Source organism: Protomyctophum parallelum, assembly GCF_964188405.1.
Source record: "Protomyctophum parallelum genome assembly, chromosome: 1".
NCBI classification, from domain to species: Eukaryota; Metazoa; Chordata; class Actinopteri; order Myctophiformes; family Myctophidae; genus Protomyctophum; species Protomyctophum parallelum.
In genome coordinates, this window is record NC_139697.1 from 36,553,869 (window position 1) to 36,842,226 (window position 288,358).

Below are 288,358 nucleotides of genomic sequence, written 5' to 3' on the forward strand. Positions count from 1 at the left end.
AACGATGGGCTATAACCCATGTTTTTTTTTTTTTTTTTTTCAAATCCTCAAAAATGATGAAAAACGGCGTGCTATAGTATGCCGTACGGTATGGGCTATAGCCCATGTTCAAAAATGATGAAAAACAAGGTTATTTCTTTTTTTCAAAATTTCAAAAAACGATGGGCTATAACCCATGTTTTTTTTATTTTATTTTTTTTCAAATCCTCAAAAACGATGAAAAATGGCGTGCTATAGTATGCCGTATGGTATGGGCTATAGCCCATGTTCAAAAATGATGAAAAACAAGTTCTTTTTTTTTTTTCAAAATTTCAAAAAACGATGGGCTATAACCCATGTTTTTTTTTTTTTTTTTTTTTCAAATCCTCAAAAATGATGAAAAACGGCGTGCTATAGTATGCCGTACGGTATGGGCTATAGCCCATGTTCAAAAATGATGAAAAACGAGGTTAATTATTTTTTTCAAAATTTAAAAAAACGATGGGTTATAACCCATGTTTTTTTTTTTTTCATTTTTTTCAAATCCTCAAAAATGATGAAAAACGGCGTGCTATAGTATGCCGTACGGTATGGGCTATAGCCCATGTTCAAAAATGATGAAAAACAAGGTTATTTTTTTTTTCAAAATTTCAAAAAACGATGGGCTATAACCCATGTTTTTTTTTTTTTTTTTTTTTCAAATCCTCAAAAATTATGAAAAACGGCGTGCTATAGTATGCCGTACGGTATGGGCTATAGCCCATGTTCAAAAATGATGAAAAACGAGGTTAATTATTTTTTTCAAAATTTAAAAAAACGATGGGTTATAACCCATGTTTTTTTTTTTTTTCATTTTTTTCAAATCCTCAAAAATGATGAAAAACGGCGTGCTATAGTATGCCGTACGGTATGGGCTATAGCCCATGTTCAAAAATGATGAAAAACAAGGTTATTCTTTTTTTCAAAATTTCAAAAAACGATGGGCTATAACCCATGTTTTTTTTTTGTTTCTTTTTTTCAAATCCTCAAAAATGATGAAAAACGGCGTGCTATAGTATGCCGTACGATATGGGCTATAGCCCATGTTCAAAAATGATGAAAAACGAGTTCTTTTTTTTTTTTCAAAATTTCAAAAAACGATGGGCTATAACCCATGTTTTTTTTTTGTTTTTTTTTCAAATCCTCAAAAATGATGAAAAACGGCGTGCTATAGTATGCCGTACGGTATGGGCTATAGCCCATGTTCAAAAATGATGAAAAACAAGGTTATTTTTTTTTTTCAAAATTTCAAAAAACGATGGGCTATAACCCATGTTTTTTTTTTGTTTTTTTTTTCAAATCCTCAAAAATGATGAAAAACGGCGTGCTATAGTATGCCGTACGGTATGGGCTATAGCCCATGTTCAAAAATGATGAAAAACGAGGTTAATTATTTTTTTCAAAATTTAAAAAAACGATGGGTTATAACCCATGTTTTTTTTTTTTTCATTTTTTTCAAATCCTCAAAAATGATGAAAAACGGCGTGCTATAGTATGCCGTACGGTATGGGCTATAGCCCATGTTCAAAAATGATGAAAAACAAGGTTATTCTTTTTTTCAAAATTTCAAAAAACGATGGGCTATAACCCATGTTTTTTTTATTTATTTTTTTTTCAAATCCTCAAAAACGATGAAAAATGGCGTGCTATAGTATGCCGTATGGTATGGGCTATAGCCCATGTTCAAAAATGATGAAAAACGAGTTCTTTTTTTTTTTTCAAAATTTAAAAAAACGATGGGCTATAACCCATGTTTTTTTTTTTTTCTTTTTTTCAAATCCTCAAAAATGATGAAAAACGGCGTGCTATAGTATGCCGTACGGTATGGGCTATAGCCCATGTTCAAAAATGATGAAAAACAAGGTTATTTCTTTTTTTCAAAATTTCAAAAAACGATGGGCTATAACCCATGTTTTTTTTATTTTATTTTTTTTCAAATCCTCAAAAACGATGAAAAATGGCGTGCTATAGTATGCCGTATGGTATGGGCTATAGCCCATGTTCAAAAATGATGAAAAACAAGTTCTTTTTTTTTTTTCAAAATTTCAAAAAACGATGGGCTATAACCCATGTTTTTTTTTTTTTTTTTTTTTTCAAATCCTCAAAAATTATGAAAAACGGCGTGCTATAGTATGCCGTACGGTATGGGCTATAGCCCATGTTCAAAAATGATGAAAAACGAGGTTAATTATTTTTTTCAAAATTTAAAAAAACGATGGGTTATAACCCATGTTTTTTTTTTTTTCATTTTTTTCAAATCCTCAAAAATGATGAAAAACGGCGTGCTATAGTATGCCGTACGGTATGGGCTATAGCCCATGTTCAAAAATGATGAAAAACAAGGTTATTTTTTTTTTCAAAATTTCAAAAAACGATGGGCTATAACCCATGTTTTTTTTTGTTTTTTTTTTCAAATCCTCAAAAATGATGAAAAACGGCGTGCTATAGTATGCCGTACGGTATGGGCTATAGCCCATGTTCAAAAATGATGAAAAACGAGGTTAATTATTTTTTTCAAAATTAAAAAAAACGATGGGTTATAACCCATGTTTTTGTTTTTTTTCATTTTTTTCAAATCCTCAAAAATGATGAAAAACGGCGTGCTATAGTATGCCGTACGGTATGGGCTATAGCCCATGTTCAAAAATGATGAAAAACGAGGTAATTTTTATTTTTCAAATTTTCAAAAAACGATGGGCTATAACCCATGTTTTTTTTGTTTTTTTTTTTTTTTTCAAATCCTCAAAAATGATGAAAAATGGCGTGCTATAGTATGCCATACGGTATGGGCTATAGCCCATGTTCAAAAATGATGAAAAACGAGGTTAATTATTTTTTTCAAAATTTAAAAAAACGATGGGTTATAACCCATGTTTTTTTTTTTTTTTTTTTTTTTAATCCTCAAAAATGATGAAAAACGGCGTGCTATAGTATGCCGTACGGTATGGGCTATAGCCCATGTTCAAAAATGATGAAAAACAAGGTTATTTTTTTTTTCAAAATTTCAAAAGACGATGGGCTATAACCCATGTTTTTTTTATTTTATTTTTTTTCAAATCCTCAAAAACGATGAAAAATGGCGTGCTATAGTATGCCGTATGGTATGGGCTATAGCCCATGTTCAAAAATGATGAAAAACGAGTTCTTTTTTTTTTTTCAAAATTTCAAAAAACGATGGGCTATAACCCATGTTTTTTTTTTTTTCTTTTTTTTCAAATCCTCAAAAATGATGAAAAACGGCGTGCTATAGTATGCCGTACGATATGGGCTATAGCCCATGTTCAAAAATGATGAAAAACAAGGTTATTTTTTTTTTTCAAAATTTCAAAAAACGATGGGCTATAACCCATGTTTTTTTTTTTTTTTTTTTTTTCAAATCCTCAAAAATGATGAAAAACGGCGTGCTATAGTATGCCGTACGGTATGGGCTATAGCCCATGTTCAAAAATGATGAAAAACGAGGTTAATTATTTTTTTCAAAATTAAAAAAAACGATGGGCTATAACCCATGTTTTTTTTATTTTCTTTTTTTTCAAATCCTCAAAAACGATGAAAAATGGCGTGCTATAGTATGCCGTATGGTATGGGCTATAGCCCATGTTCAAAAATGATGAAAAACAAGTTCTTTTTTTTTTTTCAAAATTTCAAAAAACGATGGGCTATAACCCATGTTTTTTTTTTTTTTTTTTTTTTCAAATCCTCAAAAATTATGAAAAACGGCGTGCTATAGTATGCCGTACGGTATGGGCTATAGCCCATGTTCAAAAATGATGAAAAACGAGGTTAATTATTTTTTTCAAAATTTAAAAAAACGATGGGTTATAACCCATGTTTTTTTTTTTTTTCATTTTTTTCAAATCCTCAAAAATGATGAAAAACGGCGTGCTATAGTATGCCGTACGGTATGGGCTATAGCCCATGTTCAAAAATGATGAAAAACAAGGTTATTTTTTTTTTCAAAATTTCAAAAAACGATGGGCTATAACCCATGTTTTTTTTTGTTTTTTTTTTCAAATCCTCAAAAATGATGAAAAACGGCGTGCTATAGTATGCCGTACGGTATGGGCTATAGCCCATGTTCAAAAATGATGAAAAACTAGGTTAATTATTTTTTTCAAAATTAAAAAAAACGATGGGTTATAACCCATGTTTTTTTTTTTTTTTTTTTTTTTCAAATCCTCAAAAATGATGAAAAACGGCGTGCTATAGTATGCCGTACGGTATGGGCTATAGCCCATGTTCAAAAATGATGAAAAACAAGGTTATTTTTTTTTTCAAAATTTCAAAAAACGATGGGCTATAACCCATGTTTTTTTTTTTTTTTTTTTTTCAAATCCTCAAAAATGATGAAAAACGGCGTGCTATAGTATGCCGTACGGTATGGGCTATAGCCCATGTTCAAAAATGATGAAAAACGAGGTTAATTATTTTTTTCAAAATAAAAAAAAACGATGGGTTATAACCCATGTTTTTTTTTTTTTTCATTTTTTTCAAATCCTCAAAAATGATGAAAAACGGCGTGCTATAGTATGCCGTACGGTATGGGCTATAGCCCATGTTCAAAAATGATGAAAAACAAGGTTATTCTTTTTTTCAAAATTTCAAAAAACGATGGGCTATAACCCATGTTTTTTTTATTTTATTTTTTTTCAAATCCTCAAAAACGATGAAAAATGGCGTGCTATAGTATGCCGTATGGTATGGGCTATAGCCCATGTTCAAAAATGATGAAAAACGAGTTCTTTTTTTTTTCTTCAAAATTTCAAAAAACGATGGGCTATAACCCATGTTTTTTTTTTTTTCATTTTTTTCAAATCCTCAAAAATGATGAAAAACGGCGTGCTATAGTATGCCGTACGATATGGGCTATAGCCCATGTTCAAAAATGATGAAAAACGAGTTCTTTTTTTTTTCTTCAAAATTTCAAAAAACGATGGGCTATAACCCATGTTTTTTTTTTTTTTTTTTTTCAAATCCTCAAAAATGATGAAAAACGGCGTGCTATAGTATGCCGTACGGTATGGGCTATAGCCCATGTTCAAAAATGATGAAAAACGAGGTTAATTATTTTTTTCAAAATAAAAAAAAACGATGGGCTATAACCCATGTTTTTTTTATTTTCTTTTTTTTCAAATCCTCAAAAACGATGAAAAATGGCGTGCTATAGTATGCCGTATGGTATGGGCTATAGCCCATGTTCAAAAATGATGAAAAACAAGTTCTTTTTTTTTTTTCAAAATTTCAAAAAACGATGGGCTATAACCCATGTTTTTTTTTTTTTTTTTTTTTTCAAATCCTCAAAAATTATGAAAAACGGCGTGCTATAGTATGCCGTACGGTATGGGCTATAGCCCATGTTCAAAAATGATGAAAAACGAGGTTAATTATTTTTTTCAAAATTTAAAAAAACGATGGGTTATAACCCATGTTTTTTTTTTTTTCATTTTTTTCAAATCCTCAAAAATGATGAAAAACGGCGTGCTATAGTATGCCGTACGGTATGGGCTATAGCCCATGTTCAAAAATGATGAAAAACAAGGTTATTTTTTTTTTCAAAATTTCAAAAAACGATGGGCTATAACCCATGTTTTTTTTTGTTTTTTTTTTCAAATCCTCAAAAATGATGAAAAACGGCGTGCTATAGTATGCCGTACGGTATGGGCTATAGCCCATGTTCAAAAATGATGAAAAACTAGGTTAATTATTTTTTTCAAAATTAAAAAAAACGATGGGTTATAACCCATGTTTTTTTTTTTTTTTTTTTTTTTCAAATCCTCAAAAATGATGAAAAACGGCGTGCTATAGTATGCCGTACGGTATGGGCTATAGCCCATGTTCAAAAATGATGAAAAACAAGGTTATTTTTTTTTTCAAAATTTCAAAAAACGATGGGCTATAACCCATGTTTTTTTTTTTGTTTTTTTTTCAAATCCTCAAAAATGATGAAAAACGGCGTGCTATAGTATGCCGTACGGTATGGGCTATAGCCCATGTTCAAAAATGATGAAAAACGAGGTTAATTATTTTTTTCAAAATAAAAAAAAACGATGGGTTATAACCCATGTTTTTTTTTTTTTTCATTTTTTTCAAATCCTCAAAAATGATGAAAAACGGCGTGCTATAGTATGCCGTACGGTATGGGCTATAGCCCATGTTCAAAAATGATGAAAAACAAGGTTATTCTTTTTTTCAAAATTTCAAAAAACGATGGGCTATAACCCATGTTTTTTTTATTTTATTTTTTTTCAAATCCTCAAAAACGATGAAAAATGGCGTGCTATAGTATGCCGTATGGTATGGGCTATAGCCCATGTTCAAAAATGATGAAAAACGAGTTCTTTTTTTTTTCTTCAAAATTTCAAAAAACGATGGGCTATAACCCATGTTTTTTTTTTTTTCATTTTTTTCAAATCCTCAAAAATGATGAAAAACGGCGTGCTATAGTATGCCGTACGATATGGGCTATAGCCCATGTTCAAAAATGATGAAAAACGAGTTCTTTTTTTTTTTTCAAAATTTCAAAAAACGATGGGCTATAACCCATGTTTTTTTTTTTTTTTTTTTTCAAATCCTCAAAAATGATGAAAAACGGCGTGCTATAGTATGCCGTACGGTATGGGCTATAGCCCATGTTCAAAAATGATGAAAAACAAGGTTATTTTTTTTTTTCAAAATTTCAAAAAACGATGGGCTATAACCCATGTTTTTTTTTTGTTTTTTTTTTCAAATCCTCAAAAATGATGAAAAACGGCGTGCTATAGTATGCCGTACGGTATGGGCTATAGCCCATGTTCAAAAATGATGAAAAACGAGGTTAATTATTTTTTTCAAAATTTAAAAAAACGATGGGTTATAACCCATGTTTTTTTTTTTTTCATTTTTTTCAAATCCTCAAAAATGATGAAAAACGGCGTGCTATAGTATGCCGTACGGTATGGGCTATAGCCCATGTTCAAAAATGATGAAAAACAAGGTTATTCTTTTTTTCAAAATTTCAAAAAACGATGGGCTATAACCCATGTTTTTTTTTTTTTTTTTTTTTTTAAATCCTCAAAAACGATGAAAAATGGCGTGCTATAGTATGCCGTATGGTATGGGCTATAGCCCATGTTCAAAAATGATGAAAAACGAGTTTTTTTTTTTTTTTCAAAATTAAAAAAAACGATGGGCTATAACCCATGTTTTTTTTTTTTTTTTTTTCAAATCCTCAAAAATGATGAAAAACGGCGTGCTATAGTATGCCGTACGGTATGGGCTATAGCCCATGTTCAAAAATGATGAAAAACAAGGTTATTTCTTTTTTTCAAAATTTCAAAAAACGATGGGCTATAACCCATGTTTTTTTTATTTTATTTTTTTTCAAATCCTCAAAAACGATGAAAAATGGCGTGCTATAGTATGCCGTATGGTATGGGCTATAGCCCATGTTCAAAAATGATGAAAAACAAGTTCTTTTTTTTTTTTCAAAATTTCAAAAAACGATGGGCTATAACCCATGTTTTTTTTTTTTTTTTTTTTTCAAATCCTCAAAAATGATGAAAAACGGCGTGCTATAGTATGCCGTACGGTATGGGCTATAGCCCATGTTCAAAAATGATGAAAAACGAGGTTAATTATTTTTTTCAAAATTTAAAAAAACGATGGGTTATAACCCATGTTTTTTTTTTTTTCATTTTTTTCAAATCCTCAAAAATGATGAAAAACGGCGTGCTATAGTATGCCGTACGGTATGGGCTATAGCCCATGTTCAAAAATGATGAAAAACAAGGTTATTTTTTTTTTCAAAATTTCAAAAAACGATGGGCTATAACCCATGTTTTTTTTTTTTTTTTTTTTCAAATCCTCAAAAATTATGAAAAACGGCGTGCTATAGTATGCCGTACGGTATGGGCTATAGCCCATGTTCAAAAATGATGAAAAACGAGGTTAATTATTTTTTTCAAAATTTAAAAAAACGATGGGTTATAACCCATGTTTTTTTTTTTTTTCATTTTTTTCAAATCCTCAAAAATGATGAAAAACGGCGTGCTATAGTATGCCGTACGGTATGGGCTATAGCCCATGTTCAAAAATGATGAAAAACAAGGTTATTCTTTTTTTCAAAATTTCAAAAAACGATGGGCTATAACCCATGTTTTTTTTTTGTTTCTTTTTTTCAAATCCTCAAAAATGATGAAAAACGGCGTGCTATAGTATGCCGTACGATATGGGCTATAGCCCATGTTCAAAAATGATGAAAAACGAGTTCTTTTTTTTTTTTCAAAATTTCAAAAAACGATGGGCTATAACCCATGTTTTTTTTTTGTTTTTTTTTCAAATCCTCAAAAATGATGAAAAACGGCGTGCTATAGTATGCCGTACGGTATGGGCTATAGCCCATGTTCAAAAATGATGAAAAACAAGGTTATTTTTTTTTTTCAAAATTTCAAAAAACGATGGGCTATAACCCATGTTTTTTTTTTGTTTTTTTTTTCAAATCCTCAAAAATGATGAAAAACGGCGTGCTATAGTATGCCGTACGGTATGGGCTATAGCCCATGTTCAAAAATGATGAAAAACGAGGTTAATTATTTTTTTCAAAATTTAAAAAAACGATGGGTTATAACCCATGTTTTTTTTTTTTTCATTTTTTTCAAATCCTCAAAAATGATGAAAAACGGCGTGCTATAGTATGCCGTACGGTATGGGCTATAGCCCATGTTCAAAAATGATGAAAAACAAGGTTATTCTTTTTTTCAAAATTTCAAAAAACGATGGGCTATAACCCATGTTTTTTTTATTTATTTTTTTTTCAAATCCTCAAAAACGATGAAAAATGGCGTGCTATAGTATGCCGTATGGTATGGGCTATAGCCCATGTTCAAAAATGATGAAAAACGAGTTCTTTTTTTTTTTTCAAAATTTAAAAAAACGATGGGCTATAACCCATGTTTTTTTTTTTTTCTTTTTTTCAAATCCTCAAAAATGATGAAAAACGGCGTGCTATAGTATGCCGTACGGTATGGGCTATAGCCCATGTTCAAAAATGATGAAAAACAAGGTTATTTCTTTTTTTCAAAATTTCAAAAAACGATGGGCTATAACCCATGTTTTTTTTATTTTATTTTTTTTCAAATCCTCAAAAACGATGAAAAATGGCGTGCTATAGTATGCCGTATGGTATGGGCTATAGCCCATGTTCAAAAATGATGAAAAACAAGTTCTTTTTTTTTTTTCAAAATTTCAAAAAATGATGGGCTATAACCCATGTTTTTTTTTTTTTTTTTTTTTCAAATCCTCAAAAATGATGAAAAACGGCGTGCTATAGTATGCCGTACGGTATGGGCTATAGCCCATGTTCAAAAATGATGAAAAACGAGGTTAATTATTTTTTTCAAAATTTAAAAAAACGATGGGTTATAACCCATGTTTTTTTTTTTTTCATTTTTTTCAAATCCTCAAAAATGATGAAAAACGGCGTGCTATAGTATGCCGTACGGTATGGGCTATAGCCCATGTTCAAAAATGATGAAAAACAAGGTTATTTTTTTTTTCAAAATTTAAAAAAACCATGGGCTATAACCCATGTTTTTTTTTTTTTTTTTTTTTTAAATCCTCAAAAATTATGAAAAACGGCGTGCTATAGTATGCCGTACGGTATGGGCTATAGCCCATGTTCAAAAATGATGAAAAACGAGGTTAATTATTTTTTTCAAAATTTAAAAAAACGATGGGTTATAACCCATGCTTTTTTTTTTTTTCATTTTTTTCAAATCCTCAAAAATGATGAAAAACGGCGTGCTATAGTATGCCGTACGGTATGGGCTATAGCCCATGTTCAAAAATGATGAAAAACAAGGTTATTCTTTTTTTCAAAATTTCAAAAAACGATGGGCTATAACCCATGTTTTTTTCATTTAATTTTTTTTCAAATCCTCAAAAACGATGAAAAATGGCGTGCTATAGTATGCCGTATGGTATGGGCTATAGCCCATGTTCAAAAATGATGAAAAACGAGTTCTTTTTTTTTTCTTCAAAATTTCAAAAAACGATGGGCTATAACCCATGTTTTTTTTTTTTTCATTTTTTTCAAATCCTCAAAAATGATGAAAAACGGCGTGCTATAGTATGCCGTACGATATGGGCTATAGCCCATGTTCAAAAATGATGAAAAACGAGTTCTTTTTTTTTTCTTCAAAATTTCAAAAAACGATGGGCTATAACCCATGTTTTTTTTTTTTTTTTTTTTTCAAATCCTCAAAAATGATGAAAAACGGCGTGCTATATTATGCCGTACGGTATGGGCTATAGCCCATGTTCAAAAATGATGAAAAACAAGGTTATTTATTTTTTTCAAAATTTCAAAAAACGATGGGCTATAACCCATGTTTTTTTTTTTTTTTTTTTTTCAAATCCTCAAAAATGATGAAAAACGGCGTGCTATAGTATGCCGTACGGTATGGGCTATAGCCCATGTTCAAAAATGATGAAAAACGAGGTTAATTATTTTTTTCAAAATTTAAAAAAACGATGGGTTATAACCCATGCTTTTTTTTTTTTTCATTTTTTTCAAATCCTCAAAAATGATGAAAAACGGCGTGCTATAGTATGCCGTACGGTATGGGCTATAGCCCATGTTCAAAAATGATGAAAAACAAGGTTATTTCTTTTTTTCAAAATTTCAAAAAACGATGGGCTATAACCCATGTTTTTTTTATTTTATTTTTTTTCAAATCCTCAAAAACGATGAAAAATGGCGTGCTATAGTATGCCGTATGGTATGGGCTATAGCCCATGTTCAAAAATGATGAAAAACAAGTTCTTTTTTTTTTTTCAAAATTTCAAAAAACGATGGGCTATAACCCATGTTTTTTTTTTTTTTTTTTTTTCAAATCCTCAAAAATGATGAAAAACGGCGTGCTATAGTATGCCGTACGGTATGGGCTATAGCCCATGTTCAAAAATGATGAAAAACGAGGTTAATTATTTTTTTCAAATTTTAAAAAAACGATGGGTTATAACCCATGTTTTTTTTTTTTTCATTTTTTTCAAATCCTCAAAAATGATGAAAAACGGCGTGCTATAGTATGCCGTACGGTATGGGCTATAGCCCATGTTCAAAAATGATGAAAAACAAGGTTATTTTTTTTTTCAAAATTTCAAAAAACGATGGGCTATAACCCATGTTTTTTTTTTTGTTTTTTTTTCAAATCCTCAAAAATGATGAAAAACGGCGTGCTATAGTATGCCGTACGGTATGGGCTATAGCCCATGTTCAAAAATGATGAAAAACGAGGTTAATTATTTTTTTCAAAATTTAAAAAAACGATGGGTTATAACCCATGTTTTTTTTTTTTTTCATTTTTTTCAAATCCTCAAAAATGATGAAAAACGGCGTGCTATAGTATGCCGTACGGTATGGGCTATAGCCCATGTTCAAAAATGATGAAAAACAAGGTTATTCTTTTTTTCAAAATTTCAAAAAACGATGGGCTATAACCCATGTTTTTTTCATTTAATTTTTTTTCAAATCCTCAAAAACGATGAAAAATGGCGTGCTATAGTATGCCGTATGGTATGGGCTATAGCCCATGTTCAAAAATGATGAAAAACGAGTTCTTTTTTTTTTCTTCAAAATTTCAAAAAACGATGGGCTATAACCCATGTTTTTTTTTTCATTTTTTTCAAATCCTCAAAAATGATGAAAAACGGCGTGCTATAGTATGCCGTACGATATGGGCTATAGCCCATGTTCAAAAATGATGAAAAACGAGTTTTTTTTTTTTTTCAAAATTTCAAAAAACGATGGGCTATAACCCATGTTTTTTTTTTTTTTTTTTTTTCAAATCCTCAAAAATGATGAAAAACGGCGTGCTATAGTATGCCGTACGGTATGGGCTATAGCCCATGTTCAAAAATGATGAAAAACAAGGTTATTTTTTTTTTTCAAAATTTCAAAAAACGATGGGCTATAACCCATGTTTTTTTTATTTTTTTTTTTTCAAATCCTCAAAAATGATGAAAAACGGCGTGCTATAGTATGCCGTACGGTATGGGCTATAGCCCATGTTCAAAAATGATGAAAAACGAGGTTAATTATTTTTTTCAAAATTTAAAAAAACGATGGGTTATAACCCATGTTTTTTTTTTTTTCATTTTTTTCAAATCCTCAAAAATGATGAAAAACGGCGTGCTATAGTATGCCGTACGGTATGGGCTATAGCCCATGTTCAAAAATGATGAAAAACAAGGTTATTTTTTTTTTCAAAATTTCAAAAAACGATGGGCTATAACCCATGTTTTTTTTATTTTATTTTTTTTCAAATCCTCAAAAACGATGAAAAATGGCGTGCTATAGTATGCCGTATGGTATGGGCTATAGCCCATGTTCAAAAATGATGAAAAACGAGTTCTTTTTTTTTTTTCAAAATTTAAAAAAACGATGGGCTATAACCCATGTTTTTTTTTTTTTCATTTTTTCAAATCCTCAAAAATGATGAAAGACGGCGTGCTATAGTATGCCGTACGATATGGGCTATAGCCCATGTTCAAAAATGATGAAAAACAAGGTTATTTTTTTTTTCAAAATTTCAAAAAACGATGGGCTATAACCCATGTTTTTTTTTTTTTTTTTTTTTCAAATCCTCAAAAATGATGAAAAACGGCGTGCTATAGTATGCCGTACGGTATGGGCTATAGCCCATGTTCAAAAATGATGAAAAACGAGTTTCTTTTTTTTCTTTCAAAGTTTCAAAAAACGATGGGCTATAACCCATGTTTTTTTGTTTTTTTTTCATATCCTCAAAACAGACGTCTAAAACACGTCTATTTTTAGACTTGTTTTAGACGTTTATAAACAGAACTGTCCATCTAAATTCTAAACGGATGGTTAAATATAAGTTCCCGATTGTACCTCACATGCCAGTGTGGCACTGTAGATAAACCTGGGGTTTATAAGCAGAACATTCCGGGTTCAATTCTCCTGAAGAACATTTTCACTGTCCATCTAAATTCTAAACGGCTGGTTAAATATAAGTTCCCGATTGTACCTTACATGCCGATGTGGCTCAAAAGATAAATCTGAGGTTCATAATCCAAAGGTTACTGGTTCAAAACTAATACTCAACCAATGCTGCAGTAATTTGAACTTTTCAAGGCTAGAATAAAAAATAAAAACTCATAAGCACCAGGAGACATCTGCTGATTGCCCCAAGGTGCCTTAGCTCAATGGTGTGGTGTGCTTGATCGGTAGCCTCTGCTACCACCTGCCTGCAGGTTCAAGTCCCATGCAAGGTACTAGTGAGGACCATCGGGAGACGGTGCTCTCTCCCCCTGTTTCCTGAAAAGTAGCAGTTGGGGGTTATGTTTGAAAGAACCCTGTCCACCTAACATTTTACAGATAAGAATTAGGTCAAACGTTTACAAATAAAATTGCAATGCATTTTGGCCCATCTGACAGAATAGTCTGTGTATTTTGGGCCCCGATTATAATCGTCGACAATGGCAATGTCATTTTTCTTGACTTTTGACAATGAAAAAACTACACTATAGTATATTTGTTTAATAATCGTCACAAAAACCATGAACTATAGTTCATGATTTTCGCAACGATTTCAAAAACCAATATGAAAATGATGAAAAAACGACCCATCATCTGACAGAATAGGCTGCGTATTTGCATACTGGGCCCTGATTGGTGGCCCAAAACTTTGTTGGAAAGTCCCTCTTTTATGTCTGGCTTCCAGGCCAGTTGGAAAAGGGCACACTGAGAGGTGGTAAGAGTATGTTAAATCGGACATTTTCATGGTAAAAGGTTAGCTGGACAGGGTTCTTTCAGACATAAGCCCCAACCGTTACATCTCAGGAAACAGGGGGAGAGAGCACCGTCTCCCGATGGTCCTCCAGCACCTTGATGTCATGACATGGGACTTGAACCTGCCAACTGCCTGTAGCAGAGGCAACAGGTCAAGCGCTCCACACCATTACGCCAACGCACCTTTGGGCATTCAGCACATGTCTCCTGGTGCTTTTGAGTTTTTATTTTTTATTCAAGCCTTGAAAAGTTCAAATTACTGCAACATTGAGCTGTAGGAGGAACAGGACTTGAACATGGAATGTCTGTACTGAAAGCCTGATGATTAGACCACTGCACCATCAGTCAGACACTCTCAGGCAAAGTCTCCTGGTAATTTTGAAGTGATCTTTTGTTTGTTAGCCTTCAGTTAGTAAAGTTTAAATAACACAGAATCATATTAATCAGATGTTTCTTAGCGCTGTTGAGGTCTTCTTTTATATGATAGTGTAACAGCCGGGAATCGAACCCTGGTCTCCCATGTGGAAAGCCAACATCTTAACCACTGCGACAATTAGAGTTTTGAGGTAGTCAGGCTGAGGCTGTGAGCCACTGCTAGAATAGCAGTAAATGAAGCTCAATAAATAGCATTAAACTTTAGGAAGAGTGGGATTCTTAAATGAACTCTCTGTGCGGAATAACCCCTACTACACCATCACTCAGTAACATCTGCCTCTTTGTACTGTTAACCTTCAGATAGTAAAGTTGAAAGAATCAAGAGTTGAACATAGAATCACGTTCATCAGAGTGTAACACCCAGGAATCGAACACAGGTCACCTGCGCTGAAGGCCAACATCTTAACCACTAAGCCAAAGCAACTGCCTATGGCTCAGGGGAGATATGAGACTTTTGAGGTCATCAGGCTGAGGCTGTGAGCCACTGCTATACAATAAAAAAAATCAAAAAACGATGGGCTATAACCCATGTTAAACCCATGTTAAATCCTCAAAAATGATGAAAAACGGCGTGCTATAGTATGCCGTACGGTATGGGCTATAGCCCATGTTCAAAAATGATGAAAAACGAGTTTTTTTTTTTTTTCAAAGTTTCAAAAAACGATGGGCTATAACCCATGTTTTTTTTTTTTTTTTTTTTTTCAAATCCTCAAAAATGATGAAAAATGGCGTGCTATAGTATGCCATACGGTATGGGCTATAGCCCATGTTCAAAAATGAAGAAAAACTAGGTAAATTTTTTTTTTCAAAATTTTAAAAAACGATGGGCTATAACCCATGTTTTTTTGTTTTTTTTCATTTTTTTCAAATCCTCAAAAATGATGAAAAACGGCGTGCTATAGTATGCCGTACGGTATGGGCTATAGCCCATGTTCAGAAATGATGAAAAACAAGGTTATTTTTTTTTTCAAAATTTCAAAAAACGATGGGTTATAACCCATGTTTTTTTTTTTTTTTTTTTTTCAAATCCTCAAAAACGATGAAAAATGGCGTGCTATAGTATGCCGTATGGTATGGGCTATAGCCCATGTTCAAAAATGATGAAAAACGAGTTCTTTTTTTTTTCTTCAAAATTTCAAAAAACGATGGGCTATAACCCATGTTTTTTTTTTTTTCATTTTTTTCAAATCCTCAAAAATGATGAAAAACGGCGTGCTATAGTATGCCGTACGATATGGGCTATAGCCCATGTTCAAAAATGATGAAAAACAAGGTTATTTTTTTGTTTCAAAATTTCAAAAAACGATGGGCTATAACCCATGTTTTTTTTTTTTTTTTTTTTTCAAATCCTCAAAAATGATGAAAAACGGCGTGCTATAGTATGCCGTACGGTATGGGCTATAGCCCATGTTCAAAAATGATGAAAAACGATTTTTTTTTTTTTTTTTCAAAGTTTCAAAAAACGATGGGCTATAACCCATGTTTTTTTTTTTTTTTTTCCATATCCTCAAAACAGACGTCTAAAACACGTCTATTTTTAGACTTGTTTTAGACGTTTATAAACAGAACTGTCCATCTAAATTCTAAACGGATGGTTAAATATAAGTTCCCGATTGTACCTCACATGCCAGTGTGGCACAGTAGATAAACCTGGGGTTTATAAGCAGAACATTCCGGGTTCAATTCTCCTGAAGAACATTTTCAGTCCATCTAAATTCTAAACGGCTGGTTAAATATAAGTTCCCGATTGTACCTTACATGCCGATGTGGCTCAAAAGATAAATCTGAGGTTCATAATCCAAAGGTTACTGGTTCAAAACTAATACTCAACCAATGCTGCAGTAATTTGAACTTTTCAAGGCTAGAATAAAAAATAAAAACTCATAAGCACCAGGAGACATCTGCTGATTTCCCCAAGGTGCCTTAGCTCAATGGTGTGGTGTGCTTGATCGGTAGCCTCTGCTACCACCTGCCTGCAGGTTCAAGTCCCATGCAAGGTACTAGTGAGGACCATCGGGAGACGGTGCTCTCTCCCCCTGTTTCCTGAAAAGTAGCAGTTGGGGGTTATGTTTGAAAGAACCCTGTCCACCTAACATTTTACAGATAAGAATTAGGTCAAACGTTTACAAATAAAATTGCAATGCATTTTGGCCCATCTGACAGAATAGTCTGTGTATTTTGGGCCCCGATTATAATCGTCGACAATGGCAATGTCATTTTTCTTGACTTTTGACAATGAAAAAACTACACTATAGTATATTTGTTTAATAATCGTCACAAAAACCATGAACTATAGTTCATGATTTTCGCAACGATTTCAAAAACCAATATGAAAATGATGAAAAAACGACCCATCATCTGACAGAATAGGCTGTGTATTTGCATACTGGGCCCTGATTGGTGGCCCAAAACTTTGTTGGAAAGTCCCTCTTTTATGTCTGGCTTCCAGGCCAGTTGGAAAAGGGCACACTGAGAGGTGGTAAGAGTATGTTAAATCGGACATTTTCATGGTAAAAGGTTAGCTGGACAGGGTTCTTTCAGACATAAGCCCCAACCGTTACATCTCAGGAAACAGGGGGAGAGAGCACCGTCTCCCGATGGTCCTCCAGCACCTTGATGTCATGACATGGGACTTGAACCTGCCAACTGCCTGTAGCAGAGGCAACGGGTCAAGCGCTCCACACCATTACGCCAACGCACCTTTGGGCATTCAGCACATGTCTCCTGGTGCTTTTGAGTTTTTATTTTTTATTCAAGCCTTGAAAAGTTCAAATTACTGCAACATTGAGCTGTAGGAGGAACAGGACTTGAACATGGAATGTCTGTACTGAAAGCCTGATGATTAGACCACTGCACCATCAGTCAGACACTCTCAGGCAAAGTCTCCTGGTAATTTTGAAGTGATCTTTTGTTTGTTAGCCTTCAGTTAGTAAAGTTTAAATAACACAGAATCATATTAATCAGATGTTTCTTAGCGCTGTTGAGGTCTTCTTTTATATGATAGTGTAACAGCCGGGAATCGAACCCTGGTCTCCCACGTGGAAAGCCAACATCTTTTTTTTTCTTCTTTTTTTAGATATTTTTTTGCGGCTTACGCCTTTTATTGATTTTTTAAGGGACAGATAGTAGGCTGACAGGAAACGGGAGAGAGATGGGGGGATGACATGCGGTAAAGGCCGTGTCGGGTTCGGGAGTCGAACCCGCGGCACACCGCGACTGGATCACCAGTCCGGTGCCCAGACCGTTACGCTACGGCCTGGGCCGAAAGCCAACATCTTAACCACTGCGACAATTAGAGTTTTGAGGTAGTCAGGCTGAGGCTGTGAGCCACTGCTAGAATAGCAGTAAATGAAGCTCAATAAATAGCATTAAACTTTAGGAAGAGTGGGATTTGAAAATGAACTCTCTGTGCGGAATAACCCCTACTACACCATCACTCAGTAACATCTGCCTCTTTGTACTGTTAACCTTCAGATAGTAAAGTTGAAAGAATCAAGAGTTGAACATAGAATCACGTTCATCAGAGTGTAACACCCAGGAATCGAACACAGGTCACCTGCACTGAAGGACAACATCTTAACCACTAAGCCAAAGCAACTGCCTATGGCTCAGGGGAGGTCATCAGGCTGAGGCTGTGAGCCACTGCTATACAATAAAAAAAATCAAAAAACGATGGGCTATAACCCATGTTTTTTTTGTTTTTTTTTCGAATCCTCAAAAATGATGAAAAACTGCGTGCTATAGTATGCCGTACGGTATGGGCTATAGCCCATGGTAAAAAATGATGAAAAACGAGGATAACTTTTTTTTTCAAAAAATCAAAAAACGATGGGCTATAACCCATGTTTTTTTTTTTTTTTTTTTTTTCAAATCCTCAAAAATGATGAAAAACGGCGTGCTATAGTATGCCTTACGGTATGGGCTATAGCCCATGGTAAAAAATGATGAAAAACGAGGATAACTTTTTTTTTCAAAAATTCAAAAAACGATGGGCTATGACCCATGTTTTCTTTTTTTTTTTTCTTTTTTTTCAAATCCTAAAAAATGATGAAAAACGGCGTGCTATAGTATGCCGTACGATATGGGCTATAGCCCATGGTCCAGACGTTCTCTCTACCGCAACATACTTAAAAGTATAGCGGTGTATGAGAATGGGTGTTGCGGAGGATGAGAAACATGTTTCTCATCCTCCGCAACACCCATTCTCATGTATTTCATTGGTTTCGTGAGAATGACCCTACTAGTCCTACATACTTACACCTAGCAACCCCATTCTAGCCTACTTAGGTTCATCTTACGGTGGACATGTTTGCCTGAAAAGGAATATTTGAAATGTTTCATAGTTTTAGAAAAATAGTGCTTTCAAATTTACAATGGGGCTCAATGGCAGACATTGGCACGTCAAAAATCACTTTCACCTAAAAACTCCATTCACACTTTTTATTATTCAGCTTACTGTGGAGACACATGCTGGAACTTTTTAATTTGAAATGTTTTATAGTTTCTGAGTTATTTAACTTAAACGCCCAATGCATTCTCTATGGCAATAGCACAAACTTCGTTTTTTTCATTTTTTTCAAAACCTCAAAAATGATGAAAAACGGCGTGCTATAGTATGCCGTACGATATGGGCCATACATAGCCCATGGTCAAAAATGATGAAAAACGAGGTAATTCTTTTTTTTTTTTTTCCCATTTTTTTCAAATCCTCAAAAATGATGAAAAACGGCGTGCTATAGTATGCCGTACGGTATGGGCTATAGCCCATGGTCAAACATGATGAAAAACGAGGTTAGAAAAACATTCAAAAATTCAAAAAACGATGGGCTATAACCCATGTTTTATTTATTTTTTCATTTTTTTCAAATCCTCAAAAATGATGAAAAACGGCGTGCTATAGTATGCCGTACGGTATGGGCTATAGCCCATGGTCAAACATGATGAAAAACGAGGTTAGAAAAACATTCAAAAATTCAAAAAACGATGGGCTATAACCCATGTTTTATTTATTTTTTCATTTTTTTCAAATCCTCAAAAATGATGAAAAACGGCGTGCTATAGTATGCCGTACGATATGGGCCATACATAGCCCATGGTCAAAAATGATGAAAAACGAGGTAATTCTTTTTTTTTTTTTTCCCATTTTTTTCAAATCCTCAAAAATGATGAAAAACGGCGTGCTATAGTATGCCGTACGGTATGGGCTATAGCCCATGGTCAAACATGATGAAAAACGAGGTTAGAAAAACATTCAAAAATTCAAAAAACGATGGGCTATAACCCATGTTTTATTTATTTTTTCATTTTTTTCAAATCCTCAAAAATGATGAAAAACGGCGTGCTATAGTATGCCGTACGGTATGGGCTATAGCCCATGGTCAAACATGATGAAAAACGAGGTTAGAAAAACATTCAAAAATTCAAAAAACGATGGGCTATAACCCATGTTTTATTTATTTTTTCATTTTTTTCAAATCCTCAAAAATGATGAAAAACGGCGTGCTATAGTATGCCGTACGGTATGGGCTATAGCCCATGGTCAAACATGATGAAAAACGAGGTTAGAAAAACATTCAAAAATTCAAAAAACGATGGGCTATAACCCATGTTTTATTTATTTTTTCATTTTTTTCAAATCCTCAAAAATGATGAAAAACGGCGTGCTACAGTATGCCGTACGATATGGGCTATTAGACGAGCGTCTAAAAATGGGATAAAAAACTTCTAAAAATAGACGTCTAAAACACGTCTAAAAATAGACGTGTTTTAGACGTCTATTTTTAGACGTTTTTTAGACGTCTATTTTTAGACGTTTTTTAGACGTCTATTTTTAGACGTTTTTAATCCCATTTTTAGACGCACGTCTAATAGCCGGCTATTGCTCAGTGGGATGGTCAAAAATGATGAAAAACGAGGATAATTCTTTTTTCAAAAATTCAAAAAACGATGGGCTATAACCCATGTTTGTTTTGTTTTTTTCATTTTTTTCAAATCCTCAAAAATGATGAAAAACGGCGTGCTATAGTATGCCGTACGGTATGGGCTATAGCCCATGGTCAAACATGATGAAAAACGAGGTTAGAAAAACATAAAAAAATTCAAAAAACGATGGGCTATAACCCATGTTTTATTTATTTTTTCATTTTTTTAAAATCCTCAAAAATGATGAAAAACCGCGTGCTACAGTATGCCGTACGATATGGGCTATTAGACGAGCGTCTAAAAATGGGATAAAAAACGTCTAAAAATAGACGTTAAAACACGTCTATTTTTAGACGTTTTTTAGACGTCTATTTTTAGACGTTTTTAATCCCATTTTTAGACACACGTCTAATAGTAATAGTAAAACTGTAACTATTGCTCAGTGGGATGGTCAAAAATGATGAAAAACGAGGATCAAAAAAATATATTAAAAAATTCAAAAAACGATGGGCTATAACCCATGTTTTATTTTATTTTTCATTTTTTTTAAATCCTCAAAAATGATGAAAAACCGCGTGCTACAGTATGCCGTACGATATGGGCTATTAGACGAGCGTCTAAAAATGGGATAAAAAACGTCTAAAAATAGACGTTAAAACACGTCTATTTTTAGACGTTTTTTAGACGTCTATTTTTAGACGTTTTTAATCCCATTTTTAGACACACGTCTAATAGTAATAGTAAAACTGTAACTATTGCTCAGTGGGATGGTCAAAAATGATGAAAAACGAGGATCAAAAAAATATATTAAAAAATTCAAAAAACGATGGGCTATAACCCATGTTTTTTTTTTTTTTCATTTTTTTCAAATCCTCAAAAATGATGAAAAACCGCATGCTACAGTATGCCGTACGATATGGGCTATTAGACGTGCGTCTAAAAATGGGATAAAATGGTCAAAAAATACACGTCTAAAAATAGATGTGTTTTAGACGTCTATTATTATTATATATTTTTTTTTCAAAACCTCAAAAACGAGGATTAAAAACATTTCAAAAATTCAAAAAACCATGTTTTTTTTTTGTTTTTTTTTCAAAACCTAAAAAAAAACGGCGTGCTATAGTATGCCGTACGGTATGGGCTATAACCCATGGTCAAAAATGATGAAAAACGAGGTTAAACCTTTTTTTTCAAAAATTCAAAAAACGATGGGCTATAACCCATGTTTTTTTTTTGTTTTTTTTTTCAAATCCTCAAAAATTATGAAAAACAGCGTGCTATAGTATGCCGTACGATATGGGCTATAGCCCATGGTCCAGACGTTCTCTCTACCGCAACATACTTAAAAGTATAGCGGTGTATGAGAATGGGTGTTGGAGAAACATGTTTCTCATCCTCCGCAACACCCATTCTCATGTATTTCATTAGTTTCGTGAGAATTACCCTACTAGTCCTACATACTTACACCTAGCAACCCCATTCTAGCCTACTTAGGTTCATATCTTACGGTGGACATGTTTGCCTGAAAAGGAATATTTGAAATGTTTCATAGTTTTAGAAATATAGTGCTTTCAAATTTACAATGGGGCTCAATGGCAGACATTGGCACGTCAAAAATAACTTTCACCTAAAAACTCCATTCACACTTTTTATTATTCAGCTTACTGTGGAGACACATGCTGGAACTTTTTACTTTGAAATGTTTTATAGTTTCTGAGTTATTTAACTTAAACGCCCAATGCATTCTCTATGGCAATAGGACAAACTTTGGCATGCTACTAGTCCTATACATACTTACACCTAGCAACCCCATTCTAGCCTACTTAGGTTCATCTTACGGTGGACATGTTTGCCTGAAAGGAATCTTTGAAATGTTTCATAGTTTTAGAAATATAGTGCTTTCAAATGTACAATGGGGCTCAATGGCAGACATTGGCATGTCAAAAATCACTTTCACCTAAAAACTCCATTCACACTTTTTATTATTCAGCTTACTGTGACCATGGACTATAGCCTTTTGCTTTTCCTTGATTTTCACAATGATGAAGAATCGTGCACTATAGAGCGCCTCTCAATGACTTTAGCCAATATCAATGACCTTGAGCAGTATAAATGACCTTCATAAGACTAGTAAATTACATTGACCAGTATAAAGGACCTTGACAAGTATAAATGACCTTGACCAGTATAAATTACCTTGATAAGTATAAATGACCTTGACCAGTATAAATTACCTTCACCAGTATAAATAGTAAAAAACGACATACTATTGTCTGCCCTCCGAGACCTTGACAAGTATAAATGACCTTGACCAGTATAAATGACCTTCACCCGACCTTGACCAGTATAAATGACCTTGACCAGTATGAGGTCCGTGACCATGGACTACAGCCTTTCGCTTTTCCGCGATTTTCACCTTTTTTTAAATCCACAACAATGATGAAGAATCACGCACTATAGCGTGCCGCTCAATGACCTCTGAGACCATGGACCAATGAACCATGTAAATACAACACATTGAGCAGGGCACCGCAGGGAGTTGAACCCCATTCCGGTAAACCAGAAGTACGACACCAGTGCCTTAGTTTGTGTGTTCATTTACAGGTCCTTTCGTTGAAATGTAAATTTTACATTTCAACAGTAAAGTAATATAAAGAAGAGAAACACAAAAGCACAAAAATGACATTTTCGAATTACCGGTATTTGCTTTGATTTTTTAAACTTTTTCTTGCCGACCTCCCACATTTCATTCGATGATTAACAAAAAACAGTGTTGAATCAGTAGGGATCCATTTGGTTACGTGTGTGTGTGTGTGTGTGTGTGTGTGTGTGTGTGTGTGTGTGTGTGTGTGTGTGTGTGTGTGTGTACGCTTCGATAAGCAGTGTTGGACCAAATGGTCCATTTGGTTACATGTGTGTTACACTCTCAGAGTTACAGACCTGTAAGTGTCTTTCTTTCTTAGGACGGAGATCAAGGTAGACGCCATTGGAAGGCTCAACACAAGCCGATGCCCCTAGAGATCCATCTCAAAGCTTTCCTCAGGGAGCCCAGCAAGCCAGCTATCTAGCAAGCCCGCCCAGTCAGCCAACGCAGCCAGCCAGCTCCGCCAGTCAGCCAGTGTAGAAAGTCAGGCTGCCAAGCCAGCGCACATCAGCCCTTGCAGTCAGCCATTGCAGCCATACCAGCCTTGCTCAGTTAGCTCAGTCAGGCCTCTCTTGAGGCCTGGCTCTATGTCTGCCTGGCCCGGTCTGCCCCGCCCTGCCTTGCAGCAACAGAACCAGCCGGCCTAGCAAGCCAGCCAGCTCAGAATACGAGCTCTGAGCTGTGCGGTTGGCTTGTGCATGGCTACGTTCCTGCCTCTGATCTGCTCTGTCATAGCTATAGCCACTAGCTACAGGAGAATAAGCGGTATTTATAGGTACTTATAGTTCACACATTCAGAATAACTCAAACGAACAGAAGCCCTCAAACGGCGCAGAAGCGACGTATCCGACGTATTTATGTTTATTTCTGTTCGCGTACCAGGTGGCAGGGTAGAGGTGGAATAGGACCACATGGTAACTGGGTCTCAAAAATGTCAGAAACTTCAGTACCATTGGGTTCTGACTTGTGGGGCTAGGTGGACCCTATTGTAAACAAGTGTAATGCTGTCCACAGTAACAGTCTTTGTATTGAGTTGTGCTTTCATGTGAAATGTACCCATGCTGCAAAACTTCAATCAATCTTATCCAACAACAAAACAGTCTAATAGCCTATATAGTCTGAGTAATTATCATGATCTCATCAAACGGTGGTCCGTGGCTCAAATGGGTCTGAGAGGCTAAATGTCATCAAACGGTTGTCCGTGGCTCAAATGGGTTTGAGGGGCTAAATGTCATCAAATGGTGGTCCGTGGCTCAAATGGGTCTGAGGGGCTAAATGTCATCAACGGTGGTCCATACTTGGCTCAAATGGGTCTGAGGGGCTAAATGTCATCAAACGGTGGTCCATACTTGGCTCAAATGGGTCCGAGGGGCTAAATGTCATCAAACGGTGGTCCATACTTGGCTCAAATGGGTCTGAGGGGCTAAATGTCATCAAACGGTGGTCCATGGCTCAAATGGGTCTGAGGGGCTAAATGTCATCAAATGGTGGTCCGTGGCTCAAATGGGTCTGAGAGGCTAAATGTCATCAAACGGTCGTCCGTGGCTCAAATGGGTTTGAGGGGCTAAATGTCATCAAATGGTGGTCCGTGGCTCAAATGGGTCTGAGGGGCTAAATATCATCAAACGGTGGTCCATACTTGGCTCAAATGGGTCTGAGGGGCTAAATGTCATCGAACGGTGGTCCATACTTGGCTCAAATGGGTCTGAGAGGCTAAATGTCATCAAACGGTGGTCCGTGGCTCAAATGGGTCTGAGGGGCTAAATGTCATCAAATGGTGGTCCGTGGCTCGCCTCAAATGCTGAAATAATAGGCTAATGCATCGATATGAAAACGGTTGAAAACCACTGAGCTAAATATGCTAACAGTAGCCCAACACCTGCAAACACTGACTCACCTGAGTTTGATAGACTGCAGACTAGTGAGGACTTCGTTTCCACAGCTTCTTGTAGAAGCTTTTTTTGTTGTTTTTCACCAGCCTGGTAAAAACACTGACGACTCTACTCTAGGCCTACTCGATGTCCATGTCAATTAAATGTTATGTTACGAGTTATTCATTAAAACAAACGGCTTGTGCGCACATACAGTACACACACACAAACACATAGCCTACGCACAATTTATTTATGTATTTATTCATTCATTGATTTCATGACAGTAATACTGAATTGGCTGAATTGAAGTGTATATGATTCAACTTTTCATGGTTTATATTAAATTGTTTTAAAATGTTAATAATGTTATAGTAGGCCTATAGTAAAAAAGGCATGACGAAATATTAAAGAAGAGTAAAGATATAGCGCAGCCTGCGCAGGGCAGGCCTTCAGCACCTCTAAAGCAATTTTGTAATATCACAGCACCAAATAACACTTAAATAGAAAGAAAATCATATTATTGATCATTTCTATCTCCTTAAAGTATTTAAAGTTATTAAAACACACCTTGACCTTACAGGCTTACGCCAATGTTTTTGTTCCGTTTGTGTAATCTGATGAAATATTTTCAGTGGCCACATGGGGGCGACGTAGGCACGCATTAGAGCGCTCCTGCATGACGATATGATAGCAAGGGATACAGGTCGACTCTAAACATTGTGGGAATTGGGAACCTCAATTCTACATTTTCCTTACAAAGGAAGACTACATGTACAGTATGGTCTGGATGTATTATAATAAACTATATAATGATGTTGTGATTTGAACATTTGTGACAAGAGTCGGTTTTGTTTGTCTAGTGGCTCTGGTCCATAGCCTTACTGCTTATGATTCTAGAAGCAGTAAGGCTATGGACCAGAGCTAGATCAGTACAGACTACTCTGAGAGGGAGCTGTACGTGCCATGCCTTCACATTCAGTGCAACATTGTCATGTTGTTTGGAAAACATTAAACACACAATTATCTGGCCTATAGACATTTAGGGCCGCCTGGCAAATGGGTATATGAATATATGATTAGTTTATTTACAGAATTGTGTAGAAGCATGGTTTTTGACAATATTGTTGTGTTGATGTTTATCCTAGTGAATGTGGTCCTGAGCTTTTTACCTTAAGTAAATCCATTGCTATATTTGTATAGCGATGTGTAAACAACATGAGCAGAAGCTTGATTGTTGAACATCAATACACAAACTCACGCTGTAGTTGTGTGCCTTTAGGAACCGTCTGATCTGCCAGCACGGACAATATGGAGAGTAGGAATAACCTGAACGACCAGCAACAATGCCATCTGAAAGGACACACACACACACACACACACACACACACACACACACACACACACACACACACACACACACACACACACACACACACACACACACACACACACACACACACACACACACACACACACACACACACACACACACACACACACACACACACACACACACACACACACACACACACACACACACACACACACACACACACACACACACACACACGGGTAATACAGTGCTCTAGGTGCAGGTGCAAGTGTATTGTATTCTTGGATAACTTACATGGTAGATTGCCACAAAGGCAACAAATGCTGAGATGGACAGCTTGAGGGGAAAACGGAATACTAGAAGAAAAGTTGCATTTTTACTAACTATAAAAACTCAAATAGTTAGTTATTACATTACACAACACTACTACAACAACAAAAACAAAACAAATGTTTGTTCGGAAAGACTCACCTTTCTCTGGAGTGTAAATGTAACTCTTTAGTGTATCAGCTACTTTTTGAGACAGTGTTGGTTTGTCTGTGCTTGTAGAGCTGGACAGCACAGGAAAATCATATTTAAAGGGCAATACCACTAATTTTCAACATTGAACTATGTCATTAATATACCCTAGAGTTGTTTTGTGGAAATAATAATAAAAAGGTCGCCGTCCCCATCCCCCCTCTTCTGTTTAGTCTAGAACCGGAGGTCTCTATAACTTGGAGTCATGCGATCAGTGACTCTGCAGGCCAAGAGGTACACCATTGTGATGTCACTGATCACATGAGCCCATAGTTCTTGTAGTGCCTAAAGTCCTATACTTAATGTCACTACTGGTTGCCGACGGCCAGGTGGAAGCTCTTACGTGTGCCAGTACAAACTGATCTCCAAAACATGTCCGTTGAGTTTAACTTTGGTTTATTTTCCGCAGTCATTTTCCTATATAACATACAGATACAATAATCAGAAAGAAACACTAACAAACACAGGTGACCAGCCCTCCTGAACACAGTAGAAAACTGTTAGCCTCTGCCGTCTGCCACTGCAACACCTGTACCTGATCAGGAGCCTGGTTAAGTACCTGGGCTGGCCCAGACACTGACCAAGCTGCAGTGACACTGTCAATCAGCAAAACATTAGGTCATAATGGCACTTACAGTTATATACCTCCAGTTCTAGGCTAAACAGAAGTTGTTTTTTTCTTCCTTTCCTAATTTTTTCCTAACATTTCAATGTTGAAATGAGTGGTATTCCCCTTTAAAGTGAGCCATGTGATCCAGAAGTGCATTTCACAGTTCAGTTCACTATTACTGTTAGTAAAGTAATAGGCTTATATACTTTTTACTCATATGAAGAAAATCAACATAAGTACTATACGCAAATAACATGAGAGTAAATGTATCTTATATATTCACCTGGGGGTTGATGACTTTTTCTTTAGAAGGGATTTCACATATAGGCTGTGTAGTAGCTGCTGTCAAGGTCCTTGGAGCAAAACACAGAATAGTTCTTATTGTAAGTCAACTCTTTCTGCTTGGTACTCATACAGCTCCAGACATTCACTCACTGAGCAGCCCCACTACAGCAGATTTGCTATGTAATGGCCCTATCTTGGGTGCTGCCTTACCCCTTATTTATGACAAAACCTTTTTAGGCTTTTTCTTTGTATTTGGAAACATATTTTTTGTTCAAATAGCCAAAATCGACACATTGTGAGCTTGTAGATCGGATATTTTAAAATGTTTTTCAAAATAGGGCCAGCACAGCACTCAATACATTTTCACATACCCGTAGTTTTATTTTTCAACCTTAACGGCCTCCCTCAGCGTCCTCCTGTGACTGTAGTCTATATGCTGAGGAAGGCTGTTAAGGTTGAAACGCTCTGTCTGGTTGAGGCAAATAAAATGTGAAAAGGACATTTTTGTTGAGTGCTGGCTGTCTTCTACTATACTTTACCATAATTAAAGTTCATACTGTATATTATTGTCAGTAATCTTTATTTTTTATTTTTTAAACGCAACAATTTTATTTTATAATTCAAACATCAACAATTTACAAAATGTATAACAATATTTATAAAAGTAGTAAAACAGATTATATACATGTATTGACCTAGTCTGACCAGCATATTGTATGTGCGTCAGTAGAATCACATTCATATTTATAAAAGTTGGTGTAACACCTCTTCCTTATTAATGTATTCAAGTAAGTCACCATATAGTTCAGCCTTATTGTTATGATTCTCTAATATTAATGTTCATAGTTGCTCTGTGTGTCATACTCTGCATCTTTCTTTTGCATGCTGGATGTAGAAGTGGTTGCACCATTTAAAAACAAGTAGTTCCTTTCTAATATAGTCAGATAGAATAGCTCTGTTACACTGCCATCTATAGGTGCTTTTTGGGCTTTGCAGGCACACATTGAGAGAAATTGGTGCATGGTCTGATATATGGATTGAACCAATGCTACATTTTGTAACTGATGCTGCTAAAGTACGTGGTATTAGAGTCTTTACCTAGCGGATTTCTCAGCTGCCATATATCTACCCATCCCATTATTTTTATGATAGTTTTAGCACTCCTGCTTATGCCGTTGCCTTGGGGGGTTCTATCCAGTTTACAATTTAGAATATTATTCCAATCTCCAGCTATAATGGTATTCACAGATGCAAAAGGAGATATCAGTTCAGCCATTTTACTAAAGAAATTTGGTGGTGAATTAGGTGGGGCATATACATTCAATAGAACAGTATTTTCTCCATACAGGTGACCTTGAATCAGCACATAACACCCATTTGGGTCACATTGTACTGTCTTTATAGTGAATGGTAATTGTTTACTAATGAGGATTGCAACCCCTCTACTTCTCGTGGAGAAGGATGCTGAGTACACTTGTCCAACCCAGTCTTTTTTAAGTTTATCATGTTCAGCTTTACTTAGGTGTGTCTCCTGCAGTAGAGCGATATCGACTTTCTCTTTTTTAAGGAAGGTTAATATTTATGTCTTTTTAATTGGGTGGTTGACACCTTGGATGTTCCAGCTGTATATTTTCAGTTAATTAGGTCTTGCCATAATCTGTTATAAGTATAGAGTTGGGGCTGAAACTTGTTCTGTTCATGATTAGCTTTTCGTGTTTATTTATAGCTTTAATTAGCATCTAATACTTTTTTTAACACAGACTATTAATACTTTGCATCTAAACTAACCCAATAAGCCCTGGGAAACGTGCTAACCACGTGACTGTCAGTTTGCTAAATTATAATGATAAACCCTAAATTGTGTAACTAAGAATTGTATTTTTTGTGGACCTTTGCTCTCACACTTCCACTTCCAATGTCCAAAGAAAGTTTGCTCAAGGCACAAACATCTCTACAGAGTAGTGCATGTCTTGCCATTTTACTGACATGGAAGGATGAAAATAGAACATTGTAGAAAACCTCAATGTTAAATAAGCTATTTATTTGTAAATTATGTAATTTGAATGCATGGTACATAATTAGCAGACCTAAATGTATCCTTCAACTATGCCCCTAATGACTGGCTGATCACAGGTTTTGTAGCAATTTGTTGCAAGTGTATTTTTAGGCCTTAAATGTTAAATGTTCAAGTCTGTTCAGATCATCATATAATTTACATTACTTTACATATTCTTTTCAAATTCTTTATATTTTTACATTTAGCAAAATAATTGCCAATTTAACATTGAGGTGCCCACAATGGTTAGATGTTGCTTTTGAGTCAGTGCAGTCAGTGTAGAGACAGTGGACGTCTATGTGTCTACTGACTGAGCTCGCTGAACTCGAGTCTCTGGCTGTGGCATTAAGATGTTCTCAGAGGGTTTGATATGTTTCTCCAACAGTGGCCGTGGTGGTCCTGTGTGACAGCTCGCAGGTCACCGCCAGGTTCTGTCAAGGCCGTCTTGATCGGAGGTTAGATATAAGTGTTCGGTTTGAGGCGTTATGATTGGCCAGAAGCCTGATTTGTGTGTTTGTTTTGGACCTGCATGGAGGCATGAGGTGTACAGACAGTAGACTAGTAGGCTACTTGGTAAGAAAGAGTTTAGCAACTAAAGGGTGACTGCAGAAGCCTTAAGCTGCTACTGTGTGACTTTATGATTATGATGTTATTTAATGCAATAATCCCAATCCACTATAATAGTAGCCTAATATGCTAGTTTGGAAACAGAACTGTTTGGTTTCATGTGTTTTTCTTATTTCGTTTAAAACGAATTTGTGTTTATGTGATTTTATGTATTATCCTGTTTATGTCAAGTCACAGTATATCTGTCATCCTGTCAGTCAATGACAATGAGGAGGCCAATACATAGTAGTAGTGTGAAATGAATGCTGCAGTGCAGGCTGAACAGAAACGTGTCTATAATACTTTATTGTGTCTTTAACTGTCTTGTTGCAGTTCCGTGATGTCCAGTAAAATGGCAAAACTACACTGAAATGGAGCAACACTGGCTTTATAGTTTCCATGCACCATATGTGAGTGAGTCTTTGAGGAACTGAACTGTAAGCCAAGGTAACCATAAACAATCTACACACATACACGTGTTGTGCACCACTGAACCATATTGTGACAGGAGCTTGGGATATGCTCAATGAAAATACCTGATTGTCTGTTGGTGGGCCCCGATTTATGCATCATTCATTGGAGCTGTAAACAGCTGTTCCTTCTGTTTAGTATTACAGCATCTTGCATTTATCACTGTTTTGCTGCATATAATACTACAACAGTATCTTTCTTTATGGACATAGTGGGACATCTCTTTATAACCTAGTATAAAAACAAAACAAGATGGATGTTGTCCTAGCTTGTTTTGCATAACGAATATTATTCTCAAGTGAAGGCATTGGATTTTTTTTCTGGTGACTGTTCTGTCGCTCTGAGGCATAATGGAGGCGGTGGACAATGCCACTGGAAAATGAGCACGGAAAATGAGCACCACATTTGCATTATTGTCTCAGAAAGGTGGAGTTGTGGCGAGGCATGACCATCAGGTATTATGATTATACTAGGAAGATCTTTTTCAAAAAAGTGAACAGTGTTGAAATGATGTTTTTGTGGCCACACCCACCAGTATACCTTAGCACAGGGGTATTCAATTAGATTAGGCCGGGGGCCACAACTGTAGAATTATTGTGTGTGGGGGGCCGCACAGTGTGCGCGCGAAGCGCGGAAATTTGTGGGTTCTCAAAATGCTTTTTGTGCTCAAACACGAAGATTTATGTATATTTCCGCACAGTAATGAGCAGGATAATATGTCTATACAGGTATATGCCACCTTAGAATAGATGTAGGCCTAGACCTATTTGACAGTGCATAAACAGCATTGCTTTGACATTAACGACTGGACGGACACACACACACACACACACAAACACACACACACACACTCACTCTGCTGTGGGCAGTTCAGAAACCCGTCCACGACCACCAGTGACATCATCGTTAGGCAGATTGTTTTTTAAACAAGATTTATTTACGTGAGAATAGTTTATCAGACTATAAAGATCAGATTACATAGAGCAGTGATTCCCAAAGTGGGGTTCGGGGTCCGGGGACCCCCAGGGTCCTGGAGGCAGTTCCAGGGGGTCCCCAGGGAAATGATGGTTTGGAACCAAATGGACCCTTATGGGTCTGTAACTGTAACTGTGTACAAATGGAACCAAATGGACCCTAACAGGGTTTATTATTGTGAGAATGATGGCTTCCATTTTCGCATTGCAACTTTTCAGGACTAGAAAGCCTGCAGTTTCTATTAGCTTGGATTCTCCATTGATGTCACTGTTGGGTGGGTTTCTGAACTGCCCACAGCCCTCCTATGTGACACAGACCGAGTAGAAAAAAACGTGTCATTTTATCATGATTATTAGTGAGGACCTATTATATGAAGATAGGTTGAAAAGTGGTCCTTTAATGATTACCGTCATTATGGTAATCAAACAATTAATATCGCACACACCATACCTGTAACTTTTATTATCCCTCTTATTATTCTCAAAAAAAAAAAAAAAAAAAAAAAAAAAATTTTTTTTTTTTTTTTTTCAAAATTCTTCCAGGGGCCACAAGGGGGCGCTCCGCGGGCCGCATGTGGCCCGCGGGCCGCCAATTGAATATCCCTGCCTTAGCACCACCCGCCTGAACTTAAGCCACGCCCACATATGATAATAAGGGAAGGGGCTGATTTTAGTGTCACTAAAGCAGTGCATTTCGATTGGGCCTTTTGACTCAAAGGCTTTCAGCTTTCAGGAAGAAACCAAAAACACAGGGGAGACATATTTGCATATTACCACACCTGGGGGTCTATTAGAGTAATGTTAACTCAATAGACGCATACAAAACAGAAAAAGTACAAAACTATGGCAACAGGGACCCCATCTTAAAGGCTTCAAATGTCAGACGTTAATCTATAATCCTCTTCAGGCAGCTGGAAAACTTTTGATCCCCAAGGAGATGGCTGACTTTAGGCTTCTATCAGCCGAGCTCAGCTGTAAAGGAAAATGTTTCACATACCCTTCTAACCCACTCTGCCCCATTCTGACCTGCACAGGTTCAGGAGGGGCCAGATGGTCTTTGGAGGGTTTGGAAGGCGTCAAACATTATTATATGGGGTTCAGAACCCCAGTGGTGTAAAGTAACTAAGTACATTTACTCAAGTACTGTACTGTACTCAAGTACAATGTTGAGGCATTTTTACTTTTGTACTGGTATTTCCAATTTTCAGTACTTTTTCAGTAATGTTCTGTGCAATGCGACACATTGTGAGCTTTAAAAAATAAAAATAACATAATGAAAAGGCTACTTTGTACTTTTGGTACTTTAAGTTCATTTTGATAATACTTTTGTACATCTAGGCCTCACTCACAACTTCGCAACAGCAGCCGAAAGCCATACAACAGCTTGTAGTCCAAAATGTTGTATCAAACCATGTGACTTCCATTGGACATGCATTGGGGCGGCCATGACATTTACATCTTGCTTACATCTAGCATGCATCAATGTTGTATGCTAGATCGAAAGGTGTGAGTGAGGGCTTACATGCAACAGAGTGCAGTATTGATACTTTTACTTGAGTAAAAATGTGAGTACTTTTTCCACCACCTTTCAGAACCTTAACCCTCGGCCCCTCCTTCCCCCTTAACCCTTGGCCACCCTAGGGTTATGAACCGTTCTGAATCTGAACCCCGGCTGTTACAGTCGAAGCGGACAGAGGTGGACACTAGTACTTAATTTACTTAAGTACAGATTCTGAAGATTTGTACTTTACTTGAGTATTATATTTCTTTGATACTTATTACTCTTACTAGAGTACATTTCCAAGACAAGTATTTGTACTCTTACTCCGATACATTTTTAGGAAGGATGAAAAGTACTCGTTAGTTTTGGGTTTGGAAGCACTCGTTTTCAGTAAAGCAATGTCCTGCTGCCTCCTGCATTATGTGCAAATTCAAAACAGGTGGTACACAGGACAGTTGAGCGATATCTAACGAGCACTTCCAAACTGCAACGCTTAGAAAGATAATCACCTGTAAGGACAGAAAGTAGCTCATAACAGTGGAGTTTTACGAAACAAACACTTTGAGGATAGAAAGATAATAATTCAAGCTTTTCGTACAGCTGCAATGTTGGTGGGGTTGACGTTTTGTAGTACAATCAGATAGGACTTTTCTGTTTGGATGAATAAATGGGGCTGCCAATGGGAAGTTGCACTTTGTTAGCACCTTGCCATTATATGGTAAGATGGCCGCGGTCTGCATACAGTATGGTCCAAGTATTTGCATTAACGCAGGGAACAGAGCTGATCTACAAGCCTACACCACGTTGCATGAGCAACGTACTGTGGCTTGCAGATCGCCGGAGCAGGGCAGAGCTAGCTCTCTGCTAGTTGTCAATTGGTGCTGGGTAGAGAGAGACGTGCACAGTCCACAGTGCTGTGCTATGAGTCCTCACGCTGCTGAAGCAGAAGCAAGCTCGGACAATGTTACATACAAACTTTAGCTGTTTTGTCACAATTATTCCCACTGTGCCGTGCGTAACGCATCCAACCGCACGTTAAAAAAAAACATTGGCATTGTTTTAATAATAACGGATCTAAATATGGACGCATAATAGGCTTTGCCATATTCATACAGCTCCAATAGTGACAAAGCCATGACAGCAATGACAGCAAAAAATGATATAGGCTACATTATTATTATTAATAATAATAATAATCTATATATAAATATCTATATAGGAATCGTTAAGGGATTGAACTGAAACAATAGTTACAAGGTTGAAGGTCCTATAAATGAAAATAAGAGCAATTCATTGATATTACAAAGCGAGTACTTTTTTACTCTTACTTAAGTGACATTTTCTTGAGGTACTTTTTACTTGTAGTCGAGTAAATTTAACCAGGTTGTAGGCCTATTTGTACTCTTACTCAAGTACTGGAGTCGAGTACTCTGTCCGCCTCTGGAAGCGGATGCACCATAATAGTACTGTGAGGCTTATGGGCTTATCAGCACCAAGCAATTGCTATTACACAATGCCCCATGGTGGGTCTGCGCATGCATGTATGCGTGTGTGCGTGCGCGCGTGCGTACACACACACACACACACACACACACACACACACACACACACACACACACACACACACACACACACACACACACACACACTGTGAAGGTGCGTGCGCACACACACACACACACACACACACACACACACACACACAATGTGAAGGCTGTATGAAACGGAACTGGACCAGAATACAGAATAAAGCTCCCTGGATTCACAGAGAGACAGAAAGCTTTGTCAGTCCACTGACCTGTGAAAGGGGAATGTCTTCCGTTTATCAGCCAGACAGCCTGGGTGTTGAAGATAGTTTGGTAAGTTATAGGAGAAAATAATGATTCCAGCACCAATGTTATACATTCTCTAACTTGTAAAGTTATATAAAAAAACTTTTTTTATATAACTTTCCGTTACCCCCCCCCCCCCCCCCCCCCGCCACCCCTCCTTGTCACCTTGTCACAGCAATGATCTTATTATTGTCTCCACGGCATGGGGAGAGAGTATGTCCAAAAATCCCGCAAATCGTTACACACTATCTCTATAGTCATGTGTTCAAGACGGATCTGTCCCATATTTCATATTCCAACCTAATTGGCCAACATTGGCTTTCAAAGTTTGCAGGATTGTCCCGTTTTGAACAAAAAGCCTCAAATCATGAACGCAGCATGCAATTTATGTGAAATCTTTCACAGACTTTCCTACATAGGCTGAGGAATATATGCCTTTCCACATTGTTTGAAACACAACAAAAACGGTTTCCTTGTTTAGGGATAATTAGTTGCTGCGAGAGTGAGGTCTAGCCAACACCAACTCGGGATTCCTGGATCGCTGCCCTCCACAAATTCCTATCCAACATCAGGTTCTTGTGTTGTTAGCCAAGCTGTCGCGCCGCAGCACGTCTACACATAGGTGGTACGCTTAATTATTTCCCCTCCTGGCTTTGCCCTGGGTTGTCTCCCATAGAATCAATATATTTGCCTCAAGTTCTGGGTGCCTGATGCAGTGCTCTGCCAGCCTCATCCCCATAGAGGCCCACATTTCTGATGCATATAATCATTGTAAACCCAAAATGGTTGCTACGGTTGTGATTTGCAAGTGAAACGATGGAGACCTTCACAATCTGTTGTGCATATTGCTCATCAAAACTGGGTGTTTTAGAGTAATCAGACAATCACAACAGAAATGTGTTAGGTTCCTGATTACTCACAGTAAACCCGATGTGTGTGTGCGTATAAACCAATGTGTCAATAATAGGGTATCAGTGCTTAGTGGGAAGGTTTGTCCTTATGCATCCAATAAACTATTAAAGTGCTTGTGTGAAGAGTTTCTTTCAGGCATGCATGACTGAGTGCACTCTTTTGTATGAAAGCCTCTATTAGAGATATGGCACATCTATTTTCATTTCCTCTGTACCTCTTAGGTCTTGGCAATGAACATGGACTATGTAATCATAAATAATAATAGCACTTGGCCTTGCATAATGTGAAAGGTAATGTATATAGAAACTTAATGTAAAAGGGATGAGAGTCATGATGCATTGTGAGCTTGTATTGTACAGACTTTAGCTTGACAGTGTCACACGACAAAGTTGGGGATTCATTAACTAATGAAATGTGGAGATACAACACCCAGCGGTGACAATATATGCATCTATTCTGGGATTACAGTAAACAGCACAGCCTGAGTGATACCTGACAAGAGTGACAACCCTGTCACCAACCATGTCAACAGCTTTTCAATCTCTGGGGAGGTTTTCAAAGCCCTCCTATTCTCTGGCTGACGCTGGCACCCTGGTTGCTGTTCTATTTCCTTTCTACAGTACGTTTAGCACATGTCAAGGAAGTCATGAAGTCTATGGTCATGAAGTGTGGGTCATGACCGAAAGAATAAGGTCGCGAATACAAGCGGCCGAAATGAGTTTTCTCAGACGGGTGGCTGGCATCTCCCTTAGAGATAGGGTGAGAAGTTCAGTCACGCGAGGGAGACTCAGAATAGAGTGGCTGCTTCTTTGCCTGGAAAGGAGCCATCTTAGGTGGTTCGGGCATCTGGTTAGGATGCCTCTCGAGCGTCTCCCTAGGGAGATCCCCGATGCACGTCCCACAGGGAGGAGACCTTGGGGCAGACCAAGGCACAGATGGAGGGATTACATCGACTCACTGGCCTTGGAACGCCTCGGGATCCCCCAGGAGGAAGTTACTAATGTTGCTCTGGAGAGGAATGTCTGGAGCTCTCTGGTGGAGCTGTTGCCCCTGCGACCCGACTACGGATAAGCGGTTGAAGATGGATGGAAGGAAGCTTACAGAAGGTAAAGTCACGGTCACGTGACTGGGCTGCGCCATGACATGCTCGGTGGCAAATCTCATACGAGACGTTCAATACATGGCGGTGAATAGAGCAGGTTGGACCAGCTCATGATAAACAAACATTTTTACACACACACACACACACACACACACAATTCACTAAACCACTTGTATAATATTTTACACTTTAGATTTAAATAGCAAATCTACAAGCTCTATAAACGTGTCACATCACGACACATTCCGAGCTTCTAGATATTCTATCTTCGAAACATTTAGAATATTGCTGATTAATAATACGATTAGTTAATAATCTTAATCTGCAAAGTAACAAGTAACTAAAGCTGTCAAATGATTGTAGAGTAAAATTAGTAAAGTGAATTTGCGTCTCAGTCGATGTCGTCGAGTAGAAGTATAAAGTATAAAAAATGGAAATACTACAGTAAACGTACCTCAAAATTGTACTTAAGTACAGTACTTTCCACGACTGCAGCAGTTTATGGATGCAGATGAAATGTTCCTCTTCTTGCGGCCCCTATCTCCCATTCCAGCCCGGCAGCAAGACAAGTTTCCAGTGCATTCTGGTGGGGAAATACTGGCTTGACCATTACCAATTAAATTCCTTTTAATTTAATATAATTAAACACTTTACAAAAAATGTACAAGTACACAACAGGTCATTGTTGATGTTAGTCATAAACCAAACCATAAATTAATGGATGTTTTACTATGTTAGTACTGCATGGAGCACCGGAACAACAAAGCTTTTTTTATGGTATGGAGAAATACACACTAGCTCGCAAGTGCAAAATAAAAGTCTGTTACATCAAATAAATCACATCCCACTTTTGACACACTAACCTTTGATGCTTGGATGCAACAACAACAAAAAACCTTGACAATAAAGAACATTTCAAAGGGAAAATGTTCCCTTGCCAACAACAGTTTGCAAAAGTGAGGCCACAAACCATGAAATGAACAATCCTGGAACCAAAAGTACGAGCAAGGAGAATTAGTGAGTGTCGATTTCAATCTGTGTCCCTTTCGACTTCTTTAAGAACAGAGTGAAAGCAGCGTGCTGGTGGCACAGAAAATCTAGGCCAGGTCCTCAACATTAGCTGTGAGTACCTACGACCCCTTAAAGGCGTAGTGAAACGGAAATATAGGACATTTTATTTTTAAGTTTCAGACGGTTTCAAGTTGAAACACCGCTTTGAAGTTTCTGAACCAATCAGTAGCTAGGGACGGTAGCTATGCTACGCAGGACAGCATGGAGTGTGTTTGTTTACAAGTCAGATGGTCGGCCAGCTGTACCAGTTAACTGTTATGTGGCTTATTTCTACCGTATAATGTTTTCAGATACATATGTTAGCGTGATGATTAAGTTGAAACCGAGTAATACACTGGGAATAAAAACGGATGATTTCAGTAATCAGTAGCAGCTGTGCTGAACGGATGCGCACATATGGGGAATTAAACGGGCGAGCTTAATTTTTATTGGCTTTTATCGGCCTCGACACGTCATCACACAGCACGTTTTCGTTTTCAGGAAGTAATAAAAAAATGTTGGCATCCATTGTTAGGTACTGTATGCTCATATGATGACCACAGATATGGTCTAAAAGTGTGAATTTCACTTCACCTTAATTTCACTACACCTTTAAGGACATCACACCTTTTGTATGTGGGGTTCAGCACTAACAGACAATAACCTCAAGCAAGTGCAAATCTGTGTCCTGAAGCTTGTTTACTTTAATGATTGTCAATTGATTGTGTTCTGGCTTGGATCAATGGAAGTACCGTAGTATACTTTAAGTTCATATTGTCCTTTAATTTTTCTAAGTTTTTAAGAAAAAATGCCATGACATTGTTTATTTTCATCAAATATTATCATTAAAATCTTATTGTTTTGGCAATTATTTGGGGTCCTACTTGCAATATCCTCACGGCCCACCAATGGGTTGGGAACCACTGCTCTAGGGAGTGTGATCAACCCTGGAGGACTGACTGCAGCTTCGTATCGACTGGCACTACTCTGGCTGGGACAGTAAGCTGTGACCTGTGGTCTGTGTAAACTAAAGCCATACGTCAGTGAGACTTTAGTTTAAACAGTGACTTCTGACATGCTCACATCTACTTGCAGGAGTTTTCCTTTCAAAACTACAGTATGTACAAAATAAATAATAAAGGTGCAAGCAGCAATAGCGGGGGCCAAGCAACGAGTGCAACACTCCACAGCAACAGCATGTGGTCAAACGGGGGCGGGGGGCATGAGATATGTCTGTTCAAAGTTCCTGTCTTCAATCAATTGCTATATCGCCCGCTGCAGCGTTTGCCCTCTAATAAACATTTTACAGTATTCGTGGCCGCTGTGCCTCTTTGTTATAATACAAACGGCAACTAAATAGGAATGAAAAAGGCAAGCCTGCAAAAATAAAAAAAACAACATGGCTACTCTAAGACTTGAGGTCTGAGGCTAAGGCAGATCGTTGTGGATTGTGAATTTATGGTTTCGCAGTGGTTCTGTCTTCCTTCTGAGCACTTTCTTCGATCACAGTGATCTGCATGCCTGGCACATTTTGGCTGACGTCCAACTGCGGTACCATCAGTCCGACCCTCCTCGCGCGCCTGGCCACATGCCTGCTGCTTGCCGAAGGCAGTGGTACAGTGATTGAATTAGCTCTCTGGAGGCACGGGCGCTTGGTCTGCCGCTTGGCTGGAGGTGTTTATTTTCTTCTTTCTCTTAAAGATATTTTCTGGATAGTTCAGTGGAAGAGTGACAGGAAACAGGGAGAGAGATTCGGGGAGTGACACGCCGCAAAGGCCGCTGGGCTTGGGAATTGAACACGCAACTCTGGCAGGCTGCATTAGAGCCTATTATGTGGTATGTGCCTTAATCACTAGGCCACCGGCGCCCCAATATTGCCTGGAAATGTTTTTAAAACGGCCTGTGGGCTGGAGCAGCGTTTGCACCTGCTCTTCCAACTGCTCTTCCAGTTATGGGCGGGACAGAGATCACATCGTCCACAGTCCACATTGAGGTATATTCAATGTCCCCATCATGTTTATCAGGTCTGGCACCTTCCTCCAGGTGCCAGAGTCTTGGTTCAGCGATGCCCTTCCAGACGCTTAGCGTCTCCTCTACAACAAAACACGCAATTCACACCTGTCTCACTCAATGAGTGCGTGTAAGTAATACTCTGGTTATGGAAATGGTCATGGGACTTCCAAAGTGGAGGCAAGTATTATAACAAACACTTTACAATAAGACAACCATTGTTACAGTGTAACTACGCCATTAAGTACAGTGTCGAGGTCACAGGATGTTGTTGCCCTACTACGGGGTGGGAGCAGGCCACTCCTTTAACACATTTCCTGTCAAGTGTTCCTCTGGTTTGGCGGGTTTTAGTGGCACCAAATGGTACAGGTTATAAATAAAGGTATCATCGGTACAGAAGGGTGTCATCAGTGTAGCGTTTTACAGTCAGTGAACGTGTTGTTCTCAGCGTCATTAATGAAGAGGTCGTGTTTGATCCAGACATTGAAAAGACGACAACCAGAGCTGTGCAGAAGGACTGAGGAGCCGAGGGTTCAAGTCCCATAGAGTCGAGACGCGAAAACCAAGGTGTTAGAAACTGTAGCAACCTCTAGTGATGTGGATCAATGCTATCTGACCTCCAGACAGTCCAGGTACTCCTGGGCCAGTTCATAACAGAACCGATACTGCTCCTGAAACACAAACACACACAAAGCTTACAGGAGGTAAAGTCATGGTCACGTGACTGGGCTGCGCCATGATGCTCTCGGTGGCAAATACTCATACCAGACGTTCAATACATGGCAGTGAATAGAGCCAGTTGGACCAGCTCATGATAAACAAACATTCACACACAAACACACACACACGCACACTCACACTCACATTCACACACACACACACACACACACACCTAACTCAGTACACACGTTAAGGCTGTGACAAACACCAACAGAACAATAACCTTTTTTTCCCTGGCTGAGGCAGGGCTTCCCAGACCATGTTTTATACAATGTAACATAATGTTTGCGGTTTATTTACATCAACTTCTGATGTGCTTTACTATTAATAGCCTTAGATATTTAGCCGTTTCTGGCGATAGACACAGTGGTCAAATGGTGCACCATCTCTCTACATAGTGGTTTGTACCTCCTGAGATAACCGTTCATGGTACATTGCTGATTGCTGACAGAGTGCAGAAATGTAAACCACAAGCTCAGTGTCATTTGTGTCTGAGCAATCCCACATGATGTTCGGCTAGTTAGAAAATCTTGAATGTGCAAAAACTGCAGAACTGAACGTCAGCAAAGGCCTACATTGTGACTCAGTCAGTCATACTGAGAACACCTTGTCCAGGGGAGCTGTGAAGCTAAACCTGTATGAAAAGCATACACCAGGGTCTCTACAGGTGTGGAGCGCCCTGAGTGTTTATCTGTCTCGCTGCTTGATGTTACAAGTAATTATGCTTACGCTGATCTACGTGGTAAAGCATAATTCATAGGGAGTATGGGAGCTTGCTTTTTGTAACAGTCATTCGTTTGTTAGGCCAGTGTTTCTCAACCTATGTACCGCGGCACTTTACTGTGCCTTTGATATGTCCAGGTGTGCCGCCTGATTTGTCAGAAAGTAACACTAAGTGTGTTACTTAAGTAGTGTTACTTTCTGTCAAAATCAGGCGGCACACTAACCCTCCCCCGAAAGCAATATTATAGCTGCTGGGCTGCAGGCTTCCTATTGTTGCGTTGTCACACGTCTAACCATTAGACGTGCGATAACAACAACACGGAACAATAGACTAACAACGCTCGGCCATTGAAATGTTAATGCTTAGATGCATGCAGAAGACGCTACATTTCGCTCCCTCCCGAAAGACTGGAACGCGCAGAGCGCATATGCACGTAGACAGCAGACACATACAGTCCTACATGTCCCCCGACCCAAACACTGAGGAGGTAAAGTAAACGTGACGTTGTTGTGATTAAACATAATGTGCCACGAATGTGCCATAGATGTCCAAACATGATCGCCTCGTTCGGCCAACAAAATATATCTCCCTCCCTCGACAGAAGCGCAGTGATGCCTGATTTATTCTTCGTCGTACACGTGTTATGCTTGCATGCTGAAAATGGCTGATCGACAAGCTCACAACGCGTTGCCGACGCAACGCGTTGTGAGCTTGTCGATCAGCTATTTTTAGCACGTGGAAATATGCAGGCTGTGAGAACTGAGACCCTTCACAATAAAAGCATGCAGCTTTCACAAGATGGCCCATAATAAAGACAAGGAAAAGGATTAAGAATTAGGTGGCATTTCACATTGCATATGAGCTATTTTTGTCTCCAAAATGTATTTAAAAAAATATATATAATAAGGAATTAATTTGGATAATGGTAATGGAGATATTGTAAAAGTTGTCACTTTATTAATCCCAACACTGTATGTATATATATATATATATATATAGATAGGCCTATACACCGTATGGTGTGCCCCGAGATTTTTAGGCTATGAAAAGTGTGCCCTGGAGCAAAAAAGGTTGGGAAACACTGTGTTAGGCAGTAGTTAGAGTAGAGAGTTTATATAGTTTAATCCTTTGTAACCCTTCTTTTCCTTTTGTTGGTTAGGTTTAGATAGAGGGTTCATTTGGTTCCTAGAGTAGGTATAGTCTGTTTTGTTTGTTTCTCTGCCCCATACAGCCGGTTTTTCGCTATTGTATAATTTAAATAACATTGAACTTGACACTTGTAAACTTGAGTAGAGGGCTCAGCCCCTATATTTGATTTGGTTGGAAACCCAGAAACTATCGTTATTAGTCCGTACAGGTTGTCAAGAAGGGAATTCTTGACTAAATGGAATTATGTCATTTTGTTCTTATTGACCGCCCTAAACAGAGGGAAAAAAGTTATTGTTCAGTAGAGAGTATGCTACAGCATTGAGGCACTGACGCTAGAACTGTGCGAAGCCAGGCGGTAATATGAATCCGTTTGCTGGACAAGGTAGCTGAATAAACATACGGTAGCTGTTTCAGTAGAACCTCATGAATAAACATGTACCAATTACTCAGCCTACAAAGTGCTAAAGAGGGCCAGCCGACTCTCCTATAGAGAGAGCCAAGATAATTTCATAACGTGTGTGATGATGAAATAGGATGTAACAAGCCATGATACTGTGGTTATGTGGATGTGACACATCGCACCTGGCTGAACCTACAGTCAAGGGCAGGCCAGAAAAAGGCATACATTTATAGCAGGATAATAATAATAAAAACAGAAACTTTTAACTCACCATGGTCTCCACCATGTTTGGCTTTGAGTTGCGCAGCGTTTTGGCAGCGAAGAAAGAGTCGACCACTCTGTGATGGCGGATCATTTCCAGGATCATGGTGCAGGCACAGAAAGTACCACTTCTACCACCTCCGTTCCTGTTCCCAACAAAGACAAACACGCACATAGACTCACTGTTCACTTCAAAGGGAGTTGTAAGGATCACTGTATCACTGTGTGGATGATGTTAGTATCACTGTGTGTTTCATGTTGTATCAGAGTATGGACTCACAGGCAGTGGACGATGGTGCGTCCCTCTCCACATTCCTCCTGCCAGTTGTGCACCTGGGCCAGCAGGCTGAGGAAGGCCTTCTTGGAGTCGGGAATGTCACGGTACGGTGACCAGCGCAGGAACTGGAAGTGACGCACCACCAGCGGACCTTCCTGAATCTGGACACAGAGACAATGTGTGGTTTTGGGGGGTTACATTTCTTTCATTAAATTGTGGACACCCGTTCACCTTCTCCTACCAAACCACTCCGTTAGCACACATCTCTCCTTCTCCTACCAAACCACTCCGTTAGCACACATCTCTCCATTAGCACACATCTCTCCATGCACAAAACATCCTGCACACCACCCAAATCCATATGCACTACATCGCTTCCCCACAACTGCCATATTTACTGTACAAATATTACTTTGGCTGTGATGCAAATTACATCACAAATTTCCCACTCAGCGCCCCACACACACACACTTCCTATTTGCGACGCGTGACGGTAGGATGAGCGGGCCACAGGCCCGCAAAATTCTAGTTTATATATTTTATACCTCTTAAATCTTCTTTTAATTCATCTCTTGTCCAAGTCTTAATCTCTTGTATGGCATCTTATAAGTAGTTGTATTCTTTATCTACGTCTTGCTGCTTGTGCTTAATTTCACCCGGCTATACCCTGTAAAATGCAAATAAAATGTATTATTATAATTTATTTATTTGTTATTACTAGTCCATTCGGACTTACCCGTGTGATGTTCTGAATGTGGAACAGACGTATGATGACGTCATCGTCGGCCGTTCTGGACAGAAGCTCCACCGTCATCGGTCCATACTGCTGGAGTCCTGGTTCAGGCCAGTACTGAAGACATGGCTGAGAGAGAGAGAGAGAGAGAGAGAGAGAGAGAGAGAGAGAGTCAGATAAGGAGGACAAATCATGATGTCACAGCCCGCCATGAGGCACAGTAACAAGACACCCGAGTATTGACAACAGCGACAATATTAGCCTAAATGACAGTGATTACATTCAAAAGGAGTCATGAATTAAATGAACAAAACAACAACCAGTCACGTACTGTATGCCTCCCCTCCTTTTGACTAATTCAACAGCTTAATTCATTAGCATGAGCTCATTATAAATGAATGCGGTAGGGGAACCTTGGCTGTGGCTTGGAGCTGATGGAAATAGTCTAGAACGTAGTGCCACAAACACGTGGGAAGTCCTAGAGTTCCCAAGGAGAAAAGAAATCCAAGGTGACAATAGAGAAGACCATTGTATAATGCTAAAATAGTTTTAATGCCTTCAAACAGCTATCATCCTCGAAACGCGTTGCCGAGTAGTCTGTAGCTTTTAAGTAGTTTTAAGCCAAGTTTGTTCTTTTACGTAAACAAAACAGCTGAAAGGCGTTCAAACATTTTTTGCATTACACAGTGGTCTCCCTCCTCTTATGTTTTTGCCTTGGACAGTAACTAAGCACATTTAGAGAGTGGAAGAGTAGAGCACTTCCATCACTGGGAGTTTGTGTAGCTCCAATCGGAACTGCTGTATAATTATGTGACAACCCCCTGTCCCACTGGGAAATAACATCATGAGGAGACAGCTTTTATTATCTCTTTTTTCTTTTGAGAGAGATGAAATCCTTTCAGTTATTTTCTTTTTCAAATGAATAATGGCTTCAGGGTGTCAGTTTTACATTGAAGAAAACCTAAGTCTAACTAAGAAAATAAAAAGTACCCCTAACTAAAAGTCCCTAAACAAATGAAAACAAAGATACAATTATACTAACCTAACTAAGAAAAATACAATAAATTGGATCAAACAAAAACTACTAAACTACGGTATGGGAAAGTAGCGTTTTACAATAATAGAATAAATAACTTAGGATCTAGCCTGGTCTAGCCAGCCTGCTTTCTGGTCTAGAGGGGCGGGAAAGGAGCAACCGCTGTAGAAATGTCCATGCAATTTGATCAAAGATACGAGAGATCGATTTTAAATGTTTTTTCATATAATTCAAAATGGCGGGTGATCTAAAGGTCAGAGGTCAAAAGTAAGAATGAAACTTGTTTTGCATGAGGAGACGCATGTGTGTATCGAAGTTTCATTGCCGATGGTTAAAACTTAAACGGTTCATGAGCTATGCACGTTCAAAGTTTGCAGATTGTGACACCGGCTAATATTGGCCAATATTGTTGATTCCAAAAAAGTAAAGGTTGTCCCCTCTGCTCCCAGATGTTTGAAATTTTAGCAGTCAAGAAAATCGAATCGCTTTTTAATCAGCTGGTGCCATGTTTCCAATGGAACCTTAGCAGCACTGTGCATGCGGACGGGGGTCGACTGGCCACAGGCTGGCTAAAAAAGCAGGGGGGAACATCTTGGTACGATGTGTGGATAAAGAATCAAGAATAGTGGCCAATATTTGCCGATGTCGCAATCTGCCGGCACCCCTACGCTGTGGGACCTCATCTTGGCGCTATATAGCTGAGGCAGAGGTTCCAAATTGTGCTAGGGGTTTGTGCACAACAAGACCACGGACCCCATTAAATAAAACTGATAAGGGCTCTGTCCCCGGGCCAGGCGAGTGGGAGGAACTCACGGGGGAGCGATGGCGTTGACATGCTAATGATGTTAGCGGTGACAACAAGGAAAGGTGGAGAAGGGAGGAGGCCCCAGAGGAGTTGATAATGTATTGTCACAGTGATGGAATGGTATTAACAGGTGACATTGGGCAGGAGGACCTATAAATATTTATATGCAGAGACAGGAGACGAGCAATCCAGTCTGAGGGGATGATGGGGTCACGCGAGGGAGGTCCAGTTAATCCAGTGAATGAATGAGAGAGAGAGAGAGAGAGAGAGAGAGAGAGAGAGAGAGAGAGAGAGAGAGAGAGAGAGATGAGGAATTCAACATGACAAAGTGACAGAGCAGAAACAGGAAGACGTGCGAACAGAAGAGAAGACATGAACAAACACCAACCAAACGATAAGAATGTGAACACATTCGCATTTCAGCGCTGGGAAGAGGAATACACCACCATGTCTTTACCAAAAGCACTGGCAGCTAAAAAAAAGCCTTTCTGTCGACACACAGCCTTGTATTTGTATGTATGTAATTTATGTATGTAATGTAATAATAGTGGGGAACCCCTGTAACCCTGCATTATTATTGAAAGTCTTTTGTTAGGAAGGGCTGTCACGATTACAAATTTAAGTTGACGAACGCCTGGACGCCTGGGGTTATTTAATCCATTAAATCATAGCGCCGAGCGAATTATAGCAGCGGAGCACATTTAGCGACAGACCAGATGTTATCCCGGATGTGGCTGAAGTAGCTATATATGTATCTTGGCTATATGTAGCCAAAACACTCGATTGACAACAACGGGAGGTATGATAAATTCTAATTCCGTATAACACATAATCTTTTCTTAGAATTGCATGGAATGATTTAGATCAAGAGTTATTCACGTTTTAATATTTTCCATCTCGTCGGCTAAACAGGGGGGGAACATTAACATCGAATGTTGCACAACAGACGCTCCGTCTTGAGCGCTGGGCGTTACTAATTGATAGGGCGAAGAACTCCGTCCTGTGTGCTCAGGGTGTTAACGAATTAAATTGTGATTTTTGCATTGCTACATAAATGCTACAATTTGTATTTCTGTTTGCCTTTAAGGCTTCGTAATCACAAATTGCAGAATGCAGAAATGGTAGATATGACAAATAACTTAAATATACAAAGAAATCACTGACACATTTAATGTTTATATTATTTCCTTTGCAAAAACTTTAGTATCTGCTATTTCTGCTATTTTTAATTTTTGTTTTGTTTTTTGAAAATGTATTTTACATTCCATGTTTCAACATTGAAACGATTGACGGTTATGCAGAAATATTTGCGCTAATCTCAAATAATTGTGATAAGATTATGTACAGTATGTAGGTTAATAAATGTGACAGGCCTAATTAGAAAAAAAACCCTTGATATACAGGATCACGTTTTTACGAGGGGGTCCCACAGAGAAGAAGTGGTGTGCCGTGTCTCACCCAGGCAGAGTTGGACTGGTTGAGTTGGTTCAACATGACCACCGAGGTGCAGCCGTAGTCGAACACCAGCCTCCAGAAGTCCGTGGTGGTCCCTGGCAGGGGGTGGGGCGTCACCACGAAGGCGGCAGCTCGGTGGAAGCTGTCGGCGAGCGCGGCGTTGATGTAGTTGTTGCCCTCTTCGCCCTCAGGGGAGACCAGAAAGGCCAGCGAGCGGTCGGGTGGCAGAACGTCCATGCTGCGGTTCTTCTCACGGTTCCTGGGCATCAGAGAGACGCTGCACTCTTCCATGTCCAGGTGAGGAGTCACCGAGTTCAGTGTCTGACGCACGCAAACAGAGAGACCAAGGTTAGTACAGAAAGCTGCGTTGGTTATAATAGATTTGGATTTTTCATTATAGTTTAGTTTTAGATTATTATTATTTTTTTGTTCAGTCAAGTCAAGTAGTAGTAGTAGTAGTAGTAGTATTTTCGTAATTTTGTTAGCTTTCGTAAACTATAATAACCTTGATTTAAACTGGCAGCTATAAAAGCTGTATAACGACCATGCATCATGAGCTACTGCTACACTGTCGCCAAGTCACTGTTGAAATGTTGCAAATGACATTATCAAAGATGCAGCTGTTCGTTTAGATTGATGAACATCAAAAAAGAAAAGAAAAGAAAAGGGAACTTATTATTTTTTTCCCCACCATTTCAAGCAGGAATTGTGTGGGGAGAGAAGCAGAGTGGAAATTGTGAAACACAAATATATGACTGATTGACACTGCATAATTTGATTGCTGAAGAAAAAGAAAACTGTGTTGCTTTGTCACGGGCGTCAAAAGCTGCAAGCGCCAGCCGTCAATTTGTATCTGATGGCTTCCATTAAGAATAGATAGATTGAATGTCACTTTGTAGTTGCTAGTGTGAATGCCGCATTATACTTACAAACACGTTCTTTTCTCAGTCGAGCACCACAGTCGTGTGACAAAGAGTGACAATTTGTTGTGGACTTTATTGCTACGTCTCCACTTTTAACAGCGCATCCCTCAGTTCACTGGGAGGATACCATTAGTTAAAGGAACCAGGAATAAAGTAATCAATTATAATATAATTTATAACCCTAAACCTAACTTAAAAAATTGAGAATGCATTAGATGCCATCAGTCTGTCAGAAAGTGTGTGTGTGTGTGTGTGTGTGTGTGTGTGTGTGTGTGTGTGTGTGTGTGTGTGTGTGTGTGCGTGCATGCGTGCGTGCCAGCAGGTGTTGATTACAACTGAGGCAAACTGATAACTGGAGAGAGCGAGAAAATGTGAGGAGACTGAGAGATGCGATATCACAGAGAGATAAGGACAAAGGAAGTAACAAAGGATAAATGAAATAAAAATATATAAAACTATTGGATCTAAGTTCCCAGCTGTTTTATATTATTACAAAGATAAATATCTGTAGAAACTTTTAAATACAGTTATATCACTGAAGAACCCTTCAGGATGTTGATGGATAAAAACCCAATCTTATACATTATGAATAAGCATATTATGAGACTCTGGAAATTGAAATTGGCAAAATTGAAGTGATTATCGAACTTGCTTCATATTGTCAACGGCTCCCATTGGTTTAGAATAATTCAATAGAACACAGTGGCTGCTAGCTGCACTGCAATTATCAGGCCATTTAGTTGGAGCTGGCATGTGGACAGACCTAAAAGTTAATTACGCGTCCTGTGAAAATGAGAATTTGTAATTGTGCTCTCCAAAGGTCACCAATCATCAACGATATTAAAAATGCAAAACATACAGGCTACATCTAACCTGACGAGGCAGCACGTAAATAATAGAGCATAAATCTAAATTAACGGAAAGGTCAAACTGACAACAACATGGATCTTCTGCTCCGAGTGTAGAGGCACATAGGATGAACAGTTGTGGACGTTATTTGGAAGCGGTGGTGGTAGAAGTTCCACCATTTTTGACCGGTGCCTAACCACTCCATTACGTAGCAATGTTTGTCTGTATGTCCCTTTGTCTGTCCCCGTGTCTGTCTGTCCCTTTGTCTGTCCCCGTGTCTGTCTGTCCCTTTTCTGTCCCCGTGTCTGTCTGTCCCTTTGTCTGTCCCCGGGTCTGTCTGTCCCTTTGTCTGTCCCGTGTCTGTCTGTCCCTTTGTCCGAGCATGTACGTAAAGCTGCAACACAGTAACTCTGTCATTTCTCAACTGTTTCAGATGCGGGAAGGCTCGTCGAAACCGGGGACCCCCACACGGTACAGTTGCACCGCTCACTTTCACTTCACACAGGTGTGATTTTTTTTTACTTACGTAAAAGTATCAATACGGCAATGTAGAAATACTCTGTGACGAGTAAAAGTCCAGAATTCAAAATGAACTATTAAGTCGCATTTCGACACATTGTGAGCTTGTAGATCGTTTATTTTCGAATGGCTGAAATGTATATAGTTCAAGTGGGTAATGTATGTTTGTAATAATAATCAAAATCTACAAAGTAACTCAAAGTTTAAAATAATTGTTGCGAAGTAAAAGTACAATATTTGCCTCCAAGATATACAGTATTGGAAATTGGAAATACCCCAGTAAAGTAAAAGTACGTCAAAATTGTACTTGCGTATATGTACAGTACTTAGTTACTTTCCACCACTGGTTGGAAGTTTTAATGTGTGCATGAGAGAGAGAGAGAGAGAGAGAGAGGGGGGGGGGGGGCTGCTGGAAATGTGATTGTGCGTGTGAACGGTTGTTGTTCTGGGCCTGTCACATGTCAGACACGGTTGTGTGGCCGCCTCAAAAGCTCGGTGCTATTTTGGAGTGTCTCACAGACCAGAGAGAGAGAAGGAGACAGTGAATGGAATGACGGAGCACAGGCTGGACTCCCGGTTTGTGTGTGTGCGTATGTGTGTGTTTTGTGCCTAGTGAATTTCAGGTTGGTGCGATGCAGTTAAAATGACTAGAAAAAGTGCCCCTCGGGGCACAGGTCTCCACCAGGGCAGGTCATGTTGTGGCCTCCTGGTGGCGCTATAATAGGCCAATGTGAAAAGGGTGCCATTTGTTCTAAAGCAATTGGATGATTTGAGGCATTTTGTTCCAAAAATGTGTTTTGCTAAAATCCACCGCTATAACAGACGGGATATATTCCTCAGTCTAGTAGGAAAGTGAGTGAAGAATTCACGTAAATTGCACGCTGCATTCATGATTTGAGGCTTTTTGTTCAAAACAGGCCAATCCTGCAAACTTTGAAAGCCAATGTTAGCCAATTAGGATGAAATATGAAATATCGGACAGATCCGTTTTAAACACATGACTATAGAGATAGTGTGTAACGATTTGCTGTTTTTCAAAAGTCAGCCTACTGGTGGTGCTATAACAGGCCGCTCTGGAAAATGTGGAGCAGAGGTTCATCGTTGGCATCCAGGGAGTGTGTGTGCAAAATTTGGCATCGGCTGTGTTAACGGTGCCGGAGATTAGCTGTACACAGACGGACACACACACACTCACGGACTCACACACACACACACACACACCCTCACACACACACACACACACACACACACACACACACACACACACACACACACACACACACACACACACACACACACACACACACACACACACACACACACACACACACGGACGGAGTGTAAATCATACTCTCTCCCCATGCCTTCGGCCTGGTGGAGACAATAACTGTCGTACAGCCTGTAATATTTAGTTGCTATGAGACGCAGATGAGATGAGTGCTACAGTAGACTGTATATTTTATGACGTGTGGTGCAGAAGACAGCTAAAGGGAGCAATGACTAGGAACCTACAGACGGCGGGTACGGAGGATTAATGTCTCTAGTGACACCATTAGGCCACAATTTAAACTTAAACAGATCTCAAAATTTAAGAGGTGGATTAATATGAAACGTTACATTCAATCCCCATGGTATTGTCTGCAGCACCACCTTTCAAAATGTCAACCTCGCACACAAGATATCTCATAATCTAATAGGCAGGTTAGACTGATTGCTACCGTTTTTTAGTTTGTTTGTTTTTAACTTCGTTTCTCAGTCTGGTAATCCTTCTATTTTCAAGGGACGGAAATGCAGAAATGCCTTCTGATTGGTCTGGTGGGGGACCAGTGTTTTCCAATGTAAAACTCCAGTCACTTCCTACGAAATTGGTAACATTTGAAAATGCAAGTCCCTGGCCAGCCTGTGTAGCGAAATGAGAGAAAAACTAACGTAGCGAATCAGTCTGGAATCCAGGATAGATTGCATTAGTCTTGCCCAGATCATTAAGAATATGCTTGCTAATTATGTCTCCACAGGGATAGTCTTTGTGTGTGTGCGTACACATGTGTGCGTTACCTGGAACTCTTCTCTGAGCTGTGTGGTGTTGCTCTGTGAATCCACCTTCAGCATGTCTTTATAGGTCAGAGCAAAGTCATTAACAGGGATGGCCGTCTCTCCACACAGACACGCCTCCAGGATGGCATCGTGGATGAACACATACTGCTCCTAAAAGCACACAATCACAAACTTGTGAATATGACAGGAAGGTACAGAGCAAATTGTTCTTCCTGAGGAGGATCAATGTGTCCAACAGTAGGCTGCAGAGGTTACCAGCTAGACAGTGTCCTCTTCGCTATTGTGTGTGTGTGTGTGTGTGTGTGTGTGTGTGTGTGTGTGTGTGTGTGTGGGGGGGGGGGGGGGTCAAGGGGGAAACAACACAAGGGATGCCCACAAACTTAGAGAGGAAGACTAGCTCTGTAGTTGAACTTGACGTTTGAGCAACTCAATGTCAAAATGTGTAGAGTAAAGAATAACAGTATGCTTTGGAACATGGTCTGAACATTCATGGTACATCATTATCAGACCTCAATTTACCCTCCAGCTTATTGTTTGCCATAATGACTGGCTATCCACACGTCTCACGTTTTGTTTTATAATGCATTGCAATTTGAATGGGTCCTGGCTAGAATGGGTGTCCTGGCCAAATTGGCCATGAGGACATGGTAGGGAACACTTCTTAATTATTGATTTATATTGTGGAATTTTGGCAATTTAACAGACTTCTCAGGCAGGCCAGTCTTCCATTTACACCCAGGGTTAGTGTTGTACTGACGTAGTGTTCTTGAGAGCAAGCCCTAACTGCTCCCGATGATGCCTTGCATGTTTTTCTCCGCCTTCTGTGTGTGAATAGTTGTGAGAATGTGTGAATGTAATGCACATTGTAAAGCGCTTTACACCACACAGCCTTTCAGTTTCTACAAGCTCACAGAGTGAGATTTTTAAGACATGGCTCTCAAAACTAGAATTACTCTAAGTAAGAGAGGGATTTGAACACACTCACTATTTTTCCACATTTTTTATTTAAGGTACTTTGTTTAATATCACTTTAAAGTTTAAATTCGATCTCTGTGTAAATACACAGTATACAGCCTTATATGATAGTGGAAACTGACCTCTGTCTGGATCATGTTGATGCGTCGTGAACAGAGGGTTTTGACACAGTTGTAGATGTCCACCACGCCTTCACATTCAGCCATGTCCAGCATGACGTCCAGAACGATGTAGCAGCCTGTCCGTCCCGCCCCCATGCTGGAGAGAAGGCAAAACGTTGACACGGTTCAATCGAGTGCTGGTCACCTCTTAAGCCCAAACCACACCTTCACTTCGAGACGCAACAAAACGGTTTTAGGTTTAGTCCCAGCAGTGTATATGACACAAGTGATTCAATTGGTTCAATTCAATGGTTGCTTGCAACTACCGTACATGCGTCTACATGCAACCGTTTGGTTGCAAGGAGTTGCATGATGACCTATTGGTTTGGTTTGGGCTTTACACTCAGTCACACTACAATGGCTACGTTTTGGAATGACACAGCATGAGGCGATTTATCAACGAACCAGTGGTTCTCAAAGTGGGGGCCACTATGGGTCCTTGGAAGGGTTCCACGGGGTCCCAGCTAATTTTGTTAATATAGCGTAAGTTCAACCACTTGCCTATTCAAAAATAGTTGATCTACAAGATCACAACGGTGTGTGGGGTCAGGTACCTGCAGTGCACCACCACAGGTCCGGCGTCGGGGGGCATGGAGCTCTTAACGCGGCGCAGGAAGGCCAGCAGTCCCGTGGCGTGGTAGGGAACGCCGTGCTCCGGCCAGGACGTGAAATGGAACTGGCACACCTCGTGTTTGGCAGGGTATCCTCTCTGCACAAACAATTCGAGAGTCTCACTGAGATGCTATCATGAGGACGGCCCAACAAATTATACATCCAACAATACAATTATAAACCTAACAATGGTGTTTGCTGAAAGAAGGCCACAAACAGAAAATGACATTAAAGTCACCAAGTGAGATGTGCTGGAAAAGAGAGCACGTACTGTATAGTATAGAAGACTGACACAGAATTTACTCTCCATGTACATAAGGGATATATACAACCGTTGTTTGAGTCGTGCTGCTTTGGAGGTGCAACGTGATGTGGGCGTCATGCTGCCAGACTGTGTAACTATTTGTATTATAGCTGGCCTTGTGTCAATTCCTTTTGATATTGTATAGATTTGTGTGAAAGCACGATTTCATTTACTTCATTTTGAGTTTTGTGTGGTGTCTCCCAGTCATAGTCACTAAACTAGAAGTTTTGGCTCATTTACATGGCTCAGATACATGCCATTGGAACCGAGAGGTGGGTGGCATGGACAGAACAGGTTTAACAATAGAACATGTGTGAGTGGGTAGGTACCTGACAGAGGATGAGTAATAGCATGTCCACAGGATGTGTATGTGTGCGTATGTGTGTGTGTGTGCGTGCGTGCGTGCGTGTGTGTGTGTGTGTGTGTGTGCGTGTGTCTCACCCTCTCCAGAGCAAAGGTGCGGACGGTGTATTCTGCTAGAGTTTCAGTCTTCAGCAACGTTACATTGATGTCTCCATACAGTTCACTGTCATCAGGCCAGTACTTACAGCACTTTATCTGGACAAACAAACAGTATTTGTATTAAAGTGGGTTTTGTGTGTGTGTGTGTGTGTGTGTGTGTGTGTGTGTGTGTGTGTGCGTGTGTGTGTGTTAGGGATGTGCGCGGTCGACTAATCGGTTAAACGTGCTGCTGCCAATAGCTTACTAAATACTAGTCATTTGATTTTTTTTTTAAATAATTTCACTGCAGAGTGAAACAGCAGCTCAACGTACATTTCCTGAAGTGTCAAGGTATCTTACAGTACAGGAGTACAGAGTACAGGAGGTACAAATACCATCCCCAATATAAATACAACAACATGGAATGGTCCTCAGGATGTACTGTACGCCAGAGTTGTTAAGTGAACGGTTTTCCCCATTTGGATTTCACATGAGTTGTAATGGAATTTCTTAGATTTTTTTTTTCTTCACAGAATTACTTTTTTGAGAATATTTTATATTTTTAATTTTTTGTAATAATTAATTTATTAACAAAATGTATGAAACAAAACATGAAGGGAGTAAGGGACCCATACAAACTTTTCCGCGACCCACAAATGGGTCCCGACTCCCGACCCAGTGTTTGGGAACAAGTGGACTAGACGCTTTGTGGAATGTCGCTGTGGGCACAATCTGGCAGGCAGAGAAGTCTGAGGAGAGACTTCAGCACCACGGACAGTGCCTAGCTCTTGGCCAGCTGGTTGAAGCGACATAAGTGCCAATTCATCAGCTCAATTTGATGACATCTATTGCTTGTAGCGAGTGCTGTCAGCCTTGGGGTTTAAAAAAAAGCTGCGTGTTTCTCCTTGGAAAGAGCTCACTCTTTTCGTGGAGGACAGAAGCACTGCCAGGCGGTAAGCTACACACTCGTTTACGTTGGGATAATCAGAATTATGAAAGCTGTACATGACGAACTCTTGCTTGTTATGCAGGCAACTTAGGAACTCGCATATTGGACTAAACCCTGTAGGAAATGTTCTTCCCCAAATAAACTGTTCTGCTACAAACTGGAAAAAAACTCACTCTGTTGGTGTCGGTAAGCACTGCATAGTTCACATATTTATCCTTTAACCGCCAGTGAAATTAGTCGCTGCGCAAATCCCTAGTGTGTGAACCTGCCTGTGGCCCCTGTGTACGTAAAAGATGGCAAAGTGTGAAAGGTTTACATATCCTACATTCACAGACGCACAGCTTCATTCAGATCAGCTTAAAAACTCTTATCATGAAAGAATCCTATGAATAAAACAGTGGGAATCCATGACATCAATAAAGGGCTTTGTGTAAAACGTATCTCTGTACCACATGTTCTTCAGTGGCACAGGGTCAGGCGTATAGCAGACTGTAAGAAATAATAGGCTGTTATCAGGGGTGGCTGCTGCATTGCTGCAATCAGAACATCTTGGACCCTGCGTATAAGGAGGTGCGCGTCAGGGGTGTAAGGGGGTGTGCATCACAACATCCAGGACACCGCGAATAAGGGGGTGCGCATCCGGACTTTGACCTTGGAACACTGTCATCAATGTAGCTGGTGATTACTCATGACTCCCTACTTGGCCCCGCAAGAAGACACTACCTCCCACTGCTGCTCTGATACAACTACTGTATATAACAAATGATAAAGGGCAGCTCTGTAAAAGTGTTGCCTCCATCTATCCGGCTTGGTCGGAGGTACGTACCCTGCCCACCTCCACCAGCTTGGTGATCATGACGATGCTGAAGCAGTTCTCCTGCCAAACCATTCTCCAGAAGTCATAGATCATCTCCTGCTTGGGACCTGTGGAGGAGGAGGGCGGGTGCGCATCACACAAACGGGCAAGGGAGAAGGACAGAAAGAGATGGAGATGCAGAAAAGATAGAGGCAAAGAACGAGATGCAGATGAAGAAAAAGGTGGAGGCAAAGAAGGAGACAGAGGCACAGGTAGACATGGAGGTAAAGAAGTGGAGGTGCAGAAGGAGGTGGACGAACAGAAACCGGAGGAGAGACAGAAAGAGGTGCAAGAAAAGAAAGGGAAGGAGGCACCGACGGAGCCACAGAAGGAGACCGAGGTGCAGACAGAGAGGAGGATGCAGGGGGTGGAGAGATGAGCCATAAGTCAGGGCAAATAGTAGCAATAACCATCAACACAGACACGATGTAATCCATGCCAGAGAATAGAGTAACAGTGTGTCATTTGTGAACTATTACGCATTCTGTGTTCTTCACATACTGGGAGAAATTACATTTCAATATACCCACAAATCCTGAGATGTTGCGTAAACAAAGCCCTGCATTGGCTCACAGAGGCGTCGTTTGGTGACACAAATCACAGTCCTCAGGGCAGATGACACTTTCATTGATTTCATTACACTGTGCCTCTGATAATATCACAAGGCTCTATCTCATGCTGGCTGCAGAGCTGGTTATGCTGTGTGTTTTTAACGATCCCTTCATTTTTAACACTTCGACACCCACCCCTCCACACAGCTTCATAGGAACATTGTGTGACATCACAGTGAAGAAGGTCACACCATATAAGTCCTGTTACAATGATCGGATGGTGACACCATGACATCTTTTTTTATTGGTATATCTGTGCATTTTTCTTTCTTTTTGAGAGGCTCTAGTATGCACAGGTTTAATGTTTGTCTTTAGTTAAACGTTTTTTAATAAACGCATTGACAATGAAGGGAAAATTAATGTCATAATGTGTCGTTTACGTCATATTGTCTCTTTATTGTTAATGGCGTTGAATGTTTGTGTTGGCACAGTTTGTTTTACATCACCATTACACTATCACCTAATCAACATGAATTAGACTTTAATATATTAGCGCCCCTCACTTCACGCAGGTGTGATTTCTTCACAAAGGAATGCTCAATTTCAACAAACATTGTTCAGTTTCCAAGCTATTTAGGGATTATATTAGCATTATTCATGAGACCACTACACTGAGTCAACAATAGCTGCTCAGATTGACTTATTTTCATCATTCAAAGTTCACATTGGTTATGATAATTATAACAAAAGTCACACCCGTGTGAAGTGAGGGGCACTCTTATCATCGTACATCATGACGTAAATTCTCCATTCATTGTCAATGGGAATTTAATGTTTGTGTAAGACGGAAATCTACACTAATAGCTGAATATAGGGGGGCTAGCGCCTCTTAAAACAATAAATAATATTAATGGCATTTATACTGCTGAATCCTCACTGTTATGCTCAATTCTGAAAGGCTTTTTCAAACCGTGCTGTTGCATCACAAAAAACAAAGATGAAACAGTGAGGAGTAGCAGTGCCACACATGTACATCTTACACCCACAGAGGTCTTTGATCTCAACAGTCAAACACAATCAAATTAAAACAGCACTCCAGTATCATTATTTTTGGCAAACCTTACAATGCTCTGTGAAGGCTGAGAGACACAATCATAACTGCCTTTGTACAAGGAAATACTAATAATGATACCACATGACATCAGCAGCACCAGACCACAGTTTTGCCTTCAGAAGAGTGTAGTCTGTGGCAAACACTGAGGTGAGCAGGCAGCAGCCTTCAGCATGACTACAACCAGTTAATGAGAGTAAAGTAATAAAATATATATATGCTATTACTTCTTCAGAGTAACGAATAATATAACAAATTACTTTCACGTTTGGAGAAATAATATTACAATTAGTATTTTTGTAAAAGTAACTTATTACAATGTCCAGGAGCCTTGGTGGAAAAACGTGATTTCCGTGTTGTTTACTTTGATTCTGTGTGTTGTTGTTGGTCGGCAGACTCGGCACCCAGCTAGGTAGACTGGGATGAAGTTGCTTTGCAGGCTGCTGATCCGTTCTGGGTCTACAGCGGATACTGAAACGATGCATGTGTGCTTGCAAAATATCAGATACAGAAGGGTGGTTCTAAACCGGACAAAACCATTATAAATAGGACGCCCCCGCGGCCCCAGCTATTCATTTCATTGGAAGTTGCTCACTGGCGTATGAAGCACCCGCAAAGAACGCTCTACTTCCACATTCTTCTTGATTTGGGCACCAACATTAGGTGGATGTAGGCTGCAGAAAACACAGGAACACTTGAAAAGTCTGAATATTGAGTTGAAAAGATGCAATTACTAATGTGGGGTGTAACGGAAAAATAAAGTAATGAGTAGTGTAACAAATTACTTTTGTCAGGGAGTCTCTCTCTCTCTCTCTCTCTCTCTGTCGTGTCTGCCTCAGGGGGTTGTTTGTGGCTCACTCCTGAGTTTGGTGAATCAGTGCCAACCTCCGCATGCACCACTGATATCACGTTTATTTCTCCAGTGTCAGCTGTGCCGTAAACAGGGGGCGCTGGAGAAATAGACGCTGATTGATCCCATCGACTGAGTCAATCCATATGCATTGTACGCCGTGTTCTGCTTTCAGACACCACAGCACGTCGACTCTCGGGGGCGAACTTGGCCTCTCCGTCTCCCTTCCTCATCCAACTCCACCCACACCTTCATTCTGGACAGAATACAGATCCTGCTGCTCTCCTACACAGGAACATGTGGCTCCAGGCTCAACTCACTGGATCAGCTTCTATGGGCTTCTGCAGCAAGCAGCCCACAGAGAGGCAGACCATTCATATGCAAACACCCACCGTTGATGCTTTACAGTGAACAGTGTATGCAGCTTATGATGCGCAGCCTGCATAGCTAGTTCAGGCAGACAACTCGTGAGCGCACCTACCTGATCAGGTGACTAGTCACATGCACTCTTTGCCTGACCAGAGTGGCTATTTAAACTTCTGCCTACCTGCTCATTCCTGGCTTCCCTCCTGCTGTGCAGAAGTGCATCGTTGCTGCTTCCTCCCTGCCTCACCTGCTGCTCATGAGGTCTTTGCAAATCCCACCGCCGCAGCGTCCACATGCAGGCTCTTTTTCTAGATCCCCCTGCATGGGGTCTTAATTAATGCCCTGAAATACTATTTGCCTTATAACTTAAAGGGGAGTTTCACACAAGCTGTTTTCTTACCGTATATGAAAACACGTATCCATTCGTCATTGGAAAAAAAAAACATGCCGAGTGTTCCATAACAAATTAGCGGATTTACCGTCCATGTGGGTAAAACGCTAGAACTCTTAGGCCTCACTAACACCTTCACATCTAGCATACAACATTGTCGGATGCTAGATGTAAACAAAGTGTCATGGCCGCCCCAATGCATTTCCAATGGAAGTCACATGGTTTGACACAACATTTTTGTTGTACGGCTTTCGGCTGTGTTTCGACCCTCATACAACAAAAACGTTGTGTCAAACCATGTGACTTCCATTGGAAATGAATTGCGAGCTTGCATCAGTAAACAAGTCTAATTTACTAGAGTTGCATGTGTAGTGTACCATAGACTTCTCTGTGCGTGCGTGCGTGTGTGCATGCGTGCATGCGTGCGTGCAGACAGATGGTGTGAGGTGTGTGGGGGGAAGTGATGTGTGAAAGTGTGTGAGAGAAAAGGAGACAATATCATGACAACACGATTTGGGAAGCAGCAAGGTTGCAACCAAAGTCAGAAAATAGACAGAAATCAGAGGGGGATAGCGCACTGAAGACAGAATAAACAGAAGAAGAAAGAATGCTGTCTTCTAATTTGGTTGTTATTTGGGTTTGTGTGAATGTATGTTTGTGCCTGCGATGTGATAATTTGCAGGCGACGCGGTCATTTCTATAACGTACAGAATAATAATGCACCACTGCCTGTCCTCTACAGCAGAAAGACACAAAGTAACCATTTCACACAGAGACACAGTCGGTGGTGTGACAGTGTCAGACAGACTGACGGTTACAGTGAGTTATTATGGGAGCTTTTGATGGGGGATCGGAGAACATGACGCAGGAGACAGCCAGCTGTATCGTGATGAAACATCGGCTCCCCTGTTGTTTACACATTCATTATTCAAACAGCTCATTTCAATATCGACAGCCATTGTGTGGAGGAGGAAGAAGTGTCCAAACTAAGAACGTGTCCTCACAAACACATGAAAACAGACCATGCACCACCAGTCTTATGTGTTATACTGTATGGATTATGGAAGCATATACGGTACACTAGCTGCCCTAATTAAAATTAAATGGCAAATACAAAATGTCAATTGAAATAAGAGAAATGCTTTTTAATCTTCAGGTAATTCTGTGCGTGAGACTCACCCTGGGTGGCGATGAAGTGGTTGGATCGCTGGTAGCCCTGTATGAAGTTGACAGGAGGAGAGGAAAGAGGTTGGAGGAAACAGTGTGTCAATAATGATAAAAATCACAATACAAACACAGATTCTGGGACCTCTAACCCTCATTTGGCCATATTCAGCAACAAGTCATGTCTCATTGGTCTAAGAGCTTCGGGGGTCGGTAGCAGTAAAATGACTGCTGCACTTTTTAAATTAAAAATATTTCACAGGCCACAAAACCAATCCGTGCTCTGCCATCGACAATTTATTTTTATTGAGGCACCGCTTGCTTCTCTTTTGTTGTGATATCTCACCTAAACTCATGAAATGATGATCTTTGTTCCTGCCGGTGTCTGTGAGCCGGGTCATTATGAACAGAGTGAGAGTGCTGCATGCCAACAGTGGCTGGCTGCCAGCTCCCAGCATGCATCTGGGTCCCCTAGTCAACCATAAATAGACAGTGAGTGATCTTTTGACTTATTATACCCGAGTGACTGTCTCTGACTTTGATCTGGCTGAATGTCTCCTTTCTCCTCAGCTCTGCCATATAACAGCTATGATAGTGTGATTTGTCTGAAAAGTTATTTGTGGTGTCTAAACTCTCATAAGTTTAAAATAGCACATCACCCATGTTCAGCCTTATCCTCTTCATACAGCATAACTGAACATTACTAATGTTCATTGCGAGATGGCCCAATAATGCCAGGACTGTGGACAGTTCAGAAGCCTGCCTACCAGTGACATTAATGGTACACAGGTTTGGTAATTTCATCATTTCAAACAAGATTTTCAAAAGAAAACAATCAATTTGTCTTAATGCAAGCAAATTGGCCTCCATTTCAGCATTCTAATGTTCCAGGAACAGAAAGGCTCTAGTTTCTATCAGCTTAGAATCCTTGTCAATGATGTCATTGGTAGGCAGGTCAGATCAACATATACTGTATGGTGATCTAAGGGTGGCAGTCGGGGGCAGTGTCTTGAATGTACAGGGTTTGATGAGGTCTGGCCATATTTGAGCGTGTCTTATGTACAGGGTTTGATGAGTTCAGATCAACATATGGAATGTCAGAACAGGTCAGATATGGAGATGTAAGGGTTTGAGGTCTAATGTAGAGTTGCTGGCCGGCTCCATATATGCAGTTCTAGGTGATGATCCAGTCTTCTCCATGTATGGTTATCCAAGGTTTGATGAGGTCAGTGTCGTGATCTTCATATATGGAGCGTGTCACAAAACATGATGGACTGACGACCATATCTGGTGATGTGACATGTCACGAGACGTGACATACTGATGGCCATATATGGTGGCGTGACGGAGTCACTGACAGTTTTTTTCATAGTACGGTAATCTGCGACATATGGTCGCAACAAGGTTGAAAATGGGTGAAGTCCTCCTTTAAGCCTGGTATTGATTGCCGGTGTAGAGTGATTCCAACTCCTGTTTACACATATAATGCACACATGCACATACACAGTCAAATTGTCCCACTTACTGTACTTAATCCCATTCAGCCAGGCAGCTAACCAGAATTACATTCTGTAACTGTTATCACTGTCAGACTCAGAATACAGTTTCGAAAATGGCAATATGGCATAGCATTCCATTGCTATGGAAAAGTGCAGTGAAATGATTCCCATCAGCCTTTTGGTACCAAACTCCCACAGACCAACTGGTTTCATGTACAGTATGTTACCGTGGCAACCACACAGCCCAACAAGAGGCAAGCAAGGACACGAAACAACTTCACCAGACAGATGGAAAGCTGTCAGGTATAAAGAAGCAACTTGGACACTCAAGCATGAAGGAAGCATGAGTTAAGTCCGCTGCTCTCCCCAGGTTGGCGGAGGGTGCGTGTAGAGCCCAGGATCACATTAGATGATTGACACAGGGGTGAAAAATGGGTTACAAAATCGTGGGATAAAAAATATATTTAGAAAATGACAGATGGAAAGAAAACAAAACATAACATGCACAGTAGGCTAATCAAAATCAATTAACTCCAAAAGTAAGAAAGAAACCTTTGCGTTTTTTATTTATTTTGATCTGCCAACACCCCGAGAATAGAATCAAAGCAGATCTAAATTCAGTGTGTGCACTAAAGAATACCGGTAGTCTCCCAAATCTCCCAAAGAACAAAGAGGTACAGTACATTTCTTGTAGTCCTTCTTGGTATAGTAGGAGGAAGTTTGATTGGACCAAACAAACACTACAATAGCCAGAATACTCTAGAATTACGACAATCTGACATAATACGTAGGTCAGATTCTTCCCGATTGGTTGTCTCTCGCTTGGCCACGGGGGACGTTAAGAGAGCTACCTCGTTTCCGCATTTTGGGGGGTAAATGTATTCTAGTTTATACGAGTTGACAAAGTCAGACTCTGTAGTTCACCTTACACGCCAGTGACATCACTGGGACACTGTAACATGGGACTTTGTAAAGCCAGTGGTGGAGTCACGGGGCGAACTTGTAGACACCATCAAATACAGACATGATGTGACCTAGTGGATCCTTCTATATACATTATACAGTAATGCACAATGTGACCTAAATGGAGTCTCTCAGCCAGGTCTGTGTCAGGATGCATCAAACTCCAGGTGAGGATCTGATTACACATTCAAGAAGGGAGGTGGAGAGCAGGCAGTTTGTCTCAATTAAACTCGGAGGAATAGCAATGGTCAGGAAGGACCATCAGAGGAAAGGATGGTTGCTGGGCGGGGGGACGAGGCATGGAGAGCTGGCAGTGACACAGAGAAGGCAATAGATGGGGGGGGATAGATGGAAAGAGAAGAGAAGCCAAGTACTTACTTCCCTGTTTATCCGAATCTAAGAGATGCCAAAGGTTGTGGAGGGGGGAGTGGAAATAAAAGAGAGAGAGAAGAGAAGAGGGAAGGCAGGGAGGAAACAAGAGCTAGTTATTGTGTTCACAGAACAGTGGGAGGGAGAGGGAGATTAAATGCTAGTGCAAAACGCACTGCTGGCGATCGGCGCATCAACACAGCATTGTCTCCGGTAGCAGATTCCCAACCTGCAGACTAGTCCAAAAATGTTGTCAATGCACAGTGGACGAGGTGAGACTGATCGTTGAGAAACACAGAGAGTTGTATGACACACAATCCCTTCATTATTTAAAAAAAAAACCTTGCCAAAAGAGAATGCCTGGTGAGCCAAAGCTCTGGAGATTGGTTATTCAGGTGAGGAATCACGTTGCCTGGAATACTCAGCAACCACAAATGTCCCACACTGCATGTGTTCTCGATGCAACATGCGACATTGTGGCACTTCAGTTGATGTTCATGCAATCCATGTGTGTCTGTGCACTGACAGTGTGCTTTGCACTTCAAACATGCAGTAATCCTGGTGTCTAAACCCAGGGATACACATAGCTGTGTAATGGAGTGGTTGCACCACTCATCACATAGCTGTGTAACTATTGACTTATTTATAGCCTACTATGGGAGGACCGCTTGAGTTCTCCAATAGATGTGTGTATTCATTATTGCTGAATACGGTCTACCCCCGATCCTCACATTGTCCTTTTGCCTGCATCCTGTAAATAAAGGCTTTGATTGTCCGAGATGGTCAGCAGTGAGGTTAAATAGCTCCTCTTCAAAACATCTCTGTCCACATAACGCTGCTGCGTCAGGCATCTGCAACAAATCCAGTCCTCATTGTCCTCCTTATATCTGCTTTTGTCAAAGACACAATGGTGAAACTAAAGGCCCTAATACAGTATTCAGAGTAGAGTAGAACAAGCCCTATCGAACCGCTTCACTTTCACATCTATTATAAGCACTTAACGTATCCTGTGCTAAAACGGAGCCCGAGTTCTTAAAGAGAGGCTTTTCAGTGCCAGCTCTGAATGACCTTTACTTTATGAGCTAACAGCAGAATAAAAAGGTGTTCGTTCCTCAGAACCTGTAGGTCCATGTGGTACGAAGCTGCTGTGATGTGATGTGACAGGTGCTACGCTCTGCCGCTGGGATTGGAGAGGCTTGCTGAGATCTTCACCGCAGTTGAACCGCTGGTGTGATCAAAACCAACAACAGATGAGAGGATCAAACCTGTTTTATTGGAGTTGACTCTGTGGCGCCGTGTTGCCTAAGACGAGCGTTTCTGTGAGTCACCACCAGTCATAGTTCTCCACGCTTTATTATTTTTAGTTAAGAAAAACATTACAGCTCTATATTCTGACAGGAATTGCTGTAGACAGCACTCCAGCTGTTTAGTAAACAGAAATTAGTAATCAGGAGAGAGAATCCCGCAACGATAATTTATAAGCTTCATTTGTACAGTGTTCCAGTTCCAACTGTGTTTTCTCACCTTCTTTGTTCCATCACTTCCAATTTGTGCTTGTTTATCCTGTCTCCAGTAGGAGTTCTCTCTATGCCGATTGGATTAAATTGGTATCACGACCTTTTTTGTTTGCTACAGAGCTGGAGAGGCCCCTGTTGCTGAACAAATACGCTCTGAGCCTTGCAATGGTGAAATAACCCAGTGTGAGACAGCAGACACGTTCTCAGACACACAGGAAAAGTCCAGAGCATCATGGGTCAATCCCAGCTCTAATGGGGGTCCAGTAGTGGACCATTGTTTGTTTTGGACACGGCAGACACATGGATAAAGAACAAACTGAAGTGAAGGAGGTGGCGGTTAAAGAGACTTACATCGATGTAGTTGGCGTTGACATAATCAGAGTTGGGGTCTGCCAGCAAAGAGTGCAGTTTGACTCGATGGCGGTCATCTGCATGAAGAAAGAACACGTTAGCACTCTAACTTACTGGTTCCCAAATACTGGGCTAATTATTATTTCAAAACATTTTTTTTTTAATCCAAAAAAGCTAAACTTTTCATGAATTAAAAACAAAATTCAATGATTCTCTCAGTAATTTCATGAAGAAATTAAAGAAATTCCATGAATTAGAACAAATATTTAAGTAGTCAAAATATCCGATCTACAAGCTCACAAGGTGGCACGAAGCAACACGTTGTGAGCTTGTAGATCGGCTATTTTCGCTAGCTTGGGTCCCGGGAGAATGTCTAACTTCTGTTTTGGATCACGTGGGGTCAAGTTTGGGAACCACTGCTCTAACTGTATTATCTGGATTTTAACAGACTTAAAGGAATGCACCACTATGACATGTATGGATGTGTAGTCAATTAACTTGTCGATCATTAAGTGAAATTGATCATTGATAACTAAATGGAATAATTATTCAATATAGTGAATTAATAAGTTAAAATGACGACTTCATTGCATTTTAACTTAAAGGATGCCTACTCTCAATTGTGTGTATGTTTAGTCAATTTATGACATTAGTGTCGATCAAAACAATGTATTATTACATGCAATAATGTCTGAGAAAAATATGTTTTTGTCCCATGACACTTTGCTGTCTAGTCCTATAATACCCAGAATCCAGTGTTAACCCATTCTGACCGGGCACCCATTTTGGTGTCAGCATCATGTTATGCTTTAGCTATTGAAAAATAGCAGATAAAATCGAAGAGCGACTGACATTTTTAGAATCTGATCTCAGGTCAGAATGGGTTCATCAGACCAGTGTGTGTCCGGCGGAAACCTTGTATGAATCTGATCTCAGGTCAGAATGGGTTAAGTCTTGGTTCTCAATCTGTTCTGCAGACCACTGCCTCTATTGGCAAAGGGGAGAATGGCTATAGTTTATGTGCACATCTCACTGGACCATCTTTTGATCTGTTTTGACTGATAAAGACATGTACATATTCATTGTTAATAAAGGAATGTGCTGCTTTTTTCAACCATAACAGTTGAATGGTCAATGGTATATGTCATTATTATTATGACATATACAACAAATTTGTTTTCCATGGGGGCGTCTTCTTTCTGAAATGTGTCCAATGCCTACTGTACTGTATGTTGCTAATTGTGACTTACGGTTGAGTAAACTATCATGTCTTCCTTTATTCTTGTCCTTTTTCTTTGTCGCATCCCAGCCATCGAAAAAACTCTGCAAAGTAAAAGCATTTTTTTTTTTTTATAAGCATAATTAGGCAAAGATGTATCCTGCCATTGAAGTACAGTAACCAGGGGCCAGATTCACTGAGGCAATATACACCCAGGTGTAGATAAAGTGATTAAAGGAGTGTGTATTTTCGGTATGCTCGATCTTGTCCTTCACCAAAGGTGGCACAATGGCTTAATTTGTACGTATTGCGGCTGTAGCTCATTTCTGCCTCACAGTCACGAGGACTCGCTATTTCCCAAGCGTTTCACTGTGTGTAGTACTTTGAGAGGAAAAGGCCGTATAGAAAAAGAAGTAAAACTCCTTAGACTGAGACTCCTTAGACTTATTTTATCATGCTTTTATGGTGCTCTGTGCTCATGGTGCAATTAAAAAGCAAACGTTTCGGACCGAAACGTTAGGACCGAAACGTGAGCAACTGTGTGTGCGTTTGTGTGTGCGTGTCGGCACCCGTGCCCACTCTGTTTCTTTCAATCGCATTCATCTCCAATTCCTTGTCCCAGGTGCCATTTCTGGTCAAAACAAGGTTTATTCGACGGCCGATAGCCAATGCTGAAATCGTCGAGATCAGGCTTTCTTATCGTCGAGCGGTAGACCGGAAGGAGATGCAACAGCAATAAAGTAAATTTACTTCACTGTACTTGAGTACATTTTGTGAGTATGTACTTAAGCTTATGACTCAAGTAATTGGGTACTTATATACTCAAGTATTTGGGTACTTTGTCCACCACCCACTAAATGTGGGTGTGCAAAACTAAAAAGGCGAGATCAATGATACCAGCACTGACCCGGTGGGAAATAAGCATTATGAAGTGTGAAGCAGTGTGCACGCTGATTCTATTCATACTGTTTATTCCTCCAGGCGAGGAGGATGAGGAGCCAGACTGAAAAAAGTCACCCACGTATTGATTCTTGGGAGGTGAATTTGTTGGGCCCCCAGGGAATCATTTAATGAATCTAAAAATGTGTATTTGGATTCCTGCAGGTGTATGTGCATAAGAAGAAGAAAAGGACAAAAAAATAAAGGCTTATCGCCACCGGCAGAAGTGAGAAAGTTCAAAGGGAAATAACGGGGACTTTATTTGTAAAAGGCCTAATTACAGTGCCAGCAATACTATCTTATCTCAGCCATGAGAAATGAAACTCAAAGGCATTGAAGACAGAACCATTGCTACCGCCAGCAGGAAGGTGTGCGAGGGAGTGAAAGACTTCATGTGGGATGAGGAATAGTGTGGAAATCTGAGCTGGGACATGACCACGGAATGGAGTCAGTACGCTACCGCAGAGACATGGATGTAAAATAGGAGGAAAAGGCATCTACACAAGAATGCTATCAATGGCTCTGGGTGTCACTTGGGAGGACCACATCAGAAACATAGACCTCTGCAGAGACCTCCCGTAGGCCACTGTGTCAGGCACTTGGAACCGATGGCGATCTGACTGACACTGTGGGAGATAACCCAAGGCTAATCTAGGAGGCAGTGTTGCCATGACCGCTTATTATAAGCGATTTAGGGCTTGTTTTTCAGTAAAGTTGCTTGAAAATATGTTTTTTTGGGTCTTGTTTCTAAAGTGTAGTTGAATTACTTTTCATTAATCAATGATCAAAAAACTTATATTATAAAAAAGGAAAAACTGCCAGGGACCCCCCCCCCCCTCCACTACCAAACCAGATTTGTCTTAAATAAAACCTTTTCCCAAGATTGTTTGTAAAATAGCAGATGCTCATTTGTGGAGTGGCTACATTTGGGGTTGTTTTCATAGACCCGGTTGCTTGATTCTCTTGCACAACCTGGCAACAACAGCTAGGAGGGGAAACGGGTGCACCACCTGAACGGAGACACACTGCAGCGTGACAGCAGAGCCAGAACACTGCAGAGCTCCAGACCCTGATGCTGCATAGGACTGGAGGGTGACTGAGGCATCCTAAGTTGGTGTCGGCTAGTCCGCACAACCTTCATTGCATTGTGTAAGCAACGCCTCCCCCCCCCCTCACCTCATACTCCTGCTTGAAGCCGTATCCCTCGCCAGTCTTCATCTGGTTGATGTGTTGGAGGAGGTCAGCCACGCGTACCGCTGGGTGGAGCTGACCCGTGTGATAGGGAGAGCTCTTCCTCCGACAGAGGCGGCGAGGGGAGGAGCCTCCCAGGAGGCTGCTTGACTCGTTCACAGAGGAACGCTGTTCATCTGGGCACACGGTGAAGTCTGTGTTAGCAAACATTTCAAACTCAATGAATGCACACATGATATATGTATATATTTCTGCCATCTTTTCGCCCAGGTGGACGAGGTTAGGTTTAAGCATAGTGTTTGTGAGGTTAGGGTTAAAGTTAGGCATAGTGTTATAAGATAGATATAAAGATATATATAGATACAGATATATATCTACACCAACACGTTGACCAACTGGCATTAAGGCATAATAGATTTTTCTGTGTCATAATTTATTATGCAAGTTAACTCCAGTTGAGTTAGAAGAAGAAAAAGTGATGATGTTTTATGTGGCCACACCCACCAGTTAATTAAGTACACCTGGCTTTCACCTTAGCACCACCCACCTGAAGTTAAGCCTCATATCACGCAAAGTGTGTGTTGTATGATAATGGAGGAGGGGTTAGGGGAGGGATTAGGGTTATGATGTCACAAAAATTTTTTATTTTCGATTGGTGCCTTTTGACCATAGACTGTAAAAAATATGGACAAAGCGTTCCCCGGGTCTAACATGAACGTAAAATGAAGCCTGAAATCCCTTGCATTCTAATGCACTGTAAGTCGCCATCTTTCTAGATCCGTTTTAGCCCAGCTGGCCATTGGCTGGCCCAGACAACGAGGCGGGACTTCCCCCCTTCTTCTCTGTTGGTTTTTATTTTGACTCGAGTGGGAGGGGAATCCCGATCATAGACTGTAACGGTAGCCACGCCCCTCAGAACATGCGCGACTTTATGGTCATTTTTTTAATAAATGGGACCATAATTTTCCAAAAAGAATATTATGACATTAGAAATGAGACTTTAAACTAGTGACTGGAAGCAGAAAGTATTCATGACCATGTTTATTAAGGTAATACAGTCTAGGTGAAGTTGGTCCAAAATACATGGGCCTCTATGGAGCTATGGGGCTTTTTGGGTCCAGTCCAGCACCACAACAGGCCATTATATGAACTACCGATTTCAAATGAGGCTTCACGAAATATCTGGCTGACTGCCCCCCTGCTTTTGACTCAAAGGCTTTCAGCTTTCAGGAATATATTGTAATATTCTAACCACACCTGGGGGTCTATTAGAGCAGGGGTTCTCAACCCTGTCGCTAAAGTATTGGCGAGACATGGCCGAGGCATTTCCGGGGGTCCCCAGCCAAAAACATTGAGAACCCCTGTATTAGAGCAATGTTAACTCCATAGACACATACAAAACCGTAAAAAAATTCCATCTTTAAAATGTTTGACACATGGTTTTCAGAGAGAAGTCACAAAGTTGTGTCTCTCTTACTTCGAGTGTTGCAGCCGTGGGCGTCCATGAAAGAGTGCGCCATCTTCTCATCTTGCTGCAGCGTACTCTGGTCCGTCATGCTGCAATCCAGAGAGCTCAGCTTACGACCTTTCTCCTGACGATACGACATGGCCGCCTTGTTGATGCTCACCTTCTTCCTACTGAACAGGAGACAGGGGCAGGGCAGGGCAGCGAGAGAGAGAGAGAGAGAGAGAGAGAGAGAGAGAGAGAGAGAGAGAGAGAGAGATAGAGGAGAAAGTGGAGGGGGCATGCGGGAGGGAGTGAGTTGGAGGGAGTCAGTAGGGGGTAGGGAGAGAGTGATTGAGGAGATGAGAAATTGGATGGAATGGAGAAAATAACAGGAAAGAGATTGAAAACGGGTGAGGGATGGAAAGTGAGATTTGGTGATACCAAGAGAGGTGTTAAGCGAGAGCGACGGGGTAGTCAGGAAGAAAAGAAAGAAAGAAAGAAAGAAAGAAGTGAGTAAAGAGATGAGGTGGATTTGTTCTTTGACAAGCAACGTCAGTATGACAGAGAAGTCACTTACGGGTAGTAAGGGTAAGTATAGAAGTCCCTTCTGATTAGCATGAAGGAGAGAGAGAGAGAGAGAGAGAGAGAGAGAGGAGAGGAGAGGAGAGGAGAGGAGAGGAGAGGAGAGGAGAGGAGAGGAGAGGAGAGGAGAGGAGAGGAGAGGAGAGGAGAGGAGAGGAGAGGAGAGGAGAGGAGAGGAGAGGAGAGGAGAGGAGAGGAGAGGAGAGGAGAGGAGAGGAGAGGAGAGGAGAGGAAAAAATGTGATCATGGTTTATCAAGATGGCCGTCAGGAAGACAAATGAAGATGCCCAGTATAAATGCATCTGCTCTCTATCTATGCTAGCTAGCTAGCATTGTGCCCCTATAGAGTCTCCCGGTCAGTCTTATCAATTCCTTTCCTCTTCCATGAAATCTCATTCCTTCGCCTCTATTCTATTGGAGAGATTGGGGGAAGGGGGGGGGGGGGGTCTAAAGAAAAAGAGAAAACATCCTTCCTAACCAATTACCAGCTCATCGAGTGGCACCCACAGCGGCTGGCCTCATGTAATTGAGTGGCCGATGGAATAACACGCCCCTTGATGAAATATTTCACACTCGGATGAGTGTCAAGACATTGCCTAGTGAGAGGAGGTAGAATACATTGCAGGTATAGTTGACGGCGGAGGTAATTTGCTGGTGTAAAGCAGCCAATGATTCAAATGCTACTGGAGTGCATTTCGTATTTGGGGGGGGGGGGGGGGGGGGTTGCTCATGGGTGGAATGTGGTTGCTCAGCCAGCATACAGACCTTACAATTAAAAGATGAGATGGAACACAAAAAGTTGACCGAAGCGTCAGAGAATAGAATGTAGGATTAATGCTCCACTTGTAAACTCATTCTCAAATGTATTTCTCAGTAGAGCACAGCTGCCAAAGTGGAATAGACTATTCCACTTTGGCAGCTGTGCTCTACTGAGAAATACAATAGAGATCTTATACTCCTGGATGTACAACTTAAGAGAACCACCAACTCCACACTGTAGATGTTGAACCAGCAGTACATGGATCATGGCTCTGACGTCAAATATGGAGTATAAATCACTTCAGAATGACTACCAAGACTTCAGACTGACCATCAACACTTTCACATGTACAGTACATACCCCTTCTTGACAACGATGACAATGGCCCCCAGAAGCAGGATGAGGACCACCAGACCTCCAGCACAGGCTCCCAGGATCAAGCCCATGTCCTCTGCATGCTGGGATACCTCCAGAGCCCGCTTGGAGTCCTTGCATGCAGCTGCACAGAGTTTTGATTGATTGATTTATTGAAATATTTATTAACAGTTTGCAGAATTACAGTACATTTCAAGCACAAACTCAATACAAAGACTGTTAACTGTGAGTGGATGACCCAATTAAGCATTACACTTGTTTACAACAGGGTGAACCATGTTCAATTCATCAAAACATTTAGAGACGTACAAATATAGGCACTTCTATAGTTAAAGAACAGAACAGGAACAAAGACATAGTGCATTTAATTAATTCTGCGTTTAATACAAGATAATAGTTTAATGTTCTGATTGTTCTATGTAAAGTATAACTTTAAAATGTAACTTCAATGTGTTAGCTATTGAAGGTGTTTGGAGGTGTCTCTGTATCGTTTACGATAGTCAGTCACAAAGTTACAGTATGTATCATATTTGATACATAACAGTACATAACACTATGTTACTGTTACAGTGACAAATGAACATGAAAAACACAACATACAGGATCTTAGTGCCGACGACACAGTGAAAATAAAATAAACTCCTTCCTTTTATCTAATTTATGAAGCATGTGATCAGTGATGGATACAGTGATGGAGAAGTGCTAGGAGAAGTTACAGATGGCACTGGAGTATTTTAATCCTACCGAGTTTCTTTTACCACTGCAAGAGCGCAGAGGGAAGGTTTATCTGTGTAAATGAGCCTATTATCCTCCTCAACCTACAATATAACATTATATCCACCTGAGAGAGAGAGAGAGAGAGAGAGAGAGAGAGAGAGAGAGATAGGAGACCAAGAGACAGACAGAGAACAAGGTAGGGATAGTATGGTGCAGGATTTGTGACAATAGACCATTGATCCCGAGTGTGTTTAGCCCGGAGGAGCAGAACATGTCTCTCCATTAATGGATGCTTTCTCTAATTCAGGAAGGCAATTTTCCACAGCAGACTCTGCACCATATGTCACCATCTTTACGCATCACTTGTCCCCACATTTCCATCACACCCAGCCAGGAGCTTCAAATCCCTCTCACAATGAATCATCATTTGGGCTTCCCTGGTGTTTCACCAAAGACAGAGCAGTGGTACTTGGTTGCTCATATTGGATGGAGCTGCCAACTGAGTTGGAGTCAGTAGCCAAGTATATTACCACACACGCTCCGCTCCACTTATTCCCTTATTCCACTTATTCATACTCTCACTTCCTCGCTGCAATGACGAGCTACTCCACACATCGTCTGAAAACGCTGTGAAATGATATTTCCCAGGGAGAGGAGAGAGAAGTATGTTTGGCCTGGAAGAGGACAACATGTCTCTCTGTTTATCTCAGTTAATGGATGCCCTCTCCCATTCAGGGAGGCTATTTTCCACGGCAGACTCTCGACCATGTTATGTCACCATATGTCATCGTCTCTACGCATCGCTTGTCCCCATATTGTTATCACACGCGCAGCCAGGAGCTTGAAACCCCTCTCTCAATGAATCATCATTTGGGCTTCCCTGGTTTTTCCCCCAAAGACTAAATGAATTGACAAAGGTTATAAGAATGAATGATACAGATCAGTGTTATTTGGTTGCACTAATGAGCAAAACAATAAACGCTAAAAATGAAACGACACGCATTGAGGAAGTGTTGGAAAGCGTCTGTTGCCGGAAATCTGCTGTTAAATGGGTAGTGGGTAGACTTTTGCGTCGTGTCGCAAGTTGTACTGAAGCGTGGGATAGCAGCGGGGGCTTGTTGTTGAAAAAGACAGCAAGCCATAGGCTTTTTAGCACTGTCAGTGTCGGCTCTCAGGTGCATTCAGCAACTTTTTTTCACACCATCTCCCGAGTTCATTTGACTGACCTAATCTGCCATAGTCCTTTTGGTGGAGAGCTACCTTTAAAGGCAAACACATTTGAAGGATTTCACATCGCATAATTGAACAACATATGTTCTCACGTGCCCGTTTGATGAGGGAAGGCAGACACCAAAAACACTTTACAGTAAACTAGAATAGAGTTTGGCTTGCCAAATACTAAATACTATAGCTATCCCAACAACACGCTCATTCATTCTGCCCCAGATAAAATGTACTGCCTCAACTCCTACATGACACTCATTTGAAAAGTCACAGACCCTACATTTAGGGTTCGTGACTGTAGACCAAAGACCTTGGTTTGGCCTGCCTGGGCTGAGGACTGGAGAGTTCAGGGAGAGGAATCCAATTTAACACGGCCCTTTCTCAAGAGCACTAAGAGATTTGGACATAATTCGATAGGGAGGGGAAGAGAGGGGGCTATATATATATACAGTATATAATACACCACCTTCCCTTCATCCGCTTACTCTCGCTCTGCCTCCCCGCTACCGTTTGAAATATAGGCTACTATCTCTCTCACCCTCTGCTCTGTCTCAAGGCGTCTCTCTTTCTTCCCTTCTCATGAAGCAGAATATGCCGCTGCATTCTCTGCATTTCAAAGCCACCGTAACCTCACGGGGCAGCGCTAATATGTCAATGTCCATAATTGAAGAGTGAAAACAAAAAGTCGATGTCAGAGTGAAGCTGCATGATTGTTCAGCTGTCTTGCGTATGCTGTGCAGAGCAGCTCAGCAGACACACGTCTGACAGACAAAGCAGTATGCAAGACAACTCCAATGTCAAAACCCTGGAGAATCAACTTGATCTGAGGACAGCTCTGTCACACACTGGAACATGCAGCCTTATACACAAATACTTTAAAGCACTTCAATAAGAAACTGTCACATCAAACGTGTAACAGTCAGATCTGCAGTACGCAGTAAAATGAGTTGGCGTTAAATTAATGGTTTGTATTGTCTGTCCTTAGAATAGAATAGAATAGAATAGAGACAAAGCTACCTTTGCGAGCAATCCGGATGCAGTTGATTCTCATCTCCTGTGGGGGAAAAAAGAAACAAGTTTGAATAAAAGGAACCTTTATCAGAATCAGAATCATTTTTATTTTAACACCACAGTTAAACCACAAGTGAAATTCGTTTTTGTGCACACAGAGAACGTAACGACACGATAAAGCAACACAATCATTTTTCAAAACGAGATTGCCTTTCGAAAAAAAGCACCAATCTCTATGAATAAGGCACCACATTAAATAGTTTTATGTGAAGTATTTGCGATGCATGTTTTGGATGGTGTATTCCTCAATCAATGGATTGTGCAGAGTAGATTGGGGTCCCAGAGATAAATATTTGTGTCAAACTGGGGGTCCTTGAAAATAAACAAGTTGATAATCAATGGTACAGTATATTGCTGTACTGAGCCTCAATGTGATGGGACAGATAACCACGCACTCTTTCCCATGATATGAGGTCCACAATTTAAATTCATATTTAAAGATGCTAAATCACACTTTATGTGCAATTACGCTAATCTGCGCTCCTAGAGTGGAGTCAGAACCGCTACGCCTAAAATGGCACCAAACTGTCTTTTTTAATTGAAAAATAATCTAAAATCGACTTTAATCTCATCCTGTCTCTGGAGGTGGCAGATAAGTCAAATTTACTGTACCTCCACCGAGAGATTATTAAAGCAGCTGCTGCTAATATGTCATCACATGTCATCTCCTGTCCTTTGTGTCCTCCTGGTCTAAACACTGTCAGCCTGCATGAGACGATATGAATCCAGCTGCCTCCCATCTAGAATTAGAAACGCCTCCCTTTACCCCGCCAATAAATCCAGCCTTAACTGACAGAAAGCTACAGCTGAAGAATTCTGATGAACACAAACTGAAAAAGAGGTTTTTCAGGGGACAGTGTTTCATGGATAAAATGAGTGTCACTAATAACGTGTCTTTCAGGCTCCACTGGAGTGGAAGCGTGCCACTGACACCAATTAGTTACACTTTTAATCCAGTGACAGCTCATGTCCACAGTAACCTACGTTAACCTATGTCATTTATCCAACACAATGGTCACCATCATTTGTTCCCCCTCTCACTGCTAAACTGCCCACATCCCATTGACGAAAAGATTGCGCTGTCATTCAGAAAACCTGATCTGGGATTAAAGATCATAATTAAAGCCATAATAATAATTCAGAGGCTGTTTTGTCATTTGAATGGCAGCAAGAGTGCTTCGACAAAGCACTGGTTCCAACAACGCCCTTCATTCGAATCTCATTTGGGATGAGAGCTCTTGATGTGAGGCTTACTGGTGGTACTCTGGATCAATAGCGAGAGATTTTAATCACATTTCACAGCACAGAGACACAGGGAGGCCTTGACCTTCAGCAGTTCTATCCAAGGCCATCTCCATTAAACACACAAGAGGGAGATGGCTCTTCATTCCGTGCAAGACACAATATATTGTTCTGTACATGTCCTGCATATGAATGTGACAGTGTAAACTACTTTTAATTTAACTGTACTGTATAGGAATCTAACTATTTAAAAATAATTACATTTTATTGTACCTGTGCATGCTGGCAAGGACAATCCTTATGGTGCGTTCACACGGGCAGATGAATCGATGCAAAGACACGTTTTGAGTGGATTTGGAGCAGCCTTTGCAACGTCATGTCGCTGGCTTCCATTGACAATGAATGGTAGACTGCATCGTTTAATCTGCCCTGTGTGAACGCAACATTATTCATGCTTGAGCCCCCACCCTCCCTCTCTGTCATCTGTCTCCTCTAGCAGTTTCTTTATAGACTTAAAAAAAATCACTTATTTTAAAGCTTAAAATCAATATACCCTCCATCATAGAGGACTACAGCATGATGTAAGAAATTGTTAATACGAGCAACACCTTAACACCGACGTACAAGGCCGCTAATAAACGATAAAAAAAGTATAAAAAAATAAATAATAAAAGACCAGGCACTGGCTTCAACTCATTTGGGTCAGGTCAGGTTTCAATTGGAAGACCCACTGAGAGCTCTAAAGCGAACTAACTTCTCTACAGTACAATCTGATGGTATCAGTTTGACAATTCTGCTTGCAAACTACTCCGCTTGTGCACCATATTTAATTTAGTCCTCACTCTTTTGGGGTATTTTTGTCACTGTATGTCGGCACATACATTACGTGAAATGTGTCCACTGCATTTACCCATCCTATCTATTAGGAGCAGCGCATGCCATTTATACAGTGCCCGGGAAGCAGTTCATGTCTTGCTCATCAACACTTCGACACAGACCAGGGCAGGAGGGTGAACCAGGGACCTTCTGCTTTCCAGACGGCATCTCTACCTACTTTGTATTTCGTACCTTCAAAACAGATGACCTCTGAATGTGTTTCTGACAAGCAGTGAACAATTCTAAATCGACGGTCAAGGTTGCTAAAGCATAAAGATGATGTGTCTACACACGACAGCAGAAGTCCTGTCAGGTTGTCTACATGCTTCTTACTCACCCCTCTGAAGTAGCTGGTAGCCTGAAAGTACACCAGATAGTTGTTGGTGGGATCTAAGGGAGCGTTCCAGTAGCCGTTGTAGGTGTGGTTGTCCCCCACGGTGAAGGGTGTGGCCTCCGGCAGACTGCTGGGCGCCAGCTCGGCTGAGTAGTAATGGGGGACTCCTTTAGCCTGGGCCTCGTTGTGGGAGTTGGGAGTAGGAAAACAATCAACGGTGCCCAGCTCTCTCTTCTTCACCTGCCTGGACCCATCCTCTTCCACCACCACCACCTGGTACGCACTGAAGGCAAGCAGTCACACGTTATTAATTCCAGTCCTCAGGGACTACATGTACTCCTGGTTTTCCAGTCTACCACGTAGTTATAAAGAAAATCACACCCGTGTGAAGCGAGACTGAGGAGCACTAATATATTAAAGTCTAACTCATGTTGCTATGATTAGGTGATGTAATGGTGATGTAAAACAATTAAACAAACGGTGACAAAACAAACAAATTAAACTCTCTTTATTGTTAATGGCATTTAATGTTTGTGTTAGGTACAAGATGACGTAAATTTTCCCTTCATTGTCAATTGGCGTTTTTAAAACAAACATTGAACTAAAAACAAACATTAAACCTGTGTATAGGAGCCCCTCAAAAACGCCACACATTATGAATGCCTGATCCAATCATCCAAACAACCGTCAACCGTGCATGAAATTCTGCTCATAGAGGGTGCCACAAATATGAAGAGTAACCGTACAGTATGTTGTAGAAAAGCTATTCTCCCCCGCAGGTTCCTCAGATCCTGATGGCTGCAAACCATGACTTAGCCAGTCAAAAGTTTTGTTTTATTTACGTACGTTTTTGTGTTATTGTACGTACCGGTAGGTCATTAAAGGTTTTATGACATTCATTTTCATTTCTTTTTCTTTTTTCTTTTAGGTTTTATGACCTCAATTACACCCAAAAAACCTGAACTTTGAACATTCAGTGGATTTTCTGTGGTCTGAAGTTTTCTTTGGGGTTTTTTGGGCCTTTTGAGCTACAATGAAAACAGGCAACACAGTGAAACAGTGACATCTGCTGGCAACTCCCATTGACATATATGGGATTTGCAGTAAGTGATGTCACTTACTGCCGGCAAATCAGAGCACCTGTTTGAGCCAGAAAAGCCCAGATCACAGAAAATCTACTGAATGTTAAAAGTTCATGTTTTTTGGGTGCAATTGAGATTAGAAAACCTAAAAAAAAACAAGAACAATTCCAAAACAAATTTTTTAATGTCACAATCCCTTTAAGCTTTGTCATGTTCTCATCAAGGGTGCCGGCGTGATTTCGGCGAGCCGCCCCGCGGCCGAAACGATTGAGAAATGACAGAGTTACAGTGTGAGGATCCACCTACTGTACTGTACTGTACTGTACTGTACTGTACTGTACTGTACTGTACTGTACTGTACTGTACTGTACTGTACTGTACTGTACTGTACTGTACTGTACTGTACTGGCAGTCTGGCACACCCAAAATCATATATATACAGTTAATATGTGTGTGTGTGTGTGTGTGTGTGTGGGTGTGTTAGGTTGTGCACAGGTGGTGAAAAACAACCATGCTGTTTTAGTGCTCAGACGCACCCACCCGGCCACCCACCCACCCACACAGCTCCGTAAGGGAGTGGTTGCACCACTCAAAAATGAAGCTCACCCGTTTGCTTCCCATTGCTGCATCATCCTCCAAGCAAAGCTGGTTTTGATTACAAACTAATCCCATTCAAGATGACATCCATACAGTGTATGACTTGTTTTAAACTTAATCATCACGCTAAAATATGTATATAGGTTGTGTATAGGTTAGAAATAATCCCCTGGCTTTGCTCCATGTCTCTCTGTCACTTTGTTTACAAACGACACTGCACGTGAGAGGAAGTCACTAACTTAACTTCCCATAGCCTGGAGGGATGTGATGCTCTGATTGGTTCAGAAACTGAGCTCCTAGCGTTTGAAAAAAAAGCCCACCGTTTCCGTTTCACCACGTCTTTAAATCTACAAAGCTGCAGGACAAGCTGTAAAGGATGCAGTGTGTTGGTTGGTGGGTGTTTGAACGTGCTGCAGCTTGCACAATACATCAGTAAGAAGGTGTACCTGACAGGAGCTCCTCTGCCCACCGCAGGGCGAAGCACAACTGTGATGGTGCTCTCTGACTCGCTCAGCGGAGAGGGGATTTCTCCATAGTCAAACACAGGAGCTGCAGAGAGAGAGAGAGAGAGAGAGAGAGAGAGAGAGAGAGAGAGAGAGAGAGAGAGAGAGACCGACCGACCGACCAAAAGACGGAGAAAGACAAAGACAAAGAGAGACAGGATGAGGGAAAGAAACTTGCAGAAAGTCGAGACACACTTACAGCGTAGTATACTGTAGTTCAAGGGGCTGTCAAAACAAAGTGGCATAAAGAAAAAACTAAAATATATGGTAGGCACATTTATGCAAAACGCTGTGAGAAATGAAACCATCCAAGCCTCTTTGTTTACACTATCCTTATTCATTACTGTATGTCCCTACATCCACAGCCACCCACACAACGCCACTGATTGATGAGGTGACCAACCACATGGAAAACAAGTGGCCCTTATAATTAGGGTTCATTTTACAGCACAACAAGCTCAGCACAGCTCTAGAGAACAATAAGGTGGAGAGAGTTCCCACATCTGTTTTCTATAGGGACAGAATTAACTGCAGCGCTGTACCGCTTCCTATAGGGGCAGAATTAACTGCAGTGTTGTACCATTTTCTATAGGGGCAGAATTAACTGCAGTGTTGTACCATTTTCTATAGGGGCAGAATTAACTGCAGTGTTGTACCATTTTCTATAGGGGCAGAATTAACTGCAGTGTTGTACCATTTTCTATAGGGGCAGAATTAACTGCAGTGTTGTACCATTTTCTATAGGGGCAGAATTAACTGCAGTGTTGTACCATTTTCTATAGGGGCAGAATTAACTGCAGTGTTGAACCATTGTCTATAGGGGCAGAATTAATTGCAGTGTTGTAACATTGTCTATAGGGACAGTGATGAAAATAGAGATTATATAAGGAAGGAATAATAATAATAATAGAGAGGAAGGAACAGGAGAATGGCTTGTTTACTTTTTTGTTTTTCTTTACTTCTGACAAAGGACATTGATGCTACCTTGGGGATTTCTAAGCCAGCAGTACTAACACTTTCACTTTGACAGTGTGGGCACATTCACTACCTTGACAGTCGGGCTGCCATCTAACTTGCTCCATAAAGCAGATGGAACAGTGCAGTTTATGACGCTGGGTCTCATACAGTTCATGCACTGACATCTGGTAGATTCAATTAAGATGTTTTCCATAGAACTGTCCAAGTTAAACATTTACTGTTTACTCCAATTCATGCCTGCTGTTGTTTTCTTGTGTAAAACGTAAAACGTAGAATATGAAAAGTATCCAAACTGCACAGTCAAAAATGTTTTTCAACGAGTGAATCACAAGCAATGTATTTTTTCTGCTTCTATTTCTTTCTTACAATTGACAGTTTTGTGAATCAGCAAACTTCTGTTTAGATTGGCCCCTCGTTCTTTTAAAGAAAGAGATGGAAAACAGAGACCTCAAGATCAAACCACAAAATGCTCGACACTCATCAACACTTCTATTAAAAAGTACATGCAATGAATGAATGACCGATCAAGGCCGATTCAGCGTTTCTACAAAATATCGTATTCAAATCAGTTTTCTCAAAAAGCTCATGTACCTGTAACCAGTTAAAACATTATTTTCATTTTCTCCGATAGAAAAAAGCTGATCTACAAGCTCGTAGTTTGAGCTATGAGCTTGTATATGTGCTATTTTTCCAATAGCCAAAGTATAAATAAATGCTTTATTAGCTAAACTATAACATGACACAGATGCTTGTCCACTAGTCAAGCAAACCAGCTCACCAGAAATGTTGGTGGTGATCTCTGTGAGGGCTGTCTGGCCGAAGCCCTTGGCGGTGCGGGCGCGGACAGACACCAGGTAGGTGGTTCCTGGGTGCAGGCCTGAGAACATGTGGTAGGTCTCGTTCCTCAGTTTGGAGATGGTGCGTCTGGGCCCCGGCACGTTGATGCTCGGGTCAGACGACTCGATGCTCTGGTAGGAGATCTGACAACAGGAAACAAATAAAAACACAGCCTGGGGATTAACACCGTTATGTGTCGTTTCTTTGTTGCCATGGCAGTTTGATGCGGAGTTGAGAAGAATGTTAACACAGCAAGGATGCAATACCCGTTTACCGTTGTTATATGAGAACAGGCTGTTGCAAATTCATCTTTAGTGCAGTGTTAATATTGACAGCAAATTCTGATTTAGTCTTACTCTTATAGTCTTTTGAATAGCACACCATTTAGTTTTAGCCCAATTTTACTCATCTGAAATTGTTTACTCTCAGTCTAGTCTTAGTCAGCTAAATTAACACTGCTTTAGTGAGATGTTGCTTATCAGCATGGATGCAATACATATTGTGCCGATGTGCCGGAAGTTCCAGACCAACAGGAACGCACCCAGGGTGCCGGCCCGTGTCCAAAACGGTTGAGAAATGACAGAGTTACCGTGTGGGGGTCCCTCTACTGTACCCTCTACTGTACTGTACTGTCACTGTACTGACCCACAGCGTCCCCCAGGGTGCTGGCCCGATTCCGACGAGCCGTCCGTGTCCGAAACGGTTGAGAACTGACAGTTACCGTGTGGGAGTCCCTCTACTGTACCCTCTACTGTACTGTACTGTACTGTCACTGTACTGTAATGTGTGTTTGTGTGTGTGTTAGGTTGCGCACAGTTTGTGAAAAACAACCATGCTGTTTTCGTGCTCAGACACACCCAGCCAGCCACCCAGCCACCCACACACACACATAGCTCCGTAAGGGAGTGGTTGCGCCACTCAAAAAGAGGTGTTGGGTGGATGTCTGCAGTTCAGATTGTATTGTATGTTGTTGTGTAATTATCTGTTGGTGGATTTCTGCTGTTATTGTGCCTATTTACGCTCTCGTACTCTCGTACTCATACTAGCCCTTACCCGTTGTGAGATATTGCCCCCCCCCCTTGTGGTCGCTGGGGGTACTGCACCCTGGGTGCGTTTTTTTTTGGGAGCGATTGGTGCAGGTGGTGAGGAGATACGGCTGTGTTTCTGACAGACAGACAGACACACATTCAGACAGACAGACATTGACTGAATTATAGTATGATGATGATGATGATGTTAATATAAATCCTCTTATGCAGCCCACACTGTGGCCATCACGCACAGCATGAAGCCATCAATAATCAATTAGAAACGTTTAAAGTTGCCCCCTTATGGAGGCATCTCTTAGGCAAATAATGCTTGTCCCCCATCTAATTACAGCACTGGAGTCTGGGTTTCTATCTCACTACCGTAAGAATGTATATATCTTATGAACTGTGAAGAAGGAATTGTCAGGACTCCTGTGTATCGCATGCTGCTACAAACATTTGGTCAAATTAACAAAAACAATAGACAGAATCTCATAATACTGTGTTACTTCTCTGTGCAATTGAATCATTTAGTCATTATTAACTGACAGAGAACAAAATAGATATTTGCGAAGCAGCATCCATCCTGTAACTGAAATGGTTTAGGTAGGTGATATGAAGGAATTACACATCACAGTGATTTTGGAATCACTGTGGGAGGTATGCTAGGTAGCATACCTCATATTGTGAGATGAGGCCGTTAGGCTCCACAGGCTCCTCCCACTTGAGGAAGATCATATCGTCCAATGGGGTGAAGGTCAGCGATTCTGGAGCGATGCCACCAGGAACTACAGAGAGAAAGAAAGAAAACAACATTCATGAACTACAGAGAGGAAAGAAACAAAACAACGTTCTTGGTGACAAACGGCACAGTGCACTCAACATTATCTTGTGCCTGTAAGCCAGAGGATTTTCAATTTCATTAAATGATAAAAACACATTGGTATAAAAGGAGGTGAACCAAGAGGACCGTGAGAAGATGAAAGGGGAAACAGTGATACATTTCAGGAAGGGAAGTGATGAAGTGGCGTGCAGCGCACAGACAGGTTCGCTATCGGCCCGCTGCATGAACTGGGATCGTGTGTGCCAGCGCTGCTCCACTGTCTGATAACAGAGCGCCAAGTCTTAGAGGATGACATGCCATTTTTCTTCTTTAGCGTCATGCTGACTGAAGAAAAAAAAAAAACAGGGAACTGAGCCAAACGGCCACTAACAGGACTTTTGTCTTATATCCGGAGGAAAAAATATGCCTGTATTTTTGCCTCCATGAAATTCCCATTAAAAAAAAGTAATGTTCCTAAAAGACGGAAATGAAAATTCCAATACATGTCTATCACTTTCTCCCTCTGGCTCTGTGTGTGCGTGTGTGTGTGTGTGTGCGTGCGTGAAACTGTGTAATTGCATGCCTGTTCCTTGCAACAGCAAAAAAAAGGAAAGAAGGGAAGAACGATGAAGCCTTGTGGCCTGTCTCTGAGTCAGGCAGAGGACACTTGAGACAAATCCTGTTGCCTCCGTGGATCATTGGCAGTCAAATCTGCTCCCTGTGCAGCACAAAGCATTGCAGCCATGTTTGACTGTGGAGCCCAACAAGAAATAGACACAGGGGTAACTTTCACCAGCTGGGTTTCACTTACTGTTATCAAATAAAGATATTAAGTCTGACAGTGGTTCCTGCACTGACAGAGAGACTGGAGAGCTTTCAGATCTGTGTATCAAATGCTGCAGAAAAATGAGGAGGGTCAAGTTGACTTCTATTTATGACACAATCCATTTGTGTGTTAACTTGTCAGTTCTGATACTCAGGCGGCGTTTATCCCTGCAGGCGGCGGCGTAAAACCCGTCAGTGTTTTGTTTCCTCTCGCCTGAAAGACATCAATGTGCAGCAGGTGCAGATAATTAACAGTGCACTCGCTTTTCTCTGTATCTCTTCCGCCGTACATTTCAGCAGTATTGTGCTGTTCAGAGTATGAAAGTTCATTACGTTCTCAGCACTGGCAGGAACTGAAAATGTACGGGACAGCCGTGTGTTATGAGGACGGCCACCATCCAATGTCGCCAAATTAATCTCAATCATCCACTATGTTCCACTATGTTACCCTGGTGACGAATCCTTGCGGAGGTGAAAAAGGCCAGTTTTGGTGATGTGGTTGACATGGGGCTGGAAGGAGAGGGTGGGGTCAAGGATGACACAGAGGTTGCGGACTTGTGTTGAGGGCGTGACAGTGGAGCCATCAATAGTGAGGGAGAAGACATGAGAAGAGCGGGTGAGAGAGTTAGGGCTAATGATGAGAACTTTATTGCAGTTGAGCTTTAGAAAGTTATTTTGCATCCATGTTTTGATGTCAGTCAGACAGGCACCTCAGAACTCAGACCTGCCCCCATATTTGCATACTAGGTCCCTCACTACTTTGGAGGGAATGAAATTCAATTCCAATCACAACTGATTGGTGCCAGATCAAATTTGCAGAGGGCACAGTTTTTTTTTCTTTTTTTGCAATGGCAGATTTGTCTGCTTCCAAGATAACTTTGTCATTCCAACAGTGAACAACGTGTCACTTATTTTGACCCGCTGTTCATCTGGGGGAATTTGAATAACAATGTGTGCAATGTCTGCAGATGTACACAGGCAAATATTAAACACAAAGATGAGCAAAATCATTGTATTATCTTGCTAGTGGCCATGGCTTTCTTGATAATTTGTTTTCACTTGTCTCTGTTTAAACGGCTGATCTTCTATTGTAATAGTCTTGGTGATCCACAGGTCCAGCTTATTGTATGAGTCAATGTGTGTGTGCGTGTGTGTGTGCGTGCGTATGCAGTAAAACATAATCTGTTTGAACACTCACTGTCTTCCTCCGTCTGGAAGGTGACCTCTCGGCTCTCCTTCTTGCCCTCGAGGTTGGCCAGCGCCAGGCGGACGTGGACGGAGCGGAAGGGCGGCAGGTCTCTCAGCGTGAAGCGAGACGTGTTGCCCTCCACCGACAGGCACTCTCTGACCGTGGCGTTGTTCCCGCCGCCGCCTCCTGTTGGCGTGGAGTAGCGGTAGCACAGGGACAGCGAGTAGGTGTGGCAGCGGGTCAGGTTGTAGCCCAGGGGCTCCCACTGCAAGGCCAGCTGGCGGGGCTCGATCTCTGTGGCCGTCAGGCCCCGCAAGGCCCGCATGGGCTCTGGTGGAGACACAGAGACAAAGGGTTGAATTAAAAGGCATGGGCTCTGGTGGAGACACAGAGACAAAAGGGTTTTAGATGTCATTCAATCACATGACGATCCATTGGGCAAAATTACCCAATTCCCAAACAGTGGGTTGGGGACCCATATGTGGGTTGTGGACCGAGTGGGTCGTGAGTAAATATATACATATTTTTTGTTTCCTACAATTTGTTTATTTCAAAAGATTTTCAGAAAATCCCGCCTCACAAAAAAAGAAAAAAAATCAAGTAAACTCAAGCGATAACAAAAGCCAAGGTGACAAGAAAACACTGCTGACTACGTATGACTGGTCAGGCTAGACTTAACCTCTTGAGCCCCATTTCCAGGGGGCAGCGGCTGTCCACCTCCGAACTGCGCTCAGCGGGTCAATGGAGACCCAATTGGTCTCCGGTTCCAACTCCGATGTTGCAGATTTACCCCCTTTACCCCCCTGGGGTTTAAGAGGTTTTAAGAGTATAATGTCTAACCTGACTATATGGGAGCTGTTTCCAGACCGCATTAGAAAACAGAAATTACAACAGCATTACATTTAGATGTTTGTCTCAGAGGGCCACATTTGTTTTTTCACAGCCAGTTCAACACAGAAACACATGTGTACATTACAAACCCCCAGGAACACGTTTCTTGTCTCCCAAACATCATTAACACATTCAGACTGTACGACGTGTGGGAACGTCATAACTATAATCCAACCGACGGATTGACGGCAGTGGGATACTGTGCAGATGAAGACAATACATGGACTCTCCATGAATATATTCATACATCCCAGGCAGCACAAAACATTGTCAGCTAGGCAGTTTGTTCAATGTTCAATGTTCAAGGCAGATAGGACAAATCTGCTGAAGTGAACTCTCCTCCATTCAGCTCCTTATTTGATCCCTACAGTATACATAGGCGGACTTACCATTGGGCTAGGGTGGGCTACAGCCCGGGGGCCCCTGACGGGGGGGGGGGGGGGGGCCTCAAAAAAATATTTTTATCATTTGAAATTGTATTGCAATCCAATTTAAGTGAGATTTATGTTTAGTTTAGACACAGGGGTGAGAAATAGGTTACAACATCGTGGGATAAAAATGTTAAAAAAAAAAAAAAAGGAAAGGAAAGGAAACGCGCAAAAAAAGGGTCTCCACACACCGGGCGCGAATCGGATGCGAATTCGGATTTTTAGCTGCGTTTCTCCATCGGTTTTCCGAAAACAACCACCTTAATAGTATGCATAAAACAAAATGTACAATACAAATACAGTGCAGAAGAAAATGAAATAAATAGGAAAGTAACTCAATCAAAGGCAGCGGCAAACAGAAAGCTCTTCTTCTGTTATAAAATAAACTACTGGTAATCTATACCCAGCTGGCGGGGGATGTGTGCACTCAAAGTATTTGCAAACTTTGGGAAACAGCAGGAGTCCCAAACCTTTTTGACCCAAAGGACTCGTTCCAATATTTTCAAAGAGGTTCCTCATTATATAATAGGATAAGAGTGCCACTTTTATCCACCATTTGTTATGTGGTGCATATAAATAAAATGCTGCTTCCCCACATTTATTTTTGGTTGATGACAGACACAGTGTATCAAAGAGATTGGTTCTATGATCTTCGCAAGCGAAGAACCAGCCATCGTGCGTGCATGCGTGCGTGCGTGCGTGTGTGTCTGTATATACTTTTAGTTTTAACCCAGTTTTAACAATGGAAGCTGGGAGATTGTTAGATAGTTAATCAAAGCATTAGACACTGACGTTGTGAGTCTACTCACCTGCACACTTGGTCCTGCTGATGAGGGGGGGTCCGGGTGCCCCCGTGCCTCCCTCTCCGGGCCGGGTCAGCAGAACACTGATACGGTACTCTGTGTCCGGCTCCAGGTGCCACACCTTGTAGGTGAGTGAACCCACTCCGTGGGTTTCTGTCCAGGGTGACTGGCTGGCTCTGTACCGGATCTCCCGTCGAATGACAGGACCGTCCCCCACTATGGAGTTGGTGTTGAGCTGGATGATCAGGTAGGTGGGCCCCGCCCGCAGGAGCTGAGGGGGCGCGATGGGTGTGGGGGGAACTGCAAATGAAGAGACGGGTAAGGGTAACATGCAAGGGATTTCTGAAGAGATACCGTATAATACAACTGGAGAATGTGCAAGAATGGAAGCAGCAACGTTTTTCAGGCCAAGGACCCCATAGCTGAGAGAGACATGAAGCAGGGAGCCCCACTACATATGGTAAATGTGAAGTTATTTTCAGACATTTAACAACTTAAATCCTCAATGCTTTGTAAACCTGACTTTTGGCTCGGTACTTGGTCTGCTCTTTTGTCGAAAATAGCCGATCTACAAGATCACACCACCTCGCAGACGCATTGTCGGAGGATCTCTGAGGACCCGGCCCCCATATTGTACCATTTACAGGCCCAGGAATTCTGGGCCAAATGACAGTCCATATCGGATCAAATCAACAACAGAATGTTCATAGATTGGGGTCCCAGAGATAGAATTTAATCAATTGTGGGTCCTTAGCCTAATGCATATCAAACTCAGGTTCCGTCATCACCCTAACCCCGGTTACATTAGGCTTTTTGAACAATAGATGTAACACCAAAGCATGAAGTGCAATAGATTAGAGTTCTCATCGGGCCCGAAAAAAAAGGCCCGGCCCTAACTGGGCCCTAACTGATCAGGCCCTAGGCCCGGCCCGGCCCGACTAATTAGCATAGATGTTAGGCCCGACCTGGCCCTAAAATGTCGGGTCGGGTCGGGCCTGGTCGGGTTTGTGCAGAATTTGAGAACTCTACACAGAGTAAAAGTGAAATGCCAGTCAGCACCATCTTCATAATAGATAAATACACAAACAGACAGAACAGAACTATTATTTTTATTATTCTAAACAAATTCAAAATATATATTTTTTTCATGGAGCCCCAGGCCCGGCCCGGCCCTACTGATTAGCATACATTTTAGGCCCGGCCCGGCCCTAAAATGTCGGGTCGGGTCGGGCCTGGTCGGGTTCGGGCAGAGTTTGAGAACTCTACAATAGATACATTCTGAGAAGAAAGGAAAAGTCAAGGATTTCAATGTCTTTTTAAAATATTATTATTTATGCTCTGTTAGAGCCTCAGATCTTTTAATCATCGAGACCACGAGAGGCCCTTGAACGAAGCAAATCTTAATTTTCATCATAACAAAGCTGAATAGCGGCTTATTTGCATGAATGATTTGCATAATAGGAACCCTGATGGATAATGTGAAGAGGTAAATCTAATTAATGAAAACACATGTGTAATTCTAGACTTACAAGCATGCCTGTTGCCTGAACCAACCCATGTAAACAACTGCTGCCTAGTGCCTACGCATGCTGCTGGAGCCTGGAGGACACAGCAAGTAGATAATGTATTGACTATAGGACATACTATAACTAATTAGGACATACTGTAGCTAATAGGACTGACTGATTGAGGGAGTCACAGATGGAAAGAGAAAATGAAATGGCTAAGTGTGTGTGGGTGGATGAAACGGTTTAAATGGTCAGTTAACACAGAAGAGTGCATTATGCCATGCAATCATAAAGATTTTGATTTACGCTACGTGCGCGACCACATATTTTAAAGATAGAGAAATTATGCACCATGTGTATCTGTGGATTTGGATGCATTTCCCATGATAGAAATGTGGAAGACGGAGCATCCTGGGGCCATTTGATGAGACAAGTTGGCAGGTGCCGCCTGCAAGTTCATTTGCATAGATGCTGTACGGGTATCTGCAAGGCAGTGGCGTAGGCGGGCGAGTGTACTCCATGTACTGTATCACAGCACTGTGTGGACGCGAGTGAGTGTGCTCGCTCACGCCCGTGGAGCTCTAGTGTCGTCTCTTTTTCCAGTGTACGGCGGTGGATAACAACGGAAACAGGATACGATGTGACGAGGTTGAAGAAAAAGCTTTATTTTTGTATCCAAAAGCCGTCCAGCAGTCAAGACAAAACGATGAGAACAAAAGGGAATTCTCCGTGGTTTCTCTGGATTTACGCAACACACAGTACAACTCTTAGCCGAATGATGAGTTTTAACCGGACCCAGGAACCCTTTCTTCTTGGCAAACCTGGCCTTAAATAGCATAACTAGGTCCTCCTCTCTACTGGACATGCAGCGGGCGTTTCCTGACTTTTACCAATGAGATCCAATGGGATCTGAGACCCAGCTCCTTCCGGTCTAGAGAGAGGCGGGACTAGTCACAGAGAGGACAAAGGACCTGATCCGGTTCTAACTGGGCGATGCTCTTTAGCTGATAAACCGTTTTTAAACTTTAACAAAACTTGAACGTAACTGTACACAATTTATAAACATGGTTACTCATACCTTAACAGTATATAAAAATGGAATGGAAACACTTGTAGTCAGAACAGGTTACGAAACTATAACGTAAAAACTGAACACTCTAAATGAAATGAATTAAGACGGTGGAGCGAAACATTATTCTTATAATAGGCCTACATTTTAAGAGACAAGTTGCACTCACTATTACTGGTTATAGTGTCTCATTATTTTCTCATACCAACTGTTCGTTAAAAGTCATTAAGCTTAAACTTGTAGAATATTGAGAATGAACACCCAGTGTTCCGCATCTGCTCAACAGTAACTTGCCAAGTGGAAAATTACTCCCCAGGGAAGGGAGCTTCAAAGGATTTAGAACAATGGCCTTGCATTCAGGTGTGAATGCCTCCTGTCTCGGGGAATTTGAGTGTGAGAGAGAGACTTTACACTCTAGTTAAAAATAGCTTATCCTGACTTTAGTGGCATATCAATTCAGTAAGTTCATTTATAGAAATATACTTTTAGGTTCATGAAATTACACGACATATCCTCCCTTTTATGTAGCCATTGGCTATATAAACAACTGAATGAATGAACCCAAAGGTCCTCCCTTTTATGCCTAAATGTCACAAAATAAAAAGAAAATAAAAAACCTAATTTGATAAAACACGTTGGTTGGAGAGTCCGGAATATTTGTTTAAATGACCCCTTTTTAACAGATGTTAAACTGACTGTCTGTCCATGAAATGAACCATCAGAAATAATACCAATGGTAAATAGTAAGAACCGCAATAATGAAAATACCCCGTTGAAACATCCCACCACCAAAACATATGTAGAAATAGGTACACAAATCCTAGCCTCCTCCCTTGACACTGTAACACCTACACAATTATTAACCTGAACATGTAAAAAATAAAAAGTTAGCTAAACAGTCATCGTATCCCCCCTAGGTTGGAAATACAATCAAAGTTAACCTCAAATGACACATCAAGAATTACCAGGTCTATTTTGGAAAGCTGGAGTACAATTAAACCTCAAAATGGAACCACAACATCCGTCATGATTCAAGAAGTCACACCTGTGGATTTGAAAGGTAAATACATTCAACGCAAGCATATCTGATGTTAATAATCCCTTGTACCAGTAAATTTGAAACATAGGAAAACATAAACACAAACTCATAACAATCCAATATCGACATATTTTTCTTTCTCCTTCTCTCCAAAGTTCAATGAAATTTCCTGCGATGACGGTTCACGCGCATAGATTTTCTTTTCGACTAAAATATAAACGCAGATGAATCCTGGCTCCTTGGACTGCCTTGTACCAGTAATCCACGGAAATGGCAATGATCTTCATTTTGGTCACCAGGGCATTTTGCGCAAAGGATGGCTGGAGGTTGTACCAGCTATCTCCTCAGGACCGAATACTCCATGTAGGATTACTTATTTCTGAACATTCAGAAATCGGCGACTATACGACTGTATACCAGCCTTAGTCATGCCACAGCTGAAGTGCGTCAGAGCACTCTTGTAGACGTGAAGTCCTCACTGGCACTTGGTACCCCATCGATGACGTAGTATTGACAATGAAGTCTTCTGGTTAACTGCTTAGCCGCTTGTCGATGATGTGGTCCGCTGCACTCAGGTTAGCTGTTATAGAGTTGAGGAGCACGACTTGACGTGTAGCGCAGAAGTAGACAGACAGCCTCTGATATTGACACGATGTTGGATGCTCACTGGCACCCCTCGCATACTCCAAGGATGCTGCTGTCACTGCAACTTTCTCTCCATCAGCTCCCTGTTTTAGAAATATGAACCCCTTCCACACCAAGATTAGACGTTCTTTTGCAAAAGCACACGCATGCATTGAACTATTAGTAACTTAGTAGACCATTCAGTGTCACTCAAAGTCCTAAAAAATCATCCTCCTTATATTAAAATCAAATTATCCTTATTTATGTGAGGTCCTTTTTATCTCGCCAACTCCTATTACCTTTAACAATGTAGTCTCATTTTTCGTTTGCCTTGTTAATGCCATGGTTATTTCTTAAACAACCCAATTACTATCCGTGAATAATGCACCCTAAATTAGACTGCACATTTGTTGACAAAAAGTCATTTCTCCAAGCAATTATAAGTCACAAGTTCAAAATGTATTGCATGTTCCCTCTAACTAAACAAAAGCTATTTATCGTGACACTCTGACTCCTAATATGTTTATACATTTTTAAAGAATTTAGTCAAACTGTATTAAAAAATGCAACCTGAAAATGAAAAAAATACCCTCTTATTAATTTGACTTTATAATATACTCCCCCCTTCTGTTACTCAAAAAGAGTGACAGACTATATTTATACACATACTGATTTTGTCAACATGTCAATGATAACCTTCTGCCACAACCTCCCTTCTGTCATTTGCTGTCCTACTGGCCCCCTGACAGCATATACTATGAACACTCTTACCATGTTGTACCAGAAGAAAAAAGGAGCAGGAAATATTTAGAAACTGCACATCCCGAACAGAGAAACATTGTCATTGCCTCTCCCAGTTTTTTTTTTTAATTTTCACCCAAACGCAGGGAAGGGGTTTCTCTTTTCCACGTTTCGCCAGAAAAGAGTTTCTCTTTTCCCCACAATCCCTCATATGTCCAAAATTGATTGAAAAATTGAAAAATAGGACGGACTCACTGTGAAGCCCTCCCGTCCTGATGAAACCCTTGGTCCGGCTGGTACCTGGTATCTTGAGGTGTCGACGCCGGTGTGGCCAGGCTCGCCATCTGCAGTTTCAGATGTTGATGTTCCAAAAGAACACGTCAGCCCCAAAGTTCACCCCCACAGGGCCTGGACCGACAGGACCACGCGCATCCTGCGTCTGCCATGTGGATGGCCGATCCCCCCTAGGTTCCTGTGACTGCTGCGGCTGATTTTGCTGCTGTGAGCCCTGTTGATGATTCGATCGTGGCTTAGGCTGCGGGCAGTTCCTTATGAAATGCGACAGCTCACCGCACCTGTGACAACCGGTATAATTCTGCGGCGGGGTGTCTGAGCGTTCGTTTCTGACCTGGCTGGGTCTGTTCCGATACTGAGACTGATCCAGCTGTGTGGCAGGACCATCTTCGATCATTGCAGGACATCTCACCGCCTCTGCCCCCCTTCCGTTGACACTTGACGCAGCTCCTCCTTGTGTAGGACATGTGGGAGAGGTGGCGGGCCTTGTAGTGGACCGGGTGGTGATCCCGGCAGGTGTGGGACTGTTACCTCTATCATCAGCCCGTCCTTGCAGCGGAGGCCCTCCTATCCTGTCCGGATTGAAGTCGGTGGGGTAAAGCTCTCTCATTGCCAGACATAGGAGCCCCTTGTGGTCTGCATATAGATCTGCGTCTCCCAGGCCCGTGTCCACGTAAGCCTGCATTCCTGCCCGGGCCAAGATGTTGTTCAACCCTCGAAACCCCACCAGGTGCGCTAACAGTCTCTTCATATCTCCCACGGCTAATGGAACTCCCCCCGCCAGCGTATCGAGCTTCGTCATCCACGGGTGTGCCACTTCCTGTAATGGGGGAAGTCTTGTGATGACATCTTTCATATCCATGTTAGCCCATGGCTGATAGACAATAGGTTGACCACAGATCACCAACGGCGATACTTTGACAGGGGCCATCTTGTTGCTACCCTCCTTCCCCTCGTGGTTATCGTCTGATGGTGGTGTAAGGCCACTCGCCGCACCCTGTGTTTCTGGAGGGGGTGTGACACCAGGCTCACCTGCTGGCTTCTTCATGTCTTGCGTTCGGACCCCTGTCTTATCTGGGACCCTACCTGGTGTCTTCGTCCTGCCCTCCTCCCTCCGCCCTGGAACCGCATGTTTCGATTCCCCTCCAGCGCCACGCTCCTTCCCCAGCACTGCGTTCACGAAATGCTTGTTATTTGAAGAGTTGGAAGCGCTCCTATTAAAATCATGGTCACCCCCTTTGGAGGGTGGCTGCGTTAGTGACATGTTAGTCTTGGTGATGAGGTCATAGGCTTTGCTAAATCTTTTCCCCGTTTTAATGAACAGTTTCATAATCTTCCTTTGTTCCAGGAACTTCCTTTCCAACATTTTGTCATAATCGTGCACACAGTTTACCAGGAGTTTAAAATTACCTGGATGAAATATGCTGTCCCGGGGCCAATTCTTAATTGGACCGTGTGATTCCCACCTCCCCAGAATTGATGATAACGTGTCAATAAACTCATCATTGTGGAAAGAAACTTGCTGACTAGCCGTTGCCATAATCAGTATTTGAAGTATTGAGTTCAGAGATATTGAATTACAACAAATGTCACGTCAACTAACCTTTATCGTCCTCCCTGCACTGTTCTTACAACTATCACCTCACTTTAACAGGGAACATGCAGGAAATTCAAAAATTGCCAGCCACTTACAGACTGCAGACTTACTTGAGAACGGTAGGCAGATGCGTAAGCACAATGTATGATGTCATGCGAATTATGTGAAAGGCAACACTGTATATGTTATACTCACGTCCAGAGACACGTGTGAGAAAGGTTGTAACTGACTATAGGTTTAAACAAAAATAACGAAATGGACTATATTGAGTTGGAAAAATAAAAAGTACAGTGTTTTCAGGAAACCCTACAATACGTCTCACTTGATCAAGCAGCAACTGGCTCCGCTCGCCTCCCTTTCCTGTTTTCTGAAAGAGAACACAGGTATTTAAAAAACCCCACACCCCCAAGTATCCACAAAAAATCAACCATGCAGTTACCAGGTTAACAGGAATTGTCCGTTAGTACAAAAATGCATGCACTAAAGTCTATACAGTTTATGAGAAATTGAACAACCGAGTGGTTTCTCTCACGAGGAATAGTGTCACTTAACACCTAACCTTCGTTCAATAATAACTATTAAGAGGTCAGGAGTTGGCCCTCAGCTTGCATTAAACATCCACTGAAACGAGTCAACATCAAATTATATTTACCAAATGTAATCCACTGACGATTAGCAACTTACCATTGGGACGCACATAATTTATCCCAACTGTTAATTAAAAAATAGTGAAAAAAGACTTGATATTTATACAATAAGATACTCACCGATTCCCTGGATCTGCCTTCAAACTGAAAAGTATAACTCAAACCGTTATTATCGTACAATATAGAAATGAAAGAATCATGCATTGCTCACCATTAAATGCTTTTCAACAATGAGTCATACCGACCCACGATACCGATAACAGATGTCCCGTTACCTCCACCCAAAGAAAACTATTGATATCTAAGAACAGATTTTCCCCCCTTCACGCTTTGCTCATCCCAAAGCAAGGTGTCACCCCACGCCACTTTAGAAGAATCTTCCCTTTTGCTGCTTTCTCCACCCTCTGTGGATAATAATAATTTGTATTATTCATAGCATATATGTGTGACCTTAAGTAGATGTACGTCACCCTAGTGTATGCCTATACACTACAGTATTTATGCACACAATGTAGTTAACTGTCAGCTTTCCGTGACCCAAGGCCTATACTATAGCGCAGTGATTAGTCCCAGTTAAGCAGAAAAATATGTATCTAATCTGCAAAACAAATGTGGGGCTGCAATTATCATTAAATGTATATCTCACATGCACCCTCGTGAGGCAATATATCCTACTCACATAGTAACAAGATTTATGTGCCAGTAATACATGTCTTAAGACTACATGATTTACCAAGGCACTCTAACAAACCCACAACCCTTTTACCCTAACCAATTATATGTGGGTAAGAAATTTCCCTAAAAGGAAAAGTCTAGGCCTTAACAGGAGGAAAATGATTAACTCCATCTCCAGTGGCCAACTGGAAGGAAAGTTAAACATGAAGGGAATATGGGATGATAATTATTAATTATACCCAATGAGGTGGGAAAAGTGGGAAAGAAAGAATGGTTATACATTCTAACAGGGAGAATTCAGTTTAAACAATATATACTTTCAAAGGAAGGAACATACATACAACCTCAACACACGAAACAGAGCGTGGACAGGTTCACCCCAACACTCATCAGATGACACAGACAACGAGGGTGAAAAATACACACATATACCCAGGAACACCAGCTAACGCCCAACAATTAATGAAAGAGAAATCAGAATCCAGGCATTCTGTACAGTCGCCAGTAGAGGGCACTAAAACGTTCAGACCAAGGAATTTAATGGCTACCCCCTTTACAGTTTTATGTCACTGTTTTTACTTTGTCTATTTTAGTCCAGTTTAGATGAGTGTACTTGTTGAATTTCCAAGTTAGATAGTGTACTTGAAGTAAGAATATTTACTTCAGAAGTCAGCCTGAACTGTAGATTGTCCACAGATTTAATCAAGCCTTAATTGTATTTAAGCAAGATCCTTATTCTTTCACTCCCGTAAGAGACTCCCCATTAAACTTTTAACTTTTCCCTCTTCCCTTGGTCTGTACATCAAACACCCCCCGGCAAAGATAAAATATGAGTAGTGCCGGCCCCAAGCTGATGTGAGCTGGACACCTACGCCCCCTTTCTGAAAGAAAAATGTAACAACACAAAACCAGAAACATGAAATACGGAATCGGTACTGTATCCTACTTGTCCAGAACTATATAAACTGTGGATGAATGAATGAACAATGCACAGCCCATGTCTACATGTAATGCCAAACGTTCAGCAATTCTCTTACCCGGGGACAAAAGCCCCAGCTATAAAAAATTAATAATTGACAAAAAGACGCAGACCCCAAGCTATTATTTTGTTCACCCACACTCCGAATTTAACAAATACTTACCCCCACGGTAATACCTACCTTCCCATCTGTGCACCATTGATGAAGTTTAAAAATGACCAAGCACTCATCACTATTATAACACAACACGCAGGAATAAAATCTGGTCCAGCCAGAAATACATTACCACTCTCAGTTGTACATACTGAGCGTCATGTTTTTTTATAGCACGTAAGAATCTGTATCACCTCCCAACACAACCGATGCCTACCGAGACTACTCCACCTATTTACAATTATTAAAGCCAATTGAATTGTACCTGAAAACCCCAATTTAATCTATACTCCCCCCTTTGAAACGTGTTGCACACGATTTCAGACCAAAACGGATTAAATTGAGAACAAAGCAGACGCTACTGAAGCATACAGACACAGACACACAGATATCCAACCTTAAAAAACGCACAAAGACCAAGTAACCCTGCATTACCGACCCCCCCTTCCCCTTGCCTCCCCGTCTCCAAGAACAAAGAAAACAAAATGGCGCCCGTCGACGCCACAACACAAGAAAAAAAAAAAAAAAAAAAAAAAAAAAACTACAACTGTAGTCCCAACAACATCACACACACACACAACACAACTCACACACATTCCTCAACTCACACACATTCCTCAACTCACAGACACATTCATTTCCCCGCCTAAAATTGAAAAACAAAATGGCGTCGCAGACTTCCAAACAAAGACCAAAGAACTAACTTTACAAAATGGCGGCGCAGACCCCCAAACAAAGAACAAAGAACTAACTTTGAACAACTTAGCGACTTCACTCCCACAATCGTAGCAACGTAAATACACATTTAAGAATGCCCCTTATAAAGGAAAAATAGTAACATATCAACCACTGTGTGTAATTCAAACACTTAACCTCCGCCTCTTTTTATAACAAAAGAAATAGTCAACTCCTCCAACTTTTAACTGGTACCAACTTTTAACGCCATTTACTCCAAACATCAGTATAAGTAACACTTCTTAATAAAACGTTTTACTAACTTAACTGACATTCTTCTGTGAAAAACCGGCCGTGACAACTATTAAGTTCATCACAAAATCGCGGGACCAACGTTACACCCTAACATAATCACGGACTAGCATTTATTCTGTACGCCACGGAACCAGACAAAACCCCACAGCACACAGTGCAACAAATTCGCTAATCCATGAGTCAAAAAACCCACATTTATAACTTCCACCGTCCCAAACAGAACGGCCGTCTAAAAGCTACAATTATCAAGCCCCTTGCAATTCACAGCCTTTGAACAGAGCACACACATGCAATCCACTCCATTATACTGTGCTTAAAAAACAAATACATCAAATCACACAATCAAACAGTCGTTACGCACAGTTCAACTAAAACTACCCACCCATGTGTAAGTAGAGCACCTCAGCCTATGTGGGAAAAACGATAAATATTTTTAAGCCCTAACATAACCTCCCTCATCGTAGCTTTATCAACACCGGAAGAAATATAACGTCAAAACCAGTATTAACCCATTACGACACACTTTACGACAGCCGGCCTATGGCCGGACGGCAATCGTAAAGGGAACACGCACGCATCTCAAAATGTAAACAAAGGCTCTAACCACCAAACAGGACGAAAGCACGTCACACAGAAACTACATTATAATCGCCCGGGCAGAAAGTTTAATTCCACCCCGTTTGTTTTGTCCCGACCCAACCCAGGACATACATTACCTTGTTCCCGAGCCAACCACCACCGCACACCGCCATTAAAATAACTTTCCCAGGGTCCATTGTCATGATGCAACGGAAAATTGGCCAGCGATAAATGAAACAACTCACCAATTTTCCGCCTCGATCAATTCACTGCTTCAGGCTCCAATCTGTCGTCTCTTTTTCCAGTGTACGGCGGTGGATAACAACGGAAACAGGATACGATGTGACGAGGTTGAAGAAAAAGCTTTATTTTTGTATCCAAAAGCCGTCCAGCAGTCAAGACAAAACGATGAGAACAAAAGGGAATTCTCCGTGGTTTCTCTGGATTTACGCAACACACAGTACAACTCTTAGCCGAATGATGAGTTTTAACCGGACCCAGGAACCCTTTCTTCTTGGCAAACCTGGCCTTAAATAGCATAACTAGGTCCTCCTCTCTACTGGACATGCAGCGGGCGTTTCCTGACTTTTACCAATGAGATCCAATGGGATCTGAGACCCAGCTCCTTCCGGTCTAGAGAGAGGCGGGACTAGTCACAGAGAGGACAAAGGACCTGATCCGGTTCTAACTGGGCGATGCTCTTTAGCTGATAAACCGTTTTTAAACTTTAACAAAACTTGAACGTAACTGTACACAATTTATAAACATGGTTACTCATACCTTAACAGTATATAAAAATGGAATGGAAACACTTGTAGTCAGAACAGGTTACGAAACTATAACGTAAAAACTGAACACTCTAAATGAAATGAATTAAGACGGTGGAGCGAAACATTATTCTTATAATAGGCCTACATTTTAAGAGACAAGTTGCACTCACTATTACTGGTTATAGTGTCTCATTATTTTCTCATACCAACTGTTCGTTAAAAGTCATTAAGCTTAAACTTGTAGAATATTGAGAATGAACACCCAGTGTTCCGCATCTGCTCAACAGTAACTTGCCAAGTGGAAAATTACTCCCCAGGGAAGGGAGCTTCAAAGGATTTAGAACAATGGCCTTGCATTCAGGTGTGAATGCCTCCTGTCTCGGGGAATTTGAGTGTGAGAGAGAGACTTTACACTCTAGTTAAAAATAGCTTATCCTGACTTTAGTGGCATATCAATTCAGTAAGTTCATTTATAGAAATATACTTTTAGGTTCATGAAATTACACGACACTAGTGAAAAGCACTCGAACAGCAACATCTCGCACAGCTTTACCTCTGACGATGAGCTGGCCGAAGTTGGAGACGGCGGCTCCGCGGGAGGACAGAGTGACGCAGCGGTACAGGTCCTGCTCGCCACGCTGCGCTTCCACCTGGAACGTTGCCATCAGCCTCTTGTGGCTCAGCCTGGAGAGCGAGGCCGTGTCCAGCAGCACGCCGTTACGCCGCTGTCACACACACACGAAGACACAACACACACCGTTACGCCGCTGTCACACACACGAAGACACAACACACAGTTACAATGCGGACACACACACACACACAAGACCGCCGTGAGCAGATGACCCGTAGATCAGGCAGGTGATTGTGTTTCCCTGAGCAGCGTGAGAAGTCCATTCCAATAACTGTAAGTGTTCAGGGGCATGTGAGGTGGAAAACTAACATGGAGGAAAGTGGTTTGAAAGAGGGTGTGAGTGGGAGGTGAACTATGAACTATGCTATGCAATGCATATATATACACGTGTATGTTTTTATGTTCTCTTTGATATGCTATGATATTTATTGTTCGATGTTTCCTGCCTTCTCTCACTGACCCCTTTCCCACCTCCTCCTTTTTCTACTTTTCGAGACAATATACAGAGCTTACGCAAAAAAAATATACAAATACAAATAAAAATCACCCGCTTCTTTACAGCTGTGAACCAGTGATGTGACGGTAACATTTATTCAGATTCTGGATGATGGCTCGTTGAGGCTGGGCGACCGAGGCGAGTGTCACGGTGTGTTGTGTCTAACAGAAGGTGTGAGCTGACAGCTCCTCATCTCTCCATGCTAATGTGTTGGAGCTTCGGGCGAACCGGCAATCGGTTCAACTAGCGGGACAGGAAAATCAGAACGCCAGCAGCGCTTCTTCACGCCGATCTGCCGAATGTGTGGGCTCTGTGATGCTCGCTCCACACACACACACACACACACAGGCAGAAGCAGGATATTATGTAAGCTGTCGCTTGCTACCATTCCTCAAAGTAATTGGGTTTGACATCTGAATGCTTGAATCAGTTTAGCAGGGGAGGGCAGGAAAAGTTTTGAAAAGCACGTAACATATGTTTTAGAAAATACAAAATTGTGCATACGGCAGTGGAGGTGGAGATTATTGCGGGTTTTAACGCTTTACCTTCCCTTTCTATTTTATTGTGCAACGGCCTTCTCTTTTGTGGGAGCCCCAATCAGGCTTGTTTCCCCCCTCTTAACTTCAAATTGTATATATTTCCTTACCAATGTAGTTTGCATTCATAGCATTTGGTCCTGCATTGAGCCAGTTCTCCAGGGCATTCATCCATTGTGTATTAGACGGCTCAGGGCTGCAGCTTCTGAATTACATCCAGCATTAAAGGCTAAGGACATTTAAAATGCTATATTACATGGTTTGTGTGGGTTGTGGCCCTCCTTCAGGCTGAATTGGACAGCTGTGCAGAGCAGAATGTCCTCAGCTACTGTATATGCTGGAAATAAATCTTTAACCCTGAAACTAAAGCAAGCTTACAGCGCGTCCAAACTAAATAAATACCCCACTGTTCTGGCAATATAAATAATTCTGCGTTTGGGGCCTAAAGCTCACTGGAGGAGAATATGATACTAAATGAGAAGGAAGCATTATGCAAATACTTTGTTTTATACTTCCTAAACGGAGGCATGAGTTGAGGAGAACCGATCCAGGCTTGTCCAGAGAGAACTAGTGCCAGGTAGATCAAAGAGAGATTGAGCGGTAATTAGAAAACTCACACCACACAGCATCAACAATCAAACAGACCCTCCACACAACACATGGAGAAACAGAAATAATGGCTTGTGAGAAATCTCTATTTTCTGCTTCTGATCCTAATGAGAGAAGTGGGGAGCTGGAGCAGGTTTTTGTTTGGCAGCCTGGCGGGCAGTAGGTGGTTAAGTCCTTGAGCGGCACGTTTAATGTCAGCTTTAGCCACTTCCGTGCCACGCTTTTCAGCCGCCTAAGCTCTTCTTTTGAAGAGCCTGATTTGATGAACCGGAAGTAACAATCAGTATCAATCATTTCATTACAAGCGCTGATATGGTACCGTGAAGTTGTGGGGATTATTTTATTGAGCTCCTAAAACATTGATATTTTGTATGATCACCTCAATATGAACTTCAATTCCGAGATAAACGCTGCAAAAGTCGTCACTAAAGATAGTGTGGACGAAGGGAAAATAATCAATGACGTCACCACGCGGAAGCAAACCGTTGACGGGTGACGGAGACGCCAAAATCGGTAAAAAATAATACTAGCGATAATTTATAAAAAGTCGCCCAATGTCGTCCTACTAGGCATAATTTCTGTGACAGAATAGGCTCAGATGCATCATAGGATACCATCAAACAACAAACATGGAGGCATGCCTTATACTGTATGTGCATCTAGAATGCAATTTTTTTATATTTAAACTTTGCTTGAGAGAGATGACTTTAGGAGTTTGGTAGCCCATGCACATGCACTTTGCACAGTCAACACTACAAAAGAAAAACACAAAAATAATTAAACATCTCATCTCCTTTCGCAGTGCGGGAGGCGGGACATGGGAAGTGAGGAAGAGAGAATTTCAAAAATAGATTAAAAATACTACAGGGGTAAAACTGCGTCCCAGGGAGAGTGGATTGACTTTCAAGGACACTAGGTTACGGCCGTCCAAAATACAGACAAGGTAACTGAGGGTCGCAAAAGGGGCTAGCCGGTACGAACGATCAAAATAAATAATTTAGGCCTACTATGGCCAAAAAAGTAATAATTTTATACTTTAAAAAACAAGCTTACAACTGTGTTGCATGGCCCTACAGTATATGCCCAAAACAACAACATGGAAATAATGATGGATATGAAATTTCTGTTCATTTCATCCAGCTGTTTGAATGGAAACGACCATGCAAAAATAATTGCGATAAGCTTAACCCATTCAGGACAGGAACCCCTTTTGGTGTTTTAAGGATTATGTTATACTTTTAGAAGCTTATAGATCTGCTATTTTTGAAAAACCTTGAAAATGTATTAATTGTGGCAGGCCTACATATCATAACATCTGACTGCAGCGTTTTCATCTCACCTCCAGTAAAAAAGGTTCAGTTTCAGCAGTCTTGCCTGTAGCCACACACTGGAAGGTGGCGTTCTGTCCAGCGTTGACCTCCACATCGCCCAGCCGAGAGAAATGGGGCACCTTGTCTGTGGAAGAACAACAAACAACACCAACATGGACACATGAACTGCTGGTGGAAATTTAGCATTCCAAATAGCATTGTCTGAATACATGTCACACGTGTGATGTCTAATCTATTCAATGAGCCATATGACTGTTTACTTATCGGTGTGCTTATGCTTTGTGTGACAGTTTTGTATCTTTCAACTGTAATGCACTAATGCAGCAACATCACAGAGACATGTTCCTCATGCACATGCAGCTGAACACTAATCAGTGTTAACGAGCAGGATGGAGAAATGAACAGGGAACTAATTGCTGATCAACCATGGTGAGTGTTGATTGGTGAGCTGTTGAAACCAGCTGCCAATAAAACCAGAGCAGAGCACATGGTTTTAGTTGTCTCTCTCTCCCTTCCTTCACAGAGTGTGGTGTTTGTTTATGCACGTAAGTTCTTTATGCCTTTTTTCCCTGCTTTATGCTAAAATCATCCAATGTAAAAAACTATATGAAATGCAATATTTGCATTAGTGTGAGTGTGTGATAGTATAGCTGCAATTTGCAACACAACATTTTGAATCGAGTTGCAACACCAGAAATTGACAGCCCATTCATCCAAATAGAAAAGTCAGATCTGCGTGTATTAAGCATTGTTAAACAGTGTAGCTGTATGCATTGCCGCTGTAGTGTATGGAAAGCTTGTATGGAAAACTTGAATTATCCCCCTTTCAATCTGCAAAGTGTTTGTTTCATAAAAATCCACCGTAAGACGTTATGACGTTCTTTATGCTAAGAAATAACTTATTGGAGTTTGGAAATGGAAACGCTTGTCGGAAGTCACTCAACGGCCCCTTACTGCTTACCACTGACTGTGCACATAATGCAGGAATCAGCACAATTCGTTGATTTAAAAACAAGTGCTTCCACAGAACAAAATGTCACCTGCCCAGAACTTGGTCTATGGTGGATTTTTATGAAACAAACACTTTGCAGATTGAAGGGGGATAATTCAAGCTTTCCATACACTACAGCTGCAATGTGTTGAGTTTAACATTGTAATACAAGCATATCTGTTTGGATGAATGGGCTAGCTGGTGTTGCAAATGTATTGCGGCTAGTGTGCGAGCTGGACTGACCATTGCAAAACGTTGCATGCATGCTGCAAGTAGACTACAGAAGTATGCCACAATCTTCCTTTATTTTAAATTGTATTTATCTTAAAATGAAAGCCAAAAAAGAGGGGCTGTGATACAGCCATGCATCTATTGTCGCACTATGGAATGCTGCGATCTCTAGTACTTGAATTTCATGCATGTATTTTGTATAAACATCTGACCACAATCACACTTCCCCTTGTAGAACAAAGATTTGATTTGAGGAGTGTTCATGTTTAATCGCGTCCTTCATATCTCTCTCTTCCTGCCTCCCCAGGGGTGTACAATGTCTGTCTTCAAAGCTTGCAAAGTGGGCGTGTCATTGAGGAACGTTCTCACACCGGAGCGGATCCCGTCGTTCGTCATCCCCTCACCCTCCAGGAGGTCTCCTGTGTGTCTCCTGTCCCCATGCAGTCGACGACACCAACCCGACCGCAGCAGACTGCTGTCCCAGGACTCCACGGAGGACCCAGACTACCAGCAGCACCTCGCTCCACCGCTGGCCCATCCCCTCCGCCCCTCACCGGCCCGTGGGTTTAAGCTGCGACGTCACCCCCGCCACGGCCCCACCACAGAAGAGCCCGAGGTGGTGAGGGACACGGACCTGTCCACACGTGCGGCCATGTCTCTGGAGCACGTGGAGAAGGTGACCACACCGTACGGGTTCCGGGCTGTGCTCGCAGCAAGCCCCTGCGTGCAGCGTCGGGAATCCATGTTTCACAAGGGCCAGCGGCACGCCCTGCCAGTGGTGAAAGTCACTCTGACAACTGACTTTGAGTCCTCTCTCGGTGACCCACGCCAGTCTGAGGAATCGGCAGCACCTCCTGCGGTTCCCCCGATGCGTCTCAAGCCTGTTAAAACTCTGGGCCAGAAGGTGATGCGCGCCGCCCACAGAGCTCTGACACCCGACAGGAGAAGACGGACCGAAACAAACCACTGATTTTAAATGTTTACTATGTCATTGTACTGTACCTTTTAACATAATTCTAACTTGATTTGTTTTTAACTTGATATTTTAATAAAGTATACTATTTTTAAGTAGAGTTCTTTCTGGTTTGTTGTATGGCTAATATGGTCAAGGTACTATGATGGCTTGCCTGTGGTAGTTAACGCTTGGCATCAATAGTGTAAGGTGTGTCTGAGGACTAACCGTAAGAGGTCAACGGTGTCCTGAAGTCCACATAATGTGACTTAACAGTGTTTTCTTTCATTTTAAGCCCACTCAACACCATGATTTGCCATGCAACTACTTTCAACCATTATCCCCAATGGCCAGATGTTGTATTGGTGCGGTTGACCTTAACTGTTTTGTTACTAGCTGGATGGATTCAGTTCAATGGTCTGGCCACCAGTGGTGTAATGTACACTTACTGCACTAGAGTGAATTGAGCATTTCCAAGTTTCAGTACTTCTACTCTACTACATCTCAAGTCAAATGTCATACTTTATTCCACTTCTTAAACTTTAGTTACTTTGATTACAAAACAAATTCCCCATTTTGGCTATTTCAAAATGGCTGACACAAGCTCACAATGTGATGCATTGTGAGCTTGTATTTATCTCAAATTATATTTGACAACTTGTGAAATGGGACATTCAGCATAATGAGCACTTTATACTTTTGGTACCTAGTACATTTTGCTACGAATACTAGAGTACATTTTTAATTCTGGACGTATTGTAACAATTTCTGCATAGCCTATTGATACTTGAGTACTTTTTCCACCACGACTGACTTCCACCAGTCAAAATAAACGGTACTATTAACTTGGGTATGCCGCAGAGACTAATTCATTTTCCCGTTTCTCAGCAGTACCAAATGTTTTACACTCCAGGCATCACATACTGTACTACTTCTAGATTTCAGCCTCCATTACTTTTACATCCCTATTAAGCATTAGCTTTTTAGCCCGGACACTCCATAATGGCTCAAAGCTCTGCTGGATGCTACCCAACAGGATATATTAATGGATGATGCTGAGATACAGAACAAGGTTCATTTTCCAAAGTACCTGCATGCTATCTCACAGCTAAAACAAAGGGGTGCTAAAACATGCTAAAACAAAGGGGTGAATTTATTAGACATATTTGTTCAAAAACGTTGCCTGTACATGGGGGTTGATATGACCGGCCGGGATGACATGTTTATTTTTCAAACACAGCTCTTATATGAGGCAATCTAAAATCCCCCTATGGGCATTACAATGCAAATAAAAAGTACATAAACCCGTGGATTTGCACCCTCTACCGATATTGACGTCAGACTTCGGTGCTCTATTACTGAGTTGATTAATGCTGTAAATAGCTTGTCACTTACAGTATTTAGCTTTTATAGAAGTGAAGTAGAGCTTTCAAACTAAAGCCTGCGTTATACTTGGTTGTGTGTGCGTGTGTCATGCAATTAAATATAAATTAGGTATTAGAGTTGCAGGATAAATCCTGTAATCTCAAACAAGCTTGCTTTCACAGAGGGTAATACATTTAATCCACACTACATTTGCTTATTAAAATGTCTTACAGTTGAGTTGACTCTTTCCAATAGCTATATAGGATTGCAGTGATTGGTTGGGAACATAAGCTGCATTTCTAGCTAGTTGGCAGACATATCATTTTTATTGAAGCTCCTGGCCCTCATGGCAACTCAGGCAGCATCCTCAAAGTTTGTGTAGACCAGCTGGGCAGGAGTATTATTTTCAATCTCTCCCTCTCCCAAGCGGTGGTCCCCACAGGCAAGATGTCCCGCTGTTGGATCAAATCCTAGGAGGTTAAGTATCTCATTGTCACTTCCATGCCTATGTAGCACAGAAGATATATCAGTATACCTTGTGGTTTTTTAGTTAGTATGCAAGAGCTTGATTGATTGAATACTTTATTACTATTAGTCAGAAATGTAAACAGCATGTGGTACAGTAAGACGTTAAAGCTTAAAGGATAAGACTTTCCTTTGTGGTCCTATGTATTCAATTCATCAACATAGCATACAAACTTAACACATCAACTAATACAAACACACACACACACACACACACACACACACACACACACACACACACACACACACACACACACACACACACACACACACACACACACACACACACACAATGTATTTATATATCTATAAAAATCACATTAGGTGGGTCATGGCCTGAAGCCGAGAAATAGTCAGTTTTAGTGACATTAAGATGTTGGAGAACTAAGAGGTGTAAGCATCAAGATGGCATTGAATGAGGGCTCCAGCCTCCAGCTAGAGTCTTGATAGTATTTTTGTTGACAAGGGGAAACCCTGCCCAAAGCTCTTGTTCTTTGACTTTCTTTCACCTGTCAGTTTGTCAGAGAACTGATTAAGTGTGAACCACGGTGGTACAGCGGTTAAGACACGTGTCTAGCAATCTTTATGCAGGGGCTGATTAATGTATTTCCTATGTCAAGACATTTATCCAGCACAACATTAAAAGAGCAATTAAGGCCAGCTTTCTGGTTAACAGGATCATGCTGCAAGTAGGATGCCATGGCAACGTGTGCAGGAAGTGGTGTAGGGACACATGTGTCCCTACACCACTTCAACAAACATGGGGCGTCTGTCCCTCCCTTCCCTTTGACATCCTGACCAGCACTCCCTTTGACACCCTGGCTAATGCACTTCACGGCCTATACCCAACACGGCAAACATCCTAAGACAAATTCCAATACTCCAGGTTACTCAGGAAATAGGCGGAAATAGGCGAGAATATAGGCGGCGATCCGAGCACTCAAAAGGTTAAAAATGAGGAGAGGGTGGATAAAAATAGATGTACTTTTTTTATTAAAGTTAAAAGAAGCCAACATGTTTCGACTCCAACAGAATCTTCATCAGGGCAAGTAAGTTGCTCGGGAAATTGTTTGGTTTCAATTGCAAGTGAGCTTTTTGGAGGAGCCGAGTGTGCTCCCGAGTCTGCTCGGAGCAGCTTTCACTGAGTGTACATAATGTGGGCTCGGCAGAGTTTCATGTCATCATCTGCATGTCACTGTTAGAGGTGCTCCAATCGATCGGCGACCGATTGGCAATTTAACTGATCTGGAAATAAACTCCTCCAAGGATGGGGCAAGTAGATTGGAGAAGTATAAAAATCACACTTGTGTGAGGGGAGCACTGTATTTATATCGGGCACATGTGCTCTAGTGTAAACAACATTAAAGTGCATAGACTTGACTGGCAAACAATTTAGGTCATAAGTGCTCTAAACAACATTAACCGATTACATGCCGCCATCTGATGGCTCAACTCGGCGGTGGTGCCAGATTCCGGCTATAAACTACAAAACTTGGACAGCTGTGAACTCTTTCATTGAACCGGAAGTAGTTGTATGATGAGTCATAGCTTCACTCAGTGAAGTCTTCTCTCAGTGTCTCAGTTCACTTTCTCAGTTCTACTGGCGAGGACGGATGAAAGTATTAAGCTCTAAACATCGTCCATTAGCTCAATCTGAGCTCGATAAATGCATGTTTAGATTGTGTGCGTGTGTGCGTGCCAGTGAAGATTTGGGATATTCGATGACGTCACACCATGGGAGCTACCGGCGGTTGCGAACACGAATCCCGAATCACATATAGTTAGTTGCCCTGTTGAATATAGTTTCTGCTGCTCTTGCAAGTCACTATGGATAAGCCTGTCTGCCAAATCACTGAATTATACATTATAGATTGTCGTTTTCCTCCAGTTGGTAAAGGGGGATGGAAAGCTAAGTGCTTAAGAAATTAGATGGGAGCATATGACAGAATCCTCACAGCTTCTGGCCTAGTGGTTAAGGCGCTTACCACATACAGGCTCTTGCAGCCAGATGGCGAGTCGTGGGTTTGATTCTCAAGCCCAATAACCTTTGCTGTCACTCTTCATCTCTCTCCCTGTTTTCTGTACTAATAAAGGCATAAAGTCCAATGAAATAGACTGGAATGCTGTACTAAATGAGTTTCGTAAAAACGTTCATATGCCCGTTTCCCTCTTGAGTATTCAGTGAGTTCATGAAATTCAGAAAATCCACATTACCACGTATTAACATTATCTCGCAGTCATGACTCAAACAGTATTATCCCTTTCTGTGAATGACAGTGCTAGTGTGTGGCCATTCTGGCTCTAAAGAAATTGCCTCGCCCCATTATGACTTTCCCTTTTCCCTAATTTCCATGAAATGTTCCTGGGGTCAGGGCAATATACTGAGCTGTCACCAGGGTGAGAGCTTTGTGTCCCCTGTCCGGTGAAGTCAAATGACACGAGGGACAGAATGGAAGGCAGTGAAAGAAATGGCCTGTGAGGGATGATGGGTAATCCATGTGCAAGGAGAACATAATGTGAGCGTACAGCAGCACATAGAGCCATGCCCCCTCCCAGCCTCTCATGTCTCACTGCCAACCAACAAAAGAACATCTCGAGAGCTAGCATAGCCTTGTGCGTCATCACAGTAGCTTTGAAATAGCCTCTTCTGGAAGTGAAGCCGTACGAAGTGAAGGTTAGTCATTCTGACACGGACACTGGAGGAACCTGTCTTCAGTCCTCAACCACGTCCTGTAAATAACTCAGAAACAGCCATCTACCAGCTTCATTTTGCAAAACATTTAAAGTTCACAAATACATGATGAGCGGGGGGGTACTTACAACAAGGGTAGTTTAACAGCACGATGTCGTCCAAAGCCATGTAGCCCTGACGCTCCTCCGAAACAGACGCCTCAAACACAACCTGTGAAGAAGAAAATGTTCAAATCAGAAAATGTTACATGTAATTAATAAGACAAGTTTGGATCCCAGGGAGAAACACTGGCCAGATGTATAATTTTGGCCATTTTGGCCATTTTGTAACCCTACACTTCTGGACGGGAGGTTCTGTACAGTATGTACAGTATTCAAAAATTACAAAAAATGTGATGCTGTGAAGTATTTCAGAAAACTTTTTTAAAATCAGCCTCAGTCCAAAATGGGTTAACTAAGTAAAAGGCGGTCAATATGCAACGCAATTGGGACTCTACCTCCGCCATGATCTCTGTCGCCAGCATCACGAACACTTCCTCCACATTGAAGCTGGTTTTACTGCTGGCTCTCATAAAAGGCATCTCCAGTTTGTTAGCGAATTCCCTGGCAGCAGCATTAAACTCTATGACTCCCTTCTCATCTGTGCGGTCACACTTATTGGCTACCAGCAGCTTCTTGACGTTCTTACCCACATGCTTTTTGAGCATCGTGAGCCATGGTTTCAAACCGTCAAATGAATCCTTCCGCGCCACGTCGTACACCAGGAGAACACCTTGAGTTCCTCGGTAGCATTTCTGCGCGATCCTCTTGAAAAACTCCTGACCGACCGTGTCCCATATCTGCAGTTTGACCAGCTTGTCGTCTAACTTTATGATCTTACTTTTAAAGACCACGGCAGCCGTACTGGCACGTTCCTCGGAGAACATGTTGTCTGCAAAGCGCAAAAGCAGACTGGTCTTTCCTACACCAGGTTCACCGATTAGGAGAACTTTGAACAGAAAATGATAAATGTCTGTTTTGGCCATCCTCACTGGGGAAAACCAGTCGCCAAAGACAGTACATGAGTTTAAAACAGATTAAGCCTAAAAAGTATATTGTAAGGTTTCCATCTGGTGCTTCTTTCTGCTGTTTGTATGAAGTGTAATCATGTTTTAGCGCTTTCATACATTCGGGCCAACTGTTAAAAGCAGTTACAGATGATGTCATATAGGTCTTGTAACTAAATATGCCCAAATATGGCAGTCGTTTTGGCAATTTGTTTGGCTCAGGGCATGCCTGTACGTAACCTTTTCATTCACGACACCAATTTGCAAGGCATGGCACCATATTACAGTACATAAATATGTAAATCCTTAGATACAGTATGTCATTAGTTAAACCTGAGAGAATATTAGTTTCCATTGGGACAGATTGAAAATAACTTCATACCTGAAGTTTAAACTGAAGTGGAATTGATATTCGATGAATTCCGAATACTATGAGTGTCTATTTCAAACAAAGTGTTTTTTGACTGGGGGGAGTCATATTTTGACAGCAGGAATTGCCTGTCATAATTTGACCCCCCAGTATCAGGATGTATTAGGATTAGGGCCGGGACTAGCCTCGATAGCCAGGCTTTCATTTCGTCTGCGCGAAAGATGAAAGCCTGGAAAAAGCCGTGGGCTGAACAAGTCTAAAAGTGGGAGTCAACCCTTCCGGGTGGGCGTCGCTCTAAATGATGTGACGTAGCGCTGCACTAGGGGGGAGAGGAGGGGCCGGGGGTGACGGACAGATCGATGAGATCCAATCAGGGTGCGCGCATTTCTGAGGCGCGACCCGCCCCTCTAGACGAGAAATGTCTCGCTCTGGGTCAGGCTAGGCCGGGACTAATTGCGATTAATTTAGATTAATTAACTACAGAAAAATTAATCGCGATTAACTACAGATAAATTAATCGCACCTTTTTTTTCACAGCGGAACGTTTCTCACTGGGAGCTTTTCTATTGTACTGAAAACTGGAAATAATAAAAACTCACCCCATTTTGTGTTGCCTAGAACTGGAGGTCTGACAAAAAACAGTAACAATATGAAGTACAGCTTTGTGATGTCACTGAGATGTACTTGTTACTGTTTTTTTCAGACCTCCAGTTCTAGGCAACACAGAATGGGGTGACTTTTTATTATTATTTCCACAACAGGTATATTAATGACAGTAAAATGTTGAAAATGAGTGGTATCCTGTAGTCACTATTCGTTGATTCACTGGGATACCAAAAACATTAAAAAAAAAAAGGTTTCTCGCTGTTCTCGGGTTGAATATTGATATGCGATTAAAATGCGATTAATCTAGATTAATTAATCGCAAAGCCTCTGATTAATTAGATTAATTATTTTAATCGAGTCCCAGCTCTAATTAGGATGTTGATATTATTCATTCATCAGCCAAGTATTCTGCAGCACCCTTTTGAGAATACAAAATATACAATCACCCCACCAGACACATAAATGAGGGAGGAGATTTCAGGGCATTTCAGGGCATTCACACAACCATCAGCTTGCTACAGCCAAGCCTAGTGAAAACCATGTGTTGATCTATCATGTGCTCCAGGCGAGTAATGCATTGCGCCATTGACACTACAGCCAATAAATAACATACAAAGGCTTTCTCCCTTACTAATTTATTTATTATTATTCATTCTCATGCGGCGGCCATTAGAGACAACCGCCCTGATTAACTCCTCCATAAATCACTAGTCACAGAACCACTGCCATCAATTCCCTCGTCTCAGCGCCTTGACCCACGCTCGTTAAGCCCATCTGTGTCGGCACTCGCTTGTGCAAAAGTGCCACAGAGTAATAATAATAATAATAAAACTTTATTTGTATAGCACCTTTCATGACATGAAATGCAGCTCAAAGTGCTTTACAGAGCAATGGAGAAAAAAAGAAAAGAAAAGCAAGGCATAAACATTAAAAAAAAAACAAGAGCAGTAATGCAATACAGTGAGGACATGAATAACAAAAGATTTAAAGATCAATTAAAAGCAAGGGTGTAGGCCCAGGCCGTAGCGTAACGGTCTGGGCACCGGACTGGTAATCCAGTCGCAGTGTGCCGCGGGTTCGACTCCCGGACCCGACACGGCCTTTACTGCATGTCATCCCCCCATCTCTCTCCCGTTTCCTGTCAGCCTACTGTCTGTCCCTTCAAAAAAAAATCAATAAAAGGCATAAGCCGCAAAAAAATATCTAAAAAAAAAAAAAAAAAAGCAAGGGTGTAGAAGTGGGTCTTGAGAGCTGTGCTTTAAAAATGTCTACAGACATTTTCATTCTGTGACTGTGTGTCACAGAATGAATATCAGAGCACACATACTGTACTGTACAGGCCCAGAACTTACTTGTGCACTGCATGTGAAAGAGTAAGAGAGAGAGAAGGAGAATGAGAGAGAGAGAGAGAGAGAGTGCGTGGGACGAGATACTGGAGAGCTAACTGGCAGGAGAGAGAAGTGGAGGTAGCAGAGATGGAGTGGGTGCCTAAGCTGGGCTGATATTATTTGCCACAGCGAGACCCGATTGGATCTTTTAATATTCGATTGCAAAGTTCCTTTCAATTTCAATTCCCACACCAGAAGGCGAGAAGCAAAATCTATTGCTGTGAAGAACGTGGGAGGTAGATGGATTCATCCAAACGGAGAATAGCTGAGGTTATGTCATGCTCCATCCTTCACTCTGCCCGCCTCCGTTTGTTGCAACAGGATGACCAATGAAAGTGGCCGGGATTCCATATAACACCCCCAGACACGACTGTGATGGACCAAGCAAAGTGCAGCTTATTGTAACTGGTGGGAAAGAGAAAGCATGTCATTATCGCCGTAAAAACCTATGAAACTGGATGTCAGATCCACCACTAGAGTTAAGAGTTTCTGTACAAGGGGATTTGTGTGGGTTCATTTCTCATCAATGCATATGATTATTACAGTAACATTGTATACATTGATCATATGCCTTTAAGTAAGGCCTGGCTGTCACATATTTCTTTTATCTTTAATTACCCTGGCGAGGTTGGCTCAGCCCAAGTTCACAATCATTCAGACACACATTAAAACCTGGGGACTTCCCAGTACAACAACAGTCCTACTGTTGCCCACTGGGTAGCTCGCGTGGAACGGTGTAGCATCCAGTGCCTTGCTTAAGGGCACTTCAGTGGTGTTGGGAGTGGCCATTCAATTCCCCACCCAGATTTCACTCAACTTCCACAGATTTCTTCCCCGGGGTTTCTGTGCCTCCCATTTTGCAGGCTGGACCCTCTATACTCGTGGGCCCCCAGATACAGATCAAGGGTTTCCATGGAACACAACTGTATGCTGCAACTATAACACACTATTACATTGTAGCCTGTTAAGGTCTGCCATTATTGTTATTGCTGTCATTATCGTTTTTACTATTATAATGGATTGCATTTTTATAGCGCTTTTCCAAGTGCTCAAAGCACTTTACAATGGTCCATTCATTCATACATACATTGGGAGGTGAAGCGGAAAACAGTCGACGCCAGCGTCCTCACTTCCCACATTCACAACAATGGTGGCAAGCCCAAGCACACTTCGACATGTGAACAGGAGGAGCCGGGATTCGAACCGCTGACCCACAGATCATTGGACGACCTGCTCTACCTTCTGAGCCACAGCCGTCCCGAAATACTATTGTTGTTTGCAAGGCAGATGGCCACCCACCCTACAGCCTGGTTCTGTTTAGCCTGCCCCAGTCTGTGTGATTTCTGGTATCCACCTGTTTCCAGCCTTTGCGTTTTGTGTGTGCATAACTTCCTCTTGCTGTTGCTGCTGTGATCAGTGTTGCCAGATTTTGCAAGAGAAACAAACGGCCAGGTCTATGAAAACAAGCACAAATGTGGCCTGAGGGTTTGTTTATCATGTCATATGAAAGCAGGGAATCATAGCTTCAAATTGACATATTGGCTGTTCAGTTTGACCCACCAGTTTTGGAGATGTGGCTTATAGAGTATTGTCTTGCAGAAAACAGGCTTGAAATGTTCACTTCTGTGGTCTCTAACATTACACCTAGCTACATGTTTAAGCAATTATTTCATATTTACATGTCGATTTTATCTCTAATATTTATTTCAGACATGCTCTAGGATGTGAAGAGTCTGCCTGTGCTATTAACTCATTTTGGATAAAATATAGTAAATAAATTCAGTTTTTCTTCTCTGGTGAAAAAGCTGGAGGTTGCACGATGGCAGGCTCTCAGTCAAATCTGGTCACACATGTTTAACCACTTTTACATCAGCTATTCTATTCAAGCTGATCTACAAGCTCACAGTGACATGTTGTGAGGTTGTACATCTGTTGTTTTTAAGTGGTGCAACAACTTCTACATCCAGCATGCAATGTCCTGTACCTGTTTGTGTACCTGTGTGAGCACGAGTGGTGTGCGCATGCGTGAAATTGGAACGAGAGAAGTATGTGACATGGCTGCCACCTGCTGGACGCAAACGATACAGAGAAGAAATTGGAACGATACAGAGAAGAAATTGGAATGATACAAATTGGAACGATACAGAGAACCAATAGACGGGAGTTGCACCACTTGGTTCACACTGGTGTGATTTTTTTTTAACATTTTAACAATAATGGACAATAATTAATCTGGGGTTCCTTGTCGTGAAGAAATGTGGGAACCACTGGTTTAAACAACATTAGGAAGCAAGCCCAAATAAGCAACTACTGTACCTTTTAAAAACAAGCCCAATAAAACACAACGAGCAACTACCAATATTATGCTTATAATAAGCAGACATGGCAACACTGGATGTGACAAATGAATAGGGAAGTGTGAAGGAAGTGAAGCACACACACAAGGAGCCCCAGTACACATAGGCTGCATCCGAATTGCTAGGGTTGTTCCCTACTCCCTACCCCCCATACGGGGATCCAGACTCTAGTGGACTCTATAGTGATGATTTCGGACAATACTCCCTGTATGGGGAGCACCGACTTTGACGTCAATATCGGTAGAGGGCGCTGTAGGTCCGCGGGTTCATGTACTTTTTATTTGCATGAAATCCCCATTAGGTTTTTTCAGATCGCCTCATAAAGAACTGTTTGAAAAATAAACAAATCATCCAGGCCGTTTCACTCATTTGGATATGAAGGATCAACTGACTACAAGAAACCAGTCAAAACGCTGCTGCTGAATTTTCGCTAGGAACAGACTGTATAAAATAAGTGACTGCAGGCTGTCACCTCCCTGCAAGGACAATTTTTTTAAAGTTTTAAATTCATGAATGAATAAAGAAAAAATAGGTTAATGAAAATATGTTTGCAGGCATTTAGGCCTATATGTCTATGATAAAAAGGTTATTTTAAAATAACATAGGCCTATGAAAAATAGCCGATCTATAAGCAACGCAACGTCCGTGTTGTGAGCTTGTATCGGGTAGGCCTACTTTTGGTAAAGAATTACCAAAAGTAGCCGATCTACAAGCTCTGCTCACAATAATAATACGGACGTTTGGTGTTAACAGAAACAGCAGTCCAATAAATGACTGCCTACAAGTTTTAATGTATTTATCGCAATTCAATTAAATAATGTTAGATAGCATATTTTTTCATGGCAGGAATTAATGAATATTAATAAAACATATGTTCGGACACAATTAATGTGTCTCACATGCATGTATTTAGCCTACGTTTGTGATAAAGAATCTCACAAATATATTCTACAGCAAGCAACTGATTCCTCTCCTAACGTCATGCGCTGGGCCTGGGTGATACAATGGATCAGTAATACTATTGCAAATGAGTAATTTATTATAAATAAAATAAAACAATTTCAAATAAATGCACAGATCATTTGTCTCGAGATCTGTAGCTTCGAGATCCGCCAGGGAAGGGAAAACGAAAGTTTAAAAAGTACATTTGTGTTGAGTTCTTTCGCTGGTTCAACTTCTGCCTCTTCTGAGTTGGAGCGCAATGAGCGCATGCATGCAGAAGCAGCGCACGTGCGCAAACGCGTGCATGTGCGCTCAAGAGCGAGCTTGAGCAATGCATTATGGGGCAGATTTGCTTCGTTGTGTTTTTGTAGTGACCATCGGATGCTCCCTACAATTCCCGGTGCATTGTGGGATACTTCAGTCCACTATGTTAGGGTGCAAAAATGCTCACTACACATTCGGACACTACAACAAAATGGCGGAACGCCAAAGTAGTGCACTATATGGGGCATAGGGAATGAATTCGGACGCAGCCATAGACATAAAGGTATACGCCTCTTCCGGCTCTGGGGTGCGTGTCAAAATTGAAGCCACAATTTTAACGAGATTCCTTGCGAAGCATGAGATGAAGCTTGTAACACGCTTCCGTGTGCGTAACATAAGTCCCAGAAAAGACGTGCTGTGATTGGCCAGTAGTCACTTTAGTGACAGCGAGAGACATGGAGGAGTCGCATGCGTGACGTCACCTGGGCAGCGACGCAGCGTGCCTTCAGCAAATGCCTTCAGCACGTGCTGATGCCTGACTTCCTGCCTTCATTGGAGACCCATCGCTCCAATGAACTGCAGCGGCCAGTGAGGCATTGATTTTTTTTAAATATCTATGCCAGTACATTCCCACCGATCTGAGCGCCCGCCCCGGTAGAACAGAGCGGAGAACACTGAGGTCACCACATTTGGAGCGATGCTCCTCTGCACTGTTATTGGTTAGCAAAATACAAGTTGAGTCCCACTTCCTATGCCAGATTTTCCAAAGGGTTTCTCTAGGCTTTTCTTTTTGAGCCGAATGCGAACGAAAATAAAAGCTTGTGTACCGAGTCTAGGTTCTGCCTGACATTTCTTCCGGCTGACCTTTTCCTCACCACAATCGCAAATAATATGCTGGAGGGGACATACATAAAGTGTCTTGAGTGAACTTGCAGTGATTTGGCACGATAATAAAATAAATACATCAATAAATAAAATATTTTAATAGCAGCCTCCTGCAACATCACGTTTGCCTCATAAAATTCAAAGACACAAAATTGTTGCAGCGAAGTGACAAAATCCACACCGTGTCCTCTCATGTTCTCCGATCGCCCTTAGAGAAAATACATAAAATATTTATAGTTTTGGTTTTTGGTTTTCATTACAGCATTATATCTGCATGCGCTGTAACGATAGAGCTTTCAATTTGTACATGGAGACCACTGATCTAAACCAACAGTTTAATTAATTTAGCAAAGATTGCAAGTGCAATAGTGTTCTGTTAACCCATTAACCCATTTTGGGCGGGAACCTCTTTTGGTGTTTTAAACATTATGTTATAATTTAGCTATTGGAAAATAGCAGATCTACAAGCTCTTTCGTTAAAAAATCGTTAAAATGTGCCTCAAATCTTTCCGAAAATTGTCATGATTTAGAAAACCTTTTTATTTTATTTCGACGTCAGGCCTGAATGGGTTAAGACCCGAGGCCGATTCTTCTAAATCAGTAGTTATTTTTAGTAGCCAAAATAAAATCTAAACTGATGACACAGATGCTTTCCAGTGTTACCGTCTTAATTGATCCGTTGGGTTAGAAGTGTGTGTGAAACTGTGTTGATCTGTATTGGTGCCAAGAAGGTATACGCTGTAGGTTGAAATAGTACATTCTGGATGTACATTTTGGGTAGATGCCATGGTTTCATGATTTTTGCCAATTTGTATCAACATGGGCCGCTCCCCACAAACTTTCAACAATATGAAAAATCTGAATCGTGATCATTGATCATCACATGATTCCAGAGATACTGTACCAATGTATGCGAGTTTTGGACATAGGACACATAGGGTTGGCGGACATTAAAGATTTAAAATGAAAAGGATGAGAGTATAAGTTAGCAACCATGTCTCCATTAGGCAGAGTTACTCCAACACCTTCTGAGACTGGAGCCCTTGAATATTCTACTGGAAGTAACTAAATAAGTAAGTCATTATTAAGTAAGTAGGTCATAGTGGCTTAATGTCTGTGTCAGCTGAGCAACGAGGGTGTCTATTGCATTGACAATGTGCTAGAACCCCTGGGACATGGATTACTGAGAGGGACCACCACAACTACCGCCATGAGAACATGGAAATTCTACTGAAGAACATTCATATTCTACTGGAGAACATTAACATTCTACTGAAGAACATTCATATTCTACTGAAGAACATTCATATTCTACTGGAGAACATGGACATTCTATTAAAGAACATGAATATTCTACTGCAGACAATGAATACTCTCCTGGAGGCCATGCATTTTCTGGAGAACATGCATATTGTACTGGAAAACATGAATATTTTACTGGCAAATATGAATATTATACTGGAGACCATGAATATTCTACTGCAGAACATTAATATTTAGTGGAGAACATGAATATTCTATTGTAAAACATGAATATTTACACTGGACATCATGAATATTTACTGGACATCATGAATATTTACTGGACAACATGAATATTTACTGGACAACATGAATATTCTACTGGAGGAAATGCATATTTACTGAAGAACATGAATATTCTACTGGAGGACATGCAAATTTACTGGAGAACATGAATATTCCACTGGAGGACATGCAAATTTACTGGAGAACATGAATATTCTATTGGAGGACATGAATATTTACTGGAGGACATGAATATTTACTGGAGAACATTAATATTCTACTGTAGAACATGAATATTCTAGCCTGGTTAACCACATTTATTCAAGGGGGAGTGGTTAACCAGGCTATGAATATTCTACAGGAGAACAATGAATATTCTACTAGAGAGCATGGAAATGTACTGTGTGATGCACTCATATAACTTGGTTAAGCAGAAATGAGACAGTACAGAGAGAGAGAGAGAGAGAGAGGGAGAGAGAGGGGGGGGGGGTGCTGTAACTTGGTGTCTTCGTTTAATAAAGTCCAGAATGGACAACTTTCCTTCTAGCTCTCTTTGCTGTGACCTAGCTCACTTTATCTTCAGATAAGAAGCCACACACTTGACAGGTGAGTTGAACGCAGACCAGAGAGAACACACCCACTCATTGACCTCCAGCCACACTCTTTACTGCATCAAAACCTCCTATGCGTGCGTGCGTGCATCCAAAAACTATTAACGTACCCCTCACCGACCTTAATCCAAAAACTATTAACGTACCCCTCACCACCCTTAATCCAAAAACTATTAACGCACCCCTCACCAACCTTAATCCAAAAACGATTAACGCATCCCTCACCAACCTTAATCCAAAAACTATTAACGTACCCCTCACCAACCTTAATCCAAAAACTATTAACGTACCCCTCACCGACCTTAATCCAAAAACTATTAACGTACCCCTCACCGACCTTAATCCAAAAACTATTAACGCACCCCTCACCAACCTTAATCCAAAAACTATTATTTTGGTATTAGAACGTTCCGCCCACGCGGGTGGTGCTTTCCTTGGCTACTACTGGTAGCCGGTGGGGTAAAACGAATACATGAATATGAATACAAATTAGCTCCCTTCACAGAGGAGACTCACATGGTTTGAAACGCTGAGGAAGGCCTGCGTGCCGAAACACGTTCGTTTCTCTAGACTGCTCATGCTGCTTGTGATGTGAATGAAATAAAGAAACTCAAACTTTATTAAGAGAGTGAGGATATTCCCCTTTTTCCCCGAGACTCACATGGTCCCTGCAGGGAGAGGATTTATGAGCACAGCTCACACTGACAAAGATCCTCGTTCCCCGTTTCACCACCAGATACACAATCTGTCCTGTGTCTGTGTGCACCGCAAGAAGATCCATGCATATAGAACGCAACCTGCGCCTCTCAGCCTGGATTTGTCGGAGATGTCCTCTAATAATTGTGTGTTCCCCCTTCCCCTCCAGAGAGAGCCCGCCTCTGCCTGCCGCCTCTTCCACAGCCACAAGGTGGCTGCTAAACTTCTTAAATGAGGAAATCATTACTTTAAATCACGTTGGTTGTTTGCGAGGCTTCTTGCACGGAGCAAGAGAGTGTAGGATACTAAAGAGGCGGCTGTCTGCATCGATCCATGCAGCCCTCTAATCTCATTAACCATTAACTGCTTCTTGATTTATTGAGATGTGGGCTAAAGTGCGGTAAGGTTATGGAAGCAAACCCCCCCCCCTTAGTATGTGAGAGACTGCTCGGCAAACCCACAATCTCTCACGTCAATTGTTGCCTCCTCATTAATGCTTGCTTGAGGTGGTGTGGGGGGTGGCGGTACATGAGAACAATCAGGGGCAATCTAGGAGATAAATTATTGCCTGTAATCAGGGGATTCAAGGCTCCATCCAGCCACCACGGTCCTACAAGCTATATTATAGTGTACACACATTGAACAAAGTAGGTATTGATCACACTGCAGCATGCAGGGAAATGGACCTGTGAATAAATAAACACTGCAAAGATCGCATCTATGGCAATTGCACAACAATTGAGCCATAACATATCATCCATTACCATCATGGATGATATCATACATTACCATCATACAAACAATGTTGTGGTGTGGAGGAACTGTGTGGGAGGAACTGTGGCACGATGCTCACCTGATATTCGCTGGGCCAGAAGGTGCTGACAGCCAGCTCCACCTGATGCCACTGGCGTCCCTGGGAGCCGGAGATGTTCCACGTGGCGCTGCCCCTCGGGCCGCCGTTGACGCGCACGTAGACCTGCAGGTCTCCAGGACTGTGGCCGTCGCGGCTGTACAGGAAGTAGCTGAACTGAACGCAGTGGGTGTCGTTCTCGCTGAGCGGGCGCAGAAGCAACTGAGCGCGCTGCCCCGCGGCATGCTGGGACGAGTTGACCATCAGGAAGGAACCTGCAGGAGAGAGAGGAGGGACAAAGAGGACGGTGAGACACCGAGCATCTCCCTGGGACGGCGGGAGTTCAATATAGGCAGATGCAGGCAAAGACGAAAGTGATGTGAAAAACATGTATACACACACATACATAGACAGAGACAATTCAGACAGACAGGACCAATAAAATATCTATCTCTGTGGGTACTGCGTACAGCCTCTCAGTTAGATATTTGTCATGTATGCCATGTTAGCTTTCAACCTTTAAACAACACAATGCTTTTCCAAGACGTCCCCACAAGAAAAGAAAGTTATCAGCATCCACATTGTTCGTCCTGCAACACCCTGTCAAGGTTCTAACGAATCTCCTTTTGTTTGTCTTCCTGCCCCTTTCAAAAAATAAGAGAGAGAGAGAGAGAGAAGCTGAGATGAAAAAGAGAGATAAAGGACTAGCATTGCAGACATTTGCCCTCAAGGATTTGTAACCTATACCGAAAAGAACGAACATCTACTAAAATAATGAAGGGGAGCTGAGGAGAATCAAAGGGAATCAAAGGAATTGCAATAAGAAGTCTGCATTTATTATGAATCAGGCTTTTATTGCAAATCACATTATTCCAGCTCTAACGTTACCTTTGCACAGCTTCTAATTATGATCATTACAGATCAAAGTGCTTGATTCTGCTGGAGAGAGAGAGAGAGAGAGAGAGAGAGAGAGAGAGAGAGAGAGACAGACAAACAGAAAAATGGGCGCGAGAGAGAGAGACATGCATGCACACACACAAGGCAGAGAGATGGTGGGCTAGCAGCGTACTGTAGCTGAATGGAAATGTAGTTGAATAAACGTGCAATCAGAGCCCTGAAACGTGCTTCCATTAATCACACTGACATAGTTATTAGGCTGTGATGGTAACCTGGGGAATATTTGTGATATTGTGTGTGATATTCTCACACACACATCTAGGGCGCACATGTCAGCAAGTATGCAGAGTAACACATTCTGACACACACACACACACACACACACACACACACACACACACACACACACCCCCCCCCCCCCCCCCCTCTCTCTCTCTCTCTCGACCTTCCCAGAAGTGAGAGATGGCCTACTCCCTGCAAGGGAGGTGATTAAGATACTAAAGTACTATAATAATATCCTGGCCGCTGGCGCTCCTGGCACAAGAAAATATGGCTCATAACTAAGACTAGCTCACAGATTTCACACCTTGGGAATAACCATCCAGTCCGTTGCCTGTTTGTTTCCTGGGAAATAGATAACAGGAAACAGAGGGGGGAAATAAAGTAGTTTTTATTGATGTATAGAACAGTGTCCCTCCTGTACCGTTCACGAGTTACACAAGTTATGTTTTCATTGTTTAATTCGTGTTTTTAAAACGTTTTAAGACACACACACACACACACACACACACACACACACACACACACACACACACACACTCTAACAGATGGTGCAAAAAACAACATTTGGGGGGGCAAAGAGCCACCATACAGTTGATTGCAGTGCTACATTTAGATTTGCCATTTCTCATTTCTCTTTTATCTTTTATCTTATGAGTCTATCAATTCAATTCAAAGGGCTTTATTGGCATGAGAAAACATACGTTTACATTGCCAAAGCATAAAGAACAATACAACAATACAGCAATACAATCAAAACAAAAATGATGTACATTTGAAGGTCAGAATCTTCAATAGATCAACTTCTACGTACCAAGGTCACTCAATGCAGGTATAGTGCAGGAATATACACAATGATTAGTCTTTAGGGTAGTTGTGTTCCATTTGATATCCTTCTCCTATCACAGCAACTCACACATCTTGCTGCTGTGTTTGCACATTGTTGTACTGGGAAGTATGTGTCTCTGATGTCTTGGTACAATGGACAGATGGTTAGGAAGTGTAGCTCGGTTTCCACTTCATTTTGTGTGCAGTGGGTGCATAGTCTGTCTTCTCTCGGGATACAGGTCTGCCTATGACGGCCTTTCTCGATTGCGAGACTGTGCTCACTGAGTCTGTACCTAGTTAAGATTTTTCTTTGTTTTGGGTCGGTCACGGTGCTCAGGTATTCTGCCACTGTGTATTCTCTGTTTAGGGCCAGATAGCATTCTAGTTTGCTCTGCTTTTGTGTTGCTTCTTTCTAATGTGTCAGATAGTTTTCCTTTTGCTGTTTTATAATTTGGTTTAGTCCAATGGGTTTTCTATCTCGTGGCTCTGTTTGTGTTTGTGCTCGGAGTTCCAGGGCCAGATGGCTGAGGGGGCATCTCTCTAGAGTGAGTGCCTTGTGAGTGCCTTGTTATGGAGTGCATCTAGGTCACTTTCTTTTAGAAGAACTTAAGTGCTCTCTTTTTTATTTTGATTATGAGTGGGTATCGTCCTAATTCTGCCCTGCATGCATTATTTGGTGTTTTTCGCTGGGTACGGAGAATGGATTTGCAGAGTTCTGTGTGTAGGGTCTCGGTTTGGTGTTTATCCCATTTTTCAAGATCGATCACTCTCTCTCTTCTCTGCCTGTACCCTGAAGGACTGCAATATAAATAATAAAACACACACACACACACACACACACACACACACACACACACACACACACACACACACACACACACACACACAAGCTGGTGGATGGCAACCGCAAGGTTCCCAGTTCAAACCCGGGCTCCCCCAGAGTTAGTGTAGAAGTGTCCTTCAGCAAGACTCTAATTGCTCCCGATTGGTGCCTTGCATGGTTTCCTCCGGCGTGTGTGTGAATGTAATGCACAATTTCTGTAAAGTGCCATTTACCAGTTACCATTTTAGCCTCCCATTCAGCCCAAGCCAAATGCTTAGTTTCTAATTCTCCATGACATTTTTCCAGACTGAGATTTATTTTTCTATCTAACATAAAAGCTACCTGAGGCAGATAAGAAGAGCCAACATGACCCAACGTGAATGTCACAACCCATCCCTGCATGTCCACTTCCAATCCAATCTTAACATTTGACAGAAGCGGCATCGCATGATAATAAAAAGGCTACAGCCACTCTCATTTCTCTGAGTTTTGAACACAGATAAATGATTGAGAGTGGCTCTTTTTCATCCTCTATCTTTTCCAGTTTCTCACCTGCACCCAAGGAATCTGGACAGGCTCTGACTTGGAAGCTGTCAGCCTCTCACACCACTGAGTGGGCCCTTCACAAGGACTAAATTACTTTCCTTCACTTCGGGGGCCACTGGACACTGTGGCTGTCTGAGAACAAAGGTGTGGTGACAGGGGTCCACCAGGAGGCCGATTATAGAGATACACACTATCTCTATAATCATGTGTTCAAGACGGATCTGTCCGATATTTCATATTCCATCCAAATTGGCTAACATTGGCTTTCAAAGTTTGCAGGATTGGAACAAATAGCCTCAAATCATGAACGCAGCGTGCAATTTACGTGAAATCTTTCACAGATTTCCTACTAGGCTGAGGAATATATCCCACCCTTTTCACATTGGCCTGTTATAACAGATTTTTGCAAACACACATTTTTGGAACAAAATGCCTCAAATCATCCAATTGCCATCCAAGGCGTAAGAAGAAATGGCACCCTTTTCACATTGGCCTATTATAGCACCAAGGAGGCCACAAGCTGACCTTCCCTGGTGGACACCTGTGCCCTGAGGGGCACTTTAATTATCTAGTTTACCTTGTACAATCCTCAGTGTTAATTGTGAAACCCTTACAGGTCCATTTGGGTACATTTTTGGTACACTATCAGAGTTTCAGAGCAGACCCATAAGCGCCATCCATGTGAACCTCTGGTGGAGAACCCCTGTTATAGGTTAGGGTATCAGTAAGATCAGCTGCATATACATTAAGAGATCAAACTAGGTTTAGTTTAAAATATACATGACTCATTCACACTGAAGAAGAAGATTTATCTCTTGAGAGAAGTTCGCCTCCGTTTTGAATTCTACTGCAGCCCCCTCCCTAACAGTCACAAATGGATGGAACAAGCACTTTCTATATTAATATCTTGAGTAGATGATCATAAATATTGTGTTTCAATTTGGTGAAGTGAGTGAGAGTGAATTTGCAGCCCCATGCTTAAGGTTAGTATCACCTCACAAATTCTTCTTCACCAAACAAGACTCCATATTCTCTTCCACTTCAGCTTGATGGAGTAATTCAACATGATGCAATAATTAAGACTGATCCTGGTAACCTCTCTCACGCTCACACTCTCACAAAAAAATAACTGCAGAGAAAATTCTCCATAAATCCATAGAGGCTGATAAGGCTCCATCTATTTCCCCTGTGACCCTGCCAAGGACGAGGGAACAGTATTAAGAGATTAGAGAACGGCTTCAACTCACTGAGTTCATATCAGAATGTGGGTTGGAACAGGTCTGCCCACTTTTAATCATACTTACACCCATAAAGAACAGGTAGGTTAACTTTGAGATAGGCACTATCTTTATAGTTCACAGTTTTCTCTGCCTCCATATCCAATTGGTTTGTATAAATCAGACAGCCTTGTTCTACACACTGACAAGGGCATCTTTCAAAGCAACATGATTTAATTAAAAATAATTATCATCCACTTTATATTACTTGCCACCATGAAATTAAGTTTGGGGACAATCAACTATTTGTGTGATAGGCCAGCCTCAGGTTTAGAGAAAACTAGTCCATTTTCCAAACTTGTCCAGGGGATTTGAAAAGGTCAGCCAGGATTTTCGATTTGGACCGTTTGCTGCTTTTTATTCAGTTTTTTGTTTCGTTTCCAAATAGAGCAAACCCCAGAGCGATGTTCAGCTCTGATGATACAACAGGAAGAGCAGCCGTGGTCGACTGGGAACGCACAGATTGGTCTCAATGTTTGCTTTCTGGTTGTATCTCTGGCTGTAGCAGTGTGATCTGTGCGGCTGGCAGTGACAGAGGGGACGGGTTTGTTTACTGGAGCCAAAAGGCGATGCAGATTTTGCCATTTACAAAGTGACACAACGCTGTGCACCGTGCAAATGGAAAAATATGTGAAGCGATGCCAGCTGGTCATGAATGAGACAGAGCCTAACCTCTGGTGCAAACAATACAAGGCTGTCTGCTGCAGACAACTAGCACTAATTAATTAATTGAGGTGAGAGTCCCCTTTATGCCATTAAATACTATGGGGTCGATTTAGGACTTCTATTTTACTTACTTCTATATTACTAATCTAATTACAGTATTATGATCTGGGGGCGTGTAGTATGTCATATTGCAATTTTGGGCATGTTAAGAAGCGCTTTTGACACCCCGCAGAGTGCGCAAAACGGCCTTGAATTAGTCATGGGTGTGTTTAAGGCGTGTTTGAGACGTACCCAATCAACATGTCCGTACTATTCTCTTTACCAGTCAGCTGATGTCACATACGGAATGCGCACTTTGGGGATCGTGGTATGACATTTCTTCAGGCTGGCACCATAGAAGACATGACATGCCTTTGTCACATTTGGGTTAATTATTCCTATTGCACTGCATGCTGTCACCTTTATGCCTCAAAAGAACAGACCCACCTTTCAGATCGGAATGGAATTGCGAGTAGATAGCAGCATATTGGCAAATTTGCAATCCATGCGTAATTAATTAATTCGATAACGATAGAACCATGTACCATACAGCGAATGAAAGCAAGATTCCTAAGGAATATGGAGATTTTTACATTTAATAAAACGGTTGAGAAATGAGAGAACCATGAGTGTTTATAGGCTAATATCAACGTTTTTTTATGAAAGACCAAACGGGCTGTGAACTTGAAGAGCTCAATCACCATCCCGACACGGAAGAAATATAGCCTAGTGCATGCATGTATATGCACTGTTGCACTTGCACACAGTAGCCTACACACGCTCTTTATTTGTTTCTATTGAAAAACACCAGTAAAATAACGTTTATTATATTTTATTTCATTCAAGTCACGACGAAGGAATGAGTTGAATGCGTGCTGCGTAATGCTGTGGCCCCGATGGTATGGTCTTCGCTGAGTTCGCTCGTAGCATTTTATTGAAGAAGACTTGAATCGGGTGTGATACAGCATATGAAAGCACATTTCCCACGGATTATGGAGATGTTTTTATTAATTTTTAAGGTTGAGAAATGAAAGAATTATGGCCGTTTCTAATCTCAACATTTTCTTTAAAAAGACGCAAAACTGCCATGTCTCATAGAAACAAGTAAATAGGTCTATAAAAATAAGCGCATATAACAGGGGTCTGTAACCTATTTTAAATGAAGTGCCATGTTTTTATTTTCTAAATAGTGAGTCTGCCATATCCAGATTAATTTGAATGACACCACATTAAAATAAAAAAACATATTTTGATTGTCCACAAATATAAAGTTCTTCCTTCTTTTTAAATATGTTCTTGCACATTGTTATAATGATCATTATATATCCCCCTGCAGTCAGAGTTCATAGTTTTAATGAATGAATGTGATGCATTGTGAGCTGGTATAGATCTGCTATTTTCAAAAGTAATCTTTTTATTAAATTTTTGGATTAGCTGTCCTTAGTTGGGCAAATGCATTCATCTGGGGATCATTGACATCGGAATGTGCTGTGTGAGGATCACTGGTTTAAACAACATTAGGAGAAAAGCCCAAATAACCACTTTAGAAACAAGAAAAACAACCACACAGAAAGCAACTTTACAGAAAAATAAGCCGCTTATAATAAACAGACATGGCAACACTCTACCAGCATCCCAGAGCCGCTCAAGTGTCAAATCAAACAGTGCTTTTTGCGTTTATGAGGTGGTCAGACCCACGTCTAATCGTTATGCGCTGAGTGTCTTTAGGTCAAGGGGCTTAATAGCAAATTGCGCAAAGCGAAAATAATTAACATATGGACACTCCCACAATGCTAAAATATTCAGGACCGCGGTAAGCCATAATGTGTGTGCGTTCAACACGGGTCAGTGCGTTCAACACGGGCCGATATGCCTTTCATAATACGAATGTGCGCAGAGCGAGGCCAATTTATGTATTTCCATTGGTAAAACGCACCTTCAAAATCTACCCATAGATGTCAACCTGCCTCCATCGTCTGGAACTCTGATCTCATTCCCCCTCATTTCGCCACACTGTAGTGGCACACTGTTTCAAAACTCGTTAATAAAGTATATAATCAATAATACAAATAAAAAACAACTCATAACAAGTGCTGCTGCGATATTCCTGTTACACTCTGTGATTACACTGTGGAGTTTGAGTAATAGCATCCCACCCCACCCCACCAACACCCACCCACCCACTCTAATAAACTCAGACATCGTATCAAATGACAAAGGAATGAGTGGATTAGCAGAGTGCATCTCAGGATGCCAGGGAACCTTCTTTGGTGGCAGAAATCAATAGTGCATTAGCAGCCATCCAGTGACAGCGTGCAGGTGGGCTGACAAGCCAGTACCCCACTCCTTCATACCACCCATCGCCCCGTCACTGCATCTCGGCATCTGGCTCCTGTGATCTACCATTTGTTTCATCTCAGCACCCTGAGGGCATTTTGGGGAGTGTGTGATGTGTTCTCTGCTCCCCATGCCAGTGCGTGTGTGTGACCCCCATTTCTTCTCTCTTCCCCCCCCCCCCTTCCCCCCTTGCTCGTCTCTTGTCATTAAAAAGGAATAAGGACCCTCTGGGGACGTGGAAGTAGTCTAACAGGTGGCAAGGAACTCTCTCTGATGTCTCTCTGAGTCATTGGCTTTGCTAAAGAGTAAATCAGCAGACAAAAGGAAGTGTGCTGTGATCAAAACATTACATGACGATGTCTAAGGTGGAATGTGTGTTTGTACATGTCCCTCTTGAGAACTTAAGATGCTTGGCGTGTAATACATGCACACTGTCAGCAGACGTTTGTCTTTCATAGTCGAGCACACTCAAATCATACTCACAATATACCAGCACATTTTCCATGGACAGGTCACAGGGATGGAAAAAGATTACAGTACTGTATGTCAAATAGGTGGAGGGTCCATTTTTGGTCCGCTATTATGTCAGCATATGCTTGTATGTGACTATGACTGGCATCAGATGTGAAACATGAGAGACACATAATTATGTTTCACCAGAAGGACAGTCAGAAGGCATCCGTGGAGCTGGCAGTTTGCTGCCACTGCAGTCTGCTAGTTCTTGTATATCCAAAACACAACAACCCAAGCAGTAACAGAGCATATTCTGTCGTTCTGGACAGGGGAGAGGGGGGGGGGGGCATGCTGCAACCACAGAACATGCTCTCAGTAACCTAGAAAGAATCCAATCAATGAAAACATGACCTGTGGAATGACACCATGGAGTCTTCCTGAATCGACATGCCCGTTAGAGCGCGCTCTCTCTCTCTCTCTCTCTCTCACTCTCTCACTCTCTCACTCTCTCACTCTCTCTCTCGTTGGCAAAGACAAACACAACCTTCCATTCTCTGAATCCATCTCATCCAGATAAGCTCATTTCTGGCCTGTGTTTGTCCCTCTCTGATGGGGTCGTGGCTGTGGGTGGAAATAGCTGTGCTGCAAGCTTACAACCCGTCACGCAGAGATAGCAGGTGTGCTGTGAAAGTATAATATTAAATGTGTCAGTCATTTATTCATATCTGCCCTGAACATTTGTGAAAACCGTATTCGAAGTTGTATTCATGTGTTCCAATATTCAATGTAAAAAAAAACACAATCCATGGGGCGCCCGCTGGCCTAGCGGTCCAGGTGCATAGTTATAATCATAACTAGTCATAATAGACACATGCATGACAGCGGGTCGCGAGACCCGATCCCGACAACCTTTGCTGCGTGTTATTCCCAGTCTCTCTCTCTCCCCGGTTCCTGTCTCTTTCCACTATATCCTATCAATAAAGGCAGAAAAGCCCAACTTTTATATATATATATATATATTAAACACACACACGGAAATATAAAGTGCATCTGAGCTGGAACCATCTGGTTCAGATCACCTTCAAACCCCCCTCCCTCTAGTCCAGCCTGAATGTGTGTTGACCCCATCAGTAAAGGTTTGCACACCAGTGCGTTTTTCGGGCAGAATATCGGAGCGAATTTCGGAGCACGTAAAAAAGGAAATCGACCTTGCTTTACTGTATGTCAATCACGTTTGCACACTGTCGCCCAATATTTCGAAACCAAAAATCATCTTCCCTGCTGCTCCTTCACTCCATTTCGTTCTGCGAAAACATTGCTACAAATATAAATAATACATATCGCACTCAGTGTGCAAGGACGTTTTTGGCGGATTTCCTATCAGCAAAACACAGCGAAAAAACACTGTCCTTCACCCTGCTCGTTTGGAGTGCATTAGTCACAGTATGATGAAAGGCTGGACGGAGGTTAGAAGACCACAGAGGGACAATTATTCATCTTTACTGCATGCAGATCATAGTTCTACTGAAATAAATGCAATAAAGTCGATTTTCACATAGTGTCTACTTTATACAACTCACAAATCCAAATAATATTACTGTCAATGTTCATCTGGAGGCTGTGGTGCTGAATGCTGATGTCAGCCAGTAGGGGGCTCACTAAGACTGGTTTAGGCTTAGTCTACTGTGTGGGTCCCCAATGTGTTGTGTGGGTCCCAATGTGATGGCAAAACACATGGCAGGCCATTGGATTAAAAACAGGGTGGTTTAAATTTTAAATGTGATGCTGAAAGAGGAGCCAGCATCTGATCTATCTGAGAGAGCAGGAACCAACTGCCAAAATATGCATGGGGATTTTTCAAAATGACCCACACTGGAAACCCATTGGCTGGCACTGACACAAAGCCAGCCAATAGGCCTGGAGCGGGATTCACAAAACACAAACAAAAGGGAGGCAGTTGCTTGAATCTCATTTGCTTTCATAGACACGCGTACTGTGGCTCATTCAAAAGCCATTATTCTTTCAGAAACAATTGAAAGACATTTGTAATCCCCAGGACCTCAATTCATATGCTGCAAGGCTGTCGTTATAATGGCATGGCTTCCAGCGAATAAAACTGAGATCAATATCAATAAATCAGCATAATAAGCATCTCAACTGAAGACGGAGCCAAAGCGCATGCTGTTCTCTGACTTTTATGAGCATACGTAACTCTTAAATGTCAGATTTGTTAACTATGGTAGAGCTGTCCAAATAACTGTAAAACTGACAAATGCCCACAAAAGTAAAACTGACAAATGCCCACAAAAGCGCTGCACAGGCACAGCCCCTTATTGTCACAGGAGCACTCTGTCTTTAATTAGAAACAAAAGCAGAGAAGCGAAATATAATGAAATTCTACAGGGAAACATGCAGTCACAGACACAGGAGTTATTTATATTCAAGAGGTCTTTGAGAACAAAGACCTTCATCAAAATTGTGAGATCTCAACATCTTCTCCTCTTGTACTGTTCAGAGGCGGCTGGGTTAAAACAACAAACGACTGAGGAAGGAGTTTTTAGTCATCTATCTCTCCACTCTGTGATTGGCTCCCTGTGTGCCTGTGTGCGCAGCGGGCCAGATGAGAACACCAACCAGGCCTCTAGCGTAGTCCATAATGTCATGCAAACAATAGAAGAGGCTTGTGGCAGTTACACTAGCACCATTCATATTCAAATTAGAATTCCAGTCAAATTCTGTGCTCAACATAATACTAGCCTGGGAAGCATTCCTTTAAAGGTTTGTGATACGGTCGGGTCGGGTCCCGAAATAAAGTGTTACAATTACAATAGTCTGGTACACTAATTATTAGCGTACCAGACTATTGTAATACTTTATTTATTTCACTCACTTAAAGTAACTTATTTTGACCCACTACTTGTCCCACAGTTTTGACGGTACGAACTTGAGCCATATGTCTAATCGACCAGAAAAATGGTGACCAGGAATGGTGTGCTATCTCTCATTGCTAAGAGAAATGTTGTATAGTTTAACTTATAATTATATCGGTCGGCCTCATGGTGGCGCTATAACATCCCACTTTACGTTTTGGCTTATAACTCTTAAAACGTAGGATTCCTTGGGTCATGACGCATCTCCCCATATACTGTAGGTCACGCTTATTTCCGTCAGGATAGATTTTCCGCCATTTAGAATTTTCTTCAAAACACACTTTTTAATCCTCCACCTACAGATTTTATCTAAATCTCACAAAAATCGGTACACATGATCTCTGGACCTATCCGATTAAACACCACAGGCAGAATTTTGGTAATGCATATCGTTAGGCCGTAATCGTCATCCAAAGTTAGTGGGAGGGGCCTATTTTACAAAGAAATGCCACAAATCACGAATGGAATGTCCAATCCATCCCACATTTAAATCAACCCGGAGCCAAAAGCAATTCCATTTTCATCCATAGGGGGCACCGCAAATGCAACCGTTGCTAAAAACATGAAATATCCAAGCACATGCTGTACATACAAACAAGATCTCAAACACACACCCACATGTGCACACAAACACATGTGATCCCAGGCTGAGCACAATCTGGAAGTGGGTTAAATCCAATTAATCCATGACCACACACACTGATTTGTTGATAAGAGTAGAAAAGGTGCAGTAAAACGATAGCGGACCGAAACTCCTTAACCCCCCCCCCCCCTTCCTTCACGGCTTTGCACAATACCTCCTCCAATGGGAAGTCTTGTTCTCAGTCCCCCCCAGGGAATGGGATAATACTGCAGGGGAAATGGGTGGGATGTACGGAGGAAAAAAAAGATGAGAGAGGAGGTGTGAAGAAGATGATGATGAGGATGATGATGATGATGAAAAAAAACTCTCTTGCGACTGAGTTAGATGACAGGAAGGGAGGAAGGAAGGAAGGATGGAGGGAGGGAGGGAGGAAGGTAGCGAGGGGGAGAAAGACAACATGTAAATGAGACAAGAATGTCAGGTGGAGGTGTAGAGAGGATGCGGGTGGGGGGTGACGGAGGTGCAGAGATGAAGAAAAAAGAGAAAGAGACGGAAAGAAAAAAGGGGCAGAAAGAGAGAGAGGTTGGAGTCCCTTTTCCTGTGACTGGAGGTGGACTGTGTTTTAATCAAAGCTGTGACGCACACAGGGCCACACGGGGCCACACGGTGGCTCCTTAACCGAGGGCCAGCGATGCGAAGGTGTATTCTACAGTGCAGGGTGATCAATCACAGAGCTGTTGGCCCAATACTGAGCATCAGCACAGATGGTCTACCACACCGTACCACATGCACACACACACGCACGCACGCACGCACGCACGCACGCACGCACGCACACACGCACACACGCACACACGCGCACACACACACACACACACACACACACACACAGGGTGACAGTGATAAATTAGGAAAGGCTCAAACTGTTTAGGAGTCTCCCACTCTCCTCATCTGCATAATAAACTGTCGCATGCATGCTCTCACTTTGCTATCCTGTCCTCCTTTACTGTCATGCACGCATGCATGCGCGCACACACGCGCACACACACACACACACACACACACACACACACACACACACACACACACACCTCTCAGGTGTCAAAACGTTCAACTCCCTCGTTAACTCAGTCTGACTTGCCTCACCTCTGCCAGCTCGAAAGAAGCCAGCTGTCTGGTGAGAATGCCAGCGTTGACATAACACTAGGAAGTGACATCACACTAGGAAGTGACATCACACTAGGAAGTGGAGTCAGCGCTCTGTGCGTGCAGTGCCCTGAGTGGACTCTCTCGCTACAATACTCTATTTAAAAGAATATAAGACCACCTGAGTGGACTCTCTCGCTACAATACTACAGAATATAAGACCACTTAGTGTTTCCTCAGTAGAAGGAACTGGGGCACCTTGAACATAATGAGTTCCCATTGGGAAGACTCCCTCGCAGCATCCACTCAAGCATTCTTGACATCCAACAAATTCTAAAAAACCTGGTTGAGCACAGATTTGCTCAACCATACCCAGATAGCAGTCGTTGGAGAAAGTGCTCTTGTGTGCCCGACAGGGTTCCATGCTCTCGAGTGGCCACACAACAACAAGGAGGCTTGTGATCTGAAGTGTTGGCCTTCTCACAGTGTTCAATACCGCAGAGAATGAAGGATGTCGGTGGAAAATCAGTGCTGTCAATACTTTACGCAAGAGCTAATGTGCATTTACAGCAATCTACAGTACAGTATGTCATGCACAATGGTGCATAAATTAGTCTTAACCAGTTGCTGTTCCTGAGTGAGCTGTGAATAAAGATTCACTCATACTGGACCAATGGACCATGTATACAGTAATGGACTCGTCTTGCCAGATTACCACGACAGTCGACAGTCAGAGAATTTACTTGGGATTTCACACTGTATTTAATGCCAATAGATCCTCTGAGCAAAGAGGGCTTGCTGTCAACAACATAATATAACATGCTTAGTGTGTCTAAACTGTGACGAGTACATGCTATACAGTTGTCTTCTTTTTCCCACATCATATACATTTCTATTTGTATTTTATTTACAAATATTGTATTTTATTCTATTTGTTATGTCTCGTATTTTGATGCTGTGACTAGGTTATTTTTGTGCACGGCGTCTAGGTGTTTAGTTCCCGCTGCTGAAACGAGTACAATTACCCCGCGGGATGAATAGCTTTCTATCCGTCTATTGAGAAACCCTCTTCTTTCACCTCCTGTGTCTTTAGCTGACAGCTGTACAAAAACAAAAACAGTTCCACCCAGTGGCATATACCTGCAGGCTCTGCAGGTCCTAGCCCAGCTAGGTTCTTTCACAACCAGGGAGTGAACAGAGAGGGGGGGGGGGGGGGGGGGAGAACAAAACAAAACAAAATAAGCTCTTCTTGTCTCTTCTGTGTCACCGAGCTTACAACTTCCACACTTAATCACTTCAGTTCAATCCTCCAGACAGATAGGACTGTGGCGCAGCACTCAAAGACCTCTGGAAGGCAAAAGTCACGCAAAAAAAAATTAATTTAATCTGCTGAACGCCACAGAGAGGAACTTTTTCAGAATATTAATTACTTTATTATATTCCGGTTTTCCTCTATCTATGTGTGTGCGTGTGTGTGTGTGTGTGTGTGTGTGTGTGTGTGTGTGTGTGTGTCTGTCTGTCGGGTCCCTCTGGCAGAGCTTTGAAGTGCCTGGTCGATGTCCCATGGTGAGGGCGCTTAAGGGCCATGGAAAACAGGATTACATACAGCCTTGAGCCATCCCCACACACACAATCGCACACATGCACACACACACGCACGTCAATGTCCTTCCGTCCATCCGTCCCTCCGTCCATCCAGGCAGTTAATTGTCTCCACCAGGCCGAAGGCCTAGGGGGAGAGTATGTTTTGCACTCCGTCCGTCCGTCCGTCCGTGTGTCCGTCCGTCCGTCCGTCCGTTAGCAGCTAATCTCGGCCACCGTTAACCCGGTCGATGCCAAATTTTGCACACACACTCCCTGGATGCCAACGATGAACCTCTGCCCCAAACTTTCCAGAACGGCCTGTTATAGCGCCACCAGGAGGCCGCTTTGTGCAAAACAAGTTTTTGCACAGTACACCTACAGATTTTGTCCAAACATCACGCAAATTGGTACACAGTCTCTCTACAGCCATTCAACGAAACCGGTCTTTCACATTTCTCACACTCCATCCTGATTGGTTAAGATTGGCTTCCAAAGTTCACAGGAGTGCTCAGTTTCAAACAAAATACTGCAAATCATGAACACATCGCGTGATTTCCGTGAAATTGTGCACCCACATTCCCACTAGGCTGAGGACAAAATGCCACATGAACAATTTCAACTCAGCCTCAAGGTGGCGCTATAACTGGCCAAAAAGTGTTTTTACCTCTAACTGCACGGATCTGTGGATAACTTTGTATGCCAACTCCCTAGAGGCCAAGGAAAAACCTTTGTCTGGAATTTTTCACATCTGCTCTTTATAGCGCCACCAGGAGGCCGACATATGTAAAACACATTTTCTATTATTACTCCTTCAGATTTTATCCAAATTTCACGCAAATCGCTACACATGATCTCCATAGTCATGTGATCAAGACAGGTTTGTTTGATTTCTCATATTCCATCCTGATTGGCCACGATTGGCTCCTACAGTTTTCAGGAGTAGCAAATGGCCACAACTCCTCAACGCAGCGTCCGATTGCAATGAAACTGTGCATGCATATTCCCACTAGGCTGAGGAAGAATCCTGGTGGAGACCTGTGCCGATTGGCACTTTATCTAGTTAATGTCTGTTTCGGGAGGAATGGACCAATATTCACACGGCAGCCATGTTGGCATTTTGCAATGAAAAAGCAGGGTGGCAACCGGCAACAGGATGGCATTTCATTAACTTAATGGCAAGATTGCCACCGTGTGAATATGGTGAACACACCCTTGCTTTTCTCATTGTTTCCATGACTGTCTGTCTGTCTGTCTGTCTGTCTGTCTGTCTGCCAGGTTCAAACACAGAGAAAAGCTCAGAGAAACATTGAAAGACTGAAATAACATGTATAGTATGTTAACAGGTGCAAAGCAACAAGATGCACTATGGAGGATTAATGGACCCCCATGTGGTGGGAAGGTACTTGACCCTGTGCCACCCGGATGCCTAGTTTGTTCCGGGATGGCCAGAGGTCATTCCACAGCTTGGTGACTAACTAACTATAGGGACAGATGTCCCGTGTTTGTTGATCAAAGGGGTGTGGGGCTGCATATCCTGCTGGTACTGTAGGGGGTGTAATGGCATTGGTCATCAACTCTGACCGTGTAAAAAATAACTTTAAGGGATTTGACTCTGTAAATCCTCTCAGCAAGGCCAAGGGCCATGTAGGGAGCCAGCGAGCAAACCTCAACACAATCTAAAACAGAGGTGGGCTCTCAGGGTGTTGAACTTGACTGCATGAAGAGTGCAGAGCGCAGCGCAATCACACAGTGTAATAAGCCACTGACCACACCGACGTCCAGAAGATTGAGCAAAGTGCATAGGCGACCAATCAAAGTGTGGCATGCTTCTCTGTAGGAGTTGCCAGCACGCAGTTTGAGATATGAGCCTGGAACATCACATCCTGACGACCGGTGTGTGTGTGTGTGTGTGTGTGTGTGTGTGTGTGTGTGTGTGTGTGTGTGTGTGTGTTCCTGTCGGTTTATGCCAGCATTAAGATGAGCTTCGGGGAGATTTCAGAGTCTTCCACTAACGGAGCAAAGAAACCTTGAAGCGTGGTCAGCAGGGTCACGTAAAGACTCTGTCTTGGGGGTCAGTGGGGGTCACAAACCAGCAGCAATACAGCAAATGCAAACAGCTGGGGGGGGGGGGTGTTGCCTTCTCCACTTGCAGTTAAACTGCACTGTTAAGGGTTTATCAGACGGCAAGCAGCAACCACCCGCCCACACGCCCATGCATGCAGGTGTCTGTCTGTCTGTCAGTCATGTTGGAATCGTAATCGGGAGGTTCCCAGTAGGATCCTCAGCTCCTGGCTATGTGTCTACTGTAAGTGTCCTTGAGCACGACACTGAACCCCTAACTGCTGGTGAGCAGGTTGGTTGGTTCCTTGCTCGTTTTTTGCTTTGTTGAAAAGCACTATAGGGCCTGTGCTAATTTGTCCATTTATTTATTGAGTAAAAACTTGGAAATGGACACCAGAAGGACAAAGTACAATAACAACAGTTGAATATTACTTCATTATGTTCAACACAACTTCGACACAAAAATCACACCCGTGTGAAGTGAGGGGCGCTCTTATCGTAGTACATCATCTCATACTGGCCAATCAGAATGCCTGTTGCCTCACGTTTACATCATATTTGACGTAAACCAGAGTGAGGGAACAGCTGAGACAGTTGGTAAGAAGGGAAGAGAGATAGAGAGAGTGAAGCATCAGTTTGCAGGGTGCAGAACAGGAAGCCAATTACCCTTGTCTGGAGCTCCACAGTGGGGGGTGGAGGGTGGAGAGCAGAGGCTGCCTGGCTGGCCTCTGATAACCACAACATGTCACCATGTCATCCCTGCATGTCATACATGGCTCTGCGAGGGACACGAAAGCCACACCACCCACACACACACACACACACCACCACCACCACCAGAACAACACTATAGCAACCTGCAGCTCTGAGAGCGTGCAGCCGCACACGGAGACAGAGTTAACTGTCAGGGAGCTGCAAGAGCAACGGATGTGCACACACTCACGCACACAAGCTCAAAACTAAGTAAAAAATGTTTGGAAGAAATAATAATACATGGAGAGGAATTCAGAGTTTCATAGCTCGTCCTCTCTCAAGAGGAAATGGTTTCTACGGCTCGGCTACATTGCTTCACTTATAGGCTCTGATTCATGCTCACTTCACAGTGTTCCATCGAGGACATTTAACAGATCTATAAAATAAATCATGGATCCCCTTGTTTACCACAATGCAAATGGAGTCGTGTTCTCCTAGAAACATCTGATCCACAAACTAGTTCATTCTAGAATGAATATATTTAATAAATGCCATACATATTATATACACATAATGAGCATCAGTATATTTATATTTTGAAATCAAGGCTCTGTCTCAATCCATTCATTCCCTGTAAGCATGAACATATTTATAATAAATAAATGATCTACCAAATAGATATTACAGGGAATGAAATAGCAAAGCCCGCCTATAAGGGAATATAGTATAGTATGTAATATAATGTTCAGACTGGAACTTAAAATTTCTTGCAGAAAAGGTGCATTTGGTCGACTTGTTCGATGTTGTGACTTTAAGTCTGAACCAGAGTTGAATCTCGACCAGCTCAAAAAGGTTTATTTTGCTATATTTAAATGTCCATTGGTCTGGCTCAACCTTCCCACTGAAGGCCTCTGGGCTTTCATTATTATATCAGCCCCATTATACAGTATGTGCAAATGGCTCACCCTACTTGTGGAACTGATGATAACGATATAATATATCAATTACTCTGACAGGGTATGTGGATGTGGAAATGTCTCCTAAGAATAGACTGAGTGCACCCGAGGACAGAGCACTGGATGAGAAACGCGAATGGAAGGAAAGAAGGCATTGCAGGAGAAAGTAAGTTACATTCTAGTGTTAAAAGTGAAACAAGAAGGGTTCATAACAAGAGTAACATGCAGTAATCCTGGTCTCTATACTGCCTCCCCCTGGCCAGCTGGGGTGCCTGATGGAGGAAACTCCCCCGTCAGGTGAAAAGAAGCAGCGTTGACTCTTCATGCATAAAAGGAAGGAAGCATGAGGTCAGTCCGTTGCTCTCCCCATTTTGGCAGAGGGAGTGTAGTGCCCAGGATTACATTAGATAATTGACACTGGGAGAAGAATTGGGTTGCAAAATCGTGGGATAAAAAAAAGTGTAACAGAGAACCCAGTGCTGTTCTTTCTCGCACATTGATGTTCTGTTATCAACCGTGTTCACAATCTTCACATTCACATGGAAACATTGTATCCTGGATACTATAGCCAGGCTGAGCTCATTTACAATGCACAAGCTCATTTACAATGCTGAGCTCATTTACAACGCGTACTGACCAAGACCAGACGGAGAGCACACATCACACCCATTTTAAAATCCCTTCACTGGTTGCCTGTTTTATCTAGAATTGATTTTAAGGTCCTTCTGCTGGTTTTTAAATCTATCCATGGTAATGCACCCACATATTTGTCCGAAATGCTCCCTGGGTACGTGCCTGGAAGAGCTCTTAGATCCTCGGGAACTGCTCTCTTAGAGGTTCCTAGGACTAGACCTAAGACTAAAAGGCATGGAGAAGCAGCTTTTAGCCATTATGGTCCTGTAATGTGGAACAGCCTGCCAGTTAACCTGCGGCTCTCTGAATCCACAGACATTTTTAAAAGAAACCTTAAGACATACCTGATAGATATATTTGGTCTAGTTTGTGGGTGAATGCTCTTTTGACCTTTTGACCTTTTAATCTAATTGCCCTGTGACTGACATTTGATGTCCGGTTGTCCCACTGACTTTAAAATAGTATGGTTCTGAGTCTCGATAGTAATACTTTTCCCTAGCCAGCGTTGGTAGATAAGAATTGTTTTGTTTTCGTTGGCCAAAACACCCAGCCTCTGTGTTTTTGCCCTTGAAAGTTAGTATTCGCTCTAACAGACTGGTAAACTGCACTCAATGACGTTCTGCCTTGTCACCTGATTCCACTAACTGATATTCATATCAGGACTATCTCTGCCCCGTGAGATATTTTCTGTATGCAATATTCAGTGACGTCTTGCATTATCTGTCCATTTGTTAACAAATATGTTTTTTAACCTTGTTGTTCAACACATTGTCCGGTGTATTGATTACGGTATGCTATATCAACCATGTTTAATTGAACATGGTCAGAGATCGTTGTGAAACGCTGTCCGGATGGCATGTCTTCTTCTCTCCCGAGACAATGGTGAATATATTTGATTGAACCTCCCTCTAAGTTCTGCTTGTCTGAGTTCTCTTTCTTGTGTCGGTCAAATTCATTCTAAGGTATATTGGTTAACTCTGTTATACTCTGACTTTTACTCATCATAGCCTAAATGGTTTTTATATCCATTTCTGTAAAGTTACAAGCCCTCTGCTTCTATTCTGGTAAAGAGTATTTATGGTACTTAGATTACTTTCTAAAGTATAAGTATTTATTCAGTTCCGGTGCTCCGGAGTTCTTTCTAGCTCTAGCTCTCAAGCTATCGATCCTAAGCTATTGTTTATTATTATTTAATACAGTATTAATACAGTCCTTATACAGTCCTTACATAGTATCATTATTTTAAAGATGGATTCCATTTAAAATTATCCATCATTTTGGTCCAATCTTGCCTCCTTTAACGAGTTTTAAGCCTAATTTCTATTAGCAGCTCCGAAAAGAAAAACAACCAGGCCTATTAATTCACTTCCTCAAATTCACTTGACACACACAAGGAGGATCAGACGAGCAATTTTTTTGAGCATGGAGTTTTCTTGTGATCAGTGTTCGCCATTGTATCGGAATGCATGTCATCAGATTTCGACGGACAAGCGACTTTTTTATTTTGGGGTCCGTGAACGGCTCACGGCTCAACAGTAGTGAACACTTCATGGACCTCTCACGGATCTGTGGACAAGCGATCGACGCATGGGGTTTGACAAGCCTGGCTTGTCCAGGGTCGGAACGCTCCTCCACAGAACCAACCCTCCTCCCGGCTGTCTCTCTACTGCTGGCTCCTTCTTCCTCCGGACAGTGATTGTCTGCTTCGGTTACGATACAAGTTAAGTAAATCAATGCTTGATGTCTTTCTCTGTCTTTCTTTAGATTATACTGTCATTATAATTCTTCCCCTGATAACGCCTCGAGCAGCGAGGCATTCATTTTAGCTTATCAACTTAAGACAAAGTAGCGGAACTTTTTATCATGTCATAAATTATTTTAGCATGGTCTGTTTGTGAATCGTAACTACTTTCCAGCACTCGGTGTAGAACGATCGCTTCATTGTGTGCGGGAAATGTATATATAATATTTATTCTTGCTTTCTCCTCCGAGTCGACACGGAGCGATCAATGCAAGGGTAAATTTTCTACCTTATAACGATCCATAAACAGACTGGTGTTCATTCACATGCTTTTCCCAGTACTTAACACTAATTCATTCATTCAATTTTTTTAACATCCCAAAACAATATAAGATTATTAATACCATAATTAAATTTGACTATTTAATTCCCATTGTTTTTAAATTAATAATAGCTCTTTTTAAATCCATTAGTGTCTGTGTGTGGTTGAAAGGACACTCCCTACTTTAGAGGGTGCTGTTATCTCTGGAATGTCAGTGGGAGGCGTGGGGGTGTGTGTGAATCCTGTGCCGGTGGTGTGTATATTGTGTGTGTGTGCGTATGCGTGTGTGTGTGCGTGCATGTTTCTCCCTCCCAGTCTTAGTGCACGTGTGTGTGTGCTTGTCCAATTATTAGGTGCTAGGAAGGGTCCCAAGTTTGTTTTGTTCAATTTATTTCCTGCTAATTGAATGGTCACAATATCCTATCTTGACCATGACCATTCAACAGTGTAAACTCTTAGTTATTCTCCCTTTAGAATGTTTTCCCCTTAAAGGATCATTTCACCATTTTCCAAAGCGAACAGATCACACTGTTCTTTGATATCTCTCTCTCTCTCTCTCTCTGTGTTTGCATGTGTGCGTGAGTGAGGAATATTTCACTTTACATTTGGTACAACTCTCCACTGAGTTCTACATTTAATATTACATTATTAAGAAATATAGGATCATGACGACAATTACTGTCAGACCCCGATTCCACCATTTCTCAAGTATAGCCTCCATTCTACCAAAACCCAACTAAATAACATTTAATATTTCATTTTTACGTTAGGTAAACTTCCCAGTATTATTAATTAATTTATTTAAATGTATTTATTTTATTGACATTTATTTTTACATTTTTATTTTTTATTTATTTTTATTTTTATTTTATTTTTCATAAAAAAAATAAAAATAAAATCTTTTGAAATATTTTAATTTTGATTTTAATTTTGAAATATTTTAAATTTAATTTTTCAATTTCAGTTTCAATTTCAATTTTAATTTTAATTTTAATTTTAGATTTTCGCTTTTGATTTTAAATTGAATTAATTTTATTTTATTTTTTTAATTTGAATTCTTTATGTTGACAATTCAGGTGCTATAGTCTATAGTACTAACAACAAACAAAAAAACAAACAAACAGATGTCACAGTTAGTCTTGATATCTCACTCAATTAGTTAAAACAAGTGATTATTATTCTATTTTTATTTGTACTTTCTTAAAGTCCAGTTTACAGACTTCATGTGTCAAACTGTTCACTGTGGTAACAGAATACTTTATCTTTCTCTTTGCCCTCTATCCTTGGTCATTCGGAGACGTGCTCTCCCTCCCTATACTGTTGAATTCCTGGAGCGCTACTAGATTTCACAGTACAACCCGTTTTCATTTTCTCTGTGATTCTCACATTTATTGTTTACTTAGAATAGTAGCACAACTAGTTTATCAGTAAATTAGTGTGCCAATTTAGGGGTGAATAGATCAGTCTGTTCATCCAGGCCTTCAGAATAATCAGTTATTCCTGAAAGCAATCATAACATGTGAACGATCAGTCGTTTACATACTTTACAAAACATGTGTATTGATCAGTCAATCACATACTTTTAATCCCCCAGAATAATCAGTTATTTCTGGGAGGCATACAGTTTATCAGTAAATTAGTGTGCTAATTTAGGGGTGAATAGATCAGTCTGTTCATCCAGGCCTTCAGAATAATCAGTTATTCCTGAAAGCAATCATAACATGTGAACGATCAGTCGTTTACATACTTTACAAAACATGTGTATTGATCAGTCAATCACATACTTTTAATCCCCCAGAATAATCAGTTATTTCTGGGAGGCATACAGTTTATCAGTAAATTAGTGTGCTAATTTAGGGGTGAATAGATCAGTCTGTTCATCCAGGCCTTCAGAATAATCAGTTATTCCTGAAAGCAATCATAACATGTGAACGATCAGTCGTTTACATACTTTACAAAACATGTGTATTGATCAGTCAACCACATACTTTTAACTACCCCAGAATAATCAGTTATTTCTGGGAGGCATACAGCTCTCTACCAGCTAAGACATCATTTTGTGCATAACATGTGAACGTTCAGTCGTTTACATACTTTAACATGTGTCGTTCGGATTCAACGGTCGTCAGACCATAAAAAGTGCATTTTTACGGAACGCTCAGGAGAAATATAAATATCTATATAAATATTGGTTATTTTGATAAAGACCAGGCCCTCAGGAGAAATATGAATATGTATATATATATATTTTTTTTAAGATACCTTTCTCTTTCTGCCTTTCATCTGCCCAGTGCACATGCGCAGGTGTTAGAACCAGTTTGAAGTGTTTGTCAGAATTATTATTTTATTGTATTATTTTATGTTTTATTTTTATTTTTTTCATTTCATTCACCAGTTTGTTCTTTGTTTTATCTGTTTTATCTCCAGATACGGACTTCTGTGCGGGTCGTGTTCAAGGGACAAACCGACGGAATTTCGACTTCCACAAAATACGAGGGAGATTGTTCGGCTGGTCTGACTTCTCTTCATTTGTCTGATTGCTCTGTTGATTGTGGACGTCGACATTCCATCCTTGTACAAGGTTTGACACTTGATCCCGACCCAACTCAGAACCGTCTGAATTCACTATGGTTAGGCCCAACCCCCAGAACAGTTTGCCCTAATCAGTTGCCCATAGATTTCCCATATGGAACAAATTTATTCCACTCACGTTTCACCAGACATTTTTTGTTTTCGTTTCACCATTTTTTTGTTTTCATGTTGTATGTGGTTTATTGAATGTTTTTCTTTTCTGTTTGCTAATATCTGCTTCCCAAGACATGTTCCCCTAATATTCCCTTCTCCCCACAATTAAATAAATATTAGGTAATTTTGATTTGATTTGATTTAATATTTACTGTTATAACCATTCCATTTCATCATAAGATCTGAGAGCCCATTACATAGATTATTTGAACTGATTTATCCCATCTTTGGGACCATCTAAATTTCATTCCATTATAATTCATTATCCCACCTCATCATATTTTGATTATTTTAAATTTCATATTGGATTCATATTTCCCCTATATTGGAATATCCCCCCTGTAAACAGTTAACTTTATTTTCCCCATAACATAACCTATTATCCCAGAACCACCCCTTTCACCTTAAATTGAGTTTAATAAATAGGAACACCTACCTCTCCATTTTATTTTTTTTGGTTTTTATCATCATGAGTTTAATTGGACTAGGCATTAATCTCCCCGGAATCACTTGATTCTATATTTTGACCTTTATATGGTACTAAGGGACTCCCAAAGACATTGTTGCGACATCGCGCTGGAGCGCATGAATAATATCACCATCGGAATACCCTGTTTCCCCTCTCCAAGCTCTTGAACCATGTGACGCCATATCAGTATCGCCCACATGGCGGTTTGCAGAGAATGTATCTGTGAACCTGTCATTAGGGGGGGGGGGGGGAAGGGGCGAAGAATCGGCTCCGACAACGAGCCAAAAGAACTCTCGCAGATTCAGTTCTGACAACGAACTGATGGCGAACCAGAAGAACTGCTCTAAAAATGAACACTCATGTGGTCAAAATGACACATCTCGCCGGCCAGGCCTTGGCTGCAACGGTTTGCTGGGTTGGTTGCCAATCCCGAAGATATCATCATCATCAAGAAAGAAAAGCCATTCTTTCTCGTTCCCAAAGTACCATCTAAATAAGGATTTTATGCCTAGTAAAGTTGAAATCATTGTGTTTTTTTGTTTTCATTGTTCCTGTTGCCATTCTGTTCCTGTTTAATTCATTGTTAAAGTAAAGTTTCCCCTGAGGATTTGATATTGTCAAAGGTCACATGACCATTCGCCCACAAAATGCGATGGAGTTGATAGATATATTTGGTCTAGTTTGTGGGTGAATGCTCTTTTGACCTTTTGACCTTTTAATCTAATTGCCCTGTGACTGACATTTGATGTCCGGTTGTCCCACTGACTTTAAAATAGTATGGTTCTGAGTCTCGATAGTAATACTTTTCCCTAGCCAGCGTTGGTAGATAAGAATTGTTTTGTTTTCGTTGGCCAAAACACCCAGCCTCTGTGTTTTTGCCCTTGAAAGTTAGTATTCGCTCTAACAGACTGGTAAACTGCACTCAATGACGTTCTGCCTTGTCACCTGATTCCACTAACTGATATTCATATCAGGACTATCTCTGCCCCGTGAGATATTTTCTGTATGCAATATTCAGTGACGTCTTGCATTATCTGTCCATTTGTTAACAAATATGTTTTTTAACCTTGTTGTTCAACACATTGTCCGGTGTATTGATTACGGTATGCTATATCAACCATGTTTAATTGAACATGGTCAGAGATCGTTGTGAAACGCTGTCCGGATGGCATGTCTTCTTCTCTCCCGAGACAATGGTGAATATATTTGATTGAACCTCCCTCTAAGTTCTGCTTGTCTGAGTTCTCTTTCTTGTGTCGGTCAAATTCATTCTAAGGTATATTGGTTAACTCTGTTATACTCTGACTTTTACTCATCATAGCCTAAATGGTTTTTATATCCATTTCTGTAAAGTTACAAGCCCTCTGCTTCTATTCTGGTAAAGAGTATTTATGGTACTTAGATTACTTTCTAAAGTATAAGTATTTATTCAGTTCCGGTGCTCCGGAGTTCTTTCTAGCTCTAGCTCTCAAGCTATCGATCCTAAGCTATTGTTTATTATTATTTAATACAGTATTAATACAGTCCTTATACAGTCCTTACATAGTATCATTATTTTAAAGATGGATTCCATTTAAAATTATCCATCAATACCTTTTTAACATTGCGTTTAATTAGCTCATATCATTATCCTTGTTTATGTTTATCTTTAATGTTTTTAAAATGTTTTCTCTATTTTTATTTTATTTTTCTCTAATGTTTTTTTTATATTTGTAAACTGTGAAGCACATTGAGTTGCACTTGCTGTATGAACTGTGCTATACAAATAAAGTTTTGATTGATTGATTGATTGATAAACCCCTGAATGTGAAATTGAATAAATGCTATGCATTTTGATTTCTATAAGGCCTTTATCCAAAGTTCTTTACAATGTCTTCTTTACATTCACCATGCAAGACACAAGCCACCTCAGGAGTCCATTGTCTTGCTCAAGGACACTTGCTCCAGGAACAGCCGGGGATCGAACCGGTTGTTTTTTGAGTCGTGTGCGTGCGTGTACGTGCGTGTACGTGCATGTGTGCGTGCATGTCTGTGTGTATGTGTTAACTAGATTGTGTTCAGAGAGAGAGAGAGAGAGACAGAGAGAATGGAGGGAACAGAGCAGAGGAGTAAGAAGGCATTATTAAGATATACAGTAAATAAAGACTTACTCATATTCATCCATTGTCAGAATAGCATAGCCTGCATAAACTGCATAGCCTGCATAAACAGGCATAAAAAGATCTCTATTTACAAAAATGTTACCATAGATCACATGAAGGAGAAGCGGGCAAAATTGGAAAGATGTGCTACAAAATGTGGCCATCTGCGCTCATTGATTTCTATCCAAACTAGGGCTGGAAGATTCATTTAATTAATTTGATTGATTTGAATTCAGGTTTTTTGCACTTGTAAAATATGTAAATTGCACATTCGAGTAAACACTAACACTTTTATGTGACTGCATGTTTAAGTTATCAACAAATCAATTCAGGAGATACAAACACTGAATCACCTGTTTTATCCATTTCCTTGTTGTTTCCTTTTATTCTGTTGTTATACTGTAATAATGAGTCACATCAATGTTTACATATTTGTCTGTCTCTGAAGTCAACAGACGATGAAACCAAATGTGTCTGCAATGCTCGCAGGCATAAAGAGAGGGAGAGACCAGTTTGTAGTCACTGCAACATTCTGTTTATACTAGGTATTAAAAGGTCCAGTAAATAAATATTGAAGGGAAAAGTAAAAACATTATGCAAATCCACTCTAAGTGCCTTTCATAAACTAGAGAGATTCTGGACGGCATTAATTGACCATCTTGTTTGCATAATGTCACACGAGCAGGACTAAACTCAAGTAGGAGTGGCGGCATTGGTATAATTAGAGTGTCATAAGTGGGAGTAAACAACATAACAGAAATTGATGTTTTTTCTGACAGAATGATGGTTAAGAAAGAGGTCAATGACAGAATGCTGCTCTCTGTTCCCTGTGATGAACTGAACTCCACAGTTGTGTCATTAGAGAGAGGTTAATTAGTGGGTCATTATTGGTATCCTTCCTACAGAAACAACCAGCTCAGTCGCCTTGTGGTTAGACTAGAGTGTCCGCCCTGAGATTGCGTTCGATCCCTGGCCGGGTCATACCAAAGACTCTAAAAATGGCACCCAATGCTTCCCTGCTTGGCACACAGCATCAAGGGTGGGATTGGGGGTAAGTCCCTGCGACATACTAGCGTCATGTCCAGGGGGTGTACTTGTACATCATGTCCAGGGGGTGTACTTGTACATCAAGCTGCCTCGCTACAGAAACATGAGATAGGCTCCTGCCCTATGGGCCTCAAGCCTCGGCAAGGCTTACTTACCTACAGAAACGGAAATAGAACGTGTGGATGTGAGGACATGACCCTCATCCTTCGTCACACACTGGAGAGAGTCAGGATGTTGAATGAGAAAACATGGCCTGCTTTATGCAGTGCAGGCTGCTCCTACAGTACGCAAACTCCCCCACTTAAAATGCAAACAAACAATGTTTTAGGGGCACCCTTTCCCCTCGTGTTTCTATTCCATGAATGTGGATTTAAAAACTGATTAGAGTGGACAGCAAGAGTTCCTCATGGCCTCATGGAAGAAGATCTGGTCGGCAGAGCGAGAAGTACCTGACTGACGTCGACTATGCGGATGATGTCGCCCTGACCACGCAGAGCACATAATATCTGCTCAGACTCTGCTCAGACTCTGCTCATCTCATTTGAAGAAGCCGCTGCCAAAGTAGGACTCAACTTAACTTAAATTCCAAGAAAACGGAGTGCATGCTCAGTGGCGTGCACAGACATTTAGAGGGGCAGGTGCTCAAGTGAAAAAAGGGCACCTTGTGCAGCGTGTGGAACCGGCCGGTTGCCTTAATAGTGTGAGATTTATAGACTTTGGGGCCTAAATAATATATTAGAAGCTTTTTTATCAAGAATTGGACAATGTCACCATGGTCCACATACTGTACAGTGTACACTGTAAAAGAAAAAACCCTTTTAATTTTTTCCAAAAGGGCACCTTTGTCCAGAGGGAAAAGGGCAGGGGGTGCTCTAGCACCCCCTAGTGTCTATCTGTGCACGCCACTGTGCATGCTTATGAATGAGGACCCCACCCACCCAAGTATTACATCAATGGATGGATCACACATTAGGGAAGTCAAGGACTTTAAATATCTGGGTTCATATGTGGCCGACAGCAGAAAGGATCTCTTGCCAGAAAGGGACAAGCCTGGAACGCCTGCAACAAACTACTCAGAGTCTGGCAGTCCAGCGTTTCAACCTCCACCAAGGTCTCTTTCTTCAGGGCCTGTGTTGAAAGTATCCTGCTATATGGTGCTGAGACATGGACTATGGAATTACAAAACCGGCTTGGCGGGCTTGCACATATACAAGACAAGACACACAAGTGTGTGTTAAAAACATCTCCTGGAAAAATCCAACCAAAGAGTAGATCTATGGTGAACTGCCGGCAATAACAACAACAACAACCGTAGCACGTCGTAGAGCAATCTTTGTTGGTCACTGCTACCACTCCAAGGATCAAGTCATATCAGATACTGTATCCTGCTATGGCGGTTCCCGCAATCATCCAGAGGAACCAGACCTCATACGTATCCTGACACAATCTCCAGGGACACAGGACTGACATTCTAAGAACTGGGAGCAGCGATGGCTGACAGGACCCGATGGAAAGACGTGGCATATAGGATCTTGACGACAGTCGAAGGATGATGATGATGATGATGATGAATGAGAGTTATTTGAAGAAAATGCAGACTAGACTCGCGTAATGATAATCGTTTGTTTATTCTCACAACGATCTAATCGTTGTGTGTTCATTTCTCTCCAGCAAACACATTAGGCTTTGAGCCACCTAGATCTCCAGATAAACAAGGCTAGCAGCCAACTCTCCAGATAAACCAGTTAACCGAAATCCTCAGCAATGGCACTGATCTCTCGTCTAAAGTGATAAGTGATAAGGAAAATCACACTTGTGTGAAGTGAGTGGTGCTCTTATCATCATACACCACATTCCGTGCTCAGCCACTCAACTGAGCACATTCTGTGTTCATACAGACACATGTATACACACAAAGCTGTGCATAGGCTCAAAAAGATATATAACTTTCTGAATCTTTGTTTTTCTTTAGCTTATATCATCAAGCAATCTGGCTGGCTGCCTATCACTTCTGTATCTTTCCCTAAGTTTGGACATGTCTGGTATACCACACACACACACACACACACACACACACTCTTTCATCTGAGCACTGGTCAAAGGGGAGAAATTCAGTCTGTTGCGCACCCGCGCACACACACACACACACACACACACACACACACACACACACACACACACACACACACAATCATGAAAATATTGCCACATATGACTTTATCTTCAGATGACTACCAAATACTAAATCTGTTCATTGCCCACATGATTTTATTGAACCTAACCCCCACCATCATCATCGTGTCTTCCAGCAAGCTGTGCTGAATCAATCAAAGAAGCCCACTTATTAATTAAAAAGGATCTAAACCCAGCAAGATGTGTCTAAGTAGGTTAATTGCATATTAAGGTTGGCTAGACAATGGCATACATGCTACAATGACTTCTATCACCAGCAGCTCAGCTTTTCACCTTATATACCCTGCTGAAATGTCAGGAAGGTATGAAATTAGATAGGGCCCAACACCCGGCTCAACCCTAACCGGAACCTCCCATGGTCTGAACAGTGTAGAAGTAGAAGGCTGAGATCATGACATGTAACTTTTCAACTGCATCGGTTCATGTCATTAATTGGTACTCGGTTGGTTTGTGGGCGCAAATCAATAATATTGATCTGTTGGTGCCCAATAAACTAAGCTGTTGTCTCAATTGTAGTCTCTTTAGCAGCTCTGGAGGAATTTAAAGCCCTTGGAGAAAAATCTGGGTGAGATCTATGCATCAACAGTACAATGACATTGTACAGCACCAGTGACCTGAGTGATTGACCTTTTGTTACATCACTATGCTACTAGGCTTATTGCTATAGAGACACAGTTAATAAATAAAGTATTTCCAGAGAATGAGGCTTAACACAAACATTTCACATTTAGCTACAGAAATTAAATGTAATGGGGGATTAATTGAGCCGCTATATAAATATCAACCTTTTGGGGGCCACATTAATTCATTTAGGGAAGAAAAATCAGCATTGTCCAGTTACGACAAAACAATTGCCTACTATTTTAGTAATAATATTGAAGTCATGTCTCTTTAGGGGAATTAAAAGTTTAACCTCAACAGTCCATAATGATCCTGTGGTGTTGATTAATTCCACATTAACTGTCAGGTTTTAATTAATTAATTATTCAATCACCGCCAGTGTTTTTCAGTGTGTTAATCTTATTCTGAAGACCTACATGCCTTGAGACGTGAATCGAATGTAAATAAATGCAGCTGTGTGGATGGTGGACAATAATTGTTTAGTTATGGGCTAAAGATTATGGGAGTGGAAGACCGGGGTGGTGGGGGATCAGAAGGTGTGTGCCAATTACAGAGGTGTCACATTACTCAGCCTCCCCGAGAATGTTTATGCCAAGGTACTGGAAAGGAGGGTCCAGCTGATAGTCGAACCTCAGATTCAAGAGGAGCAATGTGGATTCGGTCCTGGCCGTGGAACAACTGACCAGATCTATACTCTTGCAGGGATCCTGGGAGTATGTATATCCGGCCTACATGTGTTTTGAGGATTTGGAGAAGGCATATGATCGGGTCCCCCGGGAGGTTCTTGTGGGAGGTGCTGCGGGAGTCCTTGTTGAGGGCCATCCAATCTCTGTACACCTAAAGCGAGTGCCGTGTCCGTGTGCTCGGGAGTAAGTCAGATTCCTTTCCGGTGGCGGTTGGCCCCCGCCAGGGCTGCGCATTGTCACCTATCCTGTTTGAGATTTTCATGGACAGGATCTCGAGGCGGAGTTGTGGCGGAGAGGGTATCTGGCTCGGTGCTTTTTGCAGATGATGTGGTCCTGATGGCACCATCGGTCCAAGACCTTCAGCTCTCACTGGACCGGTTCACAGTCGAGTGTACGGCAGCTGGGATGAGGATCAGCATCTCCAAATCTGAGGCCATGGTTCTCAGCAGGAAAACGATGGATTGTGGCAGTCCGTGTAGGGAATGAAACATTACCGCAGGTGAAGGAGTTTAAGTATCTTGGGGTTCACGAGTGAGGGGAGGACGGAGAAGAACGACGAAAGTCTTCTGGGTAGTACACGTTGAGCATTGATATGATTGGTTGGCTCCTATCATAGTATACACCCCTCACGCTGTTCTTGTGGTACCTTACGTCACATCCTACATAACTGATTCATTCATAAATTTTACCCGGGCCGAGCCATGAACTGCAGTACCACTGTTGACCAGTAGGGAGACGGCTTCAACGTTGCCCAGCCATTAAGAGGGCTTGCCCCCACAGGCACACTGTGGGCGCATTAAGCACGGTTAGGCAACAGAGCAGAAAATACAGGAATGGGCATGGTTTGAACCCTTCTGTGCCAAACAGCACCTAACCATGTGCAACCATGTACTAAGCTCCTTTACAGAACCAGTCTGCTGAGAAATTCACTGTACACCGACTGCACTGGGCAAAATCTCTCTCTCTCTCTACACCCGCCTCGCCTACCTACAGTATAAAATAGTGTAAATTATGGAGAGGCACAAAAACACTAATTACTTGCGCAAGCAGAGCGCGCAAGTAATAATTTCGCCCGGTCTTCATTCACCGTGACAGCCAACCCGCCATTTGATGTGTATGCAAAAAAAACATCAAATCCGTGCCTGGTTTGCTGGGACCAGGTTACATAAATGACCATATGTCTCACGTCATCATTTAGAGCTAGTCATACGTATTATATACTATATACTATATACTATGTACTATGTACTATATACATAATCAGTCAAATAAAATAGCAAATTGTGCCTGATCTGCTGGGACCAGAGTACGTGGTGTGTATATGTATGACTAGCTCTCAATGATGACGTAAGAAATATGGTCATTTGTGTAATCTGGTCCCAGCAAACCAGGCACAAATCTGCTGTTTTATTTGCATACACATCAAATGGCGGGTTGGCTGTCACGGTTTTTGGCGCAAAGTAACCACAGTATACCGCTAATCAACTTACAACTACATACTCTATATAGTATATGTATACGTATGTCTTACGTCATCATTTAGAGCTAGTCATACGTATACTATATACATAATCAGTAAAATAAAATAGCAAATTGTGCCTGATCTGCTGGGACCAGAGTACGTGGTGTGTGTATATGTATGACTAGCTCTCAATGATGACGTAAGAAATATGGTCATTTGTGTAATCTGGTCCCAGCAAACCAGGCACAAATCTGCTGTTTTATTTGCATACACATCAAATGGCGGGTTGGCTGTCACGGTTTTTGGCGCAAAGTAACCACAGTATACCGCTAATCAACTTACAACTACATACTCTATATAGTATATGTATACGTATGTCTTACGTCATAATTTAGAGTTAGTCATACGTATACTATATACATAATCAGTAAAATAAAATAGCAAATTGTGCCTGATCTGCTGGGACCAGAGTATGTGGTGTGTATATGTATGACTAGCTCTCAATGATGACGTAAGAAATATGGTCATTTATGTAATCTGGTCCCAGCAAACCAGGCACAAATCTGCTGTTTTATTTGTATACGCATCAAATGGCGGGTTGGCTGTCACGTTTTTGGCGCAAAGTAACCACAGTATACTGCTAATCAACTTACAACTACATACTATAGTATATGTATATGTATACGTATGTCTTACGTCATCATTTAGAGCTAGTCATACGTATACTATATACATAATCAGTAAAATAAAATATCTTATGTAATCTTATGTACAGATCACCTAAAACAGACCTTTCGAAATGAAACACATTTCTCGAAAACATGGTAAAGTATCTATCATCTCCGACTTCTGCAATTATGATAATAGGAGATTTCAATGAAGACCATTATACTGAGAAAGATAGAAGTCTAAAGACCTTCATGTCAAGATTAGGCTTTAAACAATTAAATACAAATCCAACTACAGATTACGGAAGTATTTTAGATCATGTATATTTTTACAAATGTGAAAGTATTATTACAGAAATTGAAGTTAGACACATATTACTCTGATCATGATTTAGTATTAATATCACTATAGTCCAAGATTAAATACATTTAAAACAATTGACAATTTACAATAAATAATAAAATAATTATACTGTATAATATATTTTAATTCAGTTAATACATTTTTTTTCATCACATATCAATGATTTATTTTCGATAAAACTGTATTTCTTATATAGATAGAAACTTGAACCATACTTAATAATACTAGGTGTTTACATGCATAAAGTAGATAGGTAGCAAATAGTTACACCTAATAATTAGACATTTCAAACGTTCCTTCACAGAGATACTGAGATTCCACAGTTTACAGAATAATTATACTGTATAACATATTTTAATTCAGTTTATATACCTTTTTTTTCATCACATATCAATGATTTATTTTTCTGTAAGAAACTAAAAAGGGATCCAGAATATATCTACATCATAAAACTGTATTTCTTATAGAAACTTGAACCATACTTAATAATACTAGGTGTTTACTGTTTATATGCATAAAGTAGGTAGGTAGCAAATAGTTACACCTAATAATTATACATTTCAAACGTTCCTTCACAGAGATACTGAGATTTGACAGTTTACAGCGGTCGAAAGTACTTGCACGCTCTGCTTGCGCACTAGTTGGCCATTTATGGCCTACTAGTGTGCAACAAGCAAGTATGCACTCGACAGAGTATATATGCGTCTAAATAATTACAGTATGTTGGAAAATAAATAGCACCCCTCCCCCTGCTGGCCTGCCACAAACAAAAGATCTAAATCATATTGTGATGTTTCTTCAGACAGCGTAGGAAGGAACACTGTCTTGCGCAAAAGATGATGACAGATGATAAAAAGTGTGCCTGTTCTGTTTTGAGCTTCCAGGCCCTGAGGACAACCAGGAAGTGTAATCAGCAGTGACCTTTGACCTGTGTCTCTCCACCAATCCCAGGGAGCTTTGTTAACATAACATAACAAAATTTACACACACACACACACACACACACACACACACACACACACACACACACACACACACACACACACACACACACAGAGGACGTCTGCGCTTCGTCATTCCTGACCAGTCCCCTTTTGCACCAGTCGTGCAGTTTGCTGCACCGGCAACAACCTAGAATTCACATTGCTCACACCAGGACGTGAGGCCTGGCACAACAATTCAGGAATCAGGCTGTAGCATGCAGAGAGCATGCTGGCACATGTGTGTGCGTGCCTGCGTGCGTAAATCCTCTTTTGTTACCACTGTGTGTAAATCAATGGTTTAAAAATTATCCGTGCTACCATTTTCTTTCTATTTACCTTTCATTTTGTCTTACATTTTCTAGAGGCATTATATTTGTGGGGGGGTAGCTGTAAACTGTCTGCTCTGTTGGGACTTGGCTGGGACCACTATCGGGGCGTCCGGGTGGTGCAGGGTAAAGTTCCTGCCCACCACCATGGAGCTTAGTCTTCATGGTGCATACGGCTTGGCCAGGCGCTCCAACGAACACAATTGGCCGTGTTCGCGGGGGAAGCCGAATGGGGAGGGCTTATCTTTGTCGCTGCATTGATGATCCCCACAAACGGTCAGGGTGCCTGTTCAGGGGGGGAGGAGGTGGGGGGGATAGCGTGTACCTCCACATGCGTTACGCCCCCTGGTGAGACCTTTCACTGTCAGGTGGACAGAATGGTGGCTTGACGGCCCAGGTATCGGAGGAGACCCGAGGCAGAGATGGAGTACTCGTAAGAGAGGCTGGGGAATTGGGAATTGGCTTTACTGAATTGGGACTTCTTTTTTCTTTTGTCTTGAAGGGGCATGAATTGCGCAATAATACTTTTTTCATACGGTAACTCTGTAATATACATCTCTGTAATTCCTGAGATGTATATTTATATACAATAAAAATATTTTGAAAATAAATAAATTATCCGTGCACCCAAGTTCAATTATATTGTCCATGTCCAGACACTTCCAGTAAATGGCTGGAAATTAAGACTTTACATATAGTACTTGGTGCATGCATAAACATAATGAATATATCTGGTTTCAGTATTCATTTATGATATATTTTCTCTATTATTAAGGTTATTTTTGCAGTCAGTTTGTATTGGTGGTGAGGAGGGGGGGTGGGGTGGGGGTCGCGAGACATGGCCAAAGCATTTCCGGGGGTCCCCAGACAAAAAGGTTGAGAACCCCTGCTGTACTGTACTGTACTGTACTGTACTGTACTGTACTGTACTGTACTGTACTGTACTGTACTGATACACCTGAAATCATCATGTATGTGTGTGTAAGGCTGCACAACAGTGACACTTGGTTTTGAAAACCAACCAAATGCTATTTTCGTGCTCAGACACAGGTAGCCAGCCAGGCAGCCAGGCAGGCAGGCTACGTAATGAAGTGGTTGCACCACTTAAAATTAATACATGTTTTCATATCCTACCTGGTAGAAGGTCAGGAGTGGAGTGCGGCCATGTGTAGGTTCTGATCAGCTGCCAGTCAAAGTCGTCTTCCTGTCCCTGGCGGTACTCACACGAACTGGACTCAGAGTCCTCGTCAAACGTACAGCCAGCTGGACAGAGGGAAGAGAAATGTAACATTACTGTATTTGATTACTGTACACAACGGACATTACTGTAAATGATTGGAGGAAATAACACTTCCAGGAAAAGACATAGCTTTTAGCTAAATGTCTTTGTCTTGTTTCATGGTACCAGGAGAAAACCATCATTAACAGCAGCACAGGGATGGAACGACTGACATCACCACAGGCCCTCGGTAAATTACCTTCATACATCACATCCGACACAATCCTTCCAGTCTAAAAGCTAAATCCTGTGTAATGGCCAGAGCCAGGCTGTTGGCTGTGGCCACACTAACACTTCCATTCCATTTGGTTCAATTAGCCCACTGTGGTGAGTGAGGGAATGCCAGTGACTGTACAAATGACAGGCCAGAGGAGGAGGACATTGAACCCAGCAGGACTCAGTCTGTCATGGTGACCCGCCAGCTCCATCTACCGTCTCACTGGGTGTTCATTCCAGCCTCTCAGCTTCCGCCATCCGAACAATCCACAGGCTGTTTGTTGTTAACGTGACCTTGTTGTCCTGTAGTAAGTCTCTTTGTCCAAAGATGCACATCAGCAAGCGTTTGTAGAGAGTGGGTCAAATTTGTACACCGTTTCAAAGAAAAAAAAAACATTAAGTAATGTTAAGTAATCAACAAGAAATTAACCCATTTTGGGGCGGGAACCCCCTTTGGTGTTTTAAACATTACGTTATAATTTAGCTATTGAAAAATAGCAGATCTACAAGCTCATAGCGCACCACCGAGTGGCACACTACGAGCTTGTAGGTCTGCTATTTTTTAAAGGATTTCGAAGATTTTTTTAAAATTTTGAGGTCAGGCCTAAGGGTAAGGTAGGTACAGTATGATCTTCATCTGTTACACAAGTAAGCTGAATAGTTTTTCCAAGATTTCCATAATGTCAGTTCCTATGTGGTTAAAGAACCTTAATGTGTAGTGTTATATTGTATACCGTACTTTGAACATTCTTTCTTTTCACACCACATACGTACATACTGTATAGTGTATACCATGGCTCATTATTTTTATTAAATTGTGGCCCTATGATGGACAATGGCTTCTTTCTGATAGACATTTTACCAATTTATTTCAGGGGTCTTCCATTAGCTTTGATGATTTCCTGGTCTACAGTATGTACCTACCGTACCACTTTACTTGGCTGGGTGTTCGGTCCTAGCGGTCTAATAGGGGATTCACACTATGGTCCCGGGTGCGCACTCGGGACCACTTGGCAGATGTTGTGGTAGTGTGAATGATGCGTACCGTTCCCGGGAGCGGATCGCCCAACCGTCCCCGGGACCGCATGGGGGGCGGGTCTCTGGACCGTTGAAGTGTATTCAGATACGGATCGTTCCAATGTGAATGAATGCGTACCTAAAGAAGGAAGTGGACTGTTTTTTTTAAAGAACGTGACACAATCTCTAGTCGACGAGCCAAGCCTCAACAAAAAGAAACACAGCCGCTGCACGACGCGTAACACCAGCGCATTTCTCAACTCCGCCCGTCTCCTGTTGAATCTGCGTATACGCGCAGCACTGCAGTGCACGCTGATCTTATTCTGCGGACTACACGTGGCTCTTGGGCTTTGCTTGGCACAGTTTCCAAAGTAAAACAAAATAATAATAATGCTGAAGTAGAATCCATAGCAAACTGATACACTGGAGCACAGAACTGACTGACACAGTGAATAGCAGGCAGGCTGACAGTGAAGTAGTATAACGGCAAAAAGCCAAAGAGGCAATGCAATGCAGTGTGTCTGGATTTATTTGAGACAATGTCGCACAGTTGATGGTCAGTGTCCGTGCGCGCCAGCCATCAAACAAACCGCCGTCTGGAGGATTAAAGTGTGTTATGCAAGTGTACCTGGGTGCGCTGTTGAATCTCGGGCAATGTGAATCATGGCCATCGGGGACCAGGCAACCGTATTCGGAAACGGTTCCAATGAAACGGATTCAGTCCGTCTCAGTGTGAATCCCCTATAAGTCTACATACCGGTATGTGTCCTGAGCTGCTCAAAGTCCCAGGACCCTGTTCTGTTCCTTGCTTAAGTGGTCACTTTAACTCTAGACCGCAGCTCTGCTGGTGTAAAAGACTTCCTCTGACTCCGTGCCAGCCTCCACTAATAGACTTACCGGTACCCCTTTTGGGGATGCACAGACCTTCTCCTCTGAGCTCTGACGTTGACTTTCATGTTTCTGGGGCTGTTTTTGTTCACTTGTTCAAAAAATGTAAACAATAATAAATGTGTGTCACTGTCAGGCCTGCATTGCCTTAATCGCTTTGCAATACACAACCCGGACTCACGTTCCTGTGTTTAACAGCTTATTTTGGAATCTGCCACAAAACACACACACACACACCGACTCTTCCTCCATGCCTGAAGCAGATTGTGTGTGTATGTTTCAGAGTATTTAATTGGTTGTAGTGCTGTGTCCATGCAGCTGTGTGAGAATGAGATGGGGTGAGTGGTGGAGCAGGTCTCTGTGGCGAGAGAGAGGCCTCCTTCTCTGCATGGAGAGAGAGAGAGAGAGAGAGAGACACGTTCCACTGTTTCTCCTCATTAAGGCCCATCCTCCTTTCCCATCATGCTCCTCTGCTTTCAGGAGGTGCCATGTTCTCTTCTCATTCCCCAAATTAGCTTATCTGACGATGGGAGGGCAATGCCATGTAATTAGAAATGCCTCATGTATTGTGTGTGTGTGTGTGTGTGTGTGTGTGTGTGTGTGTGTGTGTGTGTGTGTGTGTGTGTGTGTGTGTGTGTGTGTGTGTGTGTGTGTGTGTGTGTGTGTGTGTGTGTGCGTGCGTGCGTGCGTGCGTGCGTGCGTGCGTGCGTGCGTGCGTGCGTGCGTGCGTGCGTGCGTGCGTGCGTGTGTGCGTGCGTCTGTTTGGAGTGCTGCTGAGTGGTCGTTGTCAGGTCTGCACAAAGAGAGGTGCTAATGGCTTTGACAGTGAATTATTTGTGCTTTTCATGACAGCAGAGAACATGTTACATGACTAACATTCGACCACCACCACAGTAAAAAAAGAAAAAAACTCTTTTAGAGTGGTAGATAATTGCTCATCACAAGAGACAACAAGAGATGAGTACAGTATCAAAGCATTGTTCTGCAACACAGACACAATCCACCCACAGATGGATCCACCTCTGGACCCAGGGACCCAAAATGACATCAGTGAGAGAAACTGTCACGGCTGACGAGTCTCGCGGGACCAGAGAGGGGACAAATACTGTAAATCTGTGTGAGAAAAGTGATTGTTCTCCACTTTAAAAAGGTAGGTGAGGCAATTTGTAGATCAAGAGCTCCAGCTAGTAGACTAACAGGTCTTGGATATGTGGAGAGAGCTTCTCTGCTTTGATGTCAGCGTCACGTCAGGCTCAGACGCTCCCCAAACATCTCAACTTCCACACAGCTTCTTTTTTTTTATCTAGCCAGCATAAATCCACTATTATCTTTCTTTCTTTCTATGCCATCCTTTTTGAGTGGTGCAACCACTCCAAGGAACAGCAATGTCCGTGTTCACCTACCTATGTGACTACCTATGTGACATTCTACGTTAAAGAGTATTGCTCTATAAAGAGTCATGAGATGACTATTGTACTGTGATTTGGTGCTAAATAAATAAAACTGCCTTGACGTTTGTGTTCAGTTGACAGTTCATGATGCAGGATCAGACTGATGATCTCTGTTAATCCATTCTGAACGGGAACCATAGCGAGCCACCGAGTGGCGCGCTACGAGCTTTTTTTTTTTAAATCGAAGAACGACTGACATTTTTAGAATCTGATCTAAGGTCAGAATGGGTTAAAAAGAAATGATACGTAGCTTGCAGAGAGTTAGTTCAGTCAGGTGTACTAGAGGGGCTCATTCAGTGTTATGCAAGACCCTCATGTCATTCGCTGACGTGGCAATCAGCTGACCAATTGGGTGGGGTATTTAAGCTCACCTAAGTCTGGATTCTTCCTGCGTTCCTTCCTCTGCATATGCGTTCTATTGCTGGTGCTGTTATGCACTGTTTGCTCCCACCGCCACCTCAGCACCAACAGTGGGCTCTGCTATTTCTGTTCCCCGGGGGGTTGTTATTGTATATCTATCTAGTACCTGCTCTTAATGATGGTTGTATAAGTGTGCCGAGCAGGGAGAAGAATGTAGCAGAGCCGAACACCAAGATAAAATGTCATATGCACACTTGTATTCTCATTCTATAATAAATATTTGTTCAATCAATTCGTGAGTTATCTGACTGAATTGCTGTCAAAATGCCCGCCCAGAAACCGCTTGATGGAATTTTAGACTGAATTCTGAATTTGACGACTTTGCTTTTGTCATGCTTTTATAAATCTTATCTTGTCTCGCTGCTTTCCTGTGTCTGACCTCCTGAGGTGGGTAGCTTAAAATGTATGCAAAACTGAAATTTAGAAACAAAAATGACTTAATCGTACTCATGTTGGTTAATTCACTTAATTGATGTGTTTTTTTTCTTTCTTAATTTTTTTTAAATATATATATATATATATATAAGCATCTAAATTAATTATTCTGATTAATAATTTAAGCCTATATTATTCTTCATTATATTTTTTAAGAGATGATCTACTGTACAAGTAAGTATTGTAAGTGAAATTCCTTGACGATATTTTGGCAAACAAACTGAACTTGTCGTCCGAATTAATACAGTTTGTTTTACTCTCAAAAGTGAGGCATTTTCAACTTGTGATTTTAGAATAGATCAAGCCTGAACAGCCAGTAAAGGCCCTGGAGGGTGATTAATCAGAAACAGCACTCAAATCTCTACGAGGGGCCTCCAGATGCAACTGTCCAGCAACACCAACCTGCTTTGACCCTGCTGGGCCTGGACCTCGCTAACGTGACTAATGGCTTACACTTACAGTCTAACACTTGAACATCACTAACCTGACTGTGCTCTGTGTGTCGTGGGCTGTCTAACAGCAGGAGAGGTATGATGGCAGACTGAAGTATTGGTTGATATGATGATAGGTCAAACAAGTTAAAACACATACGTAATAAAAGAGCACTGGGTGGGGAGGGTTTCTCATCATGTTTCTTTCAGTTTCATCATGTGTACAGATGTTGGCATAGAATGTACTAGTACTCAAACATTCACTGTTACACTAGCCTTGGTACCAGGCTTTCATTTTTGTTGGTGCAAAAATTGAAAGCCTGGAGGAACGCATTGGCCGCTCTGGTCTAAAAGTGGGAGTCAACCCTTCCGGGTGGGCGTCGCTCCAAATTATGTGACGTAGCGCTGCACTAAGGGGGAGAGGAGGGGCCGGGGGTGACGGACACATCGATGAGATCCAATCAGGGCGTGCGCAAATCTGAGCCGCGACCCGCCCCTCTAGACCAGAAACCTAACACGTTAGCTCAGGCTACTGTTACACTGACAATTCAATGCATTCAATGCAAAAATAACTAGCTTTAACTAGTAGTGAAACATCTCTAGAACAATTCCAACCACTGTCAAATGCTGGACAGAAACCTTCAGATGTATGAAAAGGCCATTAAATAGTTGTCTCATCTCATGTTTGACTGTTTGACTGTTTAAACTTGACTAAGTGAAACCTGGGGGGAGATCTCTTGTTCTTTAGATGAAAGACAGTGCTGTTCCCTCAGGCAAACCTGCAGAATGTACAAGGAGCCCCGCTCACTGGCATCTATTTAATCACAGCTTTCCAGACCTCACAGCAGGAAGGTCTGATGGGACCCAGGAACCACAATGTTCTGACTGAGTCTTCTGTTTGGTTGCAGATAAAGTGGAGGCGAGTGCAGGCCATGCATCAGCTTCAGGTTTATTGCGAGGAGGAGGAGGCACTACTGTATAGGAGGAGAGACATTCCTCATCAATGCAGAGCCTCATCCAACCTCTGAATCTATAAAGACCATTGATAACAACAACCACACTTCTTCCATAAACCCTTGAGAGCAGGAGGATTTCAATCTACGTGTTCAATCTAATAAAGTGTAGAACATACAACATTTGAACTATATTCATCTGGTACAGCACATACCATGTCAAGCCTCATGTCAATCTGCACTAAAGCGCAGATGTGATGAAATGCAGGGCAAAGGCTTTTCCTTGGCCTCTAGGGAGTGCACATACAAGGTTTTAGACAGATTGGTGCAGTTAGGTAAAAGCACAAATCGGCCTGTTATAGCACCACCATGAGGCTGAACATTGCAAGTTTCCTCTGCCTAGTCTAGTGGGAATGTGTGTGCAAAATGTCACGGAAGCATGTTCATGAAGCATTTTGTTAAAAATGGAGCAGTCCTACAAAATTTTGGAAGCCAATTCTACAACCCATCAGGAATCAGAATGAAGTATGAAAAATCTGAAAGAGCTGTTTAATTTAATGGCTATAGAGAGTGTACTGATTTGCGTGATGTTTGGACAAAATATGTAGGTGTACTGTAATTTTTTTTTTTTAAATGTGGGGCAGAGGTTATGCTCTGGCATGCAGGGAGTGTCAGTGCAAAATTTCGCTGCCAACAGTGCCAAGCCAACAGTGCCGGAGATTAGCTGATCACAGACGGACAGACGGACACACACATGGACACACGGACAGGGTCAGGGTCGGGTCTCCCCATGCCTTCGGTCTGGTGGAGACAATTATGTTAATAAAATTACATTAAAAGTAAATAAAAGCAGTGCAAAAACATATGGTGGCAAATTCTAATTTCCTTTGTAATCATATGCGGCACTATTCCAGTTGGAGTATGTGCTAAGATTGTCACTGTGGGGTATAGGATGATGTGTGAAATTACTGATCCACAGTGTGTGGTGTTGTGAAAAACTTTCATCAATTATTATTAATTTGTTGGGGTGGAAAAGGGAAGCAGTCATTGTGTCCAGTGCACATACTTCTCATTAGTGGAGCCTCTATCTGTTCATTTATCATTCCATCTTTCACTTTCTGCCTCCACTAGAGACATCAATTATGTTGCTCTCACCTCACACAAACCGAAGGCTCTCTCTAAACCCGCGTAAACTGCTTAACCAGTGTATGCTATTGTTAGTGATGTTGGAGGGGTCTATGGGGTGAGGGAGAGCCTGAAGAGGTGAATTTTCTGACTGCGACAGAAAAGAAGAGTCTAGCAGGTCGATTTTGAAGGTGCAGTTTACCAGGTCGTGATACATAAATTGGCCTCGCTCTGCGCACATTCGTATTATGAAAGGCATATCGGCCCGTGTTGAACGCACTCGGCCCGTGTTGAACGCACACACATTTGGCATACCGCGTCCCTGAATATTTTAGCATTGTGGGAGTGTCCATATGTTAATTATTCTCGCTTTGCGCAATTTGCTATTAAGCCCCTTGACCTAAAGACACTCAGCGCATAACGATTAGACGTGGGTCTGACCACCTCATAAACGCAAAAAGCACTGTTTGATTTGACACTTGAGCGGCTCTGGAAGGCTGGTAGAGTGTTGCCATGTCTGTTTATTATAAGCGGCTTATTTTTCTGTAAAGTTGCTTTGTGTGGTTGCTTTTCTTGTTTCTAAAGTGGTTATTTGGGCTTTTCTCCTAATGTTGTTTAAACCAGTGATCGTCACACAGCACATTCCCATGTCAAGGATCCCCAGATGAATGCATTTGCCCAACTAAGGACAGCTAATCCAAAAATTAAATAAAAAGATTACTTTTGAAAATAGCAGATCTATACCAGCTCACAATGCATCACATTCATTCATTAAAACTATGAACTCTGACTGCAGGGGGATATATAATGATCATTATAACAATGTGCAAGAACATATTTAAAAAGAAGGAAGAACTTTATATTTGTGGACAATCAAAATATGTTTTTTTATTTTAATGTGGTGTCATTCAAATTAATCTGGATATGGCAGACTCACTATTTAGAAAATAAAAACATGGCACTTCATTTAAAATAGGTTACAGACCCCTGTTATATGCGCTTATTTTTATAGACCTATTTACTTGTTTCTATGAGACATGGCGGTTTTGCGTCTTTTAAAAAAAAATGTTGAGATTAGAAACGGCCATAATTCTTTCATTTCTCAACCTTAAAAATAAATAAAAACATCTCCATAATCCGTGGGAAATGTGCTTTCATATGCTGTATCACACCCGATTCAAGTCTTCTTCAATAAAATGCTACGAGCGAACTCAGCGAAGACCATACCATCGGGGCCACAGCATTACGCAGCACGCATTCAACTCATTCCTTCGTCGTGACTTGAATGAAATAAAATATAATAAACGTTATTTTACTGGTGTTTTTCAATAGAAACAAATAAAGAGCGTGTGTAGGCTAGTGTGTGCAAGTGCAATGCAGTGCATATACATGCATGCACTAGGCTATATTTCTTCCGTGTCGGGATGGTGATTGAGCTCTTCAAGTTCACAGCCCGTTTGGTCTTTCATAAAAAAACGTTGATATTAGCCTATAAACACTCATGGTTCTCTCATTTCTCAACCGTTTTATTAAATGTAAAAATCTCCATATTCCTTATGAATCTTGCTTTCATTCGCTGTATGGTACATGGTTCTATCGTTATCGAATTAATTAATTACGCATGGATTGGCAATTTGCCAATATGCTGCTATATCTACTCGCAATTCCATTCCGATCTGAAAGGTGGGTCTGTTCTTTTGAGGCATAAAGGTGACAGCATGCAGTGCAATAGGAATAATTAACCCAAATGTGACAAAGGCATGTCATGTCTTCTATGGTGCCAGCCTGAAGAAATGTCATACCACGACCCCCAAAGTGCGCATTCCGTATGTGACATCAGCTGACTGGTAAAGAGAATAGTACGGACATGTTGATTGGGTACGTCTCAAACACGCCTTAAACACACCCATGACTAATTCAAGGCCGTTTTGCGAACTCCGCGGGGTGTCAAAAGCGCTTCTTAACATGCCCAAAATTGCAATATGACATACTACACGCCCCCAGATCATAATACTGTAATTAGATTAGTAATATAGAAGTAAGTAACATAGAAGTCCTAAATCGACCCCCAAATGTGACAAAGGCATGTCATGTCTTCTATGGTGCCAGCCTGAAGAAATGTCATACCACGACCCCCAAAGTGCGCATTCCGTATGTGACATCAGCTGACTGGTAAAGAGAATAGTACGGACATGTTGATTGGGTACGTCTCAAACACGCCTTAAACACACCCATGACTAATTCAAGGCCGTTTTGCGAACTCCGCGGGGTGTCAAAAGCGCTTCTTAACATGCCCAAAATTGCAATATGACATACTACACGCCCCCAGATCATAATACTGTAATTAGATTAGTAATATAGAAGTAAGTAACATAGAAGTCCTAAATCGACCCCTAGGAATCTTGTCGCGATGGCCAGGGTGTCGAATGGACGGATCAGCCGATCTTTGTGCGCGAGTAGGGGTGGGTCATGTCCTGAAGGTACCATTGCAGAATAATGAACATTTTATCAACAGAGATGAGGCATTTTTGCCACCATGTGGAAGGCTTTAAGGGTGTTTTAAGGGTGCCCTCCAACAGAGGAGGGTGAGGGCTGTACTGACCTACATGCACACTCGACGACCCTTATGGTTGTGCACAAGGTTACACAATATTATGCATGGTCTTTCATAATGATTTTGTGCAAAATGGGCACATTATTAAAATCGAACAATGCTAATATACCAATAAATACAACCTGACATCTTCATAGCTGGTCACATTCAATGTTTGTTTACTTTCTTCTTAATTTATGGTAAAGGTTTTCAGAGCTCCAATGTCGATTTCCATAATAAAATAAACATTGAGAGTTGCTCGAAGCAGAGCTGAAGTCAATTATGTGTGAAATGAGTGCATTTCAACAGAACGGATCTATGTGTCTTCTATGACTCTCGGACTGCGGCGTCTTACCAGACAGAGCACTGGGTCCTAGGCTGCACTGGGGGTGGCCTCTGCACTGCCTGCTCTGACACAGATCATGTTGAGGTGCTTCTTTATCAATGCACCAGCGCTCACTAGCTGCGTTTAGGGCTCTCCTCTGCCCTGCTGCAAGGGCCCGACCTGGACCTGTCCTGCACTACCGTGAAATGGAGCCGACATTGTAAAGAACCCTCACTGGGCAAACAACACAGCTATGAGACTCTTATTATGGTGGGCGATAATAACCATAGAGATGAGAACAACGCTGTGAGGGCGATCAGTTCTCTCCAGAGAGAGCACCGTCTTTACTGAGGTTTAATTACAGCTCCCCACATCCTCCCAGAGCAAACAAAGACCGGGATGCCCCCTGGAACTCATCATCATTTCCCTCCTTCCTATTTTTCTTCCTTGTCCTCTCATTCCAGCCAGCCAAGCATTAGTCAAGGGGGAACATCAAGTATGCCTCTAGAAGTCGCTTGTAAACCGTCCAACTCGTTCCGTGTAGAAAACAATCGCTGCCAGAATTCCTCACTAAAGGCAAGTGTGGACATATGGAAGTCACAAGAGACTTCATACAACTTCAAAGTAAGCCGTTTCAGTTTAGCTACTAAAGCTCCATATATGATGATAGAAGTCCTAGTAAGAGGCTTAAACCTAATTAATTCATTTAGAAATTAAGTTTTGCCTAGGAGACATCCAAAAGATTGACATGACCCCCGTACATGTGTGCACACACATACACAATCTCAAAAGAAACAGGTCTACAGTCCCAAAAGAAATGCAAAAAGCATCTGCATTATTTTCTTGGTCTGATGAGTCCAGCTGGCAGATTCATCGCACTGGGAGGCAAATAATTAATTTAATGTTTCTGTAAGTATGGGCTGTTATTGTGAGACAGTCAATTATTGACAGCCTGTCAACCAGTTCTTGCGATGAAAGCCCATATGCAGCCCAGTCGGAAACTTACTCTGTGCCTATTAGATACCTCAATAAATATTGTATAGTGTGTGCATAGAAAAGCAAAAAAGATCAGAAAATGATGTATCCATTCTTCCGGAAACCGAAATATCTGACAAATGCCGCAATCATTCCAATCATGCCAGCCTTGCCAGGCGTAGAAAAATGCTCTTTTCCTTTTTTATATGAACTTGGATGAAACAACGCCAGGAACAACCGCTGGAACTGAGGGTCAGAGGTTAAAGGTGAAACCTTGAAAGTTGGAGAATGGGTCGAGGAAGGTCACCCAGTGGAATAACAGGCTTAGGTTTTTATTCAGCGAGCATGTCCAACCGAGGAGGATTAAAGAGATCTGAAGGTTCAGGGTAATGTCAGAACACTCAACCTCACCCACACACATCCACCTCCAGTGAGTTTCCAGAGACGTTGTAGGAAAGCACTCCAGTCATTACAGCTCTCCAGCACAGCAGGCCAACAGCCGTGAAGGCATCGGCTATATGCAAATATGTGACTGCGGCGCCAAGCAGAGATCAAGCAACACCATCTCTTAAATAAATATTTCCCTAACAGTAAAGGTATAACACCATACCATTAAAAAAAAAGAATCCCTAAAGTTGTTTCATTAGAGAAGCTACCGCTAATTAAGCAGCAATGAGATGTCTGCGTAGGGCGAGAGGTATTGTAAAAGACCCCTCTCATCCAAACCACAGACTCTTTTCCCTTCTCCCTTCTGGGAGGGGCTACAGGACTATTGGCTCCCGCACTACTAGGCTCAGGAACAGCTTCTTTCCTGTTGCTGTCTCCCTGCTGAACTCTGCGTGTGAAATAACAATAAATAAATTGAATCTAATCTAATTGAATCTAATCTTTTTACAGAGGAGAAAGCTCAAACATGAGTATCTCAACCTATATTTCTATTATCCTATAATCCTAGTCTGACACCACCGCTAAACTAGAGACATTCTGTACCCCAGGCCAGTGGTTCAGGGACCCCCCAGGGGTGTGTGATTGGCTACAAGGAGATCCCTAGTCAAATGAGCAGTAGTTTAATTTCATTATAATTCAATACGAGCCCGATCTCACCCAAACACGGTGACACAGATTGGCAGTTCCATACATGCACTACTAGAAAACCCCGTACATATTACACTAGTACTGCGTATGGATGCGTGGCTTTCACCCGCAAATGCGCTCAACATTATTTACAATTCTGTGCCCATCGGGTTGCAACGCGGACGGGTATGAGTCGGCTCAATCGAACTTTGCAAAGTTCGCCGCGACAACTCGCTCGCTTTAGCTCACCTGGTGGTGGCTCTCGTTGCTCAGGTTCGCTTGAGACACCGCCCCCTCCGTCGCGGTCTAAACTATAGGGCAGTTCATGTAAGATGTACGGATTTTGGGGTTTTCTAGTAGCGTATGTACGGCTTTGAGGTGTTATTTCACTGTGTTTGGGTGAGATCGGGTTGTTCAATACACTTGAAATGAGTTCTATTCTAACAATATCACCACTATGAAGCTATTTATTATGTACACTTTACATTTTAGACAAATTAATTTAAAACAAAACCACACTTTCATATCAGGATCTGATACTACTACTACTACTACTAGTATAGGGCCTTAGTCCTACTCCTCCTCCCAGTCCAAATCATGCTCGGAAAGCATGAGTGTCTATTTCAAACAAAGTGTTTTTTGACTGGGGGGGTCATATTTTGACAGCAGGAATTGCCTGTCATAATTTGACCCCCCATTATCAGGATGTATTAGGATGTTGATATTCACTACTATATCAACACTACTAGAACTTTACTGGCAGTGTGCATGACATACGTTCTCCTGTGTTCAGTGAAGCCTGTGCACGCACACACACGCGCACACACGTGTGTGTGTGTGCGCTGCTAAAAACTCAGCTTCCCATCATGCACCTGTGCACAAGTGTGAAGCTCAACAGCACCACTTTGTCTCCTGTTGGTACCCTAAACAGACGGACAGACATATAGGGAGCCTAAACAGACACGTATAGGGACACACATTGCTGTGCATTGGAGTGGCTGCACCACTCGAAAAATGTATCAACACTGCCCCCATCCAGGAGTCAGTGTTGTTGTGATCCATGCCAACCTATTCTCCCCTCTGGGTGCATAATGACTATTGTCTTCAGATTGTTCAGATGTGCAAATCAAATATAATAAGTAGTATCAAACTTCTGATGGAGGTCAGCCTCTCAGGAGACGACCTGGAGATTCACTGTGACAAGACGAGCCATGAAGCCACTAGCAGATGGCTGGAGCCAGGCAGCGGTGCACAGAGCGTGACAAGAAAGGACCCGTGTCACTAGTCGGCCCCTCAAAGCCCAGCGGAGGAGCAGCACTCATGGGTGATAATGACCACAGGCCTCCTGTGTAGCAGCAGAACAAGCAGCCGGAAGGAGAAATGAACCACGGAGGAAATGAGCCAGAGCGAGGGGGGGATTGGAGAGAACAGTTTCCACACCTCTCTCTCTCTCTCCTGGTTCCTTTTAAGCATGAAACACAAGAAGGATATTAAACTACATCTTTATGTTTTGCTTCATAGCGACAGAGAGGATTGGATCTATATTGCCATAACTTCCTTCATGTCACTTCACCTGATGATATTTAACAGCCGAGCTGCTGGTAATGGAAGTCATTGTAGCATGTATGACATTGTCTAGCCTGCAATGATGGGAGTCTAATACGCAATTAACCTATTTAGACATGTCTTGCTGGGTTTAAATGCTTATGGTCCATAAAATACTTAATGGATAGGAAATAAGGTCTTTCTTCCATGGATTCAGCATACCTTATAGGAGGATCCAATGAGTCTTGTTGCCATAGCAATAGCGACACATCAGTGGTGTGAATAGAGATTTTGTGGGTGGCGATAGGCTGACAGTTGAATAAAATCATCTGGATGATAATAAATAATAAACCGATGGCAGTTGGTATTTATGTGCGTGCGTGGATGCAGTGTGTGCTTGTGTATGCTGTGCATGCAGTGTGTGTGATTGGGGTTTGTGAGAGAGAGTGAACCAGACGTACAGTGGGGTGAAAACAAACATGCTTGGAGGAGAGTAGCTTTTCTTGGAGTGTAATGAAAAGCAAAGCAGCATTCATTATCAGAAAGCCTCCGGGGGTCTAATCACAGACATTATTATTTGTATTTATTTGTATTTGTATGTCTGATGTTTGTGGATTTCGATATACTGTAAGAACACTTTCAATTCCACAGCTAAAAAGAAGCAATAACATAAAGCTCAGTTGAAGATAAACATTACCCTCAGGGCTGCTCGTTCCATATTCAGGATAACTATTACTTATCTCCCCTCTATCTGAACATTCTCTTCCACAAATGGTTTTCATGAAAACAATCATTTATATGCTCTTCTCCTCAAGGTGTTACTTAAATGACATGAAATAGCAGAACTTAGGGACTTATAGTATAGATCGACACAGTCATGTAACAAAAAGTACCGCTATATACAGTAAATGAGCCACAGCGCTGCAGCTGCAGGCCACCTTCCAATATTATTATCGCAGATTAAACGCAATCAACCCTCAACCAAGAAAACAATGCAACAATGCAGCCATCTATTCATAATCAGCATCATCAACGGCCCCATTGTATACAATGAAGAATGGAGGCAGATGTTTTCATAAAAGATGCAAAGAGGAAAAGATAAAGAGGGAGAGAGAAAATAATGACAAGATGAGACTGAGAGAGAAGAAGAGAGAGAGAGAGAGAGAGAGAGAGAGAGAGAGCGCAACTAACCATCATGCACAGAAGAACGAACAGTGACAAAGATTGGCTGTCAAAGAGAGAAAAGCATTAATGGTTGAATGAACTGAATACGCATGCATGCAGAGTTAGTTTCGTATTTTTCATTATTATTTGTTCAATTCTGTTGAGTTGCGTGTGTGTGTGTGTGTGTGTGTGTGTGTGTGTGTGTGTGTGTGTGTGCATGTCTCTGCAACTAATCTCACAAACAACAGTAGTGTCAAATGTCTTGTGCAACCACCCAACTGTAACACCTCATCATTTCTGATCATGTCTGATCACCTTCAATCAAACTTCACACATAAAAAACCTCCCGCGATCATCAGAGATTTACATCTCCCAGTCTTCCACCCAGCGCTCCTTTACACAATTAACAGATACAGAGGAATCTATCTGATTCCTATCTGATATTTAATAATATATATTTTCTTTTCTTTTCTTTTAAATAAATAAAAAAAAGCCTATGAAATGACCAAATTAGGGTTGATTTTTTTTTTAATCGGCTGAATGTACTTCATGTAATTCCAATACTGGAATTACTGATTCTAGTCTGTTTTACAGTATATAGTCTGGTTGAAACCTCTTATCTCCGCATAACGTGTTATATAACAGCTTTGGACATAATAAGGTTTCCACCTGACAGAGTCAATAATGCCCGACATATTGGCCAAACCAATAGCCAGTATATTGGTGTAGCTCTATCTAGAACCCCAGAACCAGCCCCGGGGTTCACACAGCCGGCTGCACATCAGAAGGTAAATTAGAGTGAAATTACAGGAAGGGAGCGCAGAGAGAGGAAGGGGAGATGAGCTTCACAAGTCACCAGGAGTGATGAAATCCAAAGTGTTTGTCATGCAAGGATGTGTCACAACTTTGTGTACTTGTAATTTTAAAGTGTCACAGAAGGCTGTGAGGTTTAATAGCACACAGTTTTCTCTAGCTACTGCAGGGCTGGGAAGGAACAATAGGTCTTTTGATGTCGTTCACGGCTCAAACATTTATGGGAAACTGTTTGAAAGAGCATCCTTCATCCACACAAAAACACACTGCATGAAAGAGAGGAGAGAGATCAGTGTCCAGCTGTGAAGATTAACAAGCATCAAACAGAGAAAAAGAAATACTGCACACATGAGGCCTAATTTTCACTGTGGCCTTTTGGAGTTTTTGGTTGTAACACGTTTGATGTTGTAGTTTCTGGCCTTTTTACTTGTGCAAATATAAATGGTATGGATAAAGTCAAGTCGGTGTTAAGCTCTGTGAAGCTGACGAACCTTGTTGATCTTCAACTATTTGTTTGATATTGCTGAAAGCTGATATGGCCTCAAAATGAAGCAAATAATCTGCATGTTAAACTCACTGTTGCAGAGTAATGAGCAGAGTTAGCAAACAAAAACCAATTTACATTTTTACAATTGCAATTTACTGTAGGCATCCAGAGCGACTTACAAGTGCGAGATCAGAATGAGCAGCGTAAACTAAGCATAAACTCTAGTCAATAAACAGCAAGGTAAATAGTCACATACAGTAGAGTGCAGAAGATAATAATGTAGTGCCTCAAATATACCAGGTAAACAATTACAATAACTGAGCATCTGTCTGACCAACAATATATCAAATCACATTCTTAGCATTTGAAGTCAAGAAAAAACAAATCTGAGTAGCACAAAATATGAAAATGAATGACCAAACCATTAGCTTGAATGGCTCAGAAGTAGCTTCTCACAAGGTGGGTTCTGATCACTTCAAAGTTTTGAACTCTTGGACCCAGAATATAGTTCATCAGCCATCATCTTACTATGTACTATGTATGTGACTATGTACACAACACCACTGAAATAATAAGTTGGTGGCTGAAAGAAACCAGCCATCTTATTTCATTCCTGTTACATAAGCTGCAAAAAGAGTCACGTTGTCACTTCACTTGCGTTTGTCCCAGAATGACATGTTGACATGACAGAGGGGGGTGGAAGAAATTAAACGTGAAAAGAAATACCCAGCTAGTAGTAGTATTACAGTCGGATGTTGTGTCTCATTTTCTAGCATAGCCATCTGTGACAACATTAAAATGTTGTTTTCTCCTATTTCATAAATGAGTTCTTCCTGGTGCCAGTCAGGGTAGACTTAATGTGGCACTTGGTGCGTCTCAGCGGCACAGATTGCCAAGTCTGTGGATGTTGGCTGAGCTGAGGTAAACCAATCTGCAATCCTTCTCTTCTATGTCACATCTGAGGCCATTAGCGGTCGCTACCAAATCAGAAGCCGTTTTTTTCAAATCCCCTTGGTTCATGAAATATGTTACTGTTACCTGTTACTGTCGGCAAGGTAGCGGGCACTCAGAGGTTATTTAAGGTCAGAAAGGCACAGAGAGGCCCCCCGAGGGCCACATCAAGGGCTACATCGGCACACAAAAGCGCACGCCCTCAATTAATCTCTGTCAGCACTTGGACAATGTGACCCACAGCTGTACCTTTTCAGGGTCTGCTTAGTGCAAAGGGAGCAGACGTAGCTTCGACTGAGCTGCCATCCTGTCCTCAATTTATGGATATTCTATGGCAGGTGCCCTGTAGCAAGCCTCAGGAGTGGAGTTTATTATTGATTTAACATTGAGAAACATGCATTTATTCAGCCATACAATGAGCAAGTCCATCATTCTCTGTCTCGCCATCCTGCCTGCTGTGTCCTGCCAATGCAGATCACAGACAACAGGTCTGTCTAGATATATGGGACACTAGGGGCAGCTGTCAAGGACGACATAAAATTATTTTATTTTCTGAATGGTGACATTTACGGGATCAGATTTCTATCACTCATTTGCATATTGCATCACTGTTGTTCGTCAGTCAACCTTGTCGGTATGGGCACCCTGATTCTAGATTAGTTTTACATACAACCTAGTAAAAGTAACCACTGAAATTTGTTTGAAAACCCTTCCACTCTCTTTGTATCAAATTTGTCCACACAACCATTAGCATGATCTATCCCAGCTAAATTGATAATTCACCAGGGTGTCACAAAGTGTCACATTGTGAGCTTGTAGTTTGGGCAGCTATTTTCAGCAAAGCGATTTAGAGTAGAGAGAAACACTAGCAGACCTATAGACCCCTGGGGGAGCCCATGCAGTGAAGTATATATATTGTTAGGATTAAGTGATTAAACTGTTTTCGTTTGCTTCTGGATGGAATACAAATGTGTTATCTAACAGCTGCAGCCACCCTGAGAAGTCAGAGGACAACCACTGGAAACTTTGCTTAAGGAAGAGGAGACATTCTGGGGCTGTAATGATGTACCTAAACATTTGGTACACAACAAACTACTGTACGTCATCATTTTTCAAATGGAGATACAGTAGAATGCTGCAGAATTAAATCACATGTCACCGAAAGAACGAGATGGACATGCTCATGTTCTGTTAATGACCTGCCCTGTGTAACAGCCAACAAGAAGGGGAAAGAGAGCAACACAACCTTTGTTAAAACTACATTTCCCAGCCTCCCTGGCATTTCCTAGCCTTCCCCTGGCTCCAGCTGTGCTCCAGGACAGCACAATACCTATAGGACAGCACAATATATCATCACAATGTCCAATAGTTATATTACAAAGCACAGCTGAGGCTTCTTGATAGAAAACTAAATATAGTAAGGTTCACATTATGGAAGAAAATTACTTCTTGGTAACTGGAATTGCAGGCATGATTTATTTAGGAATATCTGACTGAATTGTATATATTTCACTGTCCAGGAATAGTTGAATATCTGACCTATTTTCCTTGCTCTTTCTTTCCATCTCAATTCTTCTTCTCTTTCCTGAAAACTATGAGAGCTTGAATGAATCATTTCATCACCTTTTTTGCAAAGCGTCAGACACACATTGTTTACAATGGCTGCACGAGGCGTCGACTGTCGTCAAAGCCTGTCTACGTGTCTCTCAAAGCTCGGTTCTATTTTGGAGCATCGACACGTGGCAAAGTGAGTTTAAAGTCGTTCAAGGCAATCAGATGTTTGCATGTCTGTTTGGATGTATGGAGTAATTTTTTGCCACTATAGGCGCTCCCGCATAACTTCCGGGTATGATGATGATTAGACTCCTCCTGATGCGCACGCACGCGGCATGCAGCCACGCACGCACGCAGTCACGCACGCACACACGCACGCACGCACACTGTTATGAATATTGTTATTCATTTGTTTGGCCAACAGGCATTCCATTGCCACTCGCGTCGAAGGCGTCGACGTGTCTCTCAAAGCTCGGTTCTATTTTGGAGCATTGACACGTGGCACAAGCCATCCACAATGATGCAAGTAGAAAGGCAACCTCTTTTATTCCTGTGAAAGTGACGCTTTGGCCTTAGGTTTATGCTGTTATAATAATAAATAAATAAATAAAAGATGGTGCAGTGTTAATTGTTTCCAACCAGGCTTAGAACCGCGTGCCTATACTGTTTGTTTGTGTGCATGTGAACACCAGCAGTGGACAAGCTGCATCAGCATGCACAGGCTGTGCTGGCTAACACTTCACCATACGTTAGTATTTGATTGATTGATTGATTGATAATTTATTAGACAATAAGATGCAAACAGTACAGTAAAGCACATTTGCACCGAAGAAAGAAATTGTGGTCTTGTTTCCATTCGGGTCCCATGCATTCATTCTCAATAATAATAACAACAATTTAAATATCTCAAAAAACATTAAATCTATGTACAGATTGGAATAGAAATGAATTGGGGGGGGGGGGGGGTAGAGTTGTGGCATAACTGGCAGGTGCAGCAAGCGCTGCTACTTGGCCGTCTCCGTTGTGCATCTTTTCCTTTCCTTCATTTTTTTCAAACTTTGTTTGAGACAGCGCCCCTCCGTCACGGTCTAAAACTGTACTTTATCCCCTACTACTAGCAGGAGGGGGGAGTATAAACCATTTACTCAAGCGTGAAGGAGATTTTCCATGCTCGCCAGCGAGATGCTGGGGAGTCCATTCCAGGCCACTATGTCTATGTGGTCAACCTGCATAATGTGCATACATGTGGGTGCACTTCATTTTATGTCCCTAATGTGTGTTACAGTGGTGGGGAGAGAGATGGAGCGAGAGAGAGAGCGAGAGAGACGTGTACATGCTAGTTGTATTAAACAGTATGGATTCAGAGAGTATGCGTTTCCTTTATATCCACTTATGTTTGCAGTTTGTACCCTCAGGCTGTTCACAATTCTCCAGAAGGCAGCCATGTATTAGAGTAAGAGTCAGTCAGTACTTAGTGGAAGATGTACCACCCGCACGCACACGCACACGCACACGCACACGCACACACACACACACACACACACACACACACACACACACACACACACACACACACACACACACACACACACACACACACACACACACACACACACAAGGATGTTATAAATCAGATTGCTCTCCTGGATCAAAAATATTGAGCGGTCTGAGAAGGGATGTGGGAGAGAGTGAGAGGAGACAAATTGGAAGTGTCCGGTGGTCACCACAGATAATGGAGTGTCACTGTGTCAGCGCCCACAGACTAATTAACTAGATGCTAACTGCTCCAGCTGGCCACTTGGGAATGATTAGAGTTTAGGACTGAAGATCTTAGTGGTGATTAACGAAGGCCATTCACTCCTATTGACACCAGTTGTGCACCCTGATGTGAAAGCCACCGTCTCTGTCTGTCCCCATTAGGGCGAGGATAAGTAATTGTTGGGTCAATCGAAACACACGTGTCACCGTTGTGTTGAGTCACTTCATGACAGCCTCTGGTGCCAGAGCTTTCCACTTTTGTAGCCTGATGGAGTGTTTCTGTGCGTGTGTTGTGTGTGTGTGTGTGTGTGCAGGCGTGTGTGTGTGTGGTGTGTGTATCAGTGTGTTGTTGTTACAAACCAATATTATGTAGGGGTAATTGGAATAGTAATATTTGTAAGGATTTACAAAATAGATTAAATAAATTGAGGCAATAATGAATGTTTACAAAATGTCTGGATCAAAATAACTGGAGGACAGAAATAATCCCTAACCGATAACACTTAATGAGCACTAACGCAAAGGAACAGTCCTTCCCGAAGGGACAAAACGTATATCAAACGTCAGATCAAATAAACACAGTTTAGCGATGCGTGGGTGGGAGAGAGAGCACTGTGGCTGTCTCCCCGTTGAAGCACTGGAGGTGTATGACTGAAGTAGACAGACAGACAGACTATTCATAACAGTGTGCGTGCGTGTGTGCGTGCGTGCGACCGTGCGTGCGTGCCTGCCTGCGTGTGTGCGTGACTGCATGCCGCATACATGCACATCAGCAGGAGGAGTGCAATCACATCATCATCATACCCGGAAGTTATGCGGGAGCACCTATAGTGGCAAAATTTACTGTCTTACTACTGCTGCGCTGCGGGATCAATAAAGGTCTATCAATCTATTTCTGAGTTCTAATGAGGTAGAGGACACATGCAGCCAAGTGGATCTCCATGTGTCTGTAGACAGGGACATGAAGATCATCTCCAGCCTCTGGACAGATTCTCTGATAAAACGGCTAAGTGGATTTCTGAAGAGAATTAGATGCTTAGTTTTCATCGCTCAGTGTTTTTTGTTTCTTTCTTTTGTAAAAAGACAGACCTCTTTTTCCAATTATTAGTACTTAAATGTTACTTACTGTTTTGGTTGTCTGTGCAATTATTTTTAATTTGATGCTTTGTCACTGCTGCACACAACTCAACCAGGAAATCATGAGTTTATTGCAGACAGTAAGGGTGATGAATGATTTCTCAAATTACACTAATAATGAAACTGCATGGTTAAATTATTTTGAAGTTGGACCCTAAATAATGAGAAACTGGGCTGCCATATAGCCTTGTTCTAAACAGTGATATGCATGACGAAGCGTGGCTGTCAAAGGTCCTGTAAAAATGTCTGTTTGATTTAGCGAGTCGGCTCAGCCGTTGACTAACGTTTATAAAACATGGCTGACAGTTCTCATCTCTACCTGCAGAGAGAAGAGCAGCTAGCAGGGCAGCAGCAGCTACTGTGCTAACCTCTTAAACGCCCCAGTGGTCGAGATCGGCAATTTCCGCCAATTGTTTGCCCCCAGAATAGGGATGATATAGAGCGTCGCAGTCCCGCCCCCCCTCGAGAGAAAAAACGGCAGGTTACAACACTTTTTTTGTTGTTTTTCTTCCTTGTAATTATTTGTTTGGTCCAAAATATTGTGTTTGTTGTCATGATTTGTCACAACTCGAGCTTTGTACGACGCTTATAAGGTCTTCTTTAAATAAATACTTTTTGAAATGTCTATGGGAAAAATTTGTGATGAGACGGCTATGGCCGTTTTAGCCCAAGGATTGTTTATTGTGCAAAACAAATGATTGCAGTGGATTCAGAATCATGAAAAGCCCCTAGTTTGACAAGTCACATTAGTCACCTTCTGTCCCACGTCCCAATAATCACTAAGCATTCAGAGTATGGGTTTTATGCCGTTCAGACTATGGGTTTTATTGGTAAATCTATCCCATTGGCTTAGAGGTATACGGTACCCTAGAGGCAGCCAATCATGAAAAAGTGTCCACTACGGTTGCTAGCAGAGGTAGATCAACAGGTTGTCCAGCCGCTTTTCAAGCAGCTGGCAAAAAAAAAGATTAGATAAATGCTTTCTCAGCCAGGCCCACCAGCAAGACAGCCGACAGTGTGTCTGTGTGTGTCCTGCACCTGATGACCAGAGTGGATGTGATGCTTATCAAACAACATCGCTAGTCCTCATCTTTGACTCCATGACCCTGTGTTATTTATGCTACCAGCGTTTGGTTGCTATACAGGCAGATGGGAAATAATGCAGCATATTTTCAGCTAATTTCATGCATTAAAGTTTAAACAATCGTTTGGGGGTTAATTAGCGTTACTTTGAAGTTTTTAATTTGAAACATGACAATGTGACGTACACGCACACACAAGCATGCGCGCGCACACACACACACACACACACACACACACACACACACACACACACACACACACACACACACACACACACACACACACACACACACACACACACACACACACACACACACACACACACACACACACACACACACACACACAGTCATTAATCGACTACGAAAAATACACAAACAGAACTAACTCCACCACAGACAAGGAGAGACTCAGGTCATTTAAGCACTCAGGATAATTAGACTCAATAGACGCTGGCAACACCACTTGTCTTCGTTCAGTTTCAGAGAGAACTAAGACAGTCAGGAGGAGACATTCTTCAAGTGAACAGACCTCAGGTCCTCTGTGGGAAACTCATTTCTCAGAGAAAGTAGTTCTCCTCTCAGGACAAAGTCACAAGAGCAGCTGAGAGAGAAAGGACGCATAACTAACCACCCTGTAGTATAGTTAGTGTGTATGTCTTTCCTGTGTTCTTTTAGATTTAGTTGCCAGAGTTAGGAATGAAATTAATCTAAAGTAATGATAAAATTGTGAAACGTAATTTGTTCAGTTGTCTCCTCACATTGTACAATCTCACCATTATATAAAGGTTAATAAGCAGGACATTGTACAATCTCAACATTCCATCAGACTCACAGACAACCAAATCACAGAGGTATGGTATACTATAAAGCATCACTTGACAATTATGAGCACGTACAACAATCACAACCTACAATCATTAGCCAGAATTGCACAACCATCAGTGTTATCAGTAAATTGTTTTGCACTTTTCTAGTATTGCAATTATACAGTAGCACATTTCTAGTCTTCCGACTGCTCAAAGTTATTCACAATGTATACACGGGGTGCATACATTGGTTAGACATACCACCTACAGTCATTAGTCAAACACCCATGCTGCGGTGGGTAAAAATAAATCACCAGATGGCTCCCGATATGCGTGGTGGGTTAAAACTTTTTTTTTTAATCACTCGTTGCGTCCACACAGCCAGATGGTGGAGTGGAGGCGACCAGGCAAGACACCAACCTGCTCATTTGGAGGAGTTAGGTTCAGTGTCTTGTCCAACGACACTTGCACAAGACGCTAGCTCTGGGTTTTTATCTCAAGCCTACTTAAAGGAATGAAGCACATTCTTTCACACTTGTGGCCATTGAGAAAGTAGGTACAGTAATGCATAATAGGAGCACGTTGCAACTCACCCAACCCTCCATTTAAAAAGAAATGACTCAAGTCATGATGATTGGTATGTGCAAGTTTGGGGGAAAAGACATCAGACTTTTAACTACCAGCAATTTTCCACTCACCACTTAAGAAAGTGAAGGACATGATCTGCACTAGGCAGTCCTGCAATTATCGGATACTCAGAAATCAGCAATAGATAACGAGAACACTTACATCTAAAGTAAATGCAGTGCAGTGCAGTCAAATATTCATAATTCTCTTCAGAAAACGTGGTCTTCGCAATCAAGCCTATTCACCCTGCTATATCAAAGTAACAATTTAGATGCGTCTTGGTAGCTATGGTGTCACTTCAATGGGCCTGGTTTCTGTTTTGTTAGATGAAATCTCCCAGTATATTGTGGGTAACAGTGGGCATGAGGTCTTGTTTGCTTGGAGGTAGTCCAACATTTAAAAGATGTTGCCCAGAATCATAACTTGATTTCCTCCACTTGGCAACCTGGAATCTGTACTTTGTCACTATAGTGTAAGAAATGGTGAAAAAAATATGTTTTTCTTTCAGCTCACACGCGTTCTTGTACCAGAAATATATAGTGCATGTGCACACGTGTGTATGTGTGTTACAAATTTGTTCCCCCTCAACACACACACAAAAAGAAAAAAAACATCCACCTCACACACGCCTCGGAAAGACCTCTGCCACAATTCAGAACATGGACATTGAGCTACATGAACGTTAACAGAGACTTACTCTAATGGCTGGGTTGAGCTGCAACTTTCAACGCGCTGCTGCAAGCCGCAGTGTCCTGCGGTGAGGGTTCAAAACCGCAGCACATCAATCAGGCTGCAACTCTCCCCTGCTTGCTGCAAGGTCATCATATAGCTCTGGGAAACTCTCAGTTCTCTTGAATTCCTCCATTCATCATGACTAACTTCGGAGCGAGACAGCAGACGAGGATGATGTCTCCTCCCTCCATGCACCGCCTGCCACCGTGTCAACTTTACATTTAAGATGCGATTTTCAGGACACTGATGTTCCAGAAGAGGAGCTGAGCTCATCCCACAGTCACAAGAAGAGTGGACATTAACTCAACATATAGACACATAGTTGTGAATGTGATACACAGTGTGAGCATACACACTCTCTCCTCTCTCTCTCTCTATCTCTCTCTCTCGCACGGTCTAGAAAAGTAAACTGCCTCCCTTGAGTATTTCTGAGTTGAGAAAGAAGATCAAGGTGTCGGGCCATGAAAATAAATAGGTTGCTCGCTCTGTCTGTCTGTCTCTCCCTCTCTCCCTCCCTCATCCTCTCCCTCTCCCTCTTGTGCGTAAGTGCATGACTCTCTCTGGGCAGATTCACACTGAGTCCATTTGATTCAAACTGTTCCCGAATACGATCGCCTGGTCCCCGCTGGCGATTATTCACATTGGCCTTGATTCTTCCGCACCCGAGTACACTTCATTCAACTGTATTCAATGCTTTCACGTTGCATCGAGTACACCCGAGTACACTTCAATCGGTCCCAAGACTACCTCCATGTGGTTCCGGGAACGGTTGGGTGATCCGCTCCCGTGAACGTTATGCAGCATTCACACTACCATAACATTTGCCAAGTAGATCTGAGTACACACCCGGGACCATAGTGTGAATCTGCCCTCTCTCTCTCCCTATCTCACTTTCTCTCTCTCTGTGGTCTGATACAGATAATCTCACAGACGGAGCTCTGCCACAGGGACCATGCAGCTGGGGACAGTGGCTCCCCTGTGTTCACACTGCAGAGGACAACAACCGCTCTATGCTTCACCCTCCATAATCCCCCAACTCCTCTCCCCCACCTGACTCATTTAGCTTCACCCCCCCATCCATTCCTTCACAGCTTTATCCAGTCCCTCCAGTCTCCATTACTTTAACTTTCTGCTCCATCATATCTTCCTCTCCACTTTATTTCATGCTGTCAGTTCATCTTATGTTCTCTACGTACGCCCCTCCTTCTCTGTGATAATGAGGGGGTGTGGGATGGTGGGCGGCGGTGGTCTTGGCTATGAAAGCCAACAGCGTTTTAAATCCTGCAGCAGCGCCCCGTCACTGGAGCAGATAGTCACTGTACCGGAATTAATCTGGGAGCCCCCCCCCCCCCCCCCCCCACACACACACACACACACAACGCAGGATGTCACATGCCACATGATTTTGTTTTTCATGAGGACAATGGCTTCAAATAGCGCTTTCTCATATTGAAATGTCAACATCATTAAGGTCAACTGTCAAAATCAGCTACGGAGCGGGAGGGCGGGGGGGAAATAAACGAGTTGAAACCTAGTTAGACCATGTTGGCACTGGGCAGTGTGTTTGTTGGACGGATAGTCAGTGGATATGATCTGTAATCTTTCTGTAGTGGTCCTAATAATATTTGTTCTTAAAGTGTACTGAAGTAGTATAATTCATAATCACAAATTAGGATTGAAATGCCGGTGTGTTCACCCCAATAGGATGTGCAAGCTCAAACACATGAACTAAATTAAGCAGTAGAGTGCTGAGGTAAGGATTTAATGTTACAACTACCACCCACTAAGTTCACCCTCTCGTGACAGGGCCAATGTGTCGTAGAGGTCACCCCTCTGGCTGACTGTAAGAACATGACTCTGCCCCCTGCTGGGCTCTGTGAGCATTGACACGATAAGCCTTCTCTCTCCTGTCATGACGACTGTGTGTGCCTCAGACTGTAATCCCTCTCCAGTGGTTTCTTAATTAAACATGGACGACACATGAGGCTCAAGACGCTGGCCTGCAGGCCCAACGGGGGAAAGGACATGAATACTGATGTTTGACTGGATTGAGAAGCTTGTTACTCAACAGCTGTTCCTCCTGCTGGGGACAGTAGAAGAAGAAGAAGAAGAAGGGGAGCAGGAGGAGTAGAAGTAGAAGTACAGTAGAAAGAAGTTGTAGGATATTGTGGGATAAAAAAGCAAGAAAGAAAAACATATGTTGCTTTTGATGCCCGCACACACAGAAAAAGACAAATCGATGCTCACGTAAGCGTGCACACACATACACACATGCATGCACACACACGTCGCAAGCACACACACCATTCTGCTATTGTCCTAGTTTGCATGCTCTTTCACTTAGTAAGAGACCACACCTTCGCTCAAGATTAACAGTTTATTGAAACAGAATGAGATGAATGCATGGAGTGGAGTGAGGAACCCAAGGTAGGGCGAGACTCAGGGTGGGGGCGTAGTCTCTGGAGCTGACGGTCATCTTTGCTCTATACTCGGAATGAGCGGCTGGTCGTCTCTGCTCCGTCACTGCCCTGGATTCCTAGAGAATCGATGCGGAAGGAGGAGGTTGGGGTGGAGGAGGATGGCGATTTTGAAGAGTAGTGAAAATAGCCGATCTACAAGTGCAGTACTCACAACCCATGTTTGGTCTGTCATGGAGCAGGACAAACAACTTGGTTGAGAGATCGCAGGTGTATTTATGCTGTGGTGATTGCACCAGGGATTGGCTGGGTGATAATGAAAGGCAGGTGAGTTGATGAGGAGGGAGGTGTTGTTGATAATGAGGGAGGAGTGGTTAAGGTCAAGCGGAAGGAGGTCTCTTCTCCCGAAACTACGTTGTATAAATACAACTTCCCAAAATAAATGTTTAACCCTGCAGCAGTGAAACCTATTTCCTATATTCAATATATTCTATAGCTTGATGTATTTTATAATTAGCTTAATCTGAATGATTGTTTTATTTGTGTGTCTGTGTTGTTGTAAAGCGTAAACAAATAGCACAGCAAAGATGTGTCTGTCCATCTGTCTCTCTTTGTCTGTGGGACTGAGAGTCTCAATGAACAGCAGGTATTCCTGTCTGGCACAAAGTGGGTCTTTGGGTGGGGGGGGAGAGGGCAGTCGATATGAAAACAATGCATAACCTACATTCTCCTGACCTGCATGTGATTAGGGACGTCTGGAACTCAAGAACAATAGACGACCCACTGGCCGTGGCTGTGGAGAGTCATACGGGTGACAACGTATGTGAGAACGATCCCTTCAGACAATCACACATATCAGAATGAGGTCTTCGACTTCGATGTCACTAGACACACCGCTTGCAATTCACACTGTGTCTCTGCCCGCCGGCATTGCCGTAAACCCCTTCCTACTTTAGTATAACGGTGTTTGGTGTGGGTGTCACTTTATGTACACTTTAAGTACAAGACATACAGTAAGAACAGTGGCACACATAAAGTACATCAGTATGAAAATAAAAGCCACGCATAGGGGTGAATAAATCTCTGCTGATCCCTCCTCATTACCTCCTCTCTTCTCCCACCCAAGGAGCCAACACCGTCATTACCTCCTCTCTTCTCCCACCCAAGGAGCCAACACGGTCTCTGTGGAGCTTCTATTTCCACTGCAGAGAAAGGAAATTTCAGCTTCAAAAATGCACATAAATAGTGGTAAGCGGATGCTGAGTGCAAAATACTAAATAAACGAGAGAGGAGGATGAACAAAAAAAAAAGCAGCCAATGCAATCTTTTGATTGAGTTAGCAGGAAGCTTTATGCTGAGAACATCACTTTTCTAGGTCACTTCTCTAGGCCTGTGCTTAAAGATCTCACACAACAACATATGCCAACTGGCCAGGTTTTTACACAAGGGCAAACAAAGTAGACCCGCCTGCCGTCGCTAATGCCTGCTGGGGTTATCCCTGCATCATTATCTCTGTCTGGCCGGGCTCTCTCTCTCTCATCCATCTTAGCATTGTGTAGGTCTCTCTCTCTCCCATCTCTCTTTTCATTGATTGTGTACATCTCACAGACCTGGGTCACTCACAACACCATCTGCTCATTGATGCTGAGATTAGGGTTGCAGAGCCAGGAGGCCACAGGGCCATGGCATGTTAAGAGGAAGGCTGATCTGGAGACCGGAATTAAATTTCAGCTCAGAATAACTTTGACATCAGAGCAGGAGGGAGGGGAGGGAGCAGAGAGGAAAAGGTGAATTAGGGATTTGCAGAAAGGAGTGTGTGTGTGTGTGTGTGTGTGTGTGTGTGTGTGTGTGTGTGTGTGTGTGTGTGTGTGTGTGTGTGTGTGTGTGTGTGTGTGTGTGAGAGAGAGAGAGAGGGGGGGGGGGGGGGTAGGACCACCATTTTCATGCTGTTTCCTGACAGCTTCCTCCAATGAAAATCGATGGCCCCCCTAAGCCCACCCGGCCTCCCGATACTGTGGTTTATCTCACCGTCTCTCTCCCTCCCTGCCCTTCCTCTCTCTCTCTCACTCAATAAACTATGCTGAACCTGGGGTCTACTTGAATCAATGATTCAGGGGCTCCTGCAACCGCAAGCTTATAAAAATCACATCACACTCAGTCAGCACCCCGGTGGTAATACATCTCATACCGACTAAACAAGGACTTTAGAAGAGGCATACGGTACATGTCCAATCATCCGAGCACATTCTACTGTGAATGCTAAACCGCTGTGGCCGGCTGGCCACTGGCTCATTCATTACCCATGCAGGAGATGATGTGTCCCGGTTCCCTGCTCATGAATGTGAGCCTTTGCATTTATCTTTCCGGGTTCGCAGGCCATGAGGTCTCCAACCTCTGTGCCACCTGCTGATGCAAACGCATGTCGAGAGGCCAACACAGCAGATGCTAGTCCAGGTGATATGGCTCACATGCCTGCCAAAAAGCCCCCATCTGAACTATTTCCGAGACAATCCCGCTGAACAGAATTGAGGGTGGATCAAGATTCCTTCCGCAAACCTCTCATTCAATTTTCTATGAGACCAAAGGGCAAACACGTGCGAGGGGTTGCGAGAAGGGTGCAAAAAGAAGTGTGCAAATGAGCACGTTATCCACGTCTCGAGAGCCAACCACATTGGTCAAAACATGAGGCTGCAGCTCTGGTGCTGCCTGTTTTTGTTTTCAGTAAATATCTTAGCTACACCAGCATTGTACTTGTGTTGAAGCTTAGCTGATGCCTAACCACAGGCACAGGCATTGTATTGCGCCCACATGCCTGCAAGTGGCTTACAGGAGAGCATGTCAGCGACAGCGAGCCCAAACGAGTGGATAAAATCTGGAGTTCTAATCTAAACTACATTCCCCACCTTGCAGAATCTGTTGAGGGACGCTGTTGTGTGGTGTTGTTGTGTGTAGTGTGATATCTACAGCTGAAAAGGGACCTAAACAGCCAGGGTGTGAATCTTGCTGATGTGTTTTATAAAAGAATCCCACTTGTGTGAAGTGAGGGGCGCAGCAACGTCAGTATTTATATAAACCAGATGATGTCTTGTGTGGTCATTTACTGTACTAAACAATAGACTTGGCAGTCAAACATTGTTTGTTAAAAAGGCACTAAACAAACAAACCAACAAACATTGAAAGTCCATAGACTTGGCTTCCACATGGCGATATGGCAGAAACATAGAATTACCATAACAGACAGAGGCAGTAGGAGAGAGGAAGGAGTAAGGAGGGCTGAAAAGAAAGAAATTGCTTTTGGCGTGGAACGATTTACCCCCGAAGCTGCAGAAGGGGATGGGAAGTAAAAGTTGTTATTCCTTGTTATTATTCCAGGTTATATGAACATAAACCAAAGTGACACTTGCTGACACCACTGCCCAAAATCATCACGTCAGTGAACCCTGATGGGAGAATTATGTCCCTAGTACTCCCTAAGGTCTTTGCCCCACCAGACCGCATTTTAAAGACCGCCAGGATTGTCTCCTCGTTGCTGATGTCACTTTGCACTGTTGGCAGTCATGCTTCACAGGAGACATGCCTGAGTCCTGACCATGCGTTTCACGGCTGGGGAAATAGACGGGACAATTGGCAGGGCTCAGGAGAGTAAACAGAACCACCGGTGGAGCAGGAAACGACAGAGGAATATTCATAAAGATTATTCATGGCTGCCTGTCAGCGGGGTGACAAATCTGGGAGGTAATGGTAGCAGCGGAAGACAGAGTGAACCCTGAGCTCCACTAAATGGACAGGCAGGCATCACAGCAGAACGGACCTGAGCCTGCATGTGACACCGCCGTTTCCATCTCATCCATAATAAACAAGCCTGCATAAATAGGCTTTATAATAAAACAGGATTCAACATGAATACTACCTGACGTTCCCCACATGGGGCTAATCGGAACGGTGACAGGGATGATTACAATAGAATTTTTTTTGTTGGTGTTTTCTCTGTTTAGAATGTTTAAACAGATAATATTATATGAAAATCTAACTTACCGGTATGCACAACACATTCAGAGCCATACTGTAATGTACTGTGCCATACTGTAATGTATTTCTGTGGTTTGACTGCATTGGAGGAATTTGGAGCCAGCTGCAGGTACAGTCGCTCTCAAAGAGGCATAGTCATGAAGAGCGAGTGCTATGTGGAGAATGTGTGACAGGTGGTACGATGGAGCAGAGAGCCATGCAGGGGAGGCATGTTTTGATCTCCTGCTCTGGGAACTTCCTAAAAAGGAATAAAATATATCACACAGTTCAAAAAGTCTGGACGGGGAGTTTCAGCTCCCCATTCTTTTGTTGCTGCTGCAGCAAGCGTAGCCCAGCCAGCGCTCTGCGTTCATACGTTTAGCAGCGCTCTGCATATCTGTCACGGACGCCAACCTCAGAAGAGGGATAAGCCAGTGCTTTTAGAGCAGTTCAGAGGCAGTTGATTTGTGCCTTTTACAGGGAAGTTTTTAGCCTCCTCCATGATTCAGTAATTATTTTATACCACCATATGCACTCGGTAGCAGATCATTATACAGCTCACTGGAAATGACTAAGAGCTAAAAACTTGAAGATAATCTTCACTGTGCTACGTGAGGTGACATTACGCTGAGGTAGCACTGTAGCAGTGGGCGGCAATGATACTGTAAGTGTGACACCTTAAAGCCAGGCAGGTGACTCTTGATTACTACCGGCGGCAGGTTGAGTGACCAATGGCCATGTCTAAAACACAATGAATTAAGCAGCCACGACCAGGCCCTGCAGGTCCAGAGCCAAGGCCATTTAGCAAGGCTGTCCATCAATGCACGGTGGTGACAGGTAAGACATGACACCACTGTGTGGCACGACCGGCAAGCAGTGATCCAAGCTAATCAGCATAATGAGCAGAAAGTTAGGAAGACATGCTCCAGCCTTCTAACACAGTCTCTGCCCATGTACAGTACAGTATAGGCTGGTATCTGCGGCAACTTCTCTATACCAACCATCACTGCCCACACATGTGCATACTGTATGGATACAATACACTGCATGCAAACACACACATTGGAAGCCTCAGACAGTTCTTTTTTTGTTGTTGTCCACAGCCAGGTTTGTCTGTATGTCTTAACAGACCCAGTGAAATCAGGCATCCCTGTAGCAGAGAACGGACATATGCGATTCGTTCAGCATTGTGATTTGTGAGAAACACCTGACATGCTAATAGCATGTCAGGTGCTAATGACGGGGAGATGCACATTACACTCAAGATGCATATTACAATCTACGTATATTGAACTAAAAACACTGCAGCATTTTCACTTTGGTCCATCTCTCTCCACTATGTCACTGTTTGGATCTAGGGACATAGGCACAGTGCTGTTATGTCACTGATACTCTGTAAAGTACTAGGAGGATTCAGCTTTGACAGAGACAATGCAGCTTGTCAGAGGCATTTCTTCTCCGTGTTCCTGACCAGGCACATTGACAGTCTGGTTCTCTCCCAGGAAATAGACTTTAGTAGCAAAACATCCACTCTCATGACCCCAGACTCGACCCACATTGATAAGAGAAAATCATTTTTTGATAGATAGAAATAGTAATATACAAAAGTGGTGAAGAAAATGCATTGGCTACTTACTTGCAGAACTGGGAAGTCTTCAGCACTACAGATTAAATGTAATTTCTCTTTTCTTCTTCGGACGCCTGTACATACTGCAAATGCTGCTTGCTTGGCCAACAAATGTATTAGGCAAAATCTGAAGGACATACTGAATGAGTAACTGGGGCCTAACAGTCAAGGGGCCTAACATAACAGTCAAGGCAATTAGAACTCCTTAAAAGCTATCAAAGAAACACAATAGAAGAGATTTATGGACTCCTGCCACTGACAGGCTGATTACTCATGAGTCATACTACTGACTCATTCACTCAAACTGCTGTGTGTGTGTGTGTGTGTGTGTGTGTGTGTGTGTGTGTGTGTGTGTGTGTGTGTGTGTGTGTGTGTGTGTGTGTGTGTGTGTGTGTGTGTGTGTGTGTGTGGTACTATAAACACAATTAAGAATGTGCACTTCAGCAAACACAGACTGTCTGGAGAAAACATGCAATCCATCTAATGGAGGTATGCTAATGTGAGGTTTTAATTCAAACTTGTGGTGGGGGTGCTCTATTCATTTGTACCTGTTTTTCTTTAGTATAATGCACAATGGCATTAACTCATAGAAGCCGTTTTTGTGGTCAGATGTTGTAGAGGGAATTGTTTCTTGTATTTGAATTCAGTTAATAATATAGATAGATTATAGTAGCTTTTGTATTTACAAAGATGGATGTAGGTTATTTAAGGGTGCATGTGTTCCATAATAACCAATAACAATGATGATTAATAACCATAATTCTCAATCACGTCCTTTTTTCTTCCTATAACACAGCCATCGTCCATCACTGTCTAACTGTCTGTTTAACCTCCATGTGCAGCCTTGGAGTCTTAGGTGTGTGTGTGTGTGTGTGTGTGTGTGTGTGTGTGTGTGTGTGTGTGTGTGTGTGTGTGTGTGTGTCTGGTCTGAGGGGAGGGGGGGTTCTATTTTCAGTTGCAAATTCAAGCAGGGTATACCTACCTACTGTACACTGAAGCACACAAAAGATCATTTTGGTTCCATTTGTACTCTCTGAGTTCTCAGCAACACTGAGGATTTTTACTGTGTGGTCTTTTCACGTGAACCTCTCTCACACAGCCTCCTCCAATCTCGCCGTGTTTCACGTTGCATGTGAGTTCTGTTCAGAGAGTGGGGGAGACGCGGTGAGTTCATTCTAAGATTAAATTACCTTATCTCTCTCTCTCTCTCTCCACAGCTCCTCGCAGCAAGCAGGGCTGCATGCTGCACTTCAAACACACCGGGTTTCACCCCAGAAAAGCAACTCATTCACTGTGAAGGTCAAAACTATGGATATGAGCTATGCCACATGTGTCAGTCAAATAGTCAAATACGCATTACGTAACACTTTGAAAACACTATAGTTCAGTCAGGACCAACTCATGAATGGATTCAAATTTCAAATATTTGTAATGAATATAAAATTAGCAATACATTCGGGAGGGGGACTCATCTGCTGTACTCGTCAGCTGCATTAGCACGAACATCTTCGAAAGAAAGCTGGGAGGGAGTGGTTCTGTGGTCTATTGACAACTGCTCTCAGTCTAATAATGGTGATGGTAGCAGCAGCGTAATGTATACCCCATGAAGAGTATTTATATCATAGCTACGGCATTCACGGGAGTCCCCAAACATTCTTGAGATAAACCAATGCTGTGTCTGTGCTCCATCTTTTTTCACTCAAGACTTGACAGGGTGTGACTAGAGGCAAAAAAAAGAAAAGATTTCCAATCAAATCTCACAAAGGAACTGGTGCATTTCTCAAAAGACAAATGCTTTTAGTTTTCAGTCAAATTATATTCTAGATTGCATCATTTGCCCCAGGCAAAGTAAGTTGAATATAAACTATATTGTTAAAGTTGGGTCTGTGACTTTTAGGGATTACTGTATGCAATAGCCTGGAGCTGTAACATTATATGTGTTCTCTGAGAACAGAATGTTTTTCCATCTGTACTGTATACATAATATAATGGTTGCATTCCAGCAGAGTTAAATGAAAACAAATTGGATCCAAAACCAATGTTATTTATTTAAGCATACGTAGCATAGAAGCCAGTTATTGTGCTATTCCCTCAACGTATTAGCTGAACAAAAAGCATTGTGTCCAATGTCCATGTCAATGAACTTAACCCAATGCCCCATTTAATGCTATGCAATGACAATGCAATAATAGTGTCATCTTCATTGTGACAAAACTGTATGGAAAATGATGGTCTGCTTGATATTTTCAAACCTCATATTGGATTTGGAACTGACTACTGTAAATGAATGGTTGACCATGTCTGTCTGTCCACCACTGGAGAAATACACTATTGCATGTATAACGTTAGCCGCAATTTGCAACTCTAGATTTTTTTACAATCTGTTGAATCTAGAGTTGCAATACCCTCCATCCACTTCCTATTCATGATTTTCGGTTTCTGATCTGCTGGTCTTAAATGACGTTAAACTCACCAACATTGCAGCTGTAGTCCAAGCTTGAATTATCCTCTTTCAATCTGCCGAGCTTGTTTTTCATAAAAATCCACCGTAGAGATGTTATGAGATACTTTCTGTCCAAAATATTCCAAGAGTGACATTTCCGAGCCGCCATTTGTATTTTTGCAACGTGCCGTAAAACAAGATGTGAGGGGGAGCGCTTGTTTAATAGAAGGCTGTGTGTGATGGGGCGTCGCACTGTGTCTGCCTCTTCTTTGGGTGTCTTACCTGCGTAGGTAAGATTCTATTAAACAAGCGCTCCCCCTCACATCTTGTTTTACGGCACGTTGCAAAAATACAAATGGCGGCTCGGAAATGTCACTCTTGGAATATTTTGGACAGAAAGTATCTCATAACATCTCTACGGTGGATTTTTATGAAAAACAAGCTCGGCAGATTGAAAGAGGATAATTCAAGCTTGGACTACAGCTGCAATGTTGGTGAGTTTAACGTCATTTAAGACCAGCAGATCAGAAACCGAAAATCATGAATAGGAAGTGGATGGAGGGTATTGCAACTCTAGATTCAACAGATTGTAAAAAAAATCTAGAGTTGCAAATTGCGGCTAGTATAACGTACTGGCGAGACACTGGCTCAATGCTTGGTATGAAAGATGCTTTGCACAAAACCACAAGCCAAGGCTTTACACCCAAACGGTTGCAGAGAGAAGGCTGTAGGCTTTCTCACTCATCATCATCAAAGGTCAGGGTCAGGTTAATTAATGATTTGGCATCTACAGTACCTGCTTCATGGTCAGCTCTGCACCACTTTTGGAGAAAGAGAACCAGTAGTCTGGACATTTTTTATGTGGGGCATGAGGCAATAACTGTCTGACAACATTGTTTACCTTTCAAAATGGATTATGAAACTATGGGAAGAGGAGAGCTGGCCCCAAGTCGCAGCAATTAATTATTGGGTAGAGCTACACACAGTACAGTATGAGCTATAATGCTGCTGCCTCTCTCCCCAGGAGGGCACGGACGTGTTCTATGACCGCTGTAGTGTAGTTATGTAATGTAGGCTAATATAATATCACAGCAATTCTATAGATATTATCATGCAACAAAAAAATGCGTATATATATATATATAAATAAATAAAATGCGTATATATATAAATAAATAAAATGTCCCACGACTACATTATCTCCAGTAAGCACATAATGGGTCACACAAAAATGACAGGTACGTGTCATTATCAGCCTACTAGTTAATTACCCCGCCCGCACCAACCGCAACACAGGCGAATGGGCGATAGGACTGGGACACTCCACAGTCTTTAAGTTTACCTGCTCCAAACTTTAACAACAAATACAAGGAATTAAAACATGTTCATGGGGCTTCACGGCTATGGCAAATAAGCACGCCGCGTCGCTGTCATTGTTAACGAAAACTAAAGTTAGTACACTACTCAGTAGGACCCGGCGTGGTCCGTGTCGCTTGCCGACAAGAACTGTCAGCACTCAGCAGGCGACACGGCAGTGAGTTTCAGTACCTGTTGGTGACTCCGGGCTGTCCGCTTGGATCCTCAGTGCGGTCACCATCAGTAGAAAGGCTGCTGCATACATGTTGAAATGTTTATGGAACATTCAATAAGTCCACCTCGTTGAACAAACGGGACGAAATCCAAGTTCTGCTGCACTCAGTCAGCGTCCATTCATTGTTAAATAAATCCCTCACACACGCTCCGCTACGGAGCCTACGGTCCAGTTCGGCTCGGCTCGGCTCCTCCACACACACAGACACACACACACAGACACACACACCCACCGAACGTTTGTCTGAAGTTGCCGTAAGAACGAAGAATTCAGAAATGATTCAGAAGAGTTTTTTTCCTTCTGCGACAGACAGACTCACCACAGGATCCACTACTTTCACACACCGTCAAGCACGAGCAGTGAGGGCCTACAACGCCCTCACGTGGCCACTGGACGAAAATGACCAGATAAAAACACAGCCAGTAGATAAATAAAAAAATAAAAATGTTAATAAATAAATATTTTAACGAGAAAATATGGTGGATAATATTATATTTGTCCTTCTGTTTTGTTTTGTTCTTTGGTACCTGACATATAACATTATGACATTATAACATTGACAATGTTATATGTGATTTTAGATACAATCCTGTTGGGAAATTTGGGGGCTGACCCCTATGGACAGGCCAATGGGACCAGCGCCCAGCTGGGGCCCTGGTGCAGGGCTGCACCCCTGGGCCATATATTTAATTATCTATACCGATTTACTTCATTTGCTGTGTCCCCATGATAACCGCGGTGTGCAGTGCTGACTGAGTCGTGTTAAATGAATGGATTCATTCCCAACTTGCATCACTTCCGAACTGTCTAGGCCAGTGGTTCTCAAACTTGTTTGGCTTCAGTACCCCCTTTTCCTGATTTCTGGATAAAAGTACCCCCTTTACCGACTACAACATTTTGCTTAGAAAAAGAGAAAACTATATCTAGCATATTGTTGCTGTCGGGCAGAAAACTTACCTCTATTTAACTTTTATTTGGTAAATTAATGCCCTACTTTATACTGCAGTCAGTGCAGTGCAGTGTCATATAAAAGTAGCAAAGATAGCAGATCTTCATCTATGAATAAACAATAACCTATCTTTTGAAGAATATATTGAAGAATAAAACGGAGTAAAGGGGTGAAAGATTTAAAATTAGAGCATCCTTGATTCCTGCAGCACATTTACTTTAAACTGTTCTTCCATTTTCACTTTCTCTCACGTACCCTCATCAATGTGGGCCCCTCAGCCTACAGTAAATGTGGACTAATGTCTGAATACAAAACAGAGCAGTTTTTTTTTAACATCATGTAAAATACTGAATAACAAAATGTCTACAGGTGCTTTCTTAAGCCAAACATGCCTTACCAGTGGAGTAGTGTGTGTTTGCGTGCCCACCATCTTAATCAGCAAAACTAATACAATGAATGATTGGTTCATTGTGTGCATGCATGTATAATTTAGTAATGCTAACTCGTTCTTGCTTATTTATGTGTGTGGACATTTTAAATTGGCAGAGCACACGTGTCGTGTCGAGGAATAAACAGCCATGCCTTCACATTCATTCAGTACAATACTCTTAGGCTACTTTTGTAAAAAATATAAAAAGGAAAAAAAATAACTAATAATAAAGTAGTTAATGTGAACAGAAGGCTCGATGTTGAAGGCAGGCACACAGTATGTTCTATAGCAATAGTGTAGCAGCATTGGCACAAAGCTCCAGCCTCTAGGAACTGTTATCTAATCTGCTCTCTACGTGGATACAAGACACAGGTGCACTTGTAAACCTTACTGTGACAGGAGCTCGTGAAACACTCAATGAAATTACTTGATTGTCTGTTGGCAGCTGACACAGTCGTACGGTATATTATCCATTAGGGCCCCAGCTAATTGGAGTTCATTGGAGCAGAGGAGTTGTTTTGTTAAATAATACAGGATCTTGCATTTATCACAGTATTGCTGCATATAATAATAATGTCTCCTGTTTTTTTTTCCTCCTCCAGTTTCAAACGAGACGTGGATGTTGTCCTAGAGTTCACGCAAGGATGAATATTATTCTCAAATGAAAGCGTTGACATTTTCTGGTGACTGTGTTCAGCTGCACAATGGAGGCAGTGTGGAGGGACAGAGAATATTTCCCCCTCCGTGCAGGTTATAGCACTGGTGGAAACGCTACCCTCAGTTATGCAAGCATAGAGTCGATCAGTTGTGTAGGAGGGCTGCAAAATGCCTACAGGCTGGCTGGTTGAAATACATACAGTGTGCCCTGCAGAATTAACTGTGGTCTGTCTGGACTGGGTTCAAGCCTCCAGGTCTGTTTGTTATGGACCAGGTCTAAAACTACAAATAATGGAAGCATCATGTTACCGATCAATAAACCAAACGAATCCTAGCGTCTCTATTTTGGGCAAGGCATGTTTTAAAAAATATATCTCACTAAGGGCAGTGGTTAAAATGCTAAGAATTAATCTGGATTTTAGACATGACAAATGTGGCAAAAGACAGGCCACCAATCGTGACAACATGTTGCACGAGTGGCTTACTGGGAATGAGCATGCATAGTAATTTGACACCAATCGTTTCTGGAGTGTCCGAGATTGACAGGCACACAGACGTACGGACAGCCGCAATGACAGCCTCCTGGCCTGTGCCTGGAAAATAGACAATATGCATATTGCCTGCCTGTAAATGCCATGTCATCAGCGTGTGTTGCACGATTTGAAAGGTACCGTCATGTAAGAGGATGTGAGAACAGAACAGTCGCAAGCAGAAAGCCAGAAGAAAGTCTCCACAGTGACAGTGAAGCATAGAAACCGTGCAAGTTCTCCGAGTAGGCGAGGGGACAGACGGCACTGCTCAACACCAGAATACAGATACCACAGCTGTGAGGCACTGCCTCCCAGGCCTTAGCTCCCCAGTCCCCATGCCCCTCTCTTCCCCCGTCAGCATTTGAGAGGGGGCAGCAAGACTGCAGGGAGGCAGGTCTGGGGTCGGAGAAAGCAAAGGGCTGTGTTATGCATCTCAATGCAAACCAGGCGCGTCGGCCTGACAGGCCCAGAAAACCCATCTCTCTTCCTGCTGACACCCATGCAACCCAGACGCTTCCCCGCTCGCCAGCATATTTATTTTCATAAGACAGCGAGCTGTCACAGTCTGGGCCTGAGATTCTGTTTCCCCTCTACAAGGCAGGCTACAACATAAGTACAGTGGCTCCTTGCCCTCGCTGCTATACATACTGTAGGGTGTAGGCACACTTTATACACTTGTACACTTGTATTTACACACCCAAAATCACATACAGTAGTAGCCTATTTATTTCATACTGACTCTGGAATATACAGTCCATAAAACACATCACACAGAGCGATGGGCCCCTGGTCACAGACATGGCATTCTGAAGCCCTCTATTCCGACGCATTGCCATTCCGACTCTCCGCATTACCAACCCTGTCCCTAACCCTAACCGCACGCGGAAGCCACGTAGTCTTAATTGCGGTGTGCTTAATGTCCACTCTGCCCTCCACACGTACATACATACGTATACAGATAGTCGGTGCATTTATTGTAAGATTGTTTCAGAAAGGCGGCCTGAGAGGCATTCAAACCACAGTTCACACATTCACTATGGAGTATGGAACCCTCCAACCTAAAGGCTTCAAATGTCAGACATCCATCTAAGATCATCTTCAGGTAGCTGGAAAAGCTCTTGATCCCCTGAGAGACTTTTAGGATTTTAGGCACCCGAGATGAAAGGAAAGTGTTTCACCAGCCATTACCAGCTATTACCTTTATTTAGCAAATTTCTTCCTGCACTTCCATGGGCATAATTGTACTGCGAGGTGGTGCTTACGTGTGACTGGACTCATCAACACCAATTACACACACACAGCATCAGGTGAAGGCAGGTGACTACAGCAGGCCAACCAGACCAGAATACAGATCACATCTCAGAACCACAGGGCTTAAGTCTGTCTACTGAAATGTGAAAGGAAAATCCTGTTTTCAGCACCCTGGACAAAAAACAGGTTTCTGTCTTCAACTTTGTCATTGATACAATAAAACAATGATAGTGATAGGTACTGTAGTTCTCTGTTTAGTCACCATGGAGTTGGTCACAATTATGTTTTTACTCCATTCCGTTTGTTTGTCTGCTAAGAAAATACAGTACCTTAAACCAGGTTTCTGTCCAGGGTGGGATTGAAGACACGTGCATGTATAGTTACTAGTTACCAGTAGACCTGCAATTAGCCCTTCGCTAAATCACACCCCAAAAAGCGATTGTCCAATGCCAATCCAAATAGTTTAGCAACTGTTGCTATGCAGGTCAAGTTTTCGCCACCCGTCAGTGTTATTTTGCATGGCTGTGTTGTTGAACACATATGGCATAATACTAATGACCGTAGTCTTACCGTGCAACATGAAAATCAAGTCATTAAAAGTTGATTTCTCCCTCTGTCATTACCTACAGTACCTCATATTTTTGTTTATTTAAATAATTTCATGCACATTTGTCCAGTGCATATAGCCTACTGCAGGCCTGGTTGAATAGATTTAGAAGACATTTTGAAGGTTTTGCTACGGAAATGATCAATTGTTTTACATGGAGAAATCCCGTCATTTAACATGCATGTCTATGGGGGAGAAGGACAGCTGTCAAATACAGTTGTCTGAGAAATGGTATTCACACCACAACACAGGTACAGTAGGTGGGCCAGTCCATTTTGGAAATCCAATTTAAAAAAGGGGATTTAGCTGAGGTTTGTATTGGTTTATAACACTCCCACTTTGTTCAAGGTCTGATTACTTTTAAATTGTTGCGCTATGTTACTTTTGTTGAACTGGAAATAAAAGCACGGCTCAACAAAAGCCTTCTGAAGGTGCTGTGCTGCAAAGTCCAAATAATATTGTCCAATAGGACTAAATGTGAAAACACATCCAGAACTCTGAGCAGAGAAGACACTGAAGAAGGTTGTTGAAGGTGAAATGTGTCAGCTTTGTTATTGATACAATAAAACAATGATAGCTATTTATAGTCACCATGCTATATGTTTTTACTCCATTCTGTTTGTCTGCTAAGAAAATACCTTGACACAGATGCCTGGAGTTTCGTGTAACGTGTTGGGAATGATGAGCAGGCTGCCGCCGCCGCCACCACCAGCTCCTTGGCCTTTCCAATGTTGAGCTGAGTGATTGTTGTCACACCGCCCTAAGTCTCTGACCAGCAATACTATCAACATGAATAGAATAACATTTTTAGTCATAACCAGACTATTTTCTTCTCTTCTCTGCTCTCTATGATCTGATGGCCGTATCTTTCCAACCTACACATACACATTTCAGTTATCTTTTTAATTTAAAATGGGAAGGCGCGTGCCATTTAAAGATAATTCATTATCTTAGTTTTTTAATGAGAGGGAACGAGGGAAGCCAGGGCCCTTTTGAAATCAACCTCTCACCCACTCATCAATTAGTTTCTCCACTTTATTATGCATGGCAGAATAGCAGTCATCAATTTCTGAATATTTTCAGCCTCTGGCCTTTAACTTTTCACCTAATCTCTCTCTCTCTCTCTCCATTGTCATAACAGTACATTCACTGCCTCAACATACACTGTTCACAGACAATGTGGCTCTTTCACTTGCCAAAGTTTTCTCAGCTTCTCTTTAAATGTCCATCTGTGACTGAGTTTTAATGTCATCATTATAGTATTTTAATTGGTATCAGTGTCTCTCCAGCTGTTTTTCTAGCCTGCTACTAGTTTTTTGTTCTTTGCATTCACACAGTCTAATTAATATTTAACACATTGTCAACTCATTATAAATTCTCACATGAAGAAGATTCACTGTATTCCATTGTCGGAATGGAAATCGGTTAAAAACAGCATATTTGCTTAATTGCCTATTCAGCAGCTGTCAAGAAATGGTTTGAGGTGCAAAATGCCTAAAGCCCAATGTAAATAGCCATGCGCAGCATGCAGTATGGGGGAGTCCGTCATAACAGTGACATTCTCTCTGACCAGTCTGCCGTGTTTTCACGTCACCTTCTGGTATCACATCAGCTCACTTGGAATTGTTAATTATTGTTTCCACGTAGTGGAAATGTGCGTGCAAACGTGTTTCACAGCAATTGGATGTTGCCGAAGATTAGCTGTACACAGACGGACGGGGACACGGACGGACACACACACACACACACACACACACACACACACACACACACACACACACACACACACACACACACACACACACACACACACAGGAGGCTGAGCTGAGAGGTCTCCAGAAGGTTCCCCATGCAGCTCATTGTCTCACAGCCAGATAAGAGAGAGAGAGGGAGACAGGACATTTCACTCACAGACAAGGTGATGAACCAAAAGGTGGCACACTGTGGAAAATCTGCCAGCGTACCATTTTTTTATGCGGACTGCTCACCCACAGCACAGCAGTTCTTGTATTGTTGCCTCCACCAGGCCGAAGGCATGGGGAGAGAGTATGTTTTGCCGTCCGTCCGTGTGTGTGTGTGTGTGTGTGTGTGCGCGTGCGTGCGTGCGTCCATCCTTTGTTCCGTCTGTTACCAGCTAATCTCCGGCACCGTTAACACGGTCGATGCCACATTACTCCTCCAGATTCTGTCTATAGTCATGTGTTCAAGATGGATCTGTCCGATATTTCATATTCCATCCTAATTGGCTAACATTGGCTTTCAAAGTTTGCAGGATTGGCCCGATTTGAACAAAAAGCCTCAAATCATGAACGCAGCGTACAATTTACGTGAAATCTTTCACAGACTTTCCTACTAGGCTGAGGAATATATCCCACCCTTTTCACATTGGCCTGTTATAGCGCCACCAATAGGTGGATTTTTGCAAAACAAGTTTTTTGAACATAATGCCTCAAATCATCCAATTGCCATCCAAGGCGTAAGAAGAAATGCCACCCTTTTCACATTGGCCTATTATAGCGCCACCAGGAGGCCACAGCCGAGTGGCTGTCCACTCATAATTGCGTTGTAGAAATGTTATTATTCCCCATTTTTGGCAATGATCTGATTTCAGAAATGCTCACGGTAGGACCGACTGGCCTCCCCCCACCAAGTTACCAGACAAGCCGGATGCACCACGGATGATTCTAACCCCACGGCGGTGGAAAGGAATAGCAAGATCTGTACTATAAAGCCTCTAGTCTATTGCTTGCTTGTGTCACTTACTTTCAGGCAAGTCTGAATGGAATTCATCATTTAGTATGAAAGCCTACTTAGCGCCTCTTTGCACTTGGCAATGCACATGGCTGTGTAATCATAAATGATAATGGCACTCTCAGCCTTGCTGCCCTTGCATGATGTGAAAGGTAATGTTTATAGAAACTCACTGAAGGAGATGAGTGGGACATCAGTTCCCAAACTTGTTAAACTAAAATAAGTACACAAACTCTCCATAGTTCGTCCAACTTTCTTCCAACGTGAAAGAATCCAAGCAGGGAGAAAATCTTTTGTTTGCAAGTTTGAATTAACAGTACTGTATATCAGTCACTTTTTCTTCCTTTGGTCCAGCACGTTCAGCGAATCACACTGTAATTCACAGGGTGTTGTTGAGCTCCGTTGATGAATTTACAGTATGAAGCTTACTGTACGTGAGACAGAGCAATAGTTAAGCATGTGTATGCATCTATTCTGGACAGTATCCAGCACAGCCCAAGAGATATACTTGACTGAGTGCCAACCCTGTCACCAACTCTGTCAACAGCTTTTCAATCTCTGAGGTTTTCAAAGCCCCTTGACCCTTGACCCTATCTGAAGCTACGGTTCTATTTTATTTCTATGTTTAGCACACCACGTGAGCAAGCCCCATTATGTCTATAGTATAGAACATCAATGCAAGTCTCCCACCAATGTATGTTCTGCTTGCCTTGCATATCACAAATGCTCTTACTTTGAGGTTATATTATCCCATTCTGACCTGAGATCAGATTCTAAAAATGTCTATTACATCCTGACAGTTTCATTATTAACCCATTCTGACCTGAGATCAGATTCTAAAAGTGTCTTCGATTTTTCAAAAATAGCAGACCTACAAGCTCGTATCGCGCCACTCGGTGGCGCGATATGAGCTTGTAGATCTGCTATTTTTCAATAGCTAAAGCATAACATGATGCCAACACCAAAATGGGTGCCCGGTCAGAATGGGTTATGCACTTGGTCAACACACGACTTGTTGTCCTCCTTTCTATACAATTTACAATTTAGGCATTTAGCAGACGCTCTTAATCCAAAGCGATTTACATTAAGCAAGAACAAAAAAGCATGGGAATACATCACATATAAAAATGAATCAGGGTCTCCACATCTCCATCCCTGATGATGTCACGAGGCCTGGGCACACACTTGTGCCCGACACACTGACGGGAAATGCTAGATTCCATAGTTAACTGCAACCTTTGGACGCAATCAGCAACTTATTACGAGACTTAGCTGTATCTATTTTTGAGGGGGGATTTGCCCTAGTGTTTCTAAATATGTTACTGCCTTTGGCAACTGAATTTCCCTGCTGGATCAATATAGGTCTATCTATGTACTGTATCTACCCATCTCACACGCACGTCGCACGCACGCACACACACACACACGCGCTTAAAACGGTAGAGATAAAGTGTTCCTTTCCTCGCAGCTGCAGTCCTTATCTTCCATTCCAGCCCGTAGCAAGACGAGTGTGCAGTGTATTCTGTTGATTAAATACTGACATGAACACTTACCAAATCAATAATTTTTAATTTAAGATGATCAAACACTTTACAAAGTCTTTACGGAAATACCCATATCTGATCAACTGCTCGAACAATGCACAAGTTCACAACCGTTCATTGTTGATGCTAATTATAAGCCAAACCATAAATCAATGGACAAGAACTCTGCACCCGGTAAGATAGAGCTTATTTTTATGGCTAGGGAAAATAAATATACATTTGCTTGCAACTGCAAAATAAAAGTGTGCTTGTGTGACATCAAAATAATAATATACCACTTTTGATTTTAACACATCGTCCAGCAACAAAACACTGTAGATGTCATTTTACGAGGTTTTATAAGGTTTTTCCCAAAATAAAGTAAGGAAAATGGAAAGGGAGAGCATTCCCTTGACAACAGTTTGCAAAATTGAGGCCAGAGACCGCAAGCAACTCTGAAACTAAAAGTACAACCAAGGACAATTAGCGACTACCAATTCAATCAATCACTTTGCATTTTGGTCTTAATGAGACTTAGGGCCCTATCTTGCGTCAGGGGCACTTTATCCGTAATTTGGGGATTTAGCATTGTGTAAGAGGCGTGCCCCTGTAAAACTGGCTATCTTGTGCCACAGCCTAAATCCTAAAAACACCTCCGCTACCCGTTACATTATGGATAGGTGTGGTTTGGGCATTACAATAATTAAATCAATCACCGTGCCACATGCCATTGCCTTTAAGAGATCCATTATCCATTACGCATTATGCCTAGTGATATCTTGCCTTATGGCCCATGGAAGAGCCACGCGTTGTTAGTCTTGGAATACATTTTTACAGAGGGTTGTTTTGTGTCCAGTAGCTCCTCTGTCTGTCATCCACTCTGTGACCAACACAGCCTCACCTACTTGTGCTGCTTTTTTCCCACCGCGCACAGGATGCACCAAGAACACTCGTCACTTCATTTAGGGCACGTTCAGAAATACTGCACCGGAGCGCACTCGCCTATTAGTTTGCATTGCACAGTGCGCTCGGTGTGCTATTTCCAAACGCGCCCTAAGCTACGAAACAGTATCAAACGAAAAGGAAAGTTCGGGAACTCTGAATAATTAAACAGAACGAGACCTCTGAGCTGCGAATGTTCTGCAATTGTGCGCCGAGGCAGCACCAACTCAGGAGCCATTCTTTGATCAAACGGATTCGCTATGCGGGTGGTTTGAAGAGGCACTTTCCATTGTCCTAAACCTGTGTGCATAAGATAGCAAATATAGGGAAAGCGCATCAACACTCCTACAGACACACCTCCACCCGCAAATAAAGGTGTCGGCATAATGTATAATGGGTATAGTGGCCACAAGATACCATTTACGCATAATGGAAGCTCCTAAATGCCGATAATAGTTCATTTTTGCGGGTAAGTCATGGCATACGTTAGAGCCCTTAGACTTCTTTCCATGTGAACAGAGCGAAGGCAGCAGGTAGGAGGACTGGTTTATACACCAGCTGGAGGCAAAGACAATTGTATACGCCTTCAACATTATCTGTGAGTACCTACGACCCCTTATGGACATCACAGAGTGCAAAAAGCTTTTTTTGTACGTGGGGTTCAACACTACCAGACAATATACAGTGCAATTCATCCTCCTGACCTCAAGTGAGTGCAGCTCTGCGTCCTCTAGGGAGTCTCATCAACACTGGAGAACTGACTGCAGCTTCCAGACGGAGGTCATATCGACTGGCCAGCTGGCACTGCTCTGCCTGGGTCAGTAAGCTGATGCAAAGTGGTGTGTCTGTGGCACCAGTCAAGCCCTGCATCAGTGAGACTTTAGTTTAAACAGTGAATTCTCAAATGATCAGCAGGAGTTTTATTTTCACATACTAATTAAAAAATAAATAATATTTTTGCAACGTAAGCAGCAATACTGGGGGCCAAGCAATGGGTGTAACACGCTTCATATTCCTCCAGTGGTCAATAGAGGTGCCCTTCTTTCAGAAAGATCAGCATTTTAGATCATGTCCGATAGATTGTGCATACAAAGTTTTGTGTAAATAGCAAAAAAATCCCTTGAGGATTAGGTTTTTAAATGTTTTGATTTGTCCTTGAAATTGATCCTTGTGAGGAAATACATAATGTATGTGTATGTAATGTCAAGACTGTCGATCACACAGGGAATGAGATATGCCTCTTCAAAGTTTGCGTCTTCAATCGATTGCTATAGCAAACATTGGCCGATTGGAGCAAGATTATACAATAGTAACTATACCATTCTGAACCCGAACGGGTGGTTATGCCAGAACTGCGACAAATGCTTAATACAACTTGTCTAAACACCCGCAGTGCTTGGCCCCCCTAATAAACATTTACAGTATGAACGGAAATGGGAATGAAAAACACAACACTGCAAAAATTACACCACTTGAGGTCTGAGGCTAAGGCAGATCATTGTGGTCCTGCACAAGTCCTGTCCAATGGAACATGAGTGAGTCCATCACTGCTCTCACTCTCTCTCTCTCTCTCTCTCTCTCTCTCTCATTGACGTTGTCCTTTCCCTGAGTACTTTCCTTGATCACAACAATCTGCACACCTGACAGCTTCCAAATGTAGTCCCTCAGTCTGCGCTTCCTCGTGCACCTGGCCATGTGCCTCCTCCTGCCCGATAGTGGAGGCAGTGAGGAGTGTAGTGGTGGAGGAGGGCCTCTTGCGATGCAGCCACTTGGTCTGCTGCTTGGCTGGAGTTTTGTTTTTAACAGGCTGTGGGCCGAAGCGCAGCCCTCACACCTGCTGCGGTCTCTTCTGCTCTTCCAACTGCTCTGCCAGGTCTGGACGGGACACAGATGAGATCACATGACAACAACCCATCTTCCACAGTCTGCAATGAGGTGTACTGAATGTCAATATGACTTGTACCCATCAAGTTAACGTGAGCAGTCTGGTGCGGGGCTGCATTCCGGCCAGCAGCAGCAGCAGCAGTTCAGTACTGATGGTGGTCACTACTTCACCCACCCACGTCTTCCAGACAGCAACACACAATACACAACACTGAATGTGTGTACATGGTCACTCCACTCCCAGTCAAGTGTTCCTCGGGTTCAGCAGGTGTTTAGGCGCACCAAACCGTACAGGTTGTAGAGGAAAGGAAGGGTGTCATCAGTGCAGCCTTTAATAAGGCTGTCGTGAGATTTGTTTCTCAGTGAGATCAATGAACAGGTCATGTTTGAGCCAGTGAACGTGTTGTTCTCAGTGTCGTTAATGAAGAGGTCATGTTTGATCCAGACATTGAAAAGACGACAACCAGAGCTGGACTGAGGAGCCGAGGGCTCAAGGCCCACCGACCCGAGACAAGGTGTTAGACATTGTAGCACCCTCTAGTGGTGAGGATGAAAGTTACGTGAACTCCAGGCAGTCCAGATCCTCCAGGGCCAGGTCATAACAGAACCGATACTGTTCCTGAAACAAACAAACAAACAGTACTTAATGTTACGATTTTAAGTTTCAAATAATAAAAACGTATGCTCAATTCACAAGTGTGGCGCGAAAGCATGAATCATGATGCTAAAAGCAATAATTGGTCGTGTCCGAGGTTCTGAGTGGCAGCTGTTAATCATGTATCAGCGTGTGTGCCTGCATGGTGAGGTGAACAAAGAGACTTTATGGACAGCCCCCCCGCCCCCCTTCTCTTCAGACTCCATAAATAAATAAAAGGAATACATAAATAAAACAAATTAACATAAATTTACCAGCAACAGTGTTCCTAGTTTCACATCTGGTTAACTCTTTGTTTGCCAGGTACGTAGACGTTGACGCTAGGTGGCGTCATATTCCAGATCTGTATATATACGTACCCCAACGTATACTCTGTCTATATAATGGTTGAGGCCTACGGAAGCTTGTTGAAAGGAGGATTTTCAAACCACCATAAGTCTGACTCCAGGATCGCTATCCTTGGTGGATTTTCTGCCATCCCCATTTTGGATTTAATTTGTGCCTTTGTACCGCGACGCTGCCGCCATGTAAAATCTTCTGACGAAAGGTAAACAGTGTGTGCTTGTTCCAATGTGTAGCGAGTGTATGTAGCGAGTGTGTGTGTGTGGGGGGGGGGGCAAACTCCGTCTTTTAAAGTGAACGTGTATGCTGGCACTGGGAACTGGGGTTTATGATAACAGCTTGCAGTAGAGAGATAGAGTTAATAAATGAAAAAGGTAATTCCATGTTGATTTATTTTTACACCAAAGTCAAAAATGAAACTGTGTTATTGTGCGAAGCCAACCAGTAATATTTTCTAGTTTGACAAGGCATCTGAATAAATAAGATGGTAGCCTTATGAATAAATATACATTATATACCAATTACTCAGGCTACGAAGCAGTAAAGAGGGTCAGCCCACTCTCCTACAGAAAGTACAGATAGTTCCCCAGGACACCCCGGTTATGTGGATGTGAAACATCATTTGACAGCCGGCCATAAAAAGGCAGACAGATAACATTTTTAACAGGATAATAATAATAAAAACAGAAACGTTTAACTCACCATGGTCTCCACCATGTTTGGCTTTGAGTTGCGCAGCGTTTTGGCAGCGAAGAAAGAGTCGACCACTCTGTGATGGCGGATCATTTCCAGGATCATGGTGCAGGCACAGAAAGTACCACTTCTACCACCTCCGTTCCTGTTCCCAACAAACATGCACGCGCACACGCACGCACGCGCACACACACACACACACACACACACACACACACACACACACACACACACACACACACACACACACACACACACACACACACACGTCTCACTGACATGATACACATTCCATCCACGAGTCTCTTTCACCTACACAGTGAAATGTCAAATGCTCAATCAGGAAAAGGTCAATGTGAGTAATGCCCGACAATACAGAAGTGGGGTGATGTCCCATATGCTGCCTGACCCATCCACATCTAAAGTTCTCCACCTCCAGATTATTACGTAACGACTACAACCACAGCTTACGCTAATGGACCCTATACACAGCAAGACATGGTGTTCATTTAACTCAGAGTGTAAAAATGTCCCTACAGAAATAAGGGTAACCTTTTCCACTCAAAGCTAAGCTAATAAGTTAAAGGGTGGGCTCTCCATCGTACAATTGTACGTATTATTATGGCACGTTAACAATAAACTCGGTAAGGTAGGAACCGTGTCTTACGCCTTGTCAGATCATCATCATCACTGTGTTTGTAGTGCTGGTATCACTGTGTGTGTGGGGGGGTGGTATCACTGTTTGTGGTGCTGGTATCACTGTGTGGGTGGTACTGGTATCACTGTGTGTGTGTGTGTGTGGGGGGGGTGGTATCACTGTTTGTGGTGCTGGTATCACTGTGTGGGTGGTACTGGTATCACTGTGTGTGTGTGTGTGTGTGTGTGTGTGTGTGTGTGTGTGTGTGTGGGGGGGGGGTGGTATCACTGTTTGTGGTGCTGGTATCACTGTGTGGGTGGTACTGGTATCACTGTGTGTGTGTGTGTGTGTGTGTGTGTGGGGGGGTGGTATCACTGTTTGTGGTGCTGGTATCACTGTGTTTGTGGTGCTGGTATCACTGTGTGGGTGGTACTGGTATCACTGTGTGTGTGTGTGTGGGGGGGGGGGTGGTATCACTGTTTGTGGTGCTGGTATCACTGTGTGGGTGGTACTGGTATCACTGTGTGTGTGTGTGTGTGTGTGTGTGTGGGGGGGGGGTGGTATCACTGTTTGTGGTGCTGGTATCACTGTGTTTGTGGTGCTGGTATCACTGTGTGGGTGGTGCTGGTATCACTGTGTGGGTGGTGCTGGTATCACTGTGTTTGTGGTGCTGGTATCACTGTGTGGGTGGTGCTGGTATCACTGTGTTTGTGGTGCTGGTATCACTGTGTGGGTGGTGCTGGTATCACTGTGTGGGTGGTGCTGGTATCACTGTGTTTGTGGTGCTGGTATCACTGTGTGGGTGGTGCTGGTATCACTGTGTTTGTGGTGCTGGTATCACTGTGTGGGTGGTGCTGGTATCACTGTGTTTGTGGTGCTGGTATCACTGTGTTTGTGGTGCTGGTATGACTGTGTGGGTGGTGCTGGTATCACTGTGTGGGTGGTGCTGGTATCACTGTGTGGGTGGTGCTGGTATCACTGTGTGGGTGGTGCTGGTATCACTGTGTGGGTGGTGCTGGTATCACTGTGTTTGTGGTGCTGGTATCACTGTGTTTGTGGTGCTGGTATCACTGTGTGGGTGGTGCTGGTATCACTGTGTGGGTGGTGCTGGTATCACTGTGTGGGTGGTGCTGGTATCACTGTGTTTGTGGTGCTGGTATGACTGTGTGGGTGGTGCTGGTATCACTGTGTTTGTGGTGCTGGTATGACTGTGTGGGTGGTGCTTTCTGGTATCATTGTGTCTTTCTGGTATCAGCGTATGGACTCACAGGCAGTGGACGATGGTGCGTCCCTCTCCACATTCCTCCTGCCAGTTGTGCACCTGGGCCAGCAGGCTGAGGAAGGCCTTCTTGGAGTCGGGAATGTCACGGTACGGTGACCAGCGCAGGAACTGGAAGTGACGCACCACCAGCGGACCTTCTTGAAGCTGAACAGCACAGAGAAGGTGTAGGGGTGAGGAGGGATGACATTTCATTGGTTAAACGGTGGACTTGCTGCTCCAAGTTACACACAACTTGGTGTGATTGGGCGGTTGACAGGGTGACAGGAGGATAACATGAGGGAGGGGCTTCTATGACGAGACAGCATAGCTATGTGAGTCAGTTTTCCCACTGAAATTACATCTGAAAATGCTTCATTGTCATCAGACTATCAGATGTAGTCAGTGAATCTTACATAAATGCTGGGCATCATGACCACAACGACTTTATACTTGCTTTGTGCCCTGTTCACATCACATCCATAGATCACATCACATCATCATGTGGAAAACAAGACTATTATAATACTGTAGGGGCTAATTGTCTTTACCCATTTATAGAAGAATGCCTGCGTGTTCTGAAATATTTCCCTCAATAGCTGTTGCTGGGCCATTCAATAGGGCAAGATAGATATCATGTTTAGAATATTTTCTCCACAACAACATGCCTGCTATTTGCAAAGCAATTAATTAAAATAGCAATTTTGCACTCAATCTCTTCTCAGCTATAGAAATGCAGAACACTGAATCTATCGTGAGTGATAATGTGATAATGTTAATGTGAAAATTGAATTTGTGATTTGATGCTAAGACAGAGTAGAGCGAAGAGAGATCTCTACAGTCAATCAGTGTGGAACGTGGGAGGGAGAGGTTAACAGTAAAGTTGTTCAGAGGCTGAAAGAAGCAATCACACTGTTTATGTACATACTTAGTTGATCATCATATCATAATATTTACAATTAAACCCAGACTCCCAGTTACATCTCTGAATGCTGCCTACATCCTCAGGCAGGAGTGAAGCTTGTTGAATGCACCACTCCCACTCACTGTCTTATACATATATATTACATCATAGTCACACACGAATGATGAGAAACAGCTCAACTCATGATCTGCCATGTTGAATTGAGTCATATTGTCACATTGACACCTCGATCTGTATGCTGTTGCTGGGGTGATGTTTTGATTCCCAGTACTTTAAGTTTAACACATTATAAGTAGGCGTTTCTGTTAAACAACGTTTATGTTAAACAAAACTAACAGTTGATTTAAAACTGAACTGTCATAACTCTCTCTGTCAGAACCAAAATAATTTCCTCTTTCTGTGTATTCCAGCCACTGTGTGTTCCTACAATTCCCATGATGCAGTTCACAGGCAGTGATTTCTGTGGTTTCCATCTCCATCTTGCCATGAGTTACTGAACACCTGTTCAGCAGGGATGGGGCTTACCCGTGTGATGTTCTGAATGTGGAACAGACGTATGATGACGTCATCGTCGGCCGTTCTGGACAGAAGCTCCACCGTCATCGGTCCAAACTGCTGGAGTCCTGGTTCAGGCCAGTACTGAAGACATGGCTGAGAGAGAGAGAGAGAGAGAGAGAGAGAGAGAGAGAGAGAGAGAGAGAGAGAGAGAGGGAGGGAGAGGGAGGGAGAGGGAGGGAGAGGGAGGGAGGGGGCGACGGCGACAACAGTTAAAGGGATTGTGACATAATTTTTTTTTGTAATTGTTCTTAATTTCTTTTAGGTTTTCTGAGCTCAATTGCACCCAAAATACTTTTAACAGATTTTCTGTGGTCTGCAATCTTCTGGCTCAAACAAGTGCTATGTGCTATTTGCCTGCTGTTTGTGATGTCACAGCTTGCATAGCCCATAAATGTCAATGGGATTTGCCAGTAGATGTAACTGTTTTTGCTGTTTGCCTGTTTTCATTGCAGCTCAAAAGGCTTCAAAGAAAAAAAAAGAAAACTCCAGGCCACAGAAGATCCACTGAATGTTCAAAGTTCAGGTTTTTGGGGTGTAATTGAGGTCATACAACCTAAAAGAAAAACAAAAAATAAAAATAAATGAAAATTAATGTCATTAAATCTTTAAAGACAAATCCATGATGTCACACCCTGTCATGAGGTACAGTAACAAGACACCTGGGTATTGACAACAGTGACATATTAGCCTAAATGACAGTGATTACTTTCCAATGGAGCCATGAATTAAATGAACAAAACAACATCACTTATGTATGCCTCCTCTCCATTTGAATTATTCAACAGCTTAAATAATTAGCATGAGCTCATTATAAATTAATGCTGTAGAGGAACTTTGGCTGTGGCTTAGAGCTGATGGAAAAAGAGAGTTAGTACTTCCAACACAACTTCTAAGGTCCCCGGGCCAGCTATTGGGAGGAAGTCACAGGGGAGCCATGACGTTGACATGCTACAGTAACAACGTTAGCGGTGACAGCAAGGAAAGTCGAGGAGGGGAGGTCCCCCCCCCCCCAGAGGAGTTGATAATGTCTCGTCATAGTGATGGAACGGAATTAACAGGTGACATTGGGCAGGAGGACAGATACATATTTATACAGGAGACACGCGGTCCTGTCTGGAGGGATGGGGTCAAGCGAGCGAGGGAGGGAGGGAGGTCCCACTGTTAATCCAGTGAAATGGATGATAGGGAGGGAGGGAGAGAGAGAGAGAGAGAGAGAGAGAGAGAAATGATGATGAGAGTAAATAGTGATAAGAAATCCAACATGACACAATGACAGAACAGAGACAGGAAGACAAGTCATGCGAACAGAACAAGACATGAGCTAACTTGAACAAAGTGATAAGAATGTGTTCATAATTATGAACATGACAACCTGTGAAAATGAAATCTATAAGGAATTATGTGTTCACATTAACATGCACTGTAACATGTAACTTTCCTGTTTTACCCCAGATTTGAACCCGGGGCTCGTGCTGACATGTTTACCACTGCAGAAATAGAACCTGCCTGCTGAAGCACCAGTGGATCAGTGGTTAAGGAGCGTACCATAATGGGCTCTGGTGCAGACACATTGCTGCATGTCAACTCTCTGACTCTTCACCCCAGTGGTTCTCAACCAGTGGTCCGGGGACCACCAGTGGTCCTTGAGGGAGCTCCAGGTGGTCCCCAGCTAAATGATGGAGATGGGACCATTTGGTTTCATTTTACACTCTCAAGAGTAAAATTATTGTTAAACATCTGCATTACTTAATTTACAAGTCTACACAATTAGACCCCCTTTCCACCAGTTGGTTCCCAATGGGAACCGGTTCAGTTCTTTTTGGTTCTTAGTCCATGAGCCAGAGCTCCAAAATTGGTGGGAAAAACTAGACCTATATTAAATTGTTTATAGGATCAATACAAGTAAATTAATACATGATAACCCTTCCACAGTAGTAGCTTTTTATATTTTTGATTATTTTGCATATTTTCCTACATAATGCCTCATTTGCATATTTAAAAATGTAAAATGTGTAATACAATAAATCATTGTCTTCGTGTAAGTAATCAATTGGGGAAGTGTCATGGTGGTAACAATATAATATAGGTATGGTTTTGCTATACGTAATTAACGTTCCAATTTTGGAGCTCTGACTAAGAACCAAAAATAACTAAACCGGTTCCCATTGGGAACCAACCGGTGGAAAAGGGGCCTTAGAGAATGTAGAAGAATTGTTGTTTTGATCAACGTTTGCCTTTCATCTCTCCTAATGGTACCACATCAATACAGCATGGAATTGTGAACAAAATATTATCCAAAGTTAACACAATACTCTAAGTTTTGGGTCTGAGAGGCTAAATCAAATCGTGGTCTGTGGCTCAAATGCTGAATAAATAAAGTCCTTGTTGAAAACCACCCATTTCCTGTCAAATCGCCACTGTACTATCAGTAAAGACAGAAAAGCCCCTACAAACACAAGAAACTGCCTGCTTGCTCTGGGGAGAAATATAATTAAACTTCACGTCAAATCAGAAACAGGGTCGTGTCAAAGACTAAATACATGGTGGTGTGCCGTGTCTCACCCAGGCAGAGTTGGACTGGTTGAGTTGGTTCAACATGACCACCGAGGTGCAGCCGTAGTCGAACACCAGCCTCCAGAAGTCCGTGGTGGTCCCTGGCAGGGGGTGGGGCGTCACCACGAAGGCGGCAGCTCGGTGGAAGCTGTCGGCGAGCGCGGCGTTGATGTAGTTGTTGCCCTCTTCGCCCTCAGGGGAGACCAGAAAGGCCAGCGAGCGGTCGGGTGGCAGAACGTCCATGCTGCGGTTCTTCTCACGGTTCCTGGGCATCAGAGAGACGCTGCACTCTTCCATGTCCAGGTGAGGAGTCACCGAGTTCAGTGTCTGACGCACGCAAACAGAGAGACCATGTTTATATTTATGCTTTATATTACGGTATATCAAATAACAGAAACACAATGTTCTTTTCTCAGTTGAGCGGCCATGCAATGAAGTATACTGTAGAAATCAGCTCTAAGGCAACGGCACAGGAATAAAGTAGGCTACAATTATGAAAACCAATAAACAAAAAAAAACATTTATTTAGAAAATAGTGAATGAAAATCATTTGCATAAATGAATTAGATCAGTCTGTGTGTGTGTGTGTGTGTGTGTGTGTGTGTGTGTTGAGGGAGCAAGAAACTTGATGTGATAAGAGAAGAAAGTGAAATCAGGACAAATGAAATGAAAAGATATAAAACTAGAACTGCACTCTGTCGAGTGCATACTTGCTTGTTGCACACTAGTAGGCCATAAATGGCCAACTAGTGCGCAAGCAGAGCGCGCAAGTCCTTTTGACCGCTGTAAACTGTCAAATCTCAGTATCTCTGTGAAGAAACGTTTGAAATGTATAATTTTTAGATGTAACTATTTGCTACCTACCTACTTTATGCATATAAACACCTAGTATTATTAAGTATGATTCAAGTTTCTATCTATATAAGTTTGGGTGAAGAGCTACATATACACACCACATACTCTGGTCCCAGTAGATCAGGCACAACTTGCTATTTTATTTTTACTGATTATGTATATAGTATACGTATGACTAGCTCTAAATGATGACGTAAGAGATATGGTCATTTGTGGTCGTTTGGTCCCAGCAAAGCAGGCAAAGGCATATACTATATATAGTATATAGGCATATACTATATACGTATACATATATACTATATAGAGTGTGTAGTTGTAAGTTGATTAGCGGTATACTGTGGTTACTTTGCGCCAAAAACCGTGACAGCTGTCCCGCCATTTGATGTTTATGCAAGAAAACAGCAAATCTGTGCCTGGTTTGCTGGGACCAAACAACCACAAATGACCATATTTCTTACGTCATCATTAAGAGCTAGTCATACATATACACACCACGTACTCTGGTCCCAGCAGATCAGATACAATTTGCTATTTTATTTTTTACTGATTATGTATATAGTATACGTATGACTAGCTGTAAATGATGACGTAAGAAATATATATAGTATATATAGTATATAGGCATATACTATATACATATACATATATACTATATAGAGTGTGTAGTTGTAAGTTGATTAGCGGTATACTGTGGTTACTTTGCGCCAAAAACTGTGACAGCTGTCCCGCCATTTGATGTTTATGCAAGAAAACAGCAAATCTGTGCCTGGTTTGCTGGGACCAAACGACCACAAATGACCATATTTCTTACGTCATCATTAAGAGCTAGTCATACATATACACACCACGTACTCTGGTCCCAGCAGATCAGGCACAATTTGCTATTTTATTTTTACTGATTATGTATATAGTATACGTATGACTAGCTCTAAATGATGACGTAAGAAATATATATAGTATATATATAGTATATAGGCATATACTATATACGTATACAAATACATATATACTCTATACTCTATACTGTATAAAGTGTGTAGTTGTAAGTTGATTAGCGGAAACCGTGACAGCTGTCCCGCCATTTGATGTTTATGCAAGAAAACAGCAAATCTGTGCCTGGTTTGCTGGGACCAAATGACCACAAATGACCATATTTCTTACGTCATCATTAAGAGCTAGTCATACATATACACACCACGTACTCTGGTCCCAGCAGATCAGGCACAATTTGCTATTTTATTTTTACTGATTATGTATATAGTATACGTATGACTAGCTCTAAATGATGACGTAAGAAATATGGTCATTTGTGGTCATTTGGTCCCAGCAAAACAGGCACAGATTTGATGTTTTTCTGCATAAACATCGAATGGCGGGACAGCTGTCACGGCGGAAGAGACCGGGCGAAAACATTACTTGCGCGCTCTGCTTGCGCAAGTAACTACTGGATCAAAGTTCCCAGCTGTTATATAAATAATTATTGCAGGGATTAATTATGTGTAGAAACTTCCTATATCACTGCAGATGTTAATGGATAAAAACACAATCGTATACATTATGAATAAGCATATTATGAGACTCTGGGTATTGAAATTGGTAAAGTGATTATCTAATTTGGTTCATAACGGCTCCCCATTGGCTTAGAATAAATTAATACAACACAGTGGCTGCTAGCTGCTATATTACGTCTAGAGGCTATACGCACTGCAATGATGAGGCTATTTAGTTTATAAAATAAAATATGTTAATTGTGCCACGTGTGAAAATGATAATTTGTAATTGTGCAGTTCATCAATGATATTAAAATACAAAACATACAGGCTACATACAACCAGACAAGGCAGCAACTCAATCATAGAGCATGAATCAAACTTTAAATGATTTTTTTGTTTGCCATGGCGTTTGTCTATGCACCTTCATGAACTAACTGGATATTTTAGTGACCATATGTCCTTTCCTCTTGCGCCACCATTAGGCCAAATTGTATACCTGCATACTGTACAAGATCTCAAAATGTATACGGATGCATCTATGCCATCTATACATCCATCTACTGTATGAAATCTAATTAATATTTCATTGTGCGATGGTTTTATTCAATTTACAGCCTCACATCATGTCACAAAGCCATCTGTTTAGCTAAACATTTGACCATCTTTGAAAACTTTACGCGTATACGCACACATGCGCACACACTTATACTGTAGGTCCAGTCCTATTTTAAGTGTGCGAATGCGGTGCTCGCATGTGTGTGTGAACGCGCGCGCGAAAAGCCTGGTGTAGCTCGGCCGTGAAAGTGGTTAAGAATTAGCTTTTAACGTCCCACCAGGTGTGTGTGTGTGTGTGTGTGTGTGTGTGTGTGTGTGTGTGTGTGTTACCTGGAACTCTTCTCTGAGCTGTGTGGTGTTGGTCTGTGAATCCACCTTCAGCATGTCTTTATAGGTCAGAGCAAAGTCATTAATAGGGATGGCCGTCTCTCCACACAGACACGCCTCCAGGATGGCATCGTGGATGAACACATACTGCTCCTAAAAGCACACAATCACAAACGTAACACGTAAGGTTTGGCTATTCGAAAAGCTAGGTAAAGATAAAGCATTTCTTCCTGATATTTACTTTAATGAGTTAATAACTGATATCTATACTTTGAGTCAAATAATGGGGGTTGTGTCCTTGAAAATGCAATCATGCATAACCTGTGTAATAATAATAATAATACAAATAATACAAATAATAATACTAATAATAAGCAGCTTATTAAGGAAGAATGAATGAATGAATGAATACCTGTTGTGTTAATACCTGATGTGTTAATAATAATAAGCTGCATTCATACAGTACAGTACACATCTACTCAACTAAAGGTACAATTTGTAATTAGTACACAGACACAGCCTGGCATGCACTCAAGCTCAGTCCTTGAAACGTGTGTTTGTACTCTGTTCATTATTAACCAACTACACACATAGATACACTCCACTGAACCATCTGAATAATTGACAGGCAGAGACAACAGACAAGCGCGTTGTTGATGGACACATCAAAACAGACAATTTGCTAATCATTTGACTCTTGTTTTCTATTGTTACTCTTCAAAGATGGGAAATGTTGGTTTCATGGTTTGCCCTGTATTTGAGATACAGCAGCTGTCTTCTCTGTCCCGTTCCCGACTACGCGCCTAACCCTCTCATCGACGACATGCTGATGTTGCCCAACTCCTCGCTCCATCTCAGTGACCACTACAGAGACGTGCAGAACTCGCTGAGCCCGTCCGAGCTGACCCACTTCACCAGACGCCTGAGGACCACGTTTGGCAGGGATGGTAAGGTCACCGCGGGCGGTGTGGGGGTGGTGGCCCTCGCGCTGGCCATGCTGTTTGACACTCTGGCCAAAGAGGTGAAGGCACAGTGTGCGCCAGAGTCGGGACCCATTCCAGGTCTGTTTTTACAAGAGCCTGGACGCACACACTTCCCTACTGTCCCGCTAGTGAGCGAGTACCTGAGGCTTGTCCCGACTATAGCCAACAACCCAGTCTGGATGAGAGAGGAGACAGAGAAGTGCCTCCACAGGCTAGAGGAAATGAGACAAACGTACCAACCCAACTTGGAGCTTGAAGGTTGGAGCCATGTCGACATTTTTAATTCTTTCTCGGCTACCAGCTCAGTTAATTTGTCGTACTTGGCTCCTGTACCCACCCAAGAAATCCTCTTTCAACTGTGACTTGAAGGCTGGCAACACAGCATTCAAGCAAGAAGCACAGAATCATAACACAATGAGGGAGGTACTTAAAGGACAACTTTAGTTTTTTTCAACCAAGGTTCATGTTGTAGGTTGTTATTAGAGAAACTAAAAGATGAGTGTTATTTATTTTTTTCATTTGCTGCTTTCTTTCGTTTTAGGGATTTTAGCTGTTTTTTACAGGGGGGCGGGGGCATTCGAGCATGGGCCTAAATACGTATTATTTTACAACATTTTACAGCGATTTCTTTTTTAATTATTTACTATAGTCCTAATAAACCCCTGGAAATTTCATCTGGCCACAAAACATCACAGATCTACTGAATGTGTCAAACTGACATTGAGCCTATGACACACAGTGTGGCTTCCCCCCAGTAGGCCTCCTTCACATTCAGTAGATCCTGTGATTTATTTGTGGCCAGATGTAATTTCCTGGGGTTTATTAGGGCTATTGTAAATAATAAAAAAATAAATCTCCATAACATTTTGTAAAAAAATACATATTTAGCCCCATGCTCGAATGCCCCCGCCCACCTGTACAAAACAGCTAAAATCCCTAAAACGAAAGAATGCAGCAAATGGAAAAAAAATAACACTCATCTTTTACTTTCTCTAATAACAACCTACAAGATGAACCTTGGTTGAAAAAAACTAAAGTTGTCCTTTAAACGGTGTGAGATTCGACGTGGTGCTCCTGATATTGAGACTGTTTTTCTTGCACTGTCAATGAACAACCTGGAAAATGTAAAAGCTTGGCAAGAAGGAAAACCGGTGGTGCTGAGGGAAGATTTTGACCTGAAGGCAAAATCTCATTTGCCCTATTAGTGCAAATATTTTGAAAAGGAATAGATCATCGTACTTTAAATGTATAATCTCAGTATAAAATATGATTTGATTGAACGATTGTTGACCACATTGTCTTGCGCTATTTGTCTATTGATGTGTTACATTTCATCTCTTAATCCAGGCATAGCAGTATTTCCTGTTTTTTCAGCAACCTTCATCTATCTGAGCAGCACATGTACTGATTGACTCTCATCTGCACAAGTCATTGTTTTGTCAGGACACTGTATTGTCACAGTATGTGGCTCTGTGTTGCCATACTGTGGCTGTGTGTGGGCGTCGGCTTTCCTCCCAGTTTCCAGCCTTGGCACACCTGTCTGTGGTCACCTCATTCATACTCTGTTACTATCTACAGCATCTCTCTCATCTCATGTACAATATGACCATTACTATCTGTGTGTTTAATAGACTTGTGGGGTGACACTGCCTTAAAACTGAATACTTACAGTACCACATTCACAACACTTCTTGTGTGTGACAATAAATAAAAAGTGAGAAATTCCCATGCTCAACTCCCCTGCTCACTATGAAAGCGCTGAATGGCCACACTAGACATCAAAATAAAATATATCTAGTGGCTGAGAATCTGGGGGCATGGCTGAGAAGGGTACCTATCGGAACCAGTAGTGGTATCAATACTGCAATCTAGAAATACTCTGTTACAAATACGGAATTCAAAATGTACTCATTAAGCAGAATGTCGCATTTCAAGTTTTCAAATGTAGACAAATCTTTTGAAAATAGCAGATCTACAAGCTCAATCATCATGAGGCCTAAATGTATATACGTAGGATAATGAATGTTTTCTGTAATAATAATTTTTCAAATAAATATAGTGTAGTAAGTACAATATCTGGATCCGAGATGTAGTGGAGTAGAAGTATTGGAAATTAGAAATATTCAAGTAAACTACGCACATCTCAAAATTGTATTTAGTTACTTTCCACCACTTTTTAGCAATGCCGACGGAACCACTAGGAGACCACTTTCAGCAGCTTGTCATCACCGTCTACCAGCTTTCCTCTCAGCTCAATTAACACACAACTCCAACCATGCGACCAACACCACAGCTTTGAATCAATGACAACGTGCACCACACTAACTTAAAGTGGGTGTTTACATTTCCTTTGAGTAAGAGAGGATCTGAACCCTGGTCATATGAAGCAAGCTGCTAACTCACTATAGTTATAGTGCATTCGGAACATACAGGAGGTTTGCCACAAACCTGTTGCCATTTCCAGTGCACATTTCCAGTTAAGGTGGTTGCGCACTGGTGCTTTGTTTTTGCGGATCTGAAAGTTATATGCCATCACTAGCTGCAGGCTGTCACCAACACCCCAATAGACACCGCTAGACAGCTGCGGAAAACAGATAAAATCTACCCCGGTCCGAAAAAACTTGTCAACGTGATTGACATAAATTGACGTTGATTTTGACGTCTTCTCACTCTCACTGAAATTCGCTCCGATATTCAGAGTGAATTACGAACCAGTGTGCAAACACCTTTACTAAGCTAGGTGTTATAGTAATTTTGAAAGGAATATTTTAATCTCTTATATGTGGTATGAAAATAATGTTATAATATAAGATACACATCTACATTGACATTACGGGGTGCATACTTAGTTTAGACTAGTCATTGGTTAGACATGGGTTAAGGTTAGGTTTAGGGTGAGGGTTTGAGATAGGTTGTAGTTGTAGGACTAATGACTGGTCTACTCTAACCAATGACTAGTCTAAACCACAAACTGCCTAAACTAAGTACTGCGCCCGACATCACTGGTTTCTGTGATGTTTGGCAACAAAGAGATCATGTTGATTTTGGATGCAGGGACACAGCAGTACCACAGTGTCTATTGGTGCCAAGGAACAGATGGAACAGAGAGGTTTTAGTCCAACATCCTCATAGCAGTCCTATGAATAATCAGCCACCGCTGCAGGTTCGCTAGGCAGACCTGCCAACCTTGAGATATTGACATGAGGTAGCACCATGCGCGGCGCGGCAAATCCAGCAATAGGCATTTGGGGGCCCCGCATGCCTTTTTGGGGGAGGGGGGAGTTATATTAGAGAATTTCACACCACATGTACCGGTCCGGTAGTACATCGCACTAATGGAGAATTATTATTATACTGTTTTACTGTTTATAAATCTCTCTGTGGCTCTGGGCCCAGCTTCATCTCAGACCATATGAACCCCCTAGAACCCGTAGGTCACCTGGGGCTGGCCTACTAATTGTTCACCCCATAGATCATAGACCAAAGATCTATCTATCAGGGGCAGTTTCTTTGACAGGCAATTCCTGTCAATTTCTTTGACAGTCAAAAAACACTTGAAATAGACACTCATGCTTTCTAAGGTGTGATTTGGGGTCCTAAGGATAAATACAAAATATCTATATATAATTATATATAATTAATATCAACATCTTAACATATCTCAGTCTATCAATAAATATAAATGTAAATGTCATATAGCAGTCCGTCTATCTCCAGTGACTTTATGAATGAACATGATGAACAATGATCATGTTGCCTAAATAAAACATTTATTCCATTCCATTTACATTTACATTGGAAATCTTGTAATTCAACAAGTAATTCAACAAGTATTCCTTTGTTTCTTTCCATTAATGAATAAATAAATATTCAATTGAGTGTATAGATATATAGCCTATAGTCTGTATAATCCTTCATAATCATAGGCTACTAGTTTGTTGACCATACTGTATTCATTTAAACCTCACAGAGACGATAGATAATCAATTCACTCACTGACTGTACATGTCAACTCATTCAGAGATAAAGTGGGATATTTTGGATCTGTACGTCGTCCATTCGTATATTCGCTCGCAGAGTCTCTATGGGGTACCCCAAGGCTCTATTTTGGCCCCCGTACTATTCCTGCTATATACTCCCCCTCGGACCCATCCTCTCCAACAAGATATATCCTTCCACTGTTACGCTGATGAGATGACGTACAAATCTAAATGCCTCTCACACCCAACAGCAATAACTCCCTCGAGCCCCTGATTAACTGTCTACTACTAGATACTAGATGATATAAAAACTTGGATGGACGCAAATTTCCTACATCTAAAATGAAAATAAAACTGAGATCATCGTCTTTGGTCATAACCCCACCCTTCCTGTCAACACTCTGGGCCCCCTCACCTCCGGTTGAGCTAACCGTCCGAGCGGTTAATTTAAGAATATATTTTTGAGTGGTCCAAAACATACAACAAACAACTTAAATATATAACATACAGGATATATATATATATATATATATATATATATATATAACATCAGGACAGGCAGTCCTGTCTAACAATTTGATTCCAAACATGATCTCTCAACATCTAATCTATAGTGTAAATATAGTATAATAATATGCAGTCTATGGTAGTGGAGTGGACACTGACCTCTGTCTGGATCATGTTGATGCGTCGGGAACAGAGGGTTTTGACACAGTTGTAGATGTCCACCACGCCTTCACATTCAGCCATGTCCAGCATGACGTCCAGAACGATGTAGCAGCCTGTCCGTCCCGCCCCCATGCTGGAGAGAAGGCAAAACGTTGACACGGTTCAATCGAGTGCTGGTCAGTGGTCACTTCTTACATTCAGCGGCACCACATGTTTGTAAATAACCCCAGAGAAGCAGGGTGGTGTGTGTGTGTGTGAGTGTGTGTGTGTGTGTGCATGTGTGTAGTCAGGTACCTGCAGTGCACCACCACAGGTCCGGCGTCGGGGGGCATGGAGCTCTTAACGCGGCGCAGGAAGGCCAGCAGTCCCGTGGCGTGGTAGGGAACGCCGTGCTCCGGCCAGGACGTGAAATGGAACTGGCACACCTCGTGTTTGGCAGGGTATCCTCTCTGCACAAACAATTAGAGCGTCTCACTGAGATGCTATCATGAGGAAGGTCGGACGGATTATACACCCAAAGGGACATTAACACCAAGCACGAGATAACTACTGTATCACCATAATTAGAAATAATTGTGTAATTTTCAAAATATTTCTAGTTTGAAGGTGAGTCCACAGTCCACACCACGACTATGACGACAACGATAGTGGTGAGGGATATCGTTTGGATCACTTTCAGAGTGATCGACAATGACAGGCAGCCAATCAAAATCCATCAGGACAGCTGGGATGCAATCGTTCTCGCTCACCCTCAGAATCAGTGATAGTTTTGTTATTGCTAACGGAGATGAGAAGATGATTATGAATAGCAAACGCTAGCTGGTAGTCTTCCTGGCACTACCTCAGGTAGCTACAACCATCCCACCTCCTTGACATTCATATAGTGAGAGTCTAGGGGACCTATCTTGCCCCAACATTTTTTTTTTTTTTGATTTCTTTTCATTATTTTTCAAAACAGTAAAAAGTGCCAAAAGAATGTAGGCACAAGCTGGCGAACAAGATAGGGCCCCAAATGATCCCTGTAGCCTATTGCATGTGCCTTTCAGCACCACGGGGGCGGATATCTCGCTGTGTGCATGGGCTCTGACACAGCAGGACTTCGCATCGCGGTTTGGTGCCATTGTTTACATAATATTATCGTTCAGGTTCATGTGGAGGCTCACATAGTTATTGTTTTAGTTATTGTGCTTGGTGTGAATGGCTCGTAACAATGGTGTTCGCTGGAAGAACACCACAAACAGAAAATCCTGTTACTGTATGTCGCCATGCACAAGCACACAGAGACCATCAGAGACTATGACAGAATGCAAGCTGTTTGCATGCTGTGTTGTTGGAGGTGTAAAGTGTCACATAGAGGGCACAGATGCTGTGGTTTGTATGATGTGTTTTGTCAGATGGTACATACGGTAGTTGACATTGTGATGTGAGATGTGGTGGGCGGCATGGTCCAGGTTTTTATCTAACAATACAACATGTGGTGTGAGTGGGAACCTATCAAGAGAATGAATATGTCCACAAGACGTTTGCACAAGAAACTAATTTCACCCACTTCCTTCCACCTGTGATGTGACAGTAAAGTTAGATTCTTATGCATTTTCATCATTTTGTGTGGGATGCATTTTTTTTGTCTTGATGATTGTGGCCTTTTGTTAGATTGTCTATTTTGGTTTAAAGGTCATGTTTGAATAGTTTGATGCCTCGTGATGTGCTGTGTGTGTGTGTGTGTGTGTGTGTGTGTGTGTGTGTGTGTGTGTGTGTGTGTGTGTGTGTGTGTGTGTGTGTGTGTGTGTGCGTATGCGTATGTGTGTGTGCGTGTGCGTGTGCGTGTGTGTGTGTGTGTGTGTGTGTGTGTGTGTGTGTGTGTGTGTGTGTGTGTGTGTGCGTGTGTCTCACCCTCTCCATAGCAAAGGTGCGGACGGTGTATTCTGCTAGAGTTTCAGTCTTCAGCAACGTTACATTGATGTCTCCATACAGTTCACTGTCATCAGGCCAGTACTTACAGCACTTTATCTGGACAAACAAACACAGTATTTGTATTAAAGTATTTGTGTGTGTGCATGTGCATGCATGTGTGCGTGTGTGTGTGTGTGCGTGTGTGTGTGTGTGTGTGTGTGTGTCCTTCAGATTATCAGATGGGCTCTAATAACGGGGGGAATTCATCTGCATGTTCTACTAAACAGTGACATCATTGAGGGGCTGCGTGTCACATGTACTGTATTTCTGTGCCAAATGTGAAATACTGTGGCACAGGGTCAAACATTCAATAGATTGAAATACTGTGGCACAGGGTCAAACATTCAATAGATTGAAATACTGTGGCACAGGGTCAAACATTCAATAGATTGAAATACTGTGGCACAGGGTCAAACATTCAATAGATTGCATGAAATAATAGGCTGTTATCAGCGGACGCAAGGACGGCTGCTGCCATCAGAACATCCAGGACACAGTGTATAAGGGGGACGTGCGTCAGAGCTCTGACCTTCTAGCACTGTCATCAAAGTAACTGGTGATTACTCATGGCTCTCCACTGGGGACCGGCAAGATCCTACCATTCAACCATGAAGGAGAGCTACAACTGCTGCTCTGTTACATCTACTGTATGTAACAAATGATAAAGGGCAGCTCCATAAATACATGTTGCCTCCATCTATCTTCACGGATGGGAGGCTTGGTCGGAGGTACGTACCCTGCCCACCTCCACCAGCTTGGTGATCATGACGATGCTGAAGCAGTTCTCCTGCCAAACCATTCTCCAGAAGTCATAGATCATCTCCTGCTTGGGACCTGTGGAGGAGGTGAAGGGGGAGGGGAGGTGCACAGAGGTGAGGAAGGAGAAAGATAATGAAGGAGAAGGTGATGAGAAGAAAAATATGGAGGTGAAATTGACATACAGAAAGAGGTGCAGAGGCACAGAAGTAGATGGAGGCATATCAATAAAATGAGGCACAGAAGGAGGCCGAGGTGCAGACAGAGAGGAGGATGCAGGGGGTGGAGAGATAAGCCATAAGTCAGGGAAAATAGTAGCAATAACCATCAACACAGACACGATGTAATCCATGCCAGAGTAACAGTGTGTCATTTGTGAACTATTGTCCATTCTGTGTTCTTCACATACTGGGAGAAATGACATTTCAATATACCCACAAATCCTGAGATGTTGCGTAAACAAAGCCCTGCGTTGGCTCACCGAGGCGTCGTTTGGTGACACAAATCACAGTCCTCAGGGCAGATGACACTTTCATTGATTTCATTACACTGTGCCTCTGATAATATCACAAGGCTCAATCTCATGCTGGCTGCAGAGCTGGTTATGCTGTGTGTTTTTAATGATCATGTCCCTTCATTTTCTTCATCTCTTGACACCCACACAGCTTCATAGGAACTGATTCACACGACTTTCACTGAAGGTTACACCTTATCAGTCCTGCTACATGTTTGAATGGTGACACAGAACAACAAAGCTTTGTATTCTTTCTCTTGCAAATGCCCATGTCCAGTTCCAACACACAGTGGGTTTGTTCCTATTATTTAAAATGGGGATATATTATACATTCATTCAGTTATTCATTCGTTCATTCATTGGCTGTTAGATGTAATCAAAACAGTCAGTTTCCAGTCTATTTAGGGGTCAAATTATAGCATTATTGATGAGACCGCTACTACACTTGCCTGGCAGTATTGCTGGCCCAGCCCTCTGCCTTGTTTCTGTTGAGGGAGTTCAAGTCAACAATCATGCTGCTTGGATTTACTCGTTATGTTCATCATTCAAATTATGCAGAATATGAATGCATTTTATACTTCTGGAAACTCACTACGCTCTATTCTTCAAACGGTTCTATTGCATCACAAAAAAAATAAGCTGGAGGAACAGTTATTGAGTAGCCGTGCCACACATTTACAGCTTAAATAACATCTGACAGCTAATCCAACCCAAAACAGACAATCTATTTCACCAAAACGCCCACAAGTACAGCAACATTTGGGCCAACGGAGGGCTTTGATCTTGCAGGCTAAATCACTGTCAAACACAATCAAATTTGAGCACACTTGTACTTCTTTGCAGCATTATATTCTTCTACCTCCGCGGCTCGCCTTAACAAGACATGCGTTTGTGCTCCGGGCTTCCGAGCTTCTATCTATCTATCTATCTATCTATCTATCTATCTATCTATCTATCTATCTATCTATCTATCTATCTATCATAACCCATTCTGACCGGGCACCCATTTTGGTGTCAGCATCATGTTATGCTTTAGCTATTTAAAAATAGCAGATCTACAAGCTCATATCGCGCCACCGAGTGGCGCGATACGAGCTTGTAGGTCTGCTATTTTTGAAAAATCGAAGAGCGACTGACATTTTTAGAATCTGATCTCAGGTCAGAATGGGTTCATCAGACCAGTGTGTGTCCGGCGGAAACCTCGTATATGAATCTGATCTCAGGTCAGAATGGGTTAACAACCAACATATCTGCCTCCTCCTCCTCCTCGTTATGTTCCTGTTCGTGGCTCAATCTCCAGTTTGGCTGAGCCAGTAACAACATCACCAGAGGGGACGTGGGAGAGACGGACACTGATTGATCCCATCGACTTGCATGGTATGCCGCGCTGTGCTTTCAGACGACGGCTCTTGGGGAGAATTTGGCGTTTCGCTGCCTCCTCTCCGTCTCCCTTCCTCATCCAACTCCTCCCACACCTTCATTCTGGACAGAATACAGAACGGGCCCATGCAGAGCACCTGCTGCTCTCCTACACAGGAACATGTGGCTCCAGGCTCAACTCACTGGATCAGCTTCTATGGGATTCTGCAGCAAGCAGCCCACAGAGAGGCAGACCATTCATATGCAAACACCCACCGTTGATGCTTTACATTGAACATTGTAGGACTTATGTTTAAAACCCTTGGGTGCAGTCACTGCAGTGTACATAGAGCAAGGGTAGGCAACCTTTGGCACCAGTGCCAACATTGGCACAAAGGAGGGTGATCACTGGCACACTGGCACAAGTGTGAGAGAGGATTTTTGGTTTAAAATAAATCATTTAAAAATGTAATCAAATAAATGAAGTCCCTCGCATTTGTATGTAAATTACATCGTGCACATAATTCGACATGAATTAAAACGCTGTGCGTGTGTGTGTGTGTGTGTGTGGTGTGTGTGTGTGCGTACAATGCACAAACATGATAAAGTAATGCAGACAGATGGTGTGAGAGACCGAGGGAGAGGGGTGTCGGAGTGGGGGGGGGAGTGATGTGTGTGTGATAGAAAAGGAGACAATTTAATGACTTCAAGTTTTGGGAAGCAGCAAGAAGGTTGCAACCCAAGACAAAAGACAGACAAATCAGAAGGGGGAGTGCGTTCTGAAGACATACACTGGCTGAATAAACAAACAGGAGAGGTCTAGCTGTGTTTATTTGTGTTTGTGAAATACGCCATTGTGCCTGGGGGTTGCAGGCGAGGTAATACTTAAATGTAAAGAATAATAATGCACCACCGCCTGTCCTCTACAGCAGAAAGACACAAAGTAACCATTTCACACAGAGACACAGTCGGTGGTGTGACAGCGTCAGACTGACTGACGGTTGGACTGGTGGACTGGAGACAGCCAGCTGTAGCGTGATGAAACATCGGCTCCCCTGTTGTTTACACATTCATTATTCAAACAGCTCATTTCAATATCGACAGCCGATGTGCGGAGGAGGAAAAAGTGTCCAAACAAATGCCTATGCCTCACAAACATGAAAACACACCGGCATTCATCCATTGTTATGCGTTGTAATGTACGTATTCTGTGTGTGAGACTCACCCTGGGTGGCGATGAAGTGGTTGGATCGCTGGTAGCCCTGTATGAAGTTGACAGGAGGAGAGGAAAGAGGTTGGAGGAAGCAGAGAGTGTGTCAATAATCATAAAAATAACAATGGTCCGGTTTCCCAAAGGACACCTCTTACACCATGGTGTAAGAGGTATGGTGTAAGAGGTATGATTGGCTGCATGGCAGCCAATCAAACACTACGGTATGTCCTTTTTTGGGAAACTCTGTCAAACACAACAACATATAGAAATACACAACCTAGACTAGAGCACAGCCATACCTGTCCTCATTGCGCACGTAAGGCCTCCTGCATGAATACACAAACCTGCTTCCCTAAAGCCTCTTTAGCCTACACACACCTGTCGACATGTGGCAGTATTAAAACCATTCGCAGAGAAATGTGTGGTGCGAGTGGTGACTTTCCTCATCTCATTTAAATATAAAAACTTTGAAATGAAGGCCTACTTCAGCATCAAAGAAATTAAATTGAATTACAATTTTTAAGAGTGAAGAGAGCCTACTGTCAGCTGTCCAGCAGTCCAAATATTATTAAATTAAATTTCAGAATGGTAGACCTGAGGCCTATACCATACCAGGCCTTAGGCCTGAGGCCTACCATTGCGTGGCACATCTATGCACGGAATGTTCACAGGCTTCATGTGCGGCCTAGAGGGCAACTGAGCATGTGTAACACCATACCGCTTACACCATGGTGTAAGAGGTGTCCTTTGGGAAACCGGGCCAATAACAATGCAAACACAGATTCACAGATTCAAACACAGGAATTTAACCTCTAATTTCATCCCTCCTTCAATTCTCTCTCATCTCAACTCATCTCTCATTGGTCTAAGAGCTTGGGGTTGGTAGCAGAAATGTGTAATATGTCTGCACTTATTATTTATAAATGTAATGAAACATTTCACAGCCCACCAAAACAGAATTGTGCTCTTCTACTGACGATTGCTTTTTATTGAGATGCCACTTGCTTGTCTTTTGTTGTGATATCTCACTTAACATCTTGAGCGTCTGTGAGCCGGGTCATTATAAACAGAGTGAGAAAGCTGCATGCCAACGGTGGACTGGCTTTCAGCTCCCATCATGCATCTGGGCCCATTGGTCCTACACAGACAGTGAATCTGTGATCTTTGACTTATTATATCTGAGTGACTCTGACTGATCTGGCTGTCCAGATTTAAGGGAATCAGCTGTCACATCAATCAGTTGTACATGCCCAAATTTGTGCATGTACAACTTCCTGGTCTCAACTGCGCATGTTTCTTTCCTTCCATGGAGCACCATGGAGCAACATGGCGTCGCCCGTACGGTCTTCGAGTCTCGTCCTCTTTAGACAGTCCTTGTTTGCAGTGAGAAAATAGTGGCTATGTTTACACAACTGCTGTTGAGTGTTCACATCCTTATCAGCAACCCTGCTGTGTGAGTAAGGCCTATTTGGAGAGGAAGCTCTCTGGCTTGCTCCATTTATGGCAAACACTATCCCATTTTCACTTCTCTCACCTTAGTGGAAACTGAAAGCTATTGGCAAGTTATACAGTGCATATTTATTAATATGAACCCAACGGTCCTCACTCATGTCACAGTTTATTTCTATTGACACTGTGTCTCTTTGGTAGGGTGTGGACAGTTCAGAGACCTGCCTACCAATGATCAATCAGATTCCAAGCTATTGGGAACTACAGTCTAGCAAAACTGCCTAACTATGGTAGGCAGGTTCTGAATTGTCCGCACAGACCTCCTCTGTAGAAACAAATGGTGCCATCTACTGTAATAATGAACATTAGTGAGGACCAATTAGTCTATACACAAAGTCAAAATGTCGGAATAAAGTTGAGATGGACGGCCATTGCTATGGAAAAGTGCAGCGATCACAATTCCCATGAGCCTTTTGGTGCCGAACTCCCACAGATCAACCGGTTTCTTATCTGTTGCCTTGGCAACAGTGGTGCCCAAGGGGAGGCAAGCAAGGACATGAAGACATTTGCAAAACAAGGATAGAAAGGAAAAAGATAACATGCACAAGTCTACTGCACGCACCACACAACACCACACAAACCCATTATCCAAAATAAATAGTGTGTTTCTGAAGTGCTTTTAAAAACATGTCTCCCTTTTATGTTCCAATATCTAAGACCGAAGAAAATCTAAATTCAGTGTGTGCGCACAAAAGATTCGTTTAAAATCGCCTTAAGAAAAGTGTTTTTCTAGCCTGGTCCAGCGACCGTGATTTCTGTTATAGAGGTGCGGGTGCTGCCGCAGATTCAGGATGCATCAACATCAAATAACTCAGGGTGAGAATCTGATTACACATGAAAGAAGGGAGGTAAAGAGCCAGTTTGGTTCAAGAACTCAAAGGAATTGTAGTGGTCATCAAGGCTTAGCAGCTCATAGCAGGAGAGAGGAAAGGATGGGTGGGAGGGTGGGGTGGGGGGGGCTGCTATAGGAGATGAGCCAGGGAGAGCTGGCAGGGACACAGAGGGCAAAGCCCTGCATCGCGAGCGAAGATCCCGCGGGAGCCGACATAAATCTTTTTGTCAGCAGGCGGGTTTTAAATTAGGCGGAGATGGGCGATCAAAAAAAAAACTACCTGCCAAGTCCTGCAAAGTCCTGCAATAAGCCGGATATATGTAGTGCAACTGAAGCACGTGTGGGCGTGCATTACTTTAACTTGATATTATGAACACATTTATCTTACGACTAAATTCAGAGGAGAACATAATCCCGACAGGTATATGCAAAATGCATCTATTTAACAACCTACTGTCAAGCAGTAAATCCAACCAAGCCCACTGTGTCGCTGTCCGTGGTGCTGTATTGGCCATCTCTCTCTCTCTCTCTCTCTCTCTCTCTCTCTCTCTCTGTTTGTGTTTGCAATGCTTTTGGAGCAAAATATAAATAGTTTAGGATTGCAGCTGGGAGCAGCAGTCAGAAAGCACGGACAGGAATCCACTGGGAGTGGGACTGAGAAAACCCCAATGGATGCGGTGTGTGTGTGTGTGTGTGTGTGTGTGTGTGTGTGTGTGTGTGTGTGTGTGTGTGTGTGTGTGTGTAGGGGGGGGGGGGGGGGTTGGGTAGATGGAAAGAGAAGAGAAGTCAAATACTTACTTCCCTGTTTATCCGAATCTAACGGGCGCCAAATGTTGGGGGAGGGGGCAGAGAGAGAGAGAGAGAGAGAGAGAGAGAGAGAGAGAGACAGAGACAGAGACAGAGACAGAGACAGAGACAGAGAGAGACAGAGACAGAGACAGAGACAGAGACAGAGAGAGACAGAGACAGAGACAGAGACAGAGACAGAGACAGAGACAGAGACAGACAGAGACAGAGACAGAGACAGAGACAGAGACAGAGACAGAGACAGAGACAGAGACAGAGAGAGAGAGAGAGAGAGAGAGAGAGAGAGAGAGAGAGAGAGAGAGAGAGAGAGAGAGGAGGGAAGGAAGGGAGGAAACAAGAGCTAGTTATAGTGATCACAGTACAGTGGGAGTCTGGGAGAGGGAGGATGAAATGCTTTGAAAAGAAAAGCAACAAGCCACAATCACAATCATCTTAAAAAAGAGTCATGAGGTCACACAGTTTTATAACAAGAATCTCTCGACTTCTTGGGGAAGCGCCGACATCTGACAACATAATGGCCAACATCCCTGGTTCGATTCCAGTTGATCTTTGTGACATTTTCTTTCCTTTTAACCTTTGGGAAATGGAAAGAGTCCATCTACGGTGACCTAGGTGCCTTCCATTAATCACACAGAATCAGTCCATTGTAAGGTGATAAACTAGGGGTTGTGCCTGCCTGCCATGGCATGCAGGCAGTGCTGTAGACAGCACGCTTAATGACACCAGAGAGCTTTTATTTTAATGGAGTCTCCCACCCTAAGAGAGCAGGCACTGTCCTGCTGCACAAGCAGTGAGGTTAAATAGCTCCTCTTCAAACCACTTAACGCTTCTGCGTCAGGCATCAATCCAGTCCTTATTGTCCTCCTTCCATCTGCTTTTGTCGAAGACACAATGGTGTCTCCGACAAAGGCCCTAATGCAGTATCCAGAGAGTACAACAAGCCCTATCGAACCTCTTCACTTTATGAGCACTTAACGTGACTGCATCCTGGGCTAAAACAGAGCCTGAGTTCTTAAAGAGAGGCTTTTCAGTGCCAACTCTGAAGTCTGAATGACCTTTTTTACTTTATGAACTAACAGCAGAGTAAAAAGGTAATTCTTCTTCAGCATGTGGTACGAAGCTGCTGTGATGAGATGTGACAGGTGCTACGCTCTGCTGCTGGGATTGGAGAGGCTTTCTGAGATCCTCACTCTGTGTGATCAAAACCAACAACAGATGAGAGGATCAAGCCTGCTCTATCGGAGCCAACTGAGGCTCTATACGGTGCTTAGGGCACATACCTCACATACCAAGGCTCTAATGCCTTGACAGTGACTCCCTGGTTCGATTCCCGGGCAGGCCGGACCATTTGCTGCCTATCACTCACTTCCTGTTTCCTCTCTCTCTCTCTCCACTGTATGAATATAGGCAGAAAAGTCCCAAAATATCCTGAAGAAAAGAATATAGAGCTATTTAGAGCTTATTTTAACAACACCACCACCTAAAGTATAGACCAACGCTGAGCCATGTGATCGTGAAATGACAAGCCAGCATTCTCAAACAGAAAGTCCAGAATGTCCCGGATCGCCCTCTAATCCTGGGCCAATACCAGGGGGTCTAGTATGGACTGCTGTTGGTGTAGGACAGGATAAAGAACAAAGTGAAGGAGGCGGAGGTTAAAGTGACTTACATCGATGTAGTTGGCGTTGACATAGTCAGAGTCAGAGTTGGGGTCTGCCAGCAAAGAGTGCAGTTTGACTTGATGACGATCATCTGCAATGCATCAAGGAAGAACAAATTAGCACTCTTTGATAACTGATCCAATAATAGTTATTTTAGAACTGCATTTTCACAAACTTAAAGGAACGCCCCGCTGTCAAATGTGTGGATGTTTAGTCGATTTCTGATACAAACTGTGTAAATCGAAAAAGAAACATTTTGATTACATGAGCTGAGATGAGCTGAGATAATTATGGAGGGGCACTCCTATGCCCAGCTTTGAGTGTTTGTGTGAACACAAACATTGGCTTGTGATTGGCTGATCACTCCATACAGACGATTTGAATGGCATATTGAAGATAAAAGTCAGGCAGAAAAGTGTGATGATAAGAGCGCCCGTCACGTCACAAAAGTGTGATTCTTTTTCATTTTCTATCACATGACACGTTGCTGTCTGAACCCACAATACCCATAATTCAATGTGACGGCTTGGTTCCAATGCTGTTCAGAGCATAAGATAAAGACATTACATCAATAACTTTCAATGTATTCCATATACCACATAGATACATATCACATGATCATAATACAATCCATAAAACACATTATAATCACTGATACCGATAACAGAACTAGATACCACATATAGACAATCAACATTATAGTCACAGAATATATAGTCACCCATTAAAAAACTAAATGCCACAGGGAGGAGTCGGGGAGGTGGAGGGAATTTGAACGCTGACATCTGAACAACCACTGAGTCAGCTTGGCATGTAGAGTGAACACAGAGTAACTGCTTAAAAGGACCACCTGATTGAATTGTGGGCGTGAGTGAGTTAGCTGGCAGCGAATGAGAGTGAAGGGAGTTGATGTGGAGATTGACAGCTGATTTAAAGGAGCAGAATGAATTACTGTTAGAGAATGAATTAAGTCAAGGGGGTCCGTGAATTAAATAAAATAAACCTTCTGACTTCCATGTCTCAATGAACTATCGCTGCGCTGGGTTTGATCATTAGTCCTACTGATAAAGGTATGGAGATGATATGTTGAAAAACAGCAGAGCATTCCTTTAATAACAACCATGCAACATTAAGGGGCATTAAGTACATAGGATAATGTCAGTTAATAGTATGACATCTACAACACACACAAAAAAAAAAAAATGTTTATGGCAATTAAATGCACCAAACGTCTATTTGTTTCCTTCTGAGCTGTGTACTGTTAGCTGTGCCGCTAATTGTGACTTACGGCTGAGTAAACTATCATGTCTTCCTTTAGGCTTGTCCTTCTTCTTTGTCGCGTCCCAGCCATCGAAAAAACTCTGGAAAGAAAAAGCAACAAAACTCATTATAAATCTATCTACATAATGATGACACACAGGTAAGATGAAAATAAATGAATGGGGAGGTAAAAAAGAAAGAAAGAAAAAGATGGGTGGTGAGCGAACACAGGATCGGTGGCTCCAGTCACGTCACGTTCCGCCTCACGATAATTCTAGCTCCGTCTGTGGGCACAGTCCATCATCAAAGGTGATGTGGGCGAGGGGGAGGGGGAATGACAAATTGGGACCAACCTGAGGCACGCGCAACAAACCAGGGACACCATTGTGATCTGGGGATTACTTCAGCCACTGGGTAAGCTAGGTTCTTAGATCTCGCTCGTCACCAACGTATACATTTTTGAGTGGTACCACCACTCCCTTACGGAGCTATGTGTGTGGCTGGCTGGCTGCCCTGGTCTGAGCACGAAAACAGCATGGTTGTTTTTCACCACCTGTGTGCAACCTAACCCCCCGGGGACCCCCACAGGGAGTTGCACCAGTCACTTCACACAGGTGTGATTTTTAGGTTTTTTACTGTTCAAATTGAGCAACTTTCACTTAGTTCAGTAATTTATGCCTGCAAGATACCTGCAAACATGGGTCACTGCTTATGAAGGAAACCAGTTCTCTCCCACCTCCCTCCCCCCCTTCCCCAAAACATCCACAATGCCTTGCAAAAAAAAGGCAAGATAAATTGCACCAGCACTGACCCGGTGGGAAATAACTTAAATAAGCGTTATGAAGTGTGACAGCGGTGTGCACGCTGATCCTGTTCATCTTGTTTATTTCTCCAGGCAATGAGGATGAGGAGCCAGACTGAAAAAGCCACCCACATATTGATTTTGGGAGGTGAACCAATGGAATAATTTAATTAATCTAAATCTAAGTGTATTTGGATTCCTGCAGGTGGATGTGGAAAAGAAGAAGAAAAAGGTACCGGCAGAAGTGAGAAACTTTGCATCGAAGTTCAAGGGGAAGCAAAGGGGACTTAATTTTTAAAAGGATAATTACAGGTCTAGACATATGGTCTAACTGTATTATCTCTGCAATGGGGCTGAAATTAAACTAGACTTTATTGCACATTGATGAATATTAAAAGTGTCTTGTGAAGCCTTCATAAAGTAAACAAAAGTTGTCTTCCGTATTATGTATCAGCAATGTATGACATTACACTAGTCTCGGACACAGCAGAAAAAGATGTGTAGCCTGTCTAGTGTTATATTTGTGTACTTGCATGAGGATGGAGTTGGAGGTATATTTAAGCTTGTAAATAAAAATGCAAATGTGATAAGTTTATCTGGAAAACAGTAAGTAAGTTTAGCTTTTTGAAAAGTGGAGCAGAGTGGCCAAGTCGTTTTGAAAAAGTAGCAGTTCTAATAAATCTCTTCTGGAGTAAATAAATGCTGTGGAGGTAAGAGACATAAGTGCTGAGTAGAAGAGTAGGGTAGCACAGTAGGAAAAGGCCCTGGATGATGTCTAACCCAAGGATGCTACTAAATGCACTTCAAATGGGGCACAGCTAGGAGGGGAAGTGGGTGCACCACATCTGTGACATGTTATTATGGATCCCAACGCAATTCTAGGCAAACCTAACCTCAGTAAAACTATGCCTAAACCTAGCCCTAACCTCAGTAAAAGTATGCGTAAACCTATAACCTAACCTCAGTAAAAAATATACATAAATCTAACCTTAACCCTAGCTTGCATCACTTAATTGTATGGTGAGACGTACTGTAGGAGGACCCTAGGCAGACCTCTCAGTGCCTGCAGTCCCCCAAGAACACACAAGGCAGAGAGAGCCTTCTGTTGGTTCTGGCAGGAGAGAAAGGACAGGTGGGCGGATCCACGGGGGGTGCCCTGGGCGCGGCGCTCGCTGGGGTGTGGTCAGCATTGGTTTGCTACACCTGGCCAGCAGGTTGCGAACTTCCCTGTTGGCCGGGTGTGGCCCTCCCTCGCGGTGCTGGTTGCGCCTCGGTGATGGCTGAGCCCGGGGCGCCCCTCTGCGGATTCGTCTATAGCTGGAAGTCTACTGCTGACACGCCAACTGGAGAGTGTTGTGGTTAAGTGTCGAAACACTCTAAGACGGTTGGAGACCGCCCGATGACCTCTCTTCCAGGCCAAGGCTTCATCCATTGGAAATGGATTACATTCGCATCTTTGATGTATTCACAAACCATATACAACCCCTCAACTCTCACCTCATACTCCTGCTTGAAGCCGTATCCCTCGCCAGTCTTCATCTGGTTGATGTGTTGGAGGAGGTCAGCCACGCGTACCGCTGGGTGGAGCTGACCCGTGTGATAGGGAGAGCTCTTCCTCCGACAGAGGCGGCGAGGGGAGGAGCCTCCCAGGAGGCTGCTTGACTCGTTCATAGAGGAACGCTGTTCATCTGGGCACACGGTGAAGTCTGTGTTAGCAAACATTTCAATCTCAATGAATGCACACATGATTGATACTATACTGTTGAAACTGCCTAAAGGGCAGACTCTAGACAGACCCATTTTAATAAAAAATAAAGTATATCTACAGTATGTTGGCCAACTGGTTTTCAGAGAACAGCCGGAAAGTTGTGCCTCTCTTACTTCGAGCGTTGCAGCCGTGGGCGTCCATGAAAGAGTGCGTCATCTTCTCATCTAGCTGCAGGGTACTCTGGTCCGTCATGCTGCAATCCAGAGAGCTCAGCTTACGACCTTTCTCCTGACGATACGACATGGCCGCCTTGTTGATGCTCACATTCTTCCTACTGAACAGGTAGAGATAGAGGCATGGGGGGAAGAGAGAGATGTGAGAGAGATGTGAGAGAGAGAGAGAGAGAGAGAGAGAGAGAGAGAGAGAGGTGGGAGGAAAGTGGAGGGGGCATGCGGGGGGGGGGGGGGGTGAGTAAGTGAGGAGTTGGAGGGAGTCAGTAGGGGGTAGGGAGAGAGTGATTGAGGAGATGAGAAATTGGATGGAATGGAGAAAATAACAGGAAAGACATTGAAAACGGGTGAGGGATGGAAAGTGAGATTTGGTGATACCAAGAGAGGTGTTAAGGGAGAGCAACGGGGTAGAATGACAGCAAGAAAGAAAGAAAACAAGAAAGAAGAAAGAAAGAAAGAAAGAAAGAAAGAAAGAAAGAAAGAAAGAAAGAAAGAAAGAAAGAAAGAAAGAAAGAAAGAAAGAAAGAAATAATTGAGGTAATGTAGAGATGAGGTGGATTTTGGTTAGAGTGGGTTACGGGTGACATCAGTATGGGGCAGGATTGAGAAGTCACTTACGGGTAGTAAGGGTAAGTATAGAAGTCCCTTCTGATTAGCATGAAGGAGAGAGAGAGAGGAGAGAGAGAGAGAGAGAGAGAGAGAGAGAGAGAGAGAGAGAGAGAGAGAGAATGATCACATGGTTTATCAAGATGGCCATCAGGGAGACGAACTTGGCATGTGACTGGAAACTTTGAACATTAGTACTAGTAGATACCACCAAAGCTCAAAGTTGGAGGTAGTTTGTGATGTACAGTAGACACTCAAAGGACACTAATGCACATGCTTTTGGGCCTGGGTGAGCATGAGCAAGTTTCCTTTTTAGGGCGGGGATTTTCTGTGCCCTCTGCAGATAATAAATAGCCCTGTGATACAACCACAGGGCTAATTATAAACACATCTGTTCTCTTTCTCTCTCGCTGGGTGGCATGTGGCCATGTAGCGGGCTAGACGTATAGTTTGTGAATCGTATGAATCACTTCCCTCTTCCACAAAATCCCATTAATTCTGCCTCTATGCTACTGGAGAAGAAAATACCATGGGTGTTGGTAAAAAAAAAAGGGGTAAAACATTTCTTCCTAACAAATTACCAGCTCATCTAGTCGCACCTCACAGCCGCTGGCCTCAAGTAATTGAGTGGCCAATGGAATAACATGCACCGTGATGAAATATTTCATACCAAGACGAGTGTCAAGACATTGCCTAGTGAGAGGAGGTGCAGGTGTAGTTGATGATGGGCGTAATTTGCTGGTGGAAAGCAGCCAATTATTCAAATGCGACTGTAGTGAATTCAGTTTTCTTGCTTGCTTGCTGGCGTTATTTATTTGAATTTTCAGGGGAGCTACTCAGCAAGCATACAGAACTTGGTATTAGAATGAAACGCAAAAGGTTGGCTGAAGCGTCAGAGAATTTACAATTTAGATTTTAGAATGTAGGATTAATGCTCTGCTATTTCACTATAACACTTGTAATTCATTCTCATTGCCAAATGCATTTCTCAGTAGAGCACAGCTGTCAAAGTGGAATAGAGATAAATGTACTCCTCTGGATGTGCGACTTAAGAGCACCACCAACTCCACACTGTAGATGTGGAACCAGCAGTAAATGGATCATGGCTCTGACGTCAAATATGGAGTATAAATCACTTCAGACTGACTTTCACATGTACAGTACGTACCCCTTCTTGACAACGATGACAATGGCCCCCAGAAGCAGGATGAGGACCACCAGACCTCCAGCACAGGCTCCCAGGATCAAGCCCATGTCCTCTGCATGCTGGGATACCTCCAGAGCCCGCTTGGAGTCCTTGCATGCAGCTGCACAGAGGAACAAAGACTTAGTGCATTTCATTACTTGTGCAAGCAGAGCGCGCGAGTAATCGTTTTCGTCCAGCGCTTCGATGCGTATGTCGCCGTTTGATGCGTATGCACCGTGCCGACGTATGACGCAATGACTACTTGTGCTTGATACGGCAGTTGTGTCAGATTACAAACATGTATACATAGGGGCATTACCTTTAATCCTCCCGACACTAAAACATCATATGCTGCTGCGATACATACGCATCAAACGGGGCGTACGCAAAGTAACCACAGTATACCGCTAATCAACTTACAAATTACATATACATATATACATAGAGGCATTTCCTTTAATCCACCCGATATATCATTGGCAGGGAATGAGTTGGATGGTCTCTCTCGTTCAGGGAGGCTATTTTCCATGGCAGACTCATGTCACAATAATGCCACCGTCTCTACGTATCGTCTGTCTACATATTTCCGTCGCACCCAGCCAGGAGCTTGAAATCACTCTGTCTCTGAATCATCCTTTGGGCTCCCCTGGTGTTTTTCCTGGCGTTGCGTTCGGGTAGCTCAGTTGGTTGGTCGAGCTCTCGCCTTTGGACCAACAAGTTCAAGTTCAGTGGCGCTCCACCTCAGCATTCCATCTCCCTGGGGTCTATATAGTGCATTGTAACAGGGACATAGTGTCCCCGCTGAGCGGATGATGGCCAGAATAGGTTATCACAAAAGCCAAACGAGTGCTCCCTCCGCATGTCTCAGCTGCACAGTGGTGACAACTGTCTCAGACATTGCTTACAGGGAGGTTGAGAAATAAATAACACAACTTGCCTGTCATACAAATACATGTCATGCGCTACCTTGGATGCCAAGGACGTGTACTGTAAACACGTCTTAAGGTGTTTTATATTGATGAATGTACTGTAGGTCCCGGTCCCTAAGATACATCTCGTTAGCTCTGGAATGCTAGCGTGATGTAGACGGGCAATCACCCCGAAAATCTAAATGAATCAGTTCGGTTCATGGACCTTTGCCTCAAGCAAATCCACACAGAGTGGAAGGGATTGACGAGGCCAAAATAATTAATTAATTCATAAGATACGTTAAACGACACTTCATAATGCCTTCACTCATACAAGACATGCACGACAGACATTTTGAGACCTTTTTAGAAATGTTAAGTATTTTAAGTAATAATGAAGGATGTGTGGGGATCAATGCATGCAGCTCCACAGACATGCTGCTATCTCACAACATGTACTAGATAAGTCACTCTGCTCACTCTGCCCCATTTTGAGAGAAAAGCCATTATATTAAAACTCAATGCAGCAAGCATCCAGCAATGGGAATGCAGGAAATGAGAAAGGTTTTGTAAGAATGGGTGACACACAGTGTTTTATCTCCATTTCCTGGTATTAGCCTGTAATTAATCAGATGGTGTCCTTCATGTCATCTGTGAGCCTAATCCTTGTGTTGTAAACACAAAAAGAGGAGAGAACATGGGACTGTACGGAGGCAGAGACGGCCAAAACAACAGCCAGGATACTGTGTTTAGATCACCACTGTACAGGAAATAGAACAATATCAATATGTCCTCAGGGCCATGATCATATACTGTAGGACCAAAGGATGTTTCATTATAAATATGCCTGCGACTGCACCTCCACTGCTTTTGTATCGCAGCGACAGACAATAGTGAGGCGGGAACCTTTGATGTCAGTGTGCTTCAGATAAGAAAGGGAGAGTTTGGGGAGAGGGATCCTATTTAACATAGCCCTTTCTCAAGAGTACTATGAGATTCTGACACAATTCGATAGGGAGGGGAAGAGAGGGGCTATAATTCAGCACCTTCTCTTCATCTGCTTACTCACTCTCCATCTCTCTCTCTCTCTCTCTCTGCTGTTGTTTGAAACATAGGTGTTACGAGGGTGAGTGTGAGTACGAGTGTGAATCTACTGTATCTCTTCCACGTCTCAAGGCCTCTCTCTCTCCCCCTCTCAGGAAGCAGAATGCGGTGCTACGCTCTCTATTTCAAAGCTACGCAACGGGGACAATGCCAAAATGTCAACGTCAATAATTTGAAGAGTGAGAGAGAGAACAGAAAGTCAACGTCAGAGGAGATGGCTTCATGTTTAGCGTTCAGCTGCCTGCTTGTTCTCAATGTCAAAACCCTGGAGCATCAGCCTGATCTGAGGACAGCTCTGTCACTCACTGGAACATGCAGCCTTATACACAAATACTTTAAAGCACTTCAATAAGAAACTGTCACTTCTAATAGGTACAGATCTGCAGTACGCAGTCAAATGTGTTAAAGTGTTAAATTAACAATGGATTTTATGTTTATAACTAGAGTCTATAGAATATAATAATAGAAGGTACCTTTGCGCGCAATCCGGATGCAGTTGATTCGCATCTCCTGTGGGGAGAAAACAGAAGAAACGCGTTTGAATTCAAATCATACTGCGTAATATCCATTTAGTGGTCTTTTTTTGCGACACCCCTGGGTATCTCCACTGTAGGAAATGTTAATTTAGAGTTAAATTAACAATGAGGATGTTACATTGTAGATTGGGGTCCCAGAGATAAGAAATTGTATCCAATGAGGGTGCATTTCAAACTGGGGTTTCTTGAAATAAAATAAAAGGCTGAGAACCACTGGTGTAGGTTACTGTAGCCTGTCAAAGTCACAGAGACCCCCTTATGTGTGATGGTGGTAGCCTGGAAACGATATCTCATCATCATCTCATCTTATGTGTGATGGTAGCCTGGAAACCATTCGCACTGGTTGACATCCCAATGTGATGCGTCAGCCCGCCTGCCCCAGCTGTCCTCCTCATCCACCCCATGGGGCACACAAAATTTAATTTAGATTTCAAGATGCTAAATCAGACTTTATGAGCAATTATGTTAATCTGCGCTCCGAGAGTGGAGTCAGAACCTTTTCACCAAAGACGGCACCAAACTGTCTTTGTTAATGGAAAGTCTCTTCCAAATAGACTTTCATCTCCTGCTGTCTCTGGAGGCGAAAGATAAGTCACATTTACCTCTCCCAATGAGAGGTTATTAAAGTTATTATGACATTATTTATAACATAATTTTAACAACATTAAAAGTCTTGGCCATGGTCCTTCAAACGTGTCTAAAAAGTTTGAACACTCAACTCCACTCCAGTATTTCTTGCCAGGAGTTTTTGTGTATGTGTAATCTGCATCCTGAGAAGCCATGGAAAAACACATTATTTTAGCCTGTAGATGTCGGTAATTCCCCCTTTCCTGTCAACCCAAGATGCGCTTCTTTGACAACTTAGTAGGAACGTCACCGTCAAAAATAAAAGAGTCATCTAGGCCAGTTGATATCCAGTGTAAGGACTTGTGTTGATTGACACAGCCAACAACAGAGCAGATTGATTTTTCTCTAGAAGCCATTATTAGTAAGTATTACAAAGAAACAAAGTCGCGGTCACAATGAGGAAGCGGAGAGGAGAGGGGCGGAGAAGAGAGGGTAGGCAGGGAGCAGAGGGGAGGGGGCGGAGGTTTAGCAGGGATCTACGTATATGCCTGCCGTCCAACCAGATGAGACATTTTTGCATAATTATTCACAAAAGTCCAGACAGCAGAGAATACACTGAATGTTCAAACTTTGTTGTGTTTTAAATGTCACAATCCCTTTAAAGCTGCTGCTGCTAATATGTCATCTCCTGTCCTTTGTCAAAGTGTCCTCCTGGCCTAAACACTGTCCAGCGCCCTGCGAGAGACGTGGGATAAATCACTGAGGAGCTGTGAATATACACCTCCCTTCAGCTGCCAATCAATGTGACAGCAGGGAGTTACAGGTGAATAATTATGAGGAACACAAACTGAAAAAGATGTTTTTGGGGAGAAATACCAGACTGAAAGCTCATCAATGGTACAGCCGTGCTAATTCAGTAATTCACTCGCTCGCTCGCTCGCTCACTCACTCACTCACTCACTCACTCACCGTACTCACTCACTCACTCACTCACTCACTCACTCACTCACTCACTTACCGTACTCACTCACTCACTCACTCACTCACTCACTCACTCACTTACCGTACTCACTCACTCACTCACTCACTCATCCGTTCATTCAACACGTTGTTGGTTGATTGTTTGGTTCATTCATTCATTCATTCAAATGATTGTTGTAGATGGGGAAGATCAACAGACAGTGTTCCATAGATGAGTGAGTATCACAAATCATCGTCTCTCACAGGCGTCGACCACAATAATTACTCTTTCAATCAAGTGACAGATCATGTCCACCATAAGCTAGCTCTGTTCCATACCCTTCCTGCTTTCGATTCTGCGAATTTCTGCCCTGCAGTAAGGCTATGGGACAAACAGGGTTAAATCTCAAATCGAAATCAGACCAGCCTCTCCTCTTTAGTGGAAATCTCACGAACGTTTGACCTACTCACCAATACAAACACGGGTTGTGTCAATAGAAAGCCTACTTTCCTTAGTGGACGCACTCTGAGCCCCCCACCACACGTATAAACGGTACTTTTTGGCCAAAAGGGGATTTTGTTTCCACCGGAAAAAAAGCATTTTTAGTTACTCCGCTGTGCCCTCTACTGATATTGCCCAGAGAACTGCCTCATAGAGAATATTTTTCCTCCGGTGGAAAAAAATCCCTTTCTGGCCAAAAAGTACTGTTTATACGTGTGGTGGGGGGCTCAGAGTGCTTCCACTAAGGGAAGTAGGCTTTCTATTGACACAACCCGTGTTTGTATTGGTGAGTAGGTCAAACGTTCGTGAGATTTCCACTAAAGAGGAGAGGCTGGTCTGATTTTGATTTGAGATTTAACCCCGTTTGTCCCATAGCCTTACTGCAGGGCAGAAATTCGCAGAATCGAAAGCAGGAAGGGTATGGAACAGAGCTAACCATAAGCTAGATATTTATTTATCCAATACAATTCTCACCATAAATTGTACCCCCTCTTACTGCTAAGCAGCCCACATCACATGGAAGAAAATAAAGTGCTGTCATTCAGAAAACAGATCAGTGATATTTTTGTTTGCTTCTGTGTGGAGCTTGTGACATGATAATTAACACCCACAATGACATTCAGAGTCTGTTTTGTCATTTGAATGGCAGCGAGGACAGAGTGCTTCGACAAAGCACTGGTTCCAACACCGCTTTTCATTCCAGTCTCATTTGGCATTAGAGCTCTTGATGAGAGGCTTATTGGTGCCTCTAGATCAATAGGGAGAGATTTCAATCACATTTGACAGCACATGCAGAGACACAGGGAGGCCTTGACCTTCAGCTCTCAGCACAGCATTCATGCATTTTTTTGCCAAAGGCAAGAAAATGGCTGCTCTTCTCTACAAGGCACAACTTGCACAAGTTATTGTTCTTTAGAGCTGACCAGGCGTGAAAGTGGGCCGGAACACTGTTCCACTACTAGAAAATTCTGTGCTGGAACGCCGCACCGGTAAGAAAAGGGGAAAGCAACTGATAAAAAAAACATAGACCCCCTTATCAGACAACGTCACACTGAAAAGAAGGAGTTTTACTGTGATCTCTCGCTGTTGGAATCCTTGGTTTCTGTTGTGTGTAAACAATAATAGTGATTCAGTTGTCCTCAAAACCACACCTCCAGACACTGTCATAAGAACGGAGGGAGCGCTCTATGATCACGGTACCAGAGCCGCTTGATCGCTCAGCTGCAGTACATCAAGCCCAATTTATGCTCTGTCCGGCGAAGGTGTCACATGAAGAAAACAGCCGAGAATAGCTCCAAGCTCTCAACGATCGCATCTGCGACGCGGTTTGTGAGCTATGTCAACTTTTCTTTATATTACTCGCACAGATTTTATCCATACAAATCGGTATACACTGTGTCTATAGTCATGTGTTCAACACAGATCTGTTAGATTTTTCATATATTACTCCTACACATTTTGTCCAAACATCACAACTGCTATTATCCTGGGGCACTTTTCTAGTTTTCTTCTAAAGTGCTTTGAAAGAGTTCCAGTGTGTTTGTGTCCACGTATTCCGTGTATTTTGTGGTGTTTCTGTTCTCCACCAGGATTATCCTTATTCATGCTTGACCCACCACCTTGACCTCCCCATCGTCCTCTGGCTTTACAGAGTAAAAGCGGACATATTTATTTAGGAGGGCAGATAATCAATAAACCGGTACCCCCCCCCCCATAAAGCACTGCAGCAAGGAGCAAGGTGTATTCAATTATTAATAGCAGTAACACCTTAACACTGATATACAAGGCTGCTAAACTCCACAGTCAAAAGAATAATATAAAACATAATGATAAATTGAGTCAGACACAAACCAAGGACCTTCTTATTCCCTCTCTACCCTCATTGTAGGCAATTTAGTGCCTTCAAAAGTATATTACAATGTGTTTCTGACAAGCAGTGAACAAACCGACTGTCAAGGTTGCTAAGGCATAAAGGTGATGTGTCTACTCTCTGGAAACAGCAGCAGCAGACAACTAGAAAAAGTGCCCCTCTGGGCACAGGTCTCCACCAGGCCAGGTCAGGTTGTGGCCTCCTGGTGGCGCTATAATAGGCCAATGTGAAAAGGGTGCCATTTCTTCTTATGCCTTTGATGGAAATTGGATGATTTGAGGCATTTTGTTCCAAAAATGTGTTTTGCAAAAATCCACCTGTTGGTGGCGCTATAACAGGAGAATGTGAAAAGGGTGGGATATATTCCTCAGCCTAGTAGGAAAGTATGTGAAAGATTTCACGTAAATTGCACACTGCGTTCATGATTTGAGGTTTTTTGTCCAAACTTTGAAAGCCAATGTTAGGAAATTAGGATGGAATATGAAATATCGGACAGTTCCGATGTTCTTGAGCACATGACTATAGAGATACTGTGTAATGATTTGTGGGATTTTTAGACAGGATCTGGAGGAGTAATATAAAAAAAAATCTCAAAAGTCGAGTGGTGCTATAAAAGGCAGATGTGAAAAATGCAGGTCAAAGGTTTGTCCTTTTGGGAGTGTGCATGCAGATCGGTGCAGTTATAGTTAATAAAGGTGAAAAGGTGGTGGTATTCAGGGAGTGTGTGTGTGTGTGTGTGTGTGTGTGTGTGTGTACTGGTAACAGACGGACGGATGGACACACGGAGTGCAAAACATACTCTCCCCATGCCTTCGGCTACTGGAGACAACCAGCAGTTGTCAGGTTGTCTACATGCTTCTTACTCACCCCTCTGAAGTTGCTGGTAGCCTGAAAGTACACCAGATAGTTGTTGGTGGGATCTAAGGGAGCGTTCCAGTAGCCGTTGTAGGTGTGGTTGTCCCCCACGGTGAAGGGTGTGGCCTCCGGCAGACTGCTGGGCACCAGCTCGGCTGAGTAGTAATGGGGGACTCCTTTAGCCTGGGCCTCGTTGTGGGAGTTGGGAGTAGGAAAACAATCGACGGTGCCCAGCTCTCTCTTCTTCACCTGCCTGGACCCATCCTCTTCCACCACCACCACCTGGTACGCACTGAAGGCAAGCAGTCACACGATATTATGGTACGCAACTCCAGTCCTCTTTAGTTATATATAAATGATACAGTCAAAAGCACATTCAATTCTGCCCATAGGGAGTGCCACAAATATCAAGAGTTGATCCGCATGTAGAAAAGCTATTTCCCCTCGCAGCTTCCTCGGGTCCTGACGGCTGCAACCCACGACTTACCCGGCCCTGGGTTACTGGGTAGGCCAGCCAGGATCATTGGCAGGCTGGGTGGCGATGATGATCTTCCCCTTTCTAGATTCCGGTTTGATTTTGTAAGGATTTATTTTTTATTGTAAGTGGGTCATTACGCTTTGTCTTGTTCTCATCAGGGACTAGTAGTTAGAAGGTGAATGTAATTAACGTTCTGGTGGGATGGAACAACATCAGTACCAGTGTTCCCTCAGGACACAGATTGGCAGCTGCAATAATAATCATGTGACCACAGAAAAGTGCTCTCCAATATAGGAACTTATGTTCTCCTGTGGTAATCAGGGGCCTGATGACCACATTTGACTGAGGGGCTGCCATCCTGCAGCTTTTCAACAGATGAGAAAAACTGATTTTCTTTTTGTATTTGTATCCAAAGAAAATTGTCAATAAATAGCACAGGCAGACTCTTCACATACTAGAGCAGCATGTCTGAAATAAATGTTTAACCCATTTAGGTCTGACGTCGGAAAAAAATAAAAAAGTCTTCTGAAAGAATATATATATTCAAAGATTTGTGCCGCATTTTCACGACTTTTCAAAAATAGCAGACCTAAGAGCTTGTAGATCTGCTATTTTTCAATAGCTAAATTATATCATAATGTTTAAAACACCAAAAGCCGGGGTTCCCGCCCAAAATGGATTAAACATGTAGCTAGGCTAGGTGTAATGTTCACAGAAGTGAACCTTTCAAGCCCTGTTCTCTTAACTCGCTGTGTTCTGCAAGACATTATTCTATAAGACATATCTCCAAAACTGGTGGGTCAAACTGAACAACAAATGAGCTATGATTCCCTGCTCTCACATGGCATGAAAAAACGAAAATGGAAACAAATCCAATGACTTAGCCCTCTCCACGATGCAATGCACATTCTGCAGGTCATGGACAGCAGATTTCTTGCCTTAAAACTTCAACTAGCATAAAGAAAGGTTTAGTAATTTAGTTTACACCCACTCACTAATGGGAAGAAACCGCAAAGACCTTTTCAGTTTCAAGGCTTAAATATACAAGCTGCAGGACATGCAGTAGTGTAGCTGTAAATGATGCAGTGTGGTTGGTGGGTGTTTGAACGTACACTTGTACAATACATCAGTAAGAAGGTGTACCTGACAGGAGCTCCTCTGCCCACCGCAGGGCGAAGCACAACTGTGATGGTGCTCTCTGACTCGCTCAGCGGAGAGGGGATTTCTCCATAGTCAAACACAGGAGCTGCAGAGAGAGAGAGAGAGAGAGAGAGAGAGAGAGAGAGAGAGAGAGAGAGAGAGAGAGGATGAGGGGAAAAGGATGAGAACCAAAACACACATACAATGTATGCTGTAGTTCAAGGGGATGTCAAACAATGTGGCATACAGAAAGCTAAAATATATTAGTAGGTATTTACGCTAAACACTGTGAGAAATGAAACCATACAAGCCTCTTTGCTTGCACACTATACTTAGTCATTATGTGTCTACATACAAAGCCACCCCGCACAACGCCACTAATTGATGAGTGCGCCTGGCGGCCATCCACACAGAAAACAAGCGGGCCCTTATAATTAGGGTTCATTTTACAGCAGAACAAGCTCCGCACAGCTCGGGGGAACAATAAGGTGGAGCGAGTTCCCACCTTTGTTGGGACAGAATTAACTCCAGTGTTGTACTGTTTTCTATAGAGACAGAATTAACTGCAGTGTTACTGCTGCTGTTGCTGACACGGATACCATTGTAAACCAGATAAGATTCAACCAGAGGCAGGAAAATCACTTGTTTCCTGATTTTGTTCTTTACTTCAGAGAATGCTACTGTACGAATATATACACACCTACTACCACAATGTGCAGGTGTGGTTAGATGTCAAAGTTGAGTGAATTCAGCTGCTCATGAATGCAAGAAAATGCATTTAAGCATCACGCAAGCTCTCACCCACACACACACACACACACACACAGCATCACCAACTAACTTATGATATGAGTAGGCTTGAGTAATTAAGTCATGCGGTAAGAACACCATGAGCTGATGAGAGGTGATGTGTTGGTACTGTAAGTACCGGGAGCTGACGGTAGGTGTTATGCATCATCTCCCAACTCATTGAAAAGGGGACAGAAACCATTGTTGGTCTAATACCCACAATAAGCCACTCTGATCTTTGAGACGTTTAAGCTAGAAATACACTGACATATGCACATGTGAGAAGACACACACACACACACACACACACACACACACACACACACACACACACACACACACACACACACACACACACACACACACACACACACACACACACACACACACACACACACACACACAGGCTTAACAGCTGACATAGGGAGATGTGTGATGTTTGTCATAATTTATTTCCGCCAGTGCCCAGTGCAGATTAGGTGGTTAAACCCCACATGAATTATGAACACTCCAACAGTGTTTCACGAATAGAACTACATTACACATTCATGCTACCATTTCCTGTTTTATATTTTTGAAGCCAGCAGTACTAAGTCACTGACAGCCGGGCGGCCATCTAAAGCCCATCACACACCGTCTGCGACCGCCGCGCGTCAAAACAGCCACCTCCGTTATTTTCAATGAACCTATCGCACACCGGCGGCATCCGACGCGCGCTGGCGCCTCGCCTGACGCGCCGATAGAACCAGTTCTATTTTCCAGGCGTCGCCGCGCGGCAACGCGTCGCGCCGCGTCAGACGGAGCCGGTGTGTGTTGGGCTTAACTTGCTCTTTAAAGCAGATGGAGTTTATGGCGCTGTGGGTCTCATATTGACATGACAGCCTCAACTGGTAGATTCAACAAAGCTGTTTTCAACGGAGCCAACCAAGACAACATTCACTCCAATGTATGCCTTCTGTTGTTTTGTTGTATTGAAGACAGCTGTTTAAAATATAAACGTATTCACAGTCAACACTGGACAGCCAAATGTTTTTACACAGGAACGAATCACAAGCAATCTTTTTTTCTTTTTCTTACAATTGACAGCTTTGTGCAATAGCATGCTTCTGTTGAGATAAATTGGCCCCTCGTTCTTTGAAGTGTATTCAGACGGAAAACAAACTGAGACCTCATCAAACCAAATTACCAAACCTCAGTGTTGGATCTGTGGAGGGAACAAATGATCACCCTCTGAGTCCAAATTTGTCTTTAACTCCTGTCCTGAATACACAAATACAATAACTCTCCAAATGTATCTACAGTATCTATACATTTACAGGTATTTCTGACTGTATTTCCGTCTTCCTTCACATATTGCTGAGGAGTGAGGACCCAAGGAAGTGCAGTGTTATGTGAAGTCTATCGGATGAGAAGTTCCCTAGAACTGGCTCACTCAGAACAAGCTTGCGTTCCGAACGGCTGCCATGCCACAAACGGTCCGCTAGTCAAGCAAACCAGCTCACCAGAAATGTTGGTGGTGATCTCTGTGAGGGCCGTCTGGCCGAAGCCCTTGGCGGTGCGGGCGCGGACAGACACCAGGTAGGTGGTTCCTGGGTGCAGGCCTGAGAACATGTGGTAGGTCTCGTTCCTCAGCTTGGAGACGGTGCGTCTGGGCCCCGGCACGTTGATGCTCGGGTCAGACGACTCGATGCTCTGGTAGGAGATCTGACAACAGGAAACAAATAAAAACACAGCCTGGGGATTAACACCGTTATGTGTCGTTTCTTTGTTGCCATGGCAGTTTGATGCGGAGCTGAGAAGAATGTTACTGTGATATGAGAACAGCTTGTTGCAAATTCATCTCTAATGCCACAGCGAGTGGTGCGAGATGCTGCTTATCTGTGTGGATCCAGTAAATCTTATGCTGATGTAAGCTAACCGGTTGACTAACTGTGATCCTGTACGTACCTGCATAATTGGCAGCACTTCACAGAAAGGATCATAATTATTTGAGATTTTTGTTCAGTTTCCCTGGTCTGGTCTTGTTTTTAGAAACTTTCAGCTGTGAACAGTCTATATGAAATGAAAACAACCTAAACACGTACTGTATAGCGAGCAGCGCAGAGCGCACAAACACACTGTTGTGGTGGAACACCTAGCACATGTAACGATGAGAACAACATGGCATTGCTGTCATTTTGGGCCGAACCAGCCGGTGAGGGGTTGGTGGATTTGTGCTGTTCAGGTGTTATTAGTGCCTACTTACGCCCTCGCCACCCACAGACCTGATGTCTCTGCGTGGCACTGTTGCCAGGTGGCGCCCAGCAAACTCTGACTCTTCTCTGCAACCCTCCCAGCACACAACAACAAATTGTCATTATTATTAAAATGGAAAATGTATTTTTCTTTTTTTTTGTGATCAAGTTTTTATTTTATTTTTTGTTAAAAGAAAGAAAAAGGGGGTTTCCACACACCACCCTCCCACCCCACAGGTTGAACAGCGAAACAGATATAAAATTACAATACATTAAAAATAATCATAATAATAATAATAATAATAATAATAATAATAATAATGAATAAAAAAAGCGAGACAGGTACTTTACCATTGGACAAATCAAATTAAAAAAGAGAATAACAGTCATCAGAGATGTTGGCATGATTTAAGTTTTTCTAGTGCTGTGGATAAGACGTCAAGTGTATTTTCTTGTGCCCCATTGGATCGAGCTATAGGGAGTTCCAGAGAGATCATGTCCATTCATGAGAGGATCCATTGTGAGACCTCAAGTTTACGGGGAGGTTTCCATCTTAGGACGAGCAGTTTTTTTGCAGCTGTCAGCCCTAAGAGCAGGAGTCTTCTACGTGGCATTGTCAATGTCAACCCAATCGCTGAATCATCATTCAACAGGAAAATATTAGGCAAGAGGGGAATTCTAGTTCCCATTACCTCAGATGGTACTTCTGAAACTCTAGACCAAAAACGATTGACATCTGGACACTCCCACATCATGTGCATATACGTCCCCAGTTTGTTATTGTTGCATAGGGTGCAAATGGGTGTCGTACAGAGCAGGAGTTGGAAACGTTTTATTGGAGTCAGATAGAATCTTTGGATAAATTTGAAATTCAACATTTGATAGTTATAATTTCGTGATGAGAGAGAGAAATATTTTCCCAAATTCTTTTCCAATTGGTCGGCCGCTGCCAACTCTTTAAATCGACGTTCCAGACACCCATTGGCGGACATGTAGATTCTCTTAACTTCTTATACAAATAAGATACAAAGCCTTCAGATTTGGAAAATGTATTTTTCCACATGACCGTCATTACTTCCCCTCTCCAAATTCGTACTTATTATCTTTTGTTTTGTACGAGACACAGATGGAACTTTCTGTCTATAATTCACTCTTTCCTGTGTGTCACAGCCTGATTGTTCTACCTCGCATCCCTCCACCCAACCCACAACACCCCCCGCCCCCTCCACCCAACCCCCACCCCCTTACCCCGGACCACAAACAATGCTTAATTTATGAACTTTAAACTACAATGTGTTCTAATACATTTCCTCTTATGCAGCTCACGCTGTGCGTGACATGAGGCCATCAATAATTAATTAAAAACATTTAAAGGTGCCCCCTTGTGGAGACATCTCTTAGGCAAATAAGTAATTATAATGCTTGTCCGCCATGTAATTACAGCCTGGAGTCTGGGGTTATATCTAATTACCTTAAGAATTCATAAATTGTATGGACTGTGAAATATCCTTCCATTTAATGGTTGGGACTCCTGTGTATCGCTGGATGTCTACCGGAGGAATGAACTAACAAAAATCCCACCCGTGTGAAGTGAGGGGCGCTAATATATTAAAGTCATTAACTCATGTTGATTAGGTGATGTAATGGTGATATAAAACAAACGATGCCAACACTAACATTAAATTCTCTTTATTGTTAATGGCATTTAATGTTTGTGTTAGGGACAAGATGACAAAATGTTCCCTTCATTGTCAATGGCGTTTTTAAACATTGAACTACAAACAAACATTACACCTGTTTATTACATGGATTCTATTTGTACAACTCACTTCCTTGTTTTCCGACAGTGCTCCAGACGCAGCTAGCGTGAACTTATGGAATACATTTTTTGTTGTGTTTTGGGTCAATGTATTAATTTATGTTAGGTAGCCATGTAATAATAATGTAATGTAATAAGCGGGATAATATCTGGCTAGGTGTTCAGGGAGCCCGACAATGACCACCTGGCCAGATATTATCCCTTACATATAGGAGGCGCCCCTCAAAAACAAGACACAGACGCTATGTGCTAACACGTATGGTGAGCCTTGTGTGCCAACATTGATAACTTTGCCTATATGGAGCAATTCACTGGATGCATGGAGCAGCGTGAGCTGAGCTGTGATTGATCTACTTGTGTGCATGGTAACAGTGAAACAGACACACACACACACACACACACACACACACACACACACACACACACACACACACACACACACACACACACACACACACACACACACACACACACACACACACACACACACACACACACAGATAGAGACAAACTCTATTCTAGGCGGCTACGCCTCTTCAGCAGAAAACCATACAAAGTCAAGCTATGTTAAATCAAAGGGAGAAACGCTGTTGAAAGGAGAGAGCTATCTTTGAAAGTGAGAACATATCTCTTCGCTGAGTCATTATTGACTGACTGAACAAAATAGATTTTGAATTGATGGTGAAGCAGCATCCATCCCCCACTTGCAATGGTTTAGAGAGGTGAAAGAACAGGGTCGGCGAAATAAGGCTAGGGCATCATTCTAGAGGGTAGTCTGGTCGCAACCGAAGCTCTATCATGAGAAAAATATAAAGTGTAAGTGGAGCCTCCTCCCCACTTCCGTTTCGTCTTTACAGTCACGCAGATTTATCCTAATATAAATCAAAATCATCTAAAGCTTGCTGCTTAGCAGAAATTAAAAAAAAGACATTTTTGTGAACGGAAATGACAAACAGATTACTCAGATTTCGGGAGGTGTAGTTCCAGACATTCGGAGATTGTGCAAGAATAGACTTTTTTCCCTTTTTTAAATTCTGAAATGAATAATGACACTTGCGTGGAGGTGTGCACTGTGCACCTCTCCACTCTCCCACATTGTTGAACAGTCAATGCAAGCAAAACCAGTCAGTCACACACACTACAAAATGCCACTATATACCTAAACCACCACCAGTGCTGCAGTTTAGAGGAAATAAGGTGAGAAATGTGTGCTATCTTTTGATATAGTAGTGTTATATTTAGGTCAATATTAAAAATAAAGACTCTCTGGCACATCATTGATCATCACAGTCATTGATCATCACAACGATGTGACAACGAGCTAGAGTGGACAAGTTAGGCCGAATATGAGTAGACTCAAGTGGCCGACTGAATGAAAAGGCAAAAGCCATCTGAGACGTTTGAGAAACATTTGTGTGTGATGATGTTCCGTGGTGATCTTGCATAGGCTGGATTGGAATGCCTTGGTGTTAGCATTGCACCCACGGGAGTCTGTTCAGATGGCTTACCTCATATCGTGAGATGAGGCCATTAGGCTCCACAGGCTCCTCCCACTTGAGGAAGATCATATCGTCCAATGGGGTCAAGGTCAGCGATTCTGGAGCGATGCCACCAGGAACTACAGAGAGAAAGAAACAAAAAACTATTTCTCAGTAAGAAACAGAAACGTGGAATTGAACATTAATGAACTACAGAGAGAAAGAAACAAAAAACTATTTCTCAGTAAGAAACAGAAACGTGGAATTGAACATTAATGAACTACAGAGAGAAAGAAACAAAAAACTATTTCTCAGTAAGAAACAGCAACGTGGAATTGAACATTAATGAACTACAGAGAGAAAGTAACAAAACAGCGTTCTCAGTAACAAACAGCATGGACACAACACTAATGGACTTATATGCCTGTAGGCCAGAGGATAAAAACGCATTGGACAGAGATAAAATAACTTAAACGAAAGGGGAAAGAGCTAGATGTTTTGGAAGGAAAGTGCTGAAGGGGCATGGAGACTGGTCCTGCTGCATGAATTGGGATTGTGTGTGCCAGCGCTGCAGGCTTCCCTCCACTGTCTGATAACAGAGCACCAAGTCTTAGAGGATGACACGCCATTTTTCTTATTTAGCACCATACTGACTGAAAAAAAAGCAGGGACCGTAGCCAAAACAGCCACAAACAGGACTTATATCCAGAGAGAAAATATGTCTCACTCCATGAAGGGCATGTTCCGAACAGCACAGAAGGAAATTCCCATCAAAAAGAGTAATGTCCATAAAAGACAATTCAGATAATTTCCAATGATAACTTGTCTGTATCGCTTTCTCCCTCTGGCTGCGTTTGCATGTCTGTGCATGCCGCACACATATGCGCGTGAGTGTGTGTGTTTCTGTGTGAGTCAGACAGAGGACACTTGAGACAAATCCTGTTGCTGATCATTGACAGTTAAATCTGCTCCCTGTGTAGCACAAAACATTACAGCCACGTTTGACTGTGGAGCTCAACAAGAAATAGACACAGGGGTAACTTTCACCAGCTGGGTTACGGTTATCTCCAAGTCGGACAGTCGTTCCTGTACTGTCTGACCGTCGAGATTGGAGAACTGTTAGATCTGTTCAAATGAAAACGTTTCACCAGAAATATATATAAAAGGTTCAGGGGTCAGGGTGAATATTGGCTTGACACCTTACACGTGTGATTTAACTGAACAAGTCAGAGCAAATGATTCATTTGATACCATGGAGTATTTATCACTGCAGTCCCTTCAGTGTTTTGCACATTTATTAGCTCGTCTGAGAGAGTGATGTGCGGGTGCATATAATTAGGAGCACCCTTGCTTTTCGCTAAATTTATTCTGCTGCACAGCAGTATAAAGTGTTGTGTGTGAAAGTATGACAGTACACTACGTTTCAGGAAATGAAAAAAATAATGTTCCACTTGCTTCATGGACCATGACATAAAGAATAAAGAATGTCACCAAGTGTCATTCCAGTAGTGAGCAACATGTTGCTTACTCTACACGGGAATACACATCTGACCTTCTGTTCTTCAGTGCAGGAGGGGCGAGATCATTTTGCGGCTAAAGACGTTGTCGTTATTTTCGAGCCTCCCAGTCTTCGCGTCGAGCCTCGACACACGGGTCGTTCTTATGTCCCCCCCCCCCCAGCCCCCACACATGTAAAGCGTCTTTGAGTACCATGAAAAGCGCTATATAAGTCCCTGATATTATTATTATTACGTGTGTATTGGAAACATAGCAACTAAATTAGGGAGCAAAAGAACATTTAAAGAAAGAAAATTAAAATAAATAAAGATGCAGGTTGAACACTCACTGTCTTCCTCCGTCTGGAAGGTGACCTCTCGGCTCTCCTTCTTGCCCTCGGGGTTGGCCAGCGCCAGGCGGACGTGGACGGAGCGGAAGGGCGGCAGGTCTCTCAGCGTGAAGCGAGACGTGTTGCCCTCCACCGACAGGCACTCTCTGACCGTGGCGTTGTTCCCGCCGCCGCCTCCTGTTGACGTGGAGTAGCGGTAGCACAGGGACAGCGAGTAGGTGTGGCAGCGGGTCAGGTTGTAGCCCAGGGGCTCCCACTGCAAGGCCAGCTGGCGGGGCTCGATCTCTGTGGCCGTCAGGCCCAGCAAGGCCCGCATGGGCTCTGGTGGAGACACAGAGACAAAGGGTTGAATTAAAAGGCATGGGCTCTGGTGGAGACACAGAGACAAAGGGTTGAATTAAAAGGCAACTGCATGGCTTATTTTTCGACTGTACAGGTATAATGGAGGCTGTTTTCTGACAGCAGAGAAACACGCTGAGAATCATAGCATTACATTCGGATTTAGACATTTCTGTGCCAGAGGGAAATTGCCCCTACAAACACAGTAGCATACAGGTAAATAGTCTTCATGAATATATTCATACATCCCAGCACACAACATTATCAGCAAGGCAGTTTGTTCAATGCTACAATCACTCAAAATCTCCATACATGAGATGATAGTTTATCAGGGATCATAGTAAATGCGTGCCGCAATTCGCAATTAAGCCAATATATGGAGATCCCTAATGTCATCAATATTAGTTTATGGATATATATCAGAACTTGTTCTGACATTCCATATGCTGATCCTTCCCCATCCATCCTTCCTCTTCGATGTCTCCCTTTTGACCGATACCTGTCCATTCAAACTCTAGACGGGCCTGCCCCAAAATTATTTGTGCAGCCGCGCCCGGCAGCCAGTGAAAACTAGAGTTCTCAAAAGGCCCAAAAATGAAGGCCCGGCCCTACCTCTGGGCCCTCATCGAACTTTGTACACTCAAGACACTGCCCGTGCTGCCACCCTTAGATCTCCATATGGAGCTGACCTGTTCTGACATTCCATATGTTGATCTGACCTCATCAAACCCTGTACACTCAAGACACGCTCCATATATGGCCAGTCCCTAGACCTTGCCCTTTAGGGCGACGCCGCTTCTCGCCCTCAGGCATCTTACTGGTTATATTGTGATTACCAAGTGTGACTGACGGTATTAATCAAACTTATATCTCTTATTGACATTTTTTGCTGAGATAATTAAATTATATCAAAGTGATCCAAAACTTTATTATTTTAATTTTTGAGAGGCACTAGCCCCTCCTATGCCCAGCTTTGTCTGTTAGTGTGAACACAAACAGGATGGCTGATCGCCCCATAGCGATAATTTGATTGGCTGAGCAAAGTACATATTGAGGATAAGAAGTGAGGGCAGAATTACAGATTAAACTCTTGGGCCCAGGGGACTATGGTAAATGCATTGAACAAATCAACGATTGGATTAAATTAAATGAAGCTGAAGTAAAGTGGTAAGATTAATTAAAAGTTTGGCTTCAGCTTCATTCACTAATGTTAAACCCAAGCCAGAAACTATAAACCAGACGTGAATTTTAACAGCTGCATTAAGAAAAAATAGACTATACTATTACCGTAAGAATATATCAAGGATTAAAGCTTGGATTATATTAATACTATTACATTAGTGCCTTATGTCCCAGGAGAATTCCCCAGCATTTAGACTGGATTACTGTAACGGTGTCGTTACAAGGTCTCCCAAAATGAATCAGGCGGCTGCAGTTGATTCAGAATGCTGCTGCTCGAGTCCTTACTAATAACAAAAATCACACACATGTGAAGTGAGGAGAGCCCAGATTTTTGGGGGCATGTTGTGTTCCCATGTCTGTGAAAAATGACATAAATGTTAAACCCTTTCCCTCCCTTACACGAGTCACACGAGTTAATTGACTGTAGAACAGCTTCCCTCCCAATAACGAGTTACGTTTTCATTGTTTAATTTTAGTTTTTAATACGTTTTAAAACGTACGGGGTTTCCATCGGACAGAGTGGGATAGGTGACGCGTTTTGATGACGTCATCAGGAAAACATCCGTTGCACTGGCATGCAAAGGGTTCTGGGAAATTGAAACCCAATACATTCCAATGATGGCGGTTGTGCGGTGTGTGTGTGTGTGTGTGTGTGTGTGTGTGTGTGTGTGTGTGTGTGTGTGTGTGTGTGTGTGTGTGTGTCATATGGACATACCTGTATATCCATTTAGAAATATAAATAATCTCCAATGTTTCTACCCAGTTTTAACAATGAAAGCTGGGATATAGTCCTACTGTGTAGTTGACAAAAGCATTTAGACACTGATATTGTGAGTCTACGGACTCTGTGGTTGAACCACTCACCTGCACACTTGGTCCTGCTGATGAGGGGGGGTCCGGGTGCCCCCGTGCCTCCCTCTCCGGGCCGGGTCAGCAGAACACTGATACGGTACTCTGTGTCCGGCTCCAGGTGCCACACCTTGTAGGTGAGTGAACCCACTCCGTGGGTTTCTGTCCAGGGTGACTGGCTGGCTCTGTACCGGATCTCCCGTCGAATGACAGGACCGTCCCCCACTATGGAGTTGGTGTTGAGCTGGATGATCAGGTAGGTGGGCCCCGCCCGCAGGAGCTGAGGGGGCGCGATGGGTGTGGGGGGCACTGCAAATGAAGAGACGGGTAAGGGTAACATGCAAGGGATGGGTCAGAATGATCAAATATTAGAAAAATTTGATATATATATTTTTTTCTTTAAAAAAATAATCACACTTGTGTGAAGTGAACAGCGCTCTTATCATTATACATCATATTCCGTGCTCAGCCAATCAAATCATCACATTCCGGGGCTAGAGGGGCTAGATAGTGCCCCTAAAAAAAGAAATCTGTTGCAAAGGCTATATTGTCATCCAAACCCTGCCCATCATCATCATCATCATCATCATACTATATCATACTATAATTCTAACAATGTCTGTCTGTGTGTGTGTCAGAAACACGGCCGTAGCTCCTTACTGGCTGCACCAATCACCCCCACTTTCCACACAGGCATTGACCATATGAATATGGAGGGCGTAACGAAGCCCTTTTTTCGATTTGACACATTAATGATTATTAATGAATTTATTAGTCAATTACAAACGCACCCGGGCGCAGTACCCCCCACGGCCACAAGGGGGGGGCAAATATCTGTAAGGGTAAGGGCTAGTTATAGTAACTACACATTTTAGACTAGGACACATATGGGTGTAATATTTATTATTCTCCATTTAGCATTTACAGGAAGTAATAAAAAATCTAATTTTACCTTTTTTTATTCAAAAAACTTGGTCATGGTCGAATATTCGAATAAGCATTATTAATAGAAATATATGAATAAGAATTCTATTTTGGTCACTTTTACACATCCCTGAAGAGATAAATACAACTACACAATGTCTGAGAATGGCCCAATTTAACTACAGTACATAGACAGTACATTAAGTCACAGAACCAGTCAATAGAATGTTCATAGATTGGTGTCACAGAGAAAAGTTGATCAACTGCATTTCAAATCCAGGTTCCATGAAACTAAAAAAGTTTGACTAGTTTGATAAAACTAAAAACAATGTGTCACGGTCACCACCCTAAACCCGGTTACATTAGGCTTTGTCTTCTATCTTGCTAAAAATGTAAGAAAACTTTCTAAACCAAAGGCATAAAGTGCAGTGCATAGATAAGAAAATGTGAGAAGAAAGGGAAAGAGTGAACAAAAGAAAAGTCAAGGATTTCAACGGCTTTTAAAAATAATATTATTTCTGCTCTGCTAGGGCATCGAATCAGAATTCTTTTAACCCATTTTGGGCGGGAACCCCTTTTGGTGTTAGCATTATGTTATGCTTTAGCTATTGAAAAATAGCAGATCTACAAGCTAATAGCGCGCCACCGAGTGGCGTGCTACGAGCTTGTAGGTCTGCTATTTTTGAAAAATCGAAGAACCACTGACATAGAAACATAGCTTTTTCAGAAAACTGTCAGGATGTAGAAGACATTTTTAGAATCTGATCTCAGGTCAAAATCTTTTAATCATTGGGACCATGAGAGGCCCTTGAACGGAACAAATCTAAATTTCCATCATAATGAATCTGAATAACAGCGTATTTGCATGAACGGTTGAATTGCAAATTACGTCCTTTCCCTTTAAAAGAACCCTGATGGAAAATGTGACTCTTATCAGATGAGGGAAATTTTATTAATGAAACAGGAGTGCAGGGGCGTCATTTGAGGTCTCAGGGGATCGCACTTGTCACCCCCTATTGTTCACCTATTTAACCTCAAAGTCAGTTCTTCAGTTCTATTATGCATATTTTCCACAACGTTTTTTTGTCTTCAGATTAACCTGACATTAAAGCTGCACTATGTAACTTTCCTCTTCTAACCCATGGATTTGAACCCGGTTTCTTGCGCAAGGGGTAAATTCCGGGATAAATTGAATCTTGAACATCAGGTAAAAATCAAACTGTGTGAACTGAGTGGTGCAACTCCGTGTGGGGGTCCCCGGTGGGTCCCCGGAACTTCCAGACCCACAGGAACGCGCCCAGGGTGCCAGCCCGGTTCCGGCGAGCCGCCCCGCGTCCGAAACGGTCGAGTGAAATGACAGAGTTACTGTGTGGGGGAATTAGCATTTAGCAGACACCTCTCCCTCTCCCTCTCTGTAATTAGCAGGCAACAGTGCAACACTATCTCTCTCTCTCTGTTTCTAGCACAACAGCGCCACTTTTGCCCCTAATGGTACTCTAAACATAGGGACGGACATAGAGACAGGTACGTGGACATAGGGACATAAGGACATTGCTGTTCCTTGGAGTGGTTGCACCACTCAAAAATCCTGTGTCTAGGTGAGACATGACCTTTGACATGATCTAAATGTCTCAATAGAAGAGCAGGGAGACAAACTACAACCACTCTACCTGTCTACCATACAGATGGACAAAAAAATGTCATTGTGCAACACACACACACACACACACACACACACACACACACACACACACACACACACACACACACACACACACACACACACACTCCCCATGCCTTCGGCTTGGTGGAGACAATAAGTATAATGTTGGGTGAACTACTCCTTCAAATTATTATCTTTACCACCCATCTTTTCTGAAATGATGCCTCTGTGTGTAATTCTACACTCATAGGAGCATAATGTGTTGTCTGAACCAAACCATGTAAACAAATGCTGCTACAGGACACTAAATGGTAAATTGTGCCTATTATAAAGGGGATATAGCCCCATTATCCAAGGCGCTTTACATAGATTTACAGTACATCAGCATTACATTCACCCATTCATACACCGATTGCGGCGGAAGCCATGCAAGGTACCAACCAGCACATCGGGAGCAATTTGTAGTGCACAATGGCACTGTAGCTAATGTACTGTAATGACTATAGTACAGACTGAGGGAGTTACAAGGACAGAAAGAAAGAAAAGTATGTGTGGGTGGATGAAACGTTTTGAAGGGTCAGTAAACACAGCATGCATATGCCATGCAATCATGTCTTTTATGGTATTTATTGTATACTGTATGTGGTGCATGGAGACATATTCTGAAGAGAGAGAGATTATGCACCATGTGTGCATACTAGGGGTGTAACGATACATTTTAACAGCGATACGATAGGTACCACAATACATGGTTTACGATACGATACATGGACAATATTGGTTCATTATGGCGATCCGATACGATATGATTCAATGATTTGAAATTGATTGCGAACGCAGTGAGCACTAACTATGAGACCCTGCAGATCGTGTCTGTCTGTGTGTGTGTCTGTGTGTTTGTCCTGCTGTGACACCACCCGACTCGCCACCAGAGGGCGCAGCTGTAGCACGCACACGCACACACACACACACACACACACACACACACACAAACGAGCTGCGTTCGCTTCCCGCGTTTGCGCGTCCTACTTGTACAGTAACTATTTAAAATACATTGACATTATTTTAAACTAAGTAATTAAACCCCTCTTTTTCTTTTTTCTTCTAAAAATTGCTAAATACCATGCACAAAAATGTAGTATTGATACAATTATTTGCATAGAAAAATGATTCGATACCGATTATTTGATACGATACGATACATAGTCAATGTTGCTGTTTTCATTTCGATATACTTAGATTCTTGAAATTAAAATCGATTTTTCGATGCAGTTACTATATCGTTACACCCATACCGTAGGTTAGCTAATGGAATACAACCACCCTAAGGACTACAACCTCTATTGAGTAGACCTCTAAACTCACTGTACATGTAAACAGAGAGCATACTTTTATACATTTGAAATTTTAGGCTTCTTTTCTTTTGTATACTATCTAAATTGTTTTGAGGAAAAATGCTACTGTTTGTCCCAAAAGGACTGCAAAAGATTGGTGCTATTTGTTTCAAAAAGCTTTTTATCCTGTAAATATAACATGTATATAACGATGCAATGCGACATAGCTCTGTTTACTAAATGCTGTACCCCCTCCAACTGTATACTTCCCCATTGTCAACTGTTTTATTATATTTTTGACACTTGCTTTGGCAATGTAAACGTATGTTTTCTTATGCCAATAAAGCTCCTTTGAAATGAATTGAATTGTGTGTGTCTGTGGGATCATGTGAGAGAGAACATTAGATGCATTTCTCACAAGAAAAATGTTGGAGACGGAGCATGTTGTGCCTGAGGCCATTTGATGAGACAAGTTGGCAGGTGCTGCCTGCAAGTTCATTTGCATAGATGCTGTACATTCTTTACGGGTATAGGCAGTGGCGTAGGTGGGCAAGTGCACTCTATGAATCAAAGTGGTTGTGTATGCACTGTGCTCACCAATGTGCATGATCACGCCAGTGTAAATCGAGTTAAAATTCCACACAGTGCCTGGTGTGTGTGTGTGTGTGTGCACAGCAACAGCCACAGCTTTACCTCTGACGATGAGCTCGCCGAAGTTGGAGACGGCGGCTCCGCGGGAGGACAGAGTGACGCAGCGGTACAGGTCCTGCTCGCCACGCTGCGCTTCCACCTGGAACGTTGCCATCAGCCTCTTGTGGCTCAGCCTGGAGAGCGAGGCCGTGTCCAGCAGCACGCCGTTACGCCGCTGTCACACACACAAAGACACAACACACACCGTTACACTGTCGTCACATACGTACATACAAGGGTAAAACCCACACCATTACACCACTGTCACACACACAAAGACACAGCACAAAGAGGGAAGACAGCCGTGAGCAAAAGGCAGATGAACCGTATTCAAGCAGGTGATTGTGTGTACCTGAGCAGCGTGAAAAGCCCATTCCAGTGATTGTAATGGTGCATGTGAGGCGGATAACGAACATGAAGGAAAAATTGGCTGGAAGGAGGGTGTGTGTGGGAGGAGGGTGTTTAGCTACATACATGGAGGGAAGAGATACTGTAATACAGATGTGATAATCATAAATGTCACATTAACAACTGCGGCTTATCGGCTTGGTTGAGGTTGGGTGACAGAGGCGAGCTTGACACAGTCCACCCAGGTGTTGTGTCTAACAGAAGGTGTGAGCTGACAGCTCCTTGTCTCTCCATGTTAATGTGTCTCTGGGAAAACCGACAATTGGTTCGACTAGCGACGGGAAAATCAGAAAGGCCGACAGCCATCGTGACGAGCTGTTGCAGGCGCGTGCTCTGCGATTCTCGCTCACACACAGCAGAAGCAGGATATTATGTAAGTCGTCGGTCGCTACCGTTCCTCAAAAGTATGTGGGTTTGACATCTGAATGTTTGAATTGGTTTAACAGGGGAGGGCAGGAAAATTTAGATAAGCATGTGACATAAGTTTACCTTACCTTTCTATTTTATTGCACAACGGCCTTCTCTCTTGAGCGAGCCTCAATAAGGTAAAAGTATATTATTTTTCTTTGACTTGATATATTTCATTAAAGCAATGTAGTTTGTATTCATAGCCTTGAGCCAGTTCTCCAGGGATTGGATTTCATCCATTGTGTATGTATTAGACGGCTCAGGGCCGCTGCATCTGAATATAATACCATCATTAAAGGGTTTAATTAAAGTGTACAGCCTTTCCAAAATATATAGATACTCAACTGTTCTGTCTGGAACGAAGCCCAGTATCATTTTATAATAAACTCACGTTGATACAAAATGAGAAGGAAGCATTATGCAAATACTTTGTTTTAAACTTCCTAAACGTAGGCATGAGATGTGGAGAACCGATCCAGGCTTGTCCAGAGAGAACTTCTATAGTGCCAGGTGGTAATTAGAAAACGACCCCTCCACACAACAAATGGAGAAACAGAAGGAAACTAGATAAAGTGCCCCTTGGGGCACAGGTCTCCACCAGGGCAGGCTGTGGCCTCCTGGTGGAGCTATAACAGGCCAATGTGAAAAGGGTGCCATTTCTTCTTATGCCTTTGATGGCAATTGGATGATTTGAGGCATTTTGTTCCAAAAATGTGTTTTGCAGAATAACAGCTCTCATTCCACTGAAGTGCCGTAACGTGTCATCAGGGCTGTCATCATCCTGTTCTAGTTGTCATACGAATAACAGTGATTAAAAAGATGTGGGGGCATTGAACCTTTGAATATAAATTATATCTGAATATGTGTTAGAAAACATGTAAAAAAGAATATAAACAGAACGTTAAAAAATATATACATAATTAATAAAAAAAATACATTTAAATTAGCCTTTTAGGCTTTCTAATCTGCACAGGGCAGATATGACAAATAAGTACAGTAATACAAAGAAACGACTAACAATGACCGGTGCCGATAATCAAAATACAAGCACATCGCTTGTATTGCATCGCAAAATGGACAATTTGGACACCATGTTGCAAGTGGTTAAAAGAGCATGGACATGGAAATAATGATGCCAATAATATGACATTTCTGTTAATTTCATTACATACAGATGAATGTTAGCTTAAATTATTGCCAATCAGAGTGTCTATTCACATTCCCTTTTAAAAGAAGTTGCGCTTCAGCCAAGCACACTAGTGCTAGGACCAGAGCACATGACGCACGCTGATATGTTTGTTTTACGTTGTTGTGAATTTAATTACGTTACTGTGGGTGCATGAGGTCTTACAGAATATGTGTTGTTTGAGCGTGATATGCATGGGGACTATAAGTGTTTTTGTGTGAGCTTCACAGGTGCGTTACGTCAATGGCACGCAGCTTAAATGTTCAGTAGGGCACTAGAATCCATATGCTACCAGTAAAACAAGAAATGATCACATAGTGATATTTGTCAGGTGACAGAAAGAAGCGCTGTCTCCGTTGTGTCTCCATATTAGTATGATTTGCAACCGAAGGTCGCAGTTACTACTGTATGACCTGTTTTGACATTCCATATGTTGCTCCCTCCCCACCTGTCCTTCCTGTTCTTACATTCCATATGTTGATCTGACCTCATCAAACCCTGTACACTCAAGATACGCTCCATATATGGCCAGTACATAATTCTTTCCATATGTTGATCTGACCCCGCATGACAAAGTGCCAGCACTCGCCCAGCAGTCTGCTGTCACTCAGGCGGATGCGCGCACGTGACCTCGCCCTTTAGGCGTCATACTGGTTTTAGTAACGTGTATGTTTGTGTGTCACAACCTTGCGCTTCGCGGTCGCTGTTTGCGTTTCCGTTCTGTCCGTGGTTCAATGACTGTGTTTTGTTGTGCAGCTGCTGTCGCTTCGAGGCTGCGGTGGTAAAGTTTGCTCGCTATGGTATCATACTACACTCCCATTGGCTTAGGCAGCGTATGTGGCAGCTAATCAGGCTAGGCCGTCAGTATGACTAGGTGATGACGATGTCGTCTACATTTCACGAGCGATCATATATTGGTCCGGTTTCACCTGACAATAATAGTGTCCCAATCAAACTCTGACAGTGCATTCCATGATAGGCTGGGTGGGTGTGACTGCTTAAGTATTTACATAACAGATCGGAGGAGAAACAAACAAACCTCAGCGCTCATCTTTCTTTGGAGATACACAGCAGCAATAACGTTTGTTTCTTATTAGGCCTAACAGGATTAATGAAGAATCAAGTACTTGAAAAACAGTTAATCTGCCGTTTGAGAACAAAAACTATTTACATTTAGTTTATCACTTGTCACTTACCGTACATACTGTAGTTGAACGTGGGTGTTGTGTTACATTTTTATTGCATGCTTTGTGAAGCCACCTAGGCGTGTCTTAATCCAATTATGCAATGCTGCACTGTAAATACTAAGCACATGTTTGTGCTCTGCGTTAACATACTTACTAGTCATAAGATAGTAGTGAGCTCTGATTGTACCAGACCACACCTCATTTTCAGTGTTGTGACTAACGCCCTTACATGCGTTACGTTACATAACGTAATTACTATTTGCAGTAACTTGTAACCTAACGCTTTACATTTCCCCATTCCATAACGGCCTTATAGTTATTGTGCGAGCGTTACCCGCGTTATGGCGTTATGTCAACTTATGTGATCAGTGAAAAGTCTCGCAGTTCCGTGAGTCTATCATACATCATGCGTCTCTGTGCTGCTGACTGCAGTGCAGAGAGAGAGAGCACTCTCTGTGTTGACAGTTTCGTTGAATCGTTTGTGCTGCCTCTCATACTAGCCTGAGTCAGCCACATGGCTTACACCCTAACTTGATAAAAGCACGTCGCAGAAGAGGTCATTGATTGGCTAACGTAGGGACAGATTTCAGGGTAAGCCAATCAGAGACAGTCTACAGGGTGGGCGGGCTTACTGCGTTTTGTAAACAGTAACAGATTTATTCACAGACACACGAACCCTTGTAACACATACATAGATACTATACACAGACAGAAATCGCCGGTAGAACGAAAATCATAATACAGTACCACACGCTAAAATGGCAAATGCGGATCATGACAGCGAGATCGGTTGCTTTGGGAGTTGGAAATTTAAACACTATTTTGAGTACTTGCGACCCAAGGACGACAAAAACATTGAGGTGAAATGTAAATTGTGTGGCGGACATAAAACATTGTCCTCCAATTGTTTTGAAGGCAAGTTGAGGCTATACAATAAAGATGCCTGTCAAAATTCCTGAACATGTTTTATTGTTCCACTACATTTCATAATGTTAGGAGGGAGTTGTGTTTTCTCTTACTGTGCGAAAAGTAAAGTAAAGTAAAGTAAAGTAAAGTAGTTACTTTCATAATTTACAGGTAAAGTAAAGTAACAAATTACTTTTTTAGATAAGTAACGATAACTATAATTCCTTACTTTTTAAAAGTAACTTCCCCAACACTGCTCATTTTAAGAGCAACACGGGGTGCATACGTTGGTTAGACATACCAACAGTCCTACAGTCGCTCCCGACATTTAAAATCCACCCATCTATCTCTTCACCTTAACGTCAGTAGGAAGGGTTCTGTTTTAGCATTCTTACCTCCAGTAATAAATTATTATTATTATTATTAAATAATAATAATAATAATAACTAGAACTGCACTCTGTCGAGTGCATACTTGCTTGTTGCACACTAGTAGGCCATGAATGGCCAACTAGTGCGCAAGCAGAGCGTGCAAGTACTTTCGACCGCTATAAACTGTCAAATCTCAGTATCTCTGTGAAGGAGCGTTTGAAATTTCTAATTATTTGGTGTAACTATTTGCTACCTACAGAGCTGCCAACCTGCACACATTTTGTGTACGAACCACGCAATTCTAGGTGTCTATATGCCTAGAATTGCGTGGTTGGTACACAAAATGTGTGCAGGTTGGCAGCTCTGTACCTACCTACTTTATGCATGTAAAAAACTAGTATTATTAAGTACAGTTTTATCGATTTAGAAATATTCTGGATCCCTTTTTAGTTTATCAAAGAAAAATAAATCATTGATATGCGATGAAAAAAAGGTATATAAACTGAATTAAAATATGTTATCACGTATACAGTATAATTATTTTATTATTTATTGTAAATTGTCAATTGTTTTAAATGTATTTCATCTTGGACTATAGTGATATTAATACTAAATCATGATCAGAGTAATAGGTGTCTCTAACTTTGTTAAAATATACATGATCTAAAATACTTCCGTAATCTGTAGTTGGATTTGTGATTAATTGTTTAAAGCCTAATCTTGACATGAAGGTCTTTATACTTCTACCTTTCTCACTATATTGGTCTTCATTGAAATCTCCTATTATCATAATTGCAGAAGAAGTCGGAGATGATAGATACTTTACCATGTTTTCGAGAAATGTGTTTAATTTCGAAAGGTCTGTTTTAGGTGATCTGAATATGTACGTCATTACGTCACAATCGAAAACCAATTACACTCTGGCATTGGGTCCTTTAATCCACATATTTCTTAAGTCATCATTGAGAGCTATGTATATGTAATTTGTAAGTTGATTAGCGGTATACTGTGGTTACTTTGCGCCACTTTCCGTCCCAGCCAACCCGCCACTTTTTATGCGTTAGCACCGTCCCAGCAAATTGTGCCTGATACGGCAGTGGTGCCAGATTACATACAGTACATGTATACACAGGAGCATTACCTTTAATCCGCCCAACACTAAAACATATCGTCATTACGTCACCATCGAAAACCAATTTCACTCTGGCATTGGGTCCTTTAATCCACATATTTCTTACGTCATCATTGAGAGCTAGTTATACATATACACACCATGTAATCTGGTCCCAGCAAATCAGGCACAATTTGCTGGGACGGTGCATACGCATCAAAAGTGGCGGGTTGGCTGGGACGGTGCATACGAGCCGGGCGAAACTATTACTTGCGCGCTCTGCTTGCGCAAGTAATAATAATAATAATTTCCTATAGCATGACATGAAATGCAGCTCAACGTGCAGTAAGAAGGGCCAGTAAGAAGGGCTCTCTTTCAGCAGTCTTACCTCCAGTAAGAAGGGCTCTCTTTCAGCAGTCTTACCTCCAGTAAGAAAGGCTCTGATTCAGCAGTCTTACCTCCAGTAAGAAAGGCTCTGTTTCAGCAGTCTTACCTCCAGTAAGAAAGGCTCTGATTCAGCAGTCTTACCTCCAGTAAGAAAGGCTCTCTTTCAGCAGTCTTACCTCCAGTAAGAAAGGCTCTGTTTCAGCAGTCTTACCTCCAGTAAGAAAGGCTCTGTTTCAGCAGTCTTACCTCCAGTAAGAAAGGCTCTGTTTCAGCAGTCTTACCTCCAGTAAGAAAGGCTCTGTTTCAGCAGTCTTGCCTGTAGCCACACACTGGAAGGTGGCGTTCTGTCCAGCGTTGACCTCCACATCGCCCAGCCGAGAGAAATGGGGCACCTTGTCTGTGGAAGAACAACACCACAAACATGAATCTAGAGATGCAGCTGGCCACTAATTAGTGTTAATGAACAGGATGTAGAAATGAATAGGGATCTAGGTCCTGCCTGCTGATCAATCAGGATGAGCATGTTTATTGGTCCCTGCTATCGATAAAACCAGAGAAGTACGGCTTCCGTGCTGAGTGTCGGGAATCCCTGTTTCACCACAACGGTCGATGGTGTGAACTTCCAGTGGTGGAAGTCACAAACACTGAAACTGATGTGTCATTTTCCAGAGACACGTGTGAAAATCGTTAATTAAAGCTCTGGGCCTCTGACCCCCGACAGGCGAAGACGGACAGAAACAACTAGTTAATAACCTGATGATAACCATGTCTTTTTAAATGTCTTTGAATGCATTTCGTTTTTTTAAGGGGTCCCTTATTGTATTTGTCTGTTTTTGTCTCCACCAGGCCGAAGGCATGGTTGAGAGAGAATAAGTTCCAATCCCAGTTCCTGTTTTAAAACAAAAAAGAGGGTGGTGCCCCCAGAGGCAAAAACTAAGGAAAAATCCCACTTTTTGCTTCTCAAACCGTTTGACCAAATTAATAATGTATTTGGTAAAGTAGGAGTTTCATGAAGAAAAAACTCCTGCCCGATGCCCTGTTGAGGATTCAGTGATTTATAGTATTTTTTTTCTTTTTTCATTAACTTTTCAGTGAATGGCATTGCTCTGTTCTAAAGAAATCTCCATTCGGTCTCTCCCATTTTCATGTGCAGCGGACGGTGCCCGGGTGAGAGCCTTGTGTGTGTGTGTGTGTGTGTGTGTGTGTGTGTGTGTGTGTGTGTGTGTGTGTGTGTGTGTGTGTGTGTGTGCGCGCGCGCGTGCTGTCCAATGGCCTAAGTAGATTTGACAGAAAGAATGAAAGGCAGTGAAAGAACGTGCCTGGTGTGAGGGGTGATGGGTAAATAAATCCATATGCAAGGAGGAGAACATAATATGAGTGCACAGAAGCACATCGAGCCCCCCCCACACACAATCCAAGCCTCTCATGTCAGATGTCTCCAACAAAAGAACATCTCTAGGCTTTGAGAGCTAGCATAGCCTTGTGACATCACATTAGCGTTGAAATAGCCTGTGCTAGAGGATACGCCGTCTGAATGAAAGGTCAGCCGTCCTGTTCGGACACGGCAAGGCTTTCTGCTGTGGTGCTGCACATTTAAAACACGCCAGGAGCTGTGAATAAGGAGACACTTCCTGTCAGAGGCACTGGAAGAACACTCTGTTCTTAGTCCTTAACCATGACCTCCAAATTGAGGCGGCCATCTCCTTTTGCAAAATGTTTAAAAGGTCACAAAGTGATGGCGAGTGCGTGGCACATCTGGCCTAGCGGTTAGGGCGCAGAACACATATGGGCTCTAATGCAGCCTGACGGCGAGCCGCAGGTTTGATTCCCGAGCCTGACGACCTTTGCTGCATGTCACTCCCCGTCTCTCTCTCGATCTAGTCTACTGCATAGGCCTACTACAGTATCAATATAAAAATATCTTTAAAAAGAACAAAAGCAAACAAAGTGAAGGCGAGTGGGGGATAATTAAAGCAGAGGGTGCGGGTACTTACAACAGGGGTAGTTTAACAGAGTGTGGGGGGTACTTACAACAGGGGTAGTTTAACAGGGTGTGGGGGGTACTTACAACAGGGGTAGTTTAACAGGGTGTGGGGGGTACTTACAACAGGGGTAGTTTAACAGAGTGTGGGGGGTACTTACAACAGGGGTAGTTTAACAGGGTGTGGGGGGTACTTACAACAGGGGTAGTTTAACAGGGTGTGGGGGGTACTTACAACAAGGGTAGTTACAGGTTGTGGGGGGTACTTACAACAGGGGTAGTTTAACAGGGTGTGGGGGGTACTTACAACAAGGGTAGTTTAACAGGGTGTGGGGGGTACTTACAACAGGGGTAGTTTAACAGGGTGTGGGGGGTACTTACAACAAGGGTAGTTTAACAGCACGATGTCATCCAAAGCCATGTAGCCCTGACGCTCCCCCGAAACAGACGCCTCAAACACAACCTGTGAAGAGATATGAGAAAATGGGGAGAAGTTTGATAGGAAAAAGTGTAAGAGCAGAGTGGATATTTTTACTTTTCAGTCAAGCAAGCCGTTTAATCATATAATATTATCATTAATTAACAATGAATAATCCAATTGAAACGTTCAATGGTGGAATCAGGGTGATACTGATAACAGCTCTGCACTACTGGGTACAAATCATATTAATAATATGAATTGATTACCTGAGACTTATGTCTAGTAACTTGGAAATTATAATACAAATACATATTCTGGTGTAACTACTATAGTCTATACATTTCAAGTTTAATTCATAAAAAATGTATAATCCACATGACACAGTAAATCATCTAAATATTTCTACATTAATTCTCTCTCCAAACGTCACATGAATCAAACATCCCCTCATTCAAAGAGCAGAGCCAGCAGACCCTCCCACTGAGCTACAAAATAATTCATGAACTAGAAAAAGTGACCTTCTGGGCTCAGGTCTCCACCAGGACGATAGGAGTGTGTGTGATGTTTGGCAAAATGTTTAGGAGTAATATACACATGTTCGTAAAGGAGAACAGGATACTGAGGATAGCAGAGTGAGATGAGAGCATGCAACAGTTTATTATGCAGATGAGGAGAATGGGAGACTCCTAAACAGTTTGAGCCCTTCCTAAGTTATCACTGTCTCCGTATTTGTGTGCGTGTGTGTGTGTGTTTGTGTGTGTGTGTGTGTGTGTGTGTGTGTGTGTGTGTGTGTGTTTGTGTGTGTGTGTGTGTGTGTGTGTGTGTGTGTGACGTGACTTGGCCTGTTGTAGCGGGACCATGACGCTGATTTGAAAACTGTCAAGTGGCATTTCTTCCTCAGCCTAGTGGGAATATGCACAGTTTCACCGCAATTGGACGCTGCGTTGAGGAGTGGTGGTGATTTGTACAAAACGGGTACAAAGCGGGCTACTCCTGAAAACTTTAGAAGCCAATCATAGCCAATCAGGATGGATTATGAGAAATCAAACAAGCCCGTCTTGATCACATGACTATGGAGAGCATGTGTATGAGATGTGAAAAATTCCAGGCAAAGGTTTTTCCTTGGCTTCTAGGGAGTGTGCATACAAAGTTGTACTCAGATCCGTGCAGTTAGAGGTAAAAACACTAATCGGCCAGTTATAGCACCACCATGAGGTTGAGTTGAAAATGTCCCAGTGGCATTTCCTCCTCAGCCTGTGGGAATGTGCGTGCAATATTTCACGGAAATCACACAATGTGTTCATGATTTGCGGAAAATTTGTATGAAACCGTGCACTCCTACTTTGGTAGCCAATCTTAGCCAATCAGGAGTCTGAAAAATCTGAATGACCTGTTTCGTTGAATGGCTCTAGAGATGTGTACCAATTTGCATCATGTTTGGACAAAATCTGTAGGTGTACTGTCCAAAAAATTGTTTTGCACCAAGCGGCCTCCTGGTGGCGCTATAAGAGGCCAATGTGAAAACCTTGGGGCAGAGGTTCAGCTGTGGCATTCAGGAAGTGCTTCAGAGTATGGCTGCGATCAAGCCAACGGTGCCGGAGATTAGCTGACACGGACGGACAGACGGAGTGCAAAACATACTCTCTCCCCATGCCTTCGGCCTGGTGGAGACAATAACCCATTCTGACCTGAGATCAGATTCATACGAGGTTTCCACTGGACACACGCTGGTCTGATGAACCCATTCTGACCTGAGATCAGATTCTAAAAATGTCAGTCGTTCTTCGATTTCTTTCAAAAATAGCAGACCTACAAGCTCGTCTGAGCTTGTAGATCTGCTATTTTTCAATAGATAAAGCATAACATGATGCTAACACCAAAATGGGTGCCCGGTCAGAATAGGATAAAGCACTAAAGTCAGCAGAGGCCAAATTGTCATTTCACAAACTTCCAGCTATTTACTTCAATACAATATAATAATCTGTGAGGTTTCAGTGAATCCACACAGTCAACAACTAACAGGCAGTACCTCTGAAATAAATGAGGGAGGAGCAACCACCAGCTTGCTACAGCCAGGCCTAGTGAAACCCAGCATGTTGCACTATCATGTGCTCACACAAGCAAATGAAGCAACGCATTGCGTCGTTGACAATACCGCAGCGCCCGAGGACCAATCAATAACATACAAAGCCCCAGCAAGATGAATACAGACTGAGGCTGTTTCTCATCCTAATTTAATGGTATTTTTCATTCTCATGTGGCAGCCATTAGAGACGATCGCCCAGTTAACGCCTCAATAAATCACATGTCGACAGAACAACTGCCATCGATTCCCATCTGTGTCGGCCCTCACTTGTGCAAAAGTGCCATTTAGTGAGACTGTGTGTGACATAATTAATATTAGAGCACACATACTGTACAGGCCGGGAAAAGTAGTTGTTCACTGCATGTGAAATAGTAAGTATAGGATGACACAGAACACACTCACAGAGTGGGAGAATGATGTGGGAAAGAAATAGATGGTAGAAAGAGAGATGTGTGTGGGACAAGATTCCTGGAGAGTTATCTGTTATGGCAGAAGGAGAGAGAAGTGGAGGTAGCGGAGATGGAGTGGGTGTCTATTTGTCTAAGAGGGTATCCAGACGAGGGCGTATTCTGCTTCAAGCTGGGCTGATATTATTCGTCACGGTGAGACCCGATAGGATCTTTTAATATTCGACTGCAAAGTTCCCCTCAATTCCAATCCCCACACCAGAAGGCGAGGAGCAAAATCTATTGCTGTGAAGAACGTGGGGGGAGATTCATCCAAAATTGAGACCATTTGAGGTTCATGATGTCATGAGGTTCATGCTCCATCCTTCACTCCACCTCCGTTCCGACTCCATAACACTCCCCCCAGACACGACTGTGTTGGACCAATCAGAGTTCAGTATATTGAAAACGGAGGGAGAAAACAAACAATAAAATGATGTTAGATCTACCACATTCTGGTGTGAGGAGAGTTTCTGTACACAGGGAATGTAAGATAGAAGGAGCGGAGGATGAGGATGGAATATTAAGTTACAAAAAAAAGGTTTTAATAACAGCCTGCTGCAACATCATGTTTGCATCATAAGTTTAAATAGCACAGAACTGTTGGAGCAGAGTGACAAAATCCACACCGTGTCCTCTCATGTTCTCCGATCGCCCTTAGAGAAAATACATAAAATCAGTGGAGACTGGCAGAAGCAGAGACACTGCAATAAAAGAAGGATTTGTACGGTAATGAATATTTATGGATTTGGTTTTCATTACAGCATTATATATGCATGCGCTGTAACGATAGAGCTTTCAATTTGTACATGGAGACAACTGATCTAAACCAACAGTTTAATTAATGTAACGATTTACAGACGCATCAGTTGAATAGTGGGGATCAGCAGCGATTGCTGATGCAGTGTTCTGTTAATTGATCCGTTCAGTTAGAGAAAGACAAACCGTATTAATTGAAGTGCACCTACACTGGCCTCACAAACGTACAGTACTGTAGCTTCTGTATTATTATCAGGGCCAGCTGCTGGCATAAGCAGTCTATGAGGTTGCTTAGGGCTTCATCTACTATAGACTCACATGAATTTAAAGACAAAGAGAACAGTGTGATCGGCGAAAAATAAAAGTAATACAAGATAGTGAAACAATATGTTAAATGAAAAGGGTGAGAGAGTATCAGCCTGGAGAGAAAAAATGATCTGAACCAGGCCCACCTCCTCAACCCGTGTCTCCTAAACTCCCCTGAGGGGGTTGCACTTTGCAGGGGGCCCCGAGCTAAATGATTGATGGGTTAGCAACCAAAATCGACCCTTGTCGATCTGTAACTCTAAATTAACACCGAAGACTGTGTAGAGAGTGTGGTCCCAGAGATGACCTCACTTTAACTTCAGAGCCAGATAGTTGCCCGCAGACCAGAGAGAACACACCCTCTCATTTGACCTCCAGTCATCAGACTCTTTCTGCTGTGCTGTGTGTGTACTGTGTGTGCGACTGTGCATGTGTGCGTGTGTCCCATCTCCTCATGAGCCCACCGTCTCAATCCTGCACTCAATCAGCAGGAAGCGTGTCTGACAGGAGGCATTCTCTGTGCTTCTCTGCATGTGTGTAAATGTAAACCATCCGCAGCGGCACCTCTGATCTCTGTCCAACATCAATATTATCTCTCTGGCCGTCTGCTTGCCCTGCAGGAGGCACTGATAGTCTCTGATTACTAGATTTACTTGTTTGCGTTTCATCTACAACTGCATCCACCTCACCACCACCCCCACAACCACACACACACACACACACACACACACACACACACACACACACACACACACACACACACACTCCTTTTTCCCTCTACACCACATCTCTCTGACGAAAGGTATGGTTGCTTTAAAGAAACCATTTACACAACACAACCTGCACACACGTTGGAAGTTCATCATGTGGGATGACAGGTGTTTCCATGCCATATAGGAAACACTAAACCCAATTCTCCATTCCAAGCAGCCTGGGCTTGTCTGAGAGATGTTCGTATGAGTGTGTTGTTCCCCTCCTGAGGAAGAACGCCCCCTGCCTGCCGCCTCTTCTACACCTGCAAGGTGGCGGCTAAATTGCAGACGTGAAGAAAATCACTACTTTCTTTTACGTCAGTGATTTGTGATGCTTGGAACGAGACAGGAGGATAGTAAAGTGGCGGCTGGTGCATCGATCCATGCAGCCTTCTAATCTCATTAACTTGATTTATTGAGTTGAGGCCCAGAGTGTGGTGAGGTTATGTAAGCAAACTAAGCCCCCCTGGAAGAGAATCACTGAGGTCAATTAACTGCTCCGCAAACCCACACTCCCCAAATCCCTCACATCAGTATCATCATTATTGCTTGTTTGAGGTGGGGTGGCATTGTACATGAGAACAATCAGGGGCACTAGGAGATAAATTATTGTCCGTAATGAGGGGAGTCACGGCTCCATCCAGCCATCACGGTCCTACAAGCTACATTATAGTGCTAATAAATGTGACACGCGATGAACAAAGTGGGTATTGATCACACTGACTAAAGCATGCAGGTAAATGGACCCGTGAATAAAGAAAATATACACCACAAACTAATGAGACATTATGACTGATATGCTGTGTGTGAGAGGCGATATTTTTGTTGAGCGCTCATTTGCTTAATTTGATAAACGATGACATCCACCACGGCTTACCAAGACGGTGAGGCACCAACCAACAGGGCGGCGGTGGCTCAGGGGTAGAGTGGCTGGATGGTAACCGCAAGGTTGCCTGTTCAAACCCAGGCTCCCACAGAGTTAGTGTCGAAGTGTCCCTGAGCAAGACACTGAACCCCTAATGTGCTGGTTGGTGCCTTGCATGGTTTCCGCCGCCATCGGTGTATGAATGTGTGTGAATGGGTGAATGTAATGCACAATCTATGTAAAGCGCCTGCTATATAAATGCACCATTTCTAGGAAAAATAAAAATGTGTCGGAGGCACGCTCACCTGATATTCGCTGGGCCAGAAGGTGCTGACGGCCAGCTCCACAAGATGCCACTGGCGTCCCTGGGAGCCAGAGATGTTCCATGCGGCGCTGCCCCTCGGGCCGCCGTTGACGCGCACGTAGACCTGCAGGTCTCCAGGACTGTAGCCGTCGCGGCTGTACAGGAAGTAGCTGAACTGAATGCAGTGGGTGTCGTTCTCGCTGAGCGGGCGCAGAAGCAACTGAGCGCGCTGCCCCGCGGCATGCTGGGACGAGTTGACCATCAGGAAGGAACCTGCAGGAGAGAGGAGAAGTAATCACCAACATAGACAAAATGATGCCTGTGTAGCTAGTTCAGGCAGACAACTCGAGAGCACGCCTACCTGATCAGGTGACTAGTCACATGCACTCTTTACCTGATCAGATCGGCTATTTAAACTTCACGGACTATCTGCTCATTCCTGCTGTGCTGCCGCTGCTCCTGCCTCGTTTGCTGCTAACCTGCTATCATGAAGTTTTGCAAATCCCACCACCTCCCCGGCATTCACCTGTAGGCTATGTTTCTAGATCCTCCTGGGGGTCTTAATTCATTCATATCCAACAGATCTTTATTAACAAAGACAGGTAAAAGTAATAATGATAAAAACCTAATTACAATAACAGATGGTGCAAATTTTATTTTCATTAGGGAGGCAAAGAGCCACCATACGGCCTATAAACAACAGTTGATTGCAGTGCTACATTTAGATTTGGCATGTATTCTCTTTTATCCTATTAGTCTCTCTCACTCTTCCTCTACCAGGACCGCAATAGGAATAACGTGACTTTATAATTCTGTTATCCTTTATTTAACAGCCCGGGTAAATCACATCAACAATCTGGAAATAGTCCTGTTTTAATTACTTTGAAAACTAACTCGGCTGCAATAAGTGTGACTTATGTTAAAACAGAATAGATAGCTGTCATATATAGAAAGCTATTATTTGATTTGGTTAGATTTTGACATCTTATTAATAATGTAAGTACAAAATTACAAATACATACATTGGCAGTACAGGGAATATTATAGGCTGTTGTAGTCCTACGCTATATTATATACAGTATAATATACTGTATATTATACGTACAGTTGTGCACGCACGCACGCACGCACTCACGCACACATTATGTGTATGCGTGAGCCTTTAGCCTCCCATTCGGCAGCTCTAAAAGTTGCACAAGCCGGATAAATGACGAGATACTTTTCAATTTCTCTGTGACATTTGCCAGATTGAAAAAAATTAAACAAATAAAAGCTACTTGAGGCAGATCAGAAGAGCCAACATGACCTAATCTGAATGTCACGACCCCTCCCTGTCCACTTCCGATCCAATCTTCTCTCCACCGAAAGGCACAAAGTGTCAAGTTGACAGAAGCGGCATCACGTGATAAAAAGACTACAGACACTCTCACTGCTCTATGTTCTTACAAAAAACTGATTTTCATCTTCTTTCTTTTCCAGTTTCTCACCTGCACCCAAGCGAAGCTGGACAGGCTCTGACTTAGAACCTGTCAGCCTCCCACACCACTCCTTTGATGTGTGGGCCCTTCAGGGCCACGGGGACTAAATTGCTTTCCTTCACTTCAGGGGCCACAGGACACTGTGGCTGACTGAGAGCAAAGAGCCTGACTGTCCTGGTGACAGGGGTCATTTGGGAAAAGCTCGAGTCACTACTAACCCAACATGTCTACTGCATTCTATAGTTTTCTATATCAGGATATAAGTAAGAAGGCGGATATAGTAAGACATAAAACTATATTAATTTTAAATAACTACTTCACACCCAGAGGACTGTTTGGAAAATCAAATGTAGCTCCGATTGAGATCTCCTGGATTCAACTTTGTGGCCCCCTAGTGGCCACAAATGGATGGAACAAGCTATTCCTATATAAATATATACACTGACACGAAGGTAGACAGGAACGCCCACAAACGTCACATCTGGTTTTAGCCTGGGGTAAAGAAAATGGTCTTCCCCATAGAGTAATAGCGTACGATCCTTTGGATCACTTTCAGAGCGATTTGTTGGATGATAGAAATATTGACAACCAAGAAAATCGGTGGCCATTTTATCAGAGTTATAATGTATCTGCATGCACCAACCGATATAGGAGCACATAGTTGAAAGCTAAAGCTGATTAAATGTTGCTTTTTATTGAACAATACGGAAGATACTACTTATACCGCCCTGGGGTGAGCCCTTTATATTTGTAATATTTGTGTAGGCGTATACCATGAGCTCACAGTGCATTGCGACATGTTGTGAGTTTGTAGATTTCTGGTTTATGCTGGGGGCCTGGGGTTCAAGTGGTTTATAGTCAGTCAGAATATCCTTATCTCTTTATACTTTATTGCATCCGTCAAGTTGCACAAGCAAGCACCACCGAAATTGGAGATCTGTTTTCCTCTCCATCATGATCTCCCTCTTCCTCCATGTTACACAACATTGTGTTACCGCGGCGCAGTGTTTAATCACCTGGTAGAGACACTCTATAGATATGATAAATTAAACTTCAAAAGCCATTATCGTTTGGCAAAGTGCGGTTGTTCACCATTTAATATCATGCAGGATTTACACATTGCTTTAGCTCATATTCACTGCCAAGCCATGCTTTAAACTGTATTTTCTGTACTTTTGAAACCGCTATGGTTTCGTTTGGCTTGTGTATAAACTCATGCATAATAATACCCCACTTCCAAACGAATGGTGTCGGTAGCCTACTTGGAATTTACTAAAATGTGTTCTATAAACATCATTGATGAATTAATGGATTTTTTATGTATGTATTATAAGTTTCACTGATCATATCTATAGAAAAGTGTCTCTTACCATGCGGATGTATATATGGATCTGTGCCTGTGAGCTGGCAAGCCATGACGCCTACTTTTAAATTATTAGTATTTTAAAGCATCTGCGTTTGAAAACCCAACAACCCACTGTTTATTCCGGTTGGGAGAACTCTGAACTTTACCCCCGCTCCACCCCATATTGATGAGACATTTGGTGAAGTGAGTCAGAGTGAGATGCAGCCCCATGCTGAAGGTTAGTATCACCTCACAAATTATTCTTCACCAAATAAGCCATTGTCTTCCGCTTGACGGAGTAATTCAACATGATTAATGCAATAATTAAGACTGTGACATAAAAATGTGTATGATATGACTAGCCACTGGTAAGTGGTGACATTTTTCCCATAAATCCATAGAGGCTGATAAGGCTCCATCTATTTCCCCTGTGACCCTGCCAAGGAAACATTAAGAGATTAGGGAACTGCTTCAACTCACTGAGTTCATATCAGAATGTGGGTTGGAACCTGAGTCACAGGTCTACACACTTTTAATCATACTTACACAGATAAAAACAGGTAGGTTGGCTAAAGACTAAATAGGAGGGAGGGTTTGATCTTTATGTTTCCGTTTTCTCTTCTCCCATCCACAATGTTTTGTCTAAATAATATAATAAGAAAGCTTGACCAGGGCATCTTGCACAGCAACCATATGCATTTTAATACTGGCAGGGGGGGTGGCTGATCAGCCCATAACAGCAGGAGTCTGTCCCTGTTATAATGCACTAGACCCCTGGGAGAGGTGGAGCACCACACCTATCATCAGCTCCCAGTACTTCACCCAAGCCGTGCTACTCATACGCTGAGTTGGCGGTGGCCGGGATCGAACCCATGAACTTGTGGTCCAATTGTGACATGTACCACCACAAAATACATTTTGGGGAGCATTTTTTATTTCAATTTAATGTATTTGTTTATTTGAAAGGGACAGTACCGTATACGTATCTATCCGCCTACCTTGTTCAAATACAGGAGAGTATTGTACAGGAGTTAGCAATAGCATAGCAAATAAACCTTTTGAGTGTAAGGCCAGCCTCGAGTTTAGAGCAAACTACAGTAATAGTCATTTTCCAATCAGGGGATTTGAAAAAGCTCAACCAGGATTTTCAATTTGGACCCTTTGCTGAAATTGGGTTTTCATTAGTTTTTGTTTTGTTTTGATTCCAAAATCCAACCCCGGAGAGAGATTCACCTCTAATTATCCAATGCGAATGGCAGCCGCAGTCGATTTGGAACGCACAGGTTGGTCTCAATGTTTTCTTTATTTTTGTCTCTAGCTGTAGCAGTGTGATTTGTGCAGCTGGCAGTGACAGAGGGGACGGGTTTGTTTATTGGAGCCAAAAGGCGATGCAGATTTTGCCATTTACAAACACAACGCTGTGCACCGTGCCTAATCTCTGGAGCAAACAATACAAGGACTGTCTGCTGCAGACAACTACTGTAGCACTAATTAATTCCTTGAGGTGAGAGTCCAAAAGCCCAAACGCAACCTGGAGGCCTTTCAAAACAACACACAGGTTCTCCACAAATCCCCCACACTGACTTAAGGCATTAAATACTGTATGTCAAGTTGTCAACCTCCACTGTCTAGACATTGCCTAACAAGTCCTCCGGGATATTCGTATTTGCGGAGTGCATCTCTGGATGCCGGGGAACCTTCTTTGGTGGCAGAAATCAATACTGAATTACCAGCCATCCAGTGACAGTATGCAGGTGTGCTGACAAGCCAATACTCCACTCCCTCATACCTCCCATCGCCCCAGCACGGCATCTTGATGTATACCAGCTGCCAATGCCATTCCCTTCCATCTAGCTCGTGTGATCTACCATTTGTTTCATCTCTGCACCCTGGGGGCTTTTTGGGGCGTGCATGTTCTCTGCTCCACACACCAATGCGTGTGCCCCCCATTTCTTCTCACTCTCTCTAGCCACTTGGCAGGCAGAACACGTCATCCACAAGTTACCCCCCACCCCCCACCCCCCCTTACCCTTTGCTCGTCTTTTGTCATTAGGGAGTAGGGACCCTCTGGGGACGTGTACTGTAAGTAGTCTGACAGGTGGCAGGAAACTCTCTCTGACGTCTCTTTGAGCCTTTCAGGAGAATGTCAGCAGACAAAAGGGAGATGTGCTGCGATCAAAACATCCCATGATGAAGTCTAAAGTGGAATGTGTGTTTTGCATGTCCCTCTTGAGGTGCTTGTGTTTAAAACGGGGAGAACATAATAAGGGGGTCGACATTCTGGAACACTGGCAGCAGATGCTTGTCTTTCGTTTCCCTTGGACAGGTCACTCACAGGGAAGCAAAGTCAGAAGGCATCCATGGATGCAGTGCCAATGATTTAACCCATTCTGACCTGAGATCAGATTCATAACGAGGTTTCCACTGGACACACACTGGTCTGATGAACCCATTCTGACCTGAGATCAGATTTAAAAAATGTCAGTCGTTTTTTTTCTAAAATAGCAGACCTACAAGCTCGTATCGCGCCACTCGGTGGCGCGATATGAGCTTGTAGATCTGCTATTTTTCAATAGCTAAAGCATAACATGATGCCAACACCAAAATGGGTGCCCACGACTGACGACTGACATTTTGTAGAATCTGATCTCAGGTCAGAATGGGTTCATCAGACCAGTGTGTGTCCGGCGGAAACCTCGTATGAATCTGATCTCAGGTCAGAATGGGTTAACACATCCTGTGCATCCAATTTGCAGGGACCTGAGATCCCAGGCCGCGTCCCAAAGGCATGTGCAGACAGAGTACTGCAGACCCGCTGCCGGGAGTTTTTGCAGAGATTTTCATTTTCAACATCTCCCGCTCCCAGGCTGTTGTCCCCGCAGGCTTCAAAATGTCCATCATTGTGCCCATGCATACCCAAATGAATGTTTTTCAATGTTCTTCACACCAAAGGCTAAGCGAGTTCAGGACACATCGAGGAGGAGCTCAAGTTCAGAGTCGGTCCCCGTCACATCCTCAGGCTGTACTACTACAGTACACTACAGCTCCTTTGAAAGCATTCTGCCAGGCTGTTGTGTTACGGAAAATGCATCGTCCGTGAACGGAAAAACCTACAGCTGCTGGTGTGGTCAGCCGAGTGCATAATGAGAGGTGAGCTCCCCCTGTATACTGTACACACACACATAATGGGAGGTGAGCTCCCCCTGTATACTGCACACACACACCCACACACACACACACACACACACACCCGCCGTGCACGGTCAAAGCTGAGGCACAGATGACTCAGCATGAGGCTTTTTTTCCCCGCTTCTTCAAAATAATGATCAATGGATATATTATCGTCACGAAAATGGCTAGTCCGGAATTCGCCTTAAACAGCTTCCACTCGGCTATACCAGCTTAGGGCCTGGGTCACCAGGGCCATGAACTTTGTTTTTTTTTCCTGTTTTTTCCTTGCTGATCTTCCACGTTGATTTTCCAGGTGAAAGTTACCACCCTAGGTGAACTGCCATTCTATGTGAACCCGACAATGTATTGACACCCCTTTTGTAGCAACCAGAACCCCAAAAGGGGTTCCCGTCCTGAATGGGTCTTATGTACATTGCATTGATAGTCTTTCGCAACTTAATGTCTAGTCCCATATATACCTGCTACTACAGTATATGGATCTACAGTACGTTTTCCGCTCTGTGATAATTCATATTCTGAGAACCACCTGAGATGAACACAGGACGTATCCAATCAATGAAAATACAAGTTGTGGAGAATTACACCAAGAGCCTTCCTGAATCCACACAGGCCTTTATAGAGCTCTTGTTGGCAAAGACAAACAGAATCTTTACATTCTGTGTTTGCCCTTCTCTGACAGAATTATGGATGGTGGTGCGGCGGCAGGGGGGGGGGGGGGGGGGGGGGGGGGGGGTGTTCAGCATGCATCATCTGAGGAGTTGTTGAAGAGGAGGAGGCGGTGCAGTCTGGATAGATACCCAGCCCACACCCTCACCCCCAACCACACACAGAGCCACTCAACTCTGTGTGTGGTTGATAAGGCCCTATCAGTTACAGTCCTACTGGGTGCCAGCAGTGGATATGGAAATGTAAAGTATATCTGAGCTGGAACCATCTGGTTCAGATAACCTTCAAACCCCCCTCCCTCTAGTCAAGCCTGAATGTGTGTTGACCCCATCAGTAACACAGGCCTTCACCCTGCTCATATGGAGTGCATGGTCACAGTATGATGAAAGGCTGGATGGAGGTTAGAAGACCACAGAGGGACAATTCATCTTTACTGCTGCATGTGTATCTCAACTGGCCAGTACATCAGTCAGGTCATAGTTATACTGAAATCATTTTAAGATAGAGTAGATTTTACAAGTAAGACGCGTGAACGTGGGAAGTGAACGCAGCTCGTAAATTGCAATAACTGTTTTTTAAAGTTTTCTACTGTGTGTGTGTGTGTGTGTGAGTGTATGTGTGTATTTTTTGTGTGTGATACAGCTGTGATACAGCTCTGGTGGCGGGTGGGTGGTGTCACAGCGTGACAGACAGACAGACACTTCTGCCCAGGTTACATAGTAATGCCTCACTGGAGTTCGCAATAATCTACATCTCCTGAAACTAAAATAGAAATAAAGTCACTAGTAAGTATTCCCATTGAGGCTGTGGCACCAAAGGCTGGTTTCAGGCAGTAGGTGGCACACTAAGGCTGGCCTAGACTATTTTATAAGTCTCCCCCAGCAGCACACAATAATGGACCTGTGTGCGTCTCTAATGTGACAAATTGACAATAGAACACATGGCAGGCCATTGGATTAAAAACAGGGTGGTTTAAATTTTAAATGTGATTCTGAAAGAGGAGCCAGCATCTGATCTGAGACCAACTGCCAAAAGAGTCACACAAAGATGAGGCTGGGACTTTTTCAAAATCATCCACGCTGGAAACCCATTAGCTGGCACTGACACAAAGCCAGCCAATAGGGCTGGAGAGGGATTCAAAAAACACAAAAGCAGGCAGTTGCTTGAATCTCATTTGCTTTCATAGACACAAGCACTGTGGTTCATTCAAAAGCCATTGTTCTGCCACAAACAATTGAAAGACATTTGTAATCCAGAGGACATCAACTCATATGCTGCAAGGCTGCCGTTTTAACGGCATGGCTTCCAGCGAATAAAGCCCTGGAAACTGAGATCAATCTCAATAAAGCAGCATAATAAGCATCTCAACTGAAGACAGGGCCAAAAACGCATGCTGTTCTCTGACATTTATGTGTATACATAACGTTAAATCATCAGATTTGTTAACTATGGTAGAGCTGTCCAAATTATTGGAAATCAACGGAGGAAAACTGACAAATGCCCACAAAAGCGCTGCACAGTTCCAGAAACAATCAGCGAAGCAAAGAAGCAAAATATAATGAAAGTCCACAGGGAAAAATGCAGCCACAAACACAAGAGTTAGATTAAATATTTCATACACGAGGTCTTTGAGAACAAAGACCATTATCAAAAGTTAAAACAACAAACGACTGAAGAAGGAGTTTTTAGTCATCTATCTCTCCACTCTGTGATTGGCTCCCTGTGTGCCTGTGTGCGCAGTGGGCCAGATGAGAACACCAACCAGGCCTCTAGCGTAGTCCATAATGTCATGCAAACAATAGAAGAGGCTTGTGGCAGTTACACTAGCACCATTCATATTCAAATTAGAATTCCAGTCAAATTCTGTGCTTTTTAAGACCTCAGCAATGTGTGTGTGTGTGTGTGTGTGAGTGAGTGAGTGAGTGAGTGAGTGAGTGAGTGAGTGAGTGTGTGTGTGTGTGTGTGTATGTGTGTGTGTGTGTGTGTGTGTGTGTGTGTGTGTGTGTGTGTGTGTGTGTGTGTGTGTGTGTGTGTGTGTGTGTGTGTGTGTGTGTGTGTGTGTGTGTGTGTGTGTGGTGTGTGTGTGTGTGTGTGTGCGTGTGTGTGTGTGTGTGTGTGTTGCACCAACATGTTTTCTGGTAAAGGTGGCGGTGCATTCACATCACTGGTGTCGTCCAATGGCAGCAGACCACCTCACTTGGCCATTATACCCACCGCACGTCCCAAACACACACACACACACACACACACACACACACACACACACACACACACACACACACACACACACACACACACGTCCATTAATCTAACTTCATTGATTTGCCAATAACTGAGAAGAAGAGACGCAGTAAAACAAGCAGCTTCCTGCATGGCGGAGGTGGGCTGTTGGGGGGTCTCACTAGTGAGATGGGTGTGGGGGGGTTTAGCGTTGGGGTATGGGATATTACTGCAGGGAGAATAGGCTATGCCAACAGAGTCATGTTGGGTGCCTGCGCTGTTAATCACGCATGTGCGTGCACACACACACACACACACACACACACACACACACACACACACACACACACACACACACACACACACACACACACACACACACACACACACACACACACACACACACACACACACACACACACACACACACACACACACACACACACACACACTTCCAGTGCTTACCTGCAGCACTCCACTTGCCTCCACACTTCCACAGACTGTTCATAAATACTCTGCCAAGGTTCTAGGCTTCTATTATCCCGCCCTCAATGTTTTCACATATTGTACACTACAGTTAATATAAAACACACCATTCAGGCACATTTCAGCAACATCATCAAACAGCGCCTAATGGTGCCTAATACTGCCTATCATTCTACAGGCCACAGGTTTCTGCGTCACACCTTTTTTTCAGTGGCGCTAGAAGCTTCTATATAGTCACCTGAACCCAGGGGAGGACAAATGGGTGGGTAGGATGGGAGGGAGGGGAGAAGGACAAAGTGTAAATGAGATGAGAGAAGAGGTGATGGAGGTGTAGTGGAGAATGGGGTAGGGGGTGTTGATAGGATGACACTATGACAGATGGTGCAGAGCGGCAGAGAGAGAGAGAGGAAGAGAGAGAGAGGAAGAGAGAGGTCGGCCGGCGGTGGGAGGGGGTCTCTCTCTTAAGCCGTCCCCAGAGGAGCCCTAGGGTGAACAAGTTAAACGCACGCACGCACGCGCACGCACGCACACACACACACACACACACACACACACACACACACACACGCACGCACGCACGCACACACACACACACGCACACACACACACACACACACACACACACACACAAATACGGAGACAGTGATAACTTAGGAAGGGCTCAAACTGTTTAGGAGTCTCCCAATCTCCTCATCGGCATAATAAACTGTCGCATGCTCTCATCTCACTCTGCTATCCTGTTCTCCTTTACGGTCCTATACTGTAGTTATATTATAAATATATTATATAGGCCACTGTATTATATAGTATGATACAATTACAAATAATACAATATTATTATTGGGACCACAGGTCGCAGTTAACTAGACAGTACGTTAACTATCGCTTATCGCTTTCTCGCTTATCGCTTTCTCGCTTTCTGGCTTCTGCACTGAACGCACGTGCATTCATTCACTGGGCGGGAAAATGCTAAAGTGTCGTCCTTGATTGTGTTACGAGCGTGCAAATCACTTTCGCATCGGCCTATTGATTCGGTGTAGCGCGCCAGGGCTACACCTGGGCTAGCCAGGGCTATATGGGTTGACCCGTCACTGCTCACCTCACCAGCTCTACAGTCTGGTGAGAATGCCAGCGTTGACGTCACTATATAATATAGGAAGTGGTGTCTCTGAGTGCTCAGTGTCCTGAGTCTACAACACTCTACTTCAGTGGTTCCCAAAGTGGGGTCCGGGGACTCCCAGCCAGGGGTCCTTGAAGGATGTCCATGGGGTACCCAGCTACATTTTACAATATAAATTGGGGTCCCGAATCCCAGAGATAGAAATGCCATTCAATGGGGGTCCACTGCTAGAGCCGTGAAGATGTTCTCTTATGGGTGTCCCTGGCAATTGGCATACAGTATGTTTTTTAAATGGGGTCTGCATGTTAATAACTATATATAATAAATAATATATATAAATGTAAATTTGGGGGTCCTTGACATTAAAAGGTTTGGGAACCACTGCTCTACTTACCAGAACAAGACCAGTTAGCGTTCCCTGGGGCACCTTGAAAATAGGTTCCCATTGGAAAGACACTATAGAAACTTTGTTTCTATAGTTTTCTTTAGAAGGGAAATCATACAATAAGAGCAGTTGAAAAACGTCATTATGAATATTACTTCATAACAGAAACGTTTGGTCGCCCGACTCCACTCACTGCCCTTAGTTAACTCGTCTGTCGGGATTTCAAACAGCAAGAGTTCAGCACAACAATTAATTCATATTCTTAATCCTGCAGACTGTGCAGACTTTCAAATTTGCAAAGAGAGAGAAAGATGAGAGTCCAGAACGATGGTTGAAAGAGAGAGAGAGAGAGAGAGAGAGAGAGAGAGAGCATCAGTGGGCACTGGGCAGGGAGCAGAGCAGCCTCTGTTTCCATTTACTGTACATGACATTTATGGAGCACGCTGGAGGCCTGGTTGTGTTCAGCTCATCTGGACGCTGCACAGGGAGCCAATCACGGAGAAGAGACGATGAGATGGCTTACAACCAGATGGCTAAATACTCTTTTATATACCTCCTTTGTTGGTTCCCCTTCCCCCTAGGAAACATACTTGCGACACATACATACAATGGGTAGGTGATCCCAAAAATGCCATTGTTGTCACCCATTGTTTGGGAACCAACGGCGTATCACACCGTGACCATGGTGGTTCCCAAAAGTGCTTCTGTGCATTCACAGCAATACCTTTCCTTACACGTTATGTACTATACTGCATGACGGTGTATAATTGAGTCTTTACCAGTCGCTTTTCCTGTGTGAGCTGTGAATAAAGAATCACTCACACTAGACCGTGTGCAGCGATGAACTCGTCTTGCCAGATTACCACGACAGCCAGAGAATTTACTTGGGATTTCACTCCGTATTTAATGCCAATAATTCCTCTGAGCAAAGATGAATCCATTGGAAAGGGATTTTCTGTCAACAGCATGTCCTTCATGTCAAATATATGCTTAACTGTGTTGAGAACACCTACTATATATACTGTTTCTTTTTGCACATTATCAGCATTTCTATGCTTTTTATGTCTTATTCAATTTCTGCTATGTCTGATGTCTGAAGTTTGGGTCTGGGTTCTTTCACAACCACAAAGCGATAAGAGAAGAAACAAGGTGAAACAAAGCTCTTCTTTTCACTTCTGTGTCACCAAGCCTACGTGTACAACTTCCATTCTAAATCACTTCAGTTCAATCCTCCAAAAATAGAGCTGACGCAGCACTCAAAGACCTCTGGAAGGCAAAAGTCACACACAAAAAAAGTAATTCAAACTGCTGAAAGCCACAGAGAGGAACTTATTCTTTTGAATATTAATTATGTTATCGTCTATACTCAAATACTTTAAAGTGCACAAGAGAAAAAATTAACGGGGGACCGAGTCCTGTGTGTTGGAGGGGGTTCTCTCTCTCTCTCTCTCTCTCTCTCTCATCAAGTGTCTGTCAGAGCTTTGCAGTGCCTGGTCGCTATCCCATGGTGAGGGCGCTTAAGGGCCTTGAAATACAGGATTGCGCACGCACACACGCACAGAGTTAATTATCTGTCTGTTGGGGGTGGTACACCCCGATTCTCCACTGCTTCCATCACAGTGTCAGGAAGCACCCTGTCTGACTGTCGGCCATCAGCGGTTCAAACACAGCTCTGATGGCGAAAGGGCCTTCCTGTGTGGAGTTTGCATGTTCTCCCCGTGTCCCCTAGGGTAGGTACCCTCACATGTTCTCCCCGTGTCCCCTATAGGGTAGGTACCCTCACAAAAACATGCAGTAATCCTGGTCTCTAAACTGCCTCCCCCTGGCCAGCCGGGGCGCCTGATGGAGGGGAAAGGAACTGGTTGGAATAACGT

The 288,358-nt window shown here is 42.4% G+C and overlaps 3 protein-coding genes across 5 annotated transcripts in view; 1 reads left to right on the forward strand and 2 right to left on the reverse strand.

Moving 5' to 3' along the window:
* Nucleotides 1–37,569: 37,569 nt before the first annotated feature.
* Nucleotides 37,570–193,547, reverse strand: LOC310876250 (receptor-type tyrosine-protein phosphatase U-like). Its single transcript, XM_083789734.1, has 29 exons — nucleotides 193,196–193,547; nucleotides 156,446–156,574; nucleotides 120,816–121,087; nucleotides 109,400–109,481; nucleotides 102,524–102,639; nucleotides 99,463–99,634; nucleotides 87,250–87,543; nucleotides 85,131–85,451; nucleotides 82,963–83,072; nucleotides 81,198–81,399; nucleotides 79,385–79,487; nucleotides 77,263–77,542; nucleotides 74,754–74,790; nucleotides 71,781–71,919; nucleotides 70,109–70,266; nucleotides 68,617–68,807; nucleotides 66,533–66,605; nucleotides 65,283–65,359; nucleotides 60,599–60,635; nucleotides 56,121–56,218; nucleotides 54,346–54,462; nucleotides 53,543–53,697; nucleotides 52,950–53,085; nucleotides 51,853–52,002; nucleotides 47,510–47,827; nucleotides 44,214–44,339; nucleotides 43,481–43,638; nucleotides 43,211–43,346; nucleotides 37,570–40,617 (listed from the first exon to the last, which is right to left on the reverse strand). The coding sequence occupies exons 1-29, from the start codon at nucleotides 193,287–193,289 to the stop codon at nucleotides 40,555–40,557; spliced, it is 4,344 nt and encodes a 1,447-aa protein (XP_083645860.1). The 5' UTR covers nucleotides 193,290–193,547; the 3' UTR covers nucleotides 37,570–40,554.
* On the forward strand, nucleotides 103,017–104,707 carry LOC310868967 (C2 calcium-dependent domain-containing protein 4C-like; the record flags this gene model as incomplete). The annotated part of the gene is made up of 2 exons (XM_083779468.1): nucleotides 103,017–103,060; nucleotides 104,045–104,707. The coding sequence occupies exons 1-2, from the start codon at nucleotides 103,055–103,057 to the stop codon at nucleotides 104,705–104,707; spliced, it is 669 nt and encodes a 222-aa protein (XP_083635594.1). The 5' UTR covers nucleotides 103,017–103,054.
* A 10,511-nt stretch (nucleotides 193,548–204,058) lies between the features above and the next one.
* The window catches only part of LOC310876234 (receptor-type tyrosine-protein phosphatase U-like), a 128,844-nt gene continuing 44,544 nt past the window's right edge, over nucleotides 204,059–288,358 (reverse strand). The window contains exons 3-30 of one of the 3 annotated variants that reach the window (XM_083789704.1): nucleotides 275,594–275,865; nucleotides 270,035–270,116; nucleotides 267,954–268,069; nucleotides 261,712–261,883; nucleotides 257,113–257,406; nucleotides 254,728–255,048; nucleotides 252,912–253,021; nucleotides 248,853–249,054; nucleotides 246,565–246,667; nucleotides 244,956–245,235; nucleotides 240,127–240,163; nucleotides 237,624–237,762; nucleotides 236,468–236,497; nucleotides 235,793–235,953; nucleotides 235,409–235,599; nucleotides 233,138–233,210; nucleotides 231,858–231,940; nucleotides 227,053–227,089; nucleotides 223,935–224,032; nucleotides 223,139–223,255; nucleotides 221,540–221,694; nucleotides 221,243–221,378; nucleotides 215,617–215,766; nucleotides 212,393–212,710; nucleotides 209,798–209,923; nucleotides 208,358–208,515; nucleotides 206,462–206,597; nucleotides 204,059–205,381 (exon numbers count right to left, since the gene is read on the reverse strand). In XM_083789704.1, coding sequence (XP_083645830.1) covers nucleotides 205,319–205,381; nucleotides 206,462–206,597; nucleotides 208,358–208,515; nucleotides 209,798–209,923; nucleotides 212,393–212,710; nucleotides 215,617–215,766; nucleotides 221,243–221,378; nucleotides 221,540–221,694; nucleotides 223,139–223,255; nucleotides 223,935–224,032; nucleotides 227,053–227,089; nucleotides 231,858–231,940; nucleotides 233,138–233,210; nucleotides 235,409–235,599; nucleotides 235,793–235,953; nucleotides 236,468–236,497; nucleotides 237,624–237,762; nucleotides 240,127–240,163; nucleotides 244,956–245,235; nucleotides 246,565–246,667; nucleotides 248,853–249,054; nucleotides 252,912–253,021; nucleotides 254,728–255,048; nucleotides 257,113–257,406; nucleotides 261,712–261,883; nucleotides 267,954–268,069; nucleotides 270,035–270,116; nucleotides 275,594–275,865 — 4,160 coding nt within the window. In that variant the 3' untranslated portion in view covers nucleotides 204,059–205,318. Of the gene's footprint in view, nucleotides 205,382–206,461; nucleotides 206,598–208,357; nucleotides 208,516–209,797; nucleotides 209,924–212,392; nucleotides 212,711–215,616; nucleotides 215,767–221,242; nucleotides 221,379–221,539; nucleotides 221,695–223,138; nucleotides 223,256–223,934; nucleotides 224,033–227,052; nucleotides 227,090–231,857; nucleotides 231,941–233,137; nucleotides 233,211–235,408; nucleotides 235,600–235,792; nucleotides 235,954–236,467; nucleotides 236,498–237,623; nucleotides 237,763–240,126; nucleotides 240,164–244,955; nucleotides 245,236–246,564; nucleotides 246,668–248,852; nucleotides 249,055–252,911; nucleotides 253,022–254,727; nucleotides 255,049–257,112; nucleotides 257,407–261,711; nucleotides 261,884–267,708; nucleotides 267,720–267,953; nucleotides 268,070–270,034; nucleotides 270,117–275,593; nucleotides 275,866–288,358 lie in introns of those variants that run through there. The other 2 variants (XM_083789705.1, XM_083789706.1) reach the window with 2 other exon arrangements.

Coding starts and splice junctions, on each gene's coding strand:
- LOC310876250 (XM_083789734.1), bottom strand. CDS start 193,289: ATGTTCCATAAACATTTCAACATGTATGCAGCAGCCTTTCTACTGATG. Junction 102,640..109,399: donor GCTGTTAAACTACCCTTGTT/GTAAGTACCCCC, acceptor GTTCTTCCACAG/ACAAGGTGCCCCATTTCTCT. Junction 54,463..56,120: donor AGCTGGTGGAGGTGGGCAGG/GTACGTACCTCC, acceptor TTGTTTGTCCAG/ATAAAGTGCTGTAAGTACTG.